At 40.3% G+C, this 215,858-nt stretch overlaps 3 protein-coding genes, 3 long non-coding RNA genes and 1 pseudogene across 13 annotated transcripts; 3 read left to right on the plus strand and 4 right to left on the minus strand.

Moving 5' to 3' along the window:
• Positions 1 to 12,926: 12,926 nt before the first annotated feature.
• B3GALT9 (beta-1,3-galactosyltransferase 9) lies at positions 12,927 to 20,011 on the minus strand. 4 transcript variants are annotated; one of them, XM_015116951.3, is made up of 3 exons: positions 19,849 to 20,011; positions 16,566 to 16,732; positions 12,927 to 14,268 (listed from the first exon to the last, which is right to left on the minus strand). In XM_015116951.3, the coding sequence occupies exons 2-3, from the start codon at positions 16,638 to 16,640 to the stop codon at positions 13,165 to 13,167; spliced, it is 1,179 nt and encodes a 392-aa protein (XP_014972437.2). In that variant the 5' UTR covers positions 16,641 to 16,732; positions 19,849 to 20,011; the 3' UTR covers positions 12,927 to 13,164. The 4 variants fall into 4 exon arrangements, with proteins under 4 accessions (XP_014972437.2, XP_001096544.4, XP_077824342.1 ...); XM_001096544.5 differs by having other exon boundaries at positions 19,560 to 20,004; XM_077968216.1 differs by lacking the exon at positions 16,566 to 16,732 and having other exon boundaries at positions 19,849 to 20,001.
• A 79-nt stretch (positions 20,012 to 20,090) lies between these two features.
• On the plus strand, positions 20,091 to 50,389 carry FBXW2 (F-box and WD repeat domain containing 2). Of its 4 annotated transcripts, none has more exons than XM_077968214.1 (8): positions 20,091 to 20,149; positions 20,246 to 20,616; positions 25,529 to 26,038; positions 35,922 to 36,116; positions 38,236 to 38,369; positions 42,054 to 42,140; positions 43,669 to 43,838; positions 49,105 to 50,389. In XM_077968214.1, exons 2-8 carry the CDS (start codon positions 20,538 to 20,540, stop codon positions 49,391 to 49,393), a joined length of 1,464 nt encoding a protein of 487 aa, XP_077824340.1. In that variant the 5' UTR covers positions 20,091 to 20,149; positions 20,246 to 20,537; the 3' UTR covers positions 49,394 to 50,389. The 4 variants fall into 4 exon arrangements, with proteins under 4 accessions (XP_077824340.1, XP_014972434.1, XP_014972436.1 ...); XM_015116948.3 differs by having other exon boundaries at positions 20,246 to 20,354; XM_015116950.3 differs by having other exon boundaries at positions 20,246 to 20,354; positions 25,621 to 26,038.
• A 6,836-nt stretch (positions 50,390 to 57,225) lies between these two features.
• LOC114672733 (uncharacterized) lies at positions 57,226 to 99,887 on the minus strand. Its single transcript, XR_003723149.2, has 2 exons — positions 99,765 to 99,887; positions 57,226 to 57,392 (listed from the first exon to the last, which is right to left on the minus strand). It is a non-coding gene; the product is annotated as an uncharacterized LOC114672733 (long non-coding RNA).
• LOC704384 (adenosylhomocysteinase pseudogene) lies at positions 90,230 to 91,905 on the minus strand (annotated as a pseudogene).
• Positions 98,120 to 208,093, plus strand: MEGF9 (multiple EGF like domains 9). Its single transcript, XM_015116946.3, has 6 exons — positions 98,120 to 98,831; positions 153,925 to 154,126; positions 189,568 to 189,707; positions 199,516 to 199,656; positions 203,943 to 204,212; positions 206,313 to 208,093. Exons 1-6 carry the CDS (start codon positions 98,249 to 98,251, stop codon positions 206,762 to 206,764), a joined length of 1,788 nt encoding a protein of 595 aa, XP_014972432.2. The 5' UTR covers positions 98,120 to 98,248; the 3' UTR covers positions 206,765 to 208,093.
• Positions 104,536 to 147,466, plus strand: LOC144335150 (uncharacterized). Of its 2 annotated transcripts, none has more exons than XR_013405631.1 (3): positions 104,536 to 104,681; positions 143,674 to 144,583; positions 145,814 to 146,456. It is a non-coding gene; the product is annotated as an uncharacterized LOC144335150 (long non-coding RNA). The 2 variants fall into 2 exon arrangements; XR_013405632.1 differs by lacking the exon at positions 104,536 to 104,681 and adding an exon at positions 138,149 to 138,551 and having other exon boundaries at positions 142,701 to 144,875; positions 145,814 to 147,466.
• Positions 115,439 to 119,277, minus strand: LOC144335151 (uncharacterized). Its single transcript, XR_013405633.1, has 2 exons — positions 116,134 to 119,277; positions 115,439 to 115,494 (listed from the first exon to the last, which is right to left on the minus strand). It is a non-coding gene; the product is annotated as an uncharacterized LOC144335151 (long non-coding RNA).
• Positions 208,094 to 215,858: the final 7,765 nt, after the last annotated feature.

Genomic DNA, 215,858 nt, shown 5'->3' on the forward strand with positions numbered 1-215,858 from the left:
ATTCTCTAGCCCTAAGGAAAAAAAAAAAAGAGAGAGACCATGAAGAGAATATCTTGAAAGAGCCTGAGAGGGGATATCACCAAGATAGCAGGATAGGAATTACCAACCTTCAGCCTTCTACAAAAAACAAAACACAAAAACAAACAAATATAGACAGCTATTTACAAACCAAACTAACCCAGAAAGATCTCAAGGTTCATTAAAGAATCTACAGCAAACCAACCTGGGCAACATAGCAAGACCCTGTAGTAAAAAAAAAGCTACGCCTGTAATCCCAGTGCTTTGGGAGGCCGAGGCAGGTGGATCACGAGGTCAGGAGATCAAGAGCATCCTGGCTAACATGGTGAAACCCCGTCTCTACTAAAAAAAAATACAACAAATTAGCCGGGTGTGGTGGTGGGCACCTGCAGTCCCAGCTACTCAGGAGGCTGAGGCAGGAGAATGGCGTGAACCCGGGAGATGGAGCTTGCAGTGAACCGAGATTGCACCACTGCACTCCAGCCTGGATGACACAGTGAGACTCTGTCTCAAAAAAAAAAAAAAAAAGTTAATTAGCCTGGCATGGTGACACACACCTATGGTCCCAGCTACTTAGAAGGCTGAGGCAGGAGGATTGCTTGAGCCCTGGAGGTTGAAGCTACAGTGAGCCACGATCATGCACTGCACTCCAGCCTGGGTGACAGAGGGAGACCCTTTCTCAAAAAAAAACAAAAAACAACAAAACATCAGCAACGCAATGAAACGAAAAATACAGAGAATATAGGAAGGATTGCTAATAAGATTGGCATAGTTGAGGATTGGCATCACTCACTGCCCCCACTCAGCAAGTGCCCTTGCCACCTCTACATAGGGGATGGTCTTTCCATAGTGAAACTTGCCTATAAATTCTGGAGGAGGTGACTGTTTCATCTCATGTGCAGACATTACCATAAAAGCAACAAGAAACATGACAAAACAAGGAGACATATGTCAACCAAAGAACACAATCATCTCCCAGTAGCTGATCCCAAAGAAACAAAGGTAACAAACTACCTGACAAAGAATTCAAAATATTTCTTTTAAGAAAGCTCAGCAAACTGCAAGAAGATGTAGATAAACAATTCATTAAATAGGGGGGAAGTGATCAAAATAAGAAATTTAACAGAGACTGAAATTATTTTTTAAAAACCAGAAATTTGGGAACTGCAATAAGTGTCCAGGAAATGCAAAGTAAAGCCACAATGAACTATCATCTCACCCCAGTTATAATGGGTATTATTACGAAAACACAAAATAATAAATGCTAGCAAGGATGCAGAAAAAAAGGGAATGCACTATCACAGGAAGGAAATTAGTTCAGCCATTATGGAAAACAGTTTGAAAGGTTCTGAAAAAAGCTAAAAACAGAACTACCATATGATCCAGCAATCCCGCTGTTGGGTATTTATCCAAAGAAAAGAAATCAGTGTATCAAAAGGATACCAGTATCCTCATGTACACTGCAGCACTGTTCACAATAGCTAACATATGGAATAAACCTAAATGTCCATTAACAGATAAATGGAAAAGGAAAATGTGATATATATACACAGTGAAATACTATTCAGCCATAAAAAGGATAAAAATCATTGTCATTTTCAGCAACATGGATAAGCCTGGAGGACATTATGGTAAGTGAAGTAACTCAGACACAGAAAGATAAAAACCACATGTTCTCATTCATTTGTGGGAAGGAGCACAAAATTGAGCTTATAGAAATATAAGAATTATAAGCTGGGTGCAGTGGCTCATGCCTGTAATCCAAGAACTTTGGGAGGCCAAGGCAGGTGGATCAGCTGAGGTCAGGAGTTCAAGACCAGCCTGGGCAACATGGTGAAACCCCGTCTCTATAAAAATACAAAAATTAGCCAGGCATGATGGCAGGTGCCTGTAATCCCACCTACTCAGGAGGCTTAGGGCAGAAGAATTGCTTGAACCCAGGAGGCGGAGGTTGCAGTGAGTCGAGATCATGCCACTGCACTCCAGCCTGGGCGACAGAGCAAGACTCTGTCTCAAAAAAAAAAAAAAAAAAAAAAAAAAAAAATTGAATTGTAAAAGAATTATGGTTATTAAAGGCTGAGAAGCAAGAATATAGAGAGGTTGGTTAACAGACACAAAATTACAACTAGATAGGAGGAATAAGTTATAGTGTTCTACAGCACTCTAGGGTGAATATGACTGACAATAATTTACTGTGTATGTTCAAAATCTAGAAGAGAGAATTTTGAACGTTCCCAACACAAAGAAATGACAAATTTTTGAGGTGATAGGTATGCAAACAAATCTCATTTGTTCATTATGCATTGTATACATGCATCAAAATACCATTCTTTATCCCATAAATATGTATAATTATTATATGTCAGTTAAAAATAGGGGAAAATTACCTTTTGTGTATGATAGATAAGTATCCACATGAAAATAATGGCAAAAATATATATGGTACTTACTATGAGTTCTAACTGCTGAACATATTTTAACTCATTGAACTCCCTTAAGAACCCTATGAGCTAGATATTTTTATCCCATTTCACAGTTGAGGCAATGACTGCACAGAGAAGTTAAGAAAACTGCCCAAGGTTATACGGCTGGGCAGAGCTGGGCTTTGAATCTAAGCAGTCCAACTACAGAGTCTGTGTTCTTAACCATGATTCTGTATAGTCTCAATGCACTTGTAATAAATATATTTAGTTGGATAAAAAGATTCTGGAATTGAAAAAATACAATGAATGCAATGAAAAATGCAATAGATGCCAGGTACAGTGGCTCATACCTCTAATCCCAGCACTTGGGGAGGCCGAGGCAGTAGGATCACTTAAGTCCAGGAGTTTGAGACCAGCCTGGGCAATGTAGTGAGATCTCATCTGTACAAAAAATAATGAAAAATCAGCCAGGCATGGTGGTACACACCTGTTGTTCCAGCTAATCGAGAGACAGAGGCAGGACTTTTTGAGCCCAAGAGCTCAAGGCTGTAGTGTGCCACTGCACTCTATCCTGGGTGACACAGCAAGACTCTGTCTCAAAACAAAAAAATAACAACAACAACAAAAAAAAACAAAGTCATCCAATGAAGGAAAGGAATGTAGGAAAGCATTCAATTATCCCAGTTCCTTTCAAACATGTGAACAGATTCAAAATGGAGAAAGATCCTGTAAGCATAAAAAATGTGGCCTTTCCAGTTACTGTCAGATACACGAAATAACTCAAACTGCATAGAAAACCTGTTCATTGTAAGGAATAAGGAAAGCATTCAGATATATCAAGTACCTTAAAAAAGCATGAAAGGATTCACACTTGAGAAAAATCCTATGAATATAAAAAATATGATAAAATCTTTTGTTCCAGTTTCTTTCAAAAACATGAAAGAACTTATACTGTAGGCAGGGCACAGTGGCTCACACCTGTAATCCCAGCACTTTGGGAGGCCAAGGCGGGTGGCTGAACAGATAGGTGAGATTCTTCTCCTCTATAAGGCCAGCCTCACAAGACTGGAAGAGTTATTTGTCTTATCTAATGCACAGAAACCAACACAGAGAGTCAAGGGAAATGAAGAAACAGGAAAATACATTACAAATAGAAAAGCAAGATAATTCTACAGAAACTAACCCAAGCAAATGGGAGATATTGTTTGACCCAATAGCAATTCAAAATAATGGTGATAGGCTGTGAGTAGTGGCTCATGCCTGTAATCCCAGCACTTTGGGAACCTGAGGTGAGTGGATGACTAGAGGTTAGGAGTTTGAGACCAGCCTGGCCAACATGGTGAAACCCCATCTCTACTAAAAATAAAAAAAAAATTTTTTTAAATAGCCAGGTGTGGTGGCACGTACCTGTAGTCCCAGCTATTTGGGAGGCCGAGGCACAAGAATCATTGAAACTGGGAGGTGGAGGCTGTAGTGAGCCAAGATCACACCACTGCACTCCAGCCTGGGCAAGAGAGTGGACTCTGTCTCAAAAATAATAATAATAATAATAATAATAACGGTAATAAAGATGCTCACCAAAGTCAAGAGATCAATATAAGAACAAACTGAGAATTTCAACAAAAAGAGACAAAGTATTAAAAAGTACCAAACAGTGCTGGGTGCAGTGGCTCACACCTGTAATCCCAGCACTTTGGGAGGCCAAGGTGGGCAGATCACGAGGTCAAGAGATCGAGACCATCCTGGCTAACCCAATGAAACCCCATCTCTACTAAAAATGCAAAAAATTAGCCAGGCATGGTGGTGGGCACCTGTAGACCCAGCTACTTGGGAGGCTGAGGCAGGAGAATGGCATGTAAAGGGGAGGCAGAGCTTGCGGTGAGCAGAGATTGTGCCATTGCACTCCAGCCTGGGCGACAGAGCGAGACTCCATCTCAAAAAAAAAAAAAAAAAGTACCAAACAAATTATAAATCTGAAGAATACTATAACTAAACTGAAAAATTCAATAGAGGGGTTCAACAGCAGACCAGATCGAGCAGAAGAAAGGATGGAAGAACTTGAAGACACGTCACTGGAAGTCATTCAATCTGGGAGCAAAAAGAAAAAATAAAGAAGAAGAGTATAGATCATTTAATAGAGTTATGGAACAACATCAATTTGAAAAACTTATGCATTATTGGTGTGCCAGAGAAGGAGAGGGAGAGAAAGAAAAACATAGAGAATATATTCAAAGAAACAATGACAGAAAACTTTCCAAGTTTAGGAGAGGAAATTAAAAGCCAGATCCAAGAAGCCCAAAGTACAGCAAATGATGAATCCAAAAGACCCACACCAAGACACATCATAATCAAATTGTCAAAAGTTAAAGACAAAGTGAAAGTGCTGAAAGCATCAAGGAAAAAGCAAATTGTCACATACAATAGAACATATATAAGACTATCAGCAGATTTATCTTCAGAAACCTTGCAGTCCAGAAAGGAATGGAATGGTATATTAAAAATCCTAAAACAAAAAAAATCTTGCCAACCAGAATACTATACCAAATAATCTTGTCTTTCAAAAATGATAGGGTGGTAAAGACTTAAACAAAAATTGAGAGAGTCTATCACCACTAGGCCTGCCTTACAAAAAATGCTTCCTTCAAGCTGAAGGAAGAGAATGCTAAGTAGTAACATAAAAACATATGAAAATATAAAAGTCACTGGAAAAAGTACGCACATTTTCAAATCCAAATTCTCTATTTCTGCAATGGCAATGGGCAATGAATTATATATCTGGTATAAAGTACAAAGATTAAAGTATGTAGTATAAAGATTAAATGCAAACCTATTAAAAACAACTAAAGCTACAATAACTGGTTAAGGGATACAAATTATAAAAAGGTAGGAAGTGTGGCATCAAAAGCATATAACATGAGAGGAGGGGGAATAAAAGCATACAGTTTGAGCATGACATTAAAATTAAAATTAAGTTGTTGTCAACTTAAAATAGCCTGTAATAAGGTGTTTTATGTAAGCCTCAGGGTAATTACACAGCAAAGCCTATAATAGAGAGACTACAACACAATAATAGTAGGGATTCAGTATATCACTTTTAACAATGGACAGATCATTCAAACAGAAAATCAATAAGAAAACACTGGACTTGAGCTACACTTTAGACAAAATGGATCTAACAGACACATACAGAACATTATATCCAAAAGCAATAGAGTACACATTCTTCTCAAGCACACACATCTCATTATCCAGGATACATCATATGTTAGCCCATAGAAAAGTCTTTAAAAATTTAAGAAGATTGGAATCATTTAAGTATCTTTTGTGACCATATTGGTATGAAACTAGACATCAGTAACAGGAGGAATCAAGGAAAATGAATAAATATGTGGAAATAAAATAATATGCTCCTGAACAAATATTGGGTCAAATAAACTAAAAGGGAAATTTTAAAATATCTTGTGATAAATGAAGACTTGTAAGATACACCAAAAGCAGTTCTAAAAGGGAAGTTCATGGTACTAAATGCCTACATCAAAAGGAAAGAAATATCACAAATTAACAACCTAATATTACACCTCAAGGAAACTACAAAAGAAGAACAAAGTAGCCGGGCATGGTGGTTCACACTTGTAATACCAGCACTTTGGGAGGCCGAGGTGGGTGGATCACCTAAGATCAGGAGTTCAAGACTATCCACCCTGATCAACACGGCAAAATCCCGTCTCTACTAAAAATATAAAAATTAGCTGGGCTTGGTGACACACACCTGTAATCTCAGCTACTTGGGAGGCTGCGGCAAGAGAATTGCTTGAACCTTGGAGGTGGAGGTTGCAGTGAGCCAAGATTGTGCCATTGCACACTAGCCTGGGCAACAATAGGGAAACTCTGTCTAAAAAGAAAAAAAGAAGAGGAAGAAAAAGGAGGAGGAGGAAGAGGGGAAGGAGAAGGAGAAGGAGGCGGAGGCGGAGGAGGAGAAGGAGAAGGAGGAGGAGGAGGAGGAGGAGCAGAAGAAGAAGAAGAAGAAGAAGAAGAAGAAGAAGAAGAAGAAGAAGAAGAAGAAGAAGAAGAAGAAGAAGAAGAAGAAGAAGAAGAAGAAGAAGAAGAAGAAGCAGAAGCAGCAGCAGAAGCAGAAGCAGCAGAAGCAGAAGCAGAAGCAGAAGCAGAAGAAGAAGAGGAAGAAGAAGAAGAAACAAAGTTAGCAGAAGGAAGGAAATAACAAAGATCAGGGCAGATAAAAATAAAATAGACACCAGAAAAATGACACAAAAGATTAATTAAACTAAGAGTTGGTTTTTTCAAAAGATAAAGTTGATAAACCCTTAGGTAGACTAAATAAGAAAAAAATATGATAAGACTCAAGCAAAATCAGAAATGGAAGAGGAGATATTGCAACTGATAACACAAAAGTACAAAGGATCGGTTGTGCGCAGTGGCTCACGCCTGTAATCCCAGCACTCTGGGAGGCTGAGGCGGGCGATCACTTGAGGTCAGCAGTTCAAAACTAGCCTGGCCAACATGGTGAAACCCTGTCTCTGTTAAAAATACAAAAAATTAGCCAGGCGTGATGATGTGCACCTGTAATCCCAGCTACTAGTGAGGTGGGAAATTAAAGAAATAAAGAAAAATAAAATTTAAAAAAAAAGAGAGAGAAGCTTCCCTGTATTAGGCTGACTTGTCCCAGAGGCAGCAACAGGCACAGCCCAGACCCAGGAAAAGTCTTGATAATACTATCTAACGTGCCCTGAAGACTCTCCCAGCACTCCCTCAACATAACGAGAAAAAGAAATTTTCCTGTCTCTTATGGTATGAGTTTATGATTCCTGTTCTCTGTAACTAGTAACTTCAAGTATTCTGTTTTATCTAAGCAGTGTAGTGAAGGCCATAAACCGTCTGAGCAGGCCTGAGATATAGCCACCTGGGCACCATAGTGAAGGTTATGGATAAGCCCGTGCTAGGCACTAGTGAAAACCTAGATAACAGACATCTGGGCTGCACAGCAACAGTCATGTGTAATCCTGAGTTATGAACCTGTCACAATTTGATTAACTGTCTTTGCTGTGCCTCTGTATCCTTGCTTTCACGCCACTGTAAGCCTGCTTCAAGCTAGCCCACCCTCTTTTTGAAGTGTATATAAAAGTTAAGTGCTGTCTTTGTTCTAGGCCTAGTTTTTGGATGTTAAGTCTGCTGGGTCTGAGTGCACTCAATAAAGACCCTCCTGTATATACCCCAAGGTCTGTCTGGTCCTCCTGATTCCCACATCACTAGAGAGGCTGAAGCAGGAGAATCACTTGAACCTGGGAGGCGGAGGTTGCCGTGAGCCAAGATTGCACCAGCCTGGACGAAAGAGCGAGACCCCATCTCAATAAAAAAAAAAAAAAAAGAATCTTAAGAGACAACTATGAAGAATTATACAACAACAACACGGATAACCTAGAAGAAATGTATACATTCCTGGACACATACAACTTATCAATCCTAAATCATGAGGAAATGGAAAATCTGAACCAACCAGCACAGAGTAAAGAGATTGAATCAGCAATAAAAAATCTCCCATCAACGAAAAGCCCGGAATCTGATGGTTTCACTGCTGAAGTCATCTACCAAACATTTAAAGAAGAACTAATACCAATCCTTCTCAAACTCTCCCCCGAAAACAGAAGAGGGAATACTTTCAAACTCATTTTGTGAGGTCAGCATTACCCTGATAGCAAAGCCAGACAAAAAGACTACATGAAAAGAAAATTACAAGCCACAAATAAACAAGATCCCAGCCAATATCCCTGATAAACATAGGTACAAAAATCCTCAATAAAATACTAGCAAAGTAAATTTAACAGCACATGAAAGGGATTATTCATCATAATCAAGTGGGATTTATCCCAGGGATGCAAGGATAGCTCAACATACACAAATCTAGAAAGATGATGCACTACATTAACGGAATGAAGGGGAAAAATTATATGAGCATCTCAATAGATGCAAAAAAGGCATATGGTAAAATTCAACATTTTTTCCTGATAAAAACTTTCAAAATTAAAGTATTGAAAGAATGTACCTCCACACAATAAAGGCCACACATGACAAACACATAGCTAACATCATTCTCAACAGAAAAGAAAGTTAAAAGCTTCTCCTCTAAAATCAGGAACAAGACAAGGATGCCCACTCTCACCACTTCTGTTCAATATAGTATTGGAAGTCCTAGCCTGAGCAAATAGACAAGAAAAAGAAATAAAATTGGCTGGGTGCGGTGGCCAATGCCTGTAATCCCAGCACTTTGGGAGGCCAAGGCAGGTGGATCACCTGAGGGCAGGAGTTCGAGACCAGCCTGGCCAACATAGTGAAATCTTGTCTCTACTAAAAATACAAAAATCAGCCGGGGGTGGTGCTGGGTGCCTGTAATCCCAACTACTCAGGAGGCTGAGGTAGGAGAATCCCTTGAACCCGGGAGGCGGAGACTGCGGTGAGCTGAGATCATGCCACTACACTCCAGCCTGGGTGACAGAGTGAGACTCCATCTCAAAAAAAAGAAAAAGAAATAAAATTATCCAAATAGGCCAGGTGTGGTAGCTCACACCTGTAATCCCAACACTTTGGGAGGCTGAGGCAGGAGGATCACTTGAGGCCAGGAGTTTGAGACCAGCCTGGGCAACATGGCAAGATCTCATCTCTATAAAAAATACAAAAGTTGTCTGGGTGAGTTGGTGCACACCTGTATTCTCAGCTACTCGGGGGGCTGAGGCAAGAGGATCTATTGAGCTTGGGAGGTCAAGGATGCGGTGAGCTGTGTTCATGCCATTGCGCTCCAGCCTGGGCAAAGAGCGAGATCCTGTCTCAAATATATGTATATATATAAAATATAAAAATTTTAAAAATATATGTTTCCAAATAGGAAAGGAAGAAGTGAAACTGTCACTGTTTACTGACAATATGACCTTATAAGAGAAAACCCTAAAGACTCCATCAAAAACTGTTAGAACTGCACTGGGCATGGTGGCTTACGCCTGGAATCCCAGCACTTTGGGAGGCCGAGGTGGGTGGATCACCTGAGGTCAGGAGTTTGAGATCAGCCTGATCAATATGGTGAAACCCCGTCTCTACTAAAAATACAAAAATTAGCCAGGCATGGTGGCTGGTGCCTGTAGCCCCAGCTACTCGGGAGGCTGAAACAGAAGAATTGCTTGAATCTGGGAGGCGGAGGTTGCAGTGAGCCGAGATTGTGCCACTGCACTCCAGCCTGGGCAACACAGCGAGACTCCATCTCAAAAAAAACAAAACAAAACAAAAAAAAACAAAAATTGTTAGAACTGATAACCAAATTCAGTAAAGTTGCAGGGAAAAAAATCAACTTATGAAAATCAGTAGCATTTTCATATACTAACAATGTACTATCTGAAAAAGAAAAGAAGAAAACTATCCTTTTTATAATAGCATCAGAAAAAATCCCAAAATACTTAGGAGTAAATTTAAACAAGGAGGTAAAAAAATCTGTGTAATAAAAACTATTAAACGTTGATGAAAGAAATTGAAGATGACACAAATTAGAGAAAAGATATGCCACGTTCATGGATTGGAAGGACTAATGTTAAAATGTCCCTGCTACCTGAAACCATATACAGATTCAATTCAAATCCTAGTAAAACTCCAATGATACTTTCCACAGAAATAGAAAAAACAATCCTAAGATTCATATGAAAATACAAAAGACTTTGAAAAGCCAAAACACTCTTGAGCAAAAATAGCAAAGCTGAAGGCATCATACTACTGGATTTGATCATCTGTTACAAAACTACAGTAATCTAAACAGCATGTACACTATAAAAATAGACACATAGGCCAATGGAACGTAACAGAGAGCCCAGAAACAAATTCATGCATTGATAGTCAATTGATTTTTGATAAAGATGCCAAGAACACTCACTGGGAAAAAGACAGTCTTTACAATGAGTGGTTCTGGGAAAACTGGATATCTACTTGCAGAATAATAAAAGTATACCCTCATCTCACACTATATACAAAAATCAACTCACAATGGATTAAAGACTTAAATATAAGACCTTAAATGTAAGACCTGTACAACTACTAGAAGAAAACATAGGTGGAGGAAGCTCCATGACATTGGTCTGAGCGAAGATTTTCTTGGCTATGACCCCTTAAGTATAGGCAACAAAAGCTAAAATAGACAAATGAGATTATATCAAACTATAAAGCTTGTGCATATCAAAAGCAGCAATCAGTGAAGAGATAACCTATGGAATGGGAGAAAATATTTGCAAGCCATATATCTGTTCTGGGGAACAAACAGATAAGGGACTCAAACAACACAATAGCATGAAAACAAATCACTTGATTTATTTATTTATTTTATTTTATTTTTTTTTTTTGAGATGGAGTCTCAGACTGTTGCCCAGGCTGGAGTGCAGTGGCATGATCTCAGCTCACTGCAACCTCCACCTCTTGGTTTCAAGCGATTCTCCTGTGTCAACCTCCACAGTAGCTGGGATTACAGGCACGTACCACCATGTCCAGCTAATTTTTTGTATGTTTAGTAGAGACGGGGTTTCACCCTGTTGGCCAGGCTGGTCTTGAACTATCTCAGGTGATCCACCCGCCTTGGCCTCCCAAAGTGCTGGGATAACAGCCATGAGCCACCGTGCCCTGCCCAAATAACCCGATTTAGAAATGACCAAAGGCCCTAAATAGACATTTCTCAAAAGAAGAAGTACAAATGGCCAACAGGTATGTGGGAAAAAAAAAAAAAAAAAAGCTCAATACCACTAATCATCAGGGAAATGCAAAGTAAAACCACAATGAGCCATTATGGTAAACCAATAATACAGCCATTATGGAAGTACCTCACAAAAATAAAAATAGAACTACCATAAAATCTAGCAATTCCGCTACTGGATGTATATCCAAAAGATATTAAATCAGTATGTCAAAGAGATATCTGCACTCCCCATATTCAATGCAGCATTATTCACAAGATTAGTGGCATCTATCTAAGTGTCCACCAGTGCATGAATAAATCAAGAAAATGTGGTATATATCCACAATAAAATGCTATTCAGCCTTATAAATGAAAGAAATCCTGTCATTTCCAACAATTTGGATGACCCTGGAGTGCATTATGTTAAGTGAAATAAATCAGGCATTGAAGGACAAATAAGGGCATGAGCTCACTTATATGTGGGGTGTAAAAAAACTCAAATTCATAGAAACAGAGAGAAAATGGAGGTTACCAGAGGCTGGGGGTTGGGAAAACTTGGCAGATATGGCCAAGAGAGCCAATATTTTTGTCAGACATGAGGAGTAAGTTCAAGAGATCTGTCATGACATCATGGTCATGACAGTTAACAACGATATATGAATATTTGATAATTGCTAGATTTTAAGTGTTCTCACTTATCCCGGCCCGCGGGATAGTCAGTGTAGGCCCTGGAGGAGGGGGTGGGAATTTGAGGAACAAGACAGTGCTCTGATCAAGTCTCGTTTAATGGCGGTAATGCAATGCCTTATATACATTTGGAGGGGAAGGGGTTGGGCTAAGGTGGAAATGACCTCATTGCGGAAGGCGTGGCCAGATAGGCTTCGGTTTCTCCGGTCGGACGTCATGTTGCGCCTGCGCTGTCAGGTAGTCTTTTCGCGGGCGCGGGAAAAATGAATGAAGAAGAAGCAGGAAGAGCACCATCTTTTAATAGCGGTATTAATACAGGGAAGAAGGTAAATCTAGGGAGAAGGTGTGGGGTGGAAATGAATATAGCTCAGGCGTTTAATCTTTAATTATTATTCGCTATGGCCGGGGCGTGCAGCTCCGGACACTCACTACAAAAAAAATATGTCAAGTGATGCATATGTTAAATAGCTTGATTTAGCCATTCAATAGCATATACATATATCAAAACATGTTGTACAACATAAATATACATAATTTTTGTCAGTTTATAAAAAAAACTTAGTTATAATAAATTGTATATTGGCCAGGTGTGGTTCCCCACACCTGTAATCCCAACACTTTGGGAGACTGAAGTGGGTGGATCACTTGAGGCCAGGAGTTCGAGACCAGCCTGGCCAACATGGTGAAACCCTGTCTCTACTAAAAATACAAAAAATTAGCCAGGCGTGGTGGCAGGCACCTGTAATCCCAGCTACTTGGGAGGCTGAGGCAGAACTGCTTGAATCGGGAGTCGGAGGTTGTAGTGAGCTAAGATGGTGCCACTGCACTTCAGCCTGGGTGACACAGTGAGACTCTTGTCTCAAAAAACAAACAAACAAAAAAGATTAGCCGGGCATGGTGGCTCACGCCTATAGTCTCAACTACTCAAAAGGCTGAGGTGGGAGGAACCCTTGAGCCCAGGCGGTAGAGGTTGCAGTAAGCCGATGTTGCGCCATTGACTCCAGCCTGGGCGACAGAGCCAGATCCTGTCTCAAAAAAACAAAACAAAAAAACCCAAAAAACAAAACAAACAATGAAACATAATGTTTTCTCTTCTGAAAGAAATATTTTATTTTGAAAAGAATCATGCTACACCAACTTAAATTTCTTAAAATGAGATCTCAGTAATTGAGTACACCAGAGCACAGAAAACATTTTGTACCTTTGCAAGTAAAATTAAAGATTCAGAGAACCTACATAAAACACAGAAAGAAGGGATGCTTTCCATAACAGGGTAGAAGGTAACTTTAAAATAATCGACTCGTAAGGAAAATTAAAGAAATCCTAATCACCAAAATACGTGGGATTGTTTTTTATGGTCTTCATGTGAAAACGTTTAAAGCTGTCAAGGTACGTCAGAAGTCTGCAGGAAACGAGCCCATAGTATGTCTCAAACAGTGTACATTCTTTTCCATCATTAATTTCCTTCCATGCCAGGGGCGTTCCAGGATCCGCAATTTCTGAGGATGTAAAAATGAACTTATAGCAACATCTGTTGTATCTAATGTGCCTTTTCCCAGAAAACCTTGAGCTGTGGATGGGTATAAGGCCAACGGACTTAGCACAAATTCCTACAAACACATCAGCTGGCACCATCATGGGTACTTCTCTGAAAACCACATACATCATTCGAGCCACATCTTGGGACATTATAAAGGCCTCGCCACTGCAGTAATCTGGGTAGTATTTTTCTGGGTACTCACTAAGAGGGACAAAGTCTCTGTTCTGAGGATCTCTATTGGGTGTAACCTGATGAATAACTCTTCCTATATAGATATCTTCTAGGTGTTCTTTCAGATTGAGAAGATAGTCTACCAAGCTTGGTAGATTGACAAACATCTCCTCATCTACCTTGAGAATGAACAGGGCATTAGGGCAGAAAGCCACAGCCCACTGTATCATTGCAATGATCTTCAGGGTTTGGTTCTCAGAACTGTCCAAGAAGATTCCTTCAATTATATCATTATTCTTACGGGACTCTTTGTTGATCTCTTTCTGGGTAGTCACTGAAACAGGCATTCCCAAAGCAAACAGTGTGAGAATGGGATGCCCTTGGACACTGGTCACATTGCCCCAAGTTTTCCTAATGAGGTCCCGTCTTGTTCCATTTCCTGGGCTACTGAAGACAAGAGACAGCAGAAAAATGTTCTTCCCTTTACATACTTCCGACTGGCTCAGGACATAATATTTGGAGAGATTACTTCTTAGGGGTTCTATGTTCAATTTTCTTGCCTTATTCTTAATTTCAAGAACTTTCATATCTATATAAGGCAAAGAATGCAGAAAGTATTCCTCCACAAAGTCAGCCCCAAAAAGCAAGGCATGAAATAGGATGACATTAAAAAGAATGAAACACCACTGGTGAGTCCGAAGTCTGCAGAAAGTCACCTAAAAAAGAAAAGGACAAGTGTTCATTCAGGCTTCATCTCTATTCCTGTTTTTGCCCTCACTGAGCCCTATACGGACCTCTCACAGCATTTAGCAGTACACTCTACTTTAAGTGTTTATTGTGATATATTGTTATTATCTATTTCTTCCACTAGATCATGGTCTCCTGGACAGCAGGCATCGTGTCTCTGTCTTCTCCAGTGCTGCTGATTCCAGCATTTGGCACAAAGTGAACACTGAGTAAAGTGTTAGTTGGTTGTTTTCTTGCTTGTTTGGATAAAAGCTTGCTTACTTACTATATACAAGGCACTGTCTTGGACATTGTGATTACCAAGAATTGGACACAGACACATGGATATAACTTAACAAGTGGTATCATTGTGATAAAAACCTGTAGGAAAATACATGATGTTCTTTCTTGAATGGGAGCACCTGGATCCATTTCTTCTCTAATTACAAAAGTCAGGGGCTATTTTTCCATGAAGTGGCTGCTTTTGTTAGCCATGGCATCCTGGCTACTATCAAATATTTACATTCTTCTAGTATGACTTTCCAATTCTATCTAATACTGAGTTTGTTTTGACAATGTCTCCTGGCCGGGCGCGGTGGCTCAAGCCTGTAATCCCAGCACTTTGGGAGGCCAAGACAGGCGGATCACGAGGTCAGGAGATCAAGACCATCCTGGCTAACCTGGTGAAACCCCGTCTCTACTGAAAAAAAAAAAAAATACAAAAAACTAGTCAGGCGAGGTGGCGGGCGCCTGTAGTCCCAGCTACTCGGGAGGCTGAGGCAGGAGAATGGCGTAAACCTGGGAGGCGGAGCTTGCAGTGAGCTGAGATCCGGCCACTGCACTCCAGCCCGGGCGACAGAGCGAGACTCCATCTCAAAAAATATATAAATAAATAAAGACAACGTCTCCTAATCTATCTCACATTTCCATCGATATGGACAGATTACTGCTATCTGCATAGCACCTCTTCAGAGATGTAAGATAGATCTAGGCCAAGCTTACTCTACCTCATCAATGCAGACGAAAACTTTCTGTTTGAAAGGACAGGTGCAGAATTGTAATATAACAGAGCCAGGAAATATTAAATGAATTAAATCCCTTTTCATTGGATCTTCAATCAATAGAGCCTCCCATAATAATTGTTACCTCCTATTATGCACTTGCTTTTGTGCCAGGCATTGTGATAAGCATTTTATGTGTCTTAACTCATTTAGCCCTGGTAATATCCCTTTCAGATAGGTTATTTTCATAATTAAGCTGAGCATCTGAGTAGCTTAGTAATTTGCCCAAGATCACACAGTGGGTAAGAGGTTAGGATAGGGCATGATTTGAACTCAAATCGGTCAGATTCCAAAGCTCACTCTTTTTTTTTTGAGACGGAGTCTCGCTCTTTCTCCCAGGCTACAGATCTTGGCTCACTGCAACCTCCGCCTTCTGGGTTCAAGCGATTCTCATGCCTCAGCCTCCTGAGTAGCTGGGATTTCAGGCGTCTGCCACCACACCCAGCTAATTTTGGTATTTTTAGTAGAGATGGGGTTTTGCAATGTTGGCCAGGCTGGTTTCAAACTCCTGATCTCAGGTGATTCGCCCACCTCGGCCTTCCAAAGTGCTGGGATTACAGGTGAGAGCCACTGTGCCCAGCTCCAAAGCTCACTTTTAACCACTGGAGAATCACAACTCCTATCTTTTCTTTTCTCTCTCCTTCCTTCCTTCCTTCCTTCCTTCCTTCCTTCCTTCCTTCCTTCCTTCCCCCCCTTCCTTCCTTCCTTCCCTTTCCTTCTTTCCCTCCCTCCCACCCTCCCTCCCTCCCTTCTTCCCTTGCTCGCTCTTTCTTTCTTTCTCTTTATTTTTGAGACAGAGTCTTACTCTGTGGCCCAGGCTAGAGTGTAGTGGCATAATCTTGGCTCACTGCAACCTCCACCTCCCAGGTTCAAGAGATTCTCCTGCCTCAGCCTCCCAAGTAGCTGGGATTACAGGCATGCACGACCACTCCCAGGTAATGTTTGTACTTTTAGTAGAGACGGGGTTTCACCACATTGGCTAGGGTGGTCTTGAACTCCTGACCTCAGGTGATCGGCCTCCCAAAGAGCTGAGATGACAGGCGTGAGCCACCGCGCCTGGCCCCTATGTTCTTTAAATAGTCAAAAAACACAACACAACAAAAAAAACCCAGCAATGATAACCTGAACTCCTTTCCATTTTCTCATTTACACATAGAAAAAGTTTCAGCTTCCTCAAAGCCTATTTTACTAGATATCAAATGCTTTAAAGATTATAAGAAACTTACTTGCATGTTGCCTGTGAGCAATTTCAGGGTCTTAGAAATTATTGAGTTCAGATGCCAAGTTATGCCCAAACGCATCTCAGGATCACTCCAGTCCAACAGCAATTGCGGTAAAGAGGATAAGGTTTCTTGCCAATCAACCTGAGCTTTGATCCTAGAATACCTGCTGACTGCACAGAAGAGTGGGTGCTGATCATGTTACAGCTAGAGTGAATCCAGAACAAAGAATAGAAAAAGCAAACCTCTTCAAATGCTTCCAACCCTGTGTACTTCATGAAACTGACCCCATGTCTTTATACTGAGTTCCTGGTAAAGTATGTGTGGAAGTTCAAAGAACAGTTACCCAGGTCACTTCTCCACAGCATTGCTGCGCAAGTAGATACAACCTATATTTTTGGAGTGCATCTCAAGAAATTAAACAGCTGGAGTAATGCCTGCTCCCTGGTACATACACATGCAAAAACTGTGCTAGACATAGAGGAATATTTTTCATCCGTAGTGGGTGCGTTATTTTCTCCCAAAGAAACATCATATGCTGAGGTCTGGTGTATGGCTCATTGGGAAAGATTCAGAATCCCTAGTATGGGCTATGCAAGCACTTTACTAAATCAATTTTAAGTCATCTGAACTACCTCCCCCAGGCAAGTTTAGCTCAAAATGGAAGACAACATATAGTCCATTTTAGCCGGAATTGAAGAAACTAAACATTTGATGTTTTCTCCTTTCCTGGAGCATGCATGTGTAGGAATTATCCCAAACATCATTTTTACCAGCAAGTTTATTTCAAGAAAATAAACAACATTCAGCATATTTTCATGTTCCTGTCACACAAGCAATTATACTGAGCATTCTGTTCTCATATCAGACTATATTTCATCCTTTCCTTCAACATCCAATAGCCATTTACAACAGCTTTTGTAATTCTTTGGCTAGGAATAACTTCTTATATATTTAAAGCTATGTTTTCTCAGCAATCATTACACAATCTTGAAAATATTTACAAGGTGGGAAAAAATCTAACCTAAAATTTCAAATGAAAGGGAATTTTAGGCTGGGCGCGGTGGCTCAAGCCTGTAATCCCAGCACTATGGGAGGCCGAGACGGGCGGATCACGAGGTCAGGAGATCAAGACCATCCTGGCTAACACGGTGAAACCCCGTCTCTACTAAAAAATACAAAAAAAAACTAGCCGGGCGAGGTGGCGGGCGCCTCTAGTCCCAGCTACTCAGGAGGCTGAGGCAAGAGAATGGCGTAAACCCGGGAGGCGGAGCTTGCAGTGAGCTGAGATCCGGCCACTGCACTCCAGCCTGGGCAACAGAGCAAGACTCTGTCTCAAAAAAAAAAAAAAAAAAAAAAAAAAAGAAAGGGAATTTTACATATATCGAATTTAACAATTTTACATATACTGAAATTAACAATTGAATAGGTCTTGTATTTCATTAAATATTACTTCCATTTTGCAATTTAAAACATGTTTTATAGTCATGAATTTTGCTCCTGGATCCCCTCTGGGCTTAAATTTGCACAATTTGGTTTCTTTGTTATGAGAGGTCCAAACAATATTATCTCTGGGGCAGCTCCATCTGCACTTTTCAATTTGATTCATCAAACTGTACTGGGGTTGAGAATGTTTGCTCCAGAGATACGGGTGCTTGATTTTCTTGATTACCCTGCTACTACCTTCCCTTTCATAGAAAGTATCCAATCTGTATTATCCATGTCTTCCTAAATGTCTTATAATGCTGTCATCAGTCATGTTCTGACTTAGAAGTCTAGAGTGACATCCTGTTGCTTAGCAAATCAAATTTGCTCTCTTGAGACCTTACTTTTAGGACACCGTAGTTGACTTCCACCCCACATAATCAATTTTTATTTCCCTTGTTTCAAGTAGCCTAGATGAAGTCAGGATGCTTGGAACCTTGGCCATGCTCTACTGTCTACTGGATATGTGTCTCTGTCATTGTTTATGTTATATTATTGGACTGTGCTATCAAGCATGGTAGCCATTAGCCACATGTGGCTATTAAAATTAAATAAAATTAAGAATTTAGTTCATTTACATCAGGTGCTTTTCAAGTGTTCAGTAGCCACAAGAGGCTAGTGACTGCCTTATTGGACAGCACCAAGAGAACAACTCCATCATAGGCAAAAGGCCTATTGGACAGTGTTGGTATAAGATGCATGTGAATGTGCGTGTATGCATATATGGTTTAGGAACCCTTACAGAGAAACGAGGATAACTTGTGTGCTGGGCATCATGGTTCACCCCTGTAATCCGAGCACTTTTTGGGAGGCCCAGGCAGGTGGATCACTTAAGCCTAGAAGTACAAGACCAGCCTGGGCAACACAGCAAAACCCTGCCTCTACAAAAATACACACAAACACACACACACACACACACACAATTAGCTGGGCATGGTGACATGCATCTGTGGTCCCATCTACTCAGGAGGCTGAGGTGGGAGGATCGCTTGAGCCTGGAGAAGTTGAGGCTGCAGTGAGCCAAGATCGTTGTCACTGTACTCCAGCCTGAGCGACAGAGTGATACGTTGCCTCAAAAAAAAAAAAAAAAAAAAAGGGTAACTTGTGCTCTGAAGTCAGTTTAGGTTGAAATCCAACGACAGCCATTTACTATGACCTTAGGCAAGATGCCTAAACCTCTTTTGATTTCAGTTTCCCGATCTCTAAAAATGGGCCTAATAATAGTTACCAGCTTGTGCGGTTGTTGTGGGAGCTGAGTGAGATGGTACACAACAAGTGTTAAGAAAGAGTGCGTGGAATTTTTTAGCTCAGTTTTAGTTCTTGAAGCAAAAAGGTTTGCATGCTTAATTTCCTTCAATCCTCAGAGCCTACCGATGGGGAGTTGACTATAACTTCCATGCAGATGAAGCAAAGTCTGAGAGGTGAAGTAACCAGGGCATAGCTAGAGTGTAAATGTTGTGATTCATTCAAATCTACATCACTTGACTGTCTTTTTTCATTCAACAACCTCCTTACCTTGCTTTATTTCTCTCCTTTTCACATGCCTTACTTAGTCTGTCTTCCTCCTTCTAATAGATGTAAGCCCCCGGCGGTCAGGGATTTTTGCGTTTTTTGTTCACGAACCCTATCCCCTAGAACAGTGTTCGGGATAAAGAGGGGCCCAACAGGTCGTATGAATCTGGACACGTCTCAACTTCCCTGAGCCACAGCTCCCTCTCCTCCGAAAATGAGGATAATAAGAAAGCCTACTGCAGAGCTGGTGCAAGATCGGATTGGAGGAGCGACACAAAAGCGCTGTGCAAACCTGGATGTACGGTACGAAAAGAAGCTCTGTTCTAGGTTGCATCCCGCCTAAGCACCGTCAGGGCCGCGCGGCGAGCGTTCAACTTCCCGGGACGCTCTCCTCCCAATCCCTACTCCTGGCCTCCACCCTCCTACCACCCACCACCCACCTCGGGGCGGGGACCGGAAGTGCAGCCACTTCCGCCGGGCGCCGCGGAGCTGAGGGACGCGCGGAGATGAGGGACGCGCGGAGATGACGCAGGCAGCACCGGAAGCCGCTCCCCAGTGAGGCTGTGGACCGGGAGCGGCGGCCGCAGGTCCAGGTCTGTATGCGAGGCGGGGCCGGTCGGGGAGGGGACTTTCAGGCGCCCGCGCCTCTGCTGACCTGCCGCGCCTTGGCTGTTTTTCTCTCCCTGCAGGCGCCATGGCTGCGGAGCGGACCCGGCCGCTGCGAGGCTCTGGCGGCCCGAGCGTGCCTAGTAGCTGTGAACCCGGCTCGAGGTCCCGGGCCCCGGGGTGCTCGCTCAGGTCAGTGCCGCGCGGAACACGGTTCCGAGAGCAAGGGACCTGGGAGCGACGAATGGGTTGATGGGATCTGGATTTTAGAAATGGGAAAACAGGGTTTCGGAGTTACTGCCTCCTACTGCCTCCATTTCCTTAGCTGCAAAATGAGTTAACAGTGATGTCCCAGGGCTACCAAATGTTTGAAAGATGATGAAGTGTGATGAGGTGGTTTATGAAGTACAAAGAGCTGTGCTGCGCCATAATTGTGGGTATGCCGTGAAAACAGGTGTGTGTGGGGGGTGCTGCTTGAAGTAAAGCAAAGATAACAATATTAATGCTGAGTGAAAATGGTAACCGACATTTACTGTAGGCTTACAGCGTGCCGGGTACTGTGCTAAACGCTTTACGTGCACTATCTTGTTTAACCCTCATAAAAGCCCTTGTAGGTAATGCTCTTCGTGGCTGTATTTTACAAGTGAGGAAACAGGGCGTGAGACAGGTGAAGTGTTTTGCCCAAGGTCACCCAGCAACAAGTGGAGTTGCAGAACGCATTTTTATAAACATTTGTATTCTTTCAAAGCTTTAAAAAATTCACCTTAAAACTAAAGGCTGTCTTTTGATAGTATATCATACTTACATGGTTTTCAGTTTTAAAAGGTATACGATAAAAAGGGACCTCTCATTCCTTTTCTCCAGTTCTGTCTGGAGGCAACCAGGGTTGTCAGCTTCTTGAATATTCAGAATACATTTTATGCATATGTAAGTTTATAGGTGTGTATACATTTTCAACGCCTCTGTACTCCTTGATAAGAAAAGAGGGGGAAATGAAGCCTCCTTCCCTCTAACACTAACAATTAGGTTGCTTTCACTCTTGACTAGGCCAGGTTCTGATGGAGGAGGAGGTGGGGAAAACACATTTACACTGTTTTCCAGAAGGTCCTGTCTCTAACACCTTAGAGTATAGGTTTGGGGAGGATGGGTACTGGGCAAAATATTGAGCCTGCTACTTCCTATGCCATTCTGGGAAAGCCACTCCACTTCTTGAGCCATAAATTTCCTTATCATGTTAGTTAAGGGCGGCATTACTGATACCTTCCATGAGGTTATGAAGATCAAATGAGATGTTTACCAGTGGTACTTTTTCTTTAAAACCAATATAAATATGTGAGTTGCCTAAGGTAATATAGGGAGTTAATGGCAGAACCTGAGACCAAACCCGGGCTCTCTTTTTCCAATTTAGGAGTCTTTTTGTTACATGACCCACTTTGTGATTATTGATACTGAATGCAAGAGGGCAAGTTGAATGTTAACTCTGAGGTAGAGGTGTGGGGTAAGGGGGCCAAACAGCAGGGAATGTGGATAGAATAAGGCACCTGCTGGGAAACGAGAGCCTGCAATAAACAGGTGCTCTTTTCTTTTCTTTTTTTTTTTTTTTGAGACGGAGTCTCGATTTGTTGCCCAGGCTGGAGTGCAGTGGCGCGATCTCGGCTCACTGCAAGCTCCGCCTCCCGGGTTCACGCCATTCTCCTACCTCAGCCTCCCAGGTAGCTGGGACTACCGGCGCCCGCTACCACACCCGGCTAATTTTTTTTGTATTTTTAGTAGAGACGGGGTTTCACTGTGTTAGGATGGTCTCGATCTCCTGACCTCGTGATCCGCCCGCCTCGGCCTCCCAAAGTGCTGGGATTACAGGCGTGAGCCACCGTGCCCGGCCAACAGGTGCTCTTAATTATCAAGTTAAACCCCTAGTAAGTTTGAGCCCTTGAGTTTTTCTTCCGGGTATTTTGAAGATAAACTTTGTGGTAAGATGATGGGGTCGAAAGAGATGTTAGTGGTCATGTCCACTGGTCATTCCAGCCTCAGTGTCACAGAAATCTTTCCTGCCAGATATTCATAGTAATAAAACTAGCAAAAAGTACCATTTGAGTTTTTACCCCCTAGACTGTACACTGTGCTAAGCTTGTCCTTGCTATATTTCTAAGTTTCACCCTTCAAGTTGGATGATAGCTTCCATTTTACAGATGATAAAACTGAAGCTTAAAAGTTAGTTGGACATGCCCGTAATCACATAGGAAGTGGTTGAATCAGTAAAACATTTGACCTCCAAAGCATTTTCATGTATCACATTCTGCCTCTGTGTGCAACTGTCCTTGACTGTTCGTGGTAATGGGAAACTAACTACTCTGGAGGGAGCTATTCCATTGTTAGAAAGCGCTGAGATTTAAAAGCTTCTCATGTTGAATTGAAATCCCATTTCCTGAGGTTTGTGCAACCAGTATATGATATTTCTAGAGGCTGCCTAAAAGAGTCCAGTTTAGACTTGTTACCTTAGAAAGCCCCCTCCAAAGTTAGTTGATCCTTTTGGAAAAGTAAAAAATTGGTGTTTTTTAATAATACATTCTGCGGTTAGTGAGACTTGCTTTTTTAGGGGGAAAAAAATGCCTTTTTCAGAATAATCAGAGGTGAACTGCTCAATCCTACAAGGGATTGAGTGGTTTAAAAGGCAATCTAAAAGTTGGGAAAATTTTTTTATTAAGAGTTAGGAGAATATTTAAATCTCAGATATGGCTGAGCTTTTTAGAGGTGCTCTCTGAAAAAGCTTCTTCCATAATCTTTAGCGGTGTCATCGGCACATTAATTTGACTTTTTAAAAAAATTATACTTTAAGTTCTAGGATACTTGTGCACAACGTGTAGGTTTGTTACATAGGTATACATGTGAATTTGGCATGTTATAGTATGTCTCTTAGATATTTGTGAATGATGGGAACCTGATAAGATTTTAATGAGTATTCTAAATTTGCCTTGTAGCCATTTGAGTAACAATTCAGCTCACTTAAATACAAGCATTTCTACAATAGATGTGTGTCAGCATGTGTGTGTATGTGTGTATATGTAGATGTGATGGAGGAAGCTTCCCACACCACACTTTTCACTGTTAAAAATGTTTCCGGAGCAGGTGTTTTGGTGTGTGTTTTTAATTGACCAATATTAATTAACTAGCTATTGTGACAGTATGCAGATGCCCACAGAAGATAATTGCTTTGTCTTGTTGCAAATTATTTTTTAAAAATAGAGATTTTGAAGAAATGTTATATAGATAAGAGGATTGTTAGGATTTAGAGGAAGGAGGGGGCTTGTTATTGCGTGATAAGTCGATAAAACTTTTAGCTATCTGATAATTTTTTGTCAGCTAAGTACATTTTTAATACAAATTAATAAATCCTCTCTAGCCCAAACTTTGGCTTCAGAAGTATTAGCTTGAAGTCTAGTCACAGTTCCAGAAATCAAAACTATTCGCACATATGTCATTGCAAGGTTTGGTTGCTTCTACTAATAAATCGGACTGCTTATTTGTCTAAGAATGTTATTGCCAATTTTGATATTGGACACTCACGATTTTACTCACCTTACATTAACAAAGTTGGAAGATGAGATCTTGCTTTTTGTGTAGACCTGATCTAGGTGATATGTCTGGAAAGAAATTAACTTTCCTTTTTCACATTAATTTGGACATATGTTTTTAAAATTAATATGACAGTCTCGTGAGAAACTGAGTATTCAGAAGGAAAGTTTTTATTAAATCGTGAAAATATTTGAATATATGGAAATAAAGAGAATAATAAATCCCTCTGTACCCATCACCCAGCATTAACATCTATCAACACATAGTCTTGAGAAAGATAGTTTCTACTGGTTATTTTTTTGTTATCTTTCATTAGTTTAATCCGCATTAAGAGTGAATTAATACCAGTTGACACTAATACAGGATACTTTAAAAAAATTGTTTGTTACAGTTAGCTCAGGAGCAATTTGTCGTTCTCCTAAAAGAGAAAATGGTCTAATGGGTAGACACACTACCCCCAGATCTTACCACTAGGTCGTGGTTCTCCTGGTTGTCACTTATTTCAGAGAGAGAGCTTGGTACCCTGATCTTGAGAACACTGGCATCCATTCTGTTCTGCGGCTATTTAAGAGCCCTGTGAACATAGGCAAATCACATACCTTCTCTAACCTGTGGTTTCCTCATTTGCAAAGTGAAGATTATAATGTCTGTTTTTTGGTGTTTTATAAACACAAGGATTATTAATTTGCTTTATTTGTGCAGGCCTCCAGGACCCTCATGGCTCCCTGGGGCACATGGTTAAGAGTTGTCACTAGCTCATATGAGGCTTATAAAAACAAACTAAAGCCAAATAAGATCTTTGGTAATTCATGTTAGAAACAGGCAGTGCCATAAAGAAGTTGGAAGAACCAGAATTTCTGAGGCAGATAACTTACTACACCTGCTTACTTTTCTTCCCTAAACCTTTTCATCTGAACATCTGTTGCAAAACCAAGTAGTCAGTTCTATGATTTTGGTGACAGGTTGTGCCTGCCATGATAATCAGTGTCTCAGGTTACTGCTCAGGAAACTTGTTTCTGATTGTCACATCCTGGTGCTTGCTTTTGTGATTTTAGTACTCAAATAGAATGTATTAAGGAATTCATTAAGGAAATTGTTTTATAATGGTTTTGATGGGGGAGGGGTGTATTATAAAATATACTGTTTTTTGTTTTTTTTTTTTTTTTGAGACGGAGTCTGGCTCTGTCACCCAGGCTGGAGTGCAGTGGCGCGATCTCGGCTCACTGCAAGCTCCGCCTCCCGGGTTTACGCCATTCTCCTGCCTCAGCCTCCCAAGTAGCTGGGACTACAGGCGCCCGCCACCTCGCCCGGCTAGTTTTTTGTATTTTTTAGTAGAGATGGGGTTTCACCGTGTTAGCCAGGATGGTCTCGATCTCCTGACCTCGTGATCCGCCCGTCTCGGCCTCCCAAAGTGCTGGGATTACAGGCTTGAGCCACCGTGCCCGGCCAAAATATACTGTTTTATAATGAATTGTTGGTAAATCTATTACTATGAAGATGCATGTAGCATGTGCAAAAGGACTTCAAAAGGAATAAGTCACACACACCAATCTGTTTCACTGTGTTTTGGAGATCATGATTTGTTAAAGTATGTTTTCTCAAATGTGTTTTCTTTTGTGTGCATGGAAAGTGTTCAGATAAATATAGTGTATTAACTGTAAAGTTGTAATGTAACTATGCATAAAGTTGTAATGGCAGATTTTTTACACTAATTTTTAATACTTCATTTGTTAGCAGTCTTGCTTGAACAGTCTTTTTGAGCAGAACTAATACAATATTTTGATGTGCCACAGGTAAAATTTTCCATAACCTTATGGAGAGAAAGGACTTTGAGACATGGCTTGATAACATTTCTGTTACATTTCTTTCTCTGACGGACTTGCAGAAAAATGAAACTCTGGATCACCTGATTAGTCTGAGTGGGGCAGTCCAGCTCAGGCATCTCTCCAATAACCTAGAGACTCTCCTCAAGCGGGACTTCCTCAAACTCCTTCCCCTGGAGCTCAGTTTTTATTTGTTAAAATGGCTCGATCCTCAGACTTTACTCACATGCTGCCTCGTCTCTAAACAGTGGAATAAGGTGATAAGTGCCTGTACAGAGGTGTGGCAGACTGCATGTAAAAATTTGGGCTGGCAGATAGATGATTCTGTTCAGGACGCTTTGCACTGGAAGAAGGTTTATTTGAAGGCTATTTTGAGAATGAAGCAACTGGAGGACCATGAAGCCTTTGAGACCTCATCATTAATTGGACACAGTGCCAGAGTGTATGCACTTTACTACAAAGATGGACTTCTCTGTACAGGTAAGAGATGTTGAAACTGGTTTTTGGGTTTTGTTTTGAATTTCAACTTGAACCAGTCTTCAGCTTTGAGAATGACAAGTGTTGATTATATGAGATATGTACAGTGACTTTTTTTTCCTCCATCCCTGAGTGGATTCCCCCCCTTATCCTCTTCCTTCTTTGTAGAGAACACAATCATTTTTATAAAATTTTATGAGAAAAACGCTTCAGACTGTCTTTTAAACATTATGCGAAATTACAAAGCTGTAGATTACATTTTCTCTGTGTTTCCTCCATGTATAGTCCTCCAGGTTGTTAAATTCTGTTTCTTTTTCTGTTGGCACTGTATTTGAGGAAAAACAGTGGAAAAATTGGTATCTACTCCTCGCAAGTAGTTAGATCATTTTGGCTGAGTTACTTAACCTCTCTGTATCTTTAACATACGGGAAAGGAGGCCGGGCCCCGTTGTTCACGCCTGTAATTCTAACACTTTGGGAAGCTGCGGCGGGTGGATTGTCTGAGCTCAGGAGTTCGAGACCAGACTGGGCAATGTGGTGAAATCCCGTCTCTACTAAAATACGAAAAAGAGGCCAGGCATGGCGGCTTGCACCTATAATCCCAGCTACTCAGGAGGCTGAGACAGGAGAATCGCTTGAACGCGGGAGGCGGAGGTTGCAGTGAGCTGAGATCGTGCCACTGCACTCTGGCCTGGGTGACAGAGTGAGGCTCCCATCTCCAAAAAAAAAAAAAAAAAAAAAGGCTAGGCGCGATGGCTCACGCCTGTAATCCCAGCACTTTGGGAGGCCGAGGCGGGCGGATCATGAGGTCAGGAGATTGAGACCATCCTGGCTAACACGGTGAAACCCCATCTCTACTAAAATTACAAAAAAATTAGCTGGGCGTGGTGGTGGGCACCTGTAGTCCCAGCTACTTGGGAGGCTGAGGCAGGAGAATGGTGTGAACCCGGGAGGTGGAGCTTGCAGTGAGCCGAGATTGCGCCACTGCACTCCAGCCTGGGCGACAGAGTGAGACTGTCTCAAAAAAAAAATATATATATATATATATATTTATATTATACTACTAGTATATTATACTATTTATATTATTCTACTACTTCTAAGTAGAAGTAGTAGAAGTTGGAGTTTGGGCCTGGGAACAGAGAGAGTTGGATAGTTTTAAACTAGGCAATTAAGTAATTTTATGAAACAATATAGTTATTAAAAATCTAAAATTATATGTTATTTTCCATTTATAATGGGCATGTGTTTCTGTATATGATTATAACTAATGCCCATGTGTTAGATAATACATTTTGACAGGCATGTAAATAATTATTAGGCAGCATTTAAAATAGCTCCAAGCAGTTCTTACTAATAATTCAATGCCTGTTTCCTTACATTGTATATAATATATAGAAATACTTGGTGTTCTTTTTCATCCAAGATAACTTCTAATAAACATTTGTGTGTTACAATATAAACTGTTCATTTGTGTAAATATATCAATAGTCATTATTTAGCCATTTCCATATTAGTGCATGTATTAGTCCATTCTCAGACTGCTAAAAAAAAAAACCGCTTAAGACTGGTTTATGAAGAAAAGAGGTTTAATTGACTCATAGTTCCACATGGCTGGGAAGGCCTCAGGAAACTTACAGTCATGGCAGAAGGCAATATGATCGTGGCAGAAGGTGAAGGGGAAGCAAGCACCTTGTTCACAAGGCAGCAGGAGAGAGTGTGCGAGTGAAGCGGGAAGAGGCCCTTATAAAACCATCAGATTTTGAGAGAACGAACTCACTATCATGAGAACGGCATGGGGGACCACCCCCATGATCCAGTCATCTCTCACCAGGTCTCTCCTTCAATGCCTGGGGATTGCAATTCAAGATGAGGTTTGGGTGAGGACACAAAGCTTAACCATATCAATGCATATTCAGATTGTTTCTGTTTTTATTAGTATCTTTGTATTACCTCTTTTTCCCTTGAGCTCATTTGGGACAGAAGCCTAAAAGTAGAATCACCAGATACAGAAGATTGAATGATTTTATAGATGTTTTTTTGTTTGTTTGAGATGGAGTCTCACTCTCTCACCCAGGTTGGAGTGCAGTGGCACGATCTCAGCTCACTGCAGCCTTCGTCTCCAGGGTTCAAGTGATTCTCCTGCCTCAGCCTCCCGAGTAGCTGGGATTATAGGCACATGCCACCATGCCTGGCTAATTTTTTTGTATTTGTATTAGAGGTGGGGTTTCACCTTGTTGCCCAGGCTGGTCTCAAACTCCTGCCCTCAGGTGATCCGCTGTCCAAAGTGCTGTGATTACAGGTGTGAGCCACCGTGCCTGGCCTGATTTTATAGCTCTTCTTAGTGCCCTTTCCAGATAGATTGAATTGATACAATGACAATACAGTCTTAAGTAACTTGCTTCTCCCTCAAGAGTCTCACCAGACTCAATTTAAATATTAATATTTAATATCGAGATGTATCATTTCTCAAGACCATTTTACAATTGCATTTCTTTATTCATTAAGGGTATATAATATGTGGTGATATTTTCTCTGAAATGCTAGACACTCTGCTAATTTTAGAAAATAAACATTTGATTTAAAGCATTTTTCATGGTTTGGTTTGTCATCCTGATGTTATTTCACACTTTATTTTACTTGTGTTACAAGCTTGATTACTAGAACAGCATCACCAGTTCTTCTAGGCTTTGATGTACTTTCTCTGTTGCGGTGATGGCTTTTCCATGTCTCTTTTGCCTCATGATTTAAAAAGATTTTAAAAGATTTTGCCTCATGATTGTAAAAGATTAAGATTAAGTTGAGGGGGCTCATGCCTATAGTCCCAACAGTTTGGGAGGCCAAGGCAGGTAGATTATGTGAGCCCAGGAGTTTGAGACCAGCCTGGGCAACATAGCAAAACCTCATCTCTACAAAAAAATACAAAAATTAGCTGGGTGTGCTGGCTCACACCTGTAGTCCCAACTACTTGGGAGACTGAGGTGAGACGATCGCTTGAGCCCAGGAAGTGGAGGTTGCAGTGAGCTAAGATTATGCCACTGCACTCCAGCCTGGGCAACAGAGCAAGACCCTGTCTCAAAAAAATAAATAAATAAATAAAGAAGATTAAGATGCAGTATCACCTTGGAGCTTGGAGCTCCTACTGGCAGTTGACCATTGTTTTCATACCACCTCTAGCATTTTTTTTTTTTGAAACAGGATCTCCTCTGTCACCTGGGCTAGAGTACAGTGGTGCAGTCTCGACTCACTGCAACCTCCTCCTCCTCCTGGGTTCAAGCGATTCTCTCGCCTCAGCCTCCTGAGTAGCTGGCATTACAGGCACATACCACCATATAGCCCTGCTAATTTTTGTATTTTTGGTAGAGACGGGTTTCACCATGTTGGTCAGGCTGGTCTTAAACTGCCGATCTCAGATGATCTGCCTGCCTCGGCCTCCCAAAGTGCTGGGATTACAGGTGTGAACCACTGCACCCAGCTGCCTTTTTAAAATTTTTTTGGAGACAACCTCTCACAGGGTAGTTCATGCTGGAGTGCGATGGTGCGATCTTGGCTTACTGCAACCTCCACCTCCTGGGCTCAGGTGATCCTCCCACGTCAGCCTCCCGAGTTTAACTGGGACTACAAGTGAGCAACACTATGCCTGGCTCCTTTTTGTACTTTTTGTAGAGACAGGATTTCACCATGTTGCCCAGTCTGGTCTCGAACTCCTGGGCTCAAGCACTCCGCCAGCCTCGGCCTCCCAAAATGCTAGGATTACTGGTGTGAGCCACCATGCCTAGCTCCCCTTGCTTTAAAAAGTTGTTTTCTTCTCTTATCAAACCTCATTTTTGAAATGTAGTAAAAACTGCAGTTACTTGGAGTGGAAGTAAATGGGAAATAGTCACTGAATTCTCTAACTACCTGGAAAGTTAATACCTGCAATTCTGCATTTTAAGATTATTCTCTAGGTGGGTCTATATGTTAATGGGATTTTTATTCTGATTCAATTCATCAGGTTTGCATATTTAAAATTATGTTGTACAGTGGTTGAAAATAATCCAAAGCATTAGTTTAATTTTTCTAACAGCAGCATCCCTGGAACTGTGAGAGAAGTATTTGTTACAGAATTATACATGTGTTCGTGTCATCTTGTTACTTAAGAGATTGAATTTTCACTGTAGTGGAATTGGGAAACCCTGAATTTGGCAATAAACTTACAGTGACTCTCACATTAGTGCCTTAAGTACGCAATAGACAGTTTTATTAAAGAGATGGATGGCTAATGACATTGAGATAGTTATCCTTCTCTTTCACAATTTATTTCTGAAATGGTAAGAAAGGAACCTATTATGCTTTGTGCTGTTAAGTAGATATTTACTTATGGGATGCCTACTGTTTGAAAAACAAAGTGAGGGCATACATGGATGAATTAGAGCAGTTCTTTTCTTGTGGAACATACACACTGGGACCAGGAAGATGACCTGACTGAGGTAAAAGTCTCTGTGTGGACTATAGCAAATCAAGAACACTTGCCTTTCTGAAGAGTGCAGCTGCTGCTCCGTTGTAATAAATTTTTGCCATGTGGGTGGGATTCAGGGTAAGAGTTGTTAGATCTGACTTTTCAAGAGAAGCCTGAAATCTAGAGTTTTGTGAAATAGTCTGATTTTTTTTTTTTTAAGTATTATTCAGATTTTTAAGATATTGAATGGGGTGGGATTTTTTTTCTTTCATGCAGTGTAAGAGTCTACATTTCTTTAGTCCTCTTTCACCTCTATGCTGCATCACTGGTGACCTCTTTGAAAACATGTTGGGTTAGCCAGTGCAGCAAATGGGAGTCCAGAGGGGAGGCTGACATAAAGCCAGAAAGGAGCAGAGAACAGTGGCTCCTAAAGGATTCTCAGGAGTAGACTTGCATCACTGTAAAATGGAACTTGACTCAACCTGATTATTTTTTTATTTTTTTTTAGGGGGTAAAACTGAATGGCACAATGTTTTCCTATAACAACTAGTTTAAATAATTAGTTTGGATAATCTTTTTTTTTTTTTTTTTTTTTTTTTTTTTTTGCAAATTGTGCTAAAACATACGTAACATAAAATTTACCATTTTAACCATTTTAAAGCATACAGTTGAGTGCCATTAAGTACGTTACATTGTTGTGCAATCATCACCACTGTCCATTTCCAGAACTTTACATCTTCCCAAACTAAAACAGTATCAGTTAAACACTATACAGTGTTAACTATATAAACATTATATAATACACTATATAGTTAAACTGTATCCAATTTTTTTGTTTTTGGGGGGGTTTCTTTTGAGACGAGGTCTCACTCTGTACCCCAGATTGGAGTGGTTGGAGTACAGTGACACAATCTTGGCTCACTGCAACTTCTACCTCCTGGCCTCAAGCGATTCTCCCACTTTGGCCTCCCAGGTAGCTGGGACTACATGTGTGCGCCACCACGCCCAGCTAATTTTTGTATTTTTGTAGAGATGGGGCCTCACCATGTTTCCCAGGATGGTCTTGAACTCCTGGGCTCAAGTGATCTTCCTACCTCAGCCTCCCGAAGTGTTGGGATTACAGGCATGAGCCACCGTGCCCAGCCTAAACTCTATTAGCTAAACATTGCCCATGCCCCTTCCCCTACAACCTGTGGCAAAACCACCTTTCTTTTCTTTTTCTTTTTTTTTCTTTTTTTTTTTTTTTGACAGTCTCCATCTGTCGCCCAGGCTGGAGTGCAATGGCTCAATCTTGGCTCACTGCAACCTCACCTCCCAGGTTCAAGTGATTCTCCTGCCTCAGCCTCCCGAGTAGCTGGGATTACAGGCGTGCACCACCGTGTCCGGCTGATTTTTGTATGGGATTAGTACAGACGAGGTTTCACCATATTGGCCAGGCTGGTCTTGAACTCCTGACCTCAGGTGATCCACCAGCCTTGGCCTCCCAAAGTTCTGGGATTACAGGCGTGAGCCACCATGCCCAGCCCACCATTCTACTTTCTATGAATTTGACTATTCTAGGAACCTAATATTAGTGGAATCATACGGTATTTGTTCTTTTGTGGCTAGCTTAGTTCACTTAGCATGATGTCTTCAAGGTTCCCTCATATCATAATGTGTCAGAATTTTATTCCTTTTTTTTTTTTTTTGAGATGAAGTTTTGCACTTTTTGCCTAGGCTGGAGTGCAGTGGCGCCATCTTGGCTCGCCGCAATCTCCGCCTCCCGGGTTCAAGTGATCCTTCTGCCTCAGCCTCCCAAGTAGCTGGGATTATAGGCATGCGCCACCACGCCCAGCTAATTTTTGTATTTCTAGTAGAGACGGGGTTTCTCCATGTTGGTCAGGCTGGTCTCAAACTCCCGACCTCAGGTGATCCTTCCACCTCAGCCTCCCAAGGTGTTGGGATTACAGGCATGAGCCACCACACCCGGCCAATTTTATTCCTTTTTTAAGGCCGAATAATATTCCATTGTGTGTGTGTGTGTGTGTGTGTGTGTGTGTGTGTGTGTGTGTGTGTGTGTGTGTATTCCCTGTATGTGTCACATTTTGTTTGTCCTCTCTCCTGGTTTTTAACTGCCTTCTTGCCTCTAGTTTTCCCCCCTTTAAACCTTTTTCCATGATATAGCTATAGTGATCTTTCTGAAATCCAAGTAAGGTCATAGTTAAACATCTTCCTAACCCAGTTCTGCAGCCAAACCTTGCCACTGTTTGCAGTCAGACTGAACTATTTTCATAATCAGTGTTCATGTTTTAGGCTGTGCTTTTTTTTTTTTTTTTTTTTTTTTTTTGAGACGGAGTCTCGCTCTGTCGCCCAGGCTGGAGTGCAGTGGCCGGATCTCGGCTCACTGCAAGCTCCGCCTCCTGGGTTCACGCCATTGTCCTGCCTCAGCCTCCTGAGTAGCTGGGACTACAGGCGCCCGCCACCTCGCCCGGCTAGTTTTTTGTATTTTTTAGTAGAGATGGGGTTTCACCGTGTTAGCCAGGATGGTCTCGATCTCCTGACCTCGTGATCCACCCATCTCGGCCTCCCAAAGTGCTGGGATTACAGGCTTGAGCCACCGCGCCCGGCCTAGGCTGTGCTTTTTGACAAGCATTGTATATACCTCCTAGATGGTTTTTGAGTGATTCCAAATAGTTCTTTATGAATTGATCCCAGTTCCTTTTCAATAATTTTTGTGTTGTATACAGAGATATTTAATAGTTGATTTAATAGGTATATACCAGGGATTGGCAAACTGTGGACTGTGGGCCAAATCCAGCAGAAGAGAGTAATTACAACTCAATAGGTCAAAGTCTGAAATACTTACTATCAGGCCTTTTACAGAATAAGTTTTGGTATATACTATTCCTTTTGTTTTGTTTTGTCCTGGCTAACTTATTCATCCTTTAGATTTAAATTAGTTAAAACTTTAAGGTTTTTTTTTTTTTTTTTAAAGCCATGATATTCTTTCTTCAAATAGTCTTATACCAAAGCGCAGCTTAGAAACAGAAGAAGAGTGTAGTTGAAGAGCCAATCATGCCAGCTCCTAAGGCATGTCCACTTACATGTTAGAGCATGGTCATAAACTCAATGGAGGCTCTGTTCCTTGTATTTGCTATGGGCTTTTGTAGTGCCTACCACCTACTATGCTGAATTATTATTGCTTGTTTAGCCTTTTTGTCTTCCCAAGTAGACTGAGTGCCATGAGAACAAGAGTCCGGCCTGACACAGAAGTTCTATAAATATATGTTGAATGAATGAATGAGACCCCAGTTGAATACTGGTAACCAAAACCAAGCTTATAAAGGACCTAAAATGATTTCCTTTCCTACTCTAGCTCCTTAGGAATACAGTCACAACATGCCTAAGCTGAAGGCCTTAAAGACTATCCAGGCTTATGCTCTCTGGTACAGTAGCTACTAGCGCCATGTAGTTTTTCAGTACTTGAGCTGTGGCTAGTCCAGATGGAGGTGTGAAATACTGGGTTTCAAAGACTTACAATGTAAAAGAATATAAAAATCTCAATATTTGTATTGATTACATGTTCAAATGACATTTTTTGACATACTGAGTTAAATAAAACACATTCAATTATTTTAATACATTTCTTTTTTTTTTTTTTTTTTGAGACAGTCTCGCTCTGTGGCCCAGGCTGGAGTGCAGTGGTGTGATCTTGGCTCACTACAACCTCCTCCCAGGTTCAAGTGATTCTCCTGCTTCAGCCTCCTGAGTAGCAGGGACCACACGCGTACGCCGTCATGCCTGGCTAATATTTGTATTTTTTTTAGTGGAGACGGGGTTTTGCCAGGTTGGCCAACATTTCTTTTTTTTTTTTTTTGAGATGGAGTCACTCTGTAGCCCAAGCTGGAGTGCAGTGGCGTGATCTCAGCTCATTGCAACCTTTGCCTCCCGAGCTCAAGCGATTCTCATGCCTCAGCCTCCTGAGTAGCTGGGACTGACTACAGGCGCATGCCATCATGCCCAGCTGATTTTTTGTGTTTTAGTAGAGACAGGGTTTCACAATGGTCTTGAACTCCTGAGCTCAGGCAGTACGCCTGCCTTGGCCTCCCAAAGTGCTGGGATTACAGGCGTGAACCACTGCACCTGGCCCAACATTATTTTTTTAATGTAACTATTAGGACATTTTAAATTATATATGCAATTTGCATTATATTTTCTGTTGGATAGCACCGTTCTAGACCATTGGCTCTCAAAATATTGCTAATGAGTTAGAATCACCTGGCAAACGTTTTAAGATTGTTGGACCCTGCCTCAGATGTTCCCAAGTTAGACTCGCTGAAAATAGGGACCTGCCTGTGCGTTTTGATGAAGCTTCCCAGATGATTCAGCTGTCTCACATGGCCATTGAGAACCAAGTCCTATCCCTTTTTATACAGAAGGAAACAGTCTAAATAGCAAAGTGACAATAAATACAGTCTTTATTTCAGTATGCTGTCATAGTTTTCCGAGGTTAAAATTCATACTCTAGCTTTTTCGTAAGTGATGGCTATTTTTCCGTTGTCTCAAACAGTGGTTCTTGACTAAAGGTGGAATTGTGGCTGGCTTTATTTAGTCATTTCAGCTTTTTAAAAGTTGGTCATTTGGTGCTTTCCTAGGATACTGTGCCATTATCATAGTGACTATACTGGTGGATTCTCAAAAATGTCTTTATTTGTTGAGCCTTATTAAAGGGTCGTTGTGAGAATGAATTAATCATTAAGATTTTAAACTTAAAGTCCTGAATTGTCACCATGATTAGTATAGAATTTTCATCAGGCAGAAACAAGGCCAACTTTTCCCTACAGGATTTTGAGGCTTTACAAACTGTTCGTTGAGTTGTGAATGTCCGGGGATAATTTATCCCAGGTTTTCCTTGAGGTTTCTTCCTTCACATATTTCGAGATGGCTGGAGCAATTCGCAGTTAGCTTTTGCAGAAGTTAGCCCATGCTCTGAGGTTTGTCTTTGACTTGCCTGAGAATGGAATGTGTTTCACCAGACACCTTTACTATTTAACAATCCTTATTTGTTCAGAACTGTTGGGTAATGGACAAGCATGCAAATGTAAACATGCAGTCATGTGTAATACCCATCTATCTGAAGTCAAATCAGAGAGCTCATGATAGCCAAGGATTTATGACATTTTTCAAGTGGAAGCACCAAGGGATGCTTTAGTCTAATGCCCTTCTGTAGCCTGGAGGGTTAAGGGAAAGTGTCTCACCCAAAAAGCTTGGATTCTGTCCTAGTGCTTTTGACTCCTTTGTGGTGACTCTGAGCAAGTTGTGTTACTCTCTCCATGCTTTGGTTTCCTCAGCAGTAGAGTGCCAGAGGAGGGGACCATTAACGTTCTTGAAGAACACCATGATTTTGGGATTGATTTTCCTTCTTTAGTGTGTCTGTTTTCTTATTAACCTCCCTGTTTTTCTCTTGAAGGGTCAGATGACTTGTCTGCAAAGCTGTGGGATGTGAGCACAGGGCAGTGCGTTTATGGCATCCAGACCCACACTTGTGCAGCGGTGAAGTTTGATGAACAGAAGCTTGTGACAGGCTCCTTTGACAACACTGTGGCTTGCTGGGAATGGAGTTCCGGAGCCAGGACCCAGCACTTTCGGGGGCACACGGGGGCGGGTGGGTTGCCCTTTTTCAAGGGTTTTTACAACTTAGCCTCATCCTTTTAAGCCAGGAGCTAAGAATGTGAAATGCTTTATTATTATTATTATTATTTTTTAATTTAACCTGCTTTTTTCAACCCTCTTTCTTAGTCACTGCAGTCATTTCCCTTTATTCTAGTTACTCTTATTTGGAATGTTTTACCCAGTTTTGCTTTTTCTTGCTTTCTTCTGTGAATGTACCCTTCTGGTGGGAAGGGTAGTTTTCATTCTGTCTCGCTCTCTCTCATTCTCTCTCTCCCCACTCCTGTTTCATTTATATCCTGTTGAACAGTCTGTCCCTTTGCTTTTATCAGATTCCATACCTCTAAATTGAGTAAATCCTACTCGTGTAAATTCCACTTTATTTGTAGCATTAGCGCTGAAAATTCTTTGGTGTGATGGTGGTTCCTAGATTGTGTGGTCTACGCAGATTACATCCAGTTGGAACTTGGTTGACAGTTGATTAAAGCAAGCTGCCACCTAGAGATAAGGTGAAAAAAACATACCTGAATGTTTCCTAATGTACAGCAGCCTTATTTTGCAAAAACTGGTCATTTGAATATAGCCTTGAGATTTGAGCTTCTCTCTCTGTTGCTGTTCTTTTTTTGGTCGGGGAGGCTTTGTGTAGAAATTGAGCTATTTCCCAGCCTCTTGTGTAGCAGCTCCCTTCTTCCTTTCCCCCATTTACCCACTGCTTTAGCCTCTGAGAGTCATAGTCTGTAATGTCAAGCATTACGTTTATGAGCAGCCTTCCAAAACTCCCTTAACAGGTTGGGTCCCTCTGTTTCCCAGTAACTTGTACTACTGTAGACCACTTATACAAATATGATCTTGCTTCCCCACCAGACTAAACTCCATAAGGACAGTGATCTTACCTGTCTTGTTCACCCATGTGACTGGAATTACTTGCACTGTACCTGGTGCTTAGTGATTCTTTGAAGTAGAAGTAGCCATTATGCTAATAAAAACACATATTTTTTTGCTTCGTTTTATTTGTCCTCCTGTATACTCTTCTTCAGTCTTTGCTGTCTGCTACAACTTGTTCAGAAATTAATATTTGAAGGTGCATGTATGTATGGAAGTATATGTTAAACGGAGTGTTATGTTCCACAATGTTAAGATGTACCATGACTTCCAGGTGATTTTATTCCCGATCAACTTTGAGAACCCTGCTCTAAAAATTTTTATTACTGTTGCCTAGACATTGCCGAGGTTTTTCTTAACTTCATACCTTTACTATTCCCTCTGCCTGCAGTATTCTTTTTTCTTTCCTTGATAAACTCTACTCATCCTTCAGGGCCCATCTCCAATATCGCCTCTTCCCTGAAGTCCTCCCTGATACCCCTGGGCAGAGTTAGTCTTTCTCCTTGATGTTTCCCTAGCAAGAGGTAAACATTTATATTTTCTGGGCTTCCTCCTCTACTCCCTACTTAGACTGAGTTCCTTAAAGGAAGAATCAGTGTCTTCTATTTCTGGGTCCCTAATGTTCCTTTAGAACTTGGTATACATTTGAAAACAAATATTTGAGTACTCACAATACTGCAAATACTGTTTTTGGTGCTGGAGATACAGCTGTGAAGAAATTCAGACACTTTTGAGTTAATGGCTTAATCTGACCTTTGAGATCCTTGTTTTTGTTTTGTTTTTTCTCTCTTTACATTGGGTTTTATTGAGTCTGGGTGCTGTTTTGCAGCTTCCATTCTTTATAGTTTGTCTTACTGTTAGTGTGTATTAGAGTAGGACCATGTCCTTTTTGTTTTCCTGCATAAATTAAATAAAGTATGATGTAGTATCAGGCAGGCAGTCCTAAGAGGGAATGCCATTATCTCTAACACTTGTTTTGCCTCTCACTGTAGCTACCACAAATAAAAGAGATTGTATTATTCCTAGGACTTTCCACCTTAGAATAATAGCTATAATAGTAAGAATTTTGAAATATTTTTATCATAAAATTGCTAGTTGAATAGCACCATTCTTACAGTGTCTCTGGTTGGGAAATTAATTGGGCAGCTAGGGAAAATAAACATTATTGAACTCTCTTATAAAAGACCCACTGACAGAGACATGTTTTAACTTTGTGTAATTATATGCACTAGTATTTAGCGTGGACTACAATGATGAGCTGGATGTCTTGGTGAGCGGCTCTGCAGACTTCACTGTGAAAGTATGGGCTTTATCTGCTGGGACATGCCTGAACACACTCACCGGGCACACGGAATGGGTCACCAAGGTAGGAAGACTTAGAAGAAATCTTCTTGTCAGGCTTTTTGAGGGAGGGAGTGGAGGATGGTAGATACTGCCTTGTAAGTGTTAGGTGAGTCATAGGATGGAATTGCTGTAGCTACAAAGCATGATGGTATACAACAGTGACCAGCAAGTAGGAAGGTACTTAATAGTTAACAAATAAATGACTTACGGACATGGAAAGATGCCCACAATATATTAGGTGGATAGAGTGGGCAAATAAAACAGGTTACATACAAAAAAGTATGTGGAGTGTGATACTGGTTTCTTAATGTGTTCATGCATCAAAATGTTGAAGGTTGGTATTTCTGGTGGGGTTGTGGGTGCATTTTCCCCTTTAGAATAAACATGTTTCTTTTTTAATCAGGCAAGCAATTTTCATTTTGAAAAAATAATGCTTACAAGAAGTAGGACAAAGAAAACTGTACGGGATCTTTAGTAAAATATTGTAATGTTTTCTTTTTTCTTTAAAACAAGGTTGTTGTGAGGATCAAATGCAGTATTAATAATGGATATACCATGCAGAAGCACTTTTCTTGAGCTTACTATGCCATTCTATGAGGGGGCTGAGGAAACAGTAAGCAAAATAGATCCAGGCCTTACCCTGTGGATGATAGTCTAATAGGAGAAATAGTTTTTTTAAACAATTTCATGGGTAAATATATCATTTCAAATTGTGGTGTTTTGTGAAGGATCAGTACAGTGTTCTGTAAGACAGTCTGGGGCTGGGCACGGTGGCTGACTCCTGTAATCCTAGCACTTTGGGAGGCCAAGGTGGGTGGATCTCCTGAGCCCAAGAGTTCGAGGCCAGCCTGGCCAACATGGTGAAACTCCGTCACTACTAAAAGTACAAAAATTAGCCTGGTGTAGTGGTAAGTGCCTGTAATCGCAGCTACTCAGGAGGCTGAGACATGAGAATTAACTTGAAGCTTGGGAGGCGGAGGTTGCAGTGAGCCAAGATTGTGCCACTGCACTCCAGCTTAGGCGACAAAGTGAGACTCTTTAAAAAAAAAAAAACGGTCTAGGAAAGTAATTAGTTCAGAGAAAGCTTTTTGAGAAGGGGGTTAGACATGAAGAATAAATAGGAGATAGCTGTAGAAAGAGTAGCTGAAAGATTGTTTCAGAAGGTGCAGTATATGCACAGGCCCAGGGAGTGGAAAGAACTTGGAACATTTGATGACCTGGACATAAGCCAGTGGAGCCATGCTGTAGTTGGGGAGATGGGCAGAGAGGTGGTCATCCTGTATGATTTATGAGGCCACAGTAAGTATGGTGGATATCATCAGAAGTGTACTAGGAAGCAATCTATAAGTTCTGAGCAAGTGTCTGATGCGATCTATGTTTTAAGAAAATTAACTGCTGAATGAAGAACGAACTAGAGTTGGGCACAAGTGGATACAGGGTGACCATTTAGGCTTTGGCAGTAGTCTAAGCAAAAGATGCCCATAACTTAGATTTGGCTGGCAGTAATGAAAAGGACACCCATAAAGGATATGTCTTTAAGGGAAAGCCACCTGGACTTGCAGATTCACTGTGGGAAATGAAGAAGAATCAGAGGTGATTGGTGGGTTTTAGATGGGGTGGATGATTATATCTTTGTTTTGAAATACATGGGGCTAAATGGAGAGTAGTTTGTAAGACCATTATTATGTATTGGGCACATTAAGTTTTTTCTTTTTTTCTTCATTTGTTGTTGTAATACAGACAGGGTCTCACTCTGTTGCCCAGGCTGGAGTACAGTGGCATGATCATAGCTCTTTGCAACTTCAAATCCCCAGGCTTAAGTGATCCTCCCACGTCAGTCTCCTGAGTAGCTAGCACTACAGCCATGTGCCACCACACCGAGCTATTTTTTTTTTTTTTTTTTGAGATGGAGTTTCACTCTTGTTATATGGGCTGAGTGCAATGGCACGATCTCAGCTCACTGCAACATCCACCTCCTGGGTTCAAGTGATTCTCCTGCTTCAGCCTCCCAAGTAGCTGGGATTACAGGCGCCCACCACCATGCCTGGCTAATTTTTTGTTTTTAGTAGGGACGGGGTTTCACTGTGTTGGCCAGGCTGGTCTTGAACTCCTGACCTCAGTTGATTCACCCACCTCGGCCTCCCAGAATGCTGAGATTACAGGCGTGAGACACCGTGCCTGGCAGCTAATTAAAAATTTTTTTTTGTAGAGATGGGTTCTTGCTGTGTTGCCCAGGCTGGTCTTGAACTCCTGGCCTCAAGCAGTCCTCCCTCCTCAGCCTCCCAAAGTGCTGGGATTATAGGCATGAGACACTGTGCCTAGCCCACATTAACTTTTTACATAGAAAAGCTATATAGTGTAAGGCAGTTTGGTGTTGTGGAAAACACAGTTGATTGGGGCTAGGATACTGATGGTGATGTCTTGGACAAGTTACTCCTCCTTCAGGACCTGAGTTGTATCATCTGCTAAATGTTCCTGTGAACATGAAATGAAATGTTGGGACAGCACCCAGCAAGGTGCCTGATACTTAGTAATTGGTCTGTTTCAGTTGAGTCTGCAATCCAGACTTCTGAATGAATGAACCCTGCTTCCCCTCTCACCTTAGGCTAATTGATTACAAAATTAGCTAGAACCTGATGTTTATAAACTATCTCAAGTGCTAATGGAATGTTAGCTTTTATTATGTTACTACTATAATTTACATTGTTATTTTATCTTTACTGTAATTAAATGAGGTAGGATAATAGGTGCTTGTCTCCTATTTTAAAGATCAGGAAACTGGCCAAGTTTAGATGGTCTTGGCCAGGGTTATAAAGTCAGCATGTAGCCGGCGCGGTGGCTCAAGCCTGTAATCCCAGCACTTTGGGAGGCCGAGACTGGCGGATCACGAGGTCAGGAGATCAAGACCATCCTGGCTAACACGGTGAACCCCCATCTCTACTAAAAAAAAAAATACAAAAAAGTAGCTGGGTGAGGTGGTGGGCGCCTGGAGTCCCAGCTACTCGGGAGGCTGAGGCAGGAGAATGGCATGAACCTGGGAGGCGGAGCTTGCAGTGAGCTGAGATCCGGCCACTGCACTCCAACCTGGGCGACAAAGTGAGACTCCGTCTCAAAATAAATAAATAAATAAAGTCAGTGTGTGACAGATTCTGGTGCCAAGTCCAGTGCTTTTTCATTTATGATTCACATGGTTGTGAAAGCAGATCATTTGCGTCTACTTCAGTGTCTATGGGCTTTTTTCTTTTCTGTTTCTTAAGTAACATTTTATAATTTTTAAAAATCAGTCCTAATGTTTGCTTCTAGATGAATGCTAAGATTAAATGTTGCCAATGTTTAGACAGTTTTTTTTTGTTTTTTTTTTTTAAAGCATTGTGGTCTTGCTCTGTTGCCCAGGCTGGAGTGCAGTGGTGCAATCATAGCTCACTGCATCCTCCGACTCCTGAGCTCAAGCAATCCTCCCACCTCAGCCTTCCGACTCACTGGGATTATAGGCGTGAGCCACCTCATCTGGCTAACATTAGACACTTTTAGATACTGCTAATAACAGAGAATAGTAAAATGTTTAGCAGAGGTTAATTTGGTAATGAGCTATGGCTTAGCTATTCTAGCATATTTTAAGCTCATTTTCATATTTTAATTTAAAGAATAAAATCGTTGTAGGAGAATCATTAAAAGGATCTTTCCGTAACATGGTTTACATTTGCAGGTAGTTTTGCAGAAGTGCAAAGTCAAGTCTCTCTTGCACAGTCCTGGAGACTACATCCTCTTAAGTGCAGACAAATATGAGATTAAGGTGAGTTTTTTTCTCCATTAATTTGCTTCGTTAAAGAAAAACTGGAAAACATAAGAAAGTTAAAGTGGTATGGCAAAGGGTAAACATTCTGGGAAGAGGAGGGGGAATGTCTTAGTCCAAGCCATTTTAAACCCACTGGAAGAAGAGATGATTTGCTAGCTCTGTGTCCTATGTAGTTTCTTTTTTGTTTTGTTTTGTTTTGTTTTGTTTTTTGAGACGGAGTCTCGCTCTGTCGCCCAGGCTGGAGTGCAGTGGCGCGATCTCGGCTCACTGCAAGCTCCGCCTCCTGGGTTTACGCCATTCTCCTGCCTCAGCCTCCTGAGTAGCTGGGACTACAGGCGCCCGCCACCGCGCCCGGCTAATTTTTTGTATTTTTAGTAGAGACGGGGTTTCACCGTGGTCTCGATCTCCTGACCTTGTGATCCGCCCGCCTTGGCCTCCCAAAGTGCTGGGATTACAGGCGTGAGCCACCGCGCCCGGCCTCCTATGTAGTTTCTTAACTTGGATTTGTAGATGAAAAAGAAATTCACATAAATTTATGTTCAGCTTATTCTTAATTCTTTTTTTCTTTCGAGACAGAGTCTTGCTCTATTGCCCAGGCTGGAGTGCAGTGGCATAATCTTGGCTCTCTGCAACCTCTGCTTCCTGGGTTCAAGCGATTCTCCCGCCTCAGCCTCCCGAGTAGCTGGGTATTTTTTTTATTTTTAGTAGAGATGGGATTTCACCATATTGGCCAGGCTGGTCTCAAACTCCTGACCTTGTGATCCACCTGCCTTGGCCTCCCAAAGTGCTGGGATTACAGGCATGAGCCACCAAGCCCAGCCCATTCTTAATACTTTCTTACATGTCTCCTTCCGTCCTTAATTCTTAGATCTGAACTATGAAAACATAAATACTCATTTATTGTAATGAATTGCAAAGAGTTCACAAAGCACTCTCACATTCTTATTGCATCTCTCTCTCTTTTTTTTTTTTTTCTTTTTCTGAGATAGGGTCTTGCTCTGTCACCCAGGCTGGAGTGCAGTGGTGGAATCTTTGCTCACTGCAACCTCTGCCTCCCGGGTTGAAGTGATTCTCGTGCCTCAGCCTCCCAAGTAGCTGGGATTACAGGCACCCACCACCACGCCTGGCTAATTTTTGTATTTTTAGTAGAGACACGGTTTCACCATATTGGCCAGGCTGATCTTGAACTCCTGACCTCAAGTGATCCACCTGCCTTGGCCTCCCAAAGTGCTGGGATTACAGGCGTGAGCCACCGTGCCTGGCCCATTATTGGATCTTTTAAACTGTCCCATGTGATAGGCATTATCTTCATTGCAGGAGCTGGAGTTAAGAGAGATTAAATAATTTTACCCAAGATTGCACAGGATAATTAAGACTTGAACCTGTGATTCTTGGCTATAAAGCCTGTGGTCTTTCCAGTATACTTCACTTTCTATCTGACTTCAGCAAACACAGACCATTTTAAGGACAAGCTTTTCTGTAGTGATGTGATCTCTCATCTTTCCTCATTTTCTTTTTTCTGTAGATTTGGCCAATTGGGAGAGAAATCAACTGCAAGTGCTTAAAGACATTGTCTGTCTCTGAGGATAGAAGCATCTGCCTGCAGCCAAGACTGCATTTTGATGGGAAATACATTGTCTGCAGTTCAGCACTTGGTCTCTACCAGTGGGACTTTGCTAGTTATGATATTCTCAGGTAATGTTTACTTTGACCTCACGCTTTACCTTTGAAAGCCTGCTGTAGTTCGGTAGGAAAGACAAGAATAAATGTTTGGATCTACCAGTCAGTAGCTGGCTTTTATGAAATGTTTACTGTATCACTTGTAAACAAGGTTATATATACTGAACATCTCAGGAAAAATATTTTAGAGGAAGTAAGCACATGAAAAAGAGTTACATACTGGAACGCCCCCTGCCTGACTGTGTGAGTCATGAGCCACTTCTTTCATATTTAACATGCTTTTCTGGAAAATGAGGGGTGTGGATGAAAAGACCTTTCAGATCTCCATAAGTTCTAATATTTTAAGTTCTACTTCATATTCAGTTGAAATTCTGCATTGTTTTACAAACTTGGTTAAACTTTAGTGGCATCTAGGCATCAAGTGACCTTCTGTTGACTAGTAGAAAGACAGAGATACTTAGAGAAAAATAAAATATGCAGGGTTTCCCTCCAAAGAAATAAATAAGCAGCAGTCCATAGACAAATAATTTTGTGATTCACTGCATACAATAGGCTCCTCTTGGAAATTGACAATATCTGTTAGCATGTTTGGGGCTGATGGAAGCCAGTGCCATGTAGTCATTAAGAGAACTTTGCTGATAGACAAACCTTCGTTTAAGACATGGTGCCATCTCTGATGGGCTGTGTGATTTTGTGTAACTTTCTTAACTCCTCTGTAGCTCAATTTCGTCATCTGTAAAGTGACTATTAAATGAAATGCTTGTGATGAGGACCTAGTACACCACCTGGCAGATCTTTATTAATAATTTAAGTCTGAGAGGCCCCATATGAAGAAACCTGTTTGAATTTGTTTAACCTACTGTACTTCACACCTATTGTGCACACACTTACTAATAACAACTCACAAAGTTAGCATCCCATAGCATGGTTCAGGACTTGGAGGAGTACAGAAAATTGAACATTCTCTTAATTGTTTTTATGCATGACTATTTGAGGTCAGCTTGTGTGGATCTGATCACAGTAACTATAAAACTTTGGTGGGCCGCATCTCTCTGATCACAAAGTTACAACCCCATTTATGCCTTCCTGGAGTCAGACCAACATTTCTAACCAGTTAGGTTTCAGAGGTGTCAGAATCAGTTATAGAAATGATTGATATTTATGCTTTGAGAAAAAAGACTGAAACCTTTCCTAGAAAACATCTGTTTAAGCTTTTCCTCTTGTAGATGGGGACACTGAAGCTGAGACAGGGTAGGGGCCTTGCCCAGCATTCCACTTCTCACTTTATTCCAACATGCGTCCATTCATGCATGGCTGGATTATCCAACAGGCATATACTTACGGTACCAGAAAGCCAGGGACATCAGAAACAGGGGAAAATAAAGTTTTGAAAGAATTTGATATTTTGCAAAGCAAAATATTCAAGTAATCACCATGGGAAAATCACATCTTTGGTAGTTTAATATTGTTTTTATTTTTAATGAAAATTTTAGGAGGGAAGGTGCAAAGGCAAGGTGGGCTAGAGATGTCATAGTTGTTTTAATGCTTAGCATCTCTAAAGGGTTTAATTTGGTCCCACATCTGCTTTCTCATGTATGCTTCTGACTCGGAGTGGCATATAGAGACTATCTAGAGTCCTAGATGAAAGTTCTGTTTTTAGTGTTTGAATAATAGTTTTAAATAATAAACCTGCAGGATTGTTTGCTGGTAGGAATTGCCAGGTTCAGATTTTTTCTCCGAAAAGAATCTGTCTTGTGTCTGCTTTTTTCCTCCCAAACACAAATAAACCAACCTCTATTGAAACCTACTACAAATCCTCTGACCTCTATTGCTAGGACCAGGTAGGGCTACTTAGCTTTGAAGCTAATTGAAAAGAAGCAAAGCACAAATAACAGCATGTTACTCAATAAGTCTGAGATATGATGTGATTGTTTGAGTTAGGTTATCTCTACAGCATGTAAGGTTACTTAGGTTCAAGGACCCAGACTCTGCACAGCAGGGATGTCCGGTTCCATTTCTAAAGTGATCAAAGTGAAAGCCACAAACCTGTCAAGACCTGTGCTCTATTCTGCAACGTATTTGTGGTTCAGTCTTTGGAATCAGCTCATCTTCACAGATCTTAAGCCCTAACTCGGTAGCCACCTATTTTTTGTGTTTCTGTTATGATGGGGACCTACCAGACTTCCTATTTGTTTTTCCTAGCCTCCTTTATTTTTATTTTTGTTTTTATTTTTTTGAGACAGAGTCTCACTTTGTCACCCAGGCTCTAGTGCAGTGGTGTGATCTCGGCTCACTGCAACCTCCGCCTCCCAGGTTCAAGCGATTCTCCTGCCTCAGCCTCCTGAGTAGCTGGAATTACAGGCACTTGCCACGACGCCCAGCTAATTTTGTGTATTTTTTTTTAGTAGAGGTGGGGTTTCATCCTGTTGGCCAGGCTGGTCTCAAACTCCTGACCTCAAGTGATCCACCCACCTCGGCCTCCCAAAGTACTGGGATTACAGGCATGAGCCACCATGCCTGGCTTCCTAGCCTCCTTTAGATCTCTTTTGTAGGAATTTGCATTTGCCTCTGTTTATTTCACCACTACTTTATTCTTTAGATATTTATTGAGCACCCACCTTTGTGTCAGGCATTGTGGTATGCATTGGGAAGCATAAGAAGTACTTACCAAACTCAGGGAGATTAATGATCAGCAGGAGGGGGAAGACTGATGTTAAATAGCTAATTGCAAACAGTTTGTTTAATGGTTGGGTTAAGAGGAGCCTAGTATGGAGTACTTTGAGGCTCTGCCTAGTTTGTGGACTAAGGGAAGGCTTCTAAGAGGAAGAGACATTTGGGCTGAGCTCTAAAGGATGAGTATAAATGCCTTAACTAAGTACCAGGAGTGGATGTACAGTGAGGAATTTTAGACTGAGACACTAGTCCGTTCAAAGGCCCTGAGGTTAAAGGAGCCTCAGGTACATTTGAGAAATTGAAGGAAATTCCTTAAATGCCTCAGTGTGACTAAAGATGGGGGCACAATAAGGAACCATCAAAGAGTTTAGAAGTTGAAACAAGGTGGTAACAGATCAGGTTGTATGTGAGGTTAACTGATTCAAAGGGAGTGAGTAGATGTGGGGAGATCAGTAGAAAGCTGTTGGCAACAGTGCAGGCAAAAGATGGTGTCTTGGACTAGAGGTGTGGTAGTGCAGATAGTAGTGAATAAATTAGAAAAATTTAGGGCATATAATCCATAGAGCTTGGTGACTGAATTTGTGATTTGAGGAGGAGGAGAATTGGATGGTTGCCACGTTTCCTAGCTTGAGCACCTGGGTGAATGAGCAAGTAAAGAAATAGAAAAAACAGATTTGACTAGGAAATTCAGTTTTGGATAGTTTGAGTGTGAGGAACTTTGTCTTACTCGCTCCCGAAATCCTGGTACCAGCATTGGCTAGCTCACTTTAGGCTCTTAGTAAATATTTGTTGAGTGAATGAACATGAGTCATCTAAGTAGAAAATGATGGATGAGTTATCAGTTGTAACTCACTGGAGCACACATATTGGGACCTTTGTTTCCCCTTTACTTCAAGGTCATCTGAACTTACTGCTTTCCCTGGGATCAGACTCCCATCTTGTAAACCTGTTTACAAAGGCTCACGCCATAGGGAGTGTTCAGTGATTGATTTTGGATGTTCTCAAACATGTCATCTAAATGGCTACCTCTTTTAGCAGAAGTTTCTTCCTTTTTCAATCTAGGAGGGTGAACTTGTTCTCTGACTGCTTTTCAAGCAGGGGCCAGCACCTGTTAACTATTTTCTTAGTTTCATAGAAGTGATGTATGTTGATATTCTTAGTATCTTAGTATCATAGACTTTTTTTCAGATATTAACTATAAGAGAACCACATGCGCATGAGAGAGAATTTGTAAAATTTAGACAGGCTTTCAGTATTCTCTCAATCCATATTGCCCAGTTGCATTTCTTCTTCAAGAAAGAGAAAAAATATTCTTCCAGGTCCAGCTGATAAAAGGCAGAAAGGTTTGCTCATTCCTTGATACTCCCGTTATATCCGTTGGAGTGTTTGTGCTCAGCATATTCTCACATACTCTGGCGGTTATATGCTATGCCCTCCCCTTCTAAGGGGCAAAGACTATCTTGCTTATCTCTTTCCAGGGCCCAGCCAGCACTCAGCACCTATGATACTCGGAAAACATTTGCTAGGCCTGCATCGTGTTAGCTATATGACTCATAGCAAGATGTTTTAGTCTTATTTACTAATATAGTGGAGAGAATACCTCTACCTAACTGCATTGTGAGGATTGAGATAACATGCCAGGTCTGGTGGCTCACGCCTGTAATCCCAGCACTTTGGGAGGCCAAGGTGGGCGGATCACGAGGTCAAGAGATCGAGACCATCTTACCAATATGGTGAAACCCCGTCTCTACTAAAAATACAAAAATTGCCGGTCGCGGTGGCTCGTGCCTGTAATCCCAGCACTTTGGGAGGCCGAGGTGGGCGGATCACGAGGTCAAGAGATGGAGACCATCTCGCCAATATGGTGAAACCCCGTCTCTACTAAAAATACAAAAATTGCCGGGCGCGGTGGCTCACGCCTGTAATCCCAGCACTTTGGGAGGCTGAGGTGGGTGGATCATGAAGTCAGGAGATCGAGACCATCCTGGCTAACACAGTGAAACCCCGTGTCTACTAAAAATACAAAAAATTAGCCGGGCATGGTGGCGGGCGCCTGTAGTCCCAGCTACTCGGGAGGCTGAGGCAGGAGAATGGCATGAACCCGGGAGGCGGAGCTTGCAGTGAGCCGAGATCGCGCCACTGCACTCCAGCTTGGGCGACAGAGCAAGACTCCGTCTCAAAAAAAAAAAAAAAAAAATACAAAAATTAGCTGGGTGTGGTGGCGGGCACCTGTAATCCCAGCTACTCGGGAGGCTGAGGCAGGAGATTCGCTTGAACCTGGGAAGTGCAGTGAGCCAAGATCACGCCACTATACTCCAGTGTGGGCAACAGAGTGAGAACCTATCTCAAAAAAAAAAAAACTTTCATCAGACACCACCTTTCCCTTTTATGCCAATATTATATAATGACTGAACCCCCCCCCCCGCCCCCAGCTTTTTTATAAGTGGGCTGAGCTTTTTCTCCTTATATTTTACTTTTTATCAAAAACATTTAACTCTAAATTTGCTTGAATTTAATACTGGTTTTAAATATCTCCAGAAAAGATTATAGTAGCATAAACAGAAGTAAAGTTGCCTTCTTTCACAGTACCTAACTCTCATCCTTGTAGGGTCATCAAGACACCTGAGATAGCAAACTTGGCCTTGCTTGGCTTTGGAGATATCTTTGCCCTGCTGTTTGACAACCGCTACCTGTACATCATGGACTTGCGGACAGAGAGCCTGATTAGTCGCTGGCCTCTGCCAGAGTACAGGAAGTCAAAGAGAGGCTCAAGCTTCCTGGCAGGCGAAGCATCCTGGCTGAATGGATTGGATGGGCACAATGACACGGGCTTGGTCTTTGCCACCAGCATGCCTGACCACAGTATTCACCTGGTGTTGTGGAAGGAGCACGGCTGACACCATGAGCCACCACCGCTGACTGACTTTGGGTGCCGGGGCTGCGGGTTTTGGGTGCAACCTCTGTGGCAGCCAACTGCATGAACCAAAGTTCTCACCTAATGGTATCATCACGCAGTGCACAATCATTTATCTATGTTTGCCAGGGGCCAGGGCTCGGGGTGGGGGAGGGCTTGTTTTATTGACATACAACGCAGCATGCTAATGGGGTACACCATTGACTTCATTTGTACTTAGTTAAGTTGGTCAGTGTAAGAGGATGCATTTTGGGTTCATCTTTCTTGAGTGGAGTATTGGTTTTAAGTAAAGAAAGTTAAATGATCCATTAATCTGCTAATTGGTTGCCTATGAAATCACATTGTGTGTTATTAAAGCTTTTTACCATAGCCTTTTTTTCTTTTGAAGTTGAAGCAAAGGTGCTATGATGTTGTTACAGCAACTTTTCTTACACAGGGTTTAGCTTTTATAAGAGCCACTGTTAAAACTTCCACCAAATACCAGTTCTAAAGAAAGTCTGTCTTCCAGTGCAAATCGGATTCTGTAAATTGATTGTTAGCAACTCATTCTAAACCTTATGTCTTGGCAGAGTCAAGGTTGGCCATGTTTAAGATGTGAGCAAGTTCTGTAGTTTTTGTTTCCATGTTGGGGAAGCTAGTCCCCGACAGCCTGGATGACTGCACAGCCGTGCCCTGGTATAGCAGAAAAGAGCAGTGAGCTGGAAGGTTAGAGACCAGGCCTGTTACCCAGGAACTCTGCAGCCTCTCTGGGTCCCAGCTTCCTTGTCTGCACAGCCAAGTATTAAGCTCAGTGATTTCTAAGATTCTTTCTGGTCCTTTACCTACTGAAGTGTGTAAAAGTTGGTAATGCATTTTTGTCTGATCCCTGATTCACGGTTTCTTTCTGGCAGGATAATATTTAAATGAAATGACTGATAAAAAGTTTTCTATAAGAACATCAATTATATGAAAAGGATGAATAAAAGGAAAATGTAGAAAATATAACTGATTTCACTTAGACAGTTTAAGTAATTGGTTGAAGAAATGCTGATAGAAGCCATGGTTTAAATAGGGACACAGTATGCTATATTAGAAGGATACCTGAACCCAATTTAACTTCCTTCTTTGTCTCTAACTTAATCTGCATCTTCAGGCAGATTAACTTTCTCTTCTAATACCATCATTTTCTTCATTTTTTAAATGAGGGAATTGTCCTAGATTAGGGCTCACACACCCAAATGCCTAAGGGAGCCATGCCGGTAATATAAATGAGTAAAACGTTCTGGGGAGGATTGTGCCGTCCCCTGGAAAGTTGATATAACAGGGCAGTTATTCAGCTCTGTTTTATCATTAGGAGAAAGAAGCCCAGTGTTGGCAGGTCTTTAGATTGTTTCAGGAGGAGCTAGAAATCAGATTTCTATTTGAAATCCTGGATTTTTAAAACGTTACAACTGATAAAATTTAATATAAGGTGAGCCAAACAAAACATGTCCCTGGGCTGCCAGTTTGTGTTGTCCTCCCTCTCTAAAGGTAGGTAATTTTGTGGTTCAGCAGTAGTAATGTTTGTTAGTGGCCACAATCAGGGAGAGAGTAGAGGGAGCAAGCAGTAGAAAAATCTCAGCCACTCTTCAGCTGTCTTCCCTTGTATTACAAGGGTGGTGGGGAGGGACGTATTTCATTCACAGACCAACAGGAAGGTAGTTTGAAGATGAACATAAGAATTGGAACCTCAGTGACAGCTTATGTCTGGGAACATGAGCTTCTTGCTGACTCCAGTATAAAGCATATCCATCTGACAGGTGAGAAAAAGTGTTGCTAGGGTGGGGACCTGTCTCTTCCAGAATCTGCATTAGCATAGAGCCAGACTGTGGACCTCTGAGTGCTGTGAAGTTGATAGAAATTAATGGTGGATTTCAAGGACAGGTATCATTAATATCCATGTTGAAACTCTGTGGGGTTTAAGCAAAGGGACAATATCTTCCCCCCATCCCACATAATCTGGGTTTAATCCATCTCACATTGAGTTCTGTGCATGAACTCTGCTTAGTACTCCTAGAAATAGAACCAGAATTGCAACTGAATCTGTTTTGCAGAAGCCCCAGGAGACTTTGGGCAATGATGAGGGTAAATTACTTTTTGCTTTATTACTACTTTTTTTGAAATGGAGTTTCGCTCTTATTGCCCAGGCTGGAGTGCAATGGCACGGTCTTAGCTCACTGCAACCTCCGCCTCCCGGGTTCAAGTGATTCTCTTGCCTCAGCCTTCCAAGTAGCTGAGATTACAAGCGTCCACCACCACACCCAGCTAATTTTTATATTTTTATTAGAGACAAGGTTTTACCATGTTGGCCAGACTGGTCTCGAACTCCTGACAGGTCATCCACCCGCCTTGGCCTCCCAAAGTGCTGCGATTACAGGCGTGAGCCACCGCGCCTGGCTGAGTTTTTACTTTTTATCGAGCCTGAACAGGTAACTATTACTGATCTAATGCCCATCCCCACCCCACCTCACTTTCAGATCTATCCAATAGCTTCAAAGAGCAAGTAATTATAATTATTTGTGGGAAAAGTTTTATTAAAGTGACAAACTTGAAGCTGTATATAGTGTGTTCTAGTTCAGTTTTTAGTGGTGAATATAGAAGTCATCAAGGTGGTACTTGGTGCCGCTGGAATTTTTTTTTTCCTAGGCAGTGTTGCTCTGTTATACAGTAGGGTGGAGTGCAGTGGCATCATCATGCAGCTGGATTTTGACAGCAGAACTTTGGGCAGTAATTGGAGTCCTAATGTCTATTCTTCCTTATGGAGGCCTTTATTTGGCCTGAGATTTTATTTAACTGCTTTGTAGATGCTGGATATATTCGTACTGTCGCCAGTTATAAAAATGGAAAACTAGCTCATCCTTTTTGCAAAAGAAAGCAAAGTGGGGAATCAGAGTGAGAAGTGGGTAGGGGATAACTAAAACTATTATTTACTCTCCTTTTATTGCCTTTGAGAACTAGCTCATGCACACACTGACTTTGGCTTCCTTAGTGCATAGGGAAGGGAATTGCCTTTCCCTCTTTTGTGAATATTCTCATTTTTGAAAAATTCTAAGTCATGAGAAGATAAGCCCCATCCTTTCTTACAAGGATTGGATTTCTTGGGTGGCACTGTGGTGTGGTGGAAGCAAGGGGCTTCTCTCAGGTTCATAAAGGCCATCATAACAACTTCGGGCTTCATGGTGGGGACAGGGATCCAGGAGAGCTGAGTGGATGTGTGACGTTTCTAGTAGATTCTGTCATCATTCCAAAGGAATGATGATTCTGTCATCATTCCAGCTCCATTATTTGAAGTAAAACACATTGCCAAATCTGACTCTAACCTAACATTTTAGACCTATTAGAGAAATAGGAAGAAAGCCCCTCCAGTGGAAGGACTGGACTTGAAAGAAGTTCTGCAGGAAGGTGCATGCAATTGGATAGTGAAACGTGGGCAACATTGCTATTGAATTGTAAGGTTTGCACTTCATTTTTCATAGTTTAAAAATTGCTGTGTTCTGGCTGTTGAAAACACTTGGTGAGGTTTGAATGAGGATTATATAATCATTCTAGTATTCATAGGAAAATGATTATGGCTCTCCATTTGTAAAACAAAAGAAATACTTTCGGAAACAGTATTTTAGACCTGAAGAAATTGTTTGTATTAGGTTAGGCATTTTGATCTAACAGAATCAGCTAAGGATAGTGGATCCTGGCTTTACACATTTCTTTGACCAAACCCAGCTGGCAACTTGAAGTTGTTATGGTGTGGCTTCCAGGTTGCCTAGAGGTGAATCCTACCGACATCACTTTTTTTGTTTGTTTGTTTTTTGAGACAGAGTCTTGCTCTGTCCACAGGCTGGAGTTCAGTGGCGCGATCTCAGCTCGCTGCAACCTTCACCTCCTGGGTTCAAGTGATTCTCCTGCCTCAGCCTCCCGAGTAGCTGAGACTACAAGCGCGTGCCACCACACCCAGCTAATTTTTGTATTTTTAGTAGAGACGAGGTTTCACTGCATTGGCCAGGATGGTCTCAATCTCTTGACCTCGTGATCCGCCCGCCTCGGCCTCCCAAAGTGCTGGGATTACAGGCATGAGCCACTGCGCCCAGCCCCAACATCACTTTTATAGCTTTCTGTGCCTCCTTCTGTGGGCCTTGGTGTATGAAGCCACTTGCCTTTCTCTGTAGGGAAGTGAGCAGAATCAGATTACTACTCATGATGCAGTCTGGGCAGGGCATACTGTCACCTTTGCCTGTGGACACAGTTGTCAGGATAGGGGAGAAGCCCTTTAGGTCTGTCTTCTTGACACAGCTCTCCTACCAGGTTATGCTGGTGCTTTCGCTTGGTTTAAGACAACCAAGACCCTTGAGAATTACCCTGTCCTCAGATGGAGTGTCTGATGAAAAGAACAGATTCACTTTTTTGACAAAATGTGCATTAGCCATCTTTGGCAGTGTCTCTAATCGAAGGTTCCCCATGCCTGCTCTAGGAAAGTAAACTTTTTTCGGAATAAATCCTCAGATGGATTACTGAGTAGTCTTTGCACCATTCCCATCAGCCTCATCCGACTGAACGGTCACGCTCAGTGCAAAAAGCTGTTTTGCTGTCAAGATGTTTCAGTGTTTCTGGTCTTCCCTGGAACAGTTCAGTTGTTTAAATTTAGTAATTCAATCCTGACCAGTGTAAACCCACTTAATTACTGCAGCCTAAAGAATTCAGCTACTTCTACTCTTCATAAATGTGCCCAACCAAGTAAAGATGTGTTTTTAATATTCAACCCTGGAAAATTACTAATTCAGATGATAAAAGCTCATCATGTTTTGGCGTCTTTGTACTCAGATGGTGAACAGGCATATTTCACTGATTTGGACTTAGTGTACTTGATGAGAATGCTCAGGTTGAAGAGAGAGTTCTGTCACCAATCCAACATCTATAGCAATGCGGAAAAAGTCATCAACTCGTATTTCACTAATTTGATGTATGTTGTGATTTAGAGGGCGTGAGATAAAGTTTATATTTGAACTGTGTGGGGTAGGCGGAAGAAGGGATTGCTTAAGCAAATGGTGGAGTGATTGTGGAACAAGATGTCTCTAAGATGAGAAGCTATTTTCTTGCATCATAGAAGCACTCTTTTTACCCATAAGTGATTGTGCTAACTATAAATCATTTATATCTGTACATTAAAGCAGATTCTCTCAATTAGGCAAATTTGGTTAGCCAAGTCCAAATTATTGTTTGTACTTGAAAGTAATAAAGCTGCATCTCCTTAAAAATATATTCTGTAGTTAAGACTTGTCTTGCTTTTCCCCACAATGGCTTCAGACATTTTATCCAACCAATTGAGGGACTTTTCAAAAGTCAGTGTATTTTTGAAAACGGAACAACCCCTTGAGTGATCTGAGGTGGCTCTGTTCTTTTACTGTTTCTACATCTTCTAGAAGGTAAACTCAACAATATAACCATTTCTGAAGGTGATCCAAAAAGCAAAAAAATAGAAGTAAAACTCTAGGAAATAATTTTGGTGAATTTCATGAATAGTTGCAAGTGAAGGGGTGGGGTGGGTAAACGTCCCATTTTGTAGGTTCCAGACCTTGGAATACTCTTCTTCTCTCTTACCCAAGGATGTGTCTATCCAGCACATCTTTGCATGAGTTCTTTCCTCCTCACTTAAACTTACGGGGCTTCTTGTCATTTGCATACTATGGCCCTGCACCTTTGATCCCCTGACAGCATCATTAAGGGCAGATTGTCATTCCTGTTTTACAGATGAGAAAGCTGTGGCTTGGTAAAGTGATTCATTGCCTAGAGGAGTTGTAGTAGGTGGTGAGGCCGAAGCCCTGATTTTCAGCCCCCACAAACCTGGATTTTTTTCCATGTTTTCATGTTTCCTTGTCTGTTCTTTCTGTATTTCAAGTCTCTTCAAACCCCAGCTGCTGCCTTCTCCCTCCACCACCTGTGTGCACGGTTCAACCTGTCTTATGCTTTGCTTCCAGGGAGTCTCCCCAGCCACATCTTTGAGCATTTACTTGGCTCTTGTTCAACCTTGGTAACTCGCCATTACCAACAGGGCACATCTGGATTCCTTAACATAATGGAGCCCTAGCTAATTTCTTCAAGCAAACAGTTCTTGTTCTTCTATTTATTCCCACCCTTGCACTTTGGGTGTTGATCTCCCGCTATCTTTAAAGCCTCTGCTGACCAGCATACCCTACTCCAGCCTCACTGAGCATTTTTGTGTAAGGTTAGTGGTGCAGTTCATTTAGCAATAAATACTGTTGTACCTTTTGCAGTAGACAACTATTAACTTTCATCTTGATTCTCAATTTTTTTTTCAAAATACAGGTGAATACCTGGTTTCCCCAGCAACATTGTAAGATTGAGAGTAGGAACTCAGTGAGATTTTAACAAATTCCATGGATTGTCTTAAGAGCTATCTAAACTTGGAAGAAAAATAACTTCCAAAGCATCTAAAATTGAAAATAAAAGATCAGAAGCAAAATGAAAGATCAATTCCACACAACTCTTCCTCTCTCAGACTTCCCTTTTCTGCCATATCCTGTAAACATCTAAAGTGTTCTGAGTACATTTGGACAGAATATTTAATGATCACACTGTGATTAGACATGAGTAGTCCTTGCCAGTAGGATGTGCCTGTCCTTTGCATTTTAACCACATGTTCTGTGCTCTCTGTGGTAAAGATAATCTAACAGTAATAAAAACTTATGGAGAAAGTTACCCAGAGTTCCTTTATCATTATGATTTTTAATACTCTCTTCTAATCCTTATGTGCATGTGTATGGATTTATGTACTGCAAATCATTGTTTTGTAATACGTTCTCAAAAATGCGCGTTAGGTTTTTACAACTACCATAATATTTTGTAATTTTCCTTCATTACTGTAATTTGCTAAATCTTTTATGTTTTGGTAGATAATTAGGTAGTTTCCAGTTCTGCTTTTTAGAAAATACTACAGAGAACTTCTTTGTGCATATTTCCTTAGAACAAACTCCAGTAGAAGACTTACTCGCAAAAACAATGGAAATTTTTCTTAATATTTTCTGTTACAGGTACAGAAGAGTGCTTACAACACACAGTTTTGTTGAATAGTTATGAAGTGAACACTTGTCTAACCACTGCCCAAGTCAAGAAAGAACATTTCTAAACATGTTTGCCAATTTAATAGATAGAAAGGAAGTATCTCAAGGTTGCTTTAACTGACATTTCTTTAACACATGACAACATATTTTTATGGGGGGGGGGAGACTAGAGAGAAAATGACATATTTTTATGTGTGCTTATTTGTATCTCTTGAATTCTGTCTGCATCTTTTACCCATTTATTTTATTACACTTTCAAATACTTGTGAAAATATTGGTCGAGATGAATTATGGCTATAAATAAAATTTCACTAATCTAGTTATCACTGATTTAGAAATAATAGTTCAACCCAAGACATGCGTTGAAGTGTTCTTTGATTACATAGAAAGGATTTGTGTCAAGTGAACCTATACACAATCTGTTTACATACTATTGGTTTATATGGTACATCACAAATTATGCAAAAAGTAGATCTAGTAAGATCCAGTACCAAAGATTAGAGCTAGTCAACAATACTATTTAAAGGAAAATATGGACAATCATGAGTCAAAAGATTTTTTCCCCAAATTAACCATAATATATATTGAAGTTTAAAATGAATTCATTTTGGAAAGCAACCAAGCACAGATTCGAAGAACATAGTAATCCTGTGTTTTATTTTTACTCAGTGCAGACTCGGGGGTGTCAGGTGTGCTTTTATATCTCAGCCTCTGTAAGTTCAGAGATTTTCCGTCGGAAACTTGTCATAGGACAGCACACGTTCCTGAGACTGTCGTTCGGCAGGTCTAGCCATGTAGGGCAGCTCTTGCACTGGTTCATCATGCAGACTCTAAGGGCATAAGGCTTAAACTGTATTTGACAGACGAACAGCAAAACAACACTTAGGAAGTCTGTGTGTTGGAAGAAATGGAGAGGTGGAAGTAATTAAGAGTTGCTTTTTTAGTTTTCCTCTTCTCCCTCACCCGACTATGTCTTGAGAACAAGAACCATGTCTCATCCTTTGCGCTTACATCACCTAGAACTACAAAGTAAACTGGAGGAAGGGATGAATGGCTTGATGGGTGAACGGGCCTTGGGTTGGTCTACATTTCTGTAATCCAGTGTTCACAAAATGTACTTTCCTTCCAGCATTACCTGGAAACTTTCCACCAGTATCACCTGGAAACATCAGTATCACCTGGAAGCTTGTTAGGAATGCTAATTATCAGGCCGCACCCAGACCTAATGAATCAAACTTTGGGGCTGGAGACCCACAGCTGTTGGCCATGCTCCCTAAGGGTGAGAACCCCAGCTATTATCTAGCCTGTTCTGCCACCTAGTGGAAAGTTTGGGAGTTGCATCTGGTGATGAGAGCCAGATTCTGTTGCTGTTGAAGACATTTAATTATACCAAGGACTTTCTTGCACTTAAGGTTACTGCACATTCTGAGACTGAGTTTTGTTCTTGTTGCCCAGGCTGGAGTGCAGTGGCATGACCTCTGCCTCCCAGGTTCAAGCAATTCTCCTGCCTCAGCCTCCCAGGTAGCTGGGATTACAGGCGCACACCACCATGCCCAGCTAATTCTTATTTTTAGTAGAGATGGGGTTTCACCATGTTGGCCAGGGTGGTCTCAAACTCCTGACCTCAGGTGATCCGCCCACCTCGGCCTCCCAAAGTGTTGGCATTACAGGAGTGAGCCACCACACCCGGCCTGAATGTGTTCTAATACTGTACTTGCCTTCTACTTTATTTCCAGTTATCACAGGGCGTGTCATGTCAAGACATCAGTAGGCAGCAGAAGGAACTGTCAACAGAGTAAATAGACAATCTACAGAATGGGAGAAAATATTTGCATACTATGTATCTGACAAAGGTCTAATATTCAGCATCTATAAGGATCCTAAGCAAATCTACAGAAAAAAAAAAAAAAAAAACATTAAAAAGTGGGCAAAGGACATGAACACTTTTCAAAAGAAGACATACCTGTGTCCAAAAAAAGCATATTAAAGCTCAATATCACTGATCATTAGAGAAATGCAAATCAAAACCACACCAGTCAGAATAGCTATTATTAAAAAGTCAAAAAACAACATGGCCAGGTGTGGTGACTCACACCTGTAATCTCAGGACTTTGGGAGTCTGAGGCTGGTGGATTGCTTGAGCCCAGGAGTTGGAGACCAGCCTGGGTAACATGGTGAAACTGCATCTCTACAGAAAATACAAAAATTAGCCGGACGTGGCGACATGCGCACATAGTCCCAGCCATTCGGGAGGCTAAGATGGGAAAATTGCTTGAGCCGGGAAGGCATAGGTTGCAGTGAGCCATGATTATGCTACTGCACTGCAGCCTGGGTGACAAAGCAGGACTCCGTTTCAAAAAAAAAAAAAAAGTTGGCCAGGCCAGGTGGCTCATGCTTTAATCCCAACACTTTGAGAGGCAGAGGTGGGTGGATCACCTGAGGATAGGAGTTTGACACCAGCCTGGCCAACATGGTGAAAACCCATCTCTATTAAAAATACGAAAAAGCCGGACGTGGTGGTGGGCGCCTGTAATCCTCGTTACTCAGGAGGCTGAGTTAGAAGAATAGCTTGAACCCGAGAGGCGGAGGTTACAGTGAGCCGAGATCATGCCACTGCACTCTTGCCTGGGCAACACAGTGACAGTTTGTCGTCTAAAAAAAAAAAAAACTTGGGAGAGGTGGAGAAAAGGGATACATATACACTGTTGGTGGGAGTGTAAAGGGAGTGTAAATTAGTTCAACCATTGTGGAAAGCAGTGTGGTGATTCCTCAAAGAGCTTAAAAACCAGAACTGCCATTCAACCCAGCAATCCCACTACTGGGTATATGCCCAAAGGAATATAAATCGTTCTACCATAAAGATACATGCACGTCTGCTGGGTGTAGTGGCTCATGCTTGTAATCCCAGCACTTTGGGAGGCTGAGGCAGGTGGATCACCTGAGGTCAGGAGTTCAAGACCAGCCTGGCCAACATGGTGAAACCCCATCTCTACTAAAAATACAAAAATTAGCCGGGCGTGGTGGCGTGCACCTATAGTCCCAGCTACTTGGGAGGCTGAGGCAGGAGAATCGCTTTAACCCAGGGGGCGGAGGTTGCAGTGAGCTGAGATTAGGCCACTGCACTCCATCCTGGGCAACTTCGTCTCAAAAAACAAACAAAAAACCAGCAACTGAATAGCAAAACCAAGGACCCAAACAGTACTTTCAACAAAGCTAGGTACAAGGTAACCTCATGAGCCCCTGAATACAAGTGGTTGAGGCAAAATGCCTATTGCCACAAGAACATTTTTGTAAGAGGAAAATGAAAGAAGGAAAAGAGATAGTATATGAGAGGCCTGAGAACAGGAGAATCCAAAATAGGTAACAGGTGATCAATGGACAGTTGGGCTGCCAATCTGAAAACATCAGCTGAAGCTGGGAGAGGCGCTGTCCTCTCCAACAGTGGATGAGAACAAGGACCTAAGGCAAGAACGCCTGAAAGGGCTGGAGCACTGTAGCCCTTATAAACAGTTGAGGCTGATTGGCTCTCTTTTAAGACAAGGCCCCACACCAGGGAAAACTGGGGCTAAAACTCCTGGGAGCAGGACAGCGACAAGAGAGGAAAGTAGAAGATGGCCGAGACTCAAGAAAGGATTAAAAACAGAGGCAGGAAAATCCAGAAAGCAGGTTGCAATATGTTTGAACTCCACACATAAACAAGAGAAGAGGGGCTGCTCTAAGAAGATTGAAAAGCTTGCCTGAACACTCATTCCAAAAAGTCAGGAAAACAAATTTTACATAAAAATAATATAAAAGTATCAAGATTAAATTCTGTACACAGTTGTTAAGAAAAAAAATGCAAAGAGGGAGCAGATTAACATCCTTACAGACAATGAAAACACACCATAAAACAGACCAAGACTAACTTACTTAAAAACAAATACATCAGCCTGGGCATGGTGGCTCACACCTGTAATCCCAGCACTTTGGGAGGCCGAGGCAGGCTGATCACTTGAGCCCAAGAGTTCAAGACCAGCCTGAGCAACATGGTGAAACCCCATCTCTACAAACAAACAAAAAAAATTAGCTGGGGATGGTGGCATGTGCCTATAACCCCAGCTACTCAGGAAGCTGAGGTGGAAAGATCACTTGAGCCTGGGAGGTCCAGGCTGCAGTGAGCCATGGTTGAGCCAGTGACTCCAGGCTGGACAACAGAGTGAGACCTCATCTCAAGAAAAAAATAATAATAATAACAGATAAACAGATAATGACTTAAGAGATAAAAGACAGTGAAAAAGAAAAAATATGTTTAAATAAAAAGGAAATGAAGAGATAAACAAGATTTGAGGGAAACTGACAAATATTGAAAGCAGCAAAGATGAAACATACAGGTAATAGGAGTTCCAAAAGAAGAAAACCAAGCAAGGGAGGAACAGAACAAATGCCAAAAGATATAATTCAAGAAAACATTTCAGAAATTGAAAAAAGGTTGAAACTAAAATTGAAAGTATACCAACAGAATATACACCCTGAGGGACCAACATTAAAACATTCCATTAAACTTGTTAAACTTTAAATAAAAAGCAAATATTATTTGGGTATCCAAATAGTTGATGAGGAAAAATTCCTCTTAATAAAAGTATTCCAACTCTAAATGGGAAAAAGATAGAATATAACTAGTTTGCAACTCCTCTGAATAAATAGATAGGCATTGAGCATCAGCCACTCCTAAGATCTCAAAGAAAAAACGAATCATAATGTGTCTCCTATAGTCATGCCAAATACCCTTGGTAGTCTTGCCAAAAGGACCAAACGTGGTTTTGAACCATTCTCTGAACCTAGGTACCAACTTGCAGGAAATGCCAAGGATAGAGAGAAATGTTGAACTGCAACAGGAGTATAAAATCAGCAAAATCCAGACTGCAAGAAACTGCAGTAAATGGCCTGGGTTTTTCAACAGATACATTGTAAGGAAATGAAAGGGGTGGAGGAAGAATCCATAAATTGAAAGAGGCAGGGCCACGCGTGATGGCTCATGCCTGTAATTCCAGCACTTTGGGAGGCTGAGGCAGGTGGATTACCTGAGGTCAGAAGTTTGAGACCAGCCTGGTCAAAATGATGAAACTCATCTCTACTAAAAATACAAAAAAATTAGCTGGGCGTAGTGGCACATGCCTGTAGTCCCAGCTACTCGGGAGACTGAGGCAGGAGAATCGCTTGAACCTGGGAGATGGAGGTTGCGGTGAGCCGAGATCACACCATTGCACGCCAGCCCAGGCAACAAGAGCAAAACTCCGTTTCAAAAAAAAAAAAAAAAGAAGAAGATACATGAATAAGAACTTAAGAAGATGCTTAACATCGTTAGTAAACAGGGAAACATCTAAATAGAATGGCTAAAATTTAAAAAACCAACCAAACCAAGTACTAGAGAAGACGTGGAGCAACTGGGGATCTCATACACTGCTAACAGGAATGAAAAATGACACAACCACTTTGGAAAAAGACGTGGCAGTTTCTTAAAGTTTAATAGACACCTACCATATGACACAGCCATTCCATTCTCAGCTTTTTTTTTATCCAAAAGAAATAGAAACATACATCAACACACAGCCTGCCCAACATGGTACAAACCCATCTCTACTAAAAATACAAAAATTAGCCAGGAGTGGTGGCACGCACTTGTAATCCCACTTACTCAGGAGGTTTCAGTGAGCCGAGATTGTGTCACTGTACTCCATCCTGGGCAACAGAGTGAGACCCTGTCTCAAAACAAACAAACAAACAAACCCATACATCAACACAAAGATTTGTACCTAGATATTTATAGCAGCTTCATTTGTAATAGCCCCCAAACTGGAAACACCCCCAAATATGTATTAACAGATAAATGGATGTATAATTGAGATCTATTTGTTCAATGAAATACTAATCAACAATCAAAGGAAAAATTATCAATATATGCAATGATATGAGTGAACCTCAGAATTATGATGCTGAGTAAAATAAGCCTGATAAAAAGAATGCACACCATATGCTTCTATTTATACAAAATTCTATCTATAAAATTAATCTCCAGTGACAGAAAGCAGATCAATGGTTATCTGGGATGGAGCTGGAGGAAAGGATGACCACGAAGGTGCTATGGTCTGAGTTTGTGTCCCCCCACAATTCATATATTGAAATCTTAACCTTCAAGGTGATGGTATTAGGAAGTGGCCCTTCAGGAGGTGATTAGGTGGTAAGGGCGGAGCCTCCATGAATAGGATTAGTGTCCTCATAAAAGAGACTCAGTGAGTCTGTTCCCTCTTCTGCCTGGGAGGTTACTGTGAGAAGACAGGTGTCTATGAAGAAGCTGACCCTTACCAGACATCTTGATCAAGGTCTTCCAGCCTCCAGAACTGTGAGAAACAAATCTCTGTTGTTGGCTGGGTGCAGTGCCTCACGCCTGTCATCTCAGCACTTTGGGAAGCCGAGGTGGGCAAATGGCCTGAGGTCAGCAGTTCAAGACCAGCCTGGCCAACATGGTGAAACCCCGTCTCTACTTAAAAAAAAAAAAAAAAAAGTTAACTGGGAGTGGTAGTGGGTGCCTGTAATCCCAGCAACTTGGGAGGCTGAGGCACAAGAATTGCTTGAACCCGAGAGGCAGAGGTTGCAGCGAGCCGAGATCACGCCACTGTATTCCAGCCTGAGTGACAGAATGACACTCTGTCTCAAAAAATAAAATAAAATATAAATAAATAAATAAATACATTTCTGTTGTTTATAAACCACCCAGTCTATAATATTCTGTTAATAACAGCCTGAACAGGCTAAGATAGAGGGTACAAGGAAGCTTTAGGGGTGATTGAGATGTTCATTATCTTGATTATAGTGATGGTTTGACAGGTGTATACTTATGTCAAAGCTCATCAAATTGAATGTTTTAAATATGTGTAGTTTACTGTATGTTAAGTATACTTCATTAAAGTGGTACAGAATGATTTCTTGTTCTTGCTTTATCTTTATTTTCCTAAGTTTATTTACCACGCATGTTCTTGGTTGGTCTATTCCAATAATTTTGCTTCAGATGGTAGATGTTCGTCGTCCTCTTTTTACTGTGTTTGTACTCCTCAGGTGGCTAATTAGTTTGATCAATGAGCTCCTGTTCCCTTGAAGTTATCAGCCACTCTGCATGGCAACTTCTAGGGGAAGGACTGAGGACCAGTCTGTCTCTCCCTCTGGGTTTAAGGAGAGAGGAGATAAGCCCTGGTCACAGAGTGCCCCCCAGTTTTTTTTTTTTAAGAGATAGAGTCTCTGTCGTCCAGGCCAGAGTGCAATGGTGTGATCACAGCACACTGCTACCCTTAACTCCTGGGTTCAAGCAATCCTCCCACCTCAGCCACCCGAGTAGTTAGGACCACAGGTGTGCGCCACCACACCAGGCTAATTATTTTATTTTATTTTGTAGAGATAGGGTCTCACTGTGTTGCCTAGGCTGGTCTCAAGTCCTAGCCTCAAATGAGCCTCCCACCTCAGCCTCCCAAAATGTTGGGATTACAGGCGTGAGCCACCACACCTGTCCAAAACCCCTCTTGATCCCTCTGGTCTAATCACATCTTTCTAGGTGAGAGTTATCCTCTGGTCAGGGATTTGCCCTTAAATTTGTACTAAACAGCCAGCAGTGATAGGAGGCGTCTTTCTGGGAAATAATCTCTTAATTTCACTTAACTTTTCTCCTTATTAGGGCATGTTGCTTTCCTGGAAGGCTGATCCATGTGGCCTGGCTATGCTGATGGTTTCTAAAGGGAAGAAGTAGGATGTAGGTAGTGATTGTCCCAAGACAACACGTGGGTGAGCAACAGCGACCTTCCTGGCCTGTAGTCTCTCTCTACCGCCTCCATCAGCCCTTAACCCAGGCTGCCGGCACTTCCCTCCTTGCCCGTGAGTATAGAAATCATTGCAGACAGAATTCTGTCACCCCAGAGGCGGCTGCTTCTTTTTTTTGAGATGGAGTCTCGCTCGGTCGCCCAGGCTGGAGTGCAGTGGTGCAATCTCGGCTCACTGCCTCCTGGGTTTAAGCAATTCTCCTGCCTCAGCCTCCTGAGTAGCTGGGATTACAGGTGCGCACCACCACGCCCGGATAATTTTTGTATTTTTAGTAGAGACAGGGTTTCATTATGTTGGCCAGGCTGATCCTGAACTCCTGACTTCAGGAATCCATCCGCCTTGGCATCCCAAAGTGCCAAGATTACAGGGGTGAGCCACCATGCCCAGCTGATCTTGTTCTTTTTTATGACTGCATAGTATTCTATGGTCTATATGTACCACATTTTCTGTACCCAATCTGCCACTGATGGGTATTTAGGTTGATTCCATGTATTTGCCATTATGAATAGTGATGTAATGAACATACATGTGCATTTATCTTTATGGCAGAACAATTTATATTCCTTTAGATATCTATCCAGCTGTGGGACTGCCAGGTCAAATGCTAGCTGTGGTTTTAGTTCCTTGAGGAATTGCCACACTGCTTTCCACAGTGGTTGAACTAATTTGCACTCCCACCAGCAGTGTGTAAGTGCTTCCTTTTCTCTGCAACCTGGCTAGCATCTGTTATTTTTTGACTTTTTTTTTTTTTTTTTTTTTTTTTAAGACAGCGTTTTGCTCTTGTCACCCAGGCTTGAGTGCAATGGCATTATGTCAGCTCACTGCAACCTCTGCCTCCCAGGTTCAAGCAATTCTCCTGCCTCAGCCTCCCCAGTAGCTGGGATTACAGGCGCCCGCCATCCCGCCCAGCTAATTTTTGTATTTTTAGTAGAGACAGGGTTTCACCACTTTGGCCAGGCTGGTCTGGAACTCCTGACCTCAGGTAATCCACCTGCCTCGGCCTCCCAAAGTGCTGGGATCACAAGCGTGAGCCACTGCGCCTGGCCTTGACTTTTTAGTAATAGCCATTCTGACCTGTGTGACATGGTATCTTGCTGTGGTTTTGATTTGCATTTCTCTAACAATCAGTGATACTGAGCATTTTTTCATGTGCCTGTTGGCCACATGTATGTCTTCTTTTGAAAAGTGTCTGTTCATATTCTTTGCCCATTTTTTAATGGGGTTATTTTTTGCTTGCACATTTATTTAAGTTTTTTTGTACATTCTGGATATTAGACCTTTGTCAGATGTATAGTTTGCAAATATTTTCTCCCATTCCGTAAGCTGCCTGTTTACTCTGTAAAATCAATTAGTATTCTTTGATGAGGTAGTCTAGATCTGAAAATTAGGTTCTGAGCATCATAACACTAAAGGCAACAAGAGCTTCAGAGAAGTGTAAAATAGTTTACTGATTCAAAAGCCAGAAAAAGAAAGAACTTTTAAACATATTTTGACAAATACTTTAGAATAATATTCATTCGAGTTAGCATTCAGTGAATGTGAGTGGCTGACATGACCCTGTTCTTAGCGTTAAGAAAATTGAAGTATAGGGAATCCTAAATAAGTTAAAATGATATCTTGCACCAGTTTAACAAGTTAACCTTTTTTTTTTTTTTTTTTTTTTTTTTGGCGATGAAGTCTCACTCTGTCACCCAGTCTGGAGTGCAGTGGCACTATCTTGGCTCACTGCAACCTCCACCTCCCGGGTTCAGGCGACTCTCTTGCCTCAGCCTCCTGAGTAGCTGGGACTACAGATGCGCACCACCACGCTTGGCTAATTTTTGTATTGTTAGTAGAGACGAGATTTCACCACGTTGGTCAGGCTGGTCTCGAACTCCTGACCTCGTGATCCGCCCTCCTCGGCCTCCCAAAGTGCTGGGATTACAGGCAAGAGCCATCGTGCTCGGCCTAACAAGTTAAACTATATTAATTTGCATTTGACAGTTGCATTTAACAAATTTGTATTAATTTGCATTTAACATTGCATTCAACAAATCCCACTGGCCTCCAGGCTGTACTCTGAGTATACTAAGATGTTTACCGCTTTGGAGTTTTTTACCTATTGTTCCATTTGCCTGAAATGGAAGTGTTTCTCCTGGATCTTCACAGGTTTTGCTACTTCTCAGTACTCAGAGCTATCCTCAAATTTCACCTTTGTAGAGAAGATTTCCATGACCACTCTATCTATAAGAACCTGATCTCCACCCTCAATCATTCTTGAACTCCATATTTTGTTTTTCTTCACAGCACTTATCTCCATATGGGATTATACTGTCCCATATATCTATCCATTTACTAATTGATTGCACGTCTTCGCCCATCTGAGGCTTGGGGCTTCTTCCATCTTGTTCCACAAGGCACAGTTCTCCAACACATGGGATAATACAATACTTGGTACAAAGCAGACACTCAGTTAAAGAACTGCTAGATTAATTTAAAAAATCCCCTGTGCATTGCCACGTCTGTCAGTTATCTATTGCTGTGTAATAATCTACTCTGAAACTTAGTGGCTTAAAATAATGATTTGTTATTTTTCACAATTTGGTGGGTTGACTGGGTCTGCTGGGCTCACCAGGCAGCTTACAATCACTGGTGGCTGGTCCAGGAATATGTGGGCTAAGACAGCTTTATCCACAAGGCTGGGGCGTCAGCTGGGATAGCTGGGCTTCTCTGCATGGTCTTTCAACCTAGGCTTCTGAACTCAATGCCAGAAGCCTCCCAAGAAAGCAAAGGGAGAAGCAGTGAGACCTCGAGGTCTAGGCTCCGGAACTCGGCAAGTCACTTCTACCACGTTCTCTTGGTCAAAGCAAGTCCAGAATCAAGGGGTGAGGAAATAGATCTACCTTTTGATGGGAGAAACTGCAAAACACCATGACCCTGCTTTTCAACATACCACATTACTCCACAGCAGCCTGCTTTCTTTCCTTCTTTTTCCCTCCCCTCCCCTCCCCTCCCCTCCCCTCCCCTTCCCTTCCCTTTCTTTTCTTTCTGATAGAGTCTCACTCTGTTGTCCAGGCTGGAGTGCAGTGGCACAATCTCCGCTCATTGATAGAAACAGGATATGAGTGCTTCATTGATTCATTCATTCAAAAAATATTTGTTGCACATCTGCTACATGCTGTTTTCAACACACTAGATCCTGGTAATTAATGGTAAACAGACATGATTCTCACTCTTCTGGTGTTTACAGTATTTAAATTCTGCTAATGTTTGTTGGACATCTACCATACATTATACATTTTTTAAAAGTTTTTTCAGTATAGAGATGGGGTCTCACTATGTTGGCCAGGCTCATCTCAAACTCCTGACTTCAGGTGATCCACCCACCTCGGCCTCCCAAAGTGCTGGGATTATAGACGTGAGCCACTGCGCCTGGCCCCAAAGCAGTTTTCCTAGTTTGTAAATAGCATTAAAGAGATCATCCGCCTTTGCTCAGCCCAGTGCCTGGCAGCCAACAAGCCCTCGCTGCTGGTCCGGTGATGAATGAATGTCATCAGTGATTGATTCCACAGTCTTCAACAATGTGCCACTTCTCTAGACATATTGGCCTATACTGTTCCCTAGTGGAATTTGAGGATTGGTACATCCCACCTGAGACCTGGGATACATTCTCTAATGGGAGATTGAATTGTAGGAATCCAGGTGACAGATAAGGGCAGTGGCCCCTGAACTTTAGCACAGATACAAGTTATAGAGTGATCTTATTAAGAATGGCAGATTCGGCCGGGCGCAGTGGCTCACACCTGTAATCCCAGCACTTTGGGAGGCCGAAGCAGGCAGATCATGAGGTCAAGAGATCGAGACCATCCTGGCCAACATAGTGAAACCCCGTCTCTACTAAAAATACAAAAATTAGCTGGGCATGGTGGCACGTGCCTGTAATCCCAGCTACTCAGGAGGCTGAGGCAGGAGAATCGCTTGAACCCGGGAAGTGGAGGTTGCAGTGAGCCGAGATCCGCCACTGCACTCCAGCCTGGTGACAGAGAGAGACTCTGTCTCAAAATAAATAAATAAATAAAGAATAGCAGATTCCTGGGCTCTATCTCAGTAAGTTCAATAAGTCTGAAAAAGTCTAAATTCACTAAGTCCTAGCCTTTTATTCAACCTCTGTAATGAGTGGGTGCTCGAGGTTGAGGCTACAGTTGTGGGAAGAGGACCCTATGTTTAAGGGCAGTGAGATGAGCTTTAGAAAACAGATCTGTCACTTAGTCTGTGTAACCATGGGAAATCCACTTAATATCTGTGATTCTAGTTCTCTCATCTGTGAAACAGAATTAATGGTACCTATCTCATAGGGCTGTTGTAAGATTAGAAATAGTGCCTAGTTACAATGCTTAGTAGCTAAATTATAACTCATTACGTGGAGGTTAACATTATTGGTATAGCACAATGACAAAGGTTCATAAAAATGTATAGCATTGGCCAGGTGTGGTGGCTCATGCCTGTAATCCCAGCACTTTGGGAGGCCAAGGCAGGAGGATCACTTGAGCCCAGGAATTTGAGACCAGCGTGGGCAACATAGTGAGACCCCATCTCTATACTGAAAAAAACTTTAAAAATATGTGAAGTGTATAATAGATGTCCAACGAACATTAGGAGAATTTAAATACTGTAAGCCACCAGAAGAGTGAGAATCATGTCTGCTTACCATTGATTACCAGGATCTAGGGTGTTAAAAACAGCATGCAGTAGGTGCGCAACAAATATTTTTTGAATGAATGAATGAGGCACTCACATCCTGTTTCTATCAGTGTGAATGTTTGTTTTCCCAATGTATATTTCTTTATAAGCACTGGATGTACCAGAAATTTGGTGTGTGTGTGTGTGTGTGTGTGTGTGTGAGTGTGTGTGTGTGTGTGTTTTAAGTTGTTTTGTTTTAAGTTCTCCAAGGACTTGCAGACACTTGTTTTTTGTGTATCTCAACACTGACTAAGCTGCCAGGAGTCAAGCTGTTTTTAGAAAAGTTCTTTTTGTTCAGTAGAACACTGACTACAAAAAGAAAAAGAAAAAAAAAGAGTTTTTTTGTTTGTTTGTTTGTTTTAGTTATCTAGTGATAAGAACACCAGCCTTGGAGACAAACTACCTCAGTTCAAATCTCAGTTCTAACTAGTTGTGTTACTTTAGCAAGTCGCTCACCCACTCTGGGCCTCAGTTTCCCCATTTGGAACATGAGGGAGTTTGAGGATCATTTCTAATGTGTTAAGATTCTGTATGTCTAGTTCAGTGTCTTAAATAATCCCTTTATCATAAAACTAATACATGTCTATTGCCAAATATTTGAAAAATACCAAAAGGAGTAAATAAGGAAGTAAAAACCACTGTCAATAGCACTCACACAGAAGAACCACTGTTGACATTTGGGTGAATATTCTTCTAGTCCTCTTTATAGCTATGGATAGTTTTTACCAAAAATTATCAGAACATACATTCCATTTTGTAATGTGCTCACTTAATATGTTAGCAGAATTTTTACATCGTCAGTGTTCTTCAAGAGCATGATTCTAATCTCTGTGGATGGTTGAATCATAATTCATTTAAACAATCCCTGTTGGATATTTAGGTTAGTTCTACTTTTTAGCATAAGTAAGGCTTTGACAACTAGCCTTTATACAAATCTGTACCCACATCTCTAAATTTTTCCCCTTAGGTTAAATTGTAAAACTTTTTTTTTTTTTTTTTTTTTTAAATGAGACAGGGTCTCCCTCTATCGCCCAGGCTGGAGTGCAATGGGGTGATCATAGCTCACTGTAGCCTCAAACTCCTGGGCTCAAACCATCCTCCACTTTAGCCTCCCCGTGTAGCTGGGGATACAGGTGCACACCACCAAACCTGGCCAAAACTTTTAAATATATCACCAAATTGCCCTCCAAGTGAAATTACACATATGTACACTCTCATTAGTAACATTTGAGTGGCTGTTTCCCCATGATCTCTCCAACATTGGTTATTGTGGTTTTTTAAAAGATCTTGCCAATGTCATGGGTAAAAAAATAGCATATCATTGTTTGAACCTAATGTTATTTTCATTATACTGTATGATTTCTGGTAGAATGTAAAATTGCATACACACTATTTTTACAACTTTGTAAAAATACATGGAACACACATGTATCAAGTGTGGAAAGAACAATAGAAAAATGTCAGTAGTTCTATGATGGGATTGTGATATAATTCTTTTATGTTGTAATTTTTTTTAATTAAAAAGAATCTCTGTAGCAGATGGCTACTTGTTCCTCCAAATTCCTCCCCTCTTCCTGGGCACAGTTGCCCAGCTAGAGGCTACATTTCCTAGCCTCATGTGCAGCTGGATGTGACCATGTGGTTAAGTGTGGACTAACCAAATATTGAAAGGAAGTGATGTGAACATTTTCTGGGTCACCTCCAGATTTAAGCTCCTTATCTGGAGTGTTGGTTCTTCCTCCTTTCCCAGAGTGAGCAACCCAGCCTTGATTAAGCAAATAATGACACCTTAGGGGATGGAGAGCAACAGGGAAACCGTACCTGGCTTTTTTTTTTTTTTTTTTTTTTTTTTTTTTTTTTTGACAGAGTCTTGCTCTGTGGCCCAGTGGCATCATCTTGACTCATTGCAACCTCCGCCTCCTGGGTTCAAGCAATTCTCCCTGCCTCAGCCTCCCGAGTAACTGGGATTACAGGTGTCCACCACCACGCCCGCTAATTTTTGTATTTTTTAGTAGAGACGGAGTTTTGCCACATTAGCCAGGCTGGTCTTGAACTCCTGACCTCAAGTGATCCATCTGCCTCGGCCTCCCAAAGTGATGGGATTACAGGCATGTGCCACCGCGCCTGGCTGAAACTGTATCTGTTTATAGCAGCATCACCTGAACAACCCAGCCTGGTTGTTTTGTTTTGTAAGAGAAAAATTAATTTTGGGCTGGGCTTGATGGCTCACACCTGTAATCCTAGCACTTTGGGAGGCCAAGGTGGGCGGATCATGAGGTCAGAAGATTGAGACCATCCTGGCTAACACAGTGAAACCCCATCTCTACTAAAAACACAAAAAATTAGCCGAGCGTGGTGGTGGGTGCGTGTAGTCCCAGCTACTTGGGAGGCCGAGGCAGGAGAATGGAGGCGGGAGGCAGAGCTTGCAGCGAGCCGAGATCATGCCACTGCATTCCAGCTGGGCATCAGAGTGAGACTCCGTCTCAAAAAATAATAATAATAATAATTTTGATGTTGTTTGCACCCACGATATTTTGGGGCCTCTGTTACAGCAGTGTAGCTGTGACCCTAATAATCTCAAATTTCTCCCTAAGATTGTGGACATTTTGGGGACCATTTCACAGTTTGTGGAGCTGTTTGGAAGCTGGTAGCAGAGGACTGGGAAGCTACTGTGTACTTTCCTGAATACTAGAAAATATTGGTTTTTTTATATTCTTTCATATAAATTTTAACAAAATTCTGTGTTAGTATATTTTTTTGTTTACAAGGTTTGGAAATAAATATAATTAATGGTCGATACAAAATACAAAATCATAATGTAAAAATCACACTATAAGTATCCAAAAAAACAAGCTGCCAACCAACATACTCCATTGAGGATAAATTTCTTATTGATACTTTTAAGGCTACAGGTTATCAGTGGTTCTGCTACACTGTGTGCTTTTAATAGCAATGGTTGTGGTTTTCATGATCATGACAATAAGAAGCATACTTTTTTTTTTTTTTGAGACCGAGTCTCGCTCTGTCGCCCAGACTGGAGTGCAGTGGCGCCATCTCGGCTCACTGCAAGCTCTGCCTCCTGGGTTCACGCCATTCTCCTGCCTCAGCCTCCCGAGCAACTAGGACTACAGGCGCCTGCAACCATGCCTGGCTAATTTTTGTTTTGTTTTGTATTTTTAGTAGAGATGGGATTTCACCGTGTTAGCCAGGTTGATCTCGATCTCCTGACCCGTCATCTGCCTGCCTCGGCCTCCCAAAGTGCTGGGATTACAGGCGTGAGCCACCACGCCTGGCCATTTTTATTCTATTTTTTAAGATAGGGTCTCACTCTGTTGCCTAGGCTGGAGAGCAGTAGTGCGATCTTGGCTCACTGAAACCTCTGCCTGCCGGGTCCAAGTGATTCTCCTGCCTCAACCTCCCAAGTAGCTGGGACTACAGGTGCACGCCACTACGCCCAGCTAATTTTGTATTATTAGTGGAGACACGGTTTCACCATATTGGCCAAGCTGGTCTCAAACTCCTGGTCTCATGTGATCCACCCCCTTGGTCTCCCAAAGTGCTGGGATTACAAGCAAGAAGCTTGTAAAAACAGTTCCAGGCTGGGCATGGTGGCTTTCACCTTTATCCTAGCAGTTTGGGAGGCCAAGGAAGATGGATCACTTGAGGTCAGGAGTTGGAGACCAGCCTGGCCAACATGATGAAACCCCGTCTCTACTAAAAATACAAAAATAAGCTGAGCATCGTGGTAGGCACCTGTAATCCCAATTACTTGGGAGGCTGAGGCAGAAGAATTGCTCAAAACCCAGGTTTCAATGAGCCAATATGGCACCACTGCACTCCAGCCTGGGCAACAGAGTGAGACTCTGTCTTTAAATAAATAAATAAATAAATAAAATAACAGTTTCACATTATTGGTTCAATTGAATGGATTCACAATTACTGCTGTTGAATGTATTTGCAGTCACTACTCTGGAAAGTACAGTGCCAGGTGGCACTCTGAGAAGTCAGCATTTGTCCCAGATACCGGATGTTGGCAAGAGACTCCAGCACCATACACAGGAAGTTTGGAAGGTACTCATCACAACGGTTCACCCACTATCTTCATGAACAACTGGTTCCACAGCCACCAGGATGACTTGGGTCCACGATTCTCATCACCATTATATAGCCCAGCTATGACCCACCCCCTGGGGACCCAGGGAGTCAGGACCTTCAAAATCTAGGGAAGGCAACAGTGACTTCAGCTTCCCCTCGTCACGTGGGAGGGGACCCTTCCTTTCTCCTGAGTGGGCCCTCTCCTAGAACCCGCAGTAGATGTAGGATGTCAGCGATCCCCAGCCTGCTCCTTAGTGAGGAAGCCTGGCTTCTGTTTCTCATTGTGACATGGCAGAGACAGGAATTTCAAGGCCAGAGGGCATGGATGTGCTTTCCAGCCCCACTTCTTACTATCGCGAGAACCAGTGTGGGCAAGGGATGCCATTTTGCATGTTGTCATGGTTTTTCCTCCACTTAACATCACCATTTGCAATTCACTTGTTGCTACATTGCCTTCGTAATTATCATTTTAGTAATTGTACATTATTTGACTGAACAATAGAGTTTACGTAAAAAGCTCCTTACTGTGGACTCTTTAAGTAGTTCCCAATTTTGTGTTACCACAAAAATTGCTGCAATTAATATCTTTTGCAATATGACTTTTTGCTTCTGTTGGATAATTCCCTCAGGAAATGGGGTGAGTTTTGACTACCTCTTAGACGAGAAGGATATTGTGGTAACAATATCCTTTTTGGCTTAGCAAACAATGAAGAAGACCAGAACTATCCTTCGGGAAGAAGTGCTTAACTAAACTATGCTACCTCTAATTAATGAAATACTAGGCAACTATTTAAAGAAATTAGGATTACTTTATAATAGCCAAAAATGGAAGCAATTTAGATGTTCATCAGCTAATAAATAGACAAAATATGGTATTATATCCATACAGTGGAATATTACTCAGCCATAAAAAGGAATGAGATACATCCTACAACATGGATGAACCTTGAAAGCATTACGCTACATAAGATAAATTAGACACAGAAGGCCACATATAATATGATTCCATTTGTATGAAATGGCTAGAATAGGCAAATCATAGAGACAGAAAATAAGATAAGCAGTCCCTGGGGGCCAGGGGAAGGGGTCAATGGGGCATGATTGCTAACAGATACAGGGTTTCTTTTTGGGATGATGAAATTGTCCTGAATTAGGTAATAGTGATGACTGCAAGAAAGACCTCATGAATATGCTAAAAACTACTGACTTATACACTTTAAAAGGGTGAGCGTTATACTGTAATAATACTGTAAAATTCTCAATTTTAAAAGAAGAGGAGGGTCGGGCACGGTAGCTCATGCCTGTAATCCCAGCACTTTGGGAGGCCGAGGCGGGCAGATCACCTGAGGTCAGTAGTTCGAGACCAGCCTGGCCAACATGGTGAAACCCCGTCTCTACTAAAAATACAAAAATTAGCTGGGTATGGTGGCAGGCACTGGTAATCCCAGCTACTTGGGAGGCTGAGGCTGGAGAACCTCTTGAACCCGGGAGGTGAAAGTTTCAGTGAGCCAAGATTGTGCCATTGAACTCCAGCCTGGGTGACAAGAGCAAAACTCTGTCTCAAAAAAACAAAACAAAAAAACAAAAACAAAACCCAACAACAACAACAAAAAACAAATGAGAAAGATATAAATGTATTCACACCATGTATTACTCATTGAAAAAAGCAAAGTACAGAATAACATCTATCCTATGCCATTTTTGTGAAAGTCTTTTTTCTGTATTTCATGGTCAAGATTGTAGGGCTTCTTCTAGAATATGTCAGTCTTGCCTTCACTCTGCCATAAGTTCAGGCAAGAGAGCAGCTCCTTTCTCTAAAGAGTAGAGAGCACCTGCCATGCACCAGGCACTGTGATAATGTATAACAATTTATGTGTAATGTATAATTATTCCAATTTTTCACATGGCAAAACTGTAAGGTAAGAGAGATGAGTGACTTGCCAAGTTTACACGGCAAGGACAGGAATGAAAACTCAAGCCTGTCTAACTCCAGAGAAGGAAGAGCTTGGGCTCTTGGAATCTAATTCTCAGCTTTGTTTGTTCCTTGTGGATTGTCAGGCCAAGGACCTGGAGGCTGCTCCACTTCAGGAAGCACAGCTTACAAGAATGCTGGTTTATGAATTTACACTGAGACGTTGTTCATGGTCCTTTATTTGAGAATGGTAGCAAGTGGACGTCAGAGACTCATCTTGCCCCAGGGGTATGCCATATATATATATATATATATATTTTTTTTTTTTTTTTTTTTTTTTTGAGACAGAGTTTTGCTCTTGTTGCCCGGGCTGGAGTACAGTGGCGCGATCTCGGCTCACTGCAAGCTCCGCCTCCCGGGTTAACGCCATTCTCCTGCCTCAGCCTCCCGAGTAGCTGGGACTACAGGTGCCCGCCACCACCCCCAGCTACTTTTTTTTTTTTTTTTTTTTTTTTTTTTTTTTTTTGAGACGGAGTCTGGCTCTGTAGCCCAGGCTGGAGTGCAGTGGCCAGATCTCAGCTCACTGCAAGCTCCGCCTCCCGGGTTCACGCCATTCTCCTGCCTCAGCCTCCCGAGTAGCCGGGACTACAGGCGCCCGCCACCTCGCCCGGCTAGTTTTTTGTATTTTTTAGTAGAGACAGGGTTTCACCGTGTTAGCCAGTATGGTCTCGATCTCCTGACCTCGTGATCCGCCCGTCTCGGCCTCCCAAAGTGCTGGGATTACAGGCTTGAGCCACCGCGCCCGGCCTCCCAGCTACTTTTTTTTGGTATTTTAGTAGAGACGGAGTTTCACCGTGTTAGCCAGGATGGTCTCGATCTCCTGACCTCGTGATCCGCCTGTCTCGCCTCCCAAAGTGCTGGGATTACAGGTGTGAGCCACCGTACCCGGCTGACGCCCTACATTTTGGTGGAAATATTTCAGTAGCTCCTAACTGGTCCACGCATGTTGCCTGGATGTTCTATGCACCTTCACAAAGCTGTCCTTGCTAGGTTACTAACTAAAAAAGCCTTCCTGCCTACCAGCTGGTCAACAAACTCCTACTTCCCCATCAAAACCCAGCTAATATGTCCCTTCTGTTTTCTTTTTAACAACACCATTTATAGATCCTCCAACTAGAGCCTTTTTAATAACACTGGTAATGTTATCACATATTGAGCTCCCATTATCCGCTAGGCAATTTTAAGTATTGATATACTTGTTCCTTTTAATGTTCATGGTAATTATGCAATACAAGTATAACTATTTACATTTCTTCCAGATGAGGAAACAACCTCGAGATGTTAGGAAATTTGCCCAAAGTCTCACAACCAGGACATGAAGAAACAGATCTTTCTGACCCCAAAGTTCGTACTTTCCCCTTACACCACATCCCCTTTTCCTTGCACCGTTCACTTTGAATTGCAAATACTGCTTGTCACTTGTCACCATCTTCACCATTGCCCCGCAAGCCCTAGTAGGCAGGTGGTGGCTCTGATTTCAGGACTGCCACCCCATTGTCCAGTACAAGGCCTACTCTCATGTGGCGATCCTAAAAGTTCCATAGCAGTGAATTGTTTCATTTGCAGAAACACAGCTTGGAAAATAAAAGCAATGTGTTTGTCCTTTCCCTGCAAATGGGATAGGCCCACTGTCTCCCCCCGTGGAGGTGATAAGGGGGCAGGTCTTGCCTCCTTGAGGACTTGTAGATGTTTCCTGAGGACCTGAGAGCATTTCTGCTTCTGAGCTGCCTTGGTTGCCACTGCCAGTTAATGTGAGCTGCTGGGAAAGCCAGCTTCATGGCTCTGCTGCGTGTGGATGCCAACCACTGACTCCAGCCAGCTCTCCTGGAAATTGCCCTGAAATATTAAGGCTAGTAGAGGCCCACCAAGGATGGAGGCTGCATCACCAGCTTGCTGGATTCTCACTGAAGCCCAGCAGGATTTTCACTGCAGAAACTAAGCTTGTTAAGACCTCAAGCTTGGCAGTCAGCTCTAGCTTTGAAAATCTCCTCTACCACTTACTAAATCTGTGGTCTCTGGGCAAGTTTCTCAACCTTTCTTAGCCTCAATTCCCTCATCCATAACAGGAAGTAATTGCCTCCTTTTCTAGGCTGTTGATTAAAAGAGATAATGCACATAAAACCCTTCCATTGAGCCTGGCACAGGGCCTGCATACAACAACCCCACCACAAATGATGATAACAATGATGATAATTGTTATCGCAACTGTCCATGGCAAATTTTTTCTTGTTTGCAGTTAAGAATCCTGATATGGCTAATATTAGTTGGGGGAGCAGAATAGTTTCTTTGGAAGGACAGGTTGTTTCAGCTAGATGAGTAGTTTTCCCCAGTCCAGGACCAGTCCTGCCTGAGAAAGTGATCTCCCACCTTTGGGTGTGAACATATGCTGTTCTAGATCCCAATTCCTGGGAAGGCAGAGGCCTGGTCAAAGCAAGACCTGTACTTTCTTGAATGCCAGGAAGCAATTACTTCTGTATCCCAACCACCTACCTCTAGACAGAGCAATTAACAATTATTAAACTAATTTATTATTTTTTGAAGAAAGTGAATAATAATTTTATAGTGAACAATATTTAAAAGTTAGAAAGTATTTTCTTAGGGTTTATGATACTTACATTACTTAAGCACACAAATACCCACAAAAAAGAACGTGGGCTTTACTGAAATTTTACACAATTATTTCTTGAACTCTTCCAGTTTTCATCAACAGGGCTCCAGGGAGAAACTGATTGACTTGTGCAGTCTGAGTTTCCAGTATTTTCCCTGGACATTCTTTCATATATACTTTTCTATATTTTGATGGATTTCATTTCGTCATTTTAAAGTTTGTCATAATATTCTTTCAAATGGGGGCCAAAGTTTGCCCATCCACCTGTCATTTGGGACCTGGGTAGGCCCCACTTTATGTAATCATGCACAATACTAGCAACCTTTATTTTTAAAAAGATTTATTTATTTACTTATTTTTTGAGACAGTCACACTCTGTTGCCCAGGCTGGAGTGCAATGGCATCATCTTGGCTCACTGCAACCTCCACCTTCTGGGTTCAAGGAATTCTCCTGCCTCAGCCTCCCAAGTAGGTGGGATTACAGGTGTCCACCACCACGCATGGCTACATTTTGTATTTTTAGTAGAGACGGGGTTTTGCCATGTTGGCCAGGTTGGTCTCAAACTGCTGACCTCAGGTGATCCACCCGCCTCGGCCTCCCAAAGTGCAGGAATTACAGGCGTGAGCCACCACTCCTGGCCTAAAACAAGATTTTAAAACAATTTTGGAAATACTTCTTTAGGATGAATCACTTAGATGTGGACTCAGGAGCCAAAGGATAGGAATAGGTTTTTCTGCTTTTGTTTTTTTTTTTTTTTTTTTTTTTTTGAGACGGAGTCTCGCTGTGTCGCCCAGGGTGGAGTGCAGTGGCCGGATCTCAGCTCACTGCAAGCTCTGCCTCCCGGGTTTTTACGCCATTCTCCTGCCTCAGCCTCCCGAGTAGCTGGGACTACAGGCGCCCACCACCTCGCCCGGCTAGTTTTTTGTATTTTTTAGTAGAGACGGGGTTTCACCGTGTTAGCCAGGATGGTCTCGAACTCCTGACCTCGTGATCCGCCCATCTCGGCCTCCCAAAGTGCTGGGATTACAGGCTTGAGCCACCGCGCCCGGCCACTCTGCTTTTGTTACTAAAGGTTGGATTATCTTGAAGATAGAGAAAACCAGCTCACAGAGATCCTCCATGCACTCACTTCTGGTCTGAAATAGGAAAAAAATACAGAAGCAATGCCAAGGAGATGACAAGGCAATTTTCGCAGAGCCAGGCAGCATTTGCTGGAAGGGGCTGGACTTTTCTTTTCCATGGGAACGTTCTCAGCTGATATCCCAGTCCTCTGTCAGTTTGTGCAGGACTACTCCGCCCCCGCCTCAACTGCCTTTGCAGGAATTGTACAGTGGCAGTTGACACAGAGCCGGACGCGCTCTAGAACCACCCATGAATTCTGGAGAGTCAAATGCCTGTGGTGGTCAGGAATAATGTCCTACCTGAACAAGGTGGCATGACCTGGGAGATGGAGAACCACACTGACCAGGCAGGGCCCCGCTGTCAACCTGCTGATGCAACAGGTACCCCCTCCCCACCTGGATGGCAGATTTCTTAATTTACACAACTATAGATGCATTTATTTGGCCTAGGACTTTGATTCCTTTTTTTTTTTTTTTTTAAATATACAGTCTCACTCTGTCACCCAGGCTGGAGTGCAGTGGCACCATCTTGGCTCACTGCAACCTCCACCTCCTGGGTTCAAGCAATTCTCCTGCCTCGGCCTCCCAAGTAGCTGGGACTACAGGTGCGCACCACCATGCCCAGCTAATTTTTGTATTTTTAGTAGAGACAGGGTTTTACCGTATTGGCTAGGCTGGTCTTGACCTCCTGACCTCAAGTGATCTACTGGCTTTGACCTCCCAAAGTGTTGGGATTATAGGTGTGAGCCACTACACCCGGCCAGGACTTTGACTCTTGATAAAATATAGGACTCCTGGGAGAGGGCACAGTGCCATTTTTATCCCAGAGTGAACTATTTTACCAAAGCTGACTCTAAGAACAGGCCTGGTTGGGGAAGGAGGCGAAGAGGCCCCATGAAGATCCTGAAAGCAAGGCAGGGCATCGTGGCTCACGCCTGTAATCCCAGCAGTTTGGGTGGCCAAGGCAGGCAGATCACTTGAGGTCAGGAGTTCAAGACCAGCCTGCCCAACATGGTGAAACCTCATCTCTACTAAAAATACAAAAATTAGTCGGGTGTGGTGACACAAGACTGTAGTCCCAGCTACTCAAGAGGCTGAGGCAGGAGGATCACTTGAACTTGGGAGGTGAAGGTTGCAGGGAGCTGAGATCACGCTGCTGCACTCCAGCCTGGGACACAGTGAGAGTTTTTATTAAAAAAAAGGAGAGAGAGAGAGAGAAAGGAAGAAAGGATGGAAGAAAGGAAGGAAGGAAGAAATGAAGGAAGGAAGGAAGGAAGGAAGGAAAGAAAGAAGGAAGGAAGGAAGGAAGAAAGGAAAGATCCTGAAAGCAAGAAAAGGCGCCCTGTGAAGGAGGCTAAGCTCATGGTCTAGCCTTCTATAGTTCACAAAAACTCTTAAAACCTAGGCTTCCTTCTCTAGTTACCTCTGCCCCAGGGGGCTCCCTGAGAAGAACAATGTGCTTTGGGGGAGCAGCAGACAAGCTCCCCCACCTCCGAGGTCATTCAGCCCAGAAAGAAACCTGGGATGGGCGTTTCCTGTTGGATTGGAGAACTGACTGAGCTGCAGTTGCAGTGGATTTGCCCCAGTGGGCACCTGGCCTTCACAGTTAGCACCATGATGATGCTGTGATTTCTGCTTTGCTGTGGCTCTGGTTCTCTAGAAGCAGAATCATCACCATGATTTAACCTTTAGCCCAGCTCAGCGCACTAGACTGTGGCTCAGACCAAAACTTCCTTTCAGATTCTATCTCTCTCATTTGCTATATTCTACCTATTCTGGGTTTTCTCCTCCTCAAACACACACAAAGCTTGTGTCTGTCTATGAGACTCTGCATTTCCCATTCTCTCTCCCTCGTCTTCCCAAGCCTGCCTCCTCGTTCTCATTCAGGCCTCAGCTCAATGTGCACCTTTTCCCAGAGCGCTTCCTTGACCATGCTTGTGAAGGTGACATGCCACCCTGGAGTCATTTCCTATCCCGTTATTAGTCTGTATCTCCTTCTTAGCACTGTCATTTTCTGAAATTATCTGATTTATTTATGTACCCATATGCTGTCTGGCTCCCTAACCAGAACATAAACTCCATGAGAACAGCGACAGGGCCTTTCTGTTCTCTGCTAAGAGCTGAGAACAGTGCTGGCACAGACAGGGGATCCATCCAAAGATCGCAGGCAGAGCCGTCCTTGCCTTTCCTCATTCGGCTTTATAGTTTTCCTCCTAAGTGGTATACAGATATTGGCTTGGCAGTGAATAGAGCCAGGCAGCCAACCCTGCATGGAGACCAGGGTTCCCGCTTAACTTAGCAGCTTCACAAGGGGTGAGGCCTGGGCTCCAGGGATCTGAGCTGGACCCAGTGGACAGAAGTTCGCAGAGATGGACTTTAGTGTAATAGCAAAAGGACTTGAGAACAGAGCTGACAGGAGACAGAATGGGGACGCCGCTGCTAAACTGCACCAGCTCCATGCGGGTCCATCCCGCCATGGTCCACTCACAAACTTCTGCTTCTGTGCAGCCTGCCCACCCACCTGCAAGCTCACGGAGCTCATTGGTCACTGGAACCACTTCCCAGCACAGAGGGTGGGGATTCGGCATCACTGGGAGAACTAAATTGGATGGTCTCTGTGGGCCATTTCATCTCCCATTTCAGGGGCTCGGCTGAGAGCAGTTTATTTCTAATCCTGAGGACTGCAGGGCCTCCAGGGAGGAGAGGGTGACAGACTGAGTTAAGCTGTTAATAGTGCCCTGGGGTTAAAGCTCAATGACCCACAGTGCCAGTGCACTGATTAGTGACCACATCTGCCCACCTGCTGTTTGCTTAGCAGGGCGAGCTGCTCATCTGAATCAGGAATGCAGCACCAAAAAGAAATATGCGTTCCAGGCCTGGTTCTGCTGCCAAGTTATCATGTGAGCTTGAATAAGTCCTTTCCTGCTCTGAGCCTTGGTGTGTCTTTCTGGAAGAATGTTTGGATTAGACCTAGATGCTTTTTTTTTTTTTTAAATGGTGTTTTGCTCTTGTTTCCCAGGCTGGAGTGCAATGATGTGATCTTGGCTCACCGCAACCTCCGCCTCCCGGGTTCAAGCGATTCTCCTGCCTCAGCCTCCCAAGTAGCTGGGATTACAGAAATGTGCCACCATGCCCAGCTAATTTTGTATTTTTAGTACAGATGGGGTTTCTCCATGTTGGTCAGGCTGGTCTCGAACTGCTGACCTCAGGTGATCCACCGGCCTCGGCCTCCCAAAGTGCTGGGATTACAGGCATGAGCCACTGTGCGCAGCCTGACCTAGGTGCTTTTTAAGGCCATCTCTTCTAACTCTAACATTTTAGGATTCTACTAGTGAACCTCACACATGAAAAAAGTTCCATCCGTGGCAAGAGCTCGTGCCCAGGCTTCAATTCTTCAGCAGATCCTCTTTCTTAGCTGACAGCCTGGAAAGGAACCAAGACCCCTGACCTCTGTCATTGGCAGCTCAAGTCTTCTCAGAGAATCTATGTTTATTCACAGCTCTGGCTAGGCAGCTGAGAAAAGTACATGGTCTGTCAGTGGACAGATCCTGAGCTGTCCATCATGAGGGAGATGAGCTAAGTCTAGAAGCCACCTGGGGGCTGTCCCACCAGCACCCCCAACAGGTCTACTCATCCAAAGGGCAGGAAAGGGACTTTGTGCCTCTGCCTTTGATGGTGTAAGGACTCCTTGGGCAACATTTATGGCCAAGACCTCCCTGCAAGTGGCAGCCTTAGGGAAGCCTCCCTGTGGTCCTAAACCTGGAGCAGGAAGGGAGTGTAATGACAAGAAGCCCTTTCATGAGGCCCATGACTATTTCATGATGTGATGGTTTCACTGAGCTTTCCTGAAACTCAACTCATCTTTGGCACAGCCATGTAGGAAGATCAGGGAAGCCTGACACTGCATTCTGGGGCCATTTCTGTCCTGAGTCAGCAATTTTGTTTTCATTCTGTAGGGTTCTTGTAGGAATGAAATATTCAGAAAGCCCACCAGTTGAGTAAACATTTCTCAAGCATCTTCTCTGAGCTAACCCCAACTTGGGAACTGAGGATTAAAAATGAATTTATTAACTTTTTAATGTTCTGTGCAACATATATACCTACACAGACACAGGACATAGATTCTGTATTCATAGAGGAATAGGCTTTTCACAAAACATAAATCTTTTAGATCACTGCTAAATGGACTGATACATTAGCTTTAAGGGAATATACTTCTCATGTTTGAAAAAAATATTTAAAAGGAACCAAGAACCCTGACCTCTGTCATCGGCAGCTCAAGTCTTCTCAGAAAGTCTATGTTTATTCACAGCTCTGGGACATAGTCCCTGCTCTCAAGCAGTTTGGATAAAATCCTTTCACCCCTTTGAGCTTCAGTTCTGCAAAATGGGAGTGATGATCCCATCCAAGGCTGCCAGATTTAATGGATCAAATCACAAGATGCCTAGTTAAATATGAATTTTAAATTTAACTGGGCATCTTGCATTTTATCTGATAATCCTAGCCCTACCCAAACTAGTACTTTTTATAAGGTACAGAAGGAATAATACGTGAATTAATGATGTACAACAGTGCTTTACAGTTTATGGAGTTCTGTGTCAGCAAGAAGGGTTTGGATGGAATGACTTGATGTAAGGGGATCTCTTGCAGGTGTATGATTCTATTCTCATGATGAAGATCCTGAGACATGAGGAGAAAGGCTCAATGCTGCATCCCTCAAGAACACTTTTAATTCCAGGACAGTGAATACAAAACCCTCAATGGCAAAAGATGGAGCCTGGAGCAGCGCATGTGAGAAAGCCCTGGGGGTTTTGGCTCACAGAAAAATCAAAACAGGACCCCTTAGGATGTAAACTACATCTGCGTTTTCTGGCCACATCCTCAAAAGGATGGTGTCCAGAATGCTGTCATTACTCAGACTCCCACTGGAGCATTAAAAGGAACAGGAATGGGCCTGGTTCAAGGAGCCTGAAACCAGCAAGTGTCCTGGCAGGGACAGGAGTGATGAGCAGCGTTTGAACTGGAGATCTGTGGATTCAGGGGACATAAGCAATAGGCTTCCCATCCAGCATGGGTCCTGCTTTCTGGAAGGTGCCACTCCCATCAGAGGTTGCCACCAAGCCTTTGTTTTGGTAAAGGGCCCCAAGCTGACATTCCTTTTTGGTCACTGTCCAGCTCGGAGAAGCGGAACACCAACAGTAGCAGCGATTGTTCAAAATGTGAAGGCTGAAAAAGGCCTTAGAATCCCCACTCTTGGCCAAGTGCAGTGGCTTACACCTGTAATCCCAGCACGTTGGGAGGCCAAGGCAGTCAGATCACTTGAGTTCAGGAGTTCAAGACCAGCCTGGCCAACATGGCAAAACCCCACATCTACTAAAAACAATACAAAAATCAGCTGGTCATGGTGGCATGGGCCTGTAGTCCCAGCTACTCAGGAGGCTGAGGCAGGAGATTTGCTTGTACCTGAAGGCAGAGGTTACAGTGGGCCGAGATCGCACCACCACACTCCAGCCTGGGTGACAGAGTGAGACTCCATCTGGAAAAAAAAAAAAATCCCCACTCTTTCCTTCTTCTATCTTAGAGATGGGGAAACTAAAGACAGGCTGGGGAGGTAACCCACCCAAGACCACATCATAAGTTAGGTGCAGAGCTGGGACTGGAGCCCATATCTGCTGCTTCCCAACTCAGGGTCAGATTCACATCAGCCCAACCTTTCCTGGGATTCACTCTGTCTGGACAGGCCCTCCAAGCAGCCACTTTTTTCCAAGGCCAATAATCCAGAGATACTGCTGAGAAGCCTTCATTTTTCACAGGGAGGAAAGGTAGTTATTTATTATAATAGTAGTGATGACGATCTGCTTGGGGACAGTACTTTATAGTTTGCAAAATACCTTCATGTCATTTATCTGACCTCCCATCAGTTCCTATCTTCCTACATCCTATGCGTCCTTCACTTGTTCTCAGCCCCTAAATGTGCAGTGACGTCCCACAGTGAGGCAGTTTCTTGTGGTGTTTGGAGCATAGCGTCCAGCACCAAAATGCATGTGATTAAAGCCGGGCTCTGTCATTATGAGTTGCGTGATCTGGGGCAAGTTATGTAACAGAAGTTAACTATGCCTCAGCTTCCTCATCTGTAAAGTGGGGATGATAGCAATAGGATCTATTTTATAGGATTCTTATGTGAGGATTAAATGATTCATTTATGCTTACAACAGGACCTAGCACATTGTTAGGGCTTAACAACAAGTAGTAGCTGCTACTGCTACTACTACTACTACTACTACTACTATTGTTATTATTTCAGAGCTCTGTTCTATAACCCCAAAGCCCTTCTGCTATTCCTGTTGCTCCTTCAAGGCTTAGCTCAAACTTCCCTCCCCTAGGAAGACTTTTCTTTGATTCTGTACCCTCAGCAGAGTTCGATGTTCTCTAATACTTACTGCACTTACTTAAATGTATTATATTTGCCTATTTTCTGGTCCATTTCCCTTACAAAGCTGTGATCTTCATCTCCATCTTTATCCCCAACACCATGCCTAGAGACAGGCAGATATATGTGTTTAATTGATGTTTGTTGAATGAATGAGTGAGTGAGTGATCCTGTGGATTCCAAAATCTAGGAGTAACTTTGTATTTCTGTCTTTCCTTCACCCCACACCCAAACCAACAGCAAGTCTTGACAATTCCACTTCTAAAACAGATTCTGAATCTGCCTCTAAGCCAGTCCAGGCCACCATCTTCTCAAGCCTGGATAAACTCGGCCTTCTGACTGCCATCTGTGCTTCTGTCCCTGCTGCTCTATAATCTGCCCTCATCTCCTGCTTAAAACACTCCCTGACTTCTCTTTGCTCCTAGAATGAAGCCCAGTCTTCTTCCCTGGCTACAGAGTCCTGCACTCTAGCTTGTACCACTCTCTCCTTCACTTAATATGCTTCACCTATTCTGGTTTCCTTTCTGTTCCTTTCCAGCTTCAAAGTCTTGCACTTGCTGTTCCTTCCAGTTTTGACAGAGTTGTCTCCTTTTGCTTTCAGGTTGAATGTCACATCTCAGCAAGGCTTTCCTTGATCACTCTAAGGGGATATTATTCTGTGTCACAGCACCATTTTTATCTCCCTCGTAGCACTTGCTTAACCTGTAAATATCTTGATTATTTACCCATTTATTTGTTAATTGATTATCTTACTATGTTGTATGCACCTTTTTTTGTTGTCTTGTTCACTAGGGTATCTCTATATCAGTGTTTAATACATTTCTGCTGAATGAATGAATGAATGAATGAATGAATGAATGAATGAATCCTCCTAGCAACACAATAGGTAGACCAGGTATTGTATGCTTATTGTACAGATGACAAAACTGAAGCTTAAAAAGGTCGATTCTTGCTCTAAGTAACATAGGCTGGAAGTAGACCAGCCAGGCCTGCTAGATCATGGACTTTTTTTCCCACTAGCCCATTTTACCTTGAAGGGAGATAGACGGAGGGCTGGGAACCCATCTTAGCTGATTCATAGACAGTTCCCCAACATGGGACCGGATGGCAGAGATAACCAGTTCCTGCCTCTTAAAGAGGTCGTGCTGCCAGTATGTGACAGTTCCAAATTCCAGACTGCACTTGAGGCGTTGCACACACCCAATAAACACTCCATAATCATAAGAAAACTTCAGTGGCTGTTTGAGAAAGGAAATCAGACCCATGGGCCTGAGAGGAGGACTGATCTACCAGGACCCTCTGCAGAGCCTGTTCTAATTTGGGCCTGAAGAAATGGGAAAGATGTTTCTAATTCCTTTACACGAATGTGACCTAATTTGGAAGATTTTATAATTCCTAACGTCCCAACTGCCGCCTGAGAGCAGATCCTCATTATTGCTATCATTTTATTATTATTTGAGATGGAGTCCCGCTCTGTTGTCCAGGCTGGAGTGCAATGGCACAATCTCGGCTCACTGCAACCTCTGCCTCCTGGGTTCAAGAGATTCTTCTGCCCCAGCCTCCCGAGTAGCTGGGATTACAGGCACCTGCCATCATGCCTGGCTAATTTTTGTATTTTTGTAGAAACGGGGTTTCACCATGTTGGCCAGGCTAGTCTTGAACTCCTGACCTCAGGTGATCCTCCCACCTTGGTATTGTCATTATTTAAAATCTTGCCTTGGCCATTGTTAAGAAGCTGGCAGTGGGGTGCCATTTCTGTGATTCTAGGAAGGAAGTTCCTAGAGAGGGAGCTTGGGGACATAAAGAGAGCCTTGGGCCAGAGTCAGAAGGTGGGAAGATCCATCGGTGTCCAGCCAGTAGACTCTAGGCCTCTCACTGGCCCTCAGCTGCCTCCTTTGTATGGACTGATTTGAGTCTGATGATGAATATGACCCTGGCTCTTGACAGTGTGGGATCTTATCAAGATGCTTTACTTCTGCGGTTCTTGGTTAATTATCTGTACAAGGACATGGTTGAAAGGACTGATGCCAAGTCCCCTTCCAGCTGTGATAGTTGCCATTTTTGTGGTCTTTTCAGGGAAACAGTTGCTCTTCCAGAAGTGGATTTCCTTATTATCCAGCCCCCAGAAGCCAGCAAGAAATCAACACAGCTACCTCAAATAGTTCAACAAAGGGCATCATAGTCCTAAAGGCCTAAGGATTTCTGAGAAGGAGTCAAGTGCTCATTCCTCCAAGTACTCTCTCAGTCCTAGAAGCTACCCTCTGACAGGCACATGCTCCAGCAAAGGAGGCTCTTCAAGAGGGCCGAGGCCATGGAAGTCAGAGAGTATGACTCTTCTGAAAATCTAGAAGTTCTGGGCATTGAACCCAAGGACATTGTACCCTCCTGACCTTGACCGTCTATGTGAGAAGGCAAGGTATAGGAAAATCAGACACATACCAAGGTCTTCTGAGTGTTCATTTCAGGGCAGACTTTGGCTCAAAGCTTTATATTCATTTGACTTTGAGGCCTATGAGATAAATATTATGATCCCCATTTTACAGAGGAGGAAATTGAGACACAGAGCTAAAGTAACTTGTCCAAGATTATACAGCTAGAAACACCAGATTTGAACCCGGCATTCTTTACTGCTAAACTACTGTCTCCTCTAATAATACAGCAATGAAAAAAAAACCTCAAAGCTGAAGAACAACAGTAGGCAGTTGTGGAAATCTGGACCTGAGGTCTAAAGAAATGACTACAAATTCTATGCTTTCATTTGTAAGCATGGTGATCTGGGACAAGTCATTTGACTACTTTGAGTGACAACATACTAGCTTTTAAAGTGGGGGTAATCACTCTTTCTACTTCACAGATAAGGCTAAAAAGATTAAAAGGGGAATGCACAGTGGTTCAAGCCTGAAATCCCAACACTTTGGGAGGCTGAGGGGAAGACTGCTTGAGACCAGGAGTTGAAGACCAGCCTGGGCAAGATAGCAAGACCCCACCTCTACAAAAATTTTTTAAAAGGTAATGTGCACCTGTAGTCCCAGCTACTCGGGAGGCTGAGGCAGGAGGATCACTTGAGCCTAGGAGTTTGAGGCTGCAGTGAGCTATGATTATATCACTGCATTCTAGCCTGGGTGACAGAGCAAGCCCCTGGTTTTGTTTTGTTTTGTTTTTGCTTTTTAATTAAAAGGCACAATGTATGTGAAGTGTTTAGAATTGATTCCTGGCACATAATAAGTATTCAGTAAATGTTAAGTCTCCGTCATCGTTGTTATTGTTGTTGTTGTTACTATCAACATCTTTTCTCCAGGTTGTTGTCAAGTTCAAATGAGATGATGGCTGGGAAAGCTCTGTGCTGTGCACCTGTCAGTAATCCCCTTTATTACAATGATAGCAACCTAAGGGATAGAGTTATTTGTGAAGCTCCAACCCTATTCCTCCCCAAATTGGTTCAAATTCTTTGTATTGCAGCCAACACTGATGACGAGTGAGGGTTTGACTTGGTGCCCACTGTGAATGACGTCCTTCAATAGATCTCCAAGAACTGTAGCAAATGCTTTTCTGGGCTTATTTTAGCATCAGAGGACCTTTGAAGCAGGATTTCAACATTTAGCTTCATTGTTTGGGGATGGTGCCTTGCATTTAATGTGGGTTTACAACTTGAGCCTTTCTTCCTCTCATCCTCTTGAGATACCATGAGGGCAGGTCAGGGATGTGGTTGGCAGAGACATATCTCCAGATTCAAATTAATGCTATTGTTGATTGTTATTGATTTTTGAGAGTAATAAGTGCTCACTATAAAAAAATTGGAAAATGCAGAAAACTATGAAGGAGAAAAAAGTTAAATATCCATAATGCAGTCACTCAGAAGAAAAGAATGTTAACATTTTGGTGTATTTCCTTTTGGTATTTTATTCTCTGCATATATTATCATTTACATAATTGGGGGTCATGGCATAAATAGTTATATTAACGATTTTTTCCACAATTTTATATCGTAAGAATTTCCTTCATAAGTATCTTTTTATTTATTTTTTTTGAGACAGGGTTTCACTCTGTCACCCAGGCTGGAGTACAGTGGCACCATCTCCACTCACTGCAACCTCCACCTCTGGGGTTTAAGTGATCCTCCCAATTCAGCCTCTAGAATAGCTGGAACTACAGGTGCAACCACCATGCCAGGCGAATTTTTCTGTATTTTTGGTAGAGATGGGGTTTCACCATTTTGCCCAGGCTGGTCTCGAACTCCTGAGCTCAAGCAATCCGCCCGCCTGGGCCTCCCAAAGTGTTGGGATTACAGGCATGAGCCACTGTGCCTGAGTATCATCTTTTTTTTTTTTTTTCAGTTACCAAGATTTTTATTTACCCACTTTCCTGCTTTCTTTTAACATTATAAACCAAATTATTATCTTTTTGACCCGGGGTTGTGATAGGAACCATCTTATTACAAAGTGGTAGCAGATCTATGCCTGCTTTTATGTTTTTATGGCCCCTCTGGCTGTCACTTCTCTGTCCTTTCTCAGTTATCACTTTAAAGTCTATTCTGACCCCTGTAAAACAGGGACTAAAAGTACCAACCTCATTGTTATAAGGTTTAAGAGAAGGCCCAGCCCTAAGCCAGGCTCTCAGGAAAAGTCAAACAACAGTTCCTCTTTGCCCTTCAATGTAGCTCCTTCTCATCTGCCATGGCTGAGGAACCAATGAATCTATAAACCAAGCACACGGATATAAGTCCACAGACCCGGAACCTTACCTGAATGGTAAGGTACACGGGCTTTGTGACTCCACTACCAACTTCCAGACTAAGGAAGGACTGACTTAGTGAGCAGTTCCAAGACCATTCAACTCATGGTTCCCTGTGGATGCCTCCCTTGTACCTCCATCATGACCAGGGCTTGACGAGAGGCCTCTCAGTTCCCCCTGCCACACTTGATATAGTGTGAGGGATGCTGCAGAGGCCAAAAACTGAGTGACCAGCCCCATCAATGGGAGACACTGACAAATCAATCGCAAAGTTGGTGCCATTTGCTCTTAGGGAGAAGAGATGGGGCCTGAGCAAGGACAGCAGCTGGAAGGTGAAGGGCAGGCCGGACTCTCAGCAGCAGTAGTGATCCAGCTTGAAGGGGCCATCGCGGGATGTGCTCAGCTACTGGGCTTGCTTCTCAGTTAGCTTGGTCAATTTCACATTCAGCTCGCCCAGCCGGGGCTTCAGCCACTGCCTCATCCAGTTTCTTGAGCAGGAAGTGAACCCCAACGGGGTACTTGTCTGGGTGGGTCCACAGCTCAATCTACACCATCACCTGGTTGATGAAGGAGTTACACCCCACAAAGCTGGGGCAGCCCATGGCACAACCCAGGTTGACCAGCCAACCCTCAGCCAACAGGATGATGTGGCACCCATTCTTCAGCCAGTACCAGTCCACCTGGGGCTTGATGTTTACCTTCTCCACAACATTCTTGTTGAGCCACCTGACATCGATCTCCACGTCAAAGTGTCCAGTGTTACACAAGATGGCATCATCCTTCATCTGCTCAAAGTGCCGGCCAAGGATGATATTGACACAGGCTGTGGTGATGACAAAGATGTTGCCCTCCTGACAGGCCTCGTCCATGGTGGTCACCTTATAGCCTTCCATGGCAGCCTGCAGTGTGCTGATTGGGTCAATCTCAGTGATGATTACATGAGCCCCAAAACCCTGCAAGGCCTGGGCACAGCCCTTGCCCACATCGTCATAGCCTGCTACCACTGCTGCCTTGCTGGCAATCATCACATCTTGGCCCACTTGATGCCATCTATGAGGGACTCCCGGGCAGCCATGGAGGCTGTCAATTTTCCTCTTGGTGATGGAGTCATTGACTTGATGGCAAGCTCCTTCAGGATTCCATTGGCTATCATCTTGTATAGGTTATGGACCCTGGTTTTGGTCTCCTCAGAGATGCCTCAGATGCCCGACATGAGCTGTGGGTATGTACTTGGTGTGGACGAGGCTGGTAAGGTCACACCCATCATCCAGAATCATGTTGAGGGGCCCGTCCTTGAAGTACAGTGTCTGTTCAATGCACCATGGGTGCCTCTCATCTGTTTTGCCCTTCCAGATGAACACTGGCATGCCAGCCTTGGCAAAGATAGCCACTGCATGGTCCTGGGTGGAGAAGATGTTGCAGCTAGACCACTGCTCCTGAACGCTCAGGGAAATGAGGGTCTCAATGAGGATGGCCATCTCCACAGTGACTTGCAGGCAGCCAGCAATGCAGGCGCCCTTCAGTGGCCTGGAGGCCAAGTACAGCTCCTGCATGACCATCAGGCCCGGCATCTCCTTCTCCATAATGTCTAGGGCCTTGTGTCCCCAGGCGGTCAGGCCGATGTCAGCAACTTTGTAGGGCAGTTTGTCAGACACGCTGGCGGCACCTTTGATGGACAAGGGCAAAGGGGACTGGGCCTCGGTCTGGGGACAGGCACTGGGTGGGCAGTGCTGGGCAGGCAGCGCTGGGCAGGTGAGTATCATTTTTTATAGATGTATAGTATTTCTACATAGAAACATCATAGAGCACAAAGTACTCAACTAATCCTTTGTTAACTGTTTAGATTTTTCTAATTTTTATAATTATATAACACTGGTGAACATTTTTGTACATATATATTTACATCTGATTATTTATTTCCCTTGGGTAGATTTTTTTTCTTTTTCTTTTTGGGACAGGGGCTCCCTCTGTTGCCCAGGTTGGAGTACAGTGGCATGATCATGGCTCACTGCAGCCTCGACTTCCCAAGCTCAGGTGATCTCCCACCTCAGCCTCCCAGGTAGCTGGGACTACAGGTGCACACCACCATGCCCAGCTAATTTTTAGTATTTTTTTTTTTTTTTTTAGTAGAGACGGGGTTTCACCACATTGCCCAGGCTGGTCTTGAACTCCTGGGCTCAAGTGATCTGCCCACCTCAGCTTCCCAAAGTGTTGGGATCACAGGCATAATCCGCTGTGCCTGACCTTTGGATAGATTATTAAAAGCAGAAATAATGGGCCAGGTGCACTGGCTCACGCCTGTAATCCCAGCACTTTGGGAGCCTGAGGCAGGCGGATCACCTGAGGTCGGGAATTCGAGATCAGCCTGAGCAACATGGAGAAACCCCATCTCTACTGAAAATACAAAATTAGCTGGGCATGGTGGCGCATGCCTGTAATCTCAGCTACTTGAGAGGCTGAGGCAGGAGAATCGCTTGAACCCAGGAGGTGGAGACTGCGGTGAGCCAAGATCGCACCATTGCACTCCAGCCTGGGCAAAAACAGCGAGACTCCGACTCAAAAAAAAAAAAAGTGGAAATAATGGGTCAAAGAGTATAAACACTTTTAAGGCTTCCTGGAAAGGTTGTTTCACTTTATATTTCTATCAACGTGAGAGACCATAACAAATATTACCAGTTTGTAAAAATTGTTGCCAAATCAATAGGTTAAAAAAATGGCAACTCCTTATCTCAACTTGCAATTCTTTAATTATTCAAGTTGCATATGCAGTATTTCATATTTCTTAGTCATTTGTATTCCTTTCTGTGACTTGTCTGTTAGTGTCCTTTGCTGGGCCGACTTTGTGAACAGTGGCCCCATAATCCCACAGTTGTCTGCAGAAGATGCCAAACCTTGCATTTAGCCACATCTGATAGGAGGCCAGCCCCCGGCAGGATTAGAAATAGTCCATGTCAGCATTGCTGTTTCAATGAAACAAGAAAGGGGAAAGGTGTCTGTGTTTTATTGGAGTCTGGGAGATGAAGTTATTTTGCTGAGCCATATCTATCATATTATTATGCTTTATTTTATTTTCTCACTCCCAAAGCTTCTCTTTTCTAGCAGAAGGGTTAAATTTGGTGCATGTGTAGCCTTTCTTTTAGTATGTGTTCACTGACCTCCTACTATGTGCAACGCATAGCGGCCACATTAATGGACTGTAGTGATAGAGAAGAGCCTGGGCTTTTGAGTCACAAGGGCCTTGGGCAAGTAAGTCCCTTAAGCTCTTGGAGGCTCAGTTTCCTCTTCTTCGAAGTGCAGATGATAGCCTGTCTTTGAGGAATAAATGTGTTATGAATGTAAAACTCCTGGAACAGCATCTGCCACATCATAAGACTTCATAGACAATTAAAAAAAATTTTTTTTCAAGATGGAATCTTGCTCTGTTGCCCAGGCTTGAGTGCACAATCTCGGCTCACCGCAACCTCTGCTTCCCAGGTTCAAGCAATTCTCCTGCCTCAGCCTCCTGAGTAGCTGGGATTACAGGCGTTCACCACCACACCTGGCTAACTTTTTTGTATTTTTAGTAGAGATGGGGTTTCACTATGTTGGCCAGGCTAGTCTTCTTTTTTTTTTTTTTTTGAGACGGAGTCTTGCTGTGTCGCCCAGGCTGGAGTGTAGTGGCATGATCTCGGCTCACTGCAAGCTCTGCCTCCCAGGTTCACGCCATTCTCCTACTTCAGCCTCCCGAGTAGCTGGGACTACAGGCGCCCACCACCACACCCCGCTAATGTTCTCTATTTTTAGTGAAGACGGGATTTCACCATGTTAGCCAGGATGGTCTCAATCGCCGGACCTCCTGATCTGCCCGCCTTGGCCTCCCAGAGTGCTGGGATTACAGGCGTGAGCCACCGTGCCCAGCCTGGCCAGGCTAGTCTTGAACTACTGACCTTGTGATCCATCCACCTTGGCCTCCCAAAGTGCTGTGATTACAGGCGTAAGCCACTGCGCCTGGCTCACAGACAATTCTTGAGCCATTTCTGCGTATTTGACACTGTGCTAGGTGCTGACTATAAAGTGAGAAATCAGATGGGGCCCTTTACAGCATCTCCTTTGCCTAGGAGAAAAGTCAGGCTGCACATTGGCTCCAACAAGGCCCTCTCTGACTCCTGCTGTTCTGTGGTCCTTCCCTAAGCCTTTGGCTCCAGGTCTCATGGGCCTTAGCTACAGTTCTGGAGCAACAGAAAAAGTGCCAGTTGATGTTCTGTTACACAGAGTGTCACAGCTGTAATTTTTTTCTTTTCTTCTTACCATTATAAGTATTTTCCCTTTATAGTTAAGGGTGTCAGTGGGAGCCAGCCAGCCTCAGTTTGATTTCTAGCTCTATTATTTACTAAGTGACCATGGGCAAGTTGCTTAACCTGCGTCCTAGTTTCCTTATCTGTAAAATGCAGATAATAATAGACTATAGACTGAATGTTTGTGTCCCTCTAAAATTTATACGTTGAAATCCTAACACCCCATGTGAAAGTATTTGGAAGCCTTTGGGAGGTGATTAGGTTATGAGGGCAGAGCCATCATGAATGGAATTAGTGTCCTTTTAAAGGACACCCAGGGAACTCACTGAATCTGCTGGTGCCCTGATCTTGGACTTCCCAGGCACCAGAACTGAGAGAGATATATTTTTTGTTGTCTACAAGCTACAATCTACAGTACTTTGTTGCAGCAGCCCGAATGGACTAAGACACAGTAGTACCTACTTCCTGGGGTTCTTAGGATTAAACAAAATAATTCATATGTAGCTCTTGGTATAGTGTCTAGCACAGGCTATGAGCTCAATTATTTACTATTAATATTTGCTACACTGTCCTCATAGCTACACGTACAATGACTTTATATGATTAAGTTTAACTGGTATAATAATACCTTTGTCTGATGGCAGATATGTAAGGTGTTTCCAATTTTTAAACACAAACAAAATTCCTAAGAAAGTCATCTTGTAGTTTAGAGATTAAGGAAGATTTAAGATTAAGGAAATTTAAGAATTAAATGTTGAATGGACATTAATACATTTAAATTACTAAAATCTTTCAAAAAATTCAATATTTTCTATACATATTACAGGCTAATTATCCCATCTTAAAAGCCCTGGCATGGATGATCCTTGCCTAAGGCAGAGAGCTGACCTGAATCACTAGACAAGGTCTTCTAGTCATTTGCTCTGTGTCTCTCCTGGCCAAGAAGCTGCATCAGCTTTTTCCCCCTTGCCAGAGAACCTCTGATACAGCAAAGCTCAGGGCCAACCCAGCACTTTTCAGATATCATTTGGAAATATCAGGTAGGGCAACTGTCAGGCCATGTCACCTGATGGGGAACTTACAGGGCAGGGGTTTCTGCTCTGGTCCTTCAGCCAACAAGGCTCAAAGTTAGCAATAGTATAACAAAAATATGAACCTACACACCTTGAGCACTGTCTATGTGCTAGGCTCTGTAAAACCATTCTCCTCAATCCTTAGCTCAACAAATGAGAGACGATTTATTGGCCCCATTTAATAGTTGAGAAAACTGGCCTGGCGCGGCAGCTCATGTCTGTAATCCCAGCACTTTGGGAGGTCTAGGCGGGAGGATCACCTGATCTCAGGTGTTCGAGATCAGCCTGGCCAACATGATGAAACCCCGTCTCTACTAAAAATACAGGAATTAACTGGGCCTGGTGGTGGGTGCCTGTAATCCCAGCTACTCGGGAGGCTGAGGCAGGAGAATGGATTTAACCTGGGAAGCGGAGGTTGCAGTGAGCCAAGATGGCGCCATTGCACTCCAGCCTGGGTGACAAGGGTGAAACTCTGTCTCAAATTAAAAAAAAAAAAAAAGAAAACTGAGGCTCAGAGAGGTGAAAGGTTTCCTCCAAGGTCACAGAGTTGGCAGTCACGAACCAAGTCTGTCTGACTCTAAAGACACAAGCTCCTCCCACAAGCACCACAAGACTTCAATTAATTCAATTTAACCAGCATGGGTTAGCACTTACATGTGTTACCCCTGCTAGGTACTGAGAACAGGGAGAACAGCCGATGTAAGAGACAGACACATAAATAACAAGTTCTAGTATTAAGGCTGATGCATGCCTATGAGAAGTAATAAAGCCATGTGGGCAATTCGATTTATCCTGTTGTATATATTTCTGAAAGCCATCCTTAATCCTTTTAGGAAGAGGCAAGGATGAGGTAAATTGGTAGATCAGGGCTGTAATCAATGCATAAACAAGGGGTGGTGGGGATATAAGAGGGGAGAGATTAATTCCCACTCAAATCCAGGAATGTCTTTTAGAGAATGTGGCATTTTGGTTGGGGTTTGAAGGGCCAGGGAGGATCAGCAAGGGAATACTTCCAAAGCAAAGTAAAAATAGAACCTTGGTTAGTGCTTGCTAAATATTGGTCCTGAAGACAGAACACTCACCTTCTCCCTCATTCCCGCTGTCTTATATACACAGACCTATCAAGACACACCCATACATAACCACAAATGCAAAAACACAGAAAATACACAAAAACACACACCAGTACACATGCACAGATTATTAAGACACAATGTATGAAAATAGATACAATCTCCCATACTCATAAACTCACGCAGATACATACAATACTCATACACACAAGACTCACAAACATGTTTATGCATTCATACACAGCCTCCCCCACCCACTGTTCATGCAGGAAAATAAATGCATGCTTTCATTAACATACACAAGTTCACACATAAAAATCTCATCCTGCCGGTCTGGTTGAAGACCAGTGACTAATGGGAAACCATGCACAAAGCCAAACATCACGTAGGGGAGGCCGCGATTGGGTTAGCAGTGGGGCTTGGATTAAGCCCCATCAGATGACAAACCCGCCCTGCCTGGCTCCCCCTGGAAGCTGCTGAGCCGAAGCAGCAGCGCCTGACCTAGCTCGGATCCTGGGCGGATGATGCGAGGCTGCGTGTCCGAATTCCAGCTTGATCCAGGGTTTAATGTCACCCAGGGTCAAGCTCGGCTAGTAGCCCCACCCCAATCCCTGCAATCAGCCGGAGGCTCTGGGGGCACTGAAGGGCTGTGGCCTGGGGCTGCTTTCTAATCCTAGGCTTGCCCTGGCGCAGAATGCTGAGAATAGTTAGCAATAATGAGGGTTACAACAGTGGGCCAGGGGCTGGGCTAAACCCTTTATGTCCATGACTTAATTCTCACAACAGCTCTGTGAGCGGGGTGAGGGGTGTCCTATCGTCTCCATTTTAGTGGTGAAAAAACCGCGCTCAAGCGACAAAACCATTCAGCAAGAGACATCAAGTTGAGGTTCAACCCTGTCTGATCCTATTCTTCCTGAGGTTTAGGGAAGTGTGCTTGCGAGACTGTCTCCTCCACGCAGGAGGCCTGCACCTTCTGCCCTGAGGGGTCTCCACCGCCCGGTCCCGCCCCCTCGTCCAGCCTGACACACAACCTGGCCCACAGCAGGTTTCTGGTGACGGCGTGGGTCTCGGTTCAGAGAGGGCCTCAACAAGGGCCTCAGTTTCTCCATCTCTGAAATGGGAATGGCGGCAGAGACCTCGCAAGGCTGCGACCAGGCTCTCTGGAGCAGCAGAGGGCATGTTAAGCTCTACATCGTCGCTGCCGCCGCCCTCTCCCATCGCGGGGTTCCCGCGTGGTCCCCGCCCGAGCCGGGGTACGGCGCCGGCGCCCCATTGTTCAGGAGGGCGGAGACGCTCCCGAGTGCTGATCCACCCCCGGGTCGTGCTCGCAGCCCGGTGGAGCAGATGACTAGGCCCGGCGTCGGCCGCGCGGGGCGCATCCTTTGTCTGCTCCGCGGCGCCCGGTGCCCCAGGCCCGCGCCCCACTCCTTGGGCAGACAAAGCCGGGGCCGCCGCGAGCCCGGCGGGCTGGAGCTGGGCTCGCACCACCCTTCTCCCGCCTAACGGACCGCCTCCTCTCCTGGACGTCCTCTGATTGGCCCACGGGCCCACAAAGAGGCCGGGAAGCGGGAGGATCACGTGCGCGACCCTGGCCTCCCATTGGTTAGGCGGGGCTGCCAATCGAGGAGGGCGGGCGGTCCGTGCTTGGTCCGGTCGCTCCCTCCGCGCTGGGGCCCGCCCGCGGGGCCGGCCGCCTGTCAGAGGGAGGTGGCGATGGTGCGCCCGGTGGCGGCGGCGGCTGCGGAAGCTTCCTCGGTAGGATTGCAGCGAGGAGAAGATGACTGACCAACCGACTGGCTGAATGAATGAATGGCGGAGCCGAGCGCGCCATGAGGAGCCTGCCGAGCCTGGGCGGCCTCGCCCTGTTGTGCTGCGCCGCCGCCGCCGCCGCCTCAGCCGCCTCGGCGGGGAATGTCACCGGTGGCAGCGGGGCCGCAGGGCAGGTGGACGCGTCGCCGGGCCCTGGGTTGCGGGGCGAGCCCAGCCACCCCTTCCCTAGGGCGACGGCTCCTACGGCCCAGGCCCCGAGGACCGGGCCCCTGCGCGCCACCGTCCACCGACCCCTGGCTGCGACTTCTCCAGCCCAGTCCCCGGAGACCACCCCTCCTCGGGCGACAGCCAGACCCGCTTCCACCACCTTTCAGGCGCCGCTCGGCCCCTCGCCGACTACCCCTCCGGCGGCGGAACGCGCTTCGACCACCTCTCAGGCGCCGACCAGACCCCCGCCGACCACCCTTTCGACGATCACTGGCCCCGTGCCGACCACCCCTGTAGCGACCACCGTACCGGCGCCCACGACTCCCCGGACCCCGACCCTCGATCTCCCCAGCAGCAGCAGCGTCCCCCCAACCCCACCTGCCACCGAGGCCCCCTCTTCGCCTTCTCCAGGTGAGTCCGGCGCTCCCTCTCGGGCAGGACCCGTCCTCACCCCAGCCCCGGCATCTGGGGTTGGGCTCTTGCCTATAATTTATCGTTTCTTGCCCCAAAGACTTCTCAGGTTCTGGCTCCGGAGGGGGGATCCCAGCTCCAGCTAGTCCTCCTCCCGCCCCCGATCAATCTGGAAAGTCTTTTGTCCCCCGTGGGCTGTGCTCCCTCGGGAGGGGGTGGCTGCTGGGTGGAAGGCATCTCATCTTCTTCCCAACAGGGCTTTCTGGCCTTTTTCAGAGACCCAGAATGGGCGCCAACTTTTGGGTTGGGTTCGCGCACCCAGCCTCTCTGCCTGGGTTATTTGGGGAAGTTTGAAAGCCCGCATAGTACCTCCTTCAACCACTGGGTCAAAAGCTGAGGGTAAGGAATTCCTCCCAGAGCTCCAGTTTCCCCGTTCATTTCTTCTTGTTTATGTAAATATCAGATGTGTGTGTATGACAGGTGGAAGAAAGGTAGTGAGAGGATTTTGTTTACAAACAGTAGTAGGGACCACTTGAGGGCAAAACAAAAAAACAAAAAAGGCATTGTAATTCATGTTGTCCCTGCACATAAGTGGATTCAGTAGGTCATTTGGGACAGGTGTGTATCTAGGCTGAGCACATTTACAAATTAGGTTAAATCTCTTCCTCGCACCATTTTTTTCTTCCACAATTATAAGGTCAACATGTTTGGACAAATACACAATTTAAGCAAGGATGCCTATTTTTGTCTCCTTAAGCTAGGATGTTCAACTTTGCTGATGCTGATAAATGCCAATTTCTGTTTGAGCCCATGTAGAAAAAGCTTTTCTTGCTGAAGTCTTCAACCAAAGTTAGAGACAACTCCTATTCTTTCCCCGTTTAAATCTAAAGTGGGCCTAGAACTAAAACAAAACAAAACAAAACGAAAACCTACCTTGTCAAGATGTTGGGCAAAAGTTTGAGTTCTCTTGCTTTGAGTTGGGGTAGAGATTTGTCCAAATCGTTTGTCTAGCTGAATCTCTGACCTAAATCTTAGGCTTAGTGATTTACTGTGGAGTCAGGTATGGACTTTGGACTATAATTGAGTGTGTAGAGAATTTTCCCACGTGGTTATGAGCCTTAATACAGTCTTGAGCCTTGGGTTGGAGCTTGGCAATGACATAAGTAGGATTATTCACCCATAAAAAGCCAAGTGTGCATCTCTTCCAGCTTCAAGGAGCACATTAGCTAGCTGGGTTTTACCTGTAACCCCTTTTGGCTTTCATATAGAAAGACTGACATTACTGAGAGACAGGAAGCATAGTGGTTGAGAGTATGGACTCTGGAGTTTATTCTTAGGTTTGAATCCTAGCTCTTCCCCTTGTTAGCTGTGTAAGCTTAGGCGGCTCACTGAAGTTCTTTGGACTCAGTTTCTTCGATTGTGAAATGAAGATAATATTATAGTAGTACTTACTTCATAAGGTTGCTGTGAAGACTGTTTTGTTTTTGTTTTTGTTTTTTTTTTTGAGACAGGGTCTGGCTCTGTTGCCCAGGCTGAAGTGCAGTGGCGCAATCTTGGCTCACTGCAACCTTTGCTGCCTAGGCTCAAGCGATCCTCCCACCTCAGCTTCCTGAGTAGCTGAGACTATAGGCGTGAGTCACCACGCCCAGCTAATTTTTTGTATTTTTTGTAGAGATGAGGGCTCACTATATTGCCCAGGCTAGTCTTGAATTCCTGAACTCAAGTAATCCTCCTGCCTTGGCCTCCCAAACTTCGAGGATTTCAGGCATGATTCACTGCACCAGGCCTGCTGGGAAGATTAAATAAGTTAACACTTACTGTGTTTACAACAGTTCCTAGTGTAGAATAAGCTCCATGTGTGTTAGCTATGCTTATGACCAGGCCTGTGGGGGTGTGTGTGTGTGTGTGTGTGTGTGTGTGTGTGTGTATAGAAAGCATTTGAGAAAACTATTAGGGACTTGTGGTGATTTTTATTTGTTTTAGTAAAATATAATAGAAAAAGAATGAATTAGATTCTCTGGAGTTTTAAGCATACAGTAGCATTTAAGAAGAAAGATCACTTTGGTTAGTATCTGATACGTAGATCTGTGTAATTCATCTTATTTTACTTTTACTATTTTTATGTTGTTATTTTTCAACCACAGAGGTTACCCCTACTGGCAAAAAAATACAAACAACCAGAAGTCCGCAAAGGAAAAAGGGAAAGTCACTCCTTCACTGCCTCCTAGTTTCAGTCAGTCCCTGGAGGTTACTACTGTTAGCAATTTGTCAGATCTTTTTCAACTGTTTTTGCTGGGCATATATGAACATACACACAGGGTATTTAAAAATAGATTTTAAAAAATCAAAATGGAATAATTCTCTACATGTTTTGCCACTTGTGGTATTCACTTAACTAGGTATCATGGACTTTAAAAAAAAATGTCAGTATCTAGGGCCTACTTTATTCTTTTTAATAGTTGCATTTTCCAGGGTAAGAATGTATCATAATTTATTTAACCAAGCCCTTATTTATGGACACTTAGATTGCTTCTAGGCTTCACTTTAAAAAGCACAGAGAGGAAGCAGCACAGAGTATTTTTGCTAAGTCCGTCATATATTTACTATATTCTCTAATACTTTCACTGGAGTTGCTTAGAATCCAATTCAATTTAAACTGCAGTAAAGCCGGATTGAAAAATATTTGTCATCTGAACTGTTCAAGGCTTTTGGTAATTTTCATGAACGAACATTATACTTACGTCTGTGGTAGTCTTTGGGTGAAAAATTTTTAGAAGGATGTCTAGTTTCGATAACTTTCCTGTGTTTTAAATATTAGGTAGTTTGTACTTCTCTGTGAATTCAGTCTGGATTGCCAGTATCTAGTTCTCAGCGGCTAAACTGACTTTACCATGATTTGATCAAGTATGGAGCATGGGCTCCAGTTTGCTTTAAACAGAAAACGTATCTCTTTGGCAGAAGGAAAACTTATAATTGAATTTGAGACAACTGGTTTGGCTTGCAAAGTTGGATTCCCTGGCATTTGAGAAGATGGTTGTACATACAGTATTTTTTAATTTCAACGTTCCTGTAAGAACTAAGTGCCATTGATAATATATTATTTGATTGGATAGGTCTTATAGATGCTTTTTGAATTAATAATAATTTCTTTCATGGAGATCTAGCTGAGAGCTCTTGCCTGCCCCTCAATTAGGACCCTTTTTTATTTACATGGACACTGATCTGCAAACTGAAACTAATTGCCCAGCAAGCAGGCACTTTTTCTCCCACAAACCCAGCAAAACATTCAGCTGATTGGTTGGCTGGGTAGGACTTTTTTTTCTTTTTTGAGACGGAGTTTCACTCCTGTTGCCCAGGCTGGAGTGCAGTGGCGCGATCTCGGCTCTCCACAAGCTCCGTCTGCCGGGTTCAAGCGATTCTCCTGCCCCAGCCTCCCGAGTAGCTGGGATTACAGGCATGAGCCACAAAGCCCAGCTAATTTTGTATTTTTAGTAGAGACAGGGTTTCTCCATGTTGGTCAGGCTGGTCTTGGGCTCCCGACCTCAGGTGATCCGCCCACCTTGGCCTCCCAAAGTGCTGGAATTACAGGTTGTGAGCCACAGCGCCTGGTCCTGGGTAGAACATTTTAAGCAGGGTGAAGAGAGATGCTGTGATACTAGAAGTAATAATAATCAGTAAGACACTGAGGTAATGACAGATGTTTGTTTGTTTGTTTGTTTGTTTGTTTTTGAGACGGAGTTTCGCTCTTGTTGCCCAGGCTAGAGTGCAGCGGGGCGATTTCGGCTCACTGCCATCTCTGCCTCCTGGGTTCAAGCGATTCTCCTGCCTCAGCTTCCTCAGTTGCTGGGATCACAGGTGCACACCACCATGCCCGCCTAGTTTTTGTATTTTTAGTAGAGATGGGGTTTCACCACGTTGGCCAGGCTGGTCTCGAACTTCTGACCTCAGGTTATCCTCCCACCTCAGTCTCCCAAAGTGCTGAGATTATAGGCAAGAGCCACCGCGGGCTGGCCCAAATGTTTGATTTTTAAAATTATGGACCCTTAGGGTTAGACAGGACTTTAAATGCCACTACTTCCTAATGTGACTCTACATTTGAAGAAATATTTCCATAGGCTTAGCTGAAATTTCTTCTTTTAGTTAACTGATTGATCTGGCTCTGCCTGTTGGGACCATGCAGAAAAAGTTGGCTGTCTCTGTGCCTTGACAACTCTTATAGATTTGGGGACAGGGATCATAATCCCTCTCAGTCTGGGCTAAATAACTTCAGCTCCTTCAACTGGTCTTTATGTGACATGTTTTCAAATTTTCTCACTATCTTGGTTACTTCTCTTATAGTTTTTTTGTTTTTTGTTTTGAGATGGAGTTCCACTCTGTTGCCCAGGCTGGAATGCAGTGGCGCCGTCTCAGCTCATTGCAACCTCCGCGTCATGGTTTCAGGCAATTCTCCTGCCTCAGCCTCCTGAGTAGCTGGAATTATAGTGCATGCCACCACGCCTGGCTACTTTTTGTATTTTTAGTAGAGACGGGATTTCACCATGTTGGGCAGGCTGGTCTGGAACTCCTGACCTCAAGTGATCCGCCTGAGCCTCCGAAAATACTGGGATTACAGGCATGAGCCACTGTGCCTGGCCCTCTTCTAGTCTTTTTCAGTCTTTCTGTGTCTCTCCCAAAATGTGGAATAGAGCTGAATATAATACTCCAGATGTGCTCTAACCAGCTTGTAGCAGAGAGGGCAGTTACCTCATTCCTTCTGGATGGGATACTGATGTTGGTGTGGTTAGTTCCTAATCACAGGAGCTTTTTGGCAGCCACATTATGTTGTTGACTCATTGAGCCCATTAAGATTGCTAAGGTCTATTAAAATTTATTTATTTTTAAATATGTGCTAGGTGAGTCTCCTTTCATTCTGGACTTGGAAATTCTTATAATTTTCTAAAGTATGATCTGAGACTTTACTAAATTTATAAGATTGATTGTGTTAAATTCAATTATCCTTTTAGATCCCAAGTTTGTCAGTGTACTCCACCCAGTTTATTTGCATTTACCTACAGGGTGTTCCTATAGACAGAGTCTATGGACAAGTTAGGGCAGATTATTCTTACCTCATAGGGAAGAGTGAATTTACAGATGATAAAACAATTTGGAAGGTAAAGGATAATAATTTAGATTAGTTTTGAAGGGTTTCTTTCAGCTCTAAAGTTCTGTGATGGTTTGGTCTGCATGATTCAAGGCATATTTATGCCCCACAAAGAACCTTAATTATTTCTTTGTTATCTAAGTGATGAGAATAGACTTTGTTTAAGCAAGCCCTAGAATTTAGAACTTGAAAACTCTGACTACCGTGACATGTAAACAAAATATTACAGATGGATTATTTATTTTTGTTTGTTTGTTTGTTTGTTTTTTTTGGAGACGGAGTCTTGCTCTGTCACCAGGCTGGAGTGCAGTGGCACCATCTTGGATTGCTACAACCTCCGCCTCCCCGGTTCAAGCGATTCTCCTGCCTTAGCCTCCTGAGTAGCTGGGACTACAGGCCCTTGCCGCCACACCCAGCTAATTTATTTATTTCTTGTATTTTAGTAGAAAAGGGGTTTCACCATGTTGCCTAGGCTGGTCTCAAACTCCTGAGCTCAGGCAATCCTCCCACCTCGGCCTCCCAAAGTGCTAGGATCACAGGCATGAGCCACCACGCCCAGCCTGGTTTTTTTTTTTTTTTTTTTTTTTTTGAGACAGAGTCTCAGTTGCCCAGGCTGGAGTGCAGTGGCACCATCTTGGCTCACTGCAGCCTCCACGTCCCAGGTTCAAGCAATTCTCCTGTTTCATCCTCCTGAGTAGCTGGGACTACAGGCATGTGCCATCACACCCAACTAACTTTCTTGTATTTTTAGTAGAGATGGGGTTTCACCATGTTGGTCAGGCTGGTCTTGAACTCCTGACGTCAGATGATCTGCCTGCCTCAGCTTCCCAAAGTGCTGGGATTACAGGTGTGAGCCACCGCGCCCTGCAAAGATGGATTATATTTGAAAAGAACATCCTGGAAATGTAGGACCTAGGAATATAGGACCCTTCTAACTGTACTGGGAAATGTTTTCCTCATCCTAATATTCTCTAATACTAGATTCAGGATCTTACTTACTTGTGTTTCTTTAAGAAGATGCCATTTATTTTAAGGAAATACAAACTGTCTAGGCTTCAAAGTTAACATAGACCCACAGTCTTTTATCTAAAACCTCTGGGTTGGATGTGTTTCAGAATTTAGATTTTTTCATTTTTTCATAAATACATTCCAGTGAATTGGGGGCAGCATCTTGTAATCAAACACATTAAGATATCTGCAGCAAAATGCACATATCTTTACACTAAGTGGGATAAATAAAGACTACCAGTAGCCTTTGCTCAGGTCAGGTTTTATTTGCATTTGCTCAGGTCAGGTTTTGTTGCCAAATGTATTCAGGGTAGGTCAGATATTTGCCACCAAATGAGTTACAGGAAAATTTGTAGTTTCACAGCTTCTGGTATTGAGCATCAGATTTGAGGGATTGTGGACTATTGTAATAGTAATTACAAACACACTATGTTCCTGGCACTGTTCTACGTGCCTTATGTATATTAAGTCATTTAATCTCCAAAACAGGAGCTACTGAGTTAGTTACTGTTATTATCCTCATTTTATAGATAAGGAAATTGAGTTCTGTAGAAGCCCAGCTCTGGCAGAACCTACATTCAAACCTAGTGGGTCTAGCTCCAGAATCCATATTATTGGCATTTAAAGAAACCAACTGTCTAGAAGAGTAGGAAACCATTTTGCTAAAAATAATTGGTCCTTAGATATTAATCTGGGAAAATTTCTACTCTTCCTTGGCTTTTAATGTGTTCGTTCCACTGTGTGCTATTCATTCATCTCCCCGAATTTTCTTTCTGTTTTGTTTTTGTTTTTGTTTTTTTGAGACAGGGTCTCACTCTGTCTCCCAGGCTGGAGTGCTGCAGCACGATCATGGCTCACTGCAGCCTCAACCTCCTGGGCTCAAATGATTCTCTCACCTCAACCTCCAGAGTAGTTGGGACTGCAGGCATGCACCACCGCATCCAGCTGGTTTTTGTATTTTTAGTAGAGATGGGATTTTGCCATGTTGCCCAAGCTAGTCTGGAACTCCTGAACTCAAGCAATCCACCCACCTTGGCCTTCCAAAATACTGGGATTACAGGTGTGAGCCACCGCGCCCAGCCACCTCCCTGAATTTTCTGTTTGACAATGTTTTACAATTGTTATATTAAATTGTAGCTCTTATTGTTTCATTAATTAGGTTCTAAGTTTCTCTGTGATGGAGAGATTTGTTTATATTTTTTGTGGGGCCCAGCCCAGGGACTTCTAAATTTATCATACCTTATGCCTGGCCTAAGTGCTGAAGTTTCTGTAGAAATTCCTTAGTCTGATTAGTTTCTGGAGCAGCATAAACTCCAGAACATTAGTTTCAAATCTTCTGAATTATGTCCCCAGGAAGCCTCCTGCCTAGTTGAAAATGTACACATTGATATAGTCTGACTAGGACTTTTTATCTTTATTTTTTTAAAAGACCCCTAAAATTAAAATGTGTGTAACTTTTCATCTTAGCATTTCTAAACGTGTATATTAACTTCCAGATGTTCTGGCACCCTTATAAAAAGAATGGAAGAAAAGTATTGCAGTGCTGTTTTTACTGATGAGTCAATTATGGGTGGAGAGAGTTCTGCTGTAGGGTACTTAATAGATCAGAAGAAAATAAAAATGTAAGACCTTGTTTAGCTGAAAGACAGTGTTAGATGATATTTTAAGTTATAAATAGCTTTAATCCTTGATTTTTGCCTTTATCTTGATTTTTGTGTGTTTTTTTTTTTAGGTGTGATACAAAAATCCTTATTAGTAATATTGACAGTGTATTATAGGGACTGCTTCTTGATCACTTAGTCTTTTTTTCAAGTATACATTTTGATTCATCTATTTTTGACTAGAAATGACTACCCTGAATGCCCTGGTAACTTTAAAGGAGGATTTCTAAAAATGTGATGAAGAAGATACAGATTATGTCTGGACGCCTACGTTTGAATCATAGTAAAGGTTTACTTAAAGTAATTATCCTTTTGGGTGTATCTATGTGAGTACCTGTGATAAATTTGTATCAAAATAATCTCTCTCATAATATCACTGTTCTACAGATAATTATTGTCAGAAAAAGTCTTTCCCTATTATTTTGTCTTCATTGGAAAAAAAACCAAAAACAACCTTTCTTCCATTCTCCTTGCTTATTTTTTTTCAATTTAAAGTCTTCTATCTGTTCCTCTCACTCATATCTTTTATTTTTAGCCCCATCTATTCTTTCCATGATCTTTAAGGAACCAAATTACCCTCTCTGTTTAACAATTTACCACTTTGTCCTCCTTCAGTGCTTCCTCAAAGCCTAATTCTTCCAAGACATCTTTCTAGATGAACAAAAAGTCCTTGAAGATGTGTTAGTGTCAGCATGCATGGCGTTGAACAGTTTGCACTGAGAACAAAATCTGTCTTTCTCTGTGACTTTGACTTTTTTCCTATTGATTTGTTTTTAGTCTAATTTAGATTATGAAGCCTTCTTATTATGAAAATGTCATCATTTGTACCATATTCAGAACATAGTATTCTCTCTTCTTGGAAAAAAATGGAGAAAATATTTTCTTTTTTCGCTGGGGTCTTCTTTATTGTCCAACTTACACCCTCCCATCCCCTGCCACCTTCTTCTGAGGAACCATAAAGAAAAAACTTTCAAAACAGAAGTTATCTGGCTCTAAAAAAAAATTAAGTACTTTGAATAAGTAGCAAATTTATTTTCCTATTTATGAATAACATGAGCTGTTTTTGTTGGTAGGTGGTTTTGAGATGCATACCAGTATAATTAATTTGGTTAAGAAACAAATGTTTGATCTTTTGAATGACAGAATTTCCCCATTAGAAATATAATTAAAGTTAGTAGTGAACAGAGTGCCTTTAATATTAATAATTAACAAGTGTGCAGTGCACTATGGCTTACAAGGTGCTCTTAGAATGTCTAAGACCTTGCAATTCACATTTTGTTGATTTCTGCATATTATATTAATGAAAAGGGCTTATGTCCTCTGTTTGTACTCTTATTGGTGAATAGTGATCAAACCTTTATAGATTTTGGTGGGTTTCAGATTTGATATTTTGTATTTTAAACCATTGTCTTTTAAGTTGATTTTGTTAAGTATAAATCTTAGCTTGTTTAGCTGCCCATATTTATATGATGAATAAATGGTATTTGGAGAAGAGGACTGCTTGCTTTATATTTTCTTTCCTAAACACTATACAGGGCTGAATGTTGTGGAAAGAGTCCAGAAGTAACTGAAAGTAAATGGTGACAGAGGAAACAAGGTGAATTACAGAATTTGACTGGGAGGGCTCATGTGAATTTCATTTCTTTCTTTCTTTTTTTTTTTTTTTTTTTTTTGAGATGCAGTCTTGCTCTGTTGCCCAGGCTGTAATGCAGTGGCGCGATCTCAGCTCACTGCAACCTCTGCCTCCTGGGTTCTAGCAGTTCTCCTGCCTCAGCCTTCCTAGTAGCTGGGATTACAGGTGCCTGGCACCATGTCTAACTAATTTTTGTATTTTTAGAAGAGGTGGGGTTTTGCCATGTTGGCCAGGTTGGTCTGCTGACCTCAAGTGATCTTCCCGCCTTGGCTGCCCAAAGTGCTGGGATTACAGGTGTGAGCCACTGTGCCTGGCCTGAATTTCATTTCTTTGTATTGAAATATTTACTTCTTTCCTAGTGTAAAAATGTCTTTGGAATTATCTTTTTTTTTTTTTTTTTTTAAGAAAGTCTCACTCTGTCTCCCAGGCTGGAGTGCAGTGGTGCCATCTCGGCTCACTGCAACCTCTGCCTCTTAGGTTCAAGTGACTCTTCTCCCTCAGCCTCCCAAGTAGCTGGGATTACAGGTACCCATCACCACTCCCAGCTAATTTTTGTATTTTTAGTGGAGATGGGGTTTCACCATATTGGCTAGGCTGGTCTCAAACTCCTGACCTTAGGTGATCCACCCCTCTCGGCCTCCCAAAGTGCTGGGATTACAGGCATGAGCCACTGCGCCTGGCCCAGAATCTCTTTGGAGTTATCTTAACCTGCTATTTCAGTTGTACTGCCTCAAATCCGTGTTTTAATAGCAAAGAGACTTACACTCTCACCTCTCATTTTTAATCTGATATTTAACACTTTGGCAGGAAAGGTAACTAATGTTAACTGAACACGTATTATATGCCTGATTACCTATAAGGATTTTTTTACTTACATCATGTCATTTAATTCTTAAACAATGCAGTAGTTAAATCTTATTAGCCTTACTTTATGACTGGCAAACACTGGGATTCAGAAAGTTAAAGCAGTTTGCTCAAGCCTGTCAGGCTTACAGACTCCATGAAGGCAGGACTTCTGTTTGTTTTGTTCACAATTATACCTCTGCTGTCCAGCCCAGATACAGTCTTAATAAATATTTAGTGTTGAATTAGTGAAAAAGAAGGAACAGTTTGTAGGTATACTGGACATGCAGTGTATTCTTGAGGAAAATAATGTAATCATGCCTTTCTCTTTAGTTTAGAAATGAACATTTCTCTCACTCATAGTAATATGAGGAATAGTATGAGAACCTGCTTAGGGCAAGTGGAACTCCTTGAGATCTAGCTTATTATATTAATTATTCATTTTTTGTTATGTAACTTTTTCCCTTGTATTTTTCTTAAAGGAAGAACAACAGTGGATAAATGAACATTTGATGACTTTTGTAGAAAGGGTAGCCAAGTTGCAAAAGCTGAGCACTTGTCTGTAAGATGTGGGATCCTAAGTTCTTTCATTAGTTCTTTTACTAGTTCTCTATCTAGTAAAAGCAAGTAGTTTCATCTGTTAAATGAGTTAGACTAGATTTGTGATTTTTAAACAGTATTATTTGGGGACTTAGGGTTCCTCAGATGTGTTTGGGAACCATTATAGGGAGTGGAGAGGCCAACAGGTTTACTTCTGGACCTTTCACGCCCAACTCTCACCTCTCACCTCCACATCACCACCCACACTTACATCAGCTCTTCTCTCGTTTGGCTTATATTTTGGATTTGCCCTTTCAGTGAAGATTTTTGAAAGAGGAATTCTCCTACTCTCACATTTTATGCTAAATTTGGTAATTTATAAACTTACACTAAAATGTTTACATTATATTAAGTAGCAATATGCATAAAAGGAGAGAAATATACCAAAATAATAATTGGTTAAATCTAAGTAATGGGATTATGGGTAATTTTAATTATCTTCTTTGTGTTTTTCTGAATTTTTAAAGTTTTTTCAATGACTATATCCAATTCTAATTTTATAGTCTTAAAAATAAATGAATAACATTCAAAAATGAATAAAAAGTTTTGATAAGCTTGGTAAGTCTTTACTTATATAAGATCAAGTCAGATGATATTACCCAGGGCAACTTATAATTTCTGTCATTGACTAAGCAAGTTTGATCTATATCAGGGTATTTGTTTAAGTGAGTCAGGGTTTTGAAGAAAGGTAACTATTCCTGAGGGCTGACAAATCTTAAACATAGAGTAGGAATGACATATCTAAGATTTGGTGCCTTTAGGCAAAGTTTAACTGAGATCTTCAGCAGAGGCTGAAAATTGAGAGCTGGCTCTTTCTCCATTTCATTTTGTCTAGATAATTTTTTAATTAATTAAATTATTTATTTATTTATTTTTAGAGACAGAGTCTCGCTCTGTCGCCCAGGCTGGAGTGCAGTGGCATGATCTCGGCTCACTGCAAGCTCTGCCTCCCGGGTTCACGCCATTCTCCTGCCTTAGCCTCCCGAGTAGCTGGAACTACAGGCGCCCACCACCAAGCCTGGCTAATTTTTGTATTTTTAGTAGAGATGGGGTTTCAGCGTGTTAGCCAGGATGGTCTCAATCTCCTAACCTTGTGATCCACCTGCTCGGCCTCCCAAAGTGCTAGGATTACAGGCATGAGCCACCGTGTCCCGCCTTGTCTAGGTAATTTAAAGCATGCACTTTAACGTTACCTAAAGTAGCTTTTTGAAATCGATCTTGTTTAGATTGTGCAAAATTTGAATTCATGGCATTGTTCATAGTCTTTATCAATATATTTGATTATTTCTTCCTTAAAGTTACTGAGCCCCCAAAAGTTTGGTTTCAGTCTGTCCATATGTTTTCCAATTAGATCAGATGGGATTGCTGTTATACTGGTAATATAACAGCTGTTCTATATGATACCTCACCAGGGAGACAGCTAAGCTCTAAGGGAAGGGGAAATTTATTCATTTGGAAAAAGGAATGCATTCTGCCTACTCACAGGGAAAGTGATAAGGAGTAGGAATGTTGTCAACCTGGCTGGAGAATGTTAAATAACCTTTATTTACTAAATATTAGACCCTTTAGATAACTGAGTCTGAAAACTTATTTCAGTCTTGCATGCTTCCAAGAAACTGGCATATTATCACAGATCTTATTAGATTTTTATCATTTATTTTTTAATAATCTAGTGCTTTTACTTTATGTGAGCAAAAGGAAGAGATGAGAAGTAGTAGTGTTGTTAACTACAAGGAGGATATCATATTTCCTACTCCTTTTTAAATTTGGAATTTTTTTTCTTTTTCTTGAGACAGGGTTGTACTCTGTCACCCAGCCTGGAATGCAATGGCGTGATTGTGGCTCACTGTAGCCTTGACCTCCCGGGTTCAAGTGATCGTCTCACCTCAGCCTCCCAAGTAGCTGGGACTACAGGCATGCGCCACCATGCCTGGCTAATTTTTTGTAAACATTAATTTCTTCCTTTTTTTTTTTTGTAGAGACAGGGTTTCACCACGTTGCCCAGGCTAGTCTCAAATTCCTGGGCTCAAGCGATCAGCCCACCTCATTCTTTGGTTTTGAGATTACAGGCGTGAACCACTGTGCCTGGCCTGGAAATGGTCTTTAAAGATAAAATTTCTTTAAAAATATTCTAGGAAAAGTTTAGATGTTATTCACTCTGAAGGAAATTGGATAACTTGAATAGGTTTTTAGATTCTCTTAAGTCCTATTAATCATTATAGGGATCAGGAAGAGTTATTGGAAATAATGGGGGGAAAGGACTTGCTTTCCAATATATTTATCCTGTTGTGTTTATTGAGTCTTGATGAGAGGAAGGCATTGGACTTTTTCCAGTGTAGATTTTTCTGTGATTTTATATTTATTGTAATCCTAGAGTGTGTTTTATCCGTTCTATATGAATAGCACTAAGAGTATAGTCCCACCATCTATTGATGTTGTGTGGGTTATTGAGTAGTGATAAAGTGTACCAAAAACCCAAAGCAATCTAGCTATTGTGTATTATTATACTAAATTGTTGGTGTATTGCCTGCAAACCTATCCTGTTCAACTGGTTTTAGTTTTTAAGTTACTTTGTTGCTTCAACTTGTCCACAAAGGCAGGGCTGGAAGGTCCAGCTAATCAGTGGAATTGAAGTCAGAAGAACTAAATTGTAGTCTTTCTATTCACTTTTTGAGTTATTGAATACATTTTTTGATGACTCTATGACTTAGTTTCCCAGTCTATAAAATAAAACTTAATTCTAGTCACCAGTGGTTTTTGAGAAGTAACACATGTAAACTACTTTTGACTTTCTCAGACATAAAGGCTTTAATATTCTTTCCAGATTACATGGTTTATATTAGCTTATAATATAATGTGATCAAGATAGCTTTGATTAAACACAACAAAGAAATAAACACATGCATTTATATGTGGCTTCTTTACACAAAATATATTTTTATGCTATTTTGTAGTTGACATATTTGTATAATTTAAAAATTATGGTATTTTCCAAAGGTTTGGGGTCCTTTAGTATTATTTTTCTTCCCCACTACCTTGAGAAAACAAAATAATCTTTATCTCATATTAAACTCACAACATACATAAGTTGTGCTTTATGTAACATTATTTTTGGTTGATCTGTTTAGAATGGATTCTACTTACTTTTGTTTGTTTGTTTTTTTAAGAAACAAGGTCTCACTCTTTCACCCAGGTTGGAGTACAGTAGTGTGATTGTAGCTTACTGCAGCCTCGAACTCCTGGGCTCAGGTGATCCTCCTATATCAGCCTCCTGAGTAGTTGGGACTACAGGCATGTGCCACCATGCTCAGCTAATTAAAAAAAAAAAGATTGTAGACATGGGGTCTCACTATATTGCCCAGGCTGATATTAAACTCCTGGCTTCAAGCAGTCTTCCCACCACAGCCTCACAAAGTGTTGGCATTACAGGTGTGAGCCACTGCACCTGGCCAGTTTTTTTACAATTATAAAAATAATCGATGTTCATTTTCTACAATGTTTATTGTAGAAAACATAAATGTGAAAACAGAACATGAACCCAGAGATAACTAAAAGTAATTATTTAGTGGTAACTATGGAATATTTTTAACATCAATATTTTTAACCCCCTCCCTGCCATTGAGATAATTCTGTTTGGAAGTATTGCTTTGAAACCGCTCTTTAACGTATTTGAAACATTTTAATGTTTTGAAGTGGGACATCTTTCAAATGGAAATGAAAGTAGTACTGTTGGTACTATTTCTGTTATTTAAATTATCAAACTTTAAGTGCTTACTATGTTCAATTTACTATGTTAGGTATCTTAATAGAGAAAAAAGCTGTCCCATAAAGCTTTTTTAAAATCACTGATTGAGTTTAATATTTTATTACTGCATATATTGCTTCATTTCTCACAATAATAAATGAGATCACTTACTTGTTGTGAAAACAGAGGTGCAAGTAGGATTTAACACTCTTCTGAAGACGAATATAAGACAGATCAAAATGTGAAAAAATTCACCACATTTAAATTATTTGTCATGTCACCAAAAAGAACGTAAATCTATTTTGATCTAAGACTCCATATGATGCTTCACTCGAGACTTGGTACTCCTTGACAGAATCAAGTCAGTGACTGTTTTTCTTGTGTCTGCTCCAGCACAGACATGATTTGTCTTTGGTTCACGTGGCCCCCGAAAGCCCAAAGCAGCCTGGAACAAAGCCAGGCATTTGGTATTTTTCAGTACTGTGGTGAGAGAAGACAAGGTACCCATCTGCCTGGCTTGTGCATTGCCAAAAGGCCTAGGTGCTACCCTAAAGAATATGCCAGAGAATAACTCTGGCCTTTAGGAAACTGGTAATGATTACTCTTCTCTGAATTTTGAACTTTGAAATCCAAGCAGTAATGAATCATAGTGTTATTGAGAGAGGATTAAATTGATCAATGCATGCAAAACCCTTAATTCAGCAGTGCTTAACAACCAGCACATACATTAATCATCAGCACATAGTAAACACTCAAAACAGTTTTTGAAAAGCAGGGATTTTTCAAAGACAGCAGTAGAACTTTGTTAATTCTAGATTAATTAATTTACCGACTTCTATCATATAATCCGTAGACTGGTAACACGTTGGTAATCAGAAATACTTGCATATCAACTCTCTAATAGGTGGTTCTAAGATGGAGGGTAGGAACAATATGCTTGAGGCAAAGGCTACCTCCTATCCTTCCAGAATGGCCCAGGTCAAGCTAGAATTATCCTGTGTCATGTTGCCAGATACAACAGTAATGATACTGCTCAGAACTGGACTAAATGGAAGACATTTTAAAAAGGCAAATGCAAAGATGGGAATCCCCAAAACAGCCATTGTCCAGTGGGTATATACTCCTTGGGATCTTATGTAGGCCCTAGCTACAAATGACCTAGTAAAGTAAAAATAAAATTGGGCTATAGAAAGATGTGACCACTCAGTTTTATGTTGGTAGCACATTGATATATACCTATTATAACCTATTAAAACTTATACTTTCTAACCTTACATAGTTGCATACAGGTGCAAGTCACATAATCTTCTTGGGCTTCTATACTATCTTCTGAAACATGAGTATAATAGTAACCTACCAAATAAGGTTCTTGGGTGTTGGGCCTAGAATTCAAAACTAGCCCTCTGACTCAAATCTGTGCCCCTTTTTTCCTTTGATGAAACTGTGCTACATTGCCAAAGCAGATGGGAGTAGCAGAAAATGAAGTAAAGCATTTAGTAGTTACAGAGCACATTTTGGGTTCTGTTTTTTTTTTTTTTACCTCCCCTATCCTCCTCCAGCAAACTCATACATTTTCTCTCTCAGCGCTGGTTCTGAGATGTACACAGTGATCCAGGTTTGCTTTCAGTAGCTACTGTGAAAATCAAAATTAGATCAAAGAGTGTTTCTTGAAGGCAGATATGGGTGAGGCGTGGAGGTTGGGAGAGGAGATAATGGTGGAAATTAAATGAGGGTAAGCAGGTAGAAAAGCATGGCAAATATAAAGCAGAACTGAATAGTAACTATGTGATTGTCTATTCAGCACAAAGAGGATTGGTGCTAACAAGAGACAATGTAATGCTTATCAGCATTTAGCAATAATACCACATACTGTGAAATGGTAGTATTGATTGTTTGTGACTTGACAATAAAACCTTTCATCTTTAACATAATATGGACTCTAGACGAAGATGCTAATGCATAACAATATTTTGTAAAAAAAAAAAAAAAAAAAAAGCAGGTGACATTCGATTATATAAAAGTCATAGAATAGGCTGGGTGCGGTGGCTCATGCCTGTAATCCCAGCACTTTGTGAGGCTGAGAGGACCAGATCACTTGAGCCCAGAAGTTTGAGACCCGCCCGGGCAACATGGTGAAAATCCTTCTCTACAAAAAATGCAAAAACTAGCTGGGTATAGTGGCTTGCGCCTGTAGTCCCAGCTACTTGGGATGCTGAGGTGGGAGGATTGCTTGTGCCCAGGAGGCAGAGGTTGCAGTGAGCCAAGATCATCCCACTGTACTCCAGCCTGGGTGACAGAGTGAGACCCTGTCTTCAAAAAAAGAAAGAAAGGTCATAGAATATCAGACTTGCAAATGTGATTCATACTCTGCCATTCATTTCAGGGTGCATTCCCCTTCCCTATTTTTTTTTTTTTGAGACGGAGTCTCGCTCTGTCGCCCAGGCTGGAGTGCAGTGGCCGGATCTCAGCTCACTGCAAGCTCTGCCTCCCGGGTTTACGCCATTCTCCTGCCTCAGCCTCCCGAGTAGCTGGGACTACAGGCGCCCACCACCTCGCCCGGCTAGTTTTTTGTATTTTTATTAGAGACGGGGTTTCACCATGTTAGCCAGGATGGTCTCGATCTCCTGACCTTGTGATCCACCCGTCTCGGCCTCCCAAAGTGCTGGGATTACAGGCTTGAGCCACCGCGCCCGGCCTCCCCTTCCCTATTTTGTAAACTTCCCTCCTTACTCAAAGGTTAGTTATCTCTCAGATGAGACAAAGGAGCAGCTGTTATTCAACTCTAGACCCGACCTCATTTAATCTAGTTGGAAAACATATTGACAGATGATATGCAAAATTTTGGAGGATTTATGTTTATTAGAAAAAATGAAATAGCTTCAGTTTGGTATCCATACTGAACAATAACAATAATATTACATCCTACAGGTACATAAGTATAGTGGTCAGATCATACTATACAACTACAGATGTGGAGAATACACATATAATGCAAAACCTAATCATACTTGCCTAGTTAGTCATTTAATATAGTATTTATGTTTCACTATACTTGTCTTATTACTCACTATTAAAGTGAGCCCAGCCCATACAACTCAAGTTCTTTGGTATGATTTAAAACTCCAAGATGTCTGCCATCCTCATTTCCTGTACTCTTCCCCTTGTGCTTTAAACTCTAGCAGACTCAAATGGCTTATATTTTCCTTCAAGTACTATGCTTATGTTCATTATCATTATTAATAAAGCAATCATCTGTGGTCTTACTCTTTGTCAGATACTAAAAGCGTTAAATGAATTTCCATGACCTCATTTAATTACCAAAAGAACCTAATAAAAAATTTGTATTATTATCCCCACTCTACTAAGCAGGAATTGAGGTTTTGAGAGTTTAAATACACAAAGCAGGGTTTCATAGCTAGTACAATGTAGAACCTTGATTCAAATTCAGATCTGTTTAGCTTTAGAGCTGCCTATCCTAATCACTAAGTTAACTAGACTCTCCTTGTTTTGCATATGCTGTTCCCTCTACCTGGGATGCCCTACTCTTCAGTTTCAATAGGGGTCTTAATTCTAAGCAATAGAAATCATTTATTGATTCAATTAGGATTGAAATTTTTTAAAAGGATATTGAGGAGTTCACACAATCTCCAGAGGTACCAAATTCAGGCCATGGAGTTAGAGGTAATAGTCAATTTTGTCCATTGAATATATTATGCCACTGACATCACCACTCACACTGCTAACCTTGGGTACTGGATGTTAGAACAAGTGCTACTGCCACTTATCATACTCCATCCATCTCCCTGTTTGCCACCAGAGAGAGGGCCTCCTGTTCATTCCTTTGAATCGTTAGTTTCTAATTCCAAGCCAGGTAAAGGTGCATCTGATTGTTGGAACCTCAATGACTGGCCCATGGCCTGGCTGCAGGGAAGGCCAGGAAAACAAGAATCTGACATTATGAACCTGTGTGATGGGGTATCAAGCCTTAAAATATGGAGAATTCCTCCAAATAGGAAGGGATCCTGAGAATGGTGAGAAATTATACTATGATACTAGGCTGCCAGAAAGAATGACACATGTCTACCCACACCGTTTCTTTGGCTACCTGCAAACTTATTTGTCCTTTAAAAACATCCTTGCAGTCTCCTATTATAACTTATACTTTCTAACATTACATCATTTTTGATTACTTGTTTTTTTTTCTTTTTTGAGATGGAGTCTTGCGCTGTCACCCAGACTGGGGTGCAGTGGTGTGATCTTTGCTCACTGCAACCTCCACCTCCCAGATTCAAGCGATTCTCCTGCCTCAGCCTCCTGAGTAACTGGGATTACAGGCACCCGCCACCACTCCTAGCTAATTTTTTGTATTTTTAGTAGAGACGGGGTTTCACCATTTTGGCCAGGCTGCTCTTGAACTCCTGACCTCATGATTTGCCCACCTCGGCCTCCCAAAGTGCTGGGATTACAGGCGTGAGCTACCGCGTCCGGCCTTTTGATTACTTGCTTTTTAAGGACTCTTAAGTATTACTTGTCTATGTAACTGACTCCTCTATACCTTTTCTCAAGTAGGCTGTAGGCTATGTCTTATTGATGTTGGTACTCCCTAACATGTACATAGGATAGTGTTCAGCATGTAGTAAATACTAAATAAATGATTGAACAGCATTAGTGCATAAATTGTCCCTACTCACCACTAGCACTAGAATGTAAGGTCCATAACAGGCAGGGGTTTTTGTCTTTGTCTCTCTCTCTCTCTCTCTCTCTTTTAAACCACCATATGGCCAGCACCTAGATTAATTCCCAGCATGTGGTAGGTCTGTGGTAAATATTTGTTAATGAATACTCCTAAATAGTAAATTATTTATCTCTGGGAGTGATGCTGTCAAAAAGGCCTTTGAATGTGAATGGGAAATTCAAAGCACTATATTATAATATACAACTAGACCACAAACAGTGAGGACAGAAACTGCGTTATTCATCTTTGGTTACCTCTTGTTCCTATCCAGAAACATACAGAAAAGGGCAATTTGAAATTCTTTCCTAGACCTACCATGATAGTCACTATCCTCAAAAATTGACTGAAGTACCTACCATACCTGCTAAACATGAAACATTCTTTTTGGTCTCCTTTTGTATGTAACCAGTTGTATCCTGAGATTGCATCTACTCTGGGAAGAAAAGGCTGTTGGGCAAACTGTCTTGTACTTATGTTTAAAAAAGTAGAATAACCTAGGGCAGTAGCATCTCACTTTGAAGAAATGAAGAAGTGGAGGTCCATAATTGTGAAATGATTCATATAAATGTAAAATACTTAGAATTCCTGGCATAAATTGGCCTTCTAAATATTAGCTGTACTTTTTATTGTATATTGAAAACTTAGTATTTCAGACTTTTTACTTCACTGCTTCCAGTCCTTTTAAATTCATTACCTGTAATCCTCTCAATTCTGTTGATAAACAGTGTTACCCTAGTTTACAAATAAAGAACCTGAATCTAAGATGAGGTTGTTTGCCCAAAGGTTACACAGCTGAGAAGTGCTATTTGGCTGGGATTCAAACGCAGATCTATCTTATTTTTTAAGCTCTTTCTAGCATGACAAAATAACATGCTAAATGTAGGTTGAGTTTAATGTGTTCTATTATATCCTTCTAACCACTGTTAGTTTTAATACATCTTTTGCCCCCGCCACCTTTGCTTCTCTTTTCTGATTTGTAGTCATTATTTTACTCTCCATGTCATAAATTTGTTTACTACTCTCTTCAGTTTGTCTCCTGATTCTTCGGAGTAGAAAGTATACATTTTACCCAAAAGAAAAAGCACATCCTTACATACTGCTCTGTCCATTTTACTTTTGCCTTTATTTTTTTGTTAGCCTAATTCATTTGTACAGTGGATTGGTTTCCAGAGGGAAGACTTGGATATCTATTATGAGTCAGATGAGTAAACTTATACATTAGCCAGGATGACATTTAAGGGCTAATAGCGTACATCCCCAAACTAAGAGTCATTTTAGCCAGTGTAAAAGATGAAACACAAGTTGGTCAGAAATAGAGACAATAGCAAGTAATGATATTGAGTTGCTACAAATGCTTTGCAACCTAGTAATGTACTTTTATGTGTATCAATTATTTTTAACTTGTGCATAATACTGAAAAATTCCAAATGGATTCCAGACATTTATTGCAAACCAAAAATTTACTTAAACTTGCTGTTTTAGAGAATTATTTTTCTTAGCATATGGTCTTTCTTGTTCATAGCAAGCCTTTTAACAGTTTATCAGAATGTAAGCATTTCTCTTTGCTGTATTTCTTTTAGTTGATGATCTTGTGTAATAGGGCACTCATTTAGAAATATACACACTTAAAATCAATGTTTAAATGGTCTTCAGGGACTAAAGCCACAAGCAGCAGGATGCTGTTGCTGTTGCATTCTGTTTCCTTATTGCTTAACCAATCTGCAATGGTGTCGTCCTCTTTTTCCTTCTTCTTGTTCTTTTTTTTTTTTGGTTAACCAGACCAAATTTCAGATCCTCTTTATTTTTTCTTGCCATGCTCAAATTGGTCTTTAACAATGCTTCACTAAAGTGCTTCTGTTTGACTTTACATTTATTTAAGTAATAAAGAAAAGGGTGTGCTTTTATCAAGTTTACACTGGGCTTTCTGTTATACAAAATAAGGTTCTTTTACATTCATCAGATCTTTGTTCATCACCCACTGTGCACCTAGCTGGGCTAGATAGATACTGGAAAGACAAATAAGACCTGGTTTCTGTCATTGAGAACACAGCGAAGGATATAGAAAATTAGACTACAGAATGGTAAGTTCTATCATAGTGGTATGTACTACAGAAGCAGAGAGAGGACTCCTTACCCAGACTTTTAGGGGATGAAGGACAATGTCAGGAAAGGCTTTCTGAGGGAAGTTTTATCTGAGCTGAGTCTTGAGAACAAATAGGAATTATTCAGGTAGAAGAGGGGGAGGACACTGTAGGAAGAGGAAACAGCAGCATGTTGAAAAAGTACAGAGGTAAGAGAGCACATACATGGCCCATTTAGGGAACCAAAGTCCTGAGTGGCTCGAGTAGGGGAGGAAAAGATACATGACAGTGGAACAGAGAATGAAGAGATTTGAGGCTGGGATGGTCCAAAGTTGCCAGATCATGACGTGTTCTCCATGTCATGCTCAGAAATGTATTCTAAGAGCCATGAAGAAGTATAAGCCAGGAAGTGACATGATGAGATTTGTGTTTGGAAAGATCAGTCTAGAAACTGCAACATACTTCTGTAAGTGCAAATGATCATCAGCAAAGATAATTAGAGGGCACTTATTGTCTCTTTAAATCTTTTCCATCATTAATTTTGGATTAAATGCTAGATAACATAATAATAGAGGGTTTATGAGTGAGTTTCCTGTCTTCTGTTATTAAGCAAACATTTGAAACCTATTTTGCTTGTTGGTATAATACATAGACTTAGATAATTAAAATTAGAGACTTGACAAAGCTACCAATTGGTGCTGGACCTCCTGATGGATCTGGTGTTAGGTTAAACAAACGTAAGTGCCTTTTGTGTGCCAGGCAGTGTGCTAGGAACTGAAGAGAGAATGGCAAATGACTTGGGCATTCACAATCTAGTGGAGAGACAGATTCATACACGAATGCAAGTGCTCTAGAATACTTACGTATTAGCTTCCTTAATGTACATTTTCACTTTCAGTCCTTACCTTAAACTTAAGTATGGATGAGGAAACCGAAGATAAGAAGTATTTAACTTACTCAAGGTCATGTAATAATGAGTGGTAAATAGGCACGATTCAGTATTCAAAGTACCTAACTCAATTTTTTCCATGCCATATTGTACTGCTTCTCTTGACGAGGCAATGCATATATACTTTTGAGCCTGAAGTAGTTTTCTTCCTCTCTTTTCTTAGTTCTTTCTAATGCTACCCAAACCAGTAATGTTCAGCCTTGAAGTATCCAGTCATTGTTGGTTAAAAGTGCAGGCTCTGAAGTCAGGTTGTCTGGATTCCAATCCCAGCTCCATCTCTTGCTCCCTGTCTGTCAGCCTACATCATAGAATTAGGAGATGATGTCGGTAAAGCACTTAAAACAGTGAAAGCACAGGGAAAGAATTCAATTGATGTTACCTAAAATTGTCATTGGAATAGCAATTCATCTACTTTCCAAACATTCAGGAAATTTTAATAAAATACATTTAGACTATCCAACTTTATTGAAGTTAATCTTGGTAAAGAGCTTTTGCCTCGTGTGCATATTTGAAATCTGACTTCTTGTTCAGGGCATCAGTGACCTGTGGCAAAGATGCCCCGAAAATATCTAGGAAAATGTGCCTGTGAGAGTAACATAAAGATACTTAAAAACTTTTGTATTATGGAAAATTTTGAATATATACCAAAATTAACAGAGTAGGGTTTTGACCTTTCTCATATCTCTCACCCACCTGCACAACCAACTATCACTCCATGGCCAGTCCTGCCTCATCCACACCCCTATCCATTTATGTTGCTAAAGCTAAATCTAGAGACTTGATTGATTGATCATTTTTTGAGAGAAGTAATGAAAAATGGTGGCTTTTTTGTTGTTATTATTTCTGGCATTGTTAAATACCTAGTAGCCCAACTGAGGATGAAAACTTGCAATGTAAGTACTCCTGGAATTGTTTGGGTAGGGTAGGATACAGATTATTACCCAGTTTCTACATGTGAAGAAACTATGACTCAAAGAAATTCTTATCAATGTCCATATTAGCTACAAACAACTTGTGCTAAAATTTGTCATTGGAACCATGCTCATTCCATAAATATTTATTGAGTTCAATAAAATATTTCTTTTTAAATGTCTATGGCCAAAATTATGTTTATAACAAGGGCATTTTTATTTTGATCACCTAATTTCTTCTTTTATTACATTAGAATTTAAAGTACTTCCCTTCTCCTCTGTCCTATCCTAATTCTTAGCTAGTAGAGTGACTTTAGGGATAATACAGAGGAAATTTTGGTCTCCAGCAGAGGGTCAGTTGCAACTATGAAAACAACTCAGGCAAATGGTCTATTGATAGTGGAACTTTTCATTATAAAAAGTTCTTTTCAAATTCCAGGATATTGGTTGCTTGGTCACTGAAGAGTCTGTACTACCATTCAATAGCACCCTGGGTGTCTGAGCAGACCTGGTTAGGAATGTACTGCTCATTTTGAATGAAATAAATAAAAAGGATAGAGAAGCTGCCCCAAGCATTGCCAAACATTCTACATCTGATGTATCGTTGATACAAAACGTAAGTCTTTTAGAGTATACCCTAAAATACAAATAGTTTTCATTTTGAATGTTGCCATCTTTGACTATAGCCACATATCCTTTAATATATACGCACACATACACTGACTCCAGGGCATTGATGAAAGTTCATTGCTTTCTTGGTCTCTGGGTGAGTAAAGTTGCTTTAATATGTCAGGTTTGATTTTGTCAACAAAATACCCCAGTGTACCTACCTTCTTTATTCCCATTCTTTAATTTTTATGTCCTTGGACCTCATAATTTCCCCAAAGTTTTGTGTGCCGTTCCCTCAACAGCAGAAGTAATAGTACTTGATGAAGTATGACTTCGATATTAGTTTAGTTATATATCGGGTATGTTTATTCCCCTGGGCTTTCCAACTGAGGGAGCCCAGCATGAACTCCTACTTTGGAAAATATCTGAGTGGGCAGACCCATTTGCCACATTACCCTCATTGTCTGTCTTTGTTTATTCAGCTGAAAAGCAAGTACTTGCCTCTTACACAGCCAGTCATGAATCTTAGAGTCTCAGAAGCTGTTAAAACGGGTAGAAAAATTGTTATGGGAAGGGAGAGGATGAAAATTGTTATCAGGTATTGACATAATGTGCAAGTAAAGGTGCTCTTTTAGAGAAGAGCATAATGACTTCAGGTGGTTATAAAGCACAACTCGGGCAACATTTTTATGGGCCTAGTTTATTAGGGTCTTTGATTTTTATGCAATTCTCCTACCTTGTGGGTAAGAGACAATGATAATTCATTGGCACACATGATTCATTTTTACTACAATAGGGGAAAAACTAGGTTTTTAGGATATTAGCATACCATCTGGTGCACAGGTAATGATAAATATCCTGTGGTCATAACAACATGCACATGCTCTTGGCATTTATTTTTCTGGCTATCTTCATCTTTCAATTGGATTTTTTTTAGCAGGCTGCTAAAAAGTCTCTTTGCATTCATTCTTTCCCTGGTCCATTTTCACACTGTAGCCAGAATTATGTTTCTTTTTTTTTTTTGAGACGGAGTCTCGCTCTGTTGCCCAGGCTGGAGTGCAGTGGCCGGATCTCAGCTCACTGCAAGCTCCGTCTCCCAGGTTTACGCCATTCTTCTGCCTCAGCCTCCCGTGTAGCTGGGACTACAGGCGCCCACCACCTCGCCCGGCTAGTTTTTTGTATCTTTTAGTAGAGATGGGGTTTCATGTGTTAGCCAGGATGGTCTCGATCTCCTGACCTCGTGATCCGCCCGTCTCGGCCTCCCAAAGTGCTGGGATTACAGGCTTGAGCCACCACGCCTGACCACCTGTCACCACTTCTGACCCCATTCTGTGTCCCAGCCAAAATGCACTTTTTCCAGTTCTCTGTAGTACTGTGCTCTCTTTTGCCTCTATGTTGTTACACATGCTGCTCCTTACCTTGGGGATACTCCTCTCCTCCACCCTTAGCTTAGCTATAACTCCTCATTCTTCATGTCCAAGCTTCCTCTACGAAGTCTGGATTAGGTGGTTCTCCATGTGCAAACACACATACCATAATGCTCTATTCATATTTCTGTTTCAGTACTTATCACACGATATTGCTTCTTTGTTTTTCTCTCTGCTATAAGACATTAAGCTGTATGAGAACAATGACCATGTTCTGTCTTTCTCATTATTGTATCTTTAGCACCTAGAAATTGTAGTCTGTATTTCTGGCATAACAGTAGTTTGTTGATGATTGAACCAGTGATTCATGTGCTTTGCCAGGAATCTTTTCTCTAGAAACCTCAGAGAAGAATTACAGTTCTCTGGTTTTGTGCTCTTCATATTTTCCTCTCTATCTTCTATTCATATTAATTCAATTATCAACAGAACATTGCTTTGAACGTTTTAAACCTCTATACCTTGCCCAGAAGCACGTGTAAAGAACATGCAAAATGAAAAGCTCCTGCATATACTTACTATATGCTTCCTATGTCCATCCTATCTAAAACTGCACTCCCACAACACACATGTAGTTACTCCCCACTACCATCCTCCCTTGTCTCCCTTTCCTGCTGTTTTTCCTCCTTAGGATTTAACTACCTTCTAACATACTAAATATTTAACTTATTTAAGTAACTAATTGTGTGTCCACTTTCTAAGATGTAAGGTCCATGAGGGCATTAATTTTGGCCTGTTTTGTTTACTGCCGCATCCCTAGCATCTGAAATAATGTTTAGCCGGTATATATGAGGCAATATGTATTTGCTGAATGAATGAACATATTCATGCCCTTGGATGTATGTCTTTTTCTTTTTCAGTTGATTTTGGTGCACCTGATTCAGCCCTGCTGTTAGCACTGTACTGTTTCTTTTCCTTCCTTCATTTTGCAGACTTTACGTTTTGTCCTATTTAGGGGCCATAATCTTGGCTACCCCAGGCAGAGATTCTGTTTTTCCATGTTGATTGGCTCAGGTAACCATATCTTCACTTGAATCTGACCTTCACATCTCCTAACTTGATAACTGAAACCCAAAGAGAAGTCGTATGTGTGTGTGCGTGTGTGTGTGTGTGTGTGTGTGTTGTGGAGGGGAGATGATGCATTCAGAGATAAGTCAGATGCATAACTTGTTCTTTTCAAACCTAGATAGGACAAACAAATGATTATTTGTATAGTACAAGTTTGAGTATGGTGATATTTGTTTATGAGAAGTGCTAACCAATGGGGAGAAACTTATTCTTCATTTTAAAAATTATGAAATATATTAAGTTTTCTGAAAAGTATAAAAAGTATTATAGTGAACATCCTCTGTATACCTGCCAACTTTGTAATATCTGAATTTTCTCCTGTATTTGCTTTGGATTGTTTTCATTTTTGAGATAAAATATTAAATATGATCATAGCCTCTAGGTGTTCTTTTTTTTTTAATCTCTTTTTCTTCCTTCCCTACTCAGATGTAACCACTATCCTGAATTTGGTGCCATGCATTTAAAAATGTTCACACACACAAACACACACACACACACACACACACACACACACACAGTGTCGTGTTCATGTTTCAAATTTTGCATAATGAACTCTTACCATGCTTTTTTTAAACTTACCATTTTTTTGAGATTTATCTATATTGTTCCATGTACTTCTACTGTATCAAGTCTGCTGTATAGTTTCCTACTGTATGAATAGTCTACAATATCTCATTTTTTTATTGATAATCATTTGAGCTGATTATACATTTTTTGCTTTTTCAAGTAATGCTGCAATGAACAACATTGCACTTGTTTTCTTCTTCACATGTAGGAGAGTTTCTCTAGAGCAGTCCTTCTCAATTAATGTGCATAGGAATCACTTGAGTAACTTATGATACTGCAGGTTCCGGTTCAGTTGTTCTCAGGTGGGCCTGAGAATCTATAGTTCTCACAAGTTCCCAGGTGATGCAGATCCATGGACCACACTTGGAGTTGCAAGGGACTGCTAGGTTCTAGAATATGCACATTCTTCTCTGAAGAGGTTATACAAGTTTATATTTCAACTAGGAATGTATGAGAGATTTGGCTGTTCCAGGAGTAGCCTCTTTTAGATGATTATATAAGTTTAATGTGTAACCATTCTCTCCTTAAAACTAGATAGTTTTTTTGGAGGGAAAGCATTAAAACATACAGCAGAATCACTTCAGTGGATAGTTGGCTTAATTTCAGCATTTCTCAGGAATTGATCTCTCTCTCTCTCTCTCTCATCTCTCTCTCTCTCTCTCTATATATATATACACACACACACTATTTTATTAAAAATTCACCTGTTTCCTTTTCGTTCAAATAGTTACTCTGTTTACCATTGCCAACCAAGACAGGGCTTCGGCTACAAAATGAACCATCTCAGAGAGTTGAAAGGGAAGGAAAACTGTGTGCCAAGTACTATGCTACATTGTTTCATTTAATACCCACATTTGTACAGGGGAGGGAGCTGAGGCTCACAGCAAAGTGTTAGAGCCAGTGTTTGGATTCTAGTCTACCTGACTTTAAAGACTGGTGTACTATGCCTAGCTTTAGTTATCTGTAAAAAGGAGGTAGTAGCAGAGCAGATAATCAGATCCCTAACTTCCAGCACTTTAAGATTCACTAGCTTCTAGTTAGGGAAGTAAGGAATGCCTACCAGCATACTGTATGGTGATAGCTCCCTCCCTGCTTTTCAAATTGTGGCTTAAAAAACATATAAAGCTGACCATTGTAAACTTTTTTTTTTTTTGGAGACAGAGTCTTGCTCTGTCACCCAGGCTGGAGTGCAGTGGCACGATCTTGGCTCACTGCAAGCTCCGCCTCCCGGGTTCATGCCATTCTCCCGCCTCAGCCTCTCGATTAGCTGGGACTACAGGTGCCCGCCACCGTGCCCGGATAATTTTTTTGTATTTTTAGTAGAGACGGGGTTTCACTATTCACAGGATGGTCTCGATCTTGTGACCTCGTGATCCGCCTGCCTCGGCCTCCCAAAGTGCTAGGATTACAGGCATGAGCCACTGCTCCTGGCCCACTGTAACCATTTTTAAGTGTAACAGTTTGTTAAGTATATTCACATTGTTGCAAAACAGATTTCCAGAACTTTTTCATCTTGCAAATTTGAAACTCTGTATCCATTAAATAAGAATTCCTGCCGGGCGCGGTGGCTCAAGCCTGTAATCCCAGCACTTTGGGAGGCCGAGACGGGCGGATCACGAGGTCAGGAGATCGAGACCATCCTGGCTAACACTGTGAAACCCCGTCTCTACTAAAAAAAAAAAAACAAAAATCTAGCCGGGTGAGGTGGCGGGCGCCTATAGCTACTTGGGAGGCTGAGGCAGGAGAATGGCATAAACCCGGGAGGAAGAGCTTGCAGTGAGCTGAGATCCGGCCACTGCACTCCAGCCCGGGCGACAGAGCGAGACTCCGTCTCCAAAAAAAAAAAAAAAAAGAATTCCCCCAACTCCCTTTTCCCCTTCCCCCAAGCCTTTGGCAACTATCATTCTATTCTGTTTCTGTGAATTTGACTACTTTAGATTCTTCATAAGTGGAATCATAGAGTATTTCTTGTTTTGTGACTAGTTTATTTCACTTAACACAATGACCTCAAGGTTTCTCCATGCTGTAGCATGTGACAGGATTTCCTTCATTTTTAGGGCTGAATGATATTCCATTGTATACAGATGCCACATTTTATTTTTTTATCCATCAATAGACATGTGATTTGCTTCCACCTCTTGAGTATTGTGAATAGTGCTGCTATGAACGTGGTTGTGCAAGTGTCTCTTTGAGGCATTGCTTAGTTCTTTTGGATATAAACCCATTAATGAGATTGTTGGATCATATATGGTAATTCTAGTTTTAATATTTTGGGAAACTGCCATACTGTTTTTCATAGTGGCTGTACCATTTTACAGTTCCACCAAGACTATGGTGATAGCTTTTAATGGTACAGAAAGTAGTGAATGGGATATATGAAATCAGAAGTGAAGTAGAAAGAATTGGCAAATTCTGCTAGTATGGATATAGATATCACTTAGCCATAGTCTGTTTCCCTTAGATATTTTATCTAACATTGCCTGCTTCTCCAAGACTATTACTTCAGGAGGGGAGGAGGAAGCCCAATTATTTCTTTTTTGATATTTTATTGACCATTGGTCCTTGGGAATATCTGAGATTGTTAACATCTAATAGTGCCTTGGCAATTATTAGAGGAAGTTTGAGAACTGTGTTTTGTATTTTTCTCTGAAGGAGCGTGCAATAGTATGATGTTGATGTAAACATTGTGATTAGCAGGTTAGGAGTATGTCAGGAACATGGAATGCAATTCTGTGTCTGCATTGCTTGCAGCCTTGAACAAAGTCTTCAACATCTTGATGCTTCCAAAATTGCATTTAAAAAATGAAGCCTCCCAATCTGTTTTAGTATTGTGAGTTCTCAACATCAGTTTTCTTTTGAGGCTCTTAGTGTATACATGGCATATATGTTTTGGCAGGGAGGTGGTTGAGTTCCACTAATGGTGTGTGCAAGAGCAGGAATGATTAGCAGAGTTAGAAGAGGGATTTCTTCTCTACTGTGCCCTTCCTTTTGAATATGAAGTGTTACTCAAATGCTTAGTCATGATGATAAAGCAAAGAACTTCACAGCTTGCAGTGTGGAACAGTGTTTATACTGTATAAGTATTTGATAATAGTGAAGTGTGGTAGGAGAGTGGGAAGAATTTGTCAACAAGTTTTGAGGATTAAGAGGATTAGATAGGGAACACAAAGTAAGATAACCTCCTTCTACTTCTGAAAGGAAAAAGTAGTTATTTAAAAATGTCCTTTGGAATGACTCAAGGCTCAGCTATTTTACTTGCTTCTTAACTGCAAATCTATTAAACTTCTAACACTGTAGACAACTGCAGACAGGTATATTTTTGAACTTGGAGTGTTTATTCAAAAAGAAGCAGACTTAATTTCAGTGTATAATATACAGATAGACCCTACTTACCGTTCCCTCTGTATGTTTGAAGAAGCAGCCTTTACTAGTGACTGCCCAAATTCAGGTTCTCCTGTCAAATTGCTACAGTAGTTCATCAGTAAACCTGTTGCACTAGTCTCCCTTCTCTAGTCCTTTCTTCACACTGCTCTTAAAGATGGTCATGACCATCTGACCTTGGCGAAATTAATTTCTCTGTGCCTCTATTTTCTTATTTTATCCTCTCTATGGTAAAGGTTGTAACTATCTTATAGGTTCCTTGTACATTTTTATTTGTATTTGTACCTGGATTTTATTTTATTTTTAATTTTTTTTCCTTGTAAGTTTTTTGTTTTTGTTTTTGTTTTTTGAAGCAGGGTCTCACTCCTGTTGCCCATGCTGGAGTGCAGTGGTATGATCATGGCTCACTGCAGCCTCAACTTCCCAGGCTTACACCTCAGCCTCCCAAGTGGCTGGGACTACAGGTGTGTGCCACCACACCTGGCTAATTTTTTGTATTTTAAGTAGAGACAGGGTTTTACCGTGTTGCCCAGGCTTCACACTGCCAGTTTTCACACTGCTATAAAGAACTGCTTGAGACTGGGTAATTTATAAATAAATGAGGTTTAATTGACTTACAGTTCCACATACCTGGGGAGGCCTCAGGAAACTTACAATCATGGCAGAAGCTGAAGGGGAAGCAAAGACCTTCTTCACATGGTGGCAGGAAAGAGAGCTAGCAAGAGCAGGGAAAACTGCCTTATAAAACCATCAGATCTTGTTAGAACTCACTCACTGTCACTAGAACGGCATGAGGGAAACCGCCCCTATGATCCAATCACCTCCCATCGGGTCCCTCCCTCAACACATGGAGATTATGAGGATTACAATTCGAGATGAGATTTGGGTGGGGACTCAGAGCCAAACCATTTCGTTCCCTTTGGCTTATGGCCAACTTTTTGGGTAAATCAGAATGAATTTTGAACTGTGTAAAAATGCATATTCCTTAGTACCCCCACCAGAGATTTCTATTCAGTTGGCCTAGGATGGGACCCAGGAATCAGTGTGTTACTGTGCTCTCCAGGTGATTTTGAGGCTGGTGGTACTGGAACCTTCGTTGGGGAATCATTCCATGTAGGATGAAATGCAGACTCTTTAGACTGGAGTTCAGGGCTCTAATATACCTTTCTAATATGTATATTCTCCTGTTCCTCCATATTAGTCTTTGCTGCAACCGTAACAAGTACATTTCCTCTACTCACTCTTCCCCATATGCCCCATGTATTTTCCCAAGATAGTATGGCATAACTTTGTAAGCAAATATATATTTATTCCTAGTTATCTACAAAATATTCATTTAATAATATGTGTAAGGGCTGGGTGAGGTGGCTCAGGCCTATAATCCCAGCACTCTGGAAGCTGAGGTGGGAGGATCACTTGGGCCCAGGAATTTGAGACCAGTCTGGTTAACACAGCAAGATCCTGTCTCTGCAAAAAATAAAAGCATTAGCTGGGCATGGTGGCTTGCTCCTGTAGTCCCAGCTACTTGGGACACTGAGTTAGGAGGATGGCCTAAGCCTGGGTGATCTACAGTAGACCATAATCATGCCCCTGCACTGCAGCCTGGGTGGCAGAGCAAGGCCCTGTTTCAAATATATGTGTGTGCGTATGTGTGTGTGTAAGGATTGGTTGGGGATGAATGTGAAACTACAAAATGTAGAACCAATCTTCCCTTCCCTTTTTTGAATATTGGTAAACAGTTCCTACCACTGCACACCTTAGGACAGCATTTTTAAACTGACCTTTCCTTTTGTTCTCTTTCTACTACTTTTCTCTGAATAAATTTTCCAGGCATTACAATGAGCAAATAGTTCTAGCCTTTAAGTTGCTCATCTGGCCTCTCTGTAAACAGAGACAGTAAGGCAAATCTGGTCCCAACCTCTGAAGCAATTGGCAGTACTTGAAATTGAAGTTATTTTCTTCTTATGCTTTCTGTTATATTGCCTATAAGATTAAGCCTTCATCAGGCATTAATGAATTTGGGTATTTTGAATTCATTAATAGACCTCTGATGATCCCTTTTAGTTTTTAATTTTTGCAGTCTGTAGTAACATCTAAGGATGCTACTTTGCCAAACAGATTGCTTATAATAAAAATGTACGGTAGGGAAAGGCCACTGTCATAGGTGTTTTTTGTTGTTGTTGCTTGTTGTTTTGGTTTTGCTTGTATCTTCTAATTCTGAAAACATCCCTGTAAGGTTCATTACTCTAATTTTAAGAAAAGTCTTTACAAAGAGGACATGACATTTGAGATTGCAGAGCTGTAAACAATGGATTCAGGTTTGCACCCAAGTCCCTTTACTTCATAAACGGATCTTCTTCTACTGTGGCCTGGAGCCAGATTTCAAGTTATTCAAATTCAGTTTCTGTGTTTGCTCTCGCTGTCTCTACCTCCCCTTGGACTCAGGATATTGTGATAATGCTGTAAATCAAAAAGTCCATATAAATTCAAGAATAATTACCAAGATAATAGCTACTCTATATTAACAGGTATATGGTAACTAAGATAGAATACTCTTTCAAGCCTTTTAGGCAGTACTTGGTTAATTATTTTAGTATTACACATTCTAAATTTGATAGTGGCCTGATAGAGTCAAATGCATTCTTGTCTTGTGCCATCCCTCCCCCAACCCCAAGGCAATGCATCTCGCAGCAACAAAAGTGACTCCTTCTTTTTGTTTAAGGAGAGGAGGCAAAGAGTAAAGAGGACTTTGTCTCGCATCTTGAATACCAGCTCAGCCACAGTAGTATAGGGCATCAAGCAGAGCTGTGAGGCCCCCATTCCAGGACCTAGCTCCCGGACAACATTTCTAGACACACCCTATGCCAAAAGGGAATCTGGCTCCTTCAAGGGAAGGACCCAGTCCTGGCAGCATTCATCACCTACTGACTAAAGAGCCCTTGGGCCCTGAATAACCAGCAGCAGTAGCCAGGGAGGATACTGTGGGGCCGTGGGCTCTGAGATGTGCTGGCTTCAGAGGTGATCCAGCACATTCCCAGCTGTGGTGGCTATGGTGAAAGACTCCTTCTGTTTGAGAAAAGCAGGGGGAAAAGTAAAGGGCATTTTGGCTCCTTAGGTACCAGCTCATCTATGGTAGGATAGAGCAGTAATTGGGCTTTTGGAGTCCCTAACTCTAAGGAGCCTAGGCCTAGACTCTTAGGCAGCATTTCTGGACCTGCCCTTGGCCACAGGGGAACCTGCTGCCCTGAAAACAGAGTCCCAGGCCTGGCAGCATTCACCACAAGCTGATGGAAGAGCCCTTGGGCTTTAAATGAACATCGGCAGTGGCCTGGCAGAACCAGTGGTGGTGGCCTCAGGAAAGAGGGGGGAAGAGGGAGAAGGACTTTGCATTGTGGTGTGAGTGCCAGCTTAGCCACAGTAGAGTAGAAAAACATCAGGTAAACTACTAAGATTTTTTACTTCTATCCCTGGCTCCCAGACAGCATCTCTGGATACATCCAGGGTCTAGGGGAGCTTGCCGCCCTGAAGGGAAGGGCCTTGGGAGAGATTCAGTGCTGTGGTGGCTTCAGGTCTGACCCAGTGCAGTCCCAGTGGTGGTGGCCACAGGGGTGCATGCGTTACCACACCCCCAGTTTCAGGTGGCTCAGCACAGGGAGAGACTTCATTTATTTGGGAGATGGCAAGGGTAAAGAATAAGAGTTTCTGCCTGGTAGTCCACAGAATTCTTCCAGATCTTATCCAGGATCACCAAGGTGGTACCTGTATAAGTCTGCAAAAACCAGTGTTGCTGCATTTGGGGCCCAAGTCTCTTCCAATACCTGGAAAGCCTTCCGAAGAAGGAGAGGCACACACAAGCCCAGGCTGTGAAGACTACAATAAATAACTAACTATTCAATGCCTAGACACCGCTGAATATCTACATGTATCAACACCATCCAGGAAAACATGACCTCATCAAATGAACTAAATAAGGCACCAGGGACCAGTCTTGGAGAAACAGAAATATATGACCTTTCAAACAGAGAATTCAAAAGAGCTGTTTTGAGGAAACTCAAATAAATTCAAGATAAAACAGAGAACGAAGTCAGAATTCTATTAGAGAAGTTTAACAGAAATTGAAATAAGTAAAAATAATCAACAGAAATTCTGGAGTTGGAAATGCATCTGACATGCTGAAGAATGCATCAGAGTCTCTTTTTTTTTTGAGACAGAGTCTCACTTTGTCACCCAGGCTGGAGTGTAGTGGCATAATCTTGGCTCAGTGCAACCTCCGCCTCCCGGGTTCAGGTGATTCTCCTGCCTCAGCCTCCCGAGTAGCTGAGATTATGAGCGCTTGCCACCACACTCAGCTAATTTTGTATTTTTAGTAGAGATGGGGTTTCACCATGTTGGCCAGGCTGGTGTTAAACTCCTGGCCTCAGGTGATCTGCCTGCCTCAGCCTCCCAAAGTGCTGGGATTATAGACGTGAGCCACTGCGCCTGGCCAGAGTCTCTCTCTCTTTTTTTTAAATTATGCTTTAAGTTCTAGGGTACATGTGCACAATGTGCAGGTTTGTTACATATGTATATGTGTGCCATGTTGCTGTGCTGCACCCATTAACTTGTCATTTACATTAGGTATAGCTCCTAATGCTATCCCTCTCCCCTCCCCCGACCCCACGACATGCTCCAGTGTGTGATGTTTCCCATCTTGTGTCCAAGTGTTCTCATTGTTTAATTCCCACTTGTGAGTGAGTACATGTGGTGTTTGGTTTTCTGTCCTTGTGATAGTTTGCTTAGAACGATGGTTTCCAGCTTCATCCATGTCCCTACAAAGGACATGAACTCATCCCTTTTTATGGCTGCATAGTATTCCATGGTGTAATTTTCTTAATCCAGTCTATCATTGATGGACATTTGGGTTGGTTTCAAGTCTTTGCTATTGTGAATAGTGCTGCAATAAACATGCGTGTACATGTGTCTTTATAGCAGCATGATTTATAATCCTTTGGGTATATACCCAGTAATGGGATGACTGGGTCAAATGGTATTTCTAGTTCTAGATCCTTGAGGAATTGCCACACTGTCTTCCACAATGGTTGAACTAGTTTACATTCCCACCAACAGTATAAAAGTGTTCTTGTTTCTCCACATCCTCTTCAGCACCTGTTGTTTCCTGACTTTTTAATGATCGCCATTCTAACTGATGTGAGATGGTATCTCATTGTGGTTTCGATTTTCATTTCCCTGATAGCCAGTGATGATGAGCATTTTTTTGTGTGTCTGTTCGACCAAAGTCTCTTAATAGTAGAATTGATTAAGCAGAAGAACTAATGAACATGAAGACAGGCTATTTAAAAATACAAAATCAGGCTAAGTTCAGTGGCTCACACCTGTAGTCCCAGCACTTTGGGAGGCCAAGGCAGGTGGATCACTTCAGGCAGGAGTTCAAGACCAGCATGGCCAACATGGCAAAACCCCATCTCTACTGAAATGCAAAAAAATTAGCCAGGTATGGTGGTGCACACCTGTAATTCCAACTATTCAGGATGCTGAGGCATGAGAATTCCTTGAACCCGGGAGGCAGAGGTTGCAGTGAGCCGAGATCATGCCACTGCCCTTCACCCTGCGTGACAGAGTGAGACTCTGTCTCAGGAAAACAAACAAAAAAATCCCCCACAAAAGTCAGACAATAATAAATGCTGGTGAGGATGTGGAGAAAGGGAAATCTTGTATAGTGTTGGTGGGAGGGTAAATTAGTACAACCACTATGGAGAACAGTTTAGAGGTTCCTCAGTAAACTAAAATTAGAGCTACAATACAATCCATCAGTCTCACTGCTGGATATATACTCAAAAGAAAGGAAATCAGTATATCGAAGAATATTTGCATTCCCATGTTTGTTGCAGCACCGTTCATAATAGCCAAGATTTGGAAGCAACCTAAGTATCTATCAACAGACAAATAGATAAAGAAAATGTGGTGCATATACACTACTATTCATCCATAAAACAGAATAAGATCCTGTCATTTGCAACAACATGGTTTTGCAACAACAACAACTAGAGGTCATTACATTAAGGGAAATAAGGCACAGAAAGTCAAATATTGCATGTTCTCACTTATTTGTGGGACCTAAAAATTAAAACAATTGAACTCATGGAGATAGAAAATAGAAAGATAGTTACTAGGGTCTGGGAAGAGTAGTCGGGGGTTGCGTGGAGGGGAAGTGGGGATGGTTAATGGGTACAAAAAATAAAATATACTCTCAAAACATAAACGATTAACTCTTATTAAGTGGCAAAATTAGTTTTCTCAAAACTTTGAAAAATGTATACTAATGGAAAAGCGGTGGCAGAAAAAGATAAGTGTTTTGCCTAGGTTCAAGTAGCAGTTTGGTAGCTTAGTATAGTCCCTATCCAGAACTCTTGATCCCAAATTAGCACGTTTCTTTTGGAGAGATACTTGAAATACTAATTATCAGTATTGTTTTAGTTATGAGAGTGCATTTAAATAAAATAAACAGATGACAAATACTAACTCATGATTGTGTCTTTGGCTTTGAACAGTATGTTAAGGTGTACCAGCTGAAAACAAATGCAAGGTGTTGCCAACTGAGAATTTATTTTGTAGCTTGAGCACCTGCTTCCCTCCTACCCCACACCATTTGGTAATCATTTGATTTGATGTCACTTGCTTACAGAAAAACAGATTGGAAAAAAATGCCAGACGCAGTGGCTCTGACCTGTGAACCAGCACTTTGGGGGCTGAGGTGGGCAGATTGCTTGAGCATAGGAGTTCAAAACCAGCCTGGGCAACATGATGACACCCCATCTGTATAAAAAAAAAATTTTTTTTTTTTTTTAATTAAGCCAGCATGGTGGTGCACGCCTGTAGTCCCAGCTACTTGGGAAGCTTAGGTGGGAGGATAACCTGAGGCAGGGAGGTTGAGGCAGCAGTGAGCTGTGATCGCGCCACTGCACTCCAGCCTGGGTGACCGAGGGAGATCCGGTCACACACACACACTCACACACGTGAAAAGAAAAGAAAACACAACTACATTTAATAGTACTAGGTAGAATTTCTTCTTCTTTTTGCTCCTTATCTCCTCCCCTTCTTGTAAAAGAAGAAGTTGTGAGGTGAAGTGAAATGAGGAAGGGTATTGATGTAAGGTAAACCTGGATGTGAATGTTGTCTCAACCCATTACCCACTAACTCTGGTCTTGGGCAAGCACTTAGGTTCTCTAAGTTTTAGTTTTCCTATTAATAAACTGGGACTTGCAGTCTCTACACTTGCAAGGTTGTTGTAAAGCTAAGTGTTCGTGCAAGTAAAATGTGCAACAAAGTCTGGGACCATTGCAGGTCATAGTAAATGATAATTATTTTTGTTATAATTAATAGTAATAAGGCCTACCTAGGGATTAAGATAAGCAGTTGTGTGAAATAGTTTCCTGTATTTTATCACAAGCTGTTGTGGAGGAAGCGGAGAATTATATCTATTGTTAGCCAGGTAAGATATGACCTTTAATGGAAGATCTCATATCATGTAACTTAAAAATAGAAATCTTACTCAAGAAAATCAAGGGGGGATACCATTAGAAACAATAAGGAGTTCATAAAAATGCCTGTGTGGATATCTCAAAAAATCTAATTGAATGATTATTACTAATATTGATTAGAAGATAGAAGTTTTAACCACTACTGCCACCACCACCACTAATGATAAAAAGTTTAGAAATCATCATAACAAGATATGTATGAAACTCATATATATATTTTTTAAGTTGTAAAATTTCACTGATATAAAAGTAGACTGAATAAGTGGAGACACATGTCAGTGCTCATAGATGGGAAAATTGAAATTATTTTTTGTAGAGATGGAACCGATTTTGCCATGTTGCCCAGGCTGAACTTGTGGACTCAAATGATCTGCCTTCCTTTGGCCTCCCAAAGTGCTGGGAATGCAAGCCAGAGCCAGTGTGCCTGGCTGAAAATTGAATATTGTAAAGCTGCCAGTTCTTGATACATTAATTTTTAGGATAAGTGGAATTACTGGGGAAATTACAGTAGGAATATTTTTGGAGGGAATGTGGCAATAAAGTTTGGGTGGAAACATTGGTAACTATGAACAACTAAAAAAATGTAAAGAAGGATAATACATTAGTGAAACACATTATAAAGCTGCAGTTATTAAAACTTTTCTGTGTGCTGATATAAGAATAGGTTTTTTTTTGTTTTGTTTTTTTGGTTTTTTTTGAGATGGAGTCTCTCTGTCACCCAGGCCGAAGTGCAGTGGCGCGACCTCAGCTCGTTGCAACTTCTGCCTCTGAGGTTCAAGCGATTCTCCTGCCTCAGCCTCCACAGTAGCAGGGATTATAGGCACCCACCACCACACCTGGCTAATTTTTTGTGTATTTAGGGTTTTACTGTGTTGACCAGGCTGGTCTTGAACTCCTGAACTTGTGATCCACCCACCTGAACTTGTGATCCACCCACCTCCCAAAGTGCTGGGATTACAGGCGTGAGCCACCGTGTCTGGCCACTCTTTTTTTTTTTTTTTTTTGAGACAGGGTCTCACTCTGTTGCCCAGGCTGGAGTACAGTGATCACAGCTCACTGCAGCCTTGACCTCCCAGGCTTAAGCCATCCTCTCACTTTAACCTCCTGAATAGCTGGAACCACAGGTCTGAGCCACCATGCTCGAGTAATTTTTTATGTTTTTTTATATTGTAAAGATGGGGTTTCACTATGTTGCCCAGGCTGGTATTGAACTCCTGGGCTCAAGGGATCCTCCTGCCTCGGCCACCCAAGTGCCGGGATTACAGGTGTGACCCACTGCACCTAGCCAGACTAGATCAACTTAATAGATCCGACATAGATTCTGACGTGTAGAAATATTCTCATATATAATATAAAAAGGACCACAGTTGGTTTAGCCATTCACCAGTTGAAGGACATTTGGGTTATTTCCAATATTTGGTGATTATGAATAAAGCTGCTATAAACATTCAGTTACATGTATGTGTGAACTCAGTTTTCATTTCTCTTGGGTAGATACCTGGGAGCAGAGTTATTGGATCATATGGTAGGTATATATTTAATTTTATAAAAATTAGCCGGGCTTGGTGGTGGGCGCCTGTAGTCCCAGCTACTCAGGAGGTTGAGGCAGGAGAATGGCGTGAACCTGGGAAGTGGAGCTTGCAGTGAGCTGAGATCGCACCACTGCACTCCAGCCTGGGTGACAGAGCAAGACTCCATCTCAAAAAAAAAAAAAAAAAAAAAAAAAAAAAAAAAGAAAGGAAAGGAAACTGCTGGCCGGTGTGGTGGTCACACCTGTAATCCTAGCACTTTGAGAGGCTGAGGAGGGAGGATCACTTGAGGCCAGGAGTTTGAGACCAGCCTGGCCAACATAGCAACACCCTGTCTCTGCACAAAATTTAAAAATTAGCCAAGCATGATGGTGTGTGCTTGTAACCCTAGCTTCTTTGGAGGCTGAGGCAGGAGGGTCTCTTGAGCTCAGGTGTTTGAGGTTACAGTGAGCTATGGCCATGCTACTGCACTCCAGCCTAGGTGACAAATTGAGAACCTGTCTCTTAAAAAAAAGAGGGAGAGAGAAGAAAAATAGAAACTGTCAAATTATTTTTCAAGCATTCCCATCAACAATGTACTGGAGTTCTACTTCCTCAGCATTGTGGTATTTGGTATTGACAGTTTTTTGAAATTTGCCATTTTTTAAGATGTGTAGTAGTATGTCATTCTGGTTTTAATTTGTATTTTCCTAATGAAAGATAGTGGGTACCTTTTCAAGTGCTTATTTGTTGTACGTATATCTTCTTTGGTAAAGTTTCTAGATCTTTTCTCCATTTTTAAATTGCATTATTTCCTTATTGTTGAGTTTTGAGAGTTCTTCGTATATTCTTGATGCAAGTGCTTTGACAGAAATGTGATTTGTAAGTATTTTCTCCCAGTCTATGGCTGTGTTTTAATTTTGTTAGCAGTCTTTTGAAGAACAAAGTATTTCATTTTAGTAAAGTCCAACTTATACATTTTTCTTTTATGGATTTTACTTTTGGTATTTTATTTGTAAGCTATTTGCCTAATGCAAGGTCAATCATATTTTCTCCTGTGTTTTCTTCTAGAAGTGTTATAGTTTTACATTTTACATTTAGGGCTATGATCCATGTTGAGTTAATTTTTATATAAGGTGTGAGTTAATGTCGAGTTTTAATCTTTTGTTTGTGGATGTCCAACTGTACCAACACCATTTATTTGAGAAAAAAAAAAAGCATCCTTTCTCCATTGAATTGCCTTTTCATCTTGTCAAAAATTAAATTAGATATTTCTGAGGGTTTACTTCTGGGCTTTCTATTCCATTGGCCTTTGTGTTGGTTTTTTTCTTTTTTCTTTTTACCAATAACACCATGTCTTGATTACCATAGCTTTATAGTAAGTCTTGAAATCAATTATTGTGAGTCCTCCAGCTTTGTTATTTGGCTATTGAGGTTTCTTTGCTTTTTCATATATATTTTAGAATCAATTTGTTAATATCTACAAAAAAATCCTTCTGGGATTTTGGTTGGGATTTATTAAATCTATAGATCTAATTGTTTACATTATGTCTCTCCATATTTTTAGGTCTTTTTGTTTCTTTTATCATGTTTCATAGTTTTTAGCATAAAGGTCATACGCGTTAATTTTGTATGTAAGTATTTCATATTTTTGGAGCTAGTCAAGTGGTATTAAAATTTTAAAAATTCCATCTGTTCATTCATAACACATAGAAATACAGTTGATTTTTGTTTGTTAATTTTGTGTCTTGCAACCTTATTTTTTATTTTTTTGAGACGGAGTTTCGCTCTTCTTGCCCAGGCTGGAGTGCAATGGTGCGATCTCGGTTCACCGCAACATCTGCCTCCTGGGTTCAAGCGATTCTCCTGCCTCAGTCTCCCGAGTAGCTGGGATTACAGGCATGCACCACCATGCCTGACTAATTTTGTATTTTTAGTAGAGATAGGGTTTCTCCATGTTGGTCAGGCTGGTCTCGAACTCCTGACCTTAGGTGATCTGCCCACCTTGGCCTCCCAAAGTGCTGGGATTACAGGCGTGAGCCACCAGGCCCAGCCCTTGCAAGCTTATTAATGTCATTTATTAGTTCTAGGAATTTTTGTAATAGATTAAACTTTTTGTCTGCATAAACGTTCATGTTATCTGTGAATAGAGACAGTATTTATTTATTTATGTATTTATTGAGACAGGGTCTCATTCTGTTATAGAGGCTGGCATAGAGTGGTATGATCGTGGCTCACTACTGCCTCGACCTCGTGGGCTCAAGTGATCCTTCCCATCTCAGCCCCAGGAATAGCTGAGACTACAGGCATTCCTGGCCACCCTTCCTGGCTTTTATTTATTTATTTATTTATTTTTCTGTAGAGATGGGGTCTCACTATGTTGCCTAGACTGGTCTTGAAATCCTGGGTTCATGTAATCCTCCCACTTTGGCCTCCCAAAGTACTGGGATTTTATACATGTTGAGCTACTACTGCGGCCCAGTTTTGTTTCTTTTTTTGATCTGAAGACCATTTCTTTCTTTTCCTTGCTTTATTCCACTGTCTAGGACTTCTAATATGATTTTGAACAGGAGTGGCAAGAGGGGACATTCTTGCCTTGTTCCTGATCTTGGGAGAAAGTAATTAGTCTCTCACTATGAAGTATAATGTTAAATGTTGTTTCTCCATAGATACCCTTTATTAGGCTGAGAAAGTTTCCTTCTATTCGTAGTTTTCTGGGCACTTCTCCTATGAATGGATGTTAATTTTTTTAAATCTTTTTTTGCATCAGTTGAGATGAGATGGCATTTTTCTTTAGCCTGCTAACAGGATGGATTGCGCTGATTAATTTTCAAGTATTGAACCAGTATTTCTGGAATAAATCTCATTTAATCTTTTTATATATTGCAGGGTTCAATTTGTTTTTTATATATTACTGGTTATTTTGTTGAGAGGTTTTTGATCCAAGATGTTCACAAGGAATATTGTTCTGTAGTTTTCTTGTAATGTTTTTATCTGGTTTTGGTATCAAAATAATGCTGTCCATATAGAATTAATTGGAAAGGATTCCTACCTCTTCTATTATCTGGAAGACGTCTTATAGAATTGATGTTACTTCTTATTAAAATGCTTAGTAGTATTCTCCAGTGATGCCATATGGGCCTGGAAATTTCTCTTTTGGAAGGTTTTAAACTATAAATTCTATTTCTTTAATAGGTATAGGACCATTTAGGTAATCTGAATTAGGTTTTGATAGCTTGGTTTCCAAGAGATTGGTCCATTTCATCAAAGTTGTTGAATTTATATGTATAGAGTTGTGCATAATATTCCCCGTAGTAATATCATTCTTGATATTAGTGTCTGAAAAAAACAATAACAATGATTTATTTCTCATTCTGATGATTCTTCTCCTGGTCTCTCTTGGGCTTATCCTGGCTGTATTGGTAGATTGGCTACAGCTGGAGGATCTAAAATGGCCTCACCCATATGTTTGGGGCCTTGATGGGGATGACTGGAGTAGCTGAGACTTGTCTCTCTCCATGGATTCATTGGAAACCATAATGATCTGTCTGCCATGTGGAAGTGGAAGCATAAGGAGAGGACTTGATCATAGTAAAATCCTCAATAAGTGCTCATGGATTTATCCAATGACATGGAGACCAAAGAAAGAGTTTCAAAGTGGAAGGGGTATCAGTATGTCAAATGCTGCAAAATGGTTAAGCAGAATATGGCCTGAGAAGGCTCTTGTTTTGTTTTGGGTTAGTAACTTTTGAGAGAGCATTTTTAGTAGAATTTAGAAAAGATTGCAGAGCATTAAGAAGAAAACATGTGGTGAAGAAAAGGAGGCAGTCTGTATTTTTGTCTGAGAAATTTTATTTAGAAAATAAATGCTAGTTAAATGGAACAGGAGACTGAACAGAGAATCGTGAGAGACCCAATGCATATTTGAAGGCGAATTCTGTAAAAAGTGAAAGTTTGAAAAGGCTGAAGGAGGGGGACAATGGGAGTGGGCAGAGTAGAGTCCTGGAAAGAGCTTTGGGAGAGGATGTGATAAAGAGTGCAGTTGGAGGGATTGTTTGGTCTTGGAAGGAGCTGTCTAGCCTGAAACTGGAGAGAAGGTTAGGTTGGTGGGAAAAAGGAGGAAGAGAGAAAAAGAAGGTCTCAGTTTCCATGAAGTTGCACCCATTTGCTGGTTGTATAGTGGGATGGAAGACTTAAAGAGAAGCTTGGAATAGCCAATGCCGGCAATGGATATGTGGAAACAATAAGATAAATCTAAGGATTTAGAAGCAGTTCTAGGGACTTAGTGAAAGTAAAACCTTTAACAGGCCAGGTCTTTATATTGTAACTGTCTCTAACAGTGCTCTAGGAACACGGTAGAGGATACATAGTGGAAGGTACAAAGAACTTTTAGAGGCCGGGCATGGTAGCTTATGCCTGTAATCCCAGCACTTTGGGAGGCTGAGGTGGGCAGATTATTTGAGGTCAGGAGTTTGAGACCAGCCTGACCAACCTGGTGAAACCCCTTCTCTACATAAAAACACAAAAATTAGCCGGGCATGGTGGCGTTTGCCTGTAGTCCCAGCTACTCGGGAGGCTGAGACAGGAGAATCACTTGAATCCGGGAGGCAGAGGTTGCAGTGAGCTGAGAGTGTGCCGTGGCACTCTAGCCTGGGTGACAGAGATTCCGTCTCAAAAAATAAAAGAACTTTTGGAGAATAAGGGTGTTTAGAATGCTAATGAGGAAAGTATTTGAGTACATGATCCTGTATAGTAAATATTTTTCTATAGTCTAGACTAGACTTCTCTCTTCTACCTTTTTTATGACTTCAGGAAATTTGTTGAATTATTCTAATTCTGGATTAAACGAAAGTCCCTTCTGCCAGAACATTGTAGAATGCTGTAGTTTAACCAACTCTAATTCCTAATCTTCCCCAATCCCTTATTTTAGAGCATTTATTGTCATATCTTGTTTCTGATATATATTTCTGAGAGTATTTTCTACATTTCAAGAAAAGTGGGACATCTGGGGAGATAAAACAGTAAATATCCTATTCTGGTACTGTCACATTTTTATCTCACTTCATCCTCAAATAACCATATTAAATATATTTGCTGTCATTTTGCCTCGTGTATTTTGAGACTATGGTATTAGATACACATCTAATTTAGAACTACATATTTTTAATGAATTGTACATTTTTTTATATAGTGACCAGACCTCTTGTCCCCTTATATTGCTTTTTTTTTTTTTTTTTTTGCTTAAACATCTATTTTGTCTTACATTAATTAATATAGCTATCTATACTAGTTTTCTTTTCTTTTTTTTTTTTTTTTGAGACGGAGTCTCACTCTGTCGCCCAGGCTGGAGTGCAGTGGCCGGATCTCAGCTCACTGCAAGTTCCGCCTCCTGGGTTTACGCCATTCTCCTGCCTCAGCCTCCCGAGTAGCTGGGACTACAGACGCCCACCACCTCGCCTGACTAGTTTTTTGTATTTTTTAGTAGAGACGGGGTTTCACCGTGTTAGCCAGGATGGAATACTGGTTTTCTTTTAGTTAATATTTACCTGCTTCATCTTTTTCCTTTCAGTTACTTTTAACCTTAATGTATAATTCTGTTTTATGTCTTTTGTAATGTGTTTGTAGCTGGATTTTGTGGGTTTTCATTGAATCTTGAAGACCTTTGTCTTTTAAATTGACCAGCTCTAATTTTAATTTATAAAATGGAATCTGATTTGAACTGACATTTATAGCTATTTATTGATCACTACTGTGCTAAACCACTATGAGAAATGTAGAGATATGAGAAAATTTGCCACCACTGAGCAATTTAAAACCTATGATTTTCCCTTAAAACATAGTATATACATTCAAAATTTTCAAAGGAAATTGCCTTCTGATTTACTTATTCAGATTATTAGATACACCAGTGGCTCAATTAAACGAAAGTTTTTGTAAACTAAAAACAATATACGTGGCCATATATAATTTGACCTTTAATTGTTTTTCATGATAGATGAAAAGAATTAGCCACAGTTTGTACATTGAGACACTGAATCTCAGAGCAGTTAGATTCACTAACTGTCCTAGAGCTGGTTAATTAGCAGCAAAGTTTGATTTTAAGGTGTTCTGGGTCTGTCTGATTGTTTGGCTTCTCAGAGTGAAAAGACGTGGACTTTGGAGTTACTCATTTTGGGCTTTAGTCTCTTCTTCTGTACTGATTAGTTCTGTGATTTGTTTCATCTATCTGAGACTCAGATTCCTCGCTTAAGGTACCTGCATCACAGGATTATGGTGAACACTAAAGGAGGCCATTTGTGTCCAGTTTCTAGTGTGATATCTGATATATGTGTAGGATATGCTTAATAGCTGGTAATATCATCATTGTTATTAGAAGTAAAAACTAGCCTTTACAGCCTTTTCCAGAACTTGTCATCTTGTCTCATTAATTAGATGAATTATCTCTGAATTGTGGAAAACTGGCAGTGAGCCAGGGACAAGCACTAACAACATGATTTTAAAATGTGAGACAGAAAATTTTCTACAAAACCTGGATTATGTTGCCCCATTTATTTCATATGTCTACCATGAAGTTGAAGAAATGTTTTGCTCTAGTAAATTGTGACTGGGAATTTTAATTGATACATTTTTATTTTCAAACAAAGCTTAAAACTTTTCTTTGCCGGGCGCGGTGGCTCAAGCCTGTAATCCCAGCACTTTGGGAGGCCGAGACGGGTGGATCATGAGGTCAGGAGATTGAGACCATCCTGGCTAACACGGTGAAACCCCATCTCTACTAAAAAATACAAAAAACTAGCCGGGCGAGGTGGCGGGCGCCTGTAGTCCCAGCTACTCAGGAGGCTGAGGCAGGAGAATGGCGTAAACCCAGGAGGTGGAGCTTGCAGTGAGCTGAGATCCGGCCATTGCACCCCAGCCTGGGCGACAGAGCGAGACTCCGTCTCAAAAAAAAAAAACAAAAAAAAACACTTTTCTTTAAAAGTAGTGACTTTAATACTACACATCTCTACAAAGTCTAGTTTAACTAAAGAAATTCATCAGCTTTAATATTAAGTTTCCCAAGTTTTCAAAGATTTGTGGCAATACCTTGGCAATAGTCAAATGTAATTTGAGTATTAATGTTACTCTAGAGTAAGACTCTCAAAACAAAAATTCTTGTGTTGATAGTTCCTTTTCCCTAGAATGAGGCTTTTCTGAGATTCTTTTTCTTCAAACCTAAAACATAAACTATGGTCCTAATAAAAAGTACATTTTGAAATACACCATATACTTAGGAAATCAGGCCTGTAGTCAAGATAATATAGTTTTGTTGGTTTTGTTTGTTTGTTTGTTTGTTTTGAGACAGGGTTTCGCTCTGTAATCCAGGCTGAAGTGCAGTGGCACGATCTCATCTCACTGCCAACCTCCGCCTCCCGGGTTCAAGCGATTCTCTTGCCTCAGCCTCCAGAGTAGGTGGGATTACAGGCACATGCCACCATGCCTAACTAATTTTTGTATTTTAGTAGAGATGGGGTTTTGCCATGTTGGCCAGGCTGGGCTTGAACTCCTGACCTTCAGTGATCTGCCCACCTTGGCCTCCCAAAGTGCTGGGATTACAGATGTGAGCCACCGCACCTGGCCAGTTTGTTGGATTTTTTTAAAGAATCATTTGATGTACATGCAGAGGTTTGAGTTGTGTATTCCTACTCTTGATTTTGACAATATTTTTCCCTTTCTTTTCAATTCGAAAATCAGGAATGATGTAATTTTTGTGGATCCAATCCTAGGCTTGTGAAAATGGGTGACGTTCTTTGTTGAATAGATTAGATAGATTGAAAGTTATATTTACATGCATTTTCCTGGTCTTTGTTTAAACAGAGTAGGGTTTTTAATGATGAATCTCAAAAGGAAACAAACAATTGCGTATGAAAAAAGGATGGTAATCCTATACATCTTTATCTTTCATTTTTTTCCTCTTGTCTCTCATTGTACATGGGAACAGTTGCAGCCTAAGACTTAAGTTGGAGCCAAAGGGAAAAGAAAAGATTGTACTCCTTTTAGTGAAATAGCATTTTAAATACTAAAATGTTCCGCAACTCCTTATGCAATAATCAGCTGGAGCATTAATAACTTCCTGCTATCTTAAATGTAACAGTCACTTTGAGAAAGCCTCAATCATTAGTTGGATCCCCTGTGGACGCTGGTGCCACAGTTCAGTTGAAATAGTTGCTTGTGGGACACCAAGGCATCCTTCCAGCAACATTTTAAAAATTGAATCTAGTAAAACTTCATTGCTTAAAAAAATTTTTTTGCATATTTTAAAATTTATATCCAATGAAATTTACTCATTTGATGTGCAATAGTTCTATTAGTTTTGATATGTGCATAATCAAGATGCAAAATGGTTTTATTACCCCCTCAAAATTCCCCTGTATTGCTCCTTTGTAGTCAGCCCTTCCCTTCTGCCCCCACCTCTTGGCAAATCCCTGATCTATTCTCTGCCCCTGGCTCCTTTCATTTAGCATAATGCATTTAAGATTCATCCATGTTTTTGGATGTCAGTGGTTTATTCCTTTTTATTGTTGAATGGCATTCCATTATGAGAATGTACCATACTGTATCCATTCACTAGTTGAAGGACATTTGGTTGATTTCCAGGTTTTGGTGATTATTAATATCACTTATAAATATTTCTGTACAAGTTTTTGTGTGACTATAACTTTTCATTTCCCTCAGATACATACCTAGGAGTGGAATTGCTGGGTCATATAGTAAAGGTATATTTAACTTTATAAGAAACTGTCAAACTGTTTTCCAAAGTGTCTCTACTATTTTGTACTTACACCAGTAATTTTTGAAATTCCTGCATGCTTGCCAGGAATTAGTATTGTCAAATTTTTTTTGTTTGTGTACTTTAGCTATTCAAATAGATGGATACTCATTGCCTTTCAAAGTACAGTTTTGCTTTTTGACTTCCACTGAGTGGATGTTCCTATAATGTTTGCATTGTGTGTGCTGAGAATAGAACTATTTCCATCTACTTTTGCAAGTCAGACTGTAGTTCCAACTGTCTAAAATGATGATATATCTTTGGGACTTAGAACTTGAATGGCCAGTGCTCTGATAAATATTGTAAGTTTAGGAATAGCTTAATACAGGTTTTTTGTATTCTTAATAGATAACAGTATTTGAAGATATTAAAAAGCAAGAGTGTACTACCTAAAGCAATTTATAGATTTAATGCAATCCCTATCAAAATATCAGTGATATTCTTCACAGAAATTAAAAAAAAAAAACCCGAAATTCATATGGAATCACAGAAGACAAAGCAATCCTGAGCAAAAAGAAGAAAGCTGGAGGCATCACACTACCTGACTTCAAAATATACTACAAAACTATGGTAACCAAAACAACATGGCATAGGTATGAAAACAGACACATAAGTCAGTGGAACAGAACAGAGAATCCAGAAATAAATCCATGTATTTACAGCCAACTGATTTTCAATAAAGGTGCCCAGAACATACATTGGGGGAAAGGATATATTCTTCAATAAATCATGCTGGGGAAACTGGATATCTATATGCAGAAGAATAAAACTAGATCTCCCATCTTTCATCTTATACGAAAATTAACTCAAAATGGATTAAAGACTTAAAAGTAAGATCTGAAACTATAAAACTACTAGAAGAAAACACAGGGGAAATGCTTTAGAATATTAGTCCTATACAGCCATGAAAAAGAATGAAATCCTGCTATTTATGGAAATATGGATGAAGCTGGAGGTTATTATGTTAAGTAAAATAAGGCACAGAAAGTTAAATACTGCATGTTCTTACTCATATGTGGGAGATTAAAAAAAAATCGAGCTCATGAAAGTAAAGAGTAGAATTGGAGCCGGGCGTGGTGGCTCATGCCTGTAATCCCAGCACTTTGGGAGTCTGAGGAGGGCGGATCATGAGATCGGGAGTTCAAGACCAGCTTGACCAACATGGTGAAACCCCGTCTCTACTAAAAATACAAAAATTAGCCGAGTGTGGTGGTGTGCGCCTGTAATCCCAGCTACTCAGAAGGTGAGGCAGGAGAATTGCTTGAACTCAGGAGGCAGAGGTTGCAGTGAGCCGAGATTGCACCACCACACTCTAGCCTAGGCTGCAGAGTGAGGCTCCGTCTCAAAAAAAAAAAAAAGAATAGAATTGGAGGTATTAGAAGCCATGAAGGGTAGGTGAGAAGGAAGGATGGGAAGAGATTGGTTAATGGATACAAAATTATAGCTGTATAGTACTAAATGAGTACTGGTGTTCTGTAGCACAATAGGGTAAATAAATATAGTTAACTGTAATTTACTCTATATTTTCAAAAAGCTAGAAGAGAGATTTTGAATGTTCATAGTACAATGAAATGATCAATGTTTGAGGTAATGGATATGCTATTTAGTCTGATCATTACACATTGTATGCATGTATTGAAATATCACTCTGTATTGCATAAATAGGTATTATTATTACACGTCAACTAACAATAAAAGGGGTGAAATTGTTGTTCAATGAATGAAAAGGAGTCAGAAATTGAGTTTTGCAAAGGTGTTTATGCAGTTTTGCAAAAGGCTGTAAATTGAATTTCAGGCTGTCTTCCTGAACCAGATTCCTGTGAGTGCTCTGTATTAGTTATAGCCACTAGTAGTCTTCTAGTATCTATGCTTAAATGCAATAATTTTGTAATCATTTTAGTTTACCAACAGTATTGTTGTCAGGGTAACATTTATTTGTTTAGGAGATTTCCATCATGACTGAGGACATAATTTTTAAATTTTGTTATGCAAATTTTTCATTTACTGTTTTTATGGATTTTTATCTGCAAAGGTTTAATACACAATTGTACCAAACTGCTTGAGCATTACAGTTAATTCTAGCACTTAGAAATGACTTCAAAAAGAGACACAGAGAGGACACATTCATTAGGACATACAATCACAATTAGTATTTTTCAAAAACTCCCATCATAAATGCAAACAAGCTGAATACCAGAACACACCAAATATTCTCTGTGAGATGGTTAAAAGTTGGATGAAGAGAGAGCCTACAAGGTTTATGAAAGGCCTAGAAAAGGTCTTCAGTATGTTCAAGTAGATAATCTTTTACCAGGGCAAATGTTTGTGCACAAAGGGCAGGGCAGGTGGAGGTAGGTGGCAAGGGAACTTATGGGATTTGTAAACAAAATACTCTTATTTTTTTAGGGCTAAAAAACTTCAACTCTTGGCTTTTCGAATGTTTGAAAAAGTGCAGAATTTGATTTTCTCTGGGACTTTATGTGTCTATTTTCAAATACTTAAAGCAGTTTGGCAAAGAGTTTAGTTTCTTATTCTTCTTCAGGGTGAAAATCACTATATTTTATTGTTCTTCAGAAGCCAGACAACAAAAGGAAAAAATGTTGCCAAGATTTTGCTCTCTCTGAGAACATTTACATTACCCTTCTCTAATCATTTCTCTATAGAGTTTTCCAAAGAATTAAAGGGCTGAAAGGAAGCCTGCTACTCACATGACAGAGTTTATTCCGTATTTACTTTTAGGCAATTGAATGAGCTGTTCGGCATCTTATTCATACTTGTCTGTAATTAGTTTTTGGTGTCCTCTTCATATTGTTTCATTCCCATTAACATCCACACTGGTGACTTTCCATTAATCATGTTGCAGACTCCTTTGTGCTGTTCTGATGTCTAAGATTCTAACTCATTAAAAAGTCAGCACTTCCTCTTGTCTTTGGTCCTTCTCATTGCTTCTATCAATTGAAACTTCCTTCTTTTTCATATTGCCACATTTTTACTAAGGGGGCTGCATTATTTCTGCATTAACTCCTGTCTGGTTCCGCACAAATGTCTAGACCTGTGAAGGGTCTGAGATTTTACTTTACTTACAAGCTAACAAATTATCCTGGCACAATTTAATGAATACCCGGAGTGTTTTACATTTATTACTGTTGCTTATACTATTCATTTAACTTGCATCATTTCATTTAAGGTCAGTCACTGGGACGGGCCTTAAATTCTGAGTTACAAACAGAAAAGATGCCCATGCTCCCTGGCACTTGGTTTACTTTGTATTCTCTTCCTTTCCTTTTGTTATTTTGGGGAGAAGTATTAACATGATAGTGCCTTTTTGTCTTGATGTGTCAGCCCCCTTCTTATCCCTGGGGTGGTCTCTCTTGCTGAAACATTTGCCATTCACGCTGCTACTGTTAAATTGATTAGTACCAAGGATGTATAATAAATAAATGCTCATTTTTCATCTTCTCTGAAGCCGCATCCTAAATCCTTGTTTTTACCACTGTGTATTTTAAGGCACGCATATTGTTAATGAGTGGAGCCTAGTATAAGTAGAATATCATCTTATTCTCTACCTAGATGAGCCATAACATGGATTTCTGCATAATAGGAAACTAATTCTGTTTCCCAGACATTATTCAAAGCTGCTATGGTACTAAACCCATTGTCAGGCTTTTAGATCTTATCCTCAGGGTATAACGAAGCTATAGCCTGTGAATCTAACATCCGAATTGCATTTATTATTTTATCTGATAACACTTTCTACTTTTTTTCCAGCTGTTGTATTAATTATTGCAATACTCCAGACCACTTCCAGCTTAAGTATTGGCACTGAGTGGTATAGCTACTATTATGCCCTGTTTACAGGAGAAAAAAATGAAGGCACACAGAGCTTAATTAACTTGCCTAAGGGTATAAAGTTAGTGAGAGAGCAGGATTTAATCTTAGCCATCTACCTCTACAATCTGTGCTCATAACTCTTTGCTTTACTGCCTCTTCAAATTATTGTCATTTGAGAGGTTTAGGTAGTAGGTGTTGTTACGGATTTATAATAGGGACAGTACAGTTAGAGTTTATGGAGAAGTGAGTTTCAGCTGATTCTTAAAATAGGGAATAAGTTTGACTATGTGAAAAAGAGCACTCTAAGATGCACAGAATAAGCAAAGGTTCAGAGACAGGACTAACCAGAGTATGTTCAGGGAATAATGAAGATATTAGACTGACTATAGAAATAATAAATAACCAGTGAACTTGGTTAGTATTGAAAGTTTATCCATTAGAACTTAACTGAAAAAAATATTGAGTGTTTATATCTGAGTTCTTAAATTCAATTGGATTCTTTAGAAAATACTGCTAATCTTACTCATTGGGAACATTGACTCAGTTTTCAGATGGAAATACATTAGTAAGGAAATAATGAAATAAAATTCATAGTCTTTATTATAGAAAATTTTTTTTTAGTATTTTCATTTTTTCTTGAGCTAGTTCTACTGACATCAACATACTTTAATTACTTTAACTTGTAATAAAATAGGTCCAGCAGGAGGAGTTGAATGTAAGTTGAATTTCTGCCCGATTTCAGAAGAAAAATGTTATTTTAAGTGTTCTGGTCGTTTCTGGTGGAGTGAAGGTCCTGTCATGAAGTTGTCATTGGCAGTTTTACAGACCACTGAACGTGGCTTTGTTAGTTACAAAAACCACAACACACCTACACAGAAAGTAAATATCATGTGAAAACATGTAACTCTGTCAAAGAAATGTCATGTTTATGTAGCCTAGTGAAAATAAGAAATGGGAAGTAATAGGAAGCTCATTCCTTTCCTAAGCTTGAGGCTGAAGAAATCTGAATTTTCCTTTGGGTTTTGTGCACCACTCAAGTTTGAAATACACATAAAACAAACAAATAAGTTGCCAATATTTATTTATTTACTTTAGTTATTTTTTTTGAGACAGGTCTTACTTTGTCACCCAGGTGGGGGTGCAGTGGTGAGATCTTGGTTCACTGTAACCTCAGCCTTCCAGGCTCAAGCGATCCTCCCACCTCAGCCTCCTGAGTAGCCAGGACTACAGGCGCATGCCAGGATGCTCGGCTAATTTTTATACTTTTTTTTTTTTTTTTTTTTTTTGTAGAGATGGAATTTCACCATGTTGCCCAGGCTGGTCTCAAACTCCTGAGCTCAAGTGATCTGCCCACCTCGGCCTCCCAAAGTGCTAGGATTACACGCATGAGCCACTGCGCCTGGCCTATTTATTCGTTATTTGTTATCTTTACAAACTAGAAGAGCTGTGAAGAGCAGGGAAAAAGTGACACCAAAATTTAGGAATTGCAGAAGTGTGGGAGGTATAGAGTTGGCCAAGTGGGAATTTCTTTGAGGAATCTTTTGTTTTTACTTGTGTGGATAAATAAGCTGCTTGTGATTACATAAAGAATTTTGAAGCTTAATTTCCTTTTCTAGAATGGAGAAGCAAACCCCTTTATAACTCTCTATTTGAGACTCTGGATTTGTAGTTGTCTAGTAGCTTTTTGAAGTAATCAAAAATAATATCAAAGATTATTTTTTCCAAGCTAAACTGTATTGGTACAGTGCCATTTTATATAGTGCCTTACCTATTTAGAACTGTAATTTGTACCATAGATTTCTCAGGACCCTTTAAGGGTAGCATCATGGCTATTTTGGAATGGGACCTATTCCTAGGATATATATATTAATACAAAGTCCTCAGTTAATACTGTGTCAAGCTATGTTGAAAACACTTTCCTTTTGATAAAATGAATAGAGGCAGTAGCAAAAAACAAATCCTAACTGACCTTTAAATGAGTCTTTGCACTAGAAGTCTAAAACTAAGGGCTTCTCAATATTTTTATCCGAAGAACCATCTGACAGGGATATGGTGGGAAGGAAGTGGGGATGGTTAATGGGTACAAAAAAAATAGAAAGAATGAATAAGACCTAGTATTTGATAACACAACAGAGTGACTGTGGTCAATAATTTAGTAATTTATGGACAGTAATTTGATTGTACATGTTAAAATAACTAAAGGAGTAGAACTGGATTGTTTGTAACACAAGGATAAATGCTTAAGGTGATGGATACCCCATTTACCCTGATGTGATTATTACACACTGCATGCCTGTCAGAATATCTCAGGTACCCCATAAATATACACACCTTATACTCCTGTGTACTCACAAAAATTAAAAATTAAAATATTTTTTTTGAAAAGTGAAAAAAGTGAAACAAACAAGCAAATAACAAAGAACCGTTTGAAATATACTTAAAAGAAATGTTTATTTTCCAAATATTTTAATTTGGGAAAGACATTCAAATTGGGATTGGTTTTAACTCCCAGATCAGGATGAACCTGTAAACTTTCTCTTCTGGTTTTATTGTTCATCATTTCCTTACTTTAAAGTTTCTATTCTTCATTAATTTCTTCCTGGGCAGAACACATTAACTTATGATTCTAGCTATGGCACAATCTAATATGACCTTGAATAAGGTTACCAAAGTTAATCATCTGAGCCTTAGGCTTTTGCTGCTATACAATGGGATTATTTATTATTTAACATGTTGTCATTTCCAACATGTGCCCTTAGTGCCGTGTAGATAAGCCTGCCTTTGGTGGCTTCTAATTCAGAAAAACATAATACACACACACACACACACACACACACACACACACACACACACACAACCATAATTTATATACCCTATATGTTTCCTGATTTGAATAAACTAAACAGGATAGAAAGTAAATTTGAACTAGAGTTAATTTTATCTGTCCTTACAAAGTTGTCATGAAAATTTATTAAGAAAAATAAAATAGAGTTCATTTTATTAAGAGGGCCTTAAATCTTGGTTGGTAATGTCTCTTTCCTTCTTTCCTTTGCAGAGTATGTATGTAACTGCTCTGTGGTTGGAAGCCTGGATGTGAATCACTGCAACCAGACCACAGGGCAGTGTGAGTGTCGGCCAGGTTATCAGGGGCTTCACTGTGAAACCTGCAAAGAGGGCTTCTACCCAAATTACACTTCTGGGCTCTGTCAGCCATGTGACTGTAGTCCACATGGAGCTCTCAGCATACTGTGCAACAGGTAAGCAACAGAGGGTGGAACTGAAGTTTATTTTATTTTAGCAAGGGAAAAAAAAGGGTCCTACTCTTAAGGACCATACTGGTTTAAACAAAGGGGGATGAGGGTCATAGATTTACAAAATATTTTATATACTTTTATTCCCTTACTTTATATGTTATATTTAATGTCAGGATTTAAAAACTTCTAATTTACTGATTTAATTCTTCAAAAGCACTAGAGTTGCCAATTTTTCTCTGGGATAATTTCTGTAAATTTCATGGGAAAAAAATTATTGAAGAAGAAATCTGCTTTCTGGAAGGGCTTCCAGGCATGAAACCTGCTAGGAGGTTTAGAAATGTTCTTATGTTTATTAATATACCATTGGAGTTTGAGGAAATTTGTTCTTTGGTTTATTTTTCTCTCTAATCAAAATTCTACATTTGTTTCTTTGGACAACTAAAGCTTAACTTGGGAATACCCTAATTTATTTAACTAGTGGTAAGTAGACTGGTTTTACTCTATTTACCAGTATATTTTTGAAACCAAAAGTAGATTAAGCAGGAATTATCTTTAAAATAGTATGCTATTTGGAGGTGATTTAATCTAGTGGAATAATGTACTGTTATCTAAACGTTTGCCTTGTACCACACTGAAAGTAATTATTCTTTGACCTTATATGAGGCACTTGACTTTTTGTGGACCCCCAAGTCAAAAAACTGAAGAGACAGTATTAAATAATGAAAAAAATAATGACAGCTTATACTCAGTGTAACCTGGGGTGTAACCCAAGATCTGCTGCTACTTAGGAACTGGGTTCCTTGGGCAAGGAACTGAGCCTGTTTCTTCTCAAGGTTGTTGTGAAGATTAAATGAGTTGATATATATAAACCGCCTAACACATGTCACTCAATAAATTCTGGTTTGTTTTAATTTCAAAGGAATATTATGGGCTGAAATGAGAGAACATGTTTTAAGAACTTTTAGCTCCTTGACAAAGAAGTGCTTTATACTTTAGCAATAAATATTTTGGATGCTTTATAAATGATATTGTACTGTTATGGAATATTGTATCATATGGTAGCTTATTAAAAATGTAGAAGAGGCTGGGCATGGTGGCTCACACCTGTAATCCCAGCACTTTGGGAGGCCAAGGCTGGTGGATCACGAGATCAAGAGATCAAGACCATCCTGGCCAACATGGTGAAACCTAGTGTCTACTAAAAATACAAAAAAATTAGCTGGGCGTGGTGGCGCATGCCTGTAGTCCCAGCTACTCAGGAGGCTGAGGCAGGAGAATTGCTTGAACCCGGGAGGTGGAGGAGGTTGCAGTGAGCCGAGATCACGCCGCTGCACTCCAGCCTGGGGACAGAGGAGACTCTGTCTCAAAAAAAAAAAAAGGTAGAAGAGAACTTCATTAAGAAGTTTATAGGCTGGGCGCGGTGGCTCAAGCCTGTAATCCCAGCACTTTGGGAGGCCGAGACGGGCAGATCACGAGGTCAGGAGATCGAGACCATCCTGGCTAACACGGTGAAACCCCATCTCTACTAAAAAATACAAAAAACTAGCCGGGCGAGGTGGCGGGCGCCTGTAGTCCCAGCTACTCGGGACGCTGAGGCAGGAGAATGGCATAAAGCCAGGAGGCAGAGCTTGCAGTGAGCTGAGATCCGGCCACTGCACTCCAGCCTGGGCCACAAAGCGAGACTCCGTCTCAAAAAAAAAAAAAAAAAAAAGTTTATAATTTGAAATGCAGCAATAATCAATGCTTCTGATGCTTGGTATTTTAAAATAGTTATTTGTCTTAATTTTCACAGCAACTCCTTATATGTAGGTTACGAGATCACAAAGATAGTAAGTGCCAGAGAAAGAATTCCATATTAGGTCTTCCAATTCCAAGTCCAGTGTCTTTACCACTGTAGCATACCACAGCATATAGATTATATAGTTAGAAAACTGATAATCACTCTGTTCTTTGAGATTGAGAATAGAGTAGTAGCTTAACGCTATTCCCTCCACTCTCCCCAAAACATGCTCATGCAAGTTAGATTCAGAAGTTTCGCATTGCTTACCATTTTAAAAGATGAGATAATGTAAGTTTGTTCATTCTGGTGTCTCATGGAATGTCCACTACTTTCTTTGGAATAATATTCTGCAAACATATTTGCTTTGAGTACTTTTGGAGAAATAGAAAAGTGTTCACTTCTAGGCCCAAAGCTTTATTAGAAGAGAAGGAAATAAAGGAAGGATTAAGAGAGAGTTTTATAATAGAAGCTGTAAAAGAGGAAAAAACAATAGTACTAATATTTATGTACTGTCTTACTGTATTCATAGTTCTTCTGCAAATTATTCCTGATTTATCTTTTCTGTGACAGTTAATGCTACTAAGTTTTATTCTGAAACTCTATCCTGAAAATAGGTGGTAACCATAAAGTAATGGAAAAGTACACTAGACTAGTAATCTAAAGGCCTAGGGCAGGGGTCTGCAGACTATGGCCTATGAACCTAATCCAACCCACTGCCTGTTTTTGTAAGTAAGGTTTTATTGGAACATAGTTCCACACATTTATTTATGTATTGTCTATGGCTGCTTTTGTGCTATAGTGGCAGCATTGACTGGTTGTGATAGAGACTGTATGGGCTACAAACCTAAAGTATTTACTATTTGGCCTTTTTGTAAAAAGTTTACCAACCCCTGGTTTATATGGTGGTTTATATCCAATCATGGTGGGTATTTCTAGGTAATCATGTAACTTTAGGCAGTTCACTTTAACCTTTATTTTATTTATTATTTTATTTTATTTTGAGACAGAGTCTCACTGTGTACCCAGGCTGGTCTTGAACTCCTGGACTCAAGCGATCCTCCTGCCTTGGCCTCCCAAAGAGCTGGGGTTACAGGCATGAGCCATCATGCCTGGCTGAATTCTTTTCAGTGTTTGTCTTTTTATTTGTGAAGTGGAGATAATAATCCATGTCCTGTCTCTGTCCTGCATAAAGTTGTCTTAAGAATCAAGCAAGATAATGCATGCATAAATCTTTTAAGCTGCAATTGCTAGACAGATAATACAAGTAATTATGGGAACCATTTATTGAGCATATGCTATATGCTAGGACACTCTGCTAACTACTTGATGTGCATTATCTCATTTAATCTTTTTTTTTTTTTGAGACGACATCTCACTCTGTCTCCCAGGCTGGAGTACAGTGGCACGATCTTGGCTCACTGCAAGCTCTGCCTCCTGGGTTCATGCCATTCTCCTGCCTCAGGCTCGCAAGTAGCTGAGACTACAGGCACCTGCCACCACGCCTGGCTAATGTTTTTGTATTTTTAGTAGAGACGGGGTTTCACTGTGTTAGCCAGGATGGTCTGGATCTCCTGACCTCATGATCCACTCGCCTCGGCCTCTCGAAGTGCTGGGATTACAGGTGTGAGCCACCACACCTGGCCATCTCATTTAATCTTTACAAAAGCTCCCTTGAGAACATTATTATTTTCCCATTTTGACTGAGAATTTTGATGTTTAAAGTTAACTTGACTAAGTTTATACACTAAAGCTGCCATTCAACTCATTTAAACAAATGTAATACGTAAGCAGAGTCCACAGAATGACTTCAAAGTTTGTGTTTTTCCTAGTAGAAAGCCTGTTGATATTTAACACCCAAATGTCCTAGAATTAATTACCTCTCAATTCAGTGTGTTTTGGCTGATGATTATAAAAAAAGATGGGACATATTTACATTTGTGTCCCAGAAATAAAGCCAAATACTGCATTTTAAACAAAATAATATGTGAGAAGTCTGTGTTAAATTCCAAATAGGTAGACTGTCAGCATCACATGTCAACAATTTGAAAGGTGCACCAAATATCAACAAAGAGGATATGTAGCATGTTACTACTTGTAGCCACTGTTAACCTTAGGAATGGTTTTTGCTCAGGAAGTGATGTTTTCAGCATTTTATATCCTAACATAGGAATTTGTTACTTTTGTATAGGTGCTTTACTGTGTTTTAGTTACACTTTAGGAACTTGGTTAGTTGTTTGGGGTTGACATGAAATGAACTGTAATTTTTTTCAGTTAAAATTGATAAATAGGTTTTTTGTTAGTATCTCATGTAGAATATCTGATATTCAGTGATGGACGATTCATGCAAGAGGTGGAAGAGAACAATAATATTATTACTACCTCACTTAATGGTGGAGATATGTTGTGAGAAATGTGTTATTAGGCAATTTCATTGTCACGCAGCATCATAGAATGTACTTACACAAACCTAGATGGTATAGCCTGCTGTATACCTAGACTATATGGTATGGCCTGTTGCTCCTAGGCTACAAACCTGTACAGCATGTTTCTGAACTGAATACTGTAGGCAATTTTAGTACAATGGTAAATATTTTTGTATCTAAACATATAAAAGATAAAAACGGCATGCCTGTCTAGGGTACTTACTATGAATGGAGTTTGCAGGACTGATAGTTGGTGTGGGTGAGTCAGTGATTGAGTCATGAGTGAAAGTGAAGGCCTAAGATATTATTGTACACTACTGTAGAATTTATAAAGTCTGCACACTTAGGCTACACTAAATTTATTTTTAAAAAGTTTTCTTCAATAATAAATTAATCTTAGCTTACTGTAGCTTTTTAACATTATAATCTCTGATTTTTAAAACTTTTTGACTCTTTCTGATAACACTTAGCTTAAACATAAGCCCACTGTACAGTCGTACAAAAATATTTTCTCTTTTATATCCTTATTCTATAAGCTTTTTTCTATTTAAAAATTTTATTTTTTACTTATTAAACTTTTGTGTTAAAAACATACACATTAGCCTAAGCCTACACAAAGTCAGGACCAATAGTAAGTACTGTCTTCCACCTCCACATCTCATCCCACTAGAAGGTCTTCAGGGGGAATAACATGCATGGAGCTGTCATCTATGATAATGGTGCCTTCTTTTGGGATACCTCCTGAAGAAACTGCCTGAGGCTGTTTTAGTTAAAAAATTTTAGTTTAACAAATATGCAGATGTACACTCCAACATAACAATAAAAACTGTAGTATAGTAAATACATAAACCAGTAACAGTCATTTATTTTCATTATTATTATGTACTGTGTATAATTGTACATGCTATACTTTTATATGATTGGCAGTGCAGTAGGTTTGTTTACACCAACATCACCATGAACACATGAATAATATGTTGCACTGTGTTACCACAGCTATGATCTCACTAGGTGATGGGAATTTTTCAGCTTCATTATAATCTTAAAGGACCATCATGATATATTCTATACATCATTGACGGAAATGTCATTATGTGGCACCTGACTATATTATTTTTCCATTCTATATGGACTATTTTCTGTGTGTACCTACCTGATAGCTTCTGTTATCCTTAGTAGGTTTCTTTTTTTTAATGAGGTAACACATGATTTTATATTATCCTCATAGCATCAAAGTGTATTGATTTCTCAAATCCTGTATCATCTTCTTCTAAGTGAAATCTGGAAGGACCTTGCTTCCCCTGCAGCCCATGCAAGTAATGACTGTTTTCTGTCTCACACTCTTACTTCTGGACCTGGAGTTGCAATAGATCTCTCTCTTGCTCTTCATTGCTGCTCTCAGAGTGCTCTTCCCAGCCTCCTTCCTAAAAACTCCTTTGAAGCTCATGGCAGCTGACTGTGCTGTCACACCTCCTTGTTGCTGTTTCTACTCCTGGGCACCAGGCTTTATTTCTTACACTTGGCTCACTGTTATCTCTGACACTACACTTGCCATAGTTTTAGATGACTGCAGTATCTATAGATAAGCCTAACAATACTTGGGCTTCTCAGTTTCTTGAAACTTACTTCCAGTAAGTTTTCCTCCATGCGCCTTCCAGTCTTTGTTTCTTTACTTGCCCTATTTCTTGTTTGTCTTTGGCATATCAAACTTCCGAGATAAATTTATACTTCTGTTGGTCACAACAGAGTAATTTTTTTAGTTTTAAAAAATATTATTAAAAAATAAAGGCCAGGCGCGGTGGCCCACGCCTGTAATCCCGGCACTTTGGGAAGCCGAGGTGGGTGGATCACCTGAGGTCAGGCGTTTAAGACCAGCCTAGCCAACATAGTGAAACCATGTCTCTACTAAAAGTACAAAAATTAGCTGGGTATGGTAGCATGCGCCTGTAATCCCAGCTGCTTGGGAGGCTGAGGTGGGAGAATTGCCTGAACCTGGGAGTTAGAAGTTGCAGTGAGTTGAGATAGTACTATTGCACTCTAGTCTGGGCTGTATCAAAAAAATAAAATAAAATAAATAAAATATTATTTCAGAATGTCAGGCAATTTGTCAGAACAAGTAGTGTATCACAAAAGTAGTTTAAAAGCCTGTATTTAAAGGAAGTCTTTACAAGGAGGCTTAGGAGGTCTAAATCCACATAGCCCTAAGCACTGAATTTCTTAGTGGGAAGTTAAATTGACGTGAAACTAGAACAGAAATGGAAAGTTGTGGGACTATGTACTTTGCAAGAAGATATGAATGAATGAACTATGAGGAAACAGCTCTGTTCTGCTCTGCTAGAAATTATATGTGAGTGGGTAAATGGAGAAAGGAAATTGTGGACAATAGTGTGATGATGTGTAATAGAAAGGAGTGGAATTTGAAATTGGTAAACTTGGTTTCTATTCTTGGTTCAGCCACTGGCTTACTGTGTGATGTTGATTAAAATGGCTGTTTGACCTCTCTGAACCTCAGTGCTTTTATCTGTAATACATCTAACATGAAGGATTTTTCTGATAATTAGTACAAAAATACAGTTAGATAGGAGAATAAAGATCTAGTGCTCGGTAACACAATAAGGTGACTATAGTTAACAATGTATTTTGTATATTTCAGAAAGCTAAAAGAGTAGATTTGGAATGTTTCCAACACAAATCAACCCATGGCATGCTTATATAAAAACCACATGTCCTCTACAAATATATGTGACTATTATATATCCATAAAAATTAAAAAAGTTTAAAAGAAGAAAACTAAATTGTGCGCATAGGTGTGTGTGTGTGTCTACTTAGACTGGCACATAGATTCAGCTCAATAACTCTCTAGTAGTTGAATCTCTTTTTGGTTTTTGTTTCTTTTTTTTTTTTTTTTTTAGACAAGATCTCACTCTGTCACCCAGGCTGGAGTGCAATGTGACTCAATCATAGCGCACTGCAGCCTCAACCTCCTGGACTCAATGGATCCTCCCACCTCAGCCTCCCAAGTAGCTGGACCCAATGGCATGTACCACCACGCCTGCCTAATTTTTGTATTTTTTGTAGAGACAGGGTTTTACCATGTTGCCCAGGTTGGTCTTCAACTCCTGGGCTCAAGTGATCCACTTGCCTTGGCCTCCCAAAGTTCTGGGATTACAGGCAGGAGCCACCATGCCTGACCTGTTTGTTTGTTTGTTTGTTTATTTATTTATTTTTGCTTGTTTTTTTTAAGTGAGGAATAGAATTAGTGTTATACCAAAAAGGAGGATTAAATCAGCCGCCCTTGAGTATGAGAAGATATTGGGGTATTTGTTTTTTGTTGGTATGCTAGAGAAGAAATTGTTCATTATAACAGAAAAAATTATCTTATTTTCTTCAATTTTTATTTAAAAACCTATTATACCTTTTAAAATGGAATGTTATATATTTTGGAATAATAATAGCTTAAACTGAATACTTGCTAGGCATTATCCTAAGCCCTTTGCAGTTATTAATTTATGTAATTCTCATAGCAACCATATAATATAGGCACTATTATTACTATTCTCATTTGTACAGGAAAAAAAAGGCAAATTAGGTAATTTGCCTAATTTGCTGCATAACAGCCAGTTAGTAAAAGAGTTGGAATTAATACATTTGCAGTCTGGATCTAGAGTATATCCATATCCGTTATGCTGGTACAGCCTTTCTCAAAATCTCAGATATTGAGCAAAGAGAGTGAGTATTGTAAGAAATTTGATGCTATGGTGCAGACTTCTTGATATTTTCTAGAAATTTCTTCTAATTGTCTTTTGGTAATCAGACACTGACCCTGGTATGATGTAGCTCATGTTACATAAATAATAACTCTTTGTAAATAATAACTCTTTGTAAATAATAACATGTTACGTAAATGATAACTCTTCTTTGTAAGGACTAATCCTAGTTTTGGCTTAGTAGAAATTAGAACATGAAAGGACCAGCCCTTTGATGAACAAATATCAATTGCAATATCTATTGTATTGCCCTTCCTTTTTGTTAGGCACTTTGGAACATTGCTTTTGCTCTTGTCAAGAAATTTATAATCTAATCTGTGCAAAACTATGAAACACATACAATACAAAATAGTTTATGAATATATGCTTAATTTGTAAGTATAGTAGTTTAGAGTAGAAAAAGAACAGGAGTAAGTAAATTGAAGTGTAATAGGAACGGCTTTTCCTATTACAGGAAAATAGGAAAGGGGGTCTTACAAGTTATGATTTAGAGAGGCAGAGAGATGAGAAGACCTATCAGGAGAAAAAAAAACATGAAAATTCCAGTGAATTTCCTAAGATTATACAATGACATGAGAAATCTGATATCCTAACACCAAATTCTCTTCTGTTGTGACCTCTCTGTTCTCTTTTAAAAAATAAGAGTAGAAAAGTGGATTCAATTCTATCCTGATTCCCTCATCTATTTGAAGTCTGTGGAACTAACAATTCGCTTTTAAAAAATTCATTTCCCTATTCTTTATGCCCATATATTTTAGTGGGAGTCGCCCCAGTGAGGGTAGATTTTGGCTGCAGGAGTCAGATGTGGGTTGAGCAATGTCTTTGTGTGCAAACACAAAGTTCTTTTTGTACTGACAGATGTCCACCCCCTCACATCACCATTGGTGTTCCAACCTGTTTAATTAGAAGGAACTGGTCTACAATATCTGAACCTTTCAGTTTTGCTTTTGGAACACATTTCAAATGTTTTTCCTGATTTATATTTTGACATGTGCTTAATAAATGAATAGAGAAATCCGGTAGCATTTTATCTCAAAAAACAATATGCTTAGTGAAAGTGTGAATCTCAATATAGCTCTTAAAATGTTATCAGGAATGACTTTATATGTAAACAATTACATATTGATTTGAGACTTTTTTGCCACTACAACCTCTGCCTCCCAGGTTCAAGCAATTCTCTGCCTCAGCCTCCCGAGTAACTGGGATTATAGGCGCCTGCCACCATGCCCGGCTAATATATTTTTGTATTTTTAGTAGAGACAGAATTTCACCATCTTGGCCAGGCTGGTCTTGAATTCCTGACCTCGGCCTCCCAAAGGGCTGGAATTACAGGCGTGAGCCACCGTGCCTGGCCTAATTTGAGATTTTTTAAATATATTCACGGTAGGTTAGCGTACAAGGTGCATCATTTTAGACTGTCTTAGATAACAAAGTAATTCTGTATTGGTCTAATATCCTTTTCCATAAAATCTGTCATTGCTGCTCCACAGTAAGTCTTCCTCATCATCATAGGTTCTTGGAAACTGCAACTTTAAGCAAAACAAGGTACAACAAAACCAATTTTACCATAGGCTAATAGATATAAACAAGAGTTTAAGTGCATACGGCATGTATCTGGTCACAGAAACATCACTAAACTACTAAAAAAAAGACCAAAGACACTTCTAATAACAAACATTGAAATAAATGTGAGCTATATATATATGTAAGAAAATTTAATAACAACTAAGAAAATTATTTACCTAGTTATTCTAGTTTAGGGTCGTGGGTGACTGGAGTCTGTCCCAGCAGCTGAAGGCAGAACCACCCCTGGACAGGACACCATTCCGTCACAGAGTGCATTCACACACCCCGCCACACTCAGTCATCCTAGGATGATTTTGACTGCCAGTGAGCCTGATATGCACATCTTTGGGATGTGAGAGGAAACCAGAGTACCCAGAGAAAACCTAGACCGACATGGGGAGAACATGCAAACCCCACACAGATAGTAGCTTCCACTGGGAATCATTTTTCTTCAACAATGTTGTACTGGAACTACATTATTTGAGGACTAGCTCTATAGTGTATCTTAAAATTTACAGTCAGCTTTCCTTATCTGTGAGTTCCGCATCTGCAGATTCAAGCAATGCAGGTTGAAAGTATTTTTTTAAAAAACAATTAAAAATAACAGTACAACAATAAAAAATGAAAATTTAAGAAAATATAAAACAATAATTATTTACATTGCATTTACATTGTATTAGGTATTATAAGTAACCTTGAAGTATCTGGGAGGATGTGCATATACAAATACTGTGCCATTTTATGGAAGGGACTTGAGCATCTGAAGATTTTGGTATGGTGGGAAGGTCCTGGAATCAACCCCCCATCCCATGCTCAGGGACAACTGTCTTTACTCTTTTGCATTTTAATTATGGGAATGTGCCCCAGGTTAGAAGGCAAACTTATGAGGTAAACTGATGCCAAAATAAATTTCAAATGGAAAGATGACAAAACACCTTGGAGGCTTACATTTGTATAGGGCTCTGAAGATCATCTCTTGTGTAATATGAGACAGTAACAGCTGCTTTTGCAAACTCTTATTTACTACTTTGCCTATAATTCTGGAAGATTAAGATAAAGGTTATTTGATCGCTAGAAACAATCAACAATTTAGAAAAAAGTCATTTCATTCATGTTTTATTTTTAAAAAGAGATTGCATTTGCCAACTATACGTCAAAAGATGTTATCTCTGTTCTCAAGGAACTTACTGGCTAGTGGACTTGCAGAGATAGACTTGCAAGTCAGGGAGGTCTTAAGAGAGGCAGTTGCATTTGGATTGATATTGAAGAGAGTAGAAATTTGTATAAAAGAAAAAGACATCTTCACTGATTGCAAGTGGTTCACTATTTCTTGAAGACAAAGCTTGGTAGTAGTGGGGAAGAAGGGTTGAAAGGGAGTAGGCAATGACAGGATGACATTTTTGTCTATTTGTCTACTGTTATATCTCCAACACCTACAACAGTGACTGGCACATACTAGATACGCAATACATACTTGATGAATGAACAGAGTGAATGAATGAATGAATGAATGAAGACTAAACGGGGCCAAGCCATGAAGGCCCTGATGTGCCTTGTAAATACATTTATCCATTGAAGAATATTTAACAAGAGGTGACATCAGATTTGTTTTTTGGAAAAATTACTCTGCCAGAAGTCTGGTGGTTCGAGAGAGTGGGCTCAGGCAAGGAAACCAGATTGAGAAAACTGTTGTAACAATCTAAGCAAGAGAACTTAAAGGCCTGACTTAAGATAATATTGGCATTGACAATGGTGCTGGAAAGGAGAGAATTTAAGAGATATTTGGAAAATAAAATATACAGTACTAAATGGTTGCTTGTCTATGGAGAGAGAGAGAAAGCAAGAGAGAGAAAGAGAGAGATGACTCCCATGTTTCTGGCTTGAGCACATAAGTGAAGAGCTATTCTATTATTAATAACTAACTAAAGAGTACAGATAGATAAGCAAGTTGGAGGAAGATGATGATGTTAGGTTTCAAAAATGTTGATTTTGAAGTGACTGTGGGACATTCAGGTAGAGATGTCTGGGTAGACACTTGAAAGTAAACATTTGCATATTCTTTGTGTGTCAAACTGAAAATCTAACCTAGCATATTCTTATGCTATTTTGTAGAAAAGCAGAACAATACTTCATTCTTTTTTTATTTTAAGATGACTTTACTCTGTACCCCAATTATTCCTGCAGTTATACCAATCTCTAGTTTAAATTACCTTTTTGGTACACTTGAATATTTTTTTCCTTGAAAGTCGACTTTTTAAAGGTAGCCATCTTGATCAAAAGTAGGTAACTGTCCTTAGCCTTGATTTTATTGTGATTCATTTGATTCAATAAATGCTTGTGCAGGACCAAATGGCTTATGTCTTAGAAGATATCAAGTATGTTAAGTTCATGGAAAAACAAATTAAGTTTGAATGTTAATAAATGGTCAGAGAAGAGCTTGTTCAGAAAAAGGCACTGAGTATGTTGGGATTTGGGTATAAATAATACATATCTAATACAGTCTGGAAAGCTCTATGTTTTTTTCAGTGGACTTTTGTCTTAAAGTCTCCATTCAATACAGGGCATAATCTGCCCTCCTAGTCTAATTGTTAACTGGATATCAGCTGTAGTTAAATGAATAAAAAAAAAGCAAAAAAAAACTTCTTTCCAGGTCTCGGTGACCTTTGTGAACATTAACATGTCACAGTTTGTTGATAAATTGCCGTTAATTAAACATGTTACTGTCCCTAAGCCATGTTGCAGACTCCTTTACTTATTTCATTTTATTAAGCTAGTTTTAGGCCAGTTTATAATTTTTTAAAGAAATATCTTATTAATTTTGTTCTTTATAGTGTTAGATCATTTATTTCATTTTTCTGAGAAGCTCCCCTCTAAATCTGTAGTTGAATATATGCTAATAGTTTAAATAATTAAGTTTGTATAAATGCAGTATTTGGTATTATGGTTTCTGTTGAATAAAATAAATACCTTATACCAAATACTGCATTTATCTGCAGGCAATTTAATAAGCCTTGTGAGAGATAAAAGATAATAAGATAATAGGTCTCATTCAAAAGGAGCTTCTGGTCTAGTAAGGACACTATTAAATATATGTAAATAGTTACAATACAAAGTAAAAATTGACCCACATCACAAAATACAGTATAAAGATAAAATGTTAAGGGGATTAAGAAGCTGGGAGACATCACTTATAGCTGGAAAACTCAGAGCTGAATTCATTGAGGAGGTAGCTTTTGATCCCAACTTTGAAGGAAGGAAAGAATTTAGACATACAGAAGTGAAAAAAGATGAGAAAGGACTTTACGGACAGGAAACAGCAAGATTAAAGTCTCAGAGATGGGCTTACTGAAGATGTCAAGTGGAAGAGGAGTGGGGGCAGGAAATGAGTCTAGTAAGTCCTGTTGGGGTCAGGTCACAGGGAGCCTTTAGGGCCAGACAGATGATTTGGGTTTTATTCACAAAGCAGTTTTTAAGCAGGAGAAAGATCAACACTGGATTGTAGCAGTAGGAGAATGAGTAGATGTAAATAGGGAGAGATTAGAGGCAGAGTGAAAACTAACAAGGGCCAAAATTTGGCTAATATTTTAGGGTAATATTAGTGAGAATGGGTAGAATATTGAAAATATGGAGAGTAATCAGAAGGGTGATATGCCATGACAGCCGTGTTTCAGTGCATAATTCTGTGGAAATTTTGTGATTTTTGCATTAATACATACAAATCTAAAGGTAGTTTGTATTTCTAAGTTGAATTTATGGAAATGCTTAGGCACAAGGTTCCTTCTCAGGCCCACACCCTCTCCCTGTGCTTACCATTCTTCTTTTGTTGCCGGCTGCAGAAATTGAATCTGCTTTCCTATGCTCCAGCAGTTGCTACCACCCACTGTATCCCATGGGATTTTTATTCCTGCATAAGCCTTGCTGCTGAGTGTCAAGCCGTGTCCCCATACCCATATTCTTTCTGCATTACTGAAAAGAAACCCAAAGGCCCTTTACCTTTTAAGAGTTTTTAAAACTGTTAATCTTTATAAGGAGGCCTTTGAGGGTAGCAAACATAATAGATATTGGAAAGTTGAAAGCTTATATAATTGACAAACTTTACTTATTTTATTTTTCCAATTAATTACTCTGGCCCTCATATGCCTAAATAGCATAAAGTCAAGTACTCTCTCCTCTTGAGGCAACACATTATCCAACAGGTAACTAATTGTCCAATAACTCTAGGGGTCTGTCCTTCTGTGATGCTAGGTATAAAAGGAATGTGATTCTGATCAGTTCACTAATCCTACTGTTTCTCACTGCTACATGGAATTGCTGGGGTGAAGCCTGGTCCCTGAACAACCTAATGGATGGATGATGCTTGCTCACAACTGTGATGATGCTTTAACTGGTCCAGATCCTTGCAGAGGCAGCAATGATTCTTTAAGGGAGGATGAACCCACTCCCTTAATGCCACATTCTTTCAAGAATGCTCTAAATTGGGTCTCCCAGGTTCTAGATCTTAACAATCAACTCCTTCGGTTTATATGTGCAGCCACATCTCATTGTGTAAGCCAGTCCCAAGAGTACTTTTTGAGGACATTTTGTAGAATATTTTCACTAACAAACCTCAAACCTTCTTCGCTTCCCAGGGCTTAAGCGCGTTTCTTTAATCACTCAAAATATACAGAGTCTTGTTAAACCCTTCTCTCAGGACAGTAGGGCCTGTTCACGCTATACTTATGTAACTAAAGGAAACACAACTTAAATGATTTTTCACAGTCAGGAGGATCTGCTTCAAGGTTATTTTCCTACCTCTGCCCAAATGGCAAAGCAGTTGCACACTTCTCTTGCTAAAGAAGAAAGAAACTACAAATTTAATCTTTATAAACATCTCTCTTATAGGGCATTTTACTCTACCTAATATGTTTTAAAGTCTTACAAACATGTAGTGTTTTCCTGTCTGTAGTTTGACTTCCTTCTGAGACAAAAATACCACACAACTTGGCAAATGCTCCTGACATTATTACTACCACTATCAACTCCAGAATGAACAACACTAACATTTACTGACTGTTTACTATGTGCCAGGGTAAGTGCTTTATATTTACTGTCTTGTAAGGATAAAATAACAATTAATTGAAGGTGGTATATTCTGTTTTACAGATGAAGAAACTGAGACTTAATTTGCCCCAAAACAGACAACTAATAAGTGGCAGAAACTGGCTCAAATTAACATCTGTCTGACTATCCTGCCTTCAGTAGGTCCTAGTGTTTGTTAATTGGTTGGCTGAACCAATGCTTATTTTCAGTAAGCCTGATAGCCATCCTTTAAGTTTAGCTATCATACAAACAGATTCCTAGCATTAAAAATTATCTTCTGTGTGATCAAGATAACATCATTAGCAATATGTCATGAATAGTATATATCCCTAGTGTGATGAGATGAGAAAGATACATTACCTCTGTGACAGTCTTCCTCAAAATTCATAACCTCATTCTAATTGTGACAAGAGATCAGACACACCCAAATTGAGGGATATTTCACAAATAACTTGACAAGTTCCCTTAAAAGCTTCAAGGTCATAAGAGACAACAAAAGACTGAGAAACTATCAGATTGGAAGAGGCTATGGAGACATGATGAGTAAATGCAAGACAATATCCTAGATTAGATTCTGGATCCAAAAGATAACTGTGGAAAAATTAGGGAGATCTGAGTAGTTAATAGTATTGTGCCATCGTTAATATCTCCTTTTTGACAAATATGTCCTGGTTACATATGAAGTTAAACAGGCCGAGCCTCTTGGTGCCTCACACCTGTTATCCCAGCACTTTGGGAGGCCAAGGCGGGAGGATCGCTTGAGCCCATGAGTTTGAGACTAGCCTGGGCAACATAAGGAGACCCTGCCTCTACAAAAGATTACAAATTAGTCAAGCATGCTTGTAGTCCCAGCTACTTGGTGGCACATGCAAGTAGTCCCAGCTACTTGGGAGGCTGAAGTATGAGGATCAGTTGAGCCCAGGAGGTCAAGGCTTTAGTGAGCCATGATGGCACCACTGCACTCCAGCCTGGGCAACAGAGCTAGATCCTGTCTCAAAAAAAAAAAAAAAAAAAAAGAAACATCAGTGGAAGCTGGGTGAATGGTATATTAGAACTTTCTGTACTATCTTTGCAACTCCTCTTGAAATCTAATATTATTACAAAATAAAAAGTTAATAGAATTGTTATTTGAAGCAGTCATTCAAGGGAATATAGATAATATTATTTATTTGAGGGCAAAGTTGGTCCTTATGGTAATTCTTAGCCTTAAGTCCAGAAGAGAAATTAGGATAAGGAAATAAACTTACTTTGTTGACCTGCCATTTTAGATATATGACATTGTGGTTAGAATGTACAATCAAATTCATAGCCTATTTTAATATTCTTTTTTTTCTGCAGTTTAAAATGAATAGCTTCTAAGACACATGTTAGTAGACTTAGGCTAAAATAGAAGGCCTCTTGTTCCCACAGAGAAGGCTTTGTCTTCCTCTCTATTCCCTGAAAGAAAATTAAATCATCATGACTTTTTCCAGCTCAGATTTTTTTTTTCATAGCAAGAAGTATGTTTCCTAGAGGATGGAGATAAATATGGGACTGTTCAGTTTTTTTTCCTCCCTGGATGTGATTTCTTCTCAAAATACCTAAGTTTGTGGATCCTAGAGGGAGACTTGGACTTGAAGTTTCTTTAGATTTTCCATAAAAAGGGACACAAATACTTCAGCCATGATTATTTTGACATAGTATATAGGGCTAGTTTTAAAACTATGAATTCCATTATTATGGCTCTGTGTAGATTAAATGAATGTTCTGGTGTGATATATTTTGTGTGTTTCAACAATTTGGGGTTTTCAATTTCGTTTTTCAGTTTGGGGTTTTCTACATACACTACAGAAAGAACATAGGCATGTTTCTCACATTGCCAAAAGCAGTAATGCAAATATGGCTTATATTGTCAATAACAAAATCTCTTCCTTCTCTTCTGCCAGTTTCCAACACATATACCATGACCATTTCTTAATTAAGTTTTACTTTTGCTGGCCTTGAATTGATTTTCAAAGGGTTCTGCAATTGAATAGAATGTCCAATAAAACAGGTATTGTGGATATTTGAAGGAAACATTTTTACAGAGAAATATATTAGCTTTCTTCACTAACATGTTCACCTAAAGAAGCTGCATAATCCAGGAGAGGCAGCAGGAGGAACAGAAGGAAATTAAGATTCATTGAACACTTTAAACCTCCATTCTTGATATTTTACACATAAAACCTCTCTGACTTCTCAGACAACTCATCCGTTTTGTTCTTAGCAGCTAAGTTACTTAGCGACGTGGCATAACTAATAAATGGCAGAACTTAGTTTTGAGCCCAGATCTGTCTGGCTCCAAGTCTCTTCCCACTGTACCCTGAAATAGAATAGGCAAGATTAGATATGGCAGTGTGAGCATCTCAGTGTAAATGCAAGGCTAGCTGTGGGTGAGTATGACTCATCAGTTTAGATATTGGCCTATGGAAATATAAATCTAGAAATCAGAACTAGGCTACAAGAAAATAAATACTAAATAGAAGGCAACAATAAAAATTGTTGAGACTATACATACAGAATCATTTGAAAGGAAAAGGCAGGAATTAGGGCATTATAAATATTTAAAGCTAGGTCTGTGGTTTGGGTGTCAGAACATCTGACTTGCTTGGGTTTAAGTTAAAAGGCAGGCATTTGATATGTGAGAAGTCTGAAAGCAAGTGTCATGGACCTAGTCATTGGGGTGGAAAGTGGAGAGGCAGGGCAACTGAGACCAGGAGCCAGGCATTGAGAAACTAGGAACAATAGTTGTAATTAATCATTAGGAATATAGGGGACTGAGGACAAAGGAACCAGTAGCAAACAGGACTTGACAGACCACTGAGGTTGATTGCCTTAAGGACCTTCCTCTTAGGTTAGGATTGATACCAAATTCAGGGTTCATCACTATGCCTGGAAGTAGAAAGTAAGCAGTTTTACCAGTCAGGGATAGGGATATAAAAAATAGACTGAAATAAGTACAGTTAATTTAGTAGAGTGGTTCTCCAATTATGGTCCCCAGGCCAGCAGTATCAGTATAACCTGGAAATTGCTTAGAAATGCAAATTCCTAGGCCCAACACCAGACATATTGAATAAAAACATCTGGGATAGGGCCTAAGAATCAGCATGCTAAAGTTTCAGAGCCACTGATCTATGTCAGTTCTCCCCAAAACCTTGAGTATGTTCTCCCCAAAACCTAAGGTCATCTTATGCAGATGCAAACTAGAACTAAGAAAGAAGGGATTTGTTTGAGGCATTTCAACCTCTATTCTTTGTTTATGTGAGAATTGTATAAGCTAAAGAGGTCCTATTCAGTAGGGTCATGATGGAATATTGGGGCCGAGCAAAATGGATTTTTCTTTGAGGGCTGGGACTTTTTTTTCCTATCTACTTATCATGCTTTAAAGAACAAACCTGAGGTATCACTGTCTTACAAGGTTGATTGACCTATTGTGGGCTAGTCATTAAATGTCTCATTTTGCTCACCTGGAGTGAATATTCTATTTCCAAGATTCTAAGAGGTTTATTTAAATGTGACATAAAGTGTCAAGATTAAGTGCATGCTATTCACAGTAGCAAAGACATGGAATTAATCCTGATGTCCATAAATTGTAGAATGGATAAAGAAAATGTGGTACATATACACCATGGAATACTACGCGGCTGTAAAAAAGAACAAAATCATATCCTTTGCAGCAACATGGATACAGATGGAGGCCATTATCCTCAGCAAGTTAATGCAGGAACAGAAAACCAAATACCACATATTCTCACTTATAAGTGGGATCTAAACATTGAGTACACATGGACATAAAGATGGGAACAGTAAACACTGGGTACTACTGGAAGTGGGAGGGTGGGCAGGGGTAAAGGGTTGAAAAACTAACAATTTGGTACTACCTGGGTGAGGGGATCATTCGTATACCAGACCTTAGCAACACAGTTTACTCATGTAACAAACCTGCATAAAAGTCAAAAGAACAATAATAAAATTTTTAAAAAGATTAAGTACATGGAAAATGTTAAATGAACTGAAATGAAAACAAATATTGCACTTAGAAGTCATCAAGAGTTAATGAAGACAGCACACATAGACTTTGGAGCCAGATTATGCAATCATTAAACAAAGTTTGCATGTCTATCATATGCCAGGCGCTGTGCTAGGCACTGGGAATATAGCAGTGGAAAAAACACATAAAACCCCCCTGATTTCACAGAACTGACATTCTAGATGGGAAGAGAGATAATAAACAAGAAAATAAAATTTATAGTATATTAAATAATAAGAGACATTACAATTTCAGATAGTATGGCTAGGCAAGGTATGTTGAGAATATGACATTAGAATAAGGAACAAAAAGAAGTAATAGAGCATGCCATGTGGATCCCCTGTGGAAAAGTATTGCCAATAGAGAGAACAGCAAGTAGAGTCCCTAATACAGGAAGATGCCTGATGTATTTGAGCAACAGCAAAGTCATTGTGGCTGAAGTGATATAAATTGGGAACAGTAGTTAGGGGGGTAGTATGTAAAGCATAATATATACACAGATATCCAGAATACGATTCTTTTGATTTATCTATATTTTCAAAAGTTTTTATACAGAAACATTGGAGATAGATAAAGCTATAGTAATCTAGACAGGGTGGTATTGGTTCGGGATAAACAAATAGATAAAGAAAGAAAGCCCAGAAGTAAATCATATGTATAAAGACATTTGATATGTGGCAGAGGAGGTACTCAAGCTTAGGGGCATAAAGGGTGGACTTATCAATGAATCATACTAGAGTTTTGGCTCTCTATTAGGAAGAAAATGAGTTTGGAGCTTTCACTTATATGTTATGCAAAAATAAATTTCAGGTAGATCAAAGACCTAAATGTGAAAGACAAAATGTAAAACTTAATGATGTTGGGGTAGGGAGGGATTTCTTCTACAATAATACTAAAATAATAGCAACACTTAGGTAGTTTTTACTCTGAGTCAGGCACTGTTCTATATATGTGCTTAACACATATTAACTAAGTTAATCTTAACAAACCTGTGAGCTAGGTCCTCTATTTGACAAATGAGGACCTGAGGCATAAAGAGATTAAGTAATTTATTTAAGGTCATATGACTAGTGGCCAGGATTTTAATCCAGGTATTCTAGCTCCACAGTTCCTACTTTCTTTTTTTTTTAAAGACGGAGTCTCATTCTGTCGCTCAGGCTGGAGTGCAGTGGCATGATCTCGGCTCAGTGCAACCTCTGCTTCCTGGATTCAAGTGATTCTCCTGCCTCAGCCTTCCGAGTAGCTGGGATTACAAACACATGCCACCATGCCCGGCTTATTTTGGTATTTTTAGTGGAGACAAGTTCTCACCATATTGGCCAAGCTAGTCTCAAACTCCTGACCTCAAATTATCCATCCACCTTGGCCTCCCAAAGTGCTATGATTACAGGCATGAGCACCGTGCCCGGCCCAGAGTTCCTACTCTTAATTATTTCACTAAAATCTCTCCAAAATATAAAAAACATATGGGAAATATTTATACATTCAACTGGATTAAAAGTGAGAACTTCTGTTTGTCGAGAGACTTTATAAATGAAATGAAAAGACAAGCCACGAACTGGGAGAAGATAATTACAGCACATGAAACTGACAGATAATTACTTTTACAGAAATATATAAAGAATTTTTACAAATCAGTGTCAAAAATACTTGGACAAACTGGGCATGGTGGTGCACACCTAAGCCCAAGCTACTTAGGATACTGAGGCAGAAGACTTACTTGAGCCCAGGAGTTCAAGGCTGCAGAGAGCTATGATTGTGCCACTATACTCCAGCTCGGGTGACAGAGTGAGACCCCATCTCTAAAAACAAACAAAAAATACTTGGGCAGATTCCTTATAAAAGAGGAAACTCAGATGGCTAATAAGGGTGAAAAGATGTTCCATCTCATTAATAATTGAAGAATGCAATTTAAAATCATGTTGTGATGCCACTTCAAGCCATCAGATTGGCAAAAATGTAAAAGCTGATAATGTCAAGTGTTGACGAGGATATAGAGCAGTGAGACCATTGTTCCATTAATGATGGGAGTATAAATTGTTACCACCCTGTTGGAAAATAGGCATTGCCCAGTAAAATTGATCATGCCCAAATATTGCCTACTGACCACTCTACCCCCTATAGGATTCAAAACTCAAAGACGTAGAACTTGGGTATAAAGGACTTAGGCTTCAACCCTGTCAGTAATGTTTCAAGTTAAGCAGGTTTTTGTTTGCTGATCTGAAAACTAAGCCACCATTTATGCAATTGTTTCTCTGAGAAAATGAGTTCTAAATTATAGACACTACAAGTTCTTAGAATACAGCAAGTTCAAAAATTAGGTATTAATAATTTTTCAGCTGGGTGTGGTGGCCCATGCCTGTAATCCTAGCACTTTGGGAGGCCAGTATGGGAGAATCACTTGAAGCCAGGAGTTAAAGATCAACTTGGGTAACATAGTGAGACCCTGTCTCTACAAAATCAGAAAATTAGCCAGGTGTGGCAGCGTGCACCTATTGTCCCAGCAACTCAGAGGGGCTGAGGCAAGATGATTATTTAAGCTCAGAAGGTCAAGGCTGCCGTGAGCTGTGATCACATTACTGTACTTCAGTGTGGGTGACAGAGTGAGACCCTGTCTCAAAGAAAGAAAGAAAGAAAGAAAGAAAATAAAAGAAAAAAGTTAAAAAAAAATTTACCCTTTCACTAAACAGCTCTTTTACAGTGGTTACAAAAGAATACAAATATTAACATATTTGAGAAGCAACTTCTTTGCAAGATACCTGACCCTATATTTGTCTCTATACTTTCTCTTTTCAGAATGACTTTTGAAATGCAGAAAGTCTATCAAATAATGTAGTGCTGTTTTTTTTTTGAGACAGAGTCTTACTCTGTTGCCCAGGCTAGAGTGCTGTGGCATGATCTCACCTCCCTGCAACCTCCACCTCCCAGGTTCAAGCAATTCTCTGCCTCAGCCTCCTGAGTAGCTGGGATTACAGGCGCCCACCACCATGCCCAGCTAATTTTTGTATTTTTAGTAGAGATGGGGTAACACCATCTTGTCTAAGCTGGTCTTGAACTCCTGACCTCATCATCCACATGCCTTGGCCTCCCAAAGTGCTGGGATTACAGGCATGAGCCACCACGCCCAGCCTGGAGCACCATTTTTATGCTTGTATTTTTTCTGTTTAAAAAGAAAACAGTGAAGGAAGTGAAAAATCACTGTCCTAGTTGAATTAACTGTTGCAAGTTGTGCAAATGTTTCACATTTGATTTTTATGCCTTTAAGTTTTACTTCTGAGTTTTTGAATTTTTAAATTTTATTTTGATAAGATCAGTTATCACAAAATATTTTTGCACTTAAACCGTACTCTTTTTGAGTATTATGAATTTCTGGCCACCACTGCCACAAATGTATATAGCCTATGCCACTGAGATGCTTACAGTTATTGCTGACATTGAATAAAGATGAAGAATCTGCATGAAGACTCTACCACCGCAACCAATTGGAAACAGAATCACCACCTCCTTTTCAACCAGCAAACTAAAACCCAACTGCAGATGAAAGTCCTTATCTATGGAAGTCACTCCAGAAAGTTAGGAAGAGGTAGGCTGGACACAGTGGCTCACATCTGTAATCCCAGCACTTTGGGAGGCCAAGATGGGTGGATTACTTGAGCTCTGAGTTCAAGACCAGCCTGGCCAATATGGTGAAACCTCATCTCTACAAAAATACCAAAAAAATTAGCCAGGTGTGGTGATGGACACCTGTAATTCCAGCTACTTGGGAGGCTGAGGCAAGAGAATCACCTGAACTTGGGAGGCAGAGGTTGCAGTGAGCCGAGATTGTGCCACTGTACTCCAGCACAGGTGACAGAGGGAGACTCCATCTCAAAAAAGAGGAAGAGGCGATTGTTCCACCAGGTGCACAGACATCAACACAGGGACACGAGAAGCAGGAAAAAGCATGGAAATATGACACCACCAAAGGAATGTCACTTTCTAGTAACAGACCCCCATGAAAAGGAAATCAACTAATTGCCAGAAAAGGAATTCAAAATATTGATTTTAAAGGAAATTCAATGATATATAAGGAAATACAGGTAGTTCAGTCAATCAGAAAAGAATTTATGATGTGAATGACAAATTCAACAAAGAGATAGAAATCATGAAAAAAGAACCAACCAGAAATCCTGCAACTGAAGAATTCAGTGAATTAAATTAAAAAATACAAGAGATTCAACAGCTGACTTGATCCAGCAAAAGAAAGAATCCCTGAACTTGAAGATAGGTCATTTGAAATTACCCAGTCAAAGGGAAAAAAAAGAAATATGAATGAAAAAGAGTGAAGAAAGCTTACAAGACTTATGGGACACCATTAAGTGAACAAGTATTTGTATTGTGAGAGTTCTAGAGAAGGGAAAAGGCATAGAAAACCTGTTTAATGAAATAATAGCTAAAAAATTCCCAAGTCTGGGGAGAAATATGGAAATTCAGTTTCAGGAAGCTCAGGGTCCCCAAATAGTTTTAACATGAAAAGGTCCCACGCAAGGCACTTAATAGTCAAATTATCAAAAGTCAAAGACAAAGAGAGAATTCTAAACACAGCAAGAGAAAAGTGTCAAGTCATGTATAAGGGAATCTTCATTAACCTAACAGCAGATTTCTCTGTAGAAATCTTGCAGGCCAGGAAAGAGTGGGTTGATATATTCAAGGTGCTAAAAGGAAAAAAAAAGTGAACCAAGAATACTATACCCAGAAAAGCTATCCTTCAGAAATAAGGGAGGAATAAAGTCTTTCCCAGACAAGCAAAAACTGAGAGAATTCATCACCACTAGACCAGCCTCACATGAAAGGCTCAAGGGAGTCCTACATCTGTAAGTGAAAGGACAATAATAATTATTATGAAAAAACACAAAAGTGTAACATTCACTGGTAGAAAAGATGGACAAAGGAGAAAGAGAAAAGAATCAAACCTTATCACTACAAAAAAACCAACAAACATCAATGATAAACAATAAAGGCAGAAGAAAGGAAATAAGGATATACAAAACAACCAGAAAACAATTAATAAAATGACAGCAGTAAGTCCTTACGTATCAGTAATAACCTTGAGTGTAAACAGATTAAATCCCCCACTTAAAAGATGTGGACTGGCCGAATGGATAAAAAGATATGACCTAACGGTGTGCTGCCTACAAGAAATTGTCTTCACTTGTAAAGACATGCATAGACTGAATGTAAAGTTATGGAAAAAGATATTCCACACATATGGAAACCAAAAGTGAGCAGAAATAGCTATGCCTAAAACACAACTTTGAGTTAAAACAGATAAAACAAACTGAGTCAAAAACTGTAAAAAGAGACAAAAAGGTCATTATATAGTGACAAAGGAATTAATTTAGCAAGAGGATATAATAATTGTAAATATATATGTACCCAACACTTGAGCACCCACATATATACATAATATTAGATCTAAAGGGAGAGTTAGACTCCAATACAATAATAGTTGGAGATTTCAATACCCAATATCTAATGTCTCAACACTGGACAGATCATCTAGACAGAAAAGCAACAAGGAAACATTTGACTTAAACTGCACTTGAGACCAAATGGACCTAACAGACATTGACAGAACATTTAATCCAAAAGCTATAAAATGTACATCCTTTCTTTTCAATAGCACATAGAACATGTTCCAGGATAGACCACCTGTTAGACTACAAAACAAGTCTTAACAAATTTAAAAGAATTAAAATTATATCAGGTATCTTTTCTGACTGTAATGGAATCAAACTAGAAATCAACAATTAGAGGAACTTTGGAAAGTTATACAAATACACAAAAATTAAACAATATACTCCTGAATGACCACTGGATCAATGAGGAAATTTTAAAATTTCTTGGCGCAAATGAATATAGAAACACAGCATCCCATAACATGCTATGGGATAGAGCAAACACAGTATCAAAAGGAAACTTTATAGCACTAAACACTTATATTAAAAAACTAGCAAAATTTCAAATAAACAACCTAATGATCCAGCTTAAGGAATTAGAAAAGCCAGAACAAACAAAACTGAAAATTAGCAGAAGGAAAGACACAATAAAGACCAGGGCAAAAATTTTAAAATTGAGACTAAAAAGCATTACAAAAAATCAACTAAATGAAAAGTTGGCTTTGAAAAGATAAACAAAATTGAGAAACCATCATCTAGACTAACCAAGAAAAAAAGAGAAAAAAACCTAAATAAATACAATCAGAAATGAAAAAGCAGACATTACAACTGATGCCACAGAAGTACAAAGGATCATTAGAGGCTATTACAAACAACTGTATGCTAAGAAATCTGAAAACCTAGTGGAAATGGATAAATTCTACTTGTTTGGAAACATGCAAGCTACCAAGACTGAATCAGAAAGAAATGGAAAACCTGAACAGACCAGTAACAGGTAATGAGATTGAATCAGCAATAAAAAGCCTACCAATAAAGGAAAGCCGACTGGTTGCATTCATAGCCAAATTCTACCAAACATACAAAGAAGAACTAATACTAATCCTCCTGAAACTATTCCAAAAAATCAAAGAGGAGGGACTTCTCCCTAACTCATTCTATAAGGCTAGCATCATCCTGATACCAAAACCAGACAAGGACACAACACACAAAAAAACTACAGGCCAATATCCCTAAAGAACATAGGCTCAAAAATCCCCAACAGAATACTTGCAAACCAAATCTAATAACACATTAAAAAGAAAATACACCATGATCAAGTGGGATTTATACCAGGGATGCAAGGATGGTTCAACACATGCAAGTCAATAAACATGATACATCAATCAACAGAATGAAGGACAGCAACCATATGATCATCTCAATGGATGCAGAAAAAGCATTTGATGAAATTCAACATTTCTTCATGATAAAAACACTCAAAAAAATAGACATAGAAGAAACATACCTCAGAATAATAAAGGCCAATATGACAGACCAACAACCAACATCATACAGAGTGGAGAAAAGGTGAATGTCTTTCCCCTAAGAACTGGAAAAAGACAAGGATGCCCACTTTCACCACTCCTGTTCAACATAATACCAGAAGTCCTAGCCAGAGCAATAAGGTAAGAGAAAGAAATAAAGGGCATCCAAATTGAAAGGAGGAAATCAAATTGTCTGTTTGCAGATGACATGATCTTTTATATAGAAAACCCTAAAAGCTCCACCAAAAAGCTCTTAGAACTGATAAATTAATTCAGTAAAGTTGGAGGATACAAAATCAACATAAAAAATCAGTTGTTTTTTTTTTTTTTTTTTTTTTTTTACACAGCAACAATGAAATAGTGGAAAAAGAAATTTAAAAAACCAATCCTATTTAAAATAGCTTCCTCTCCCCCCAAAAAAACAACACCTAGGAATAAATTTATCCAAGAATGTGAAAGATTTATACAAGGAAAACTATAAAACACTGATGAAAGGAAATTGATTAGGACATTTAAAAAATTGAAAGATATTCTATGTTTATGGGTTGGAAGAATTAATATTGTGGGCTGGGTACTTGGGAGGCTAAGGTAGGTAGATCACCAGGTAAAGAGATCAAGACCATCCTGGCCAACATGGTAAAACCTGTCTCTACTAAATATACAAAAATTAGCTGGGTGTGGTGGCACACACCTGTATTTCCAGCTACTCGGGAGGCTGAGGCAGGCAAATTGCTTGAACCTGGGATGCAGAGGTTGCAGTGAGCTGAGATCGCATTACTGCACTTTAGCCTGGCAACAGAGCGAGACTCCGTCTCAAAAAAAGAAAAAAAAAGAAAAAAAAAAAAGGAGGAGAAGGAGAAGAATGATTAATATTGTGAAAATAACCATACTACCAAAAGTGATCTACAGGTTTAATGCTATCCCTATCAAAATATCTATGGCATTCTTCACAGAAATAGAAAATACAGGGCCGGGCACAGTGGCTCATACCTATAATCCCAGCACTTTGGGAGGCTGAGGCTGGCAGATCACTTAAGGTCAGGAGTTCAAGACCAGCCTGGCCAATGTGACAAAACCCCATCTCTACTAAAAATACAAAAATTACCTGGGTATGGTGGTATGCACCTGTAATCCCAGCTACTCAGGAGGCTGAGGCAGGAGAATTGCTTGAACCTGGGAGGTGGAGGGTGCAGTGAGTTGAGATTGCACCATTGCACTCTAGCCCGGGTAACAGAGCAAGACTCCATCTCAGAAAAGAAAAAGAAAAAGAAAAAGAAAATACAATCCTTAAATTCATGTGGAACCACAAAGGACCTCAAATATTCTGAACAAAAAGAACAAAGCTGGAGGCAACACACTGCTGGACTTCAAAACATAGTACAAAACTATAGTAACCAAAACAACATGGTACTGGCATAAAAACAGACACATAGAAGAATGGAACAGAATAAAGAATTTAGAAATGAATCCACGTATTTACAGCCAACTTGATTCTCAGCAGAGGTGCCAAAAACATTCATTGGGAATGGGAAAGTCTCTTCAATAAGTGGTGCTGGGAAAACTGGATATCCATATGCAGAAAAATGAAACTAGACCCCTTTATCTCTCACCATGTACAAAAATAATTTCAAAATTGACTAAAGAACTAAATGCAAGACCAAAAACTATGAAACTACTGGTAGAAAACATAGAAGAAATGTTTCAGGGCAGTGGTCTGGGCAATGATTTTATGAAGACGTTATCAGCACAGGCAATAAAAGCAAAAATAGATAAATGGGATCGGATCCAGTTAAAAAACTTTTGCACAGGAAAGGCAACAATCAACAGAGAGAAAAGACAATCTGCAGAATGGGAGAAGATATTTGCAAACTATTCATCTGAAAGAGACTAACATCCAGATAACTTCAAACACCTCAACAACCAGTAAACAAATAATTTTTAAAATGGGCGAAGGAGCTGAATTAACGTTTCTCAAACAAAAGCATACAAATGAAAAGTACTCAACATCACTAGTCATCAGAGAAGTACAAATCAAAACTACAGTGAGATGTCATCTCACCGCCATTAGAATGTCTGTTATCAAAAATACAACAAAGAATAAATGCTGGCAAAGATGCAGAAAAAAGGGTACTCTTATATGCTGTTCTAGTGGAAATGTAAATTAGCACAGCCATTATGAAAAACAGTACGGAGTTTCCTCAGAAAACTAAAAATAGAACTATCATATGATCCAACAATCCCTCTACTGGGTGTGTATCTACAGAAAAGGAAATCAGTTTGCCAAAGAGATATTTGCCTGCCCATGTTTATTGCAGCACTTTGCAATAACCAAGATACAGAATCAATCTCAGTGTCCATCACCAGAAGAGTGGATAAAGAAATGTATGCGATGGAACACTAGTTAGTGATAAAAAAAAGAATGAAATTCTATCATTCATGGCACCATGGATGAACTTGAAGAACACTATCTTTTTTTTGTTGTTGTTGTTATGCAGAAATACTGCATGTTCTTACTCATGTGGTAACTAAAAATGTTCATCTTACAGAAGTAGAAAGTAGAATAGTGGTTACTAAAGGTAGAAAAAGGGGGAGGGGGAGGATAGCCAAAGGTTGGTTAACAGATACAAAAGTATATGTATAGGCCTTGTATTGACATACCACACTGTACCCTATAAATATGTACAATTACCATTTGTCAATTAAAAATAATAGCAAAAAAGGCCACTCAGCAATGGGAGGATAGTCAAGGTATACTGAACTGTAACATTAAAGAGTGAAAATAGCCATAGACAATACGTAAATTAATGACTGTGTTCCAATAAAACTTTTCCTCTTTTTTTTTTTTTTTTTTTTTGAGACAGAGTCTCGCTCTGTTGCCCAGGCTGGAGTGCAGTGGCACCATCTCGGCTCACTGCAACCTCCGCCTCCTGGGTTCAAGTGATTCTCCTGCCTTGGACTCTCTTGTAGCTGGGACTACAAGCACGTGCCAACACGCCCGGCTAATTTTGTATTTTTAGAAGAGACGGGGTTTCACCATGTTGGCCAGGCCGGTCTTGAACTCCTGACCTCAGGTGATCCATCCTTCTCGGCCTCCCAAAGTGCTGGGATTACAGGTGCCCGGCCAAAATTTTTTTTTGAGACAGAGTCTCAGTCTGTCACCCAGGCTGGAGTGCAGTGGCACAATCTCACCTCACTGTAACAACCTCCACTTCCCAGGTTCAAGTGAGTCTCGTGCCTCAGCCTCTCGAGTAGCTGGAATTACAGCTGTGCACCACCATGCCCAGTTAATTTTTGCATTTTTAGTAGAGACAGTGTTTCACCCTGTTAGCCAGGCTGGTCTCGAACTCCTAGCTTCAAGTGATCCGCCTGCCTTGGCCTCCCAAAATGCTGGGATTACAGGCATGAACCACTGCACCCAGCCTGTGTTCCAATAAAACATTATTTAAAATGTGTCACAGGCAGGATTTGGCTCTGTTGTTCAGATTAATCATCATGACTGGGCCAGGTACAGTGGCTCACACCTGTAATCCCAGTACTTTGGGAGAACGAGGCTGAAGGATTGCTTGAGCCCAGGAGTTTGAGACCAGCCTGGACAATATAATGAGATCCTGTCTCTACAAAAAAATAAATTTCAAAAAGTTATCCAGGCATGGTGGTACATGCCTGTAGTTTCACACTCAAGAGAATGAGGTGGGAGGATTTCTTGAGCCAAGGAGGTTGAGGCTGCAATGAGCTGTGATTGCACCACTACACTCCAGCCTGGGCAACACAGTGAGACCCTGTCTCAAAAAACAAACAAAAAACAAAACAAAGTCATCATGACTGGAGTGTTGTACTCATGAGAAAAGTTTACAGAGACTAAGCGATTGTATCATTGAGAGGTGGTTATTGTTTCAAGACAATTCTCTAAAGGTCTCTTGTGCTTTTGCAAGCAGAGGCCCTGCCTTGTTCTGGACTATTTATTCAAGGATATTTGCATAGCAAACTGCCTTGGAAAATAGAGCTAATATCTTCCTCTGGATAAAGGATAGATTTGCCACTGTCCAATATAATAAAAATAAAGTCTCCCTCCTGGGCAAAGATCAGGTAAGCTCACTGTCCATTATAAAAGATCTGAATTCTCTGAGTTTGGGGTTCTTGTTCTGTAACAACCCATCTCATATGCAGGCATCACTGGCCCTCTTTGCATGACCGTTGGGAATTGAGGTTTGGGGACATGGTGCAAATGCTGATACTCTACTCTAGCTACTGCTTTTGTTGGGAGGAATAAACTGTCCTCTGTCTCTGGAAAAAAAAAACCCACAAGAATTTCTGTCTGAATATGGATTTCCTCTAAACATATTTTAGACTATTTGCCCTCAAAAATACAAGGAATGTTTAGCATAATAGCCCAATGTTTTCAGCAATAAAGCTATCCTTTTTTTCCTCCAGAAGCCTCGCTTACTGCATAATGATCTTTTCCATAACTGTGGAAAGACAGAAGAACACTAAATTCAGATAATCTTTTGCCGGAAAGTCCAATTGTTAAATTTCTTTTAACAAAAGAGGAGAAACTATTATTTTCTTACCTCTACAAAACCGTGACCCAGACATGAAATTAAGAATTTTTAATAACTTTTCATTTTATTTTTCCTTTTTCTAGTCGGAAAAACTTTTTCTTTTTCTTTTTTTTTTTTTTGAGACTGAGTCTCGCTCTGTCGCCCAGGCTGGAGTGCTGTGGCCGGATCTCAGCTCACTGCAAGCTCCGCCTACCGGGTTCCCGCCATTCTCCTGCCTCAGCCTCCCGAGTAGCTGGGACTACAGGCGCCCGCCACCTCGCCCGGCTAGTTTTTTGTATTTTTTAGTAGAGACGGAGTTTCACCGTGTTAGCCAGGATGGTCTCGATCTCCTGACCTCGTGATCCGCCAGTCTCGGCCTCCCAAAGTGCTGGGATTACAGGCTTGAGCCACCGCGCCTGGCCTGGAAAAACTTTTTCTAGCTACCTTTTAAAGTTTGATTTTAATATATTGAGAGAGTTTATAATCAGCAGTTTGCTATTACTGATTTCAGACTATTTTAATTAGTAGTTTGAGTCTCCTCCCAAACTAAATTGTTTTTTAGTTATTTAAAAATAGCTTTAAAAAGTTATTTTTAAGTTCATTTTTAAAAGTAGAGGAAGAAGAAAATTGATACATTTCATTATCTCTTTATTGTGTTTCTTATTCTCTTCATGTCAGAGTGTCAACATGCATGCTGTCTGAGGAAGAAGGAAAGGGGAAAAGCAAAGTTCCCAAATGACCACAAATGAATTAATTTTCTCTAATTAATTATGGGCTGGGCATAGTGTCTCATGCCTGTAATTCCAGCACTTCGGGAGGCCCAGGTGGGTGGATCACTGGAGGTCACGAGTTTAAGACCAGCCTGGCCAACATGACAAAACTCTGTCTCTACTAAAAATACAAAAATTAGCCGGGCATGGTAGTGGTTGCCTGTTGTAGTCCCAGCTACTTGGGAGGTTGAGGCAGGAGAATCGCTTGAACCTGGGAGGCGGAGGTTGCAGTAAGCCAAGATCGTGCCACTGCACCACTCCAGCCTGGGCGACAGAGCAAGACTCCATCTCAAAAAAAAAGAAAAAGGGAAGAACTGTGTATAATTTTTAAGTTATTCTGTAACTGCTTGAGTTAAAATTGATAATGTGATACCTAAAAATATACATAGAATTTTCTTTTGAAAAAGTAATGACTATTAGTGTTGTAAAATATATTATTATTTATATACACTTAAAAAATGCTTTTTTCTAAAGTGTTAAAACCTTGCAGGAGTTGTTCACACCCATGAGTATGTAAATTCCATAATTGAGCATTACTACCACAAGAAAATCTGAGAATCCCTTTTGGGATAATTTAAGAAATGTGTAGTATTGCATAGTTAATGCAACATAACTCCACAGTGCTTATGCTTCCTTTATGAATAATTCTATATTCTTTTTTTCTGATATAATTTTTGTGCTATCTTTACTAGCAACATGTCATTAAGACCAGATTAGCTAATTTTATCTTAAGTTAATTGTTAGCTGATCTCAATAGTATAGATGTCTGATTTCTATTTAAAATCCAGTTCTATACCTTTATTCTCCAGTTATGAAGCTGTGGGATTTGGTTCTTTCATTTCAAATCTATGGATAAGCATAAGTGGTCTGTTAATAGCCTTTTTTTTTTCTTTTTTTGGTTTCATTGCATTTATATCATTGACCTTTGCTTCAGAAAGCATTCAAGTCTTTAACAGAGACCATGAAAGGGAGTGTTGTAAAGTCTTTATTCTATGAAAGAAGGCACACAGGCAAAGCTTTATATTTGCTGAGTGATTTCTTTTCTTTTTTCTTTTTTTTTTTTGTGAGACAGAGTCTCGCCGTCACCCAGGCTGGAGTTCAGTGGTGCAGTCTTGGCTCACCACAACCTCTACCTCACAGGTTCAAGCAATTCTCCTGCCTCATCCTCCCGAGTAGCTGGGACTACGGGTGTGTGCCACCATGCCCTGCTAATTTTTGTATTTTTAGTAGAGACGAGGTTTCACTATGTTGGCCAGGCTGATCTCGAACTCCTGACCTCGTGATCCACTTGCCTTGGCCTCCCAAAGTGCTGGGATTACAGGCATGAGCCACTGTGCCCAGCTGATTTAAATCTTTTTTTGAGAGAAGAGTCTCCCTATGTCGCTCAGGCTGGATCGTCACAGGCACAATCATGGCACACTCAGCTCAAGAGGATGGCTTCAATTCCCTATGTCATCTCCTGCCTAACCAGTCAGCACTTCTGGCTCCCTGACTTCACCCCACCTACCAAGTCGTCCTTAAAAACTCTAATCCCTGAATACTTAGGGAAACTGATTTGAGTAATAATAAAGCTCCGGTCTCCTGCACAGCTGGCTCTGCATGAATTACTCTTTCTCTATTGCAATTCCCCCATCTTGATAAATCAGCTCTGTCTAGGCAGTGGGCAAGGTGAACCCATTGGGTGGTTGCAGGATTAGTCTCCTGTGTTTCGTTGGCCTATGGGACTTTATGAGAGATAGGTTTAATTTGAGAATAGTGGACCCAGCTGTTTATTCCTGTTTAACTGCAGTTGGAGTAGTTCGTGCAGCCTAGAACTCCTGGTGTCAAGTGATCTTCCTGCCTCAGCTTGCTGCCTCAGCCTCCTGAGTAGCTGGCACTATAGGCATGTGCCACCATGCCTGATAAATTTAATTCTTTTTTTTTTTTTTTTTTTTTTTTTTGAGACGGAGTCTTGCTCTGTGCCCCAGGCTGGAGTGCAGTGGCGCGATCTCGGCTCACTGCAAGCTCCGCCTCCCCGGGTTCACGCCATTCTCCTGCCTCAGCCTCCCGAGTAGCTGGGACTACAGGTGCCGGCCACCTCGCCCAGCTAATTTTCTTGTATTTTTAGTAGAGACGGGTTTCACCGTGTTAGCCAGGATGGTCTCGATCTCCTGACCTCGTGATCCGCCCGTCTCGGCCTCCCAAAGTGCTGGGATTACAGGCTTGAGCCACCGCGCCCGGCCAAATTTAATTCTTATACATGCAGAAATTGGCCTTGGACCATGAATAACATGATGCAAAAGCACTAGTAGTGCAGCCTCACAACCAAAATTCCTCACTTCATTTTTTTTTTTTTTTTTTTTTTGAGACGGAGTCTCACTCTGTCACCCAAGCTGGAGTGCAGTGATATGATCTTGGCTCACTGCACCTTCCATCTCCCGAGTTCAAGCAATTCTTCTGCTTCAGCCTCCCGGGTAGCTGGAACTACAGGCACACGCCACCACACTGACTAATTTTTGTATTTTTAGTAGAGATGGGGTTTCACCATGTTGGCCAGGCTGGTCACTGGTCTTGAACTCCTGACCTCAAGTGATCCACCTGCCTCAGCCTCCCAAAGTGCTGGGATAACGGCTATGAGTCACCACGCCTGACCTATATTTTCTTTTAAAAGAGAGAAAAGCACCTTTTTTTTTTCCTTGTTTTAAAATCTGGCCATGTGTGATGTGTCATACCTATAATGCCAGCACTTTGGGAGGCCGAGGCAGGTGGATTGCTTGAGCTCCAGAGTTTGAGACCAGCCCGGGCAACATGGGAAAACCCTGTCTCCACAAAAAATACAAAAATTAGCCGGATATAGTGGCGCATACCTGTAGTCCCAGCTACTTGGGGGGCTGAGGCAGAAGGACCACCTGAACCCAGGAGGTTGAGGCTGCAGTGAGCCGAAATCGCACCACTGCTGCCTAGGGGACTAAATGAGACCCTCTCAAAAAAAAAAAAAAAAAAAAGCGAAAAACAAAAACCAAAAAAAAAAAAAACCACCCAGGAAAAAATAAAGCATAATATATACACTCAGACAACTACTTTTTCAGGATTCATTAAGTCACGCATGATTTTTTTTTAAATCAGCAATTAAGGAGCAGATCCTCCAGGTAGAAAGTCTTTTAGTGTCCCAAGAATTATGAAGGGAAAACTCACTTTAGAAATAGCGACTGCTTTGGGAACATTGGCTATATTATGGTTACACAATATTATTAAGTGATTTTGTGTTCAAAAGGAATACCTTTTTCTTTTTATAGGTTGTGGGTTAGGCAGACACCATCATTGAAAGTAACTGTTTATCCTTTTGTATACTGAATAAATGTATTTAGAGGAATGAGGAGTAAGCATATTTTGATTAACATTTTAAAAGCCTTGGAAATAATGAAGTGTTGTAAGCCATTCTTTGAAAGGTACTTTATGTTCTTTATAATTTTCTGATAGTGTAGAGGGGCTTCGATTGATTGGTTCCTTCTTATTGAGTCATAAAATATTCCTGAATTTTATTTTTTATGAATACAGATTTTATTTGCTAGATCTTTAAGTGCCTTGGGATATTCTTGTGTAAGACTGTGTATATGTGTGTGGCTTCTTTTCTTTTTTCTTTGCTAAATTACTTAAGATTCATAGATTTATGTTTGATAGTGTAAATTAGATAATGTAAATTTTTGTTGCATTTTTAAAAACATCTACACTATGATCAGTACAAATTTTAATTAAGCTTTAAACATCAAAATATTTGGGCTTATATCTCTGAGAACCTTTGACTTTGTTAGGCTGCAGCTTCTCTTTAAGCAATAAGATTTCTCAGCTTTTGTTAAAGACCTGAAATTTACTTGCAGTGAGAAAAGAGACCAAGATTTATTCTGGACAGAGCATAAACACCATCACTACAGTCAGGACCTATATAGACGGTGAACTGTAATGCTTTGGATCTACAGAATGAAGCTTGATACCTAAGGAATATCAAGTTATTTGGCAGACAAATTTCTTGTACCAATTTAGAGTCAATCTTAGGAATAGATAGTATGGTAGGGAAAAGTCTGGCTTTGTGTGAATAGACTTGACTTACTAGCTGAGGACAGTAACTTTATCTGAATTCTCTCGGTAGTAAAATAAGTATTATGACCCTCACCAAGTAGAACTACCTTGAGGATTAGAGAAAAAATATATTTATTTACATAAGCCCTCAATAAGTGATAGCTCATTGTTTTTATCATGATCATCATCATAATTATTACTCCTGCTTTCAAATGCCTCCATTTTAAATTTTCTGTAAAATTATTTGTTAGCTAAGAAATGGCATTATGCAATACACTAGGCAGCTTTTAATAGCAATACAGAATTTGAAAGGTGATTTCTTTGGACACAAGGCTTTGAGATATGGTAAGTATATATGATTTACATGAGCTGGGCTTTCTTTCCCTTCTGGGATGTTAGGCAATACAACTTTTAAACTGATTTACTTTTATTCATTGTCTTTGCTTTTATTTGCAGTTCTGGGAAATGCCAGTGCAAAGTGGGTGTCATTGGCTCTACATGTGACCGATGCCAAGATGGATATTATGGCTTTAGTAAGAATGGCTGCTTGCCCTGCCAGTGCAATAATCGGTCTGCCAGTTGTGATGCCCTCACAGGTACATACTTTCCTTAACTTTGTCATATAATTATTCCACTGTTCTTTTCATTTGGAAATCTTTCAGCTATAGGTTGATTCTTCTGAAATAGTTTGGAAGGGCCTTTATCTTCTAAGTAGGATGTAATAGATCACAGCAAGCCAAACTCCTGCTACAACAAACTTGAAAAAGTATGTAAATTTCAAAAAAAAAAAATATATATATATATATATGTATATATGTGTATATATATGTATGTATACACACACCTATGGAGACAAGGAGAACTATAGGAACTACAATTCCAGAAAGGTTGGAACTCTGCCTAGGTAAACTGATGATCACCAGCCATTGTCTTTCCAGGGGACATTTGCTGATTCCGAGCAAAGGCAAAGAATGAGCTAGATCCAAGCAAAGGAATTCTTCTTTAGGAAAGAGATACAAGAAATGTTTTTGGCAGTCATTTAAGGCTTGCATAATGGTTGGACACAAGAGGATCCCTAAACACAAGGCCAGCTTTTCCACAGGATATTAGCTGACTATGCAGAAGATGGAAGGCTGGGCCAGAAAGGTAGAAAAAAATCTCTTTCTCTTTCAGTCTTGTGCTGAGGAGACAAAATCCCTTTAGAAAGAGAGGGCCTGCTATGACGTTCAATTATCTCCCCCTCAAGATGTTCTCAGACTCTGAAGGTGCATGCAGTGGGACCTAGGCTCAAATTACCAAAGGCCGATACAGATCTCTCACAGTCTTTTAGGGCCAAGGAGACACAGGCTTGCTGGGCTCTCAATCAAAAGCTTTAGAGGGCCATGACCAAGAAATAGTAAGGAATCAGAAGTTGATTCACTCATATTAAAATTGTAGTCCACCTTCAGGCCGCCTCAACTTCCGATTGGATTGAAGTAATTCTCTCATTATATCTGCCTAATCGATAAAAGGGGAGCCCTCTCTGTTTCTTTTATATACTGTGTCCGGCATACAGTAAAAAATACTAGACAATGCAAAGACAGAAAAATGTGACCAGTACCAAAGAGAAAAAAATGAACAATGGAAGCAGGCCCTTAGGTGATCTAGATGTTAGAGTTAGCATGGAAAGACTTAACTAAAATTCGTATTTTCATGCAACAGAGGGAAAATCAGACAAAATAGGTGAAGAGAGGCAAAATTTCAATAGAAATTGGAATCTAAAAAATCAAATGAACAAACTAGAACTGAAAAATACAACATGTGAATTAATAACTCATTGCATTAATCTAACAGTAAATTATACACAGTGAAGACAAAGTTAGTAGACTTGAATACAGTACAGTTAAAAACATCCAAACTGAAGCATTTCGAGAAAATATAATGGGAAGAACAGAGCAGGGAAGATGTGGGACACAGCCAAAAGGTTTAGCATAAATGTAATTGGAGAGCTAAAAAGAGAGGAAAGAGATATTGGGTCACAGTAATATCTGAAGAGAAAATGGCCAGGAATTTTCCAAATTGATTAAAGGCATCAACCCACAGATTCAGAAAGCTCAGCAAACCCTAAGCAGTATAAAAACAAAGAAAACCACATTTAGGCAAACTTAGTCAAACTATTAAAAACTAAAGCCAATTAACTTCTGATCTTAGTTTTCCTAAATGTGAGGATTAAGTATCCTTCCTTGGAAACATTTTTTTTTTCCCAAGCAAACAAAAAAATCAGGACACACTAGTCTGACAAGTGTTTTTAAGAGAACAGGGTGGCAAAATATTTGAAGTTGAAAGTACCCTGGAAAAATCGGTTGAAAGTTTATTCTTCATTCAAATACTCTATAGTGAAACAAATTGATTTAGAAGAAAGTGTATTTTTTTTTTTTCTTTTATGTGATCTTGTCCCTGCCTATTTGCCAGTTTTATCTTCTGGTGTTCTTTTTCTTTACATCTGTGATCCAGTCACACTGATTTCTAAAACAAGGCATGTTCCCTGCTTCCAGGGTTCTCATATATGATCTTTCCTCTGCCAAGAATGGTTTTTCTAATCCACCTGTACCTCCATCCTTGACCTCTCTGCCTTATTAAATCATATTCTTCCGTCGGGTCATCAATTAAAGGCCACTTCATCAGGAAGCATTTCCTGATGCTCTAGGCTTAATGGTAATGTCCCTATTATATGCTCTCACATATACTTGTATTTTTTTCATAGCACTTTTCACAGTTTGTAATTATATATTTATTTGTGGTTCTGAGTCATATATGGCTCACTCATGAGGGCAAGAACAGTTTTTTTTTCACCATTGTATACACAATCTCTAGCATGGAGCTTTAGCATATAGTAACCACTCACTAAATTTTTATCAAATAAATGAACAAATGAATGGAAAGACATACAGAGGAAAAATGATTTTTTTTTTTTTTTTTTTTTTTTTTTTTGAGACGGAGTCTCGCTCTGTCTCCCAGGCTGGAGTGCAGTGGCCGGATCTCGGCTCACTGCAAGCTCCGCCTCCCAGGTTTACGCCATTCTCCTGCCTCAGCCTCCCGAGTAGCTGGGACTACAGGCACCTGCCACCTCGCCCGGCTAGTTTTTTGTATTTTTAGTAGAGACGGAGTTTCACTGGGTTAGGCAGGATGGTCTCGATCTCCTGACCTCGTGATCTGCCTGTCTTGGCCTCCCAAAGTGCTGGGATTACAGGCTTGAGCCACCGTGCCCAGCCTAGGAAAAATGATTTTCAGTACTGGGTAACAATAGGAATACTTCATTATATTGAGCTGATTAAAATTACTCCCTAAATCTTTTACAGTACCAAAAAGCAGTCTACATTGCTGATTCTCAGTTTTAATTTTTCTTACAGCAATGAGGGCACTCTCTTTGCTGTCATGTAAGTGCTGACCTGTCCTTGATCTGGAGATAATTTAAGGCAAAATAATTCTTTTTCATGGTTATGGTTTCTAAAAGCAGCTAGTAGTGAGAGAAATAAATGGTTTCTTTGTTTGGAATTATAATAAAAGTGGAATCCAACATGAAGGAGTGCAAATACTTTATTTAAAATTACAAGCTTTATATAAAACCACTCGTCAAGTGTCTATTTTCAACAGTGCTGTGATAAGGTTGCCCTCTGGTGGCCACTTACTACGTTTTTACAGTCCTATTTTCACCCCCTCTACTGTTTTTCTATTCCTTCTGTTTTAGATTGAAGTAGATTTTCAAAGTACTCTTTTTTTTTTGTGGTAAAATATATTTGGATAAACATTTTGGAAAGCAATTTGATAGTAAGTATTAGAAATCTTAAAAATTCTTCTTTGATCCGGTAATTCTATTTCCAGGAATCTATTCTAAGGAAAGAATTCTAAATTCATAAGAAGCTTATATTCAAAGATGCTCACCAAAGTGGTAGTTACAATTTTAAAAAGCTAGACACCCCAATTTCTCACAATAGGGTATGAAATAAATACTGTTATCTAGGCAGTGTGTTATTAAAAACACAGAAAACCAAATGTTGATCTTACATTGGGCAAGTTACTTAATCTGTTTCTTCACCTATAAATTTGATATAATAGCGGTAACTGCCTAGTGGGATGTTGTGAAGATTAAATGCAGTACATTAGTAGAGCCTTCATATAGTGTCTGACGCATCACAAGTAATCAGTAAATGGTAACTGTTATTACATTCTCGATAAAATGTTTTATTTTGTTTTTTTCTGAGACGGAGTTTCACTCTTGTTGTCCAGGCTGGAGTACAGTTGCTCTGTCACTTAGGCTGGAGTGCATGACACGATCTTGGCTCACTGCAACCTCCACCTCCTGGGTTCAAGTGATTCTCCTGCCTCAGCGTCCTGAGTAGCTGGGATTACAGGCGCCCACCATCATGCCCAGCTAATTTTTTTTGTATTTTTAGTAGAGATGGGGTTTTGCCATGTTGGGCAGGCTGGTCTCAAACTCCTGACCTCAGGTGATCCGCCTGCCTCAGCCTCCTAAAGTGGTGGGGTTACAGGTATGAGCCACTGTGCCTGGCTGATAAAATGTTTTAAAGAATGATGTATAGCAATATGAGAAAGTAAAAGAAGCAAGGTATAAAATGACATATGCCATATAATTAGACTAGTTAAAAAACAAAAGCCAAACCCCTGTAAATGACGAAAGATTACAAAGAGAAGTACTAAAAATCTGTGTGGTTTTTTTTTCTTTCTTTCTTTTTTTGAGACTGAGTCTTGCTCTGTCACTCAGGCTAGAGTGCATGGCACAATCTTGGCTCACTGCAACCTCTGCCTCCCAGGTTCAAACGATTCTCCTGCTTCAGCTTCCCAAGTAGCTGGGATTACAGGCCCCCACCATCACATGCCTGGCTAATTTTTGTATTTTTAGTAGACATGGGGTTTCACCATGGTGGCCAGGCTGGTCTTGAACTCCTGACCTTAGGTGATTCACCCATCTCGGCCTCCCAAAGTCCTAGGATTACAGGCTTGAGCCACGGAGCCCAGCCTAAAAATCTTAATGAGAGATTTCCTAGGATTATTTTTTACCCCTTTCTACTCCTGTATTTTTCCAGATTTTCTTTATTAAGCATGTTTCCCTTAAAATGGAGGTGGGGGGATATTATTTTTAAAACTGGAACTTTATGTTCATATAATATACTTCCTTTGAAAATCCAGTGTACCTTTATGTATTCATAGTGTCCTATGATGAGTAACTTGACCTGAGTAGCTTGACTGAGTTGACTAATCTACTCCCCAGTGATACTTACTTCAGGGTATCATGCTTTCCTGGTTTTTGTGCTACCTAACCAGCTTTTCCTTCTTATTAGTTCTACTACATCTTCCTCAGTTCAACTACAAGCATTGGAGTGCCTCAGGGCTCAGAGCTTGTCACGTTTGTCTTTGCCATTTAAACTTTCTCCCTAAGTGGTCTCATTCAGTCCCCTGGATTTAATTTGTATTTGTTTGTTTGTTTGTTTGTTTTAGCTCATTTTCTCCCTTAACCTTGGATTTAATTTAAATGCCATCTATATATGTGCTTATTATCAGATTTACATTTCTCCCTTGATCTCCACACTCAAATATCCAACAGTCAAATATCCACTTGACATCTTCACTTGAATGTTTTAGTTGGCATTATAAACCTAACACATGCAAAACAACTTTTTTTCAACTTTATAAGTTAAGCCTGCTCTATCCATTTCACCAAGTTACTGAGTCCCAAAGCCTAGTAGTCATATTTGATTTTTCTCCTTTTTCTTACTGCAAATATCCAGCTTATCAGTATATTCCATCAGCCCTATCTTCAAAACATACTCTGAATCTGACCACTGCTCATGACTTTTATTGCATCATCCTTGCCCAAGCCACTGTCATCCCTTTGAACTACTTTGGCGCAGTCTCATCTGGTCTTTCAGCCTCCTCTCTTCTCTCCCTCTTACCTGATCCCCACCCCACCACAGTTAGTCTCCATATAACAACCAGAGCAATCTTTTTAAAATGTAAAACCAGATCATGTCATTTTCATGCTTAAACCCTCCAATGGGTTCTCATCCCTTTTGGAATAAACAAAATTCAAACATCTGTCCGTGGCCTATCTGGTTTTACATTTTCTGGGTCCTGCGTTTCTCTCTGACCTTATGCCCTATTACTCTCTCCCTTGTTAAGCTGGGCTCCATAGTGGCCTTCTTTCAGTTGGACGGGTTGAAGCTTGCCTTTTATTCTATAAAGAGGGTAAGGCATTCTTCCTACGACAAAGCACATTACTGTATTTCCGACAGGTTTATATATAAATGATGAAATGGTAAAATAAATAAAGGAATAAGGAAAGGTCTTTTTGCAGGTAACAATTTTTGCAGGTATGTTTTCAATGTTTTGTCCCTGAATTTGGCTGGAAAGGAGCCCTACCTTCCTTTCTTTGACTAGTTATTTTCTTGGTTATCTCTACAAAGATTTTTGAGATGCTTAGTCAAGGAGCATGAAAAAAATCATCTTCAGGAAACATTCCTTTTTCTTTTGATCCACCCTTTGGCCATCTTTCAGCAATGAGAATGTGAGAATGTGAGTTTTAGGGCAGTATTGTTATATTTTGGGGGTTCCAGGCAGAGCACAATGAACAATGTTAAACTTCAGCTTATTTTTATATATCATTTATCATAAAAGAAAGACCCTTAGATTTTAGATTTAAAGGAAACCTTAGATTTCATCTAGTTCAGCTTTTAAAATTTACAGATGAGGAAATTAAGACATAAAGAGAAAACATTTTGTCCTATGCAGTAGTCTTTCACCCTTTGAAATGCTCACATTATATTAAATCATTAGCCAAAGAATTATTATCCCATTTTACAGATTAGAAAAGTGAAAATCAGAGAAGCTATTTGCTTGAGGTAACATAGTTTGTGAGAAATTCAGCTGGAAATGGAACACAAATTTGACATTAAATCCCATACCATTTTTTAAATGCTATGTTGCCTCTCACAGAGGAGTTGTAAGCTATTAAAAAAGCAAATTCACATCATTAGTTTCTACCGTATATAGGTTTTAAACGTTATGGTCTTTATTTTTATTGTAAAAATAAATAATTCTTAAATATATATAGGAAGTGTTTCAAATTGCTTGAGTTCTTGAAATATTTTACAATGTGTTTGTGATATATTTTACAGTGTGTTATTTTACAATAAGAAAAATCAAGATAACAAAAAATAAAAGTGATGCATGTATACTAGAGATAATTTGAAGACTAGAGGGGGAAAACACTGAAAGGGCTATTGCCTCTCACAACTGTTGTTAACACTTTGGTTATTTATGGCTGGTCTATCTTTATTAGTTTTCTTTCTCTATAGTTGTACTTAAGGTACATGCACCGTAAAGCAATGTAAACAGTGATGAATATTTAAGAATCAATGAATTTTATCCTTCTTTAAATTTATTTATTTTTCTTCTGAGACAGGGTCTCACTCTGTTTCCCAGGCTGGAGTGCAGTGGCATGATCATAGCTCACTACAGCCTCAACCTTCCAGACTCAAGCGATCCTCCCACCTCAGCCTCCCGAGTAGCTAGGATTACAGGCATGCACCACCACACCCAGCTAATTTTTGTATTTTTTGTAGAGACAAGGTTTTTCCCTGTTGCCCGGGCTGGTCCCAAACTCCGGGGCTCAAGCGATCTACCTGTGTTGACCTCCCAAAGTGCTGGGATTACAGGTTTGAGCCACTGTGTTGGGCTACATTTTATACTTATACTTGCTTTAATTTTTACTTTTGAGATAGCATTGTTTACCACGTAAGGTTTTTTTTTACTCATTGATTTCTCATTGCAGGGTATGGCAAAAAACAAACAGAAATAAAAAATTCTTCTGGAAAAAATATTCTGGTATAAATGGCTTAAGAGAGTAGAATTATATTGTGGTAGTCACAGACATGTGGAGTCTTATTTAGAATAGTAAAAAGCCCCAAAATAATAAGCATGTAAGCCCAGTAGCACTGTAGGAGTAAAGTGCTACAAGTATGTGACTTATTTATATATATATATATATATTTTTTTTTTTTTTTTTTTTTTTTTGAGAAGGAGTTTCACTCTGTTGCCCAGGCTGGAGTGCAATTGTGCAATCTCGGCTCATTGCAACCTCTGCTTTCCAGGTTCAAGTGATTCTCCTGTCTCATCCTTCTGAGTAGCTGGGATTACAGGAATGTACCACCACACCTGACTAATTTTGTATTTTTAATAGAGACAGGGTTTCACCATATTGGTCAGGCTGGTCTCGAACTCCTGACCTCAGGTAATCCGCCTGCCTCGGCCTCCTAAAGTGCTGGGATTACAGGCGTGAGCCACCAGGCCTGGCATATATATATATACCCTTTATATATATTTACATATATATATAAAGGGTCGCAACATGACCTTTTCTTATCACATCAGTTATACACAAAGGACTTATTATTGGACTGCATCTTACCTTGAACATGCAAATTTTATTACAGAACTGTTAGCTTTTTTTTTTTTTTCCAGGTATTTTTATATTAAAGCTTAGCACTTTATCAGAACTTTTTCTCTTAAAAATTCTTTGTATTGAACATTTTTAATAGGGGGAGAGCAGGTAGACAGATTTCACACATAATGCAGGTTTTGACGTGTCCAACCTGAGGAACAATTTAACTTTTAAAATTGTTGACTTGAGGTCAGAAGCTCGAGACCAGCCTGGCCAACATAGTGAAACCCTGTCTCTACTAAAATACAAAAATTAGCCGGGCGTAGTGACACGCTCCTGTAATCCCAGGTACTCGGAAAGTTGAGGCAGGAGAATCACTTGAACCTGAAGGCAGAGGTTGCAGTGAGCGGTGAGCAGAAATCATGCCACTGCACTCTAACCTGAGCCACAGAGCGAGCTACGTCTCAAAAAAAAAAAAAAAAAAAAAAAAAAAATTGAGATTTTTAACATGTAGGTTGATGACATTTTCATTATTTTGTTTTTTTCAAGTTTTGCTTCAGTTGTGAGACCATTTTATTTCACAGCCTTATTCTCTATCCCTTTTTAAAAATATTTCTACTAGTAAGGAAAAGAAATCAAGACTTTATGAATAGTTTTAGCATTGAACTGTAGTTAGTTTACTTTGTAAAATGTCATTATCTTCCTAGATCTCTATGTTGAGTTTACTCACTAATTTCCATAGTAGTAGTTCTAAGTGTCCCTTTGAATCTTGGTGGCCCCATAAGGAAGGAATGTAAATTATGCTACACTTTCTCATTTCCTGTTTTCAAATGTTATGCTGCTTCCATGTCTGTAGAACATCCTTATTCATAGAGTGCCAAGGGAGTATTATTACAAAACCTAACTTTGCTGCTTTTTTTTCTTTTTTTTATTAATTGTTTTTATTTTTACTTTAAATTTTTAAATATATAAAGCTATGGAGAATAATATAGCAAATACTTATGCACTCACACCCAGAATTATTAATAATAAAGATTAACATTTTGACATTTTACTTCATATTTATACACATATGTATATAGTTACATGTTTGAAATAGAAAATTTCAAATAAAGTTGAGGTCCTCTTTTCCTCCCTAGTCCTGTCTTACCCCCCTCCCTCCACAGAGACAAGTGGAGTATAAAATTCCCCTATACCCTGGCAATCCACATTTGAATTTTTACCTCATATTTATGTCCATCTGGTTAGTATCCATTTGCTTAGCGTGCTTAGTGTGGTTTTTAAATTTTAATAAGTATTCTCTTTCTGTATGTGTTATTCTCCAATTTGCTTTTCAGCCTACATTCTTTATAAGATTTAAGCTGGGTGGCTAATCTAATGGCTCATGCCTGTAATCCCAAAACTTTGGGAGGCTGATGGCAGGAGAAGCATTGGAGGCTGGGAGTTCAATATCAGCCTGGGCAACACAGTGAAATCCTGTTTCTACAAATAATTTAAAAATTAGCCGGGTGTAATGGCATGCTCCTATAGTCCCAGCCACTTGGGAGGCCCCATCTCTTAAAAAAAAAAAAAAAAAAAAAAAAAAAGATTTATGCATGTTCATGCATGTATGATTAGTTCACTTATGAAAATGCCACAGTTTCTTCTATTAATATGTATTTGGATTGTTTTTATTTTTTCCTTGGTGTATACTTGGCCTACTTTTGGTATATAATCAGATCAACCAGCAAGGGTTTCCTGAGCCACTAATCCTGTATCCCACCTTTTCCTAAGGAGTTTACAAACTAGTAGGGGACACAATTCAGAGGCATGGGCAGTATAGAAATCAGGTGGGGTAGAAATTAACTCTATCAACCCCTATTAGTTTTTCTTTTTCTTATGATCTTTTTGTTGCAGGCATGATTTTTGAAAGTTACTTGGCTTTCAAGGTAAATCTTTAACTTTTAAAATTAATTTACTTCTTTTAGGTGCTTGTTTAAACTGCCAGAATAGCAAAGGAAATCACTGTGAAGAGTGTAAAGAAGGATTTTATCAGAGTCCTGATGCCACTAAAGAATGTCTTCGCTGCCCTTGTTCAGCAGTGACATCTACAGGCAGCTGCTCTATAAGTAAGGCTTTTCTCTAACTCTTCATTTTAGAGGGGAAAAAAAAATCAGTGAATCAGTTATCAATAGGTATAAATTGCATTAATGAATAAAGTTCTGGATGCCATAGGTGAAAGGGAGTTAAAAAAACAGCAAAAGTTTTCCTTTCCAGGAATTTATAATCTAATTCAAATATATATATGTGAATGAGACTTAAAGTGTCTAAAAACCTGCACAATGAGTTAATACAGGAACTTCAAGACTGAGCAACTTTTGCTCACCTATTTCAAGGTAACATTTACTAATTAGTTCCTCCTAGATACCAAATAATGTTGACTAATTGCGTATATATGGCAATCTAATAAATATAGTTGAATCATTTAATACTGATGTATGTATTAGTTATCTATTGCTAAATAACCAATTACCTTAAAATTTAGTGACTTAAAACAATAAGCATTCATTATTTCACATATTTTCACTAGGACTTTCAAAGCAGCTTAGCTGGGTGGTGCTGGTTTGAATTCTTTCCTCCCTTCCTTTCTTTCTCCCTGTCTGTTTAAATAATAGCTTTCTTGAGCTATAATTCACATTTCATACAATTTAAGATGCAAAATTCAGTTTTTTTAGTACATAGTCTCAAAGTTGTGCAACCATGACCACAATCAATTTTAGAAATTTTCATCACCTCCCCCATCAAAAGGACCTAAAAAACAATCCTATAATCATTAGCAATTACTCCCTTTTTGTCTGGCCGTAGGCAACCACTAACCTGCTTTTTCTGCTCTATGGATTTGCCCATTCTGAACATTTCATATAAATGAAGTCATACAATGTATGGCCTTGTGTCTCTGGCTTTTTTCACTTAGCATAGTATTTTCGGTTCATTCATGTTATAACATGTCCAATACTTCATTCCTTTTTGTTACTAAATAATATTTTATTGTGTTATACCCCATTTCATTTATCTGTTCTTCAATTGATAGACATTCGTGTTGTTTCCAATTTCTGGCTATTACAAATAATGCTGCTGTGAACATTTGTATACAGGTTTTTGTGTGTACATACATTTTCATTTATCTTCAGTATATACCTAGGAGTGGAATTCCTGGGTCATGTAGTAACTATGTTTATCCATTTGAGGAACTGTCAGGCTGTTTTCCAAAATGAGTACACCATTTTACATTCTCATTCTTACCAGCCCTGTATGTGGGTTCCAAATTTTCCACAGCTTCACCAACACTTACTATCTGCCTTTATATAATTATAGCCATTCTAGTAGATATGAAGTGATATTCCACTGTGATTTTAAGTTGCATGTTCCTGATGGCTAGTTATGTGCTTATTGGTCATTTATATATTTAGAGAAATGTCTGTTCAGATCCTTTGCCCATTTAAAGTTTGGATTACTTATCTTGTTATCATTGAGTTGAAATAATTCTTTATATGTTCTAGATACAAGTCCCTTAACAGATATATGATTTATAAATATTTTTTCTATTTTGTAGTTTAATTTTTTGCTTGCTTTTTGGTGACCTTCCCAGCAAGGCCCAGTTCAAATGTTACCTGCTTCATAAAGACTTTTCTGTATCTCCCAGTAGGAAATTATCCTCTCCCTCAAACTCTCGTACTGCAGTGCAATATCATGCATTTATGTACAGTGGATGCACCAAGAAGGAATAATTACTTTACCTGAAGTGGGGGAATATCAGCAATGGCTTCAGGGAGGATGTGACATAAAAGCTGAGCCTTGTGATGGGAGTCTGCATTTAGCAGGTAGACAGGAGAAGGAAGGTCATTTCAGATAAAAAGATCAATAGGAACAATGGTACAGAAATCTTAAAACAGCCGATTTGATCAAGAAACTACTTAGGAATGGCAGAAACAAAGTATAAGACAGAAGGAGTGAAACATGAGGCAGGCACATTGAATGTCATGTTTGAGGTCCAGTTGGTCTGCCCATGACAGGCATGAAAGACTTTCACAAACCTTAATTTCAGTCCTTCAATCTATTTCATCAGGAATTCTTTAGATTAGTTATTGTTGCTATAGTTGTTGAAGTACAAAAATGCTGTAAAATATGGTACTGTTGTAAGCTATAACTTCATTGAGAACAAGGAGTATATGCCTTTTCACTAATTATTTTTTTCCTGTATATTGTTGTTTGCATGGGTTATGAATAATTCAGCTGCCACCTTTTATTGCTAAAAGTAACCTAAGTATTTCTGGTTTAATTCCCTTATTTGAAATATGGAAAGCTGAGGCTCAGAGTTTAGTAACTTACTTGAGGTCACACTACCAACTAGGATTGTAAGTGGTAAGTTAGAATTCTTTATCAATTGCACACTCTGGGAATATACAAACCATTGAATTGTATGCTTTTAATGAATGTTACAGTATATAAATTATATCAAAAGCCATTTTAAAAAGTAAAAGTGAAAGATGAAAGGAATTTATTTTTCATAAAGAGCATCAGAAATATGATTCATTGCCACAAGTTCTATGACCACTGTAAAGTATTCCTGCTATAATAACATTAGTCTGTGTTTAGATAACAGAGTGATCCTCTTAGTGTAATTATAATAGTAAATTCTAAGAAAAGATCTATCTAGCAGATTTAAAAGATGATTTGTTCATTATTAAAAATTATTTATTAAATATAATGAAGAATCCAGAATTGAAATCCTATGAAGAATTAAAAAGAAGCAGATAGGTATGAGTTGTTATGTTCCTACTGCCTAAGGTGAAATTACTCAGTATATATATATTGAACACATGCTGTGTTTTAGGCACTGTGCTAAACATTAGCAATAAAGACAGAAAAATGTCAAGTAGCTCATAGTTTAATGGGAGAGACACACAAGTAATTAGGTAATTACAATTTCAAATGACATGTGTTACAGTTAAGCATAGACTAACCCTATCCCAAACTGAGGAAATCAAGGAAAACTTTTGTGCTTCTGAGAAGAAATAATATCTGAGTTAATTTCTACAGATTGAATTTGCTAACTGAACTAGAAATAGACAAGAGGATGTCCCATGCAGAGAAAGCAGTATGTACAAAATCTCAGAGAAAAGAAAGCAGGCAGTTTTTGGGAGTTCTCTTAAGCCATTTAATGTGCCTGAACCTTAGGGGGTGGTGGAGTGTGAAGTGAAGAGAGAAAAGTTGAGAGAAGTAGGCAGAGGTCAGATTATGAAAGGTACTAAAAATTTTCTATTACATTTTCACTTAATCCTGAAGGAGTCAGGGAGCCATTGAAGAGATTTCTCTAGAGAAGTAACATGTTCTTATTTACTTTGAAGTTCAAAGTGAATGTAGGGGTGCATTGTGATAAAAAGAACCATGAGGAAGTAGCTACAATAATTTAGGTGAGAAATGATGAAGGCTTAATCTAAGATCACTCCAGTGGGAATGAAAAGAGACATCTGTGGATTGGAAAGACTTTAATCAGGTACAATTGATATGAATTGATAACTGCTTAGAAGGGATACAGGGAGAAGGAGGATTGAGAGATGATTCTCAGTGTTTTGGCTTATGCAAGTGGGTAGATGTTGGTACCATTCACTGAGATATAGGGAACATTGGAGGAAGACAGGACTCAGGAAGGGAAGATACTGAGGACAGTGTTGTACATGTTAAGTTTGAGCTGTTTGTGGATCCAGGTGTACAGGAAGTTAGTATATAGTTTGGAATTTAGGACAGAGATATAGACTAGAGATACACATGTTGGAATTGTTGATGATGTCAGTGGATGAGTCCACCCATGGAAAATGAGCAGAGAAGAGAAAGAAACTAAGAGTAGAAGTCTGCAGAGTACCAACATTTAAGTATGAGAGGGATGGAGGAAGTTTTTGTTAAAACAATATTTTATCCAATCTGTCATCTATAAAAAGAAGGGAATAACACAGTTATGAGAGTGCCAACTCATCATAATCAGTCAGACTTCTTTTGTAAGCCTATTTGTTTTGCTCTCTACCTGAATAGGTTCTCTGAATGGCCCCATCATTCCTACAATAAGCTGGAAAATTAGTAAATAGATTATAGATTCTTAGTTTAATTAATTAATAGAGATTATTATATGTCTCTAGAGAGGAGACAGTAGGGAAGGTTTATAAAACTTTTTTTTAAAATTAGAGACAGGGTCTCACTATGTTGCCCAGGCTGGTCTCAAACTCCTGGGCTCAAGCAATCCTTCCACTTGGCCTCCAAAGTTCTGGGGTTATAAATCTTTCTAAGGACTAGTTGTTGTTTTGCATTTTTAATTGTAGCTTCCGACTGTACTAAACTATTCTGGCATTCTCTCTTTTAGAATCGAGTGAATTGGAACCTGAATGTGACCAGTGTAAAGATGGTTACATGGGCCCGAACTGCAATAAATGTGAAAATGGTTATTACAATTTTGACAGCATCTGTAGAAAGTGCCAATGTCACGGCCATGTGGACCCAGTTAAAACTCCAAAGATTTGTAAGCCTGAGAGTGGTGAGTGCATCAACTGCCTCCATAACACCACTGGGTTTTGGTGTGAGAACTGCCTAGAAGGTTATGTTCAAGACCTCGAGGGAAATTGCATCAAGAAAGGTAAAACTTCACCTAAGTGATTGTAAATTTAATATCTAAACCTAGCAGTGAAAATTTCAGCAGTGAAAAATGGAAGGCTTTGTAAAACCTTCCAACCCTACCAGAGGAGTTTTTGGAAATAGATTTTGATAGATATTTGCCTAAAGAGGTTTCTTTCCATTCCTGCTGCTCTTCTGACACTCCACAGTCAACTCCAGAAATTTGAGGACCAAGACAAAGTCGTTGCGAGAGTGAGACAAAATGTTCTCACATTTTTCTCTTCATCTATTTTTATTTTTATGTTAATAATTTAAGAATCCTATCATTTTTTTTATTCTTTGCTTCCTTTATTCTCATCACTTTGAGGGATCATCAAAGGTCTTTTGAAGTAGGGACATCTAATCTGGTTAGAAGTTCTAGCTGAGAAGCTGGAGTTCATTCTAGCATCTGTCCTAACTTTGGGCCTAAGTTTCCCCCACGTACAAAGGAGGAAATAATAATATTCCTTTTGATTTTTAAAAGCAAACTTATTCACATGGCAAAATATTTCTTACTGGAAAGCTCAGTAAAGATTAATTTTAAAAATTAATGATTATAAATTCAGGATAAGTTAGGGATATTGAGGGTTTAATAGGTCACAGAGAGATTGGACCATGCTGTTCTACAAACCACTCTTTGATATTCTAACATTGTGAACACGAGGCTGATGAGCAGTTGGTCTGTGGCAAGTGCCATCTTTCTGCCATTTTCTTGATATCTTGATACTGTTGTGATTAAGACAAAAAGATTCAGATTGAACCCTATTACTAGCTAGAGATCCCAGTACTCAATTCTGTTACCTACTTGGGAGGCACACTTTGTCCATACTTAACTGACAGGACTGATGGTTTTTCTTATTAGCTATTAAGTAATATGTACAAACTTTGCCTCTTTTTAGAATAAGTTGATATGGCTTTTGTGGTGAAGAATTATAATAATAATAGTAATAATTTTATTGAGTACCTGCTATATGCCAAGCATTAAATGTGATAATGCGTGTGGTACATTATTTCATTTAATCCTTCCCAAGAACTCTGCAAAGTTGATGTTATTCACATTCTACAGATAAGGAAATTGAGCTTTAAAAAAATTTACTTATCTATAGCCACACATTTCTATTTGATTCCAAAGCCTTTAGTCCTTCCACCAAACTATGCTGCCATTAGACATACAAAGTATAGTACCTAAATTATAAAGTAGTTGTAATCTACACAAAGGAAGAATTCCTACACATGGAATTAAGGAAAGCTGTTTTCTCTCTTGGCTGACGTCAGCCTCGGACATTTAAAATTTGTTTTTCAGACATAACTCGAGGTACAGTTTTGCCTACACCTCCTTTGCAGATAATTATTTTACCTTTATGAAATGCCATCAGACTTGTTAGACTTATTTTTGTTCAAATGATTGCCATATACCCCTGTCACTTTTAACTATGTGATTTAGAACTCAGTAGTGACAAATTTACTGCCTTTGCAGGAATTTGTATGATTTTATCTAAGAGTAAGAATGGACAACTCCACTGGAATTTTCCCAATTTTTTTTTTTTTTTTTTTGAGACAGAGTCTTGCTCTGCCACCCAGGCTGGAGTGCAGTGGCACAATCTCAGCTCACTGCAACCTCCGCCTCCCGGGTTCAAAAAATTCTCTGCCTCAGCCTCTTGAATAGCTGGGATTACAGGTGCCCGCCACCACGCCCAGCTAATTTTTGTATTTTCAGTAGAGACAGAGTTTCACCATCTTGGCCAGGCTGGTCTTGAACTCCTGAACTCGTGATCCATCCGCCTCGGCCTCCTAAAGTGCTGGGATTACAGGTGTGAGCCACCACACCCGACTCAAAGATTTTAATGTAGATATTATACATATTGGAAAACAGCCATAGATGTAATAATCTAGCTTTATAGACCCTGATTCTTACCCTTATCACTATATTTCTTTAAAAATTATTTTTAACTTGCATTATCTTAAAGCAGAATATCATGTCAACATCCTACATCAACATTCACTCCCATGTGCATTTCTTTTATTGTTTCTCAAAACTAGATAATTTTGTCTTTTACATTTCATTCTCTGTTTTTATTTTCAGAAGTTATTGTTCCAACACCTGAAGGTTCTACCATTTTGGTTTCCAATGCCTCTTTGACCACATCAGTGCCCACCCCTGTTATAAATAGTACTTTTACCCCTACAACCCTGCAGACTGTCTTTTCAGTAAGCACTTCTGAAAACAGCACTTCAGCTTTAGCTGATGTATCATGGACCCAGTTTAACATCATCATTTTGACAGTCATCATCATTGTTGTGGTGCTGCTAATGGGATTTGTGGGGGCTGTATATATGTACCGTGAGTACCAAAACCGGAAACTCAATGCCCCCTTTTGGACCATCGAGCTGAAAGAAGACAATATCAGTTTCAGCAGCTACCATGACAGCATTCCCAATGCAGATGTTTCGGGATTGTTGGAAGATGATGGCAATGAAGTGGCTCCCAATGGGCAACTGACCCTGACGACGCCCATACATAACTACAAAGCCTAAGGAGCTAGAAATATTCTCCTGAATTGTTAAACCACAGTGCTTATAAGCATCAGCCCCTGGGCCAGACAAAGCCTGGCTAGAGTTTGCTGAGAAAGCAAAGGCAAATAGTGCATCTGAAATTTTCAGGTACAAATTTGTAATGCGCTTAGCCTATCTATTGCTCTTAGTTTTCCCATGAAGATCTGAAGTGTTCATTGTCATTAGGACTTGAAGTAAAGTATATTTTTGTACTAAACCACGTGGGAGTATGGAAAGGCTAAACCCCATTGTGCGGCCCAAAACCACTTTGACCTCCAGATAGACTCCTGGGGAAGTGTTCACCAAGCCAGTGGTAACAAGATGATGGATGTGGAGGGGGAAAAGACTGCTGAAAGACTTCATCTCCATTCCTGAAACATTTTTTTAAAAACAGTGTCAGGGATTATATTCATTTTACTATACAAAAGGACATCATTGAGGAAAAGCTGGTTTCTAGGCTGTATCACAATAAATAATCTTGATAGTTTCTAGAAGAGGGATAGAAAAGTCCCAAGATCTTCAGAAGGGCTTGGTTTTTTCCTCCTAGGATTCTTGCTCAGTGATGAGATGAAAGCACAGGATAAGCTTCTAATGGAGGAAGGCAGCATTGGGGAGCAGGAGGCTGATGGTCCTCCTCAGGGTCTCAGTGTAAATGATCAATTGTCTAAAAGTAAGGAATATTCCTGCCTCTAGAGAAATAAGGTGTACATAGTTAATGTAGCATATCTGGTCAACATTGTATTTGTATCTATTTGTAAAAAAAAATCATGTCATATTTTATCATCTGGAATTTATTTGTACAGCAGTTAATGGTGTTGTAAAAAGAAAAATATGGGGATTGCTTAAAATACTGTAAAATAGATGGCAATATTGCTAGAGCTGGGACTCTGGTGAGCATCAGTCATTTTTAGTCCCTCTTGAGGACATTGCTGAAATTTATAAGAGGTCGAATGTTTCTAATCTTTCTTTCCTTTCTCAGTCTAAAAGTAGAGTTACATGCTCTTTGACTTACTATGATTCAAGCAATAGATTTTGAAGTCAATAATCATTAAGCTGGGACATAGGATGCATTCTCCAAAAACATTAATCTAAGTAGACACTAGCTACCCTATATATTTTACATAGATTAATATAAAACATATCCTCATTAAAAAATGTTTTTCTTGAATGTAAAAGATAGTCTTCCAAAGGATAGAAATATTTTAGTTCCAAGAGAAAAGCCATCGTATTACTTGGGATCTGTAGTTTTCATGCCTGTGAAATATTTATAATCTCTCCCTCACCCCAAATAAAAAATCTCCTAAATGTGAACATAGCCTGTCACTCATTTGCCATGAGGTATGTGCCATCTCCCTGCAGTGCTATAGTTCTCCCATCGTCTTCTTGTCTGGTTAGTGGGTAGCTTTGTAGATGGGTGTGTATAGTTAGTTCTTGCTTTTTGATGCAGTTTTTTCCTAGAGGCTAACTACTGTTGCTCTCATTTATTATGATATTGACATTTTGGGTTAAGCAAGGTGGGTGGGAAAGGTGGTCAGAAGTCAAATATAACTTATTAGGAGGAACAGTGAACTGTGAAGTGGTTAGAAAAAAAAATAAAAACTTATTAGATTAGACCTAGGAAATCCAAGCTGACCCCTTTGCCTAACTTCCCTAGAGAAAAAACTAGAACTTGGTCATCCCTTTATAGGAGACCCCTAAGTTGCTCTCAGGGTTTGGAGATGATGTTCTGGAGGGAGTACAAGCAGATAATCTACTTCTGGTAATCTGAGGGTGCTTTGCATATTTGGCCATTGCTCAGAAGAATAGAGGTTACATTATATTACATTATATGAAAATTATTTAGTTTTTCTATAGCCCTTTGTAGTTTGCAAAGCACTTTTCCATATGTGTGTCCTCTCTTCCACACCATAGCCCCCTGAGGAAGTAATTGTTCTCCCCATTTTATAGATGAAAAGACTGAGGCACAGAGGAGCTAAATGTCTTGTTCACGGCTATACAATGTGTGTCATTATTAGGCTTGGAATCAGGGCTTCTAACTCTAAAGCACATGTTTTTTCAACTATATGCAGAAATTGCCTAGCCATGGACACAAGAAAGCTAGGAGGAAGAGTTCTACTTGTGGATGTTTTTTATTTTTTTTAAATATCAGGAGCAATCCAGGGCCATACAACCATGAAGCACTTAGCGAAATGAACACAGGAAGATTTACTATCTGAAGCTAGTGTTAGTGATTAGAAAACAAAACTGCCAGTTTTGTGCTTCATTAAGGTGAACTCATCTTTCACGCAGGGAGGGAAAACTTGCTTTCCCTAGCAGTTGCTGCATATGTGTGTACAGACTGCACAATTCTAAGAAATTATGCAAAATGGCATACCCGACTTTCTCCCAGTTACACCGCCCCCCACCCCCCAAAAAAGGTCAGGATCAAAGGTAGTGAGAAGTGAACATTTATTAAACAGAAGTTAAACCAATAGAGAAAGGAGGTTTGTTGGAATCTAAGAGGATTTTGACCATGTAGAAATTCCTTGAAACAGGCCTTAAAAAGTATTGAAAAATTGAATCACAAAGGAAGTTTACCTTTAAATATTTGTTAATGGCTCCTAGGTTATGGTTATAATTTTTCTCAATGGGAAAAAAAGTCTTAACATTTGTTTTAAATAATATCCTCTAATGTCTCCAGCTTTTTGCTTCTGGAAATAATTTGCTTTAAAATATAAACCAATCACGAAGTGATCTACCACTGAAATCAGTCTAGGAAACTAGTATGGGATGCACTGCACAATGTTCTTTCCTCTAAAGGCATGAGCCCCATAAACTGTGGCATCCAGCAGCAGGATGCCATCTGTCCTTCAGAAAGCCTAATATTGGGCCAGGTGCAGTGGCTCACGCCTGTGATCCCAGCACTTTGGTAGGCTGAGGCGGGTGGATCACGAGGTCAGGAGTTCGAGACCAGCCTGGTCAACATGGCGAAATCCTGTCTCTACTAAAAATACAAAAATTAGCTGGGTGTGGTGGTGCGTGCCTGTAGTCTCAGCTACTCGGGAGGCTGAGGCAGGAGAAGCACTTGAACCCGGGAGGCAGAAGTTACAGTGAGCCGAGACGGCGCCATTTCACTCCAGCCTGGGCGACAGAGCAAGACACCATCTCAAAAAAAAAAAAAAAAAAAGAAAAAAGAAAAAGAAAGCCTAATATTGGGAGAATGTTTGTGTAAGGATTGGAAATGTGTTTATTTTTAAATAAGATAGCACTGATGTGAATCTTATTTGGAAATTACAGATACTGCCATTAAGCGATGCTTTTATCTTCATTAATGCCTATGCATTTCTGATGGTTAGGTGCCGTAGGTAGTGTTAAGTATGTCCTTGTCCTCCCTTACTCCCCTCTCACTCCCTCTACCCTCTGTCCCCCAGGGTTCTTTTATTAATGGAATTTCTGCAGTTACAGAGAAAAAAATGACACTTGAAAACTAAAGCTCATTTATATTAATACTAAGGTCCTGTGGGCCTAGTGCATTACTCTTCCCAGTGATATCTAGATTTTAAGAGTAGAGAACAGATGAAACATGGGATGAGAGGAGAGAGGTTTTTTAGACAACATTTGTAGACACCTCAAATTATATCACTATTCTCTAGCGCCAATATTCCCAGGTAAATTGACCATTAAAGCAATACTCACTGACCTACTAGTTTATTTTGGTCAGCTGAGTGCCATCAGGATCTTTAGCCCTTTAAGTGCTGTTTTGGGAGTAGAGAATTCTCTTGACAGCTTTGATTGGAACAGGGTTATTAGATCATTCACTTTTGTCCTACACTTTTTAGGACGCTTGGTGAACGTAACACCACTTAAAATGAACATACCTGGTTCTTATATTTTGGGCTAGGTGGGTAGGAATTGAATTTCCACAGCTCAAGGCAAGGTCTCTGACAAAAAGTTCAGAGAAGTAAAAGGCAACCCAGCGTAACCTGTTACAGCAAGAAAAGCATTTCTGGCTTCATCCACAAAGAATCTTTGGTCTGTTATACTCTTCTTGATAGTAAGGAGTTTGGGAGCTTAAATGAATTTGGTGTGTGCGGGGGAGTAAGGGAAGGTTAGTGCATTTTTCTGTTTAACCCTGAGCCAGTGTCTATGCCAAAGGGAAAGGCAGGAAGAATACACTCATACATCTGAAGAAGTCAAATAATATCAAACGGACTAAAGGTTATGGATCATTAAAATGTCAGTGGTTGAATGATGTTTGCTCAAAGGCAATATGGGAATCTTTCTTGTTACTTATGCATATGCAATAACTGCAGCAGCAGCCCTAGAAAGTGAGCCCAGGGCTTCAGATCTAAGTCCAAAAGCTAAATGATTTAAAGTCAAGTTGTAATGCTAGGCATAAGCACTCTATAATACATTAAATTATAGCCCGAGCAATTAGGGAATGTTTCTGAAACATTAAACTTGTATTTATGTCACTAAAATTCTAACACAAACTTTAAAAACATGTCTCATACATATGCTGTACTAGGCTTCATCATGCATTTCTAAATTTGTGTATGATTTGAATATACGAAAGAATTTATACAAGAGTGTTATTTAAAATTATTAAAAATAAATGTATATAATTTGTACCTATTGTAGATTTGTTGTTTACTTTTTTTTGTGGTCAGAGTTGTTTGATATCTTCAAATACATGCCAAGGATCATTTATTTTCAGCCCACTTCATAAAAATCTTTGAACCCTTCATTTATTGGCCATGCATTTTGTTTAAGTTCATTTAAAGAATGTTTTCTACTTGGGGGAAAAAAAAATCCATGAAGAAGATTCCTTCTCTTAGAGGAAAACAAAACAAAACCTGAGAAGAAAATATATTAACATACATTTTTGTTTATGCTTTTGCCTGTTCCCTCTGAGATCCATTGGATTTTATAGAGAAAACTTGCTCACTTTGGATTTCTTTGTCACACATATGAAGAATTTCCTTTCTTTGGTAGAAATCTGAAGAGAAACCATATTCTACATATTTATTAGGTAACTTGTAATAAGAGTACATCTTTTTAATATTTTAAGCTACTCTTGAAGAACCTTTATTTTGACAAAGCTAGATGGTGTTTAATGGGATGCCATCTGAGAGATTCCTTTATTTGAAAAAAAAAAAAAAAAGAAAAAACAAGTCAGGCACTTCTTTGTGCTGAGAGCTTTATAAACTTAAATTGTTTTGTTCAACTTCAGTTGGTTGACATTTAAATTTTTAAACTCTTATATTTTCTTTCTTTTCTAGCCACACAAGAAAACAGGTTTTATTACTTTATAACAACACCTTATGTTTATACATGTGGTTCTGTGATGTATATGAATTGGTTATTAAGGGAAAAGAATAAGCATGGCAGAAATCTAATCAAATTACATTTTGAAGAGAAAGTATATATATATATACAAACAAGTAAAGACATTTGCAAGGTTGCATTATCAAAACTGGTTGTATTCATTTTCCATAGGCGTATAAGACACCTATGTTTTTTAAAGTTCCACATGCTCCATTATAATTAAGTCAGTAACTTCAAAGTAACAGTGTGCTTACTTATATTTTAAAAGTTAAGCTGAATTAAAAACAATGTTTTTCATGAGATGATAGCATTAGGAGTGTTAATTGACAGGCTGAAAATCAACATTCTATCTAAATCAATGTTAAAATTGTAGTTTTACCTATAAGTTAGTCTTTCAAGGCAATTTTATGAGGAATTATTGTAGTAATTGTACAGGCTTTCTAGTACTTCTAAGTACAAAATGAAAGCCATCAGACAATGTTAAATTCACAATGTGCTGCTTGTTTGTATTAATAATAAGTAGATTTTAAACCTTGTCTGTTGAATGGAACACTGCACTTCAAACAGTTGCAAAAGAAAACAGGCAAAATGTTTTCTTTGTATGTAATAAGAGTAGGTTTGGGTAATAAAAGAAGTGTTTGGGAGGAAATCTTCTTTTGTGGTTTCCTTTGTGTTGTCAGACAAACTGCTAAAATTGTATATGTCAGTATTGGTTCTTTTAGTCTTTGACCCAAGGAAGGAAAAGTCTCAGCTCTTCCAATGTTAATTACTGTTCCAATTTAACCATGTTAAACTCATACAATTTCCTATATATGCCAGGTTATATGATGTCTTCCTCCCTTTGCCGGTACTGCTTCCCCTACCTATAATATCCTTGAGAATGCTCATTCATTCTTTGCAAACCTTTGATAAAGAAAAGTTGATCAATTCTTAAATTTGTACCTCCATTTTGCCTAATGAATACTTCTACTACTGCACATATTTTATTATAAATACTTGTTAGTTTGTGCCTTTCCCAGTGGACTCTGTATTCCTTGAAATCAGTAGCATTTATTCTTCTGCCTCTGGCATCTGGCATGTTGCTGGTACATTGTGGGTGCTCAGTAAGTGATGATTTATGTACAAAAGGTAGTTGACAATACAAGAGTTTGTATGTGAACTTATTTGTTGAAGTATGGCAAGAAAAATTCTATTCAGTGGATAGGATAATATTCCTTATTCAAGAGAGGTGTCAGTTTACATGGGCTTCAGAGGTTCTGAGAAACCCTTGAAATTTCATGCTGTTTTGTTTATTGATGCAATTGTGTTTCTTTTTTTCTGGAGAGAAGACCCATACTTTAATCATTGTCTCAAAAGGATCCATGATCTGCCTGGCGCGGTGGCTCACGCCTGTAATCCCAGCATTTTGGGAGGCCAAAGTGGGTGGATCACCTGAGGTGAGGAGTTCGAGACCAGCCTGGCCAACATGGTGAAACCCCATCTCTACTAAAATACAAAAATTAGCCGGGTGTGGTGGCAGGCGCCGGTGATCTCACTTACTCAGGGGGCTGAGGCAGGAGAATTGCTTGAATCTGGGAGGCGGAATTTGCAGTGAGCCGAGTTCGTGCCAGTGCACTCCAGCCTGGCTGACAGAGCAAGACTCCATCTCCAAAAAAAAAACCAAAGGATCCATGACCCCCAAAGGATAAACAACTAATTGAAGGATTATTACTTCATTTTTCAGCAATAAAAATCCTCCCACTGAATGTAAATTGGCACAATTGGTAAATTGGTCTTTATTTCAATAAGTCCACTTCTAGGAATTCTTCATAAGGAAATGACCTAAAAAGCAGAAACTTCACAAATTTTTTTCAGACTGGTGTATGAAGTTTCAAAAATTGGGGATAAATTCTAGATGTTCAAGAACAGAGATGTGGGCCGGCACGATGGCTAACACCTGTAATCCCAGCACTTTGGGAGGCTGAGGCGGGTGGATCACCTGAGGTCAGGAGTTCAAGACCAGCCTGGCCGAGATGGCGAAACCCCGTCTCTACTAAAAATACAAATATTAGCCGGATGCTGTGGCGCATGCTTGTAATCCCAGCTACTTGGGAGGCTGAGGCAGGAGAATGGCTTGAACCTGGGAAGCGGAGGTTGCAGTGAGCCGAGATTACGCCATTGCACTCCAGCCTGGGAGACAGAGTGAGACTCCTCAAAAAAAAAAAAAAGAATAGAGATATAGTTTAGTGCATATACTTGATGAGATAACATACAGTTACTAAGAGGGATTAGGGAGAATTATTAAAAACGGAATCAAAGTTAAATGAAGAAAAATTATATGTTTTGAAGATGTGCATGTAATTTCACTCCTGGTATATAGTTTAGAGAAACTCATATATGTGCACCAGAAGCTGCATTTCAAATTCTTCATTGCAGCATTATTTACTATAGCAAAATATTTGGAAACAATCCAAATATCTGTCAGTAGAAGAACTGTAGTCTATCCATATACTTTGAACAGAATTTTATGCAGTCATGGAAAATGAATGAATTACAGCTATATACAGTTATATACATGAGCAAAAAAAGTAAGTCATAGAGACCAGGTATATAATCTCAGCACTTTGGGAGGCCGAGGTGGGCAGATCACTTGAGGTCAGGAGTTCGAGACCAGCCTGGCCAACATGGTAAAACCCGTCTCTACTAAAAATACCAAAATTAGCCAGGCGTGGTGGCGGCACCTGTGATCCCAGCTACTCAGGAGGCTGAGGCAGGAGAATTGCTTGAACCTGGAAGGCGGAGGTTGCAGTGAACCGAGATCACGCCACTGCACTCCAGCCTGGGTGACAGAGTGACACTCTGTCTCAAAAAAAAAAAAAAGAAAGAAAGAAAAATTAGCATTTTGAACTGAATGAAAATGAAACAACATTTCACAATTGTGGAATGCAGCTAAAGCAGTACTTAGAGAAAAGCTCGGAGTACTAAATGTGTATATTAGAAAAAAGACTTCAAATTAATGATGTAAGCATCTATCTTAAAAAGCTAGAAAACGAAGAGCAAAATAAACCCAAAGTGTGCAGATAGGAGATAAAGACAAGAGCAAAAATAAAATAGAAAGCATAAAATAAAAAATGGAGCTAAAAGCTAGATCTTTGAGAAATTCAATAAAATGTATAGACTTCCAGCCAGATGATCAGAAAAATTAAGAGAGGGAGAAAACACAAAAAAACAGTATCAGGAATGAGAAAGGGGAAATCACTATACATCCCATAAATATTAAAAGGATAATAAAGGGGCCAGGCGTGGTGGCTCTTGCCTGTAATCCCCGCACTTTGGGTGACCTCAAGGCATCACTTGAGGTCAGCAGTTTGAAAGACCGGCCTGGCCAACATGGTGAAACTCCGACTCTCCTAAAAAAATACAAAAATTAACCAGGCGTAGCACCTGTAGTCCCAGCTACACGAGAGACTGAGGCATGAGAATTCGCTTGAACCTGGGTGGCCAAGGTTGCAGTGAGCCAAGATTGCTCCACTTCACTCCAGTCTGGGCGACAGAACAGAGTGAGACCCCTTCTAAAAAAAAAAAGGATAATAAAGGAAGTTTATGCCAAGCAATTTGATGACTTATGTGAAATGTACATATTCCTTAAAAGACACAAACCCGGCCAGGTGCAGTGGCTCATGCCTGTAATTCCAGCACTTTGGGAGGCCAAGGTGGGCAGATCATGAGGTCAGGAGATCGAGATCATCCTGGCTAACACAGTGAAAGCCCGTCTCTACTAAAAATACAA

This window comes from Macaca mulatta, chromosome 15 (assembly GCF_049350105.2).
Source record: "Macaca mulatta isolate MMU2019108-1 chromosome 15, T2T-MMU8v2.0, whole genome shotgun sequence".
Classification (NCBI taxonomy): Eukaryota; Metazoa; Chordata; class Mammalia; order Primates; family Cercopithecidae; genus Macaca; species Macaca mulatta.

Excerpts from the sequence above, each read along its gene's own strand:
- MEGF9 (XM_015116946.3), top strand. The coding sequence starts at position 98,249 with ATGAATGGCGGAGCCGAGCGCGCCATGAGGAGCCTGCCGAGCCTGGGC. Across the intron at positions 154,127-189,567 it reads CTCAGCATACTGTGCAACAG|TTCTGGGAAATGCCAGTGCA; the intron begins GTAAGCAACAGA and ends TTTTATTTGCAG. Across the intron at positions 204,213-206,312 it reads GGGAAATTGCATCAAGAAAG|AAGTTATTGTTCCAACACCT; the intron begins GTAAAACTTCAC and ends TTTTATTTTCAG.
- B3GALT9 (XM_015116951.3), bottom strand. The coding sequence starts at position 16,640 with ATGCGTTTGGGCATAACTTGGCATCTGAACTCAATAATTTCTAAGACC. Across the intron at positions 14,269-16,565 it reads TGCTCACAGGCAACATGCAA|GTGACTTTCTGCAGACTTCG; the intron begins GTAAGTTTCTTA and ends TTTCTTTTTTAG.
- FBXW2 (XM_077968214.1), top strand. The coding sequence starts at position 20,538 with ATGATGAAGTGTGATGAGGTGGTTTATGAAGTACAAAGAGCTGTGCTG. Across the intron at positions 36,117-38,235 it reads TCGGGGGCACACGGGGGCGG|TATTTAGCGTGGACTACAAT; the intron begins GTGGGTTGCCCT and ends TATATGCACTAG. Across the intron at positions 42,141-43,668 it reads CAGACAAATATGAGATTAAG|ATTTGGCCAATTGGGAGAGA; the intron begins GTGAGTTTTTTT and ends TTTTTTCTGTAG.